The 288358-nt window shown below is 37.3% G+C and overlaps 2 protein-coding genes and 2 pseudogenes across 2 annotated transcripts in view; 3 read left to right on the top strand and 1 right to left on the bottom strand.

The window, feature by feature from the left end:
- ADAMDEC1 (ADAM like decysin 1) overlaps window positions 1–14739 on the top strand; it is a 20761-nt gene extending 6022 nt beyond the window's left edge. The window contains exons 4-14 of the mRNA XM_027087965.1: window positions 3200–3278; window positions 4690–4766; window positions 5945–6131; window positions 6317–6376; window positions 7065–7136; window positions 7600–7769; window positions 8132–8213; window positions 8927–9057; window positions 10018–10195; window positions 13236–13319; window positions 14549–14739. Of these exons, the coding sequence (XP_026943766.1) occupies window positions 3200–3278; window positions 4690–4766; window positions 5945–6131; window positions 6317–6376; window positions 7065–7136; window positions 7600–7769; window positions 8132–8213; window positions 8927–9057; window positions 10018–10195; window positions 13236–13316 (1117 nt within the window). The 3' untranslated portion in view covers window positions 13317–13319; window positions 14549–14739. The remainder of the gene's footprint in view (window positions 1–3199; window positions 3279–4689; window positions 4767–5944; window positions 6132–6316; window positions 6377–7064; window positions 7137–7599; window positions 7770–8131; window positions 8214–8926; window positions 9058–10017; window positions 10196–13235; window positions 13320–14548) is intronic.
- Window positions 14740–41670: 26931 nt separating this feature from the next.
- Window positions 41671–214921, top strand: ADAM7 (ADAM metallopeptidase domain 7). The gene is given in 21 exon segments (XM_027087951.1): window positions 41671–41855; window positions 52479–52596; window positions 53937–54013; window positions 55051–55243; window positions 56531–56584; window positions 60156–60224; window positions 63000–63169; window positions 65208–65299; window positions 66797–66929; window positions 67772–67940; window positions 69690–69779; window positions 70806–70998; window positions 71405–71507; window positions 72490–72676; window positions 76830–76910; window positions 78044–78122; window positions 78648–78733; window positions 78735–78754; window positions 79343–79442; window positions 213032–213083; window positions 214647–214921. Coding segments are annotated over 21 exon segments (2526 nt in total).
- Window positions 214922–214973: 52 nt separating this feature from the next.
- Window positions 214974–215745, top strand: LOC113610126 (tyrosine--tRNA ligase, mitochondrial pseudogene; annotated as a pseudogene).
- A 37200-nt stretch (window positions 215746–252945) lies between these two features.
- Window positions 252946–254122, bottom strand: LOC113610127 (sodium/potassium-transporting ATPase subunit alpha-1 pseudogene; annotated as a pseudogene).
- Window positions 254123–288358: the final 34236 nt, after the last annotated feature.

A 288358-nucleotide genomic window follows, 5' to 3' on the forward strand; every position in this document is an offset into this window, starting at 1 on the left:
TATTTAATTTTTTTTTTTTTTTTTTTGCGGTACACGGGCCTCTCACTGTTGTGGCCTCTCCCGTTGCAGAGCACAGGCTCCAGACACATAGGCTCAGTGGCCATGGCTCATGGGCCCAGCCGCTCCACGGCATGTGGGATCTTCCTGGACCAGGGCACGAACCCGTGTCCCCTGCATCGGCAGGTGAACCCTCAACCACTGCGCCACCAGTGAAGCCCTGTATTTAATTTTTGATAGTTTGATTAATATGTGTCTTGGCATGTTTCTCCTTGCATTTATCCTGTATGAGTCTCTGCACTTCCTGGACTTGATTAACTATTTCCTTTCCCATATTAGGGAAATTTTCAACTATAATCTCTTCAAATATTTTCTCAGTCTCTTTCTTTTTCTCTTTTTCTTCTGGGACCCCTATAATTTGAATGTTGTGTTTAATGCTGTCCCAGAGGTCTCTGAGACTGTCCTCAATTCTTTTCATTCTTTTTTTTTTATTCTGCTCTGTAGCAGTTATTTCCACTATTTTACTTCCAGCTCACTTATTCGTTCTTCTGCTTTAGTTATTCTGCTATTGATTCCCTCTAGAGAATTTTTAATTCCATTTATTCTGTTGTTCATCATTGTTTGTTTGCTCTTTAGTTCTTTTAGGCCCTTGTTAAATGTTTCTTGTATTTCTCCATTCTATTTCCAATATTTTGGATCATCTTTACTATCATTACTCTGAATTCTTTTTCAGGTAGACTGCCTATTTCCTCTTCATTTGTTAGGTCTGGTGGGTTTTTACCTTGCTCCTTCATCTGCTGTGTATTTCTCTGTCTTCTCATTTTGCTTAACTTACTGTGTTTGGGGTCTCCTTTTCACAGTCTTCAGGTTCGTAGTTCCCATTGTTTTTGGTGTCTGCCCCCAGTGGGTAAGGTTGTTTCAGTGGTTTGTGTAGGCTCTTGGTGGAGGAGACTGGTGCCTGTGCTCTCTGGTCTATAAGGCTGGATCTTTTCTTTCTGGTGGGCAGGACCACATCCAGTGTTGTGTTTGGGGGTGTCTGTGAATCTATTATTATTTTAGGCAGCCTCTCTGCTAATGGGTGGTGTTGTGTTCCTGTCTTGCCAGTTGTTTGGCATGGGGTGTCCAGTGCTGGACCTTGTTGGTCATTGAGTGGAGCCGGGTCTTAGTGTTGAGATGGAGATCTCTGGGGGAGCTCTCACCAATTGATATTATGAGGAGCCAGGAGGTCTCTGGTGAACTTGTGTCTCCCCCCTCAGGTCTGAGACCCAGCTGGAGCACCAAGACCCTCTCAGCCACATGGCTCAGAAGAAAAGGGAGAAAAGAAAGAAAGAAAGAAAAGAATAAGTAAAATAAAGTTATTAAAAAAAATAAAAAGATAGTATTAAATTTAAAAATTTTCTAATTAAGAAAGAAAAAGACGAGAGCAACCAAACCAATAAACAAATCCACCAATGATAAGAAGCACTAAAAACTATACTAAGATAAACATAAAAATCAGAAACTAGTCAGTCGCATACAGCAAACCCCAATCTACAGTTGCTCTTAAAGACCACCACCTCAATTTTGGAATGATTAGTTGTGTATTCATGTATTCCACAGATGCAGGGTACATCAAGTTGATTGCGGAGATTTAATACGCTGCCCCTGAGGCTGCACAGAGAAATTTCCCTTTCTCTTCTTTGTTCACACAGCTCCTGGGGTTCAGCTTTGGATTTGTTCCTGCCTCTGCATGTAGGTCGCCCTCTGGCAACAGTTCTTCATCCAGACAGGAGGGGGTTAAAGAGCAGCTGATTTGGGGGCTCTGGATCACTTAGGTCAGGGGGAGGGAGAGGTATGGAATGCAGGGCAAGCTTGCAGTGGTAGAGTCCAGTGTGACCTTGTACCAGCCTGAGGTGAGTCATATGTTCTCTCAGGGAAATTGTCTCTGGATCACGGGACCCTGGCAGTGGCGGGTTGCACAGGCTCCAAGGAGGGGAGGTGTGGATAGTGACCTATGCTTGCACACAGGCTTCTTGGTGGCAGCAGCAGCAGCCTTAGCATCTCATGCCCATCTCGGGGGTCTGCGCTGATAGCTGTGGCTTGCGCCCATCTCTGAAGGTCATTTAGGTGGTGTTCTGAATTTCCTCTCCTCGTGCACCCTGAAACAGTGGTCTCTTGACTCTTAGGCAGCTCCAGACTTTTTCCCGGACAGCTGTGGCACACTAGCCCCCTTCAGGCTGTGTTCACGCAGCCAACCCCAGTCCTCTCCCTTGGGTCTGAACTCTGAAGCTGGAGCCTCAGCTCCCAGCCCTCACCCACCCCAGCGGGTGAGCAGAGAAGCCTCTCAGGCTGGTGAGTGCTGGTCGGTGCCGATCCTCTGTGGGGGAATCTCTCCACTTTGCCCTCTGCACCCTTGTTCCTGCACTCTCCTCTGTGGCTCTGAAGCTTCCCCCCTCTGCCACCCACAGTCTCTGCCTGCAAAGGGACTTCCTAGTATGTGGAAATTTTTCCTCCTTCATAGCTCCCTCCCAGAAGTGCAGGTCCTGTCCCTATTCTTTTGTGTCAGTTTTTTCTTTTGCCCTACCCAGGTACGTGGGGAGTTTCTTGCCTTTTGGGGAGTCTGTGGTCTTCTGCCAGCATTCAGTAGGTGTTCTGTAGGAGTTGTTCCACATGTAGATGTATTTTTGATGTATTTTGGGGGAGGAAGGTGATCTCCCCGTCTTGCTCCTCTGCCATCTTGAAGGTCCTCTCCTCCATTACTTTTATAATAACATATATCTAATGCTCATTCAGGGCACACAAGTTTGAGATAGATCCCAGGGTATGGGGCTCCACCAAGTTCTATAATAGTCAGTAAACTTCTCCCTGAAAGCAATGGTCCTTCATGTATATTTACGACCCAACACCCTACAGAGATCCTTTGGAGGCTATATCCTTGGTTCAAAGAATCCCAAAATAATCCATTTGAAGGTAGAAAAATTCCTATGTGATTTTCCTATCAGAAAAGTATTTCAGGGTATTTCTTTCCTCAGATCTAAGAGGTATAACTAATGCTTTGGTTTGCTTCAGGAGCAGACTTCTGATGTTGGAAAAGGACCAGTGGTCAGAATGCCAGCTCTTTCTCACTGTAGACATTATCATTCCTTTAGTACTGATGATCTTACAGGAATATTAGCCTTTACTACCACCATGAGAGTATCATGCAGCTTTCTGCTCTCTACAGGCATCTCCTGGGGCCAGACTACCTTGAAACATATTACTCACCCAGAGGAGAGAAAATCACAACAAGCCCTCAGAACATGGTAGGTTCCAAATGCTTTCTGGGACTCTTACTTGGATCTGCTGCTTACATCATAAGATTCATAGGTTCAAGGGCAACTTAAAAAAAATTAAAGGACTTGAAAACAGGATGCTCATCTAAGACCAATGAGATAACAGATGAAAAAAATTGTATCTTTTTTAAAAGATAGGAGTAGTAGGAGGCTTCCAAGTGTTGCATTTTTAGAAGCAACCAAAAGTCTGCTTTCCCTTAAACCATCTTATCAATAGGTTAGAAATATTGTCCCCTAGGTACTTGAAAGGTCATGTCGCTGTTTACTGTTTCCTAATGATATATGCATTTATCCTGAGATCAGAAAAGGTATATTATTTAATTAATATAATTTTTTATCTGGTTAAACTACCATCATATGAATAATGCCAAGGTATAGATATCAGACATAGAGAATCAAGGCCAAGAGGAAAACAGGAAGAGAATATAAAAAGACTCATTCATAGAGTATTACCAAGCTAAGCGAGTTTCTCAGAGCCACCCATGGTGCCCCAAATATCTATGTTTCTATAAAAAAACAGACAAGACTTATGCCACAGAATGACTCTCCATTCCCTTCTCAAGTCAAGACTCTCATTTCATGGATGTCTGGATTGTTGCTAACATTGACCTCTGGGGAAAATATCTGATAAATTTATTCATGCTCAAGTGTGAATGGCCAGTGATATCTTAATGTGGTACCTTTTCCAAGTCGTCTATAAGAAAATGTTTATGATGACAAGGTTTCTTACAAAGGAAAGAAAGACACAGATGGATTTTCAGACCCTGAGGCAAGTCAGTTTATTTTGAGCAAGAGTTTATTCATTAGCTTTCCTGGATCATTCTACATAAGTGACCCATTACTTTGCTTCTACGAAGCGCCAACCATGTGTGAATCTCTAGTTGTAGATAAATTCTCTGGGCTTCGGATGCTGGTAAAGGGATGCCACTAACACACTAGTTAAAATAATGAGTTGGACCAGTTAGTCTGAGGGGCTCAGGAGTGGTGATGTGGCCCCCTGAGGACTCTAGAATCTGGAAAAATGAATACCTCATTTTATTGATATGTGATGCACAGTGGAGCTTGCATAAGGGAACTATATTCTCAAAAGTTGACACTCAAACCTGAGAGCTCTTGGGGAGTGCTATAGATCCCATGGGGGAACTGGCTACTTCTCAAATGCAGCATCCACTCTTGCCATGAGTGCATTTAGATTCAAATTCCCCATGGAGTAGTTCATGAAACCGCTGAGGTTCTCAATGTTTTTGTTTCTGGGAGCTGGTCTGTCCACAGCCACTACTTGAAGAACTTTCCTACATATTCAAGATAAGAGCTTTCAACACAACTGTGATATGTTTACTTTTGTAGTTAAAAAAACCAAACACATTTTTTTCAACCTTAGGAACACTGCTACTATAAAGGACACGTCCTAAATGAAAAGGATTCTGTTGCCAGCATTTGTACTTGTGATGGGCTGAGGTGAGTGCCACTTGCAAAAATGTTAAACATCAAGCACCATTTTGTTACACAAGGTTGAGTCTTTCTGAACACCATATCTTCTTACTATCCTGGTAAAATTGTCTCCATTGATAAAATGTTGAATAAATGTGGTTAAAGTGAAGAATAATGTATCATCCTTGCACTCATCATCTGTGGTTCTAGTAACAGTTAAAGTTAACAATTTTTAAACAAGTACTACATTCTGGAGCTTGATGATATCTGGATCCATTTTCATGTTTATCACCCACTCTACCACTCACTCCCCAAAACCACCTGTTTCATTTTCTTAAAGATTCTACCCTGCAATTGTCATGGTTGAACATAATTTTTAGAAGTTTGTGTGTATGGGTATGTGTGTGTGTCTGTCTGTGTGGTATTTCTGTTTACTAAAATAATTCTTGCCAATTAGGGAAAATTTTTAACGTGTGAGAAAGCACAAATACGAAACTATCCACCATAAAATTTTACCTCTGTGTATCGCTATTATTAATATTTTGTCATGGTTGCTGCCTTTTATGCATATAGACAAATATATCTTTTACATGATTGAAATATGAAATAAAATATACATGATTCTTCTGCCAACCTGGGACATACCACATGACATCATAAGCCTTTTCCCAGATCATAAAATACCTTCATAGATGTAATTTTTAACAGCTGTGTTGGCTTTCTAATATTCCATCATATGGATTTACTTTGTATTTCTGAACTAATTTTCCTTCTAAGAAGAGAAAATCTTTAAGTTAATACTAATTATAAACTGTTCCTCTGGCTGATCTGCTCATCATTCTTTCTCTCTTCTGGGGTTCTTGGTATCTAAACATGCCTTTACTGCATTTTCCATTATATGTCTGGGAACTGCCAAGAAATATTTGCTAAATGTGAAAATAAACTATGGTGTAAATTCCAAATTCTTTGGGATAGCTTCATCTTAGTACTTCTTGTTCAGAATTCTCTAGGTAATTAAAATAGGCTCTATTTTAGTACTGACAAATACTGAGTACAATTTAAGTTAGCAAAAGTTAGCTGCAAGGCCTACAAATGAAAACTCTATGTGTGAGTTTGGGATTGAGGGAGAGGTATCCCTCCACACTCTGGTCAGTGGATGTGACTCTGGGAGACAATCTTGAAATATGAGCCTCTGTATCTCGCAGGGGATACTTCACACATCACAATCAGAGATACATGATAAAGCCTTTGAAAAGCACAGACCAAGAAGAACATGCTGTCCTCATATACAACCAGGAGGAGCTAGACCCAGCTAATCACACCTGTGGTGTAAGAAATGTTGGCAGGAAACAGGGCCTTATTCGAACCTCAAGGTCACTCAAAAGGCCAAAGGTGAGTGCAGCTTTCCGACCAACATTCATTTCAGCAATGATGTATGAAATACTGGTGCACCCAGCAGCCCAGCAATGACTCGTATGAGTAAAGCCCAACCCTTCTTTACTTATTTAAATCTCTTTGTAAGCTTTTTAATCTCTTAGGTTGAAGATATTAACAATGTTCTTTCACTCTTTGTAAAGAAAGACTTTCTTCAGGCTAAGAAATACATCGATCTCTTTTTGGTGCTGGATAATGCCTTTGTGAGTATGAAATATAAGTACTTTTTGGCCAGTTAAGTCAACTTTTAAGTTTTCTTATCAAGTGGACACAAGCAATAAACTATTCTAGCTGAAAATACAAAGCCTGTCCACCTGATTGTCTTGTCTGTTCTACCTGCTTTGTCAAAAATAGTTTTCATTCATCCCCCCCTTTAAAATCTTCTGCCAAAATATTCAGATATTGGAAATATACTTAATGCCAGATAGCAACAGTAAAACAACCACAATAACTAGAAACATAAAAGAATGGGTTATTAATATCTTTTTAAAGTTCTCACTATAATACATATAGACATAAAACTATCTGTACTTTACAAATTATGTTCATATGCTCAAAAATACTAGAATCTGTGCTTCTCTCAAATACTGCTTTATAACCAAATTTTAATAATATTAAATTGGTTTAAAAACACTGAAATTAATTTGATTTATTTAACTTAGTTTGAATTGAAATTTTATATGAATGCCAAATTGTTCTCCTGCCAAAAACGTCTTACATTTGAATTAGAATTTGTTGAAATAGATTCTTATATAAGATAGACGTGGAATGAACAGACATTTATTTACATTGAAACGTGTAATTTTTCTTAGAATGTAAAATCCTGTACCCCATCAGCTTTCTCATTTTAATTTGTGGTTTTAATTACTCTTTGCATTTTCTGTTTTACAGTATAACATGTATAATAGGAATGTAACTTTGATAAGAAGCTTTCTGTTTGATGTGATAAACCTACTCAATGTGGTAAGATATTTGTTCTCTAAACATATATTTCCACACAGGAGCTTAGGGCTTCCCTATGTGTTCACCAAATAAGGAGCTGGGAGAGTCACAATGGCTTAAGGCCAGCAGTTTTGGGAAATTTAGCAGATATGATCAACATCAAGGTAAAATCACATATACTGTAGAAAAGGCAACTTCTAGGTTTTCTATTTTCAAAATTCGGATACATTTATGCATCACTTGTGGTCAGTAAAATATCTAAAATACTAAAGAAATCTCTCCTACTATATAGCACAGGAAACTATATTCAATATCCTGGGATAAACCATAATGGAAAAGCATATGAAAAAGAATATATATATACAACTGAGTCACTTTGCTGTACAACAGAAATTAACACATTGTAAATCAACTATACTTCAATCAAAACTTTTAAAAACAGAAATCTCAAACATTTTCATGAAGAAAAATGTTCTTTCCACAGATGTATAATACCATAGATGTTCAAGTGGTCTTGATAGGTATGGAAGTCTGGTCTGATGGTGATAAGATAAACGTGGTACCCAACACAGCTGTCACCTTTGAAAACTTTCTGAATTGGCATCGTTCTAACCTGGGGAAGATGAAGATCCATGACCACGCTCAGCTACTCACGTGAGCACACGCTGGACAGGGCCAGGCCTATTTTGGCAGAGAAGATAGTTATCCCAAATGTTTCTTGGCAGACATTCCTGTTCAATTCTACCTCCCTGATCAGTTGTCAGAGAGCCTAAAGTTCTACTAATAGCAGTTCACCTGTGAGATTATTGGAGACCCATGTCAGAACACTAAAATCGACTCTTGGATGTGGGATAGCCATCTGTGGTCATTATAATGCTATAGAACAGCAGAAGCTTTTCGGGGGCCTCATGAATATGAAAAGGATAGGGGAACTAGGGAAATCTCAAACAGAGTTGAAAAAAGCTGATGGTTCCAAAGATTCAAATTGTGACAATGTGCCTGTAACTTTCACACAGTGGAGTTGGCTTCAAAAATCGAATTACAGCACTGGCAGCCTTGAATTCCTTGTGTTCCCCATCGTCTGTTGCCGTTATTGAGGTTTGTAAAAATATAGCTCCATGAGGTTCTATAACCTCCAGGAAGACAAGCACAATGTCTTATTCAGAGTTAGCACAATGTGCATTTTCTGAGTCAGTAAATAAAAGTAGAAATGAACCTCCTGCTAGATCACTACACTGAAGATTCCTTGGATTATGAAACAGAATATCTCTTTACATTGACTATCCCAGAGGTTTCATTCTTTAGTTTGTGTTAGTGAATGAGAACAGGAAGACAGGACATAAAGGGAATCCAGGTGCCCTCTGGGGCCCAAGGCAACTTCAAATTAATCATCCCTAGTATCTATGGCCAGGAAGGTCAGACAAAGTGCATGCTGGTGTCATATGGCCAAACACTACCAATGTCATAGGCATCACGGCAATAGTTTTTGGAGGTCTTTGAGTATATACTATGTTGTATTTTAGTACTTCTTATAAAGAATGGAATTACCATAATTTAACCATGGTTTATCAAGAATTCATCATTAATTCAGCAAATATTGATTGAGCACTGGCTCAATGGTTAGATTCCCAGGAGGCAATCATTTCAAATGTTTATGCAACAATTTTCAATAACCAATGACAGGGCAAGAAGCTCAATGATTCAATAATTTTCATCTGTCAAACTATTTTTTTGTAACACTGAACATTGGCAAAAATTAACAAATAACTGAATAAAATCAGAAGTAATAGATATTTCTATTCTTTTTCCAGGGTAAGAGAAAGAATAGTGTCTCTCTTGCAGGAGTGATGGCACATGAGTTGGGTCATGCCCTCGGTATGCCTGATGTTCCATATAACACCAAGTGTCTCTCTGGGAGTTGTGTGATGAATGAATATCTGAGGTGAGCCCTTGTCACCCTAGAGAAAAAATATTTCTTAAATCCCAAAGAATTCAGATGCAGCCTATATAGTTGGATGGAAAATTTTTTTTTTTTATGTAGGGCTGTTTCCTGCTAATTCACCCTCCAGCTTCTTTTTTCTTTTCTTTTTCTTTTTTTTTTTTTTGGCCACACCGCACAGCATGTGGGATCTTAGCTCCCCAACAAGGGATCAAACCCGTGCCCCCTGCATTGGAAGTGCAGAGCCTTAACCACTGGACTGCCAGGGAAATCCCCACCCTCCAGCTTCTTGATGTATAGGATTTACCAGCTAGCAGAGTTCATTATTTAAGATCTCCAAATATGCCAAGATAGAGTTTATAAGTATAGTGATCATGTTATTTTAACTTAAAATAATTTTAGCTTAAAATAATATATTTTCTAAAAATATTTATCTAATTAAGATGATGACAACATCCTTATAAATCCCCATCACCAATCAATTCATTTTTATGTTATTAATAGTTGCCTTTTAATTCCAGGCACTTTGCAAGGACCTGGGATAGAAAAATGAAAAAACATACCTTGCTTTTGAAGTGTTCATAAATAGATAAATATGTCCATAGAACCTCTAATTCTGCAATTATTTCCTTTCACTATTCATTGTTATTATCGCCTACCTCTTAGCCCTCGGCGAGATGAGTGAATGATAACAAATGGCGAGGCTCATCACTGCTGCCCTTTAGGACAGAAGTGAATCCACACGGGAATTTAAATTCTTCCAACTCTACAACTGGGTGTCTAGGAAAAGAATTTTTCAACCAGCAGAGTATGCCTGCTCTATGAAGCTCCACATATAACATGGTCCATTTATACTAAATTTGGAATTTTCATTGAACTACGTAATATCGTTAGACAAGTCAGATTCTCATGTTCACTTATCACTGTGTGTCATGATATGTCTCATTTTTCTTCTGGTTACAGTTCAAAATTCCCAAAGGATTTCAGTACAGTCAGTCGCTCACATTTTAAAAAATATATTTTATCTCAAAAACCAAGCTGCTTGCTGAAAACACTGGTTCCTAAAAATATGATGATAAAACCAGTGTGTGGGAACCAACTTCTGGAAGTAGGAGAAGTCTGTGATTGTGGCTCTCCTGAGGTATGAAAATATCCACGGTTTAAAAATTTTACTAAAGAGTTATTGTTGCATAAGAATTATACTGTTTTCTTTTTCTTTTTTTTCCTTTAAAATGTTTTTTTGGAAATTCTTTTTAAAGACAAACTTGACATCTTAGTAAAACGTAGGCTTGCACTTATTTTCAGTACTGCTTTTAGTAATCTTTTGAAAAGCATTTCAAAGCCAGGATACACTTATGACATGATTGTATGAAGTTCAGTGTAAAGAAGTAAATCATTACTATAACATGTCACTTATGATCTTTCCTAAATATATTAGTCAGAAATTCCTAAATCACATAAAGTCACAGCTGATCATTTGTTGAGCAATAACAATTAAAAGTCTAGAAGTAAGTTCTCTCCATAGAAAAAGTGCTGGCCTTCTCTCATCAAACCAGTGTGTAAACGAGGAGAAATTAAAACAGGAGAAAAAAGAAAAATCACACAAACCTGTAGAAAATGGGTTAACGTAGAACGTCTAAGATAATTACTATACTTCTGCTAATCTTCATAAAAATCTGACCCCTTCAAGGCATCAGTGCACTCTAAAGAATGTCTCTGATAGAATGTTTACTAGCAATCCCAGATTGGGTTTCTAAAAGAAAGCATTCTATTTTCTTAGCAATCTTCTTTTACTTTTAAGATTGAGAAAATGAGTTACTATTTGAAGAGAATTTTTATGTGTCAATCTGCAAAATGCTTTTATAATCACAATCTCCTTATTACTCACAACAAATCTACAAAATAGGTTTGTTATTTTCCCAATTTAGAAAAGAAGTGAGACGCAGAAAATTTAAGTAACTAGATCCAAGGATACAAAGCTAGTAATTGGTGAAGCCTACTGCAACCCAAGACTTATCCATTACTTTAAGAGGCTCTATGACAATGGGGAAGGCATGTAATCTCTCTATGCCTGAGTTTATTTATTCAAAAATTTTAAGCTATTGAATTATATTAAAAGTTTACATGGTGCAACAATCATTTGTAAAGAATATTGCAAATATTCTCTTAATTATAATGAGATATGAAATTTTACAAATGACGTGATACCCTACAATAAGTTAGACTTATGTTTATCTCATTCTTACTTCCTTACATTCCCATGTGGTTTCTTGGGTGGAAGATCATTGAAGTTGTTCACAATCCTTACTATTTCTAATTTCAGCAGGTAAATAACGTGTATTCGGTACATACAGACACACCTACAAAAAACAGAGGGAGAGAAGGGAGGAGGAGAGGAGAGAGAGAAACTACTATATATGATGTATAATATCTAATATTCTTTAAGTATATCATCCAACTGCTATACTTTTTCCATATCTTGTTGATTTTCTTCTTCTACAGTTGAATAAAATCAGAGAGAGAGTTCAAGCTTACAAACAACTGAATTTTTAAACAACTGTTTTCTTATCCAAAAAGTAGTGTATATATACTTTATATAGTATCCTTTAGTGAAAAATCCAGTTTTCCATGATCTTATATGCTATTTTATTATTTTTATGTATATATGCAGGTATTTTTCTGGATTTAAAAAATAATCATTCTATCTATCTGTCTAGATATTATCACACAACTGAAATGCTATTTTAATGACTGTAACTATGTAACACACTTTAATATCTTTAATAGAAAATTTCTTCACTGGCTTTTTTTTTTTTGGCAGTGTTTACATAGCAATTATCCAGTGTTCATTCTTCTATAAAACTCCCAGTATTTTTTTTTTGTCAACTTGCCCACAAATACAATTGAGATTCTGGTTGAAACGTGTTAAATTCATAATTCACTCTGAAGGCCACTGGCATTTTCACAATATTAAGTATTGTCTTAAAAGACAAGTTGCCTTTGAAGTTTTTCAGGGAAGTTATATAAAATGTTCTTCATGAAGTTCTTGCACATTTTGAAAGTTTATTTTGAAGTATTTTCAATTTTTTCTTTTTGCTATTAATATGTGTAATGTTTTCTTTTTTATTTAGGTTCTAATTTATTAGTGTTCTTGATGTTATTTTATTGTTATCTTAAACAGCTATCTTAGTGACTCATTCAAAGTTTTTAGAGTTGATCCTCTCTTTTTTTCCTAGGTCAAGAATTGTACCAATATGAATAATGAAAGTGTGATTTTATGTTCCAATTATTATACTTTCATGTATTTTTTCACTCATAGCATTTGTCAGAATTTACATTAAGATATAGCCTATGAGTAACTTTTTTAAATTACTTTTTATTGGAGTATAGTTGCTTTACATAGCTTATAAATAATTCCTGTCTTATAGTTTATATTATTGAATATATTTTTGCTATTCATCAGATAGATTTTATCATAATGATGCATAATTCTGTTCATAGTTTACTAATATATGCTTAAATAAGTAAATAATGGCTACCTAATTTGTACTAATTTTTGCCATCTATCACTATAATATTAGTTGTTTTCTCCCCTTAGCCTTTTAATATGATGGATTATATTACTTTATTCTGTAGAGCTGAGTCACTCTTGCATTTTTGGTGACAAAAAAAACCCTGCATAGTTTGTAATAGAGAGTTGTTATATTAATAAGCTAGTGTTTTACTAATATTTTATTCAAGTTTTTGGATTTATATTCATAAATGAGAATAGTATGTATGTGTATATTCATTACCAAATCTCATTATCGAAATTATGCAGGCTTGGTAAAATGAATTGAGGATTAAGAAAATTTTTTTCTCTATCTTCAAGCTGTTTGAATAGTATAGAAATATTGTCCTTTGAGCTTTTAAATTAACTTACATGTAATACCACGTGGGCAAATTTATTTGGGATAATTCTTGGATAATTCTATTTTTGTCCTTTTAGGAGGTAGTTTTCACTACTCAGCATTTTTTCTATTATTAAATTTCCTTGGTCATTTCCATTAGAATTTGTATAGCAGAGTAATTTAGTTTAGAAAGTGAAATTTCACTGTCATCTTGTACCAGAATTCTGTGCACCTAGTCTACAGTAAAAAAAATACTTGAACCCACTTTCACATTGTGTGTGTGCTTTAAAGGAATGTGCCAATCCTTGCTGTGACGCCATGACCTGTATGTTAAAACCTGAAGCTGACTGTGGAAAAAACAGTAAACCATAACACGTAAGACTTTTTTTTCTTTCTTTGTTTCCAAATATTTTCATACTTCTATGTGATTTAAGAAAGATGTGACACTGAGTTCTACAATACACTAAAACACAATTTATTTTACATTTTTTAAATGACTCAGTTTCAGAAATGAAAAAAGCCATCAATATGAACATAAATAACTCAGAGTTGTGCGTATACTAATATAGTAATGAGAAAAGTGGCTACTTTATCACCTACTAGATCAGGACTGCTGGAATCTGTGCTAAAATTTGTATAAGTTTCTATTAGTTATAAGTTTAATATAAAGTAATATGACAGGAAATTTTATTTAAAAAGGTCTCAATTGAAGAGCAAATTTTGTTCTTAAGTGCTGATCATGGAAACTTGCAGCGTAGTCAGAAAATAACATTTAAGAACACACTACAAGATTTAGCAATTTTATTCCTTTCAAAATGCCTCAATAATTCATAATTCACTTATTATTTTTGTGTTTTACACACTCCTACATAAGTTATACTAGGAAACCTAATTGTTCTGAATATATTCCTTTCAGTGAAAAACAGTCTCCAAATCTAAAAATGGCAACAAGAACAAAAAGTTATAAATAGGGGAAAGGTTCAGGATAAATTATATTAAAGGAGTTATTCTTACAAATCCCCACCCTTTCCTGAATTTCCTGAATTTTTTCTGGGACGGAAACTGCAGAGAGATTATAAAGTGGATAATCGACTCAAAAACCATTGACTATAACTTCCTCAAGGAAAGGATCAGAGGGGTCATAAGATGAGGAACATCATTAATTCTCTCACCAAGCATCATTGCACTCAGCTGAACCCCTGGTGTGATCCACTCTGCAGGGAATGCTAGACATTAGGCCCATTTTCTTCCTCTATCACAGTGACCAGAAGCATAGCGTCACAGCAAACATCCATTCAACTCTTTAGGGGCTTGGGATGATAGGTGGGCATGCCCCATTACTGGGCAAGATTGGCAATTTAGTATCATGGAAAGAAAATTGGACTTGGACTCAGGAAACTTCAATTCTTTTCTTAGTTCTTCCCCAAACTAGGGACTTTAAGCTAAGTTATTTAATTAGTTTTCTCACCTGTAAAATGAAGCTAATGATATTGCCTTTCAGTAGGGTTGTTAGCATTTTTAAAATTCTATAAATATTTATTATTATTACATAATATTTTATAATTTATAATAACCATGGCTTCCAACTTTTTTCTTTTGATCAGAGAATGAATCCAAAAATCCACTTCATTGAGATGCTACTTGCCAGGACAAGAATCAAGAAATCTAAACATGCCAGGAATCTTGCATATTCTCATGGTTGCCCTGAGATATATTTTGCTTTTCACTTGTCATTATGCTTCCTATAGTTTTACCACTCCAGCCAACAGGTCAATAAATGTATTTAGAGAAGCTGCATGTTTTCTAAGCCTGATCTTTAGTGTATTTTTAAGGACCCTGAAGCTGTTGTTTAGCTCTGTTCTTTGGAGAACAAAAGAAATTAGCCTTTGACTAAAACACCTCAAAATGTTCTGCTGAATTATGCAGGCTCAATTCAGAATTGTAAACTGTTAAGTAACATGTGTTTTAACCCCACTTTTTTTTTTTTTTTTTTTTTGCGGTACGCGTGCCTCTCACTGTTGTGGCCTCCCCCATTGCGGAGCACAGGCTCTGGACGCACAGGCTCAGCGGTCATGGCTCACGGGCCCAGCCACTCCGCGGCATGTGGGATCTTCCCGGACCGGGGCACGAACCCGTGTCCCCTGCATCGGCAGGCGGACTCTCAACCACTGTGCCACCAGGGAAGCCCCTTATTAAGCATTTTTAATTTTGTCATGTGTAATCCTTTCACCATCACATTTAATATTAATTTGAAGAAGTCTGCATTGCTTACACTGGAATTTAGCCACCAAGGAATGCCACCAATTCATCTATTGGCTTAATGAACCACAATGTCAATGAATAAAAGCGCAACTTTTTGAGGATTTTCTGTGTGGTCATTTTCAAAAATGAATATTTTCTAGCTTTGCCGTAGGTCTGTGTTAGACGTCAAAGCCTCACATAATTAGACAGTTTTCCCTCTGGTCATTTGACGGCATTGCCACAGAGAGCTGGGCATCGTGATGGAGATGGAAAAGGTCACATCATATTTTAATGCCCGAAATGAAATGACTTGAGGCCAGTCACACAAGACTAGACTTCTTTTTGAAGTTTCTCTAAACCCTTTTTAACAATTAAAATAATTGCCCACATTTCCACTGATGCCTGGGCCGGGAGAACAGGAACTTAAACATACTTCTAAAGATTAGGTTTTGAAACAAGCAACCTTCCAGAAAACGCTGCTTGCTCCTGTCGGCTGTCTTCCCCTTCCTTGCTTCCATATTACTGGTGGGTTTGTAACTACAAGTGTTACAGTGAAGCTGCACATCTGATGTTGCTGGTAGCCCTGCTGCAGCCAGGACTTGTCAATATCCCCAACTGTCCACTGGTCTGATACAAACTCCCACCCTAATGTTCCAAGGAAAAAGGGTTTCTTTAAGTTTATTTCTCCCCTACCTCATGCTCAGATAGAGGCTTCTTATAGTAAAACCGCTTGACCTACAAGGATTATAACCAGTGGCATGCTGGAGACAGCTAGCATTGGTTGTAAAACACAGCCATTACTAAAAAAGCAACCCATAAAAAATGTGTAATTAAATACATTATATTAAAACCTATATTAGAGCTCCCCAGAGAAACACCATACATACTATATTTACATTTATTCACTTTTTATGATAAATAGATATACATCATATACATATGATATCTATTTATCATATACATATGATAAATACATATCTATATCTATATTTATAGATGTCTGTCTATCTATCTACCTACCTACCTATGTAAGAGAGAGAGAAATTGAGTTTTGTTGTGAGGAATTCGCTCACACAATTATGAAGGCTGAGAAGTCCCCAGATCTACCATCTGAAGAACCAGGAGAGCTGGTGCTGTAATTCAGTCCAAGGGCAGGAGAAGTTGGGATGAGGTGTCCCAGCTCGAGCAGGCAGGCAGGAAGAAAAAACAGGACAATTCTTTTTTCTCCACCTTTTGTTCTGTTCAGATCCTCCACAGATTGGATGATGCCCACCAACCTTGAGGAGGAATCTGCTTCACTGAGCCTTACGACACCCCGTGGTGCAGTCACAGAAGCAAAGGACACACTGAAAACTTATCACTTCCTATCATACTACATTTTACTAACCCGTGCTCTTCTTGTTGTCTAGGTCTACCATAATCATGTGATGGAAATCTCATACAGATCTTCCTTGATTTATGATGGGATTATGTCCCAACAAAGCCATCGTTAAGTTGAAAATGCAGTTAATACACCTAACATCGTAGCTTAGCCTCGCCTACCTTAAATGTGCTCAGAACACTTCTATTAGCATACAGTTGGGCAAAATCATCTAATAAAAAGTCTGTTTTACACCAAAGTGTTCAATCTTGCAAGTAGTTTATTGAATACGGTACTGAAAGTGAAAAACAGAATGACTGTCTGGGTACAGAATGGTTATAAGTGTATGGGTTGTTTCCCATCATGATTGCATGGTTGGCCGGGGGCTTTGCTTCCCTGCCACTGCCCAGCATCTTGAGAGAGGATCATACCGCATATCACTAGCCCGGGAAAAGATCAAATTTCAAAATTCGAAGGACAGTTTCTACTGAATGGGTATCGCTTTTGCACCATCATAAAGTCAAAAAATTGTTAAGTTGAACCATCATAAGCACCTGTGTGCTACTCTGTGTAGTGTGTACACCTCTACTCTGTGTTCAGTGACGTCACATTAGTAGCTTTGAAATGGACCCTGGTGGGAGAATTTTATTACAGAAATAGGCAAGTGCTATAAATCACTGATTGTTTTGTGCATTGTCTATATTTCAGAAAGTGATGGAGAAGTTTTTTATAATGCAGATTCAACTTAAAAATGAGTCTTTAGGGCTTCCCTGGTGGTGCAATGGTTCAGGGTCCGCCTGCCGATGCAGGGGACACGGGTTCGTGCCCCAGTCCGGGGGGATCCCGCGTGCCGCAAAGTGGCTGGGCCCGTTGGCCATGGCCTCTGGGCCTGCGCGTCTGGAGCCTGTGCTCCGCGGCGGGAGAAGCCACAGCAGTGAGAGGCCCGGGTACCGCAAAAAGAAAAAAGAAAAAAAGAGTCTTTATAGCAATTACAATGTGAATAGCACAAAAAAATTGAGAGACTATTCTTTCAGTATTGGAAAACTATTATCCACTTAAAGTCACTCACATCTTTGACAAATGAGAGAAATTCCAATATATATTTTTGTTGTTTCATTTCTGTTCATTTGCATAAACAAAGATACAAGTTCTGATATTCATATCAGAACTACCCTCATTCATCATTTGCAGCAGCTAGTTTGGCTACAGACACAATTGTTCAACAGAAATCAAAGAAAGCATCCTGTGAGAATCCAAAGGCTGTATGAAATTTACAATAAAGAATACTGTATGCTTTATTATTATTTAAAAATTATATGACACACATCCTTTATATCAGTAAAATTTATAATAAGCATATGTACTTATGTGCAAACATGCCTTTTTTTCCCCGAGAGCCAGTTGTTAAAAATTTACCAAGGTACCACTGATTAGAGCATTTTATATCTAAAATTTTTAAGTCATACTCATGTGACTTAAAATCACTTTGTCCAGGGTATATCAGTGTTATCAGAATGCCCAGGTCATGGGAATGGATTCTAATAGCCCAGAAATATGATCTCCATCCCTTTTCCACTCTCTTCTCACCTACTAAGTCCATATACATAGTCTAGTCCTTTCCTCTTCCTTTCAGTGTTGTTTTTTTTTTCCCTAAAAGATCCCTAGTGTTTTTCTGAAATTTGCCTTGATTAGGGCTGCTCCAGTCTATTGAACATGGGTTTATATCTATAAACCTCAAAGGCAAGAGTCGGGATTTTGATTTTTTTTTCCACCTTAAAAGATTATTCTCCCTCAGTTATTTAGACAGTATATAAATACATGGACTAGAGTTGAAATAGGGAGGACCCCTTCCAATTCTACTTAATAGCGTCTAAGCTCCAAAAGCTGATGTATATTGAGGGGGAGGGGCAACACCTAACTCCAAGTGGCTTCAGGCTGTAAGTCCCAAGCCCTCGCCTAGCTAAAATGTCCTATTACATAATTTAAAATTTCTAAACAACTCCTCATTTTGTAACCAAAAGTGGGGTCTAGTGCTCGCTGCTCAAAAGCCAATAAAGAGGCAAGGTTGGTGGAAAGGTTTGCTTTATTTTGGATGCCAGCAACCAGGGCGGACACCTGTCCAAAGGCTGACTCCCCGACACTGACAGAGCTTTTATAGGCTGAAGGAGGAGACTACATGCAGAAACAGCACAGTCAGCTCTGACCGTCATCTTGAAATTGGTCATGAGGTAGTCTGACCACTGCCATCTTGATTGTTTTAAGAACAGTTAATCTTCAGTTCTAGGGCTGGTTTGTTCCCATTTCCTTGAGGCCAATTCTTGGAATTGTGGCAGCTTATGTCATGGCTACAGTCTGATCATCATGTAGTTACCTTCTTCCACCTGGTGAGCGTTTCAGTACCTGTAAGACAGCTCACAGGATATGGGTCATAATATTACCTATAGCCCTTGAGTAGGAACTAAGGGTCCTTGACTAATGTTTAATGACTAAACTATTATTATTTGGTCTCCTTTGACCATTTTCCTTTGTTTCTGCATTTTCTCACTTCTCTGATTAAACTTATTCTTTGGCTAAAGTTTTTCCACAGATGAAAGACAGGCAGAGGACTTGGGGGACAAGGACCATAGGGTCCTGCTCCGTTTCTATTTGTCATGAAAACATAGCATCTTCAGAAAAGTGGCTTAGAGATTTGGACAATTTTTAAAGGCTGGGTATAATTGGCATATTACCAAATAACCAATTTAAATAAAAGTTTTCCCACTGAGTTTATCAGGAGTCATCAAACTATTTGGGAAAAAAATTGCTGTGATAAAGACTTAAATACTGTTTTTGGAAACCTTCAGATGATTGGCATGTTGGTAGACCAAACATCTGGATAGTTTGCTTTTGACATTTGGTAATATGCAGACAGTCCAACAGTTAAATGTGATGTGTTTTTAACATCCAGAAATTACTTTTCAAAGGCATAATTTTGTTTCCAACCAAAGCAAAATCAAAACACCACCATACATCTGTTCGACGCTGTAAGTTTTTCAAAGTATTTTTATATCTTTTACTTAGTTTGATTCTTAATGAAATCAATAAGAGATATGTATGAAAAATATTATTATTTTTATTTCATAAGGAAATAATCTGTGGCCAAAGAGGTTGTTTAGTGATTTATCTAGACTTCTATAGGAAAGTTTGACAGAACTCAAACTCCAGTGCCCTGAGTCCCAATGTCAGATCACTTACAAATAATTTAGATGTTTACCATTTTATCCTCCTTTCTGATGGGATTATCTCTGGAATGGATGAACCTCACATCTTAAAGCATTCAGATGGCATTTATATATTAAACCTTAGAGTGTGTCATAAATACTAAGAGAACCTAGGATGTTGGAAAATTAATTTGAGCTCAAAGGCCTAACTAATGTCTACAGATAGTGCTCAGTAATCTGCTTTCTACAGACACTGCAGATGTTACTTCTGTTTCCTCCAAAGAGCTTCCTTTTCAAATACATGTTTCAGGAAGTCTTGAAATATTGGAATCAGTTTTTACATTGCCTTTCTCTGTCTTCCTTGTGATCATGTAGTCAACAAATTCTAAGAGGAAATTGAAGGCATAGAAACAGAGGATCAGTAAAAGCTCACCAGGGACTTCCTGGGTGGTCCAGTGGTTAAAACCCCACGCTCCCAATGCAAGGGGCCCGGGTTCGATCCCTGGTCAGGGAACTAGATCCTGCATGCCGCAATAAAGGTCCCACGTACCGCAACTAAGACCCGGCGCAGCCAAATAAATAAATTTTTAAAAAATAGAAGAAGCTCACCAGAAGAGAAAAGGTAAGAGAGAGGGAGTAGAAGGAAAAGAAATCTACTCTCCTCAATGGATATATTAGAAAATACCCTTTCTAGGTGGCTACCACTCGGTACCAGGTGACTGGAAAAATCATTCTTCATCTTGACCATCAAATATCAATACATCAGAACATTAGATAGTTACTCACAGCTATTCAGCTTTGCCTATCCCCAAGTCTACCACCACCTAGGGACAGCCCAAAATTGACAGAGCTTTTAATTTCTGAAATCAAATTAATCGGGATTTTGGGCATCTTCATAGACAAATGACAATCATCAAGAAAAGGTAAACCTGTAAGAGGGAGAGAGTGCCCCTACATATCTTAGGGGTAAAAAGAGAAGTGCTGTTTTCTCAGGTATAATAAGGTCCACGGGATACAAGAAAGCAGTGAGAAATCAGGGTCAAGGGTAGGTAATAATGTTTCCGTGGACAGACAGGAAGAAGCTGAGAGGGAGAATCAAGGTTTGAAAGGTCAGTGCTGTGGCATCAAATTAGAACTACACAGTGAGATCAGCTATATAGAGACTGCTTATAAGGAATCTAATCCATCATACAGGAAACATGTCTAACTCTTCAAATATTCTGGAGCCCCTGACTGTCCTCCTGGACTGGGCTCACTCATTTTCCTTCTGCTGATGCACCACGAAAATTCCTGATATAGCTCTTCCTCAACTGTTATCGACACAAGCCAATCTTAAATAATGAAAAATAATGACTTCTTTCTTGTTTCTCTTAGCAGATCTAACTAAAGTGCTTTTTGAAAAAACTAACTTTACTATAGACTTAATAATAGGAAGAAATAAATAGCAGCATAAAAAGGAAACATAAAAGATAGCCATCTTCCCACAGTGTGGCTTTTCTGACAAGTGCCAGTCCAAAGGACTGTACATCTCCATGGACTTTGCCCAGGGCCCTTCCTCCTCCTCTTTATTTCCACGGGAGGGATTCCATTTTATTATCTATTAACTTTTCGTCCTGAATTTCTGATCCTTATTCATCCCTAAAAATCTCACTTAAGAACCATCTGCAAAGCCCTCCCTGTAAGTTTCCAGGAAAGCCGCTTACTTCCCCGCAGGAGACTCTCTTCCAGGAAGGCTTTGGACAAGGAGCCAAGTTCCGGTGACAGGGAACAGACAGCAGATTTGCTCATCCCAGCGGCCTCAGCGACACAGAGCAGGGTGGGAGGGGCTCTCCAAGGCCGGCTGATCTTCAGGACCTCCCAGGAGCAAGGACTTCTTGCCTTTCCCCATCTTTGCATCTCAGTCTAGTCCCCTTTTCTCCCGCATCAGAGGGGCTGTGACCAGTGCGCGTTGTTGAACAGAGTAGAGGACTCCAGGATCAGGGCAGGTGGACTTTAGTCTGAAGTCTGGAAGCTTAGAGAGGGGCTCAGGCAGGGCCAGGATTTGTGGACTCAACGCCGGCTTTCGCAGTTGTGGACACTATTTAGGGTTTTACGCGCCCTCGTGTGGCCACAATATACATAGCAGCAGAGCCCACCTTTACTACCCGTCCAATCTGCATTTCCTTCAAGTCATCTTAACAAAGTTGATCCACTGGGGTTGAAAGCTGCACCCCTGGCCAAGCTTTATCCATTCAGTTCAATACAACAAACTGCTCTCTGGTTAACTGCTGAATGAGGAAGTCGGTATCTTGGTTCTACTTGCGTTTTAAGAGTTTCTAAGGACACTCTTCCTTATTCCTTTCAGATTTGACCAGTTTCCCACCTAAGAAGACTCTTTGAAGCTCAGAGGACAGATGGGCATGCGTGCTCTGGAAGTGGTCTCCTCCCAGCACTGCTAATGTACTGCACATACACACATATTCACACACCAAGCTGACTGCACTGATTACCTGGGATAATTACCCACGGGGTTTACAGATTCCGCACAGCTGTCACTCAGAGCCTGGGCAGGGGGTATAAACCACAGGGTTATTGTCCCTAGTCAGAAACACAAAAGGAAGGGTCAAATACTGAGGACACTCTGGTTTATTTCCCAGGGATAAAAGGAAAAAAAAAAAAATTGGATCAGAGGAAATCAGAGGTCTGCAGATTGTTCTGGTACATTGCTTCTGCTCCGGCAGAGTGACATACGTCAGAGACTTCAAGCATTTGGGTTTCATTCCCAGACTCGCAGGCCCTAGAGGTAACCTGGTTCATTCAGCCAAGAGGAACCCCGCTAAGCCCTGTTGGGTGGATGTTCCATTTAGTGGGCTTTCAGAAAGATTAGGGCCAAGAGTAAACACTGAATCACTAGGATACATCCTCTATTCTGCCTAAGAATTAAAATTAGTCCAACCATGCTATCTCCTATCCAAGGGTTCATCAAACTTTTCCTTTCCCCTTCTACTCAAAAGGAAAGCTATCTTCTCATTAAATCCTACACAAGCTCCCTCCTTTCTCCTTAACTTTAGCCTGGAGACACAAGATGCAGGATGACCCGCTCCCTTGTTTTTCCTTGTTAATTCTACCTGGGACTTGAGCCTTACCCCTCATTTCTTGCCTGTGGACCACAAATCTCTTGGATTATGGCTATCCATCTACTACCATTTTTGAGTGCTAATATTCTGGACACGAGTCCTTGGTCAGATATACGTATTAAAAACATTCAGATAAGTCAGAATATGAATATATATATACACCCATTGGGTATAGTGGAACTTGCCTTTTCATTATCTTAATGCTATCTTTCCAAGATTCAAAGTTCTTAATTTTAATGAAGGCTAATTTATGATTTTTTTAAATGTTTGTTGTTTACTCTATATTCGCACATCCTTCTTCCCTTAGGGTTGTTAAGATTTTCTCTTATGTTTTCTACTGGAATTTTTATTATTGTATTGATGCTTTTTACATTTAGCTCTATGATGAATTTCAAGTTACTTTTCATGCGTGGTGTTAGGTAAGGTCCAAAGTTCACTTTTTCCATATATGGCCTGTGGTTCCAGCACCATTTGTTGAAAAAAAGTATCAGTTCCTCATTGAATTTCCTTGATGCATTTGTAAAAACAAAAAAATCAATCGTTTATATGTGAGAGCTCGTTTCTGGACTCTTTATTCTGTTTCATTGATCTATGTATCTAATCTATGACCTTGCTCAACTAACTTATTCATTCTAACAGCTTTTTCTCCCCCCTAATTTAAATACTGCCTTTTCTTGTTGTATGTCATCTAGAGGACTACAAATCCCAAAGCTCTTCATTGATGTGTCACATTATTTAGGATCTAGCGGCTATTCCTAAATCAGTTTGTGCAGCCAGTTCAGTGACAGCCATTCAGTCTGGATGTGGCATGTGTGTTCTGTTCCACATCCTGGTGCCTCACTCTTTCCTAATGCTACTATGTGATGACTTCCTGTCCCGTACACATGCCCTCCCACCAAGAACCAGGCTGATATGACCATCACTCTGTCTTCCCCATCCTCCAAGTCAGTGGCATCATCTATATTTTGCTTTAGGCAACATTAGCCCAGTAATTCAATTTAGAGACTGGAGATTCCAGCTTTTACCCTGGAGAGGGCTGTCTCCATGGGGGGAAAAAAATCTCATATTCCATAACTGATAATTTAGGATTTGTATTTTTTTTTGCTTTATTTTTTTGTTGTCTATTTATTTGATTGTTTATGGCAATATTTCTTCCTTTTGTAGAATAAATAGAAGTACAGAAGAAATTGTAAATTTGAGGAAGATGGACTCATGTTTGGAATATGCCAGGATATTTTGCACAACTCAGCTACAAGAGGACATCTTTTTTGACCACAGTGCATGTCGATCTCTTGTCTTACATAGGGATATCCACCCAAAAGGGTGTGATGGTCTTCGCTGAAATGAGGGGCCTGGGATTGAGTGCAGAGATGTATTATATGAAAAACTAGGGGCTCATTTACTTTTTTTAAAAAAGGGAAATACAAACAAACAATATTCAACAATAAAGTCTTCTCTAAGAATGTGAGCAAAGAAAGATAAAAGCTTCTGCTGAAAACTGGGAGATAACGTTTCTCATGGTCTGCTGCCAGGGTTGGGATGGTCATTGTGTGGAGATTGTTACCTGGTTTATTTTTCTTGTATTTATTGAACTCCTACTGTGGGCCAAGGGGAAAAAAAAGCAGGCTCCTATTTCAGGCAGCAGAGAGAATTCTTTATCTCCAAAAATGCAAATGGAAAAGAGGGCACCACCTCCTGTGTCCATCAGCAAATACCAGGGCCCACCACCATCCTTCATCACCCCAGGCCCTGTGGCCTCGAAATTCTGATGATGTATAGCATCATGTTGTTTTCTTAAAGCATCAGCCAGCAGGTGTATTGACACTCGGTTGGCACCCTCCAGAATTAGGTTCTGTGCAAGGGAAACTGAACAGGGCAGATGTCTGGGAAACTGGAAAGCAGTGGCAGGGCTGTGAAACTCACCAGCCACTTGCAAACAGCATGTGGTTAGTGACCATATTTCCTTGGTGCTAAGGGTAACATCCTTTCACATTTTAACATTTATGAAGTTGGGATATTGCTTGTAGTATATATGGATGTATATTTTTACACACACACACACACACACATTTGATGAGGTAGTGTTCTGTTTTTCTCTTCAATGACTATAATTAAATCAATGCTGTAGTTTACCAGCATGTTACTTGCCAATGCAGGAAGGCACTCATTACCATGTCAATTCTCACAATGTGCTAATGATACTAGTTGCCTGTTTTTTAAAGCCATATGTCAAAGTGATTAGTGCCTTTCTCTTTTTCATTAAGAAAACTTACAGCATGCTTCTCTTTTATTAGGCAATTGTGACACCTGCTGTCAGAAACAAAGAACTTACTTTCCAATTCCTTGCCAGTCTTCCCTATGGAAAAGAGATAAATATTGCTAGAACATGAAAACTTCTAGGAGAAAATGAGCAAATAACAGATTTTTCCTGACCGTTGAAATTCCAGTATTAAGTAGGTAGCATTATGTGTTGAAATATTGTAAGCAGCCCAAAGCATGTCTCTGTGTCTCCCCCTTGTCTTTACTTGAGGATTTGGTGATGAGTGATTTAGTGACCACAGATGGACAAATATTTGCAGACATCTAGCCATTCTTTGAGCAGGTAGATAGCACCCTTCTGTAGTTTCTAGTTCCTTTTGTATGTTTGTTCCTATGTTTTGTTTTGAGCATTTTCTTTTCTTTTAATTTTTATTGGAGTTTAGTTTGCCCACGGGCTCTGTGGGTTAGGATTTCAACAGGGCACGGTGGGGACAGCCCTTTACTGTCTGGAGTCTCAGCTGGAAGTACTAGGAGTGACTAAATCCCTGGATGTCAGAGCAATTGAGGCGATGTCACCCATGCATCTAGCGGTTGATGCTATGGACAGAGACCTCTGTGCTCTATAGACTGGGACACTTATCTGCTGCTTCCCCACAGCATGGTGAGTGAGCATTAGCATGCGGCAGGTCCTGGATCCAAAGGCGTCCAGAGCCAGGCAGAAGCTGCATGGCCTTTTCTGACACAGTCCCGGAGGTTGTATAGCATCACGTGTGCTGTACTGTATTGCTTGCAAATGCACCCCTGTGGTCAGTCTAGATTCAAGAGGAGAGGTCCATGTTCAGAGAATCTGTGAACATGTTTTAAAACGACCGCATCTATTTAATTGTGTGCCCTGGCAGTCCATTTCTTACAATCAATTAGCAGAGTACCATTGTATGGCTGTGCCATGCTTAGTGTAATCGATTTAACCTTTCATGGCTATTTAGGTGGTTTCTAGTTTGTGGCTATCATGACTATAACTGCAATAAATATTTGTGTACAAGTCTTTCTATGGACATACATTTTTATTTCTCAGGAAAATACCAAGGATAAAATTACTAGGCCATATGGCAGTATATATTTAACATGAGAAAGTAACACAATGTTTTCTAGAATATTATGACTTTGTATCCCCATCAGTTTATATGTGAGAATTCAAGTCACTCCACATCTTCACCAACAGTTAGTATCATTCATCTTTTTAAATTTTAGCCATTCTGCTACGTAGGCAGCATTATCTCCATGTGATTTTAATTTGCGTGTCCTTATTGACAAATGTTATTGAACACACTTTTGTACGCTTATTGGCTATATCTATTTTCTTGTGCAACGTGTGCGTTCAGATCACTTGTACATTTTTATTGTGTTGTGTATCCTATTATTGAGTGATAGCAATTGCTTATGTATCTGGACACAAGTTCTTTGTCAGATATACCTATTACAAATATTTCCTCCTAGGCTATCTGTCTCTTGCCTTTTCATTTTCTTAAAGATTTCTTTCCAAGATTAAAAGATTGTTGTTTTAGCATATATGTGGAACCTAGAAAAATGGTACAGATGAACTGCTTTGCAGGGCAAAAATAGAGACACAGATGTAGAGAACAAACATATGGACACCAAGGGGGGAAAGTGGCGGGGTAGGGGTGGTGGTGTGATGAATTGGGAGATTGGGATTGACATATATACACTAATATGTGTAAAATGGATAACTAATAAGAACCTGCTGTATAAAAAAATAAATTAAATAAAATTCCAAAATTCCAAAAAAAAAAAAAAGGATTGTTGTTTTTAGATTTGTGGTTGCCAAAGGGGACAGAGAGGCAGGGGAGGGCTGGACTGGGAGTTTGGGATTAGCAGATGCAAATTACATATAGGATAGATAAACAACAAGGCCCTACTGTAGCGCACAGGGAACTTTATTCACTATCCTGTAATAAACCATAATGGAAAAGAATATGAAAAAGAATAGATATATATTTCCCATATAGCCCCTGCCCTGACATGCATATGCACATAGTCTCCCCAAAGTCCTAAACCAGAGTGACATATCTGTTACAGCCGAGGAACCTACGCTGACATGTCATTATCAACCAAAATCTACAGTTTACATTAGGGTTCAGTCTTGGTGCTGTACATTCTAAGGGTTCGGACAAATGTATAACGACATGTATGCGTCATTATAGTACCTAACAGAGCATTTTCATTGCCTTAAAAATCCTCTGTGCTCTGCAGGTCTTTTTCCTCCTTGCCCCAACCCTTGATAACTACTCATCCTTTTAATTGCCTCCATAATTTTGCCTTGTTCCAAATATTGTATATAGAGTTAGAATCATATAGTAAGCACCCCTTTCAGGTTGGCTTCTTCACTTATTAATATTCATTTAAGGTATTTTCATGTCTTGTCATGCTTGAGATCGCATTTCTTTTTGGCACTGAATAATATTCCATTGTCTGGATGTACCACAGTGTATTTATCCATTTACCTACTAAAGAATAACTTGGTTGTTTCCAAGTTTTGGCAATTATGAATAAAAGAGCTATGAACACTCATGCATATAGGTTTTCGTGTGAACCTAAGTCTTCATCAACTTTGGGAAAGTAGTACAGAGGGCAAATGCTGTATTACATGGAAAGAGTACATTTAGTTTAGCAAGAAACCACCAAATCATCTTCTAAAGTGCTTGTACAATTTTGCATCCCCACCAACAATGAGTAACGGTTCCTGGCACTCCACACCCTCATCAGCACTTGGTATTCTCAGTGTTCTGGATTCTGGCCATTCTAATAGTTGTGCAGTGTTATCTCATTGTTGTTTTAACCTGTGTTTCCCTGATATATGGTATGGAGCATCTTTTCATATGCTTTTCTCCCGTCTGTAGATAGTATTTGCTGAAGTGTTTGTTAAGGACTTTGGCCAATTTTTTAATGTGGTCATTTGTTTTCTTACTATTGAATTTTGAGTTCTTTGTATATTTTGGATAGCAGTCCTTTATCAGATGTGTCTTTTGCAAATATTTTTTCCCAGTCTGTGTCTTGTCTTCTCATTCTCTTTACATTGTCTTTTGCAAAACAGAAGTAAAGTTTGAGGTCCAGCCTTACCTTAATACCTAAATGTTTAATCTCCACGTATTTGGGGATTTTCTGGTTATCCTTCTGTTACTGATTTCTAGTTTGTGGTCCATGAGCAGATGTATGATATCTATTCTGTTAAATTTGTTAAGGTGTGGTTTATGGCCCAGAATGCGGTCTATCTTGCTGAATGTTAGGCATGAGCTTGAGAAGAATGTATATTCTGCTGATGTTGGATGCAGTAGTCTATAGATGCCAACTCTATTGTTGATTGATAGTGCTGTTTATTTCAGCTATGTCTTAATTGGTTCTCAACTGCTGGGTCTGTCCATTTCTGAGAGAGGAGTGTTGTGCCTCCAACTATCAACTATCAAGTGGATTTATCTATTTCTTCTTGCAGTTCTATCAGCCTTTGCAACACGCTGTTGTTAGGTGCCTACACAGTAGGAATTGGTATACCTTCTTGGAGAACTGACCCCTTTATCATAATGTAATACTCTTTAACTGTGATAACGTTCATTGCTTTGAAGTCTGTTCTGTCTGAAATTAATATGGCTACTCCTGCTTTCTTTTGATTAGTGTTAACATGGTATTTTTTTCTCCATCCATTTACTTTTAAGCTATATATATCTTGTAGATGACAAGTGGATTTCTTGTAAATCACGTATGCTTGGGTTTTTTTTTTTTTTTTTTTTTTTTGCGGTATGCAGGCCTCTCACTGTTGTGGCCTCTCCTGTTGCAGAGCACAGGCTCTGGATGCGCAGGCTCAGCGGCCATGGCTCACGGGCCTAGCCTCTCCGCGGCATGTGGGATCTTCCCGGACCGGGGCACGGACCCTGTGTCCCCTGCATCGGCAGGCGGACTCTCAACCACTGTGCCGCCAGGGAAGCCCCAGGTAGTGTATTTTATAACAACAAAATAATTCTAATTTCTCACCAGTCCCATCCTGATTACTACCATTCAATTCACACACACACACACACACACACACACACACCCTATATATATATATATATATATATATATATATCTCACAACCATTATATGATATATACATAAGCATAACATAATTGAATACATTGTTGATAATATTTTGAACAAGTTGTTATCCACTAGATCAATTAAGAATAAGAACAATAAAACCTTTTATTTACCTTCAATTACTCCTTCTTCAATGCTCTTTCCTTATGTATATCTGAGTTTCTGACTTGATCATTTTCCTTCTTTCTGAAGAATTTCTTTTAACGCATTTTGGAAGGCAGGTGTACCAGCAAAAAAGTCCTTCAATGTTTTTCGTCTGAGAAAGTCTTTATTTCTTCTTCACTTTTAAAAAGTAATTATTCTGGGTACGGAATTCTAGGATAGTTGGTGTTTTCTGTCAATACTTTGAATATTTTACTCTACTCTTTTCTTTCTTGTATAGTTTCTGAGGAGAAGTTAGATGTAATCTTATCTTTGCTCCTCTGTAGGTAAAGGTTTTTTTCCTTTGGCTTCTTGAATTTTTTTTTTTTTTTTTTTTTTATCATTTCCACTTGCTTCAAGGTATTTTTAAATTTTGTTTGTGATTTCTTATTTGATCATTGGTTGTTTAAGATTGTGTTGTTTACTTTTACTTTCCCTCTCTTTATGGGACTAAAATTATATACATATTAGAAATCTTGACTTTTTCCCATAAGCTGTGGAAATTTTGTTTATTTTTTTCAGTATTTTTACACTCTACGCTCCATTATAGACATTTTCTATTGTTATATCTTCAGGTTCACTGATCTTTCCTTTTGCATGCTTAATCTACTGTAAATCATAAACAGAAATTTAAATTTTGAGACCAATCTTTTTATTTCTAATAATTCCTTTTTTGTATTCTTTGTATCATTTATCACTTTATTAACTTCGTTTTCTTTTAAATATTTGAATATATTTCATATCAATGTTTTACTATTCTAGTGGGCTAATTCCATTATTTCTGTGATTTCTAGTTCTTTTTTTATTGGTTGATCTTCTCCTGGTACTGGGTAATATTTTTCTTTATCATGTTTAGTAATTTTTATTGGAGGTCAGGCATTGTAGATTTATACTGTTGAATCCTGGGCTTTGTTGTGTTCCTTTAAAGTGTACTGGAATTTGTTTCTGATTTAATTTCTCTTTCTGATTGTTCGTTATTAGTGTATAGGAGTGCCAGAGATTTCTGTGCATTAGTTTTGTATCCTGCAACCTTACCAAATCCATTGATTAGTTCTAGTAGTTTTCTAGTGACATCCTTAGGATTTTCTATGTATAGTATCATGTCATCTGCAGCGACAGTTTTACTTCTTCTTTTCCAATTCCTTTTATTCCTTTTTCTTCTCTGATTGCTGAGGTTAGGACTTCCAAAACTATGTCGAATAAGAGTGACAAGAGTGGACATTCTTGTCTTGTTCCTGATCTTAGTGGAAATGCTTTCAGTTTTTCACCATTGAGTAAGATGTTGGCTGTGGGTTTGTCATATATGGCCTTTATTATGTTGAGGAAAGTTCCCTCTATGCCTACTTTCTGCAGGGTTTTTATCATAAATGGGTGTTGAATTTTGTCAAAAGCTTTTTGTGCATCTATTCAGATGATCATATGGTTTTTATTCCTTAATTGGTTAATGTAGTGTATCACATTAATTGATCTGCATATATTGAAGAATACTTGCATTCCTGGAATAAACCCCACTTGATCATGGTGTATGATCCTTTTAATGTGTTGTTGGATTCTGTTTGCTAGTATTTTGTTCAGGATTTTTGCATCTGTGTTCATCAGTGGTATAATACCTAGGAATAAACCTACCTAAGGAGGCAAAAGACTTGTACTCAGAAAACTAAAAACACTGATGAAAGAAATCAAAGATGACATAAACAAAAGAGAAATATACCACGTTCTTGGATTGGAAGAATCAATATTGTGAAAATGACTACACTACCCAGAGCAATCTACAGATTAATGCAATCCTTATCAAATTACCAATGGCATTCTTCACAGAATTAGAACAAAAAATTTTACAATTTGTATGGAAACACAAAAGACCCCGAATAGACAAAGCAATCTTGAGAAAGAAAAAAGGAGCTGCTGCAATCAGGCTCCCTGACTTCAAACTGTATTACAAAGCTACAGTAATCAAGACAGTATGGTACTGGCACAAAAACAGAAATATAGATCAATGGTGCAGGATAGAAAGCCCAGAGATAAACCCACACACATATGGTCACCTAATTTATGACAAAGGAAGCAAGAACATACAATGGAGAAAAGACAGCCTCTTCAATAAGTGGTGTTGGGAAAACTGGACAGCTACATGTAAAAGAATGAAACTACCTAACACCATACACAAAAATAAGCTCAAAATGGATTAAAGACCTAAATATAAGACTGGACACTATAATAAAACTCTTAGAGGAAAACATAGGAAAAACACTCTTTGACGTAAATCACCGCAAGATCTTTTTTGACCCACCTCCTAGAGTAATGAAAATAAAAACAAAAATGGGACCTAATGAAACGTAAAAGCTTTTGCACAGCAAAGGAAACCATAAACAAGATGCAAAGACAACCCTCAGAATGGGAGAAAATATTTGCAAATGAAGTAATGGACAAAGGATTAATCTCCAAAATATACAAACAGCTCATGGAGTTCAATATCAAAAAAGCAAACAACCCAGTTAAAAAATGGTGGAAGACCTAAATAGACATTTCACCAAAGAAGACATACAGATGGCCAAGAGGCACATGAAAAGATGCTCAACATCACTCATTATTAGAGAAATGCAAATCAAAACTACAATGAGGTATCACCTCACACCAGTCAGAATGGCCATCATCAAAAAATCTACAAACAATAAATGCTGGAGAGGGTGTGGAGAAAAGGGAACACTTTTGCACTGTTGGTGGGAATGTAAATTGATAAAGACGCTATGGAGAACAGTATGGAGGTTCCTTAAAAAACTAAAAATAGAACTACCATATGACCCAGCAATCCCACTACTGGGCATATACCCTGAGAAAGCCATAATTCAAAAGGACACATGTACCCCAATGTTCATTGCAGCACTATTTACAATAGCCAGGACATAGAAACAACCTATATGTCCAACGATAGATGAATGGATAAAGAAGATGTAGTACATATATACAATGGAATATTACTCAACCATAAAAAGGAATGAAAGAGTGCCATTTACAGAGACATGGATAGACCTAGAGTCTGTTATACAGAGTGAAGTAAGCCAGAAAGAGAAAAACAAATATCGTATATTAACGCATATATGTGGAATCTAGAAAAGTGGTACAGATGAACATATTTGCAGGGCAGGAATAGAGATGTAGACGTAAAGAATGGACATGTGGACATGGGGGGAAGGGGAGGGTGGGACGAATTTGGAGATTAGGTTTGACATAAATACACTACCATGTGTAAAATAGATAGCTAGTGGGAACCTGCTGTACAGCTCAGGGAGCTCAGCTCGGTGCTCTGTGATGACCTAGGTGGGTGGGATGGGGGTGTGGGAGGGAGGTCCAAGGGGGAGGAGATGTGGGTGTACATGTGGCTGATTCACTTCATTGTGCAGCAGAAACTAACACAACATTGTAAAGCAATTTTACTCCAATAAAATAAATAAATAAATAAAGTGTACTGGACTTCCCTCTGATAGTCTTTTCAGCATGGACTCTAGAACTTTTAGCATGGATCTAGAGTAGCCTTTTAGAGCATGAATCTAGCACTAGCTTAGCCTTACTACTAAGATGTGATCCCCCCTTACTCTACTGAATGTTCTGAGTGATGAACAAAGTCTCTCCATTCTGCTTCTGAATTTAGCTTGTAGAATTACTAGCTGAGCTTTTGTAATTGTTTGGTTTATTACTCCTCTGTAATTATTCTTTCTTCAGAAGTCACTATTTTCCTGATTCACAAAGTTTTCTGTTACACACATGCACAAATTTTTGTTCATCCATGAACTCTATGGACCCAATGTCAGATTTCTGGAGCACTTTCTCTGCTACACTGATCTACAAATCCTATCTTCCTAAGGATTCTCCCACCCAATTGAACTCTCTCCTCAATTCAGCAGAACCATAGGCTATGTTTGTGTTTCCTCTTCTTGTGCTGCATTTTAGGTTGAAATCAAGGTTACTGTGGAGCTTCCTTGTTTGTTTCCCTTATTTCAGGGAAGCCTGTTGTCTAATTTCTAAAAATATCATTACATATAATTTGTTCTGTTTTCTGGTTGTCTATAGTATAAACCCAAATTTCAATACCCCGTAATGAGGAAATTGGAAATATTTGGACCTATTTTTTCTTATTCCATTCATCAGCTATCTGTGGATTTTGGAGAAAAGAACACCTAAGTTTAATTTGTCACCTTAACACCTATAGTTTCAAAGCAGTGAAGAATAACATTTTAACCATAACATATGGTATTTGGATGCAGTTATCCTAAAAAACTTTTTTCTTATTGTAAAATATAAGAAAAATCCAATCCCTTTAAATAAACGCTAAATACAAAGATAAAACGCATCATGAATTTATAAACATAAGTGTACCTCCCACTCACAGAAACTATTCCATGTACTCCATTTCTCATCACTAGATAAAAGGGCAGGAAGAAACTTATTTTAGAGCACTGTACATCGATCTCATGATTGAAATGCAATCATTTCCAGTTCTTGAAGTTCTTATTCAAACCAGAACTATATGTCTTTTTATTCAGTGTTTTTCCATTCAATACAGCCATACTGCAGGTTCAGTTCCAGACCACTACAATAAAGTGAATATCAAAATAAAGCAAATCACATGAAGTTTTTGGTTTCCCAATGCATATAAAAGTTATGTTTACACTATACTGTAGTTTATTAAATGTGCAATAGCATTATATCCAAAAAAATACATACCCTTATTAAAAATGCTTTATTGCTGAAAAATGCTAACCATCATCTGAGACTTCAGTGAGTCATAGCAGTAACATCAAAGATCACTGAACACAGACCACCATGACAAATAGAATGAAAATGAAAAAGTTTGAAATATTGAGAGAATTACCAAAATGTGACAGACACGAAGTGGGCAAATGCTGTTGAAAAAACGGCACTGACAGACTTGCTTTATGCAGGATTGCCACAAGCTTTCAATTTCTAAAAAAACACAATATCTATGAAGCACAATAAAATGAGGTATGCTTGCAAATATTTTTTGTTTGTTTTATGGGAATTCTACACGCCTGGTCTGCATGCCTTGGCCTGGCCACTTATTCTTTCTAAACTTCACTATTCATAGCTTAAGACATAAGGATAATTTCTATTTTACTAACTTACAAGGTATTACCAGGGTCACATGAGATAATCTATGAGGTACCTTTTTTAGATGTATTGAGCTATATATATATCATACACATGTTTGTGGAGTCCCAATGTCCTTGACATAAGCCATTATAATGTATGTGAGAATATTTATTTTACTAAGAAGTTACTTTGATAGTGTATGTCCTGAGTCTCTCTTCCTGAAAAGCATTTGATTTTAACTATATGGAGAATTGGAACATTTGCATGCATTTCATTAAGAAAAGTAATGGGATCTCCAATTAGTATAGTCAAATATTTATTCATTATCCTCAGATTTAAATTAGCTTTTTAAAAATCATATATCTCCCTTAATTGGTAACCCACAGTAAAAAAAAAAAAAAAAAAGAAAAAAAACTAGTAAATATGAATATCAAAGCTTATTGCCTGGTCTCTCTCTCTCTTCTAATCTATCATCCTATCCATACCAACCTACTTATTCCTACACTGGGTAGTTAAAAAAATTGTTAAGGTAACTAATAATGATACATAATACACGAAGTGAAAACAACAATTTGAAGCAAGCAACAAAAAGTAAACCCCGGAGTTTTTAAATATTCATCTTTATTAATTTTGTCCTCAATGTGAATAAGAGGTGTTCTGGATGAGAGACAGATTAGTTATTAGTATTTCCATAATAATAGCTGTATTGTTTCCTTTGCTCCACTCTTACCCCAAGACAGTACAATGAAAGCCAGATGGGAAAACTTATTTGAGTGGTCAGATACTCCCTAAGCAAGAAATGGAGAAAAATGGATTTTCTCAGCTGTCTCATGGCTGTCTTTCTCTCCAGTCCAAAAAGAGGACAGAAAAACCTTTGTTCCTTAGAGACAGGATGGAAAAGTTTCTAAGTTCTTACTCTAATCTTTTGGAATATAAATATATCACTCCAAAGGCCGGAGATGCCCCAGACTTTCAGGCTTCTATGACCTATAGATATACCTCCAAGGTCCCAGGTCTCATTTTCCATTGAAACTTTAACTCATACTTGTACCTATGGAATTAGATAAGTGTCACTGGAGTTCTCTCACTCTCTATACTGGTGTATTATCTTCTCATGGCTTATTCTTAGGTCAGAGTACAAAATTTCTACAAAATTTATTCAGAAGATCTTTGATCCTCAGAAACACAAAAAATATTTTCTCTATATTGCACAGTCATACAATGGCAAGATCATAAAATTTATATGAACAGCAAAAGTAGGAGAAAGTAGCTCTAGGTTAAGTCCTTGAAATTTCTCTTTTAATAAATCTCAGAAATCAACTAATTTCCTAGTTAAGAGACTCTCTCTTTAGAGTAAAATACATATACATAAGTCCTGTGCATATACACACACAGAAAACAACCAAGCAGAAAAAAAATCCATTATTTTCACTCAAAAAAAGTGACTATGTTTTGTTTTGTTTTTGTTTTACTTCCACTTGGGAAATTAAAATAAGCTTCACAGAAATTAGAGAACTAAAATATTTTGTTGTAAAATAGAGAGAAAAACTCATCAGGTTGACTTAAATGTTCTTTTGATTTTACTTTTTCAGATAAAGGGCTTTTTGCCCAGGGCATGTTATTGAAGTCAGATTTCCTTATTAGGAACAGAGCACTTTAGAGCTAGAAGAATCCTTCAATATTTAACAACCCTAATGGAATCAGAGCTAATTTTAGAAAATGTATGTCTAGGATACATATTGATTTGTAGTACTGATGAAGTTCGTGTTTCTTCAGAATTATATATTTCCAGTTACCTTTCTATGTTCTTATTACCCAGATGGGCTTTCTAACTGCTTTAAATCATAAATCTTTTAAAATTAGTATATCTTTTTAAAAATTTAATTTATTTTCTATTGGAGTATAGTTGATTTGCCATACTGTGTTAGTTTCACGTGTACAGCAAAGTGATTCAGCTATACATATACCTATATCCATTCTTTTTCAGATTTTTTTCCCACATAGATTATTACAGAATATTGAGTACAGTTCCCTGTACTATACAGTAGGTCCTTGTTGATTATCTATTTTATATAAAGTAGTGTGTATATGTTACTCCCAAACTCCTAATTATCCCTCCCCCCACCTTTCCCCTTTGGTAACCATAAGTTTGTTTTTGAAGCCTGTGAGTCTGTTTCTGTTTTGTAAATCATAAATGTTGACAGGAGGTAGATGCTTGGGATTTTTAAAAAAGGTATTGACCTTTATTAGAGTCAGTGTGATATCCTGAAAAGCACTGGCTTTGTAGAATACAGACTTGGTTGGAATCCTTACTCTGCCACTTACCACCTGTATGAAATTAGAAAGTGAGATAGGTTTACTCACCTATGAAATTACCCCCCATTAATACATGAGGACACAGGATGTAGAGGCACTGGATGAAGTACGGTTACATGCTGCAAACTTTTGGCAGTTTAACAGAGATATATAAATTGCTAGCTGTGTGTGTGAGACACAGTAAGCACAAAACCCATGGAAAATAACTTTAGTAAATTTCTAAAATAGAAATCATTTTTCTCTTTGTTCAATCTCTGATGGACCATCTAAATATCTCTGACTTTCCATAGCTCTGCCTTCTTCACCAACAGGAGGGTAACTCAGGACACAGTTGGAAAACTTCTTGTGCATCTTTGGAGGACTGCATTCGTTTGCATCACTTATACTGACAAGACCATTTACACACTTTCAACAAAGAGTGGTGCCTCAGTGTCCAGGAAAAGAATGCCTAGAAACTTCATTATGAGATTAAATACTCTAAAAGACAAGTCTGGCTTTCTTTCAACAAAAAAGATAAAGCGTTATGTAACACAGTGAGCAAAACAAATTGTTCCATTTTTGTTTCTTCTTGCTTTTCTGTTTTTTACTATGTGTGTGTGTACATGTCTGTGTGTATATGTGCAGTACTCTGTAACTTAGGCTGTTTGAGAGGACTTCTATTCAACTCTTTTCTCCAGATTTCCATTTCAGTTCCTCTTAAGAGCTCTGATCAGTAAAATGTAATGCAGCAACCTCAATACTATTGAATATTTATCTCCTCAATGGTTCAAAACTTTAAAAACAAACAAAGGAAAAATACACTGACAAAAACAACATTGCCTAAGACTCGAGTTGGTATATATTTTCTGTAAGGGACTAGATAGCGAGTATTTTAGGTTTTGTGGGCCATGTGGTCTCTGATGTAACAACTACTTCTCTGCAGTAGCCATAGACAATACATAAACAAATGGGTGTGGCTAAGTTCCAATAAAATTTTATTTATAAAACTGGTGGCCCACAGACCATCATATCACAACCCCTGGCTCATAAAATACAATGGATGCAATTTTATTTCTTAATTTTGTGGAATATCACAGAGCAACCTTCCAAATAGTGGGTTACAAATCATTACATTTAATATTCCACACTAAATACAGCTGGAATATCCTGTCTCTAGCAAGGAAAACTCCCAGGAATAAAACCCCTCCATCTGAGGGATAGGATTGAAATTTACCAATGTGAGTGAAAACTAAATTAAGATAAAACTGATAAAATTCTCCTTCCTGGTCAGAAGATCTGGTACAATCATCACCATTTTCTCCTTTCTCCACTCCAATCCATCATGCCAGATGTCCTTATCATATGAGAAACAGGTCTGACAATATTTTTTCTGTGTTTAAAATTCTAACAGCTATTGTCTTCAGGATAAAGTATCATTCTGTTACTCTGGCAAACTGACTTCTTCATATTCCATCTTCAACCTACCTGGAAAGCCTTCTTTCATGGCACAATCCACCTCCCCAATCCCACTTAACATGTTCCATTGTTAACATCCCCATTGATCACCCAATCAAAGGATCTGTCAGAATTTTAGATATGAGTTGACTTCATCTACATTGTTTTTAAACAATTTCATTTAACTTCATAGCAATACTCTCCTACAGAGTTCATACCTTTGAGCAAATCTCATCATTCCATTAATATCCAACTAATTTTTTTTTTGTCCTGCTTAAAAGACTATTACAGTTTCTACAAGAATGTATTACTCAGTTGAAGCAACTGAGAAAGTTCAACAAAGGAATGGCAGAAGCAAAGATTAGAGGGGCTCAAGCCGTAACAACAAACAAAAGAGGAAAACATAACACAAAAACAAAACAAAAGCATACTTCCTCACTTCATAGGAAGAGAATGAGAGTAAATAATTTTCTTGGGTGACGTCTCCTTAAGAATTAGGGAAAAATAAGTATGATTCTTAAAAGAAGAAACCAATGAAAAAAATTAAAACTCTCAATCTCAACTTTCTCTTTCTATTTCTGCTTCTAACCATGGCCACTAGCAGGCAGCAGGACCATCACCAACAAAGCACCGTGGAAAGCAAAGGCTCAAAATACTCCATATTTGTATGGCACGTGGCTAGAGTTTGAAACTGGAAGGGAATTTCAAACCTTATGCAGGGGCTGGTTACTTTGAAAGATTAAAAGTATTTTTTTTTTTGAGATTATCACTACTGTAGGATTTCTCTGTTATGCTCAGAAGTGAGAGAGCAGGATAATGGGAACCTCACACATTGTCTAAGGGACTTGGGCATACACAAAGCTCCACCATTTGCTGATTACCCTTGAATGGGTGAATTTCCTTTTTGAGACTCAGTTTTTTCATCTGTAAACTGGCTAAATTATTATTTAACTACCACATACTGTTAACACTGAACGAGCAAGTGACGGACAGAGTGAATGCTCAGGGTATAAGTTTTATTTCACCAAGCTTTTAATTTCAAGGCTGAATCAAGACTGTGCATTCTGAGTTAAGGAATATCCAGGTGCCAATACCCCTCCCTCCCTTAATGTTCTCTTTGTGAGGTGACAACTTTGGCCCCATGGGGAGCTTCTGGCACAGGTTTGAGGGCCATTCCCAGCCTCTGCTCCACGATTAATGAAGTGCTGCTGGTACAGTAACATCGAGATCAAGCTGTGCCGGAAGGTATTACTGTGGGTGAAAGCAGTCTACAGAGTTTGAGTGGGCAGACTGTAGAGATGGTATCACATTCTTTCCCATTTTCAGAAGAAAGGCACGATCGATATCCAAGTTATTCGAAATATTACTATGACCCTGACTCCTACTACTTGATGGTCCATGAATAGTCCTTAGTCACAGTGATTAGGGGGCTTTTAAGCAGGCTTAGGTTAGCTACACAGAGACCCAAAGAAGCTCCCATTTTCAGGAAAATGAGAATTATTGTGAAATTTTTGTTCAGTCCCAGTGAATCCATAATATTTATCATCTGTTCTATAAAATGAGTGTAGCAATAATGTTATGATAAATTATAATCAAGTTCTTACATTACTATTTATTGAGTACCAACAACATACAAGGTCTGGTACTGTTAAGACTCCACAGGTGACATGTGAATGCTCGCCGTGGTCTCTGTCTTCAAAGGGCTTGCACATATTTCAGAAGATAAAGTGAAAATTATACTAATAATTCCTATGACTGCGAATATTTGAGAGCAGTGATAGGCAGAGGGTAACTTCAGATATATCACTTTATTAAGAAATAAACAAACAAACTTACTCGATACTGTGGATTCCACTATATCTAGTCTACCATAACAAGCAGAGGAGAAAGACTCACTCGAAGGTACTTACATACCAACATGCAGACTGTAGAGCAGAGCTAGGCAGGGTATCAAGAGTCAGGGGAAGGAAGGAGCAGCGCATGCTATGCTGGGAATAGGGGTAATAGAAGTATCATGAAGAATGTGGTACTAGATGTGTTGGGTTCAGGGAGGGTAGACAGGGGATGATGGCCCCTCACCCCAGACAGTGATTTATTATATTTGTCAAATTGGAGGCAAAGGGTGGCATAGAATGAAGCATATGATGAAGCCACAGAAGACTGACAAGTATACTCTGAGTTCTGTTTAATCAACCTTGAACAAAGATGTTTCAGCTGAAATTGTAGGCAGATGAAAGGAGGGCCAACTGTGTAGGAGAACTCCCACAGGCATGCTGATAAAAGGAGCAGGGGCACCAAGAACTGAACGGGCCAACCAACCAAACGGTCACTTGGCTAAAAGTAAAGTCCTTACACCGTTTTGTTGATAATCTTAAAATATCGTGCTAACAGTGGCTAGATAGGATAACTTATGTCTCCTTACATTTGACCATCCATGCTACTAAGAAATCCTCTTCAGAAAGGCAGAAGAGGCCAGAATCTCAGTCATTCATTGGTAATACTCAGTTTCTTGAAAAGAAAATGTAAGCTCTATGGACAATATCCTGAAATAAATGGTTACTTTACACAAAAAGTTTATTGAGAGTCTGTTAAATGCAAGGAACAAGCCTAAGCATTGGGGGTATAGTACCAAACAGAAAAAAATCTCTACATTACATTTTAGAACAGGCAGAGGATGAAAAATAAATACATGAATAAAAGTCTTCACTGACCAGGTACTAAGAAGCCTTCATTCACCAAGTGGGAAGGGGGGTACGGAGTGCTTAGATATTTGTTCAAAGACAGGTGCAATCTAAAATAGAGTGAACAGAGAATGTCTTGGTGAAAAGGTACTGAGGAAAGAGCTAAAAGAGGTGAGGGAGGGAGCCATAGGGATGTTGCCTTGAAGCGACAATGGGCTAGCGTGTCCATCCCGGGTACAGGGAGAAGGACAGAGCAGCTGAAGAGAGCTGAGAAGAGCCAGTGATGAGGTCCAAGAGTAACAGGGCTCCAGACCATGTAGGGACTTGTAAATCTCCACAAGGAATTTAGCTGCCACTCACCATTAGACGGCAAGCCACTGGAGGATACCAAACACAGGAATTGACGTGGCATTGCTTCCATTTTAAGATGATCACTAACTACTTTTGGAAAAGAGACTACGAGGGAGAGGCAAGGATAGAAATGGTGAAACCACTGGTCAGGAGGTTACTGTAGTAACAGACTGTGGATTTGCTCAGAGTGGTAGCAGTGGAGGAGAGGAGAAAGATTAGATGCAGAGTATATTCTGAAGAGCTTCTGGAGCTTCCTGAGAGATGGTGTATGGAATATGAGAGAAAGAGAGGTGCCCAGGCCAACATCAAGGTCTTTGGCTTGAGTAGCTATTTTGATTGACAGCATTGTCATTTCCTGAGATGAGCGGGATGTGCGGAGGTGCAGTTTTGGGGATGAAAATCAGGAGTTTTGTTTCTGTGTATACTGAATTTGTTATGCTCACTAGACATCAAAATGGAGATGCCAAACAGACAACCGGAGTCAAGGAAATAATTCTGGGACCTATGAATTTGGCAATCAACAGCAGCGCAATAGTTTTTAAGACATGTGATTTGTTGAGATCTCCAAGGGAATAAGTATAGACAGAAAAGAGAATAAGTTCAAAGAGTGAGACCTGAGACCCTCCAATGTTTAAAGGTCTGGGATATGTGGAGAAATGAGTGAATCAAAGTTAAAAAAAAAGCATCTAACGAGAGAGAAAAAGCAGGGCTTCCTTTCCAGTAAGGATAGTGTATCAAAAAAAAAAGAGAGGGTCAAATGACAAATCGAATATGACCAAGAAATGAAATTGGGACTGAAAATTAACCACAAATTTAAAATATGGAGATCATTGGTGACCTTGATGAGTAATTTCAGTACAGTAGTGGGTACAAAAGAGATTGTCTCTTGTACCTGACTGGAGTGGCTTAAAGAGAGAATGAAGAACTGAGAACAGTGATTATAGATAACTCCTTGAGAAGTTTTTGCTATAAAAGGAAAATAGCAAGGTTGCTGGAAGGGCATGAGAGATCAAGAGAGTTACTATAAATTGTTTAAAAATGAAAATTACAGCTTGTTGAGGAGTGAAGTGAAGTGTGACATAGTTCTGTAGGAATTGGACTTGTGGATAGGATCATGAATGCTATCACTTATGCAACTGGAGAAAATCTAATTGCATTTCATTTCATACCCTGTCACCACTTGGCTTTAAATCTATGTTGTTTAAACATTTTGACCTTACCGAAAGTTAGTGTATTCCCTAAAGATCTTATGAAACAGTTAAATTGAAGGTGAGAAATAATGTCAACCCTTCAACAAAATTGAGAGTCGTATATGTATTATGCACTATTCATTAATTATCTCATTAATCTACACAGTGATCTTGTGTAGGAAGCACTATTATCTTTAATTTGCCACGAGGAAACCAAAACTCTAGGAATATTAAGTAATTTGTTCAATGTCACTAGTTAAGTAATGTAACTATCAGAATTAAGAGGTGAAATTTCTATGCACTCTTTTTAGTCTGGGTCTGCCATTCCCCAGGAATAACCTTGTCCTTTTGGGTAGCAGAGTGAGTCAATTTTTTTATGGCTCTTGTTGCATTTATAACATGACATTTACTATGCATATTAATTTGTGGAAAGTAGGGTAATGATAAAAAAAAAAACTCCGAACTTGTCATTATTCTATCAAGTCAAAATTTCTACTTACAGTGAAGAGGTCTTGGAAAAGGAGAAAAAAATTCAGTAAAAGCATGGAAACATAGCATCCTGATGTTAAAAAAAAATCTTAAAGATCAAATAATCTGATATTCCCAATTTATAAATAAGGCACTGGGGCTCAGAAAATAAGTGATTTGGCAGAGGTAGCGGAATTAGTCACAGGTGAACACAGAGTTCCTGATTTTGAATCTAGTGTTCTTTTCAATGCACTTAAAACACAATTAATGGGCTGAAACTAGCTTCTACAAAAAGAATTGCAAGTTCCCCTTAATTAATGTGGTTTTGGAGTACTTTATAATGATATTTCTTTTAAAGTCAGACAGAAAACGCTAACCTTTATTCCAGTATTTCTGTGTGAAGTTTTTGCCATTTCTATTGTAATTTGAATAAGATTTTTTTTTATTCACTTCATTCTCTTCATTCACTTGAATTTACTGCCCCTTTTCTTCATGTTTCTCTTGGCAAAGGACATACAAGAATAAGTATTTTGAGTCTGCAGAGTGCACCGCCGTTTCTGACTTAGAATATATTCTTTATCATCTGTCATGCTTCCTGGGCCTCCACTATTGTGAATTCACTCTGTTAAGTCCTTAAGAAGGGGGGCTTCCCTGGTGGCGCAGTGGTTGAGAGTCTGCCTGACGATGTGGAGGACACGGGTTCGTGCCCCGGTCCGGGAAGATCCCACATGCCGCGGCGCAGCTGGGCCTGTGAGCCATGGCTGCTAAGCCTGCGCGTCCGGAGCCTGTGCTCCGCAACGGGAGAGGCCACAACAGTGAGAGGCCCACATACCGCAAAAAAAAAAAAAGAGGAAAAAAAAAGAAGGGGTGAAGGGATTGCTCTCTAAGTTGCTGGCTAGGAGAGGGAGAGGTGGACTGAGGGAAAGAGAGAAGGACGCTAAGGACGGCAAGCCTGAAGGGGTACCTGGATTGTGAGGGAGGTCAAAGGGAGAAAGTGGACATGCGCTTCACAAAGCTGGGAAGCCCCCAAGACACATACTGCTTCACTGCTTGTTAAAGGGTGATCCTAGTAATGATAAGGATTGGACACAAGAATGTACAACCTCCAAACCCCTCCCTGAAACCAAGATGGCATTCGATTGGAGAACCTCCTACGAGAGGTTGCTTCACTAATTTGCAGCTAAGATATGAGCGGACAGAACGTTCTCATATTTGTCTAATTTTTAAAATCTGCTTTTGTCTGATAAGCAGACTTCCCAGAGCCACTTTGACAGAAATCTGCTTCAGGGATCACTGTTTGTTTCTAAAGCTTTATATACTTTAGTGATGATGTTAATTTAAACACAGAAAGCTGTGACCTGAGAGTGAGAATAAATTATAAACTAGTTATATTATAATATTGCACTATTCCACACTAGTCACTTGATAGAGCTTTATGAGAAAAAATAAAGTTTCTTTTCCCCTCAAAAAAAGCACTAGTGTATAATAAGAACACAGAGCCATGCAGAAATTTTATCTTAATGTCTGCTTTCACTTATTGATTATGGGTCATGAGTAAGTTCGAAAAATTTTTCTTCTTTGAAAGTTGTTGGCTGTTTCACCTGGATTAGCCATGGATAATGTCACATCTCTAATCTTATAGACATGCTAGAAAGTTAGCTCAGCCATAACTAAAGGCATCAGACAAACGCCTTTAAGCCTTATCCTTTAACATGACACCATAAATAATTGGGATTTCACAATTGGTATTTTAAACATTGTTTATTCTAGTTTCCACAATTTAGACTGTAATAAAGGCAAGCTCAATATAGTTCCAACCTATCACCCAATTTAAAACGCTCTCTTTAACTGTCACTGTGAATGAAGCTGCTAAGTTCCATTTGATATGTAGATGAGTATTTGTTTGGTGATGGGTCAGATATGCTGAGTACGCCCATCAGTCTTCAACTATCTCTTGTAATGACCTGAAAGATTATCAGAAACTCTACTGGTAGAGATGCTCATTTGGATTAAAGTTGTTTCAATTACGTTCAAAATTTTTAGAAACACACGTGGATGTAGCCAGATAATAATCATGTTGCAAATTAGGTTTATTTCATTCAACAAATTTATATTGAATACAGTGTGTATATGCAAGGCACTGCTAGATTTGTGGTACCAGAGTAAGAAAAAGCCGTTAGTTTGGTTGAGAACCACCTTGTTAGTGACTGTATATAACATTCCAAGAATCGAGCCCTGGGGATCTGAGGTATTTAGATACTGGGGAGGGAAGGATGATGCAACAAATGAGACTAAGAAGAAGCAGTGAATAAGCACGGAGGAGATCCACAAATGAGCTAAACTCTTCAAAAGGTGAAAGTCATCAACAGTGTCAAAGGTTGTAAAAGGTCAAGTTAGTGAAGATTGAGAATTGATCACTGGATCTGGCAAAGGTGCAGATCATCGGTAACATTGACAAGAAGTGTTTCATTGAGTAAAGGATGAAAAGTATGTTTGGAGTAATTTCAAGAGCAAATGGGGAGAGAGGAACTGTACATTCATCTTTCAAGAAGCTGTGCTATTAAAAGAAGTCAGGAAAAGAGTAGTAGCTGGGTGGAAGGTAGGGTGATGTAAAAGAAGAAATGCTTTCTGAAAAGATATAAAAATGGCAGCATATTTGTATATATACTAATTGAGAGTATTCAGTCTCGAGAAAGAACTTGCCAGAATGATGATATTGGGGCTAGGGGACAAGAAGAAACGAAATCCAATATATTAATGGTGGGTAGACCTTAGAGGAATGGGCAGTACATTTATAGAAACAAGAGAGAACTAGTCTCTTGTCTTAAGAGACTATTGTCTTAAGACTTAATCCAGACTAATATGAAAATTTCCAATATGAATCTACAAGATGAGCCTGGACAGGGCACGAAATATACAAAATGAGTTGGGAGCATCTTGTAGTTCTAGAAAGTAAGGAAGCTCTCAAACAAACGAAAAAACAAACCCAAACCCACATTGATGGGAATATGTCAAGAGAACACAGGGGGCCAGCTGAAAGATCTCTCAGTAGCCAAAAGGACAATTTGAGCAACAAAGGCAATAACATGGTTTTGGACCATAACACAAAGTATCAGTTAATATCCATGAGCCCATATTGATATAAATAAAAGACTGAACAAGTAAATTAATGAGGGAGAATAGACAAATCTCCCATAAGGAAGAATCAAAAAATTGATGTAGAAACGTGCCCCCCGCCCCCGCCAGGAGGAGCCCTACCCTTTGAGCATGGGCTGTGCATAGTGATTTCCTTTCAAAGAGTAGATAGAATAATATGGAAGGAGGAAAAAGTATAACTTTAAAGTGGAAAAAGCTGACAAATGCTACCTCAGCAAAGCAGTCCATGGTAACATCAGTAATAAGTCATGTTGACAGCATGTACTCTTTATATGATGTGATGAAAAGTGGCACTTGATTTTGTTTTCTATCAAGTCACCATAACTCCAGTCTAAACATGAGAAAAACATCAGAAAAACCGAAATTGAGGGAAAGCCTACAAAAAACCTGACCAGTATGCTTCAAAACTGTCAAGGTCATCAAAAATAACGGAAGTCTGAAAAGCTATCACAATCTAGAGGAGCCTAAGGAGAAATGACAACTAAATATAATGTGTCCTGGATGGAATCCTAAAACAGTAAAAGGACATTAGACAAAAACTATGGAAATCTGGATAAATGTAGCCTTTAACTGATAATATCAATCTTGGTTCATTAGTTGTGACAAATATACCAGAGTAATATAAGGTGTTAACAACAGGAAAACCTGAGTTGTGGGGTCCATGGGAATTTTCTGTACTGTCTATCCAATGTTTCTCTAAATCTAAAATGCTTCTAAAATTAAAATGAATTCAAAATTAAACAAAAATAAATATAATTCTAAAATAAAAAAAGTGAAAATTTTGTTTATTGACAGCAGAATGACAAGATGAAAAGCAATGTTATCACATTTAACAATATTAACAACAGTTTCATTATATTAGCTAATATAAAATCCATATTCAAGCACTGAAACTTCAAAAGTCCCATTATAACATCTTGTTACACACACACACACACACACACACACACACACACCCCTATACATATAGTTATGTCGTAAGATGGGATTCAACCCTTCTTATTTGATTGAGCACCTAGTTTCTTGTCTGGCCATCTATGAATTCTGCATCTTTACAATAAAGTTCTAATTTTATATTAAACTTGTAATCAAAAAAGTCCTAACTAATGCGTTCCTCACATTCAACAAACACAAACCTCCCCTCTTCCTCCCTCAAAGCTGCCCCTCCTTCAAAAGATCCACCTTTCAGTGGTGAAAAAGTTAAACCAGAAACCTGGGGCAATCCTTGACTCTTTTCTTTTGCCTCCTCTATCAAGCAATCCCTAAGCCTTGAAGATTCTAGTATGTAAATAGTCTTTGGAATCATCCACTCGTCACTATTCCTGCAGCCACTCCCCTGCTCAAATCACCTGTACACCATCAATAACCTGTAAATTCTTTTTCTGCCTACAGTCGTGATTTCTGCTGATCCATTATCCATAGTAAGCAAGCCATCTAAAATACCAGACCAACTTCTGCATTCTTCTGCCTAAACCTTTTGCTTCTCTTTGCTCTTAGGCTAAAGTCCAAATCCTCTTAAGTGACTTAGTGGGCTGTACATGATTTGACTCTTTCCTAACTTTTCGTTTCTCATTTCTATTCAACTTACACTTGATTTTCTGGCAATATTAAACCTCTCTCTGTCCTTCAAATGTGTCAAGCTTCTTCCTACCTCAGGGCCTTTGCATGTGCTGTTCCTTGCCCCTGACCCCTCTTTTCAATATCTCTCACACAGTCACTGAATTTCTCGTATTATGATGCTTATAATACCCAATTACATTTGCTTGATTTTTTCTTTGCCAAGCTGTGGCTTCCTTGAGGGCAGTGACCTGTATCTTGTGCACCACTGTTGAATAAATGAATAAACATATACCCATAATCCCATCAAGACATACAAATACAAATATGCTCATTAACATTTCACTATATTTATTTTATATCATATTTCTTTGTCTATCCATTCCTCTATCATCCATCCATCCTCCATCTTATTTTTATGCATACCAAATTATATTGCAGACATTAGTATACTTCCCCCTAAGTACTTCAGCAAGCATATCATTAGAGTTTAATATGTGTTGACAGTTTTTCTTTTGATGTAAAATTTTCATGCAATGAAATGCACAACCTCAAGTGTACATGCATTGAATTTTGATGAATGCACGTACCTGTGTTACCCAAATTTCTATACAAGTGAATTATAAAAGAACTGTCACTCAGAAAATTTCCTCCTCCTCCTTCCTAGTCAACTTCTCTCAAAACCTATTCACAGAGATTTTACTCATCATAGATTATTCTGTCCATTCTGGAAGTTTTTATAAATAGATTTACACTGCATGTACCCTTTGTGTAAGGCTTCTTTATTTTAGCATTCCATAGACAGAGATTCATTCATGTAGTTCATGTATCAGAAGTGTGGTTCTTTTCCTTTCTGAGTACTACTCCATGATGTGTATGTATATGTATATATATATATATATATGTGTGTGTGTGGGGGGGTGTATATACATATATATATATATATATGTATACACACACACACACACACACACACACACACACACACATTAGCATTTTTTTATCCATTCTATTGATGCAGACCTTGGCTGTTTCCAGCACTTGGCTATCATGAGTAAAGCTTGAATGAGCATTCTTGTATAGTCCTTTTATAAATATATGTTTTCATTTCTCCTTGGTGAACGCCAAGGAGTGAAGTTTCTGGATCACAGGGTATGTATATGTTTAGTTTTATAAAAAATTGTCAGATCATTTTCCAAAATACTGCGAACAATGTATGAGAATTCTAGTTGCTCCAAATCCTCTTTGTCATTTTGTGTTCTCGCCCCTTTTGAATTTTAGTTATACTGGTGGGTTTGTGGTGATATTTCATTTTGGATAAGTTTTCAGTTCCCTGTTGAAAACTTTTTTATGTGATTATTGTCCATTTGTATATCTTTTGTAAAGTGTCTGTTTAAATATGTACCCATTTTTAATTGGGTTAATTGTCCTTTACTGAGTTGAAGATCTTCATACAATTTGGAGATTAGCCCTTTGTCAGATATATTTCTTGTTAACTGTTTTCTCCGCCCTGTTACTTTTTATATTCATTTTCTTAATATTCTTTTAAAAAGTAAAATTTATAATTTTGAAGAAATTTCAATTTACTAAATTTTCTAACGTTTTCAGGGTTTTAGTTTTGGTCTATTATCATCTTGAATTTGTGTTTGTGTTTGTGTGTGTGTGCCTGTGTGTGTGTGTGTGTAATTTGAAGGTGGGTCAAGGTTCTTGGTTTTGCATATACATAGCCAGCCTCTTTTGTTGAATTGCCTTTCTTTGGATTGGATAGCTTTTGCACCTTTGACCAAAAGCAAATGACTATTTCTGAGCTCTCTATTTTATCCTGTTCACCTCCTTTTCAATCCCCAAGCTATGACCACATTGTCTTGATTACTGCAGCTTTAAAGTAAGTCTAAAAGCCAGTGTGGGTAACTTATATAATTTTGCTCTTCTTTTGCAGAATTAAAAAAAATTCTAGATCCTTAGCATTTCTCTATAAAATTTAGAACTCACTTGTTAATTTTTATTTTTTAAAGAGCCTGCTAGAAGTTTGGTTGTGATTTTACTGAATTTACACATGAATTTAAAAGAATTGATATCAACAATATTGAGTCTTCGTGTTGCATCTCTATATTAATTTAGATCTTTAATTTCTATCAACAATGTTTTGTAGTTTACAGTGTACAGCTCTCAGATGTCTTTGCTTAGATGTATTTCTACATATTTAATGCTTTCAGTGCTCTTGTAAGCAGAATTGTTTTTTATTATTTCATTTTTCTATTGTGAGGTCTTAATCTACGGATTTATCTATTGTTTCATAGATTACTTAGAGATGTTCATCAGCAAGTATTGGCAGTTGTATATCTTTCTTTCTAGTCATTATTCCTTTTATTTCTATGCTTTATTGTAATGGCTAGGAACTCCAGTACAATCTGAGTAGAAATAGAAGAGTTGGCAATATTACAGTATCCCTGATCTTAAGGGAAAAGTGATAAATATTGAATGATTAATATTATATTGCCAATAGACTTGTCATTTGCGTACTTTATGAGATTAAGATAGCTTCCTGAGAAGTTTACTGAAAGCATTTCATCTGTATCCATTGAAATGTCCATACGGTAATTTACACGGATTGATATTTGAATGTTAAACCATATTTGCATCCCTGTGATAAAACTCTCTTTGCTGTATACAGTTCACGAAGATTTTCTTAAGGATTTTGACACCATGTTAATGATAGATATTATTCTGCATTTTTAGTTTTGTGTGTGTGATGTCTTTGTCACATATTTAATATTAAGAGGTGAATTGGGAAGTGTTCTTAAAAATGAATTGGGAAGTGTTCTCTCTTCCTATATTTTCTGAAGAATGTTATTTTTAGATTGTTGAATAGAATTCACGAATGAAACTACCTTGAGGGACATTTTGTGTGTATGTGTGTGGAGGAGGTTTTATGATTACAAATTCAATTTTATTGAGAGGGTTATTCAGATTTTCTATTTCATTTTATGTCAGTTTTAAATTGTAATTTACAAGGAAAATGTATATTTCTCGTATGTTGTCAAATTTTTGGTATAAAGTATTTCATAATATTCTCTGATTATTCTTTTAATATCTGTGGTACCTTAAATGATAATCTTTTTATAATTTCTAATATTGGTAATCTGAGTTCTCCCTCTTTTTTTTCTTGACAAATCTAAAGAGGTTTATCAATTTGTTGATCTTTTTAAATAACCACCCTTTGAATTTGTTTATTATTGCTACTGTCTGTTTATTTCACTGAATCCATCTATTATCTTTATTATTTAATTTATTCCACTTATTTAGTGTTTACTTTTTTATGCAAACATTTGATCTTTTTGTCATAGTATTTAAAATATTTAAAACCATGACATTTCCTTCAAGCATTAATTTAGATGCAATTCAAACACCTTGACGTCTTTTATTTTTATTATCATTCCTTTCAAAATATTGTCTAATTTCTTTTAAGATTTCTTCTTTGATTCATGGATTATTTAAGAGTGGGTTATTTAATTTCCAATATTTGGTAGTTTTTACATACCCTTTCTCAAGCTTTGTATGATATCATTTTTAAAAACATGTATTGCAATTTGTTTTATGGCCAAACCTATGTTCTAATTTGTTAAACATACCTTGAAAAGAATATGTATTTTGCAGTTACTGGGTGAAGTGCTCTGTAAACAACAATTAGGACAAAGTGGTTGATAGGATTATTTAGATCTTCTATTTTCACTTATATTACTTGTTTATCTGTTCTGTCAACTGCTGAGGGAGGAATGTCAAAACATTCAATTATGATTTGGAATTGTTTATCTTTTCAATTTTTAAAATATTTTCTTCATGTTTTGGAAGCTTAGCTATTAGGTTATACACATGTACTATTATTTTTTCTTTATGGTGAATTTACTCTTTTATCATTATGCCATTATGGAATGCCCGTCTTTTTGGGAACTGTACTCTACCTGATATCAATACAGCTTAGCTCCGCATTCACATATTTACTGTTTCCATAATGTACTATTTTTCATGCCAACCTACCTGTGCCTTAACATTTAAAATGTGTCTCTTGTAAGATGGCAAGTAGTTGAGTTCTGCCTTTTTAGTGGATTCTGACAATCTGATTTCTAATTGGAAAGTTTAATCCATTAACATTTAATGTCATGAATGATATGGTTGTATTTAATATTGAATTTCTGTTTGCCTCTGATTTTGTTCCTCTGGTTTTCTCTTCCTGCCCTTCTTTGGATCTTTGAATTATTTGATTTCTTTTTTACTCTTATCTACTGGCTTTTTGTTTATCGATTGTTTTTATAGCAATATCTCTCTGCTTTAGTTTAAAGCTTTTGTTTTAGAGGTTACAATATTTACAGTTAATATTGTATAATTTCACGTAAAATGTAAAAACTTTGCAATCATGTTAAATCCATATCTATGTACATATGATACATATATCTTAATACATATTAACCCAACAGCTGTATATTTAGATAAAACATATATAGTATATACATTTATACATATGATACATATACATCACAATTTTTTGCATTAATTTTGGCGCTTAAGGCAAGAAGATTTTTACTTAGATAATATTTTCTCTAGGTTCTTCTCAAAATGATGCCTTGTTAAAACTGCCAGAATCTTTTACCATCTTTATCAAACCATGAAATCTAGGTAGAAAGGCTTTTCATGTGACTGGGATTGATTTTGCTTATTTGCTTTTAGCATAAGAGGATCTTGCTGAGAAGTGAAAGCAGCCTAGAGCCTTCACTCTCACATAATAGGTTTTATCTGCTAACTTTTTAGAATAAGTGAATCTCACTACCTCTCTGCCCTCTTCTCCAGGCAGTTCCTAGCCTCAGATTACAGTGAGACATACTACTCCACAAAAGGAGAGCAGATCACCAAGCATCCTCAGATCATGGTATCTTATGGGACCTTCCTATGTCTCTTCTCTGAAACTATTGTTTCCTCGTATGATTTTTAAATCCCATCCTAGCTTTACAAGCAGCTTCAGAAAGTGTTACATCAGAAATTACTCCTGCATTGACTACCATCACTGAATGATTCTAGAACAGAAACTATGACATTCTGACCTCTAAAGGAGATTGATCACTGCCTAACAAGCAAATCAATGACTGCTAATGTATTTTCCTTTACCACACTGACTTCTATGTACCCAAAATGGGGTTAAGTCTGGAGGAAGGGTAAAGCAGGACACCAGAGAAGTATAAGGTACCATGATGGAATAGTAATTAAGCTAAAGGATAAAACTTCAAGACATGAAACAAGTTTAAAACCTCCATCTAACTGACCCTTACGGGAGTCAAATCCTCTTGCCCTGTCCTTCTGATGCACCAACACTGAGTCCTCTCCTTGTTCATTAATCATGAATATTATTCCAATGGATATGAGTTCTATTTTTATATTTATTCCCCTTTACAGAACATGCCCACTGCAGCCTTCTAGCCAAGGATGACTTTATTCTCTTCTATTAAATGTATACTTTTAAACCATATTGCCTCTGTTTAAGGCAGCTATCAACTATGAAATCTCAGTCATAATACAATCTTTGTAAAATAGAACAGTAAGAAAACTGGGTAACATTCTTTTATACAGTGAGTGGTTGTTCGTCTGTGAGAGTCTGCGGTCCAGGACCATGGAAAGTGTCACACATAGGCAGGAGCTGAACATAAGGAACTGATGGAAAGAGAAATTATTTGGCGGAATCACCATGGATGGAACACCCAGTAGGGAGTAATAAAGATACCAACTTGATCGAAGCAGAGAGGCAGGAGACAAAGCCACGAGGGGACCTGGTTGGAGAGTGAGACCTAATTTCTGCGATCATCAAAAATTTTGACTTTATTTCATAGGCAACTGGGGGAAATTTATAATAATAGCACAGGAGGGGTAGTCTGATAGGATTTTAAGATGGATTAAAAAAGTAATATTTCAAAGGAAAAGGGTCACATTTCTGAGGTTAGCATCAACTAATAGACTCTTAAATTTGTGAAAGAAGAATTCATACACTGCTTCACACAAAGTAATCATGCAATTAAAATAAAAGGCTTCTAAAGTAGCTTCGAAATTTTCCAATGAAAGAATGCAATGAATGAATGCATGAATGAATGCAGAAATGAACATAAGTGTAGTTTGTGAAAATGAAATAATGATGTATTGTGAACGTAAAATATGTAGGTATTAATATTTATATAATATCAATACATGTACTTACATCAGTAGCCTCTTCATCTATTTTAGGATCACTGTTTTTACCAAGGATCCATCATACATGAATTTGATTGTGCTGCCAATATCAGCACATGTAACGGTCTGAGGTATGCACCATATCTTTCTACCTTTATGAGTTTTCCTATGAATTTTCAAAGACATTCACTTCTCTTTTCTTTTTAAGACCTTTAAATAGAAAAATTAATGGAAAAAAGCTACTGTATATTTTCAGCATGAGGATCCACTCCAGCCCCTTGTTTATGTTCATTTTTGAAAAAAAGATGTAAAGCACAGCCCTAAGCAAGACAAGTTTTTCAGTATATGATCAAGGGATTCAGAGTTGGAAGGTGACTGGAACTCATCCAGCCTGTCCTCTCATGTTACAGATCAGGATACTGACATCAGAGACTTGCTCCTGAGCATTCATTTTGCTGGTGGTTGAACTCTGTCCAAAAACCAGGCCTCCTAATTTGTAGGCCTGTGAATTCCCACTGCATCACACCACAACGCTTCACAGCTTTTTACTAAATTAGGCAGTGTTTCCAGACTCTGGAAAGTAAAAAATGTCAGAAGTAAAGCCTATATTGTTGTCTCTAGATCTTGGGCTCAAGGACAAAGGAAGAAGATGTGGGGTGGCAAAGAGTAAAGAGCAAGAAACCTGTGTCTTCATTTTTGAGGATTTTACTTGAGTAGGTCCCAGAATTTTAAAGAATGAGAAACCCTTTAATGACACAATTACCACATAATAGTGTCTGTACCTTCATATATTTACTCTGTAATTAATGAATGATGGACATGAAAATTCACAAAATTTTTGCAAGAACTCACACTTGCCAGAGGTCCTCAACCCTGGGTGGGAATTGTTACTCTACCTATGCTTCAAAGGAGAGGTTGGGCTGTTAAACTTCTGAAAATCCAGATGAGCTGACTCTTAGAAAAGTTATTGAGTCAAAGGTTACATGCCATCTCACCTCTTTGTCTCTCAGAATACCTGGCTACATGCTTACATGAGGCCTTGACTCTGCAGTTTCCCTTTCTTGAAAAGGCAAACTCCATAAAGTGGAACAGAGAAATATTGTGTAAGTAATGTAGCAGTAAAATGAAAGAGATCTTAAAGAGACAGTTGTATTCCCAATTTCCACAGGGGGTTCTTCAGGGTGAGTGACCGAAGGTACCTCATTGAACCAGTGAAATATTCAGATGAAGGAGAACATGTGGTGTTCAAGTATAAACCCCAGATGCAGCAACCTGCCGATTATTCCTGTACAGAGCTCAATTTTACCAGGACAGCTGTTCCAAATGACAATACTAAATCCATGGAAGACTCCAAAATGGAAGTGAGTGCCTTATTTTTAAATTATCTTTATCCCAAGTCAAATGCCTCTTACTTTCTTACTGATCTCAAGAGAGAGATTATGAGCCCAATTAATGAAGTGTATAGGCTGCCTGAATCTGAATCTTCATTGTTTGAAATCTGAAATGTCAAACTTTTGTTTTTGTTATCTATACAGAAAGTGTTCATTCCCTACAGCAAATCCCAGTTTGTCTCATCAGTTTCTAAGAAGGGGCATATCTACAATCCTACATATAGATTTATAGTATTAGGGCTATAAGTGGTTGGAAAGAATGAAATTTACATCTTGAAATCTCTCTTAGATATTGTCTTTTCTTTCCTTGTCTTTCCTGCCACTTTTTTGGGAGGAGCTGTTGATGATAAGCCAGGTTATCCCCCTTTCATCACGCCAAATATTCTAATTGTTAAGGTGGAATTTCTAGTAGAATGAAGGCACAATGATAGTCCTCCATATTTTAGGCTTTTCTATACTTGTTCATATCAACTTAAATCCCCTCTACATGTTAGCCTTTAAGATGTGTGAGTGTTTATTTTCTTCACATATCCATGGTGTAGACTGTGTCTGAAACTTACTAGATGCCTAATAGATGGGGTTTTTTGATTGAATAAATCAATAAATAAATGATTACTTAGTTCAGAAAAGAATGACAGTCAAATATTTGAACAATATGCCTCTGGTTTATATTCAAGAGCATATGCATGTACCTCAATGCATGACACTGAAAGCTGAAAACTTAGAATTTCTTGGTATTGTGTTTTATAAAATAAAAGATCTATAATTAACAACTTTCATATGTTTCCTTGGAATTGACACTCCCATAAAGGGAGACTGGGAGATAGAAGAGGAGTAGAAGGAATACAGTCACTCCTGTTGGCCAGTTATATGTCTTGCTCTCAACTGTAAATGGTCCTTTTACATGAGCTTACTTAGTAAGCATTTACTTTGTAAATTAAAAAAAAACCCTAAATGTTAAAAACTGGATTCATGATTCTTTGTTTATAATCCTTATTTTACCTGAAAGACTAAACAAAAATAAAAAGGGTAATAAAATATGGAATGTTGTTTCAGGTTTACTAGAATCTGATGCATAGAACCACACGTTTTAATAATATAGTGGGTTTTATTTACCTACATTTCTAGAATTATTAGATATACTCCTGCATGTCAACTTCCAATAATACTAACATTTCTCACCTTGAAAATTTTAGCTTAAAATGTTAAGATAAGAGACATTAACCGTACTTCATTCAATTTTCCATAAATTTCCAGAGTATGGAAAAGGAAAAGTATATTGAACTGTTCATTGTTGCTGATGATAACATGGTAAGTTTTCAGAGAAACATTTGCTCCCCATTCATTCTTATAAAACTATAGTTGTGATTTTTAACAAAGAGAAAGTAGTATTTCAATCAGAATTCCATTCCAGGTTCCATGTTCTGTTTTTAGCTTCCCCAAACAGGCATATATAAGAGATGATAATGTCCTTTGGCAGTACAGCAGACTAAGCCAAAATAGAACCTCCCTCCACATCATGAACATACGGAACTGATGAACAAATTCAAAAAATTGAAAATATGTTCACCATCTATAGTTGAGCTAAAAAAAACACAGAAAATCTCCAAGTGCTAAAAATGAGGCAGAGAATCTCCATCGAAACAGTAACTAAAATTCAAAGGCATGGTGACACAACACACAGTATACAGAATATATTGCCTAAGGCCCAGAGCCACAAAGGGCTGTCCCATCTCTGAAAGGAAACTGGAAAAGCTCTCTAGTGAAACTGCAGAGAGAAAGGAAACGTTTTGTTTGTCTGCCTGTAGCAATGGGCAGGGAAAATGCTATGCATGAGAAAACAAAATCCTAAGCCTGTGTCCTGCACTGATGTGGAGCATGACATACTTTTCTTTAGATACAGAAATGCCACGCCAAGCTTTCAACAAAAAAACTGATCAGAAATTCGGTAAACTGCTAGACTCCACGTCAAAAATGCCCTATAATCATAATCCAAGGTAAAACTAATCACACGAGGAAGAGTCAACCAACATAATGAAAAGAAGAATGAGCTCTCCAAGAACTGCAAATCATCCAACGATATTTCAGATTATACATCTTACAGCAGAGTATAAAAAGATATACAACAACAACAAAAAACATGGTTACAGGGTAAGAAGGGTTGTTTTTTACATCTCTATTAGAAAATTTTAGGCTAAGCAGGGAAAAAATTCAACAAAAATAGAAAAGATTTGAACCACATAAATATAGGTTTGATCTAATCAATTGATGGATGTATACTGCAACCAGAAAAAAGACAATATGTATTCATTTCAAGTTCAAACAAAACATTTTCAAGAATTAAACTGACATTTTGCCACAAAGGAAGTAAAACAGATAGGAAAGATATATATGGAGAAGATCACGCTTTTTTTTAACCACAACCAAACTGGAAGGTATAACAAAAAAATTGTTAAACTAGACTACAAAACGAAAATTGATTTGGAAACTAAAAGAAAAATACATTGCCAAATATTAATTGACTAAACAAGTCAAATCTGAAAGTATGAAATATTTATAATAGCAAAAAGAAAACATTAGTTGAGATAAATTTTTCTAGATGCAGGTGGCATAACAGTAATTAGAAGGACATTTATAGACAAACATTTATATTAAAAAAGAAAGAAATTTAATGAATTAAGAGTCTAACTGGAAAAGTTAGAACATAAACACAGAATAAAACCACAAAAGAGAAGGAAAAATAATTTTAAGAATGAGTAAAATTGATAAAAAGCACAAGACAAAAAGAAACAAAGTCAAATGCTAGTCCCTTGGAAAGATAAATGAAATAGAGGAACTTCTGACAATACTTATTAAGACAAAAATAGAAGTACAAATAAAATTAGGAATGAAAGAAAAACATAACTATAAATATAGGAAAGGTTATATGTATATCATTAAAAAATATATGTACAACCTTGTGCCAATAAATTTATGAGTAGAAGAATGTAGTACAATGTTAAGAAGCTGACTTGAGAAGAAATAGGAAACTCCAAAAAGAATGTTACATAGTTTTAAAGTTAAACAAGTAGTCCACAATCTACTGACAAATAACTAGGCTCAGATGAGTTTAAAGACAAATTTTACCAAAATTTATTGTAACAGAAAACCCCATCTTTTATACACTGTTTTCAAGAATAGGAAACATTCTTCACACATTTCATAGTTATTATAACGTTCATATTAGTTATCTACTGCTGTGTAACAAACTACCCAAAACTTAGTGTGGGTCATTTATACAGTTGCAGTAATCTGGTGTTTCCACTGGGCTGGCTGGATGGTGTAACCTGGCCTTAGCCACTTGTCTGGTACATAGTGTTGGGTTTGGCCCACGTGTCCCAAGTAGACAAGCCCGTTCTTCTGGTATTATAGCTGGGCATCAAAACATCATGAGAGACCAGGCTTCAATGTACAAGAGCTTTTCAAGCTTCTGCTTATAGGACACTTATAAATGTCTTATTAACTAAAGTCATATGGCCAAGTCTAGAATCAATGGTTGAGGGAACCACACATCGGTGCAGATACCCGGAAGAGTGATTCCTTAAGGGTCATTACCATAACAACCTATGATGATACTGTTAACAAGTCCAGACAAGAAAGTAAAATTATAAGCCAATCTCACTTACAAATATGACTGCAAATACCCTAAAAATATTTGCAAACCCAATCCAGCACATATCAAAAGAAAAAGTGTGCATAACAATGAAGGTTTACTCTAGTAATGCAATGGATTTGATGATTAAGAGGACATTTATGGGCCTATCAGGAATAGTTTCAGTAGAATAGTGGCATTTAAATCAATGAGTAGTAAGTTGAGGAGTGGGTAGGAAATGAAAATTAAAGGGATTCTAATGTAATATCTTTGGGGGTATTCAGATATTTAAGATAACAGGCGAGCAATGGAATGTTAACTATAGGATAATTGCAGCATTCAGAAAAGGCATTTTTTAAATTATTATTATAAAAGAAGCTTGACCACTTGCATGTATCTCTATGGGATACCTTATGTTATTTATTTTTTTTTTTTTTGCGGTACGCGGGCCTCTCCGGTTGCGAAGCACAGGCTCCGGACGCGCAGGCTCCGGACGCGCAGGCTCAGCGGCCATGGCTCACAGGCCCAGCCTCTCCACCGCATGCGGGATCTTCCCAGACCGGGGCACGAACTCGTGTCCCCTGCATCGGCAGGCAGACTCTCAACAACTGCGCCACCAGGGAAGCCCACCTTATGTTATTATTAAGTGTATTTTATTAGGTCTAAACTGATAATGTTGAGAACAAGTACAAATAGGGAATCCATTTGTAAGAAGAGAACAACATAGAAAATTAGCTGGAGCAGGAAACTGCTTTGTCTTCTTAGCCTTTTCCTGGAGAGAAAGGAGGGGAAACCACAATTTCTTGTCCCTCTCCATCCTATCCCTGGCTCCAGGTCCTTGATTACATGCTCCTTAGTTTGTAGCCACCATGGATACAGGAGTGCGGACAAAGTTGTTTTTTGCAATATAATGGTTGCTGTGGAGCTTTAGTAAGTTTTGTTATGAATATGGACTCTAAAGCACACTTATCAGTTGGTTTAATAAATCAACGTAATGTAATATATTTAATGTGAAGAGGGAACAGAGTCATAAAGAAAACCTTAAAGTAGTGCCAAGGTGAAGCATGACTTTTGAAACTGCTATATCTAGTTACTTTATATAAAACATGTTATTTCTGCATAAGTTGCCCAGATATTTTAGCCCTCTGGAAGGAAAGCCAATGAATTTTTTTCTTCGAAATATCTCATGATGTTGAATTTTTATTCAACTCCTATGATTAATGAGTATTGATTTGATGTCTATATTTCCAGTATCGCAAGAATAATCACCCTAACAAACTGAGGAATCGAGTTTGGGGAATGGTCAATTTTGTCAACATGGTAAGATTTGATACAGTCTGAATCAAGCCAAAAACACAAATGGAAAGAAACTTTTAGGATAGATCTCTGCTGGATTTTTGTAGTAATACTGATATTAAGACAGCCCAAAACATAACAGTTCACCAAGTAGTCCAGCAAAATTCCATTGAAAAAAAAATCACAGCAACAAATGCATCATAGCTCTAAGTTTTTGGTTTTCTAAGTAAATGACACTTAATATTTACATAAGTTTCAAATATTGGTCACTATCACAAAATTTATAAAGCAATGTCCAAAGATTTGAATACCCATCATGAGTAGATCAAATCCACTATTTTAAATCACTCTTCCATGACCTCTGCATAGCAAAAAGTCTTTCAAGCTATAATTTATTGCCCATGTTTAGACAGAGAAATCAGGGGAAATATTTCTGTAAAATTCACTAAAATGATTAATTCGTCTAACATGAAATGAACTAGTATCCTGTCAAAGAAGCAAGACTGTGAATTATACACATCTTTTTAAAGCTGACTCCTTCCGACCAGCTCCATTACCAGGATAAAGAGGCCCCAAAGAAAGACACTGTAAGAAATCGCTCCTTTAGATCAGTGGTTTTTGCATTCACCAGCTGAAGGACATTTGATCTTTTTCTAGTTTTTCACTAGGATGTTTGGGGCCTGAATCAGACCTGAGTGCACTGAATTCCCAGGGTAGATGAGGCCACCAGTTTTGCTCCGCAGATGGGGGAAGCCACGGGCTGAACTCTGTTCAAGTTCCGCAGTTGAATGGGCTATGTAGCGTCTCACAGTGAGGGTCCCTGGTCAGACAGGCTGAAGTCTATATTCAGCAATGAGCAGGGCTGCAAATTAAATTCCCTGCTTGGGCACAGCAGGAGAAGCAGCCCTGAAACTGGTAAAGCTCTTTGTTTGCTGCCTTAACTCAAGCTGACCCCAAGTTTCCCAGCTGAATAGGAGTACTGGCTTTGCTTGCAGACTACTGGCTCTGTCTGCCCTTCTCTCAGCTTGAGCACCGCTGGGATGCATATCTTTCAGGTGTTCTCACCAGCCCTTCGGGTCAGATGGGGCTGGAAAACAGTCTCCACAGTGCGCGAGGCTGTCTCAGCCCCCTAGCATGGGCAGGAGGCGGAGGAATTGCTTCAGGGTACTCTCAATTTCCCAAACAGGACTGGAGGGGCTGAGAGCTACCATTAGCCTTGGATATAAATGAATCCCTTTCCTGGGCATAGTGGGGAGCTCCCACACCCAGTACTGGCTTTGCTCTGGGGGTGATCTCAAGTGCTGCTTCTCCTGTTTCTTGTATCTTGCAATTGTCTTTATTACTCCTCTAACACTGACCCAAATATAAGACTCTAACTCTCTCCTTGGGGTCCCATCTCCAAGATTGTTGCACATTGCTGAACTTTTACTAAAGATTTTCAGTTCAGACTGGGGGCTCATACCACAAACAATTTAAAGTAGCACAGTCTAAAAGTCCTTGACTCTTCCCGTCATATCTCTTCTTACTGGCCCTTTATCCTCCACACTCATTATTTCACTGCATCCTTTCTCACTTTACTTTCATGTCTTCACCTCTTTTGTCTCAGAAATTCCAAAGTTCTTTCTCAACAACCTTCCAAATATGTATATCCAAACCCATCCAAGCATTCTGTAGATAAAATATGGCTTTATTTTATAGGATATTTTTTCACTAGAAGAGAATACATCCATAGAATAACAAATATTGTTCCCATTTGCACTTGAATCCAGTTTTATGGACCTAAAGCCCACCCACGAATGTAGAGAATTCAAAGGTTAAAAAAATTATCTTGCTTGGTGGGACCTAATTCATAAGGTTTATTCCACAATACGATCAGAGCCAAAAGGAATGGACATCTAGTTAGGTTTGAGATCATGATTTAACTAAAGGTCGGCTTGGTGCTTTGTGACAGCCTGGAGGGGTGGGATAGGGAGGGTGGGAGGGAGGGAGACGCAAGAGGGAAGAGATATGGGAACATATGTATATGTATAACTGATTCACTTTGTTATAAAGCAGAAACTAACACACCATTGTAAAGCAATTATACCCCAATAAAGATGTTAAAAAAAAAAAAAGTTTATGAGAACCATAGTTCTCACGGTTATGAAATGACTTAAACTCTTAAACTCTTTTGTCGTGGCATCAAAGTACCTATCAACTAGGTGTTTACAAAAGCAGATGGGAGTAGGGGTGAGAATCCTTGGGCTACAACTATTTCTGTCTGTTTTGAGGCTTTGAGCAATCCCCAATAAGATTTCTTACACAACAAAGTAGTTCCAAAAATCAAACATGGGGAACAAACATGAAAGCTAAGCTATGGGTTTTTGAAAACAATATCAACTTTCTAATCTGCTACAGAACAAACTCATGACCTAAGTAGAGAGATGAATAAAGAACATTCATTCCATTATGTGCCACTGTTCATAAATTCATATTTTCAGGTCAGGTATAATCTCAGAGCTTTAGTAAATTATTTATTTTAGACATATCCTGAGCCCAGTGTATGTAAGGATTATAATAGTTCAAGGAGAATCAGGTGTTTTTGGTCAAGTTTCTTTGTTGGACACGGCAATTCACCCAGTATCTGGACGATTCAACTCTACATTCTGCTTCAATACAACTGTTTGTAAAATGAGGTCTAAACTTTTGCTTATGTACTTCTCACATTAAAATTACTTTTTTTAATGTAAAGGAATATAGCCATGATAAAGGATCCTTCTGCAACTTGACATTGTGAAAAATTATTTCTCCTTTGAACAGATTTATAAAACCTTGGACATTCAAGTGACATTAGTTGGCCTTGAAATATGGACGAATGGAGACAAAATAGGTATAGATTCTAAAATAGAAACGACCTTATTACGTTTTTCGGCTTGGCAAGAAATAATCCTTTAAAAGAGGAAGAATTTTGATCATGTTATGTTACTCAGGTATGTCGCTGCTCTATTTTCCTGCACATCTTAGGTGGATTATTAAAAAAGAAAACAAAACAAATAAACCAAAATACTTTTTAAAGCAGCTGATTTTTGGATAAAAGCCACAGGAACAAAAATGTTATGTGTAGCTATACAGAACATTTCCAGGTGAGCTTGTAAATAACCTTTCTTCCTAATAATGATTAATATCAGAAATGAAAACCCTGAAATATTCATGTTGCTGGGCAGAGTTGAAAATGTCATTAGGTAAGCAAAGCACCCTTAGAATCCATTTACTTTACTTATCAGCATCCAATTTGAACTCTCTTCAGCCTTCCATGCCATCCCATTTCAACACTGCACCGAAACCCACCTTTCTGAGAAAGCACTTCATTTTCTGGACATTTTCCCTCAACAGAGTGTGCGCATCCAGACCAGCTCTTCAAGAGCATCTATACTTAAGATAACAGATTATTAATCTGATAAATTAAACCTGCCACAGCTTTAATGTTCCTAAGTAAAGGGTTGGATTTTTCTGTAATACTAGGTCATTAATTCCTTAAAAGGGGGGCTATTTTTACCACTTTGTCATTCAAAATACCTAGTACACTATTCAGCCTATAGGAAAATGATAAATTATGGTGGAACTGATCTGACATCAACTTTGTGTTTCACATAGTCCTGTCATCATAAGGAATGTTAAATTAGGGAAGAACAAATTTGAAGCAGTGGAGTCTTTTAGCATCTCTTTTGATGTCCTTAAAGCTACTATATAAGAGTGGTATCCACTTTAACTATTTCATCTACCTATATTACCAGTATTTCTCCTAAAGTCTACAAACATAGCCTGCAAATATGCTTTCTATCGTTATCTAAATGTTAACTTTCAGTCTGAACTCAGAACTGTGAAGCTTCCAATGCCCATAGTCAGAGGTCAGGTTCAGCCCTTTGGCAGACTGATGAGTGAACCAGACCTCCAAATATCATTTCTGATTTTCATATCCAGGATGGTCCACAACACATATCTCCAGGGGAGTAGTGGTTGGGTTCAGATATTCACGTACTACTGTGCCCCAAAATTATGGAGATACAGTAAAATATTATCATGACCTTCACAGCAGGCAAGATTAGCTCTATTTGCCTATTCCTTGGATGTATGTCTTAAAATACTTAATAAATTAGCCTAGGAAAATTAACTTGGTATAAGTAGACAATCTTTTACTTCCATGTGTGTCTCTTACTCTGAGCAGTAGCTTCACCACCAATAGTATGTCTACAAATAGAGATTTGGGGGAGTGCTACTAAATGACTTTAAAATGTAGGGGCAGAAACATATCAGTAGTGAAGAAAGAAATACAGCATATCTCCTTGATCAGAAAAGTTAAACACTGAAAGGGGTCATCTAGCCTGACTAGCTTTCTTGTATTTGAACCGTCTCTATTATACTCTACGTACGGCCCTTCAGCCTATGATAGTTCTTTTTAAAGTGGTCCAACTCTAAATATTCTTCTTGAAAGCATATGAAATTTGGCTCCCTTTAATATACACATGTACATCTGTCTTTTTAGATAACCCAGGAATAGACCTGTTTTCACATGACAAGTGTTTTAAATGTTTGATTATACTTATCAAATCCTCTATGAGTTTCTACGGTTGATTAATTTTTTTGTTTTAATTTTCCACCACGGCAAATTAATCGTGGTGTTGAGTCCATTCACTATGTTGCATTTTACCCTCTGAACACTTTAAACTTTTTTGGTTTTTTAAGTGGTGTTATCCAAAGTTGAGTGTAGGGCAAACTAAAGTCAAGTCAAATGGACTCTGACCTTATTATTATTTTTGGGGGGAAAGTACTCTTTTATGATTTCAACTCAAGACTACATTGACTTTCTCAATGCCTCTAAAATACCACAGGTTTAAAATGAGCTTCATATCAACCAAGGTCATCCTCAATTCCAGAACTCCAGTGCCAAGGCACTAGCATTGGGGGGGTTCACTGCACTTCAGTGTTTGTGTTAACTGAACTACGAGTTTATTTATATCACGTTCATAGTGGAAAGTGACTCTAAGCACATGCACAAGGAACTTCCTATTCAGGGGGTATATGCCTGCCCTATTATTCCTCCAGTGTCGTTAAGGTGGGCTGTGTTTTATTTATGTTGTATTACTTAATCAAAATGCTTACCTTAGATTTCTGTAATCTTCTGTGTCCTATTGAAAGGGACCATGTATGCATCCTGTCATACATTCCCACCAAAATGTCACGATGAAACTGTCATGTTTCCGTTATTAAATGGGAAATGTTTTATTAAAAACTATAGATAAATAATGAAGATAAACCAGTGTTTTCCGAGTTTATATGAATGTCATACACAAATTAACCTACAAAGATTAGGAAATCTCTTTTGCATATTAAATATAGTTACTTATAAGGACACGTGATGTACATAAAACTTGATGGCTGGTTTAGCAAGTAAGGATAATTGTTCTTATGTGGAAAATATCATACCTAGATGGCTTTACCATTCACTTTCAAAAAGCCTAAAACCTACATACTGCTGACTCCCCTTGTTTACCTGATCCTTTCCCAAGTCACTACACTTCTAGTAAATGCTGCCCAAATAACACTAAGACATTCTTTAAGATATCAAGGTTTGAAAGGAAAAAAAAAAAAAAGGATATGCACAAAGACTATGAAAATACATTACAAAATTTGTTTAAAAAAAAAAAAGATATCAAGGTTTGGGTTGATTTCCTATAGTGTCTCTGCCTAATTGTTGTTATGCTTAAGCAAGTCTTGTAAGACCTTGAACTTAAAAGCCAGTACTTATTAAAATGGCTACCTGATTTATTATTCCTATGGTTCTTTTTATGATTACGCCTTTGCCCATGGTATTTTAGAAACAAAATTTTGCATAATAGAGTCAAATTAATCTAATATAGGCTGTCCACTCCAACTGTGACAGTATAACCCATCCAGGACACATTTTAAATGTCATATGAGTAAGATGAAATCACCAAATTAGGGGTGTTTTACTTTTACAGTAACCTGATATCCCACCCCTCTTTGGAAATTTAATTTTTTTCATTAATATAGAGATTAAAACATGAAATAGAACTAAGAACAGAGATAACTATCAACTCTGTGTTGGATTTTACATTACTGATCTTCTGACTTTTTTCATAGTGGTAACTGCCTCTTCATGATTGTATAACATTATCGCCTAATGTGAGACTATAAATTGGAAACCCAAAACTCACATATTTTTATTTTTACTCCCTTTGAATATCTAATAATAGAAGACAATCAATAATGTTTATTTTATTGTGTAGGATTTTAATTAATAAATTTGAGCTATTTGTAAAAATGAGTCTATATAAAACCAACAATGACTGCACCAAAAAAAAAAAAATTTCAAAGTGTTAGTGTTAGAGACATCCAAAAGGTTACTTGTCCAACCTCATTATATAACTGAAAAAACTAAGGTGCAAGAACGGAAGATAACTAAGTCCACGACCTCTTAGATAAAATACTAGTTAACCGGAAGCTAGAAACCAGCTCTCAACCACTAGTTCAAAGCTTTATGTACTGTAGTGTACTATCTTACAGAACTTTCTAATGCACATCTTTTTTGGCATCAGGATCTTTGACCTGTGACCTAAATGCCATTGCAAGCAGAATGGCACATCAGTTGGGGCATGACCTTGGGATGCGGCATGATGATTACCCATGTACCTGTACTTTGGGAAAATGCGTGATGGATAGTGATGGAAGGTGAGGCTTAAACAACATAGAGAATATATTTCAATATTGGGGGAGTGGCTTTGAGTAAAACTCAATATTGTAGGGACATATGGTTATTATCTGGAATTTTCCTGATATCTCCTGGGTAAGAACTCAGTAACTGATATCTAATTTTACATCATTATCTACATAATTAGTAATATTTTGGGGGGACCATAACATCCCACTCAAACGTATCCAAGACTTTAAAAGTCCATCTGTATCCAATCATTGTATCAATAATAATAACAAAGGAGTCAAAACAAAAGGAAGATGGAAGGGAGGCAAGTTTCAGCTTAAAAAGAAATATATCACATTCCTAAGATGTGTAAGAGCGTACTATATATTAATAGTTTGTTTCAGAAAATGTTTATAGAGAACTACTTTGCGCCAGGCACTGTGTTAACTAGTGCTTATTTTTAAAAACTTTGAACATGAGTCAGTCCCTGTATTGAGAAGCTTGTATTCTTGCATGGATGGTAGGCAAATATATAGATTATTTCAAGTGGGGCAAATAAAAAGTGACATGGGAGCAGCAGGCACAATTGGTCGGAACCATGGGCTTCAGGAAGGATATTCTGGAGGATATATAGTCTGAGTATTTTCACTAAAATAGTATGTGTTGGCTGTGTTTCAATAAGACATTTTTTATAATAAAGAGCCCAGCTACTACTCTGCTGTAACAGTGAGACAAGAGTAAAAAGGTAAATGGACCTTGAGTCTATCATTTACGTATGTTTTTTTGTTCTAAATTCTTCATAGAACTTTCATAGCTGTTCTACCACTATGCATTGATATGATTAATCTTTATTTTTAACTCATCCTATCTCTAGCATTCCTGCACTAAAATTCAGTAAATGCAGCAAAACCCAGCAATATCTCAAGGATTACAAGCCAACGTGCATGTTCAATATTCCATTTTCTGATAAGTTAAGTGATTATCCATATTGTGGAAACAAGAGGTTGGACGATGGAGAAGAGTGTGATTGTGGCCCTGTTCAGGTATTTGCAAATGATGTTGCCTTTACATTTACAAAGTGTAACCTCAGCTAGAATCTAGACAGGGATGTAGCCATTAATCAACCATGGTAATTCTTGTAAAGCTTTAAAAACTGTGCTTTAAAAAAAAAAATGGAGGGCTTCCCTGGTGGCGCAGTGGTTGAGAATCTGCCTGCTAATGCAGGGGACACGGGTTCGATCCCTGGTCTGGGAAGATCCCACATGCCGCGGAGCAACTAGGCCCGTGAGCCACAACTACTGAGCGTGCGCGTCTGGAGCCTGTGCTCCGCAACAAGAGAGGCCGCGATAGTGAGAGGCCCGCACACCGCGATGAAGAGTGACCCCCGCTCGCCTCAACTAGAGAAAACCCTCGCGCAGAAACAGAGACCCAACACAGCCAAATATAAATAAATAAATAAATTAAAAAAAAAAAAAAAAAAAAAAGGAAACAAGTTGTTGGTGCAGCCTCAATGCAAGGCTTCTTACCAAGTCATGTAATGATCTTGCTGGAGATTCAAAGCATCACATTAGCCTGGTTTATACATTAATTGGCTCCTCTTGTGAGAAGGGCTCATAGGTGTTGTTAAGTCTGATCTCTCATGCACTGTAGGAATCTGTTCTACAAAATCCCTCACAGTCAGTCAATCGAGTTTTACTCAGGGTCTTATGAGGTTAGTCTATATCCCTGCTGACCAGTTCACATTATTAGAAAAGTTAATTGAGCAGAAACCTTCTAAACTTACACATATTCATTGCAGTCTCTGGTACATTTAGAATAAGCCTTGGAGGCATATTTTAAATTAATTCTTATTCTGCTTTTCTCTAACATAGGAGCTTTTTCTTTCAAGAGGTCATCATATAGGTATGTGTCCTAGATAATGACTTCTCACATTATCAAGTGCTTATAAATCACCTGGGCATGTTGTTAAAGTGTGGATTCTGATTCAGTAGGTCTGGAGTGGAACTGAGATCCTATTCCTACCAACCTGCAAGGCTGTCTAAGGCCGCCGGTCCAAGGACCACATTTTAAGTAGCTATTTTCTAGACACTGCACAATTCAAAATTCACTCTGGCTATGAAGAGACTCCAAGATCAGAGCGGAGGCAGCGAAGGTCCAGAGGTTACAGCTTCTATTTTTCAAATGTCTCAGATTAAATGGAAAGAGAATCCTAACTTTGGAAAGTGATGCTTTTGCCTATGTGCATTTTTTGGAATAGTCCTACAGTTTCATTCCAACACTTGAAGTACCTTACATGACAGGATGCAGACAATATTTTGCAGTCTTAACTTTGTTTCAGCAGATAGGGTCTAAGTGTCCATCCTGTTATTATTATCTAACGATGCATTTTGTTAAAAGTTCAGCCATAAATATTTAGCATCTTGAGGACAATATAAAATCAGAAGTTGTATTATCTCACACCCAACATTTAGCATGAGAAGCAGCAGGACTCTTCCAGAGAACAGAAGTCATCAGGAGAATGGAAGGTCACAAACTCCGGGCTTTGTATGCTACCAGTGAGAATCATTAGCTGTGGAGTACTGAAGAGCACAAGGGAAGGAAACAAAGTAAAAGTCCCAAACACCAGTTGCACACAGTAGTCTTTGTATACATATCATAGTCAAGGACCATGTATTGGATTTAACTCTGAAAAACAATTATGGCTAAATTGCATAGAAGCACCACAAATTAACTCTTCAAACAGGAGCCAAACTACAAACTGCTTCTAATTTTTCATTTTTGATTATTGCCAGGAATGCACTAATCCTTGCCGTGAGGCACACAAATGTATGTTGAAGCCAGGATTTAGTTGTGCAGAAGGAGAATGCTGTGAATCTCGACAGGTAAGATCCTTTGCTAGGACTGGGTTTCTCTGTTTTCAGTTTATTAAGTATACATAGAACCAAAGAGTCATCTGGCCACTGAATGACCTTCCACCACTAATCCCAGATTGGAGCTAAGATTGCTCGTACCCAATACAGCCTCTTCTGAGATGCTCAGACTTCTAAATACTAAGCAGTGTTATGGTCTGGGGAGTGGAGAAGCAGGTAAGCAGTGCTTGGACTTTTAGGAGTGGAGTTATACGGCTAACATGATTCTTGCTTTTTTTGTCGATCATTACCAACCTATTTGACCTCAGCTGAGGGGGAAAATGGCATCCCAACAACAGTGAACTGAAAGGGAAAAGGGTTATCCTGGAATTGGAAAGTGACAGTGACTAGTAGCTGGAGATATATTCCTAGGAAAGATGACCAAAAGTCCAAATGCCTCTGTCTAAGGGTTTATTGACACTTCTTTCACGCCACTAGATTGCGAACTGACAAAGGAAAGGAAGTGTGTTTTATTCATCTTCAAATTTTTCCAAAACCCAGCACAAATTAAATGCATATTGAATGGCTGAATGAGAGAGAATATTTCCATGTCGTGCCCTCCAGCAGTGAGAGCCTGGGTATGTTTTTAGTTCATCTGAAAAGATCTGATTTATTGGGAGTGGTGATTCCTCATTAGAGTCAGGCGTTCCCAGCTGCGCGTGTACGGTGGGGTGGGGTGTGAGAAAGGCATGTACTAAAGGGATGAAGAAGGCAAGATGAACAAAACATATGCTTCATTTCTCCATTTTATGTCCATTCCAACTCTTCTCAGTGCTGCTCTAATACCAAATTTCAAAAACACCAACTTGTCGTTCCTAAAATCACATAAAAACCAAGAATGCTAATAATTCTCAGTGGAGTGGAGAGGGAAGTCATGATCCATCCTTAAAACTTTTTTAGATAAATTAAATGGGTCAACCTCCTTACTTCCTCCTACTTACTGAACCTTTCCTAACCTATGGATGTCCAAGATTCAATCTATTCATTTTTCTTCAACAGTTGAAAAAAGCAGCGTCTATATGCAGACCAGCAAAAGATGAGTGTGATTTTCCTGAGATGTGTACTGGCCACTCTTCCGGGTGTCCTAAGGACCAATTCCAAATAAATGGATTTCCTTGCAAGAATGCAAAAGGCTACTTCATGGGGAATTGTCCCACCCGGGATGATCAGTGCTCTGAAGTGTTTGATAAAGGCGAGAGACAATTACAGTGAATGATTGATAAAGATAACAGCCGTTATTTCTGTTACTGTCCCTTAGGAATCTGGGGACAAGATTGGAGATAATGCCATTTGTGGCAGATATTACCTGGCACCTTTCTGAATAATACCTTTCATATTCATTGACTTTACCTCTAATATTAATTGACTAGCTCGGTATGTGGGTTAAGGTATGTTTCTTTCTTTTTTATATTCATATTCCTTCCTAAAATATCCTCCCGAGGCAATAGGATAGTTTTTAAGTTATTTAGTTGTCCCATTCTGCTTCACTGCTACATGACACTGAAATTTCAATTATATTAGAAAAGTAAGGCATTTTATGATTTGTCATATTCATGCTTTCAATGTTTTACTTTTATCATACCATTTTTGGGTCCCAGAGGCAAAAGACAGTTCTGATATCTGCTACAAGATGAATAAAATTGGAAATAAATTTGGATACTGCAAACACACGAAACACGTATTAATTCCTTGTGAAGAAAAGTACGTGCCCTCTCAGAGTGTTTTGCAAAATCAGAACAGCTCTTGTTCTGACAGCTGCCAGCCTGTTTTTACTGAGGAGATTAGGAAGAAAGGGAAGCAAGAAGGGAGAGAGCACACATCCCTGATGGAATTAACAGGCATTTATGTTCTGTACTTTGTAACTGAAAGTCATGGAACACAAGGAGGAAAGATGGGAAAGATTTAAGATTCTTAGGAAGAAAGGGAGGAAAAGAAGCTACAAAAAAAAGAGAGAAAGAAGCAAACAGAAGGAGGGCGAAAATAAGTAGAAAAGGGGAGAAGAGGAAAAAAGAAGGAAAGCCATCAGAAGAAAGAAAGGTAGACGCTGAAGTTGAAGACAGAATGGGACAATTGGATGTTAGATCTGATTTTTAAAAAGCATGTGCTGACCCTCACTTCTGGGTTTGTTTCTGACATTTGGCAAGGCTTTCTGTGTGCCCCCAAACAGGATCTGGACTGAAAACAACAATAATAAAAACCTAGAATCAAGTTCAACTTTGCTTCTAAATATAATCCTAAAAATGGGCAGTAGCTTAACTTCTCTCACTTCCAATTGCGGCCTAATCTGTAGGGGGGCGGTTATAATGATAGCAACTTCATAGATTTGTTGTGAGAATCAACTGATGTGCTCCACGCAAGAAAGAGTAAGAAGGAAATCTTAATATCCTGATTCAAGTTATGCTAATTCAAATTACTAATAAGAAATATTCTCCTGTAAACTTGAGCTAATATTGCTTTATGAGAATTACATAGATATCATAAAGAAATACAATCATTTTACATCTTTGTCTACTCATCTCAGTTTCCAGGGTCAGGAAACAGGGTCCAACAGTTTACCCAGCCTCTCCTCTCTGACAAGCCTGGTTTAGAAAAACATGACCGGGCCACTTCACTTCCAACCTAGTCTCTAAAGTTCTATTGTATTTCTGGTCCCAAGTGTGAGAATACTCTTCCTTTCCTTCAGAGGTATCAAATGTGGAAAGATATTCTGCACAGGTGGGCAGCATTCTTCTGTCCTTGGAGAAGAAAAGATCTATCACCTTAAGAAGGCTCTGAAGCAGAATGCCACTGAATGCAAAACTTTTTTTTTATACCATGATTCTAAGGATTTTGGCCTGGTTGCTCCTGGAACAAAATGTGGAGATGGACTGGTAAGATGAGGGCCCTTTGTTTTATTAAAACTGCTTGTCCAGTCACTTAAAACCTCATTGGATCCTATAAATGGTTCCAGAGGGCTTATATATGGGAACACAGAAAAAAACTCTGCAGTATTTTTTTTAATTGAGCAGAGTAGCAATAACACTATAGTAAATATTTATTTTGCTTAATATTTGTTATACAAATTATGAAAATATTATAAATGTGCTTAATTAGTGTCTTACAGTAGATGCTCAATACAATTATAGACTGATTTTTTTTAAAAATTCATTTGACTATGAAGTAGCCATAGAATCTTCATTTATTTTATTCATTCAGACATATTTACTGGGCACATACTATGGTGCCAGTGTCTGTGCAGGACACACTTGATGTAAAGATGAGTGTACTTGAGAATTTCGTAGATTAAATTAAGTGTATCACTACAATCTAACTCAACTGTTTTCATGGTGATGTGATCAATGTGCACGAGTCCAAAGGAAGTGACTGACTTTACTTGTAGAACACAGAGTGGCATCTTCTGATGCCATTAAATGAGCAACATTTCACCTTTGACTTTATGAACAACATTTTTCAACACACAGAAGATGAGAAAAGACTTTTTAAAAAGAAATATACCTACATAATATGCAAAGGTACAAGTGTATGGCATAGACAGGTAGCTGACAATTTCAGAGTGACTGGCACTCCGAGTGAAATGGCAAAAAATTAAATTGAACAGGTAGAGTGAAGCCTGATTGGAAAGGCTTTATCACTCCAAGATGAAAACGTGAGAATGTAAACTAAAAACAGTAGCCATCTCATCAAGGTTTATAAACAAAAGAATATTTGAAAAAATATAACGCCGTAGAGAAAATCAGCAATTTTGAAGTTGAGCAGTTTCTGTGATATGCACCACCCCCTGACACTGCCATCCACAAGCATTACAGTATCATTCATATAATGAGATAGATAAATGAATTGGAAAGTAAAAATTCAGCATGTAAAAGCAGAATCAGAATTTAATAATTTCATAGAGACCTCTATTTCAAGTCCATAGATTTAATTATACAGTTTCCCATTGAAAGACTAAATAAACATAAAAATGGTGAGGAGTTAATAGCTGTGAAAATTTGGGTATGTGTACCAACCACAAACTAGAAAGTTCAAGGACGTTCAGTAAGATAGAGTATATGAGGCATTGGTTTGAAGAAAATATCGAATAATTTTCTACTCACTTCAGGTAAGGAAAATCAGCCAGAGGTACAAAGCAAACGTACGACATCCCTTTCACAGAATGGCAGGAATTAAGCCAAGAAGTTGATAGGGGAGCAGTTATTAAGGAACACTTCGTGATTGTGCAAACACATCACGACCATGTACCACCACATTGAGTGCCTAATTCCTTCTAGAGAAATCTTAGTACAGAAGTGCGCCACTCACAATGGTACCAATTCTTGAACCAATTCCTATTGAGGGAATCTATGCATAGCGAACGCTAGTCTGTAGAGGTATCACAAGGACACTACTGACAGAATTTGTCATTTTCATATTTATTCTGAGATACTATTTTTTAGACTTGAGGAACTTTAAATGCCTAAAAACATTCTAGTTTCTCTTAGTAGTTATTCTTTCTGGGTAAATTTTAATTTGGCATGGGAAAAGAGGACAAACATATCCCATTACCCCTGGGTGCCCTTTTCCTTAGTTATACTATAGAACTTACAACATAGATAAGAAAAAAGATGAAAAGTAAAAGACGAGAAACAGTAAGAGAGAAAGATAGTAGACTGCAGAGAGAATGAGAGTAGAGGAGAGAAGAGAAGAAAGAGAGGAAATTAGTTAATTCTTTCATTCTCTACCAGAGAAGAATTGCTCAAAAACTGTCTCTGTAGTTATCTCTTTATTAAACATACAGAACAGCAAAATCAAAATAAAATACATCTCAGTATTTTCCTTTAGTTGAGCCTGAAATACCTGAAGTGAGGTCTACGTGGGTTTTAAAACAATGTTTCTCACTGTTTAATCATGTATATAGAAAACCCATTCTATAAGCATAAGGAAAGAAGATAAACAACAGACATAAGAGAATTCAGTACAGTGAACAAAGGAGACCAGTCTGAGATATCAAAGATGATAGTCTCCTATGAAACAGATGCATTTTTAAAAAGACGAAAATCCTATAGAAATAAGTTAAATTTATATTTTATACTATTTAGAAGGATATTAAATCTATAAAAATGATATAATTTGAAATCAAGAAGCACTGCCTTCAAAGTGCAAAATGAATCGTGATTGCCTGTTTATATGCAATTTATGCAGTAAGCCATGGACTAGAAACTCCAGGGAAAAAAAAAAAAAAGGAAATTGGAAGCTAAACTTCTTAACACAGAAAAATAAGATAAGGAAATTTTTTAAAATAAAAGAAAATGAATAAAAGCAAGAGAAACAGTGCTAAGAAACCTGATACAGTGTTAATAGGAATTCTAGATAAAGGAAACAGAATAGAGGTAAAAAAATGTAATTAAGGAAATAATACTCAACAATGTCCCTGAGCTTAGGAATGAATAAAGTAAAAACTCAGTACCGGGAAAAAAATCATAAAAATAAATGAGCATTTAGACTTATCTTCATACCATGAAGTCAACAATAAAGAAAATGTTCTATGAGCACAAAAGAAGGCAAGTATTATTTTTCAATAGGAAAAATTATCAAGTTACCATCGTATGTATCCCCAACAAAAAATGCCGGAAGATAATGCAGCAAAATCCACAGTTTTGGGAAACAGAAATATGGTGACCCTAAAACCACATATATAACCAAGCTATTATTCAGAGTGTAAAGTAATAGAACAACACCCGCACAACCTTATGATTAAGACAATATACAGTAAAATTAGACAGCATTTATTTTCTGAAAAGAAGAATAGTCAAGTACTCCAGCCAACTGGAAAATGAATTTAAATTGAAGTGATATCTGCACTTTCGTATTCACTGCAACATTATTCACAATAGCCAATGGAAACAATTTAAATGTCCTTGGACAGGTGAATGGATAATGAAAATGTGATTATATACACATATATGTGACTTTATATATATATATATATATATATATATATATATATGAATATTATTTAGCCTTAAAAAATAGAAATCCTTTTTAACAACATGGATGAACTTGGATATTTCACTTATGCTAAGCAAAATAAGCCAGACACAGAAAGACAAATACTGTATGATCTCACTTATATGTGGAATCTAAAAAAATTATAAAGTCACAGTAGCAGGAAGGAGAATGATGGTTGCTGAGGACGAGGGGTAGGGAAAACAGAGAGACATTGGTTAAAGGATACAAACTCTCTGTTATAAAATGAATAACTTTTGGAGATCTAATGTAAAGCATGGTGACTATAGTTAATAATACCGTAATGTGTACCTGAAATTTTCTGAGAAGTAGATCTTAGGTGTTATCACAAAAAAAGTAACTATTTGACGTGATGGGTGGGTTAATTAGGTTGTTTGTGGTCATCTCACAATGTATGAGAGTACCTAAAGTCATCACGATATACACTTTAAATATATACAATTTTTAATTGTTAATTATACCTCAATAGAGTTGGAAAAACATTTCCAGATGTAAGCTTTTTTTCTAAAGAAACAGGTAAAACTAAAAATAACAGTTGACAAATAAATGAGCTAAGATAAGCCAGGCAATAACCACAAGCAACACAACAACAGTTATTTGGTCATAAAACCTACCCCCCAAAACGAGCATAATTTAAAACGAAAGTAATAAGTATAAATAAGAAGATTAATTGATTTTGACAAAATGCCCAACCAGCAACTGTGAAATAAACGATCACAGATCCTTATCAAATCAGAAAAAAACCTCATAGAAGGAATAGAAGAAATTGCTGCAATTACAATGGTGGAATCTTTGATAGATTAACATTTGAAGAATTAATAAGGACATAGGCATTATAATAATTAATGTTTGTATACAACAGTATTTGAATGTGCAGTACACATTTCAAATAACCATTGAATATTTATAGAGGATTTCTTCTTCCACAGAAGATTCTACATGTGGTTTTTCACAACAGAACAAATGATGCAAATTCTAAGAGCAAGTAATTCTAATTCATCTTGGTGACTTCATTTCTAGGTGTGCAGCAATGGTGAATGTGTGACTACTGCACAGGCCTACAATTCAACCAACTGCTCCTCTCAGTGCAATGAAAATTCTGTAAGGTTTGACTCCTTTTAAAATTAGTGTCTTACCAGTCATTTATTTACACAAGACTTCATTCCTGAGCCCATGTATAAGTGCAGGTGTGCGCATGAGCGTGTATGTATGTATGTATATACGTACGTATAGTGATTTTTAAATAAAATATGCATTTGGGATCCATTTTTTTCATGTATCATCAATAATATTGATCCAAAAGCCAAACCAAGTATTATACATAGATAATGCCAGTGTTGCAAGTATATGTCTTATCATTGGACTGGTAATCTAGAAACCCAGGAGCTTACATATGAATGAAGTTTAAACCTGAAGTTTAACATTGGATCTATCATAATTTCACTTACAGTTAAATTACACCAATATCAACATTAGCCTAAAGCTTTTGAGAAAAACAATAAAAGCAATTTTTTTCCACTCATTTAACACTGTTCAATACTAGCAGTACCTAGCAGTTTGCATGTGTGGGTAACATCTTTCCTAAGCCAAATTAATCAGTAACACGTATATAGAGTTGTACTCTTTCAATTATTTTACATATACATTAAATTTTAAAAGCTTCATAACAACATTAAAAGATAAGTACTATTTCTATGCCCACTTTTAGAGATGGCGAACCAGTCGCACTGATGGTATGCGCAAGGAAAAGCTGAGAATTCAGGACAGAAAGAGTGTGTGTTCTTAACCATTACACAATGCTCTTTGATGAACTAAACATTATGCCATCACTCTTTTCCCACATTAATATTATCTCACTGTTACTAAGCCTAGTTAGAGTCTCCTCTTTGGTTATGACATGTCCAGCTCTAGCCGGGCTGTTCATTTAATAAGATTTATGGCTTCTGGAAAAATAAGTCAAACTACCTGGCTCATCTGGTTTTGAATTTGTCAGGATCATTCTCTTGTTCCAAGGCCATCTTCAAAGACAGCTGCTCCTTGTATTTTGTTTGCTTATTTTTCCCAACGTTGATTTTGGTATGTTTAGTTAATTAATCAATAAAAAGTTCATGAGTGCGTGGGTGTGTGTGTTTTTGGGTGTGTGTGTTTGATGTAGAGCTGGCACTAAGCTAAATGAGCTTCAAAACACAACTTACCTCAGTCCTTTGATGAATTATGATTTACGGCTCTTCCAGGTGGATGATGGTGAACTTGAGTGCCAGTGTGAGGCAGTACAGGCATCTGCGGAATGGGAGGAAACCTTAAATGTTACCAGTGAGCATCCTAGATTAATATAATATCCTTCATATATCAAAAGCCTCACCAGTGAGAATGCTTTTTGCTTATATTCTAAGTCCACTGCACATATGTTGTATTTCTGTATGGATTTGTATGGTCTTCTTGGTACATTGGATATTTAAATACCCAAGTTTGAATTTACTAAAATTTCTTTTTAGAATGAACGTATCTCCTTCTAGTTAAATTTGGATGAGTTCTTCTAAGAACCCGTAACACAGTAAGGCCTTTTCTATAGTCAATAACTGACAATCCAACTTTTCCTGCTGACTGTGATTCCCTTAAACACAATGGAATCTTGGGTGGAGTGTTAATTGTTAATACAGATAATAATTTGTGCAATGTTTTGGTCTTTTACTTTATTTAAAAAAATAACTGGTGGAGGGAGAATTAAAGCCCTTTAAGGAAGGAATAAGCAGAATTGTAACAGCTCAGTTAAGTGTTAATATTCCATCGTCCTAAAGTTGATGTCCTGGCTGAAGTTCATGTGTCTTAATGTTACAGATATCTCCATCCTGGTGGTTGGGCTCATCCTGGTTATTATTGGTGTTGTGGTTGTCATAGTATTAATTCGTTACAAAAAATGTATTAAAGTTGAAGCAAGTTCAAAGGTATGTCTGTATTCTCTCTGTGTTGAAGGGGACCATGACTGAGACTATGTAAGCTTTATGGCCATAGAGATGGGAGAAAAGTATAAGCCTCTTACTGAAGGCCAAGTAGATTAGTAATAAGTCAGGCTTTTACACACTTTGCTCTCATTGAAATGTTTATCCCAGTGACTCCCAAACTTTGCTGCACACTGGAATCAAAAGGGATTTAGGATTGACATACATATACTACTATGTATAAAATAGATAACTAATGAGAACAGACTGTACAGCACAGAGAACTCTACCCAATGCTCTGTGGTGACCTAAATGGGAAGGAAATCCAAGGAAGAGGGGATATTTCTATACGCGTGGCTGATTTACCTTGCTACACAGCAGAAACTAACACAACACTGTAAAGCAACTATACTCCAATTTTTTTTAAAAAGGAGATTTAAAAAAAATACTAAATTTGATTCCTCCATCAGATTTAATTGTTATAGAGTGTAACATGAGTATCAGTCTTTAAAAAATCTCCAAGATGATTTAATATTAACCACTGGCTTACCTCATACTTTAGCTGGTATCAACATTCAATTCCTTTCTTGACAGCCCACCGAGAGAAACCCTAGGAGTGGAGAATAAAGGATACTTTGGTGATGAGCAGCAGACAAGGACTGAGTCCATCTTACCTGGTATTCACCCCCTACATGTAAGAAAATATCATTCGCACTAGTTAATCAATTTAAAAAGTAGTTGTATGTATGTTTGAAGTGGAACTATCCCTAAGCTAAGTGAGGTGGGAAATGCAGAATGGTCTAACCTGATTCCACACCAATAACCTTCCGTTGACAGGTGGGGAAGGAGAGGACGGCAGGACTCAAACATACCAAGACACTATTTCAGAGCAGAATGGTTAAATAAAATACTAATTTGTGCATGACTGGAAAAATGTACAAGCATAAACCATATTCTGGGATATGAAACAAATCTTAATAAATTTAAAAGAATTGGGGTCATACAAAATATGTTCTCAAAATAAAATTCTATTAGAGATCAGTATGAGAAAAATACTGGGAAAAATCTTTTTCTCGTAAAAAATTTAAAATGTACAAGACTAAATGATAGTGTTAAGAGATAAATATTTGGGGGTAAAAGTATAATCACATGCAAGGAGGAGGTCACTATTATAAGTTGGGAAAGTGGCTAATTTGGGGGGAGGAAGTGGGTGACAGTAATGATAGGAAACTTGAAATGGCAAAGTTTTATTCCTTAATCAGTGCAGTGATTGCAAGGATATTTACCTTAAATGGTTCATTAAGCCATGAATCTGTTTTGTGTGTGTTTTTTATCTGTATTGTATTTTCCCAAGAAATGACTAAAAATGAATAAGGGCAACAATGCCAATTATTAGTGGGGATATAGAGAGTAAAAACTCTCATAAAAGCTAATGAAACTTTAAATGGTACAACCAATAGGTAAAATTCATACTATACCCTAAACGTGATCATACACATTCACTGTAATCCAGCAATTCCTGTCATTATGAACACACCGAACAGAAATGTGTACATGTGTATATCGGAAAACATCAACAATAATGTTCCAACAGCATTATTTGCAAAAAGTGAAAATAATACGAATGTCCAATAACGCTACAGAGAAGGAAAAACGAACAAACTACTGACATTTACAACATACTATTGTATGTGATATCTTACTGTCACACACTCTTAGACAACACACCGAACCTAAAAGCAAACTGTATGATTCAACTTATATAAATTCAAACTGACAAAACTACTCTATGGTATTAGAAGTCAGGGTAGTCGTACCACAGGGAAGATTTTCAGAGGGAACGGTTAAAGTTTTATGTTTTGATCTGGGTGGGGTTCGGTTACCCATAGGTGCTCATTTTTAAAAATTCACCCACCTCATACTTTCTGTTTGTACATTTCTTTGTGTATCTTTTACATTAAAAGAAAAGTTTATTAAAATGACACCCATAGCAATATATGAAAACTTAATAAAAAAGCTGACAATCCTGTAAAAGTCCCTGCAAGCAGTGGCTTGTTCAGCACCTTTAACAACAGCTATGATTTCCAAAGCATTTGATTCAGTGGGAAAAAAAAAAAAAAAATGTGAGTGCTGGTTAGGAAGCTACAAAAGCATTCCTTTTAAAAAAGTTAACCAGTGAGGAAAGAATTTGCGATAAGATTATACCGATGAAACTGCCCACTAGGACCTAAGTTTTGAAGGAAGTATGAACTGATCCTTGTTAGATGCAAATGCCAATGAAAATATAATGGTGCTAGTATTTTAAAATTAGGATTTTTTCTTTTTTTTGGTTAGTGGTAATCTTGCTCCACGTCTCCAGAGATTCTGAATGCTTTACCCCAACTCTTCATGTCCCAAAAGCCCCGTGCTTTTTACTGTACAATATTACAGAACAAGCTCCCACCCTACCCCCAGGAACACATATATGACATTATAGTAGAAAGGCTTTTACTGAACTTCTCTTACTTATGTCTGTATAGTTACCCTTTCTCTGGTAATATGATGGTTGATCATTTTTATCCAATCATACATTTTATTATGCCAGTGGTGACCCAAATCAACAAGTCTACATTGTCCACGCAAATGAAAGGAAAATATTGTGTAATAATTTTTTAAGCTTACACTGAGATTTTCTGGTATGAGAACACAGGATGCTAATATCAGGTTTAAATAAGAAACTGAATGTAAATGCACTTAGCACCGTGTCTGGTATATATTTAGCACTTAATATGTGTTAAGTGTCTACTATGCCTCATGCACTGTCACAGTAACTTCCCTAATTACATTTTCTTTAAATTAATGTGCAAAACAGTTGCACTCCCAGAGAACGGATTCAGGTGAAGTTAGCCTGAGCGTATGATCAATGATAGATAGTCATCAGAGGTTCAAATAGAGCCTGGGGCATATTTATATTGAATACAAAATCCTTAAGGGCTTTTTGGATTTTTAGTTAAATGGGGGAACTTAGAAGTAGAGCTTAATAAATATTTGTTAAATATATGAACGAATTTAATTAACCATATAGCATAATATATTATAAATACAGATTGTATAGGACAGTTTGGGTCCTTGAATCTCTTGTTTAGGTTTTTTGTATTATTTGTCATAAAATTATATGAATAATAATGATTTAGCTGACTCCTGTCTGATACATTAGTTACCCATCAAAGGCCAGTTCTCAGCAAAATTGTGGTTTGGAAAAGATCTGTGTTTGGTGTCCTTTCCCAGTTACATTAATGATATTTGGTTAGCTTTTCTGTCTGGTACCCAGTGCCTCTCCTAGGTCCTATTTCCACTGAACCATGCTGCCTGGTTGTATTAATGTCCACGGGGTGGGGGGGGGGGGGTTTAAAAGAAAGCACTTCAAAAAGGGTAACTTCGCAGGGCACATCTGCATTACAATAGTAAGTTCTGGAAATCCTCACAGACCTCCAAGGTCCAAAGGGATGTGCCTGGTTGTGGAATTTCAGGCATGCAGACAATTAGAGACTCTAAGATTTGGAAGTTAACAGACTGACCTTGAACTACTCATATCATAACATGTAAAGAAACTCCCACTCTTATATGTATGCTTGATGTACAGATAAGTTGTTAGACTCATCCATCACAAGAGAACAACCTAGGCAAGATATGGTCTCTGTGTGTTTCAATATCTGTACATTTACTAGGACTGTATCCTAGAGACGACTAGCAAATGTATTTTGTAGGCTCGGAAAACAGTCATAGTTGTTTGAGCCCTAACTGCAGGTTAAGAGTATCTCTTTTCGTCAGCCAAGAACTGCAGAGTCCTCGGAGAGACGTCAACCAGTTTCTTGAGTCCGCACTGCATCACGCTGGTATGGTCCCTTGGCTCTTTTCTGTTGGTTGTGCTGGTCTGTGTACATTTCACTAATAATCTTGGTACCTCTTAACCACTCATTGGTCCCTTGAAAATTTCCAACAGTATAACATGGCTCTCTGACTTGAGGCAGAAACAGGAACGTCCTACTTCTCAGCAGGGCTGGGATTAGGGTGATAAAGAGCACAGTGACTCTTGTAAGCACACAGTCAGATACCGTCATTATTTAAAATACTGACTGTGCTCATCATGAATTCTTGGGAATTAGTTCTGATTTTTTTTTTAAAAAACAACACATTAACGTATTATTGATTGTGATCACAGAGTTTGTTTGTACCCCTTAAATGCTGCTCCTGGGACAAATGCCTCGCTCACCTCGCCCTGGTCCCAGCCCTGGTTCTCAGGGGTCAAACCCAATGACAGCTTCCAGAGAGGCCTTGATCAGGAGAGGGCTTTCCGCTAACTGAGGAGATGTCTTCCCTGAATAAATATTGATGAGAAAGAAACAAATTAGCTAAATCAGCCCACACATGCACGAGAGACACGGAGCCAAAAAAGAGATATTACCAGGTTTCTAAGAGCCCCTGTACCTTTATCTACACCTGTATCCTCAAGGTCACACAGAACACTTCCTATTCAGAACTGGACGCCGAAATCACCGAGACTCTCAACTACATCTTTGTAAACTCAGCAATTCTCATTACGCATTGTTCAATGGCTAGAAGGGTGTGATTAAGGTAGTGTTCAGTCTGTGGCTCCACAGAATCTGCCTGTCACACAAAAGGGTCTCAGAACGTGCTGTATAGTCAGCGTGGCACGGAATGAGCATATCTCCCCATGCCCTGCTCCACCAGCACAGTCCCTTTTTATAAACTGGTTTTACTGGGATTTCAACTGAGATTTTTTTTGAATGAAAGCTCTAGTACTTGAAAAATGTTTGGCAATCTTCTTACCAAATATATTGTTGGAGAGAGTTACAATCAGGATAACAAGGAAACATGGCTTCTGATAAAACTTCACTTATCCTGAACTATCATTGCCTCACCCCACCCCCATCCCCTCCATTCCCTAGCGATTTACAGTCTTCGGTTTTTCATGGATCAAAAAGAGGTGGTCTGTGTGTGTATGTGCTCATGTGTATGTGTGCCTGTGTGTGAAATCTGGTTTGGTTCCTGACACAGATTTTTCAAATGCTAGCCTCCTTTTGTGTTCTTTGTCTACTCATTGATTGGAGAGATCCTCTGTTCTTATCAAAAGATTAGGAAGGTTGAAATTGTTTCCCCTGATATGTTTAAATTTCTAACTGATAATTCAGCAGTGCATGTTTTAGTCCAAGAGTTTTCAACCTGACTGAAGGAGCAAGCTAGAATTCAACAGTGTCAGAGTCTGAATACATTTTAGAAATAACAACAAAAACAAAATTTCTTTCTCAAACTTTTCTTGGATAGAGTATACATACCCATGGGTTCTCATGAGGTATTTTAAAGGACATAACAGTACTGGTAATCATAGAAAAGGTATCCTTTCTAATGGAACGGTTTTTTTCAAGATTACTTTGTCCAAGTTTTCACTTACAAATCAATAACTGACTATGCCCGAGCAATGATTTCACTTTTGAATTATTAGGTCTGATGTCAGAATATTTATCAAAAAATTGTGATTTTTGCCAAAGGGAGACAAAATGAGCATTCAGAGTTTTTGTTTTCATTCCTTCATTCATCCATTCAGTGACTTTTGTTGAGTCCCTGCAATGTACTGGGTTAATGTGAAGCTTTCCCCAAGAAAGCATTCTTACTAGAACTACTGCCCAATACACTTTCCCTGTTGGGATGGAGAAGACAAGACTTTTCTAATGGTCCCTCCACTCCACAAGGATGAACCTGTCTCACACTGGGGAGTAGAAAGAGATGCTCCTTAGTGCAAGCAAACTGGCTTCTTGTATTGAAAAATAAAATGATTTTCTTTCTTTTGTGATAGGCTTGTCGATTTTATTTTATAATGACAGCTTAATTAGCCATGGCTAAGGCGATCTGGGAGAATGTGAATAAATGAAGTACAACAGAATCCAGAAAGGTTACTGTAATTAGTAGATATAAATGAAATATAACATGCTTATAGATTTTGCAGAAAACAATTTACTTTTAACCATCTCTTTTTATTTAGAGCTTGAAATTGGATATCCAAAACAGCCGTGCAAGGCTAGGCTGAGGATTCCGGATGCAAGATCGTCTTAACCTTCCCTAGATGTTTGCTACACATATTTCTGGTAGCTTTTCAAATGTTTTTTATCCAGACAGAAAACGGTGAAGAGAAACAACATCTTCTGTAATATTTACCTGTAGAATGGCATAGACATAGGCTACCAAAAAAATCTACCATTTTTCAAATGCTCCTTAATACAAAAAATAGTCTTCTTGCTCTAGGATTTTCTTACAAACATTAATCTAATTACTTAAAAAAAAAAAGAGTCAAAACTTAGAGGACAGTAAATTACAACGCTGAGTCTAAGAAGTAAAACATCTCTTATAACAGGTTATTTCTTTGGGAACATAAAAGTACTTATCTTAATTTGAACCTGACATAATTACCATTAATTATGGTTTAAATGAACTTCTCTCCTGCAGAGATGCCAAGGAAATCTGTGCAGGACACATCAGATTCCACTAGTTAATTAAAAGGTAGACGGTGAAAGAGGGAAAAGAATAGTCACTTTAACTACAAAAATCCTTCTTAAACTTGTGGTGGCAGCCGAAGAGGCATGAAATGCTCCTGTTAATTCTAAATGACTAGAAGTTAATTCAAAATCCCTTATTTTTTAGAATTCCTTAAGAACTTGACAGAAAAGTCAGAGCATTACAAAACTTTCAGAAAATTGACTCCAGCAGAGAAGAAAGACAATTCCCACGAAGGGCTTTTGAGATCCTTACAATATACGGGTTTGAGCACTTCCTGTGCGATTTCTGCACTGTTTCCTTCCCTTCCTGTCAGTTGACGGTGATGCGCAGGATTGTCCTGGGAATGATTTCAGCTCCTTCTTATATGGGGGCTCCTCAAAGTGTTCTCATGGGTTCTCTATTTTCTTTTTTGTTAACTGCTAAAGCTATCTGCAATTATTTTTTCACTTACTGAAATAAAGTTTTCAAGGGCTAACTGCAAATTTTCTGATTCAATGAAATAAAGACTGCAAATCAAAGAAGAAAGCTGATGGTTCTTGGTGAATTTCTGTGGCTCTGCTGACTGGTTGATGGGAAGAGTGAGTGAAATCAGCAAAGGACAGCAGTGACTCAGCACTTTGTACCTAGTGTGCTTTCAAAAAGCATCTGTTTTTTCTAATCAAAGCTATTCCTTTAAGAAACAAGACTGGCACCTTGGATGGGCAATGCATTCATGCACCGAGGGCATTTACCAGCCTGTGGTAATGAAACAAGGTTTCACAGTATATATTGATAGGTGTTATAGATTTAATTTGTCCCATTTTCCAGAGTGACATGAGTCTGGTCTTGGTAGGAGATACAGAGTCTGCCTCTGTGCTCTGGCCTCCACAAAAGTGCCTGTCTCCTGCGTATCCTCCACAGGATAAGTTGGACACTTAAAAAAGAGATGATGAATACTTACCTGATTAAAATAAATCTTTATATGTAAAAAGAAAGAAAGAAAGAAACAATACCGATAAAGGCATGCTTAATGCAAAATATACTAATTGAAATATTTTATGTAAATTTTTGAGAAAAGAGAAATTCCGTATCATATACACTAGCCTCATTAAAGCAAACAAATAATCCTCATGTCCAAGACAATTATCATATGATATTGCTTATATGTGGAATCTAAAAAAAAAAAGGTACAAATGAACTTATTTACAGAACAAATAGTCACAGATGTAGAAAACAAACTTATGGTTGGCAGGGGAAGCAGAGCGGGGGCGGTGGGGGGAGCAGGGGTCAGGGGGAGGGTTAAATTGGGAGACTGGGATTGAGATATACACACTACTATATATAAAACAGATAACTAATAAGGACCTATTGCATAGCACAGGGAACTCTACTCAATACTCTGTAATGACCTATATGGGAAAAGAATCTAAAGAAGAGTGGATATATGTATATGTATAAATGATTCACTTTGCTGTACACCTGAAACTACCACAACACTGTAAATCAACTATAGACAATTTTTTTTTAAAAGACAAAATGAAGGGATGTTCACATATCCATATTTGCCTGAACAATACGTGTTGATGAACAATATACATTTGGGTGATATTCCCCCGTTAAAAGAACCATTTTCTTGATTTTTTTTTTTTTTTTTATTGTTCCCATATCTCTTTCAGAAAACTCCCCTCATGGTGTCCTTTCCGAGGACGTCACTCATGTCCTCTGTCTTGGGCTCCACATTCAGCTAACTACCAATTTCTAGTGATTTTTTTTTTCATATTTCTTCTCTCCAATTATAAATATGTCTGGAATTCCCTAAGTCCTCCTGCTTCATTGCTTCCTGCCTAGATAATCACTCTAGTCTTCTAATCTGCTTCCCTGTTTTTCAAATAACCCCAGGGGCCTTCTGACAATCCAGCCTCTTTTTAATTTCAGGTGGTATTCACCAGGCTTGCCCATACTACTCAACTTGGGCCTTAGAGACTTTACCTACAGTCCTTTCAAATGCTGCCTCTCTCTGCTCTATTTCTTAGGGATCTTCTTCTTCCAATATTGTCTACAGATTAGGAAGCATTTTCACAGCCATCCCCTACTAGTGGGCCCCTTGTAGGCCCAGTTCTGTCCCTGGTAATGGAGCCAGTTATGATTTCAGAGCCTTGATATTTCTAGCTCTTGTCACCTCCCAGGGTTTGAATCCTTTCCCTTGAACCCACAGGCACTGACAGAACTCCTGGTGGGAATGGACATACCTGCTAGACCTACTGTCCGAGCACCTCTGCCTTCCACCTCAGCCCCGTAAGTGCCTTGCTGCCCTGCCACGAATAAATAACCCTTCCTGATGCTAGTACTTGCCTCAACTTAGACGGAGCTTGCTACGGGTCTGGGATGTTGTGTCTTGGGATGCTGGGCTGTGCTTACAGCTAGGTCATGTGCCCTCTGCCCTGGACAGAGGCAGATTTATCGGCAAGCTCATGAAGCTGGGGCTTCAGGGCCCATCACATGCACTGCTCCTTCCAAGACCTTTTATCTAACTTTGTATTTACATTTTTTTTTTTTTTTGCGGTACACGGGCCTCTCACTGTTGTGGCCTCTCCCGTTGCGGAGCACAGACTCAGGACACGCAGGCTCAGCGGCCATGGCTCACAGGCCCAGCTGCTCCGCGGCATGTGGGATCTTCACAGACCGGGGCACGAACCCGTGTCCCCTGCATAGGCAGGCGGACTCTCAACCACTGCGCCACCAGGGAAGCCCTGTATTTACATTTTTTAAGGACATTCAGTGGGCTGGTTTGGGTTGGTGAGCAGGAAGTCAAACGATTGATCAGCAAAAGCGCCAACAGAAAACAAATAGGACAAAGATGCATCTTAGTTAGGCTGAGGTTTAGTCATAGGGAGGGTGAGAGTGGACCGACCTGAAATGGGAAGAGGCGGGTATGGGCATGAGAGAAGCATGGCAGGTTTGACAAGCCCCCCACACCATCCCACCCCCACTTGGGGGGTGAGTACCTGAGAGAGCACCACAGAGGAAAATCCAAGGCATGAGTGAAACCCAGCTGAACTCTGACGATGCTCCCCAGCCCAGGCACAGATCAAGGGCAGAGGGCCAAAGGTATATCGGCTCCCAGAATTTGAGCAAAACCGCTGCCCAAACCTCTGACCTGTGAGTGATACAGAACCAGGGAACCCCACAGAAATCAGTAAAATATAAAAAGAAGTCAAACTGAGCAGAGACGTGAGTAGCTGTACATTGCAGGGGGTGGAGGGCAGTTGGGGGATAGATTCTGCAGTTTAACTTCACACAAAATCACTTTAAAAAATTCTCCAGGGCTTCCCTGGTGGCGCAGTGGTTGAGAGTCCGCCTGCCGATGCAGGGGACACGGGTTCCTGCCCCGGTCCGGGAGGATCCCACATGCCGCGGAGCTGCTGGGCCCGTGAGCCATGGCCGCTGAGCCTGCGCGTCCGGAGCCTGTGCTCCGCAACAGGAGAGGCCACAACAGTGAGAGGCCCGCGTACCGCAAAAAAAAAAAAAAACTCCAAAAAAATAAATCAGAATCTGTATTTGTTATAATATATTGTCTAAATGCTACAGTGCCAAGGAATCTCAAGTATATTTTTACATCATTTCTGCCAGGAATGAAGTGATGGTGACCCAAACGAAAACAAGACAAAACCAGCATTGCCAACAGCATCCATTACAGTCCTGCCTCGGTATCTGTGGAGGATTGGCTCCAGGGCCCCCAAACAAAACTCCTCCCAAGCTCAAGTCTCTTACATAAAACGGCAAAGTATTTGCATATAACCTAAGCATATCCTCCCAGTATACTTTAAGTCATTTCTAGATTACTTGTAATACCCAATACAATGAAAATAGTAGCTTTGTAAATAGTTGTAAATAAAATGTAAATGCTATGTAAATAGTGGCCGGGATGTGGCAAGTTCAAGTTTTGCTTTTTGGAACGTTGTGAATTTTTTAAAAAATATTTTTTCATCCTCAGTTGGTTGAATCCCTGCATGCAGAGCTCATGATTACAAAGGGATGACTGTATTCTCAAATATCAACCAGCTCCATATACCCCATTTGCCTTTTTCTCAAAGCATCTGTACTGACACGAGATTGTGGAATTAAAAACAAATCCACACATTTTAGCACACACATGTGCTAAAACTGGGAAATATATTCTAAAGAAAGGTAATAACCTCCTTATAAACGTGCATATATATGTGGCAGGTCTGTCTGTACCTGACAACCCGTCAATGAAGTTCTTAGAATGGTCACTAGGTGGCGACATAGGAAACTAAATCTCCTGTGAGCGGGCAGCTTGCTGGACGATTTCATCCCTTTGTCAGACAACACCAGGCCGTCAAAATCATGACTTTAAATAAACGTACTAAGAAATGTGTTAAAGTCCTGTTCTTGATTATTAAGGAGATAACTCTGTGAATTTAGCCAGACACAACTTCCTGTCTGCCAGGGTCGTGGGTTGAGGTAGAAAAATAGGGATCATTATCACTGAACAAAAGGGGAGCTGGGCTGGCAGCCTGAAAGCTATGATTGGAGATTTTAAATTGGAAAGACAAATACTATTTATTCTCAGTTCTCCAATCCAGTCTTCTTGAAGCTGACCTGTCAATAGTCCCAAATAACCCAGTCTCCTGAAGACTCCTGTGAGGTTTTGCTTTTGTTTTTAAATTTTGTATTATCTGTGTACTTATTTTTTAGAAGGCCGGCAGATTAGCCACTTCTGCCATGGAAACTTGAAGAGCTCCCCCTTTTCCAGGGACACCTAATGGATAGAAAATGTCAGGAAAAGCCACAGCCTGTGTGACATGACTTTTTGGTGGACCCTTGATGACAACTGATCATCACCAAAGACTGAGAAATATTGATTAGACTCCTGAGCTCACTGGAAGCTTCCTGATCACTTTCTAACTGAAGGTCAGGCTTTTAAGAAACTCAAAAGCCGTTCTGTAAGGAAGTGGCTGCCTCATGGCCTTGACAGAATCCATTAACATCTTTCTCCAGGAAAAGCGGTAACCGTGAGCTATACGTAATGGATATTGATTGCTAAGGAAAGAAGATACATATAACTTTAAACCTCAGAGGTCTCCAGGAATGAAAGACATAGAAAAAGATGTCTTCAGCGTCACCCGAGTGCCAGCTCAGAAGAAATTATGCCAGAGCTGTCTTAGAGAATCTTAGATAACTGAATGTAAAACCCAGTGTTCTTGCCATGGATACCAGCAATTTGCTACAAGGAGAGCAAGTACAGCATTTACTGAGTGCACACTCTTTGTTAAGCATTATTCTAAGCACTCCATATGTATAATTTCATTTTAAAATTAAAACAATTCTGAGTGAACTAATATTATTATTCTCATTTTATAGTTTGAGAAAATCAAGGTCAAAAGTCAAATAATCCACCGAAAGAGAGACAGCTGATTCAATTACATAGTCAGGACATCAACCCAGGACGTCTAACTCCAAAGAGTACGCTTTCAATCACTCCCACGCTGCTGGTGTAAATATACTTTTGATTATATTATAGGGAAAACGCAGAGGCCCCCTCCAAATTCAGACTCCTGGAAAGGAAATTAAGATATCTCACTCCCATTCTCATTTTCCATCCACCAAACTTCCCACCCTTTGCAGCCTCAGGGACAACGATTCATGGGTTAACACAGCAAGGAAAGAAAAGGGAAGCCAGGCAGCAGAGTCACCTCATGATTTAGCTGATTTACCCTAGTTGAGATGCTGCTGTCCACAGAGAGCTGTGTCTGGGGATACAGCTGAGGCTTTAATACCTTTTGCCGTTCTCCTGGCCACTCCCTAGGGGGTGCTTGTGATCCTGGAATCTTTTCTGTGTTTTACAACTACTTCAGGTTCTGGACGATGCTTTCTCAACAGAATGGGGCTCTCCCTGGGTGATGTTTTAGTTCAGTTTAGCATGGCCGGGAAACTGTCTGATGCTGCCTCCACCATCTGTGTTCAGGGAAGGAAAACCAGCAGAATTATTGACACTTAGCAGCTGATGGGTCACGGGGTGGCAGGCATCAATAAAGAGGCAGAACGCTCTGATGAAGCCTTCTTCCTTGCTTTAATAATAATAAAAAAATGCCCCAGATGAGTGGGCAGAAAGTGGATAGAAAGCTCCAGAAGAGGTGTCCTCAAGAGGAGATAAACAAAAACACAATAGTGGACCTGGCTGAGAACAAAGTGTCTTTACCATCCTGAGATGTGGTTTCCAGTTCTTCTAGAGCAGTGGTTCTCAGTGAGGGTGATTTTGTTCTTCAGGAGACATATGACAATGTCTGGAGACATTTTTGGTTGTTCCAACTAGATGGAGGTGTTAGAAGGAGACCAGTGACGCATCTAAATATCCTACAATGCACAAGACAGCCTCCTGCCCTTTACCATCCCATCCAAGAATTATCAGCCCAAATTATCAACAGATCCAAGGTAAAAAAAAAAAACCCTGCCCTGGAGAGTTTAATACAAAAAAATTTTAATGGGGCTATTTGAAATCCAAGGAAAAAAATGTACAAGGAAAGAAACGTAATCACCTATACTGTGTTGTTCAACTATGAGCGATATTTAAAACAACTGTGCTATACCTATTTTGGAAAGATTAGGAAACAAGTGGTAAGAAGAAGGAGATAAAAGAGTGGTGAGTCTTTACCGTTCTCAGATGGAAGATGGTAGGTAATTCCTAAATTGACAAATGTACCAATGGAAACATAAGTGACTTATTTAGAAATATGGAGGTATCTGGTAGTGGAAATAACTTACAGTACTGGTTGTTTAGTGTATAGTGACTGGGAAAGTATGGGGCAGGAGCTCCTATCTTTCATTATAAATCTTGAATATCATTTGATATTTTAAACTATATGTATGTTTCATGAAAAAAAAAATACCTTTAATGGACATAAGTTCTCTGTTCATCCTGAGACCCAGTAATCTAATTCAGAAATTAGACTTCTGGTACCTGTAAGTGAGTAAATAACTTAGACAATTTTGATGAAAATGTAATATTTTAATTTTCTGATTGAGACACCAAAAGATGCAATTTTTCTGATCTTTGCAATATATTTTCCTTTATATTTCAAGTTGGTTTCCCCCAGTGGAGAATTCAGGCTGGGCAGACTAAAGGGAGTGTATAGAGGGGCTGATTCATCAAGCACCAAGATGGTTCCATCAACATCCTGCCAGAGGGTCCATGTAAAATTGTGATTAAGAGACATAACTGAGGCTGACCCAAAGAGACATGTGCAGAGTGGGTCCTTAAACTGCAATACAGGAAGCGTCAAGAGCCCACATACTGAAAATCAACTGGAATTGGAGAGCTTGGCAATTTGGAGAGAACTGGCTGGAATGAGAAGACTAGGAGGTGTCCTGGAATAACTAGAGAGGTGGGAGCCCATGACCGCCACTAAGGTTGTGCAAATTCTCCATAGACATCAGCATCTGTGAGTTCACCCAGTAAAGAGGAGGGAGCAGAGAAGAATGTCACACTATCTCATGAAAGGAAGACTCAAACATTGAACAAATACACAAAGGGTAAATTGTTCTCTTACTGTGAAATTCGATGCATGACTTCTGTAAACCACCCTAAATTAATGAAATAGATGAGATTACCAGTCTTCAAGTGATCAAGACAGAACCCTGCTTTGCTGCAATGCTGAAACAGCATCACTGGATGACAGTGTCACTAGAAATCTGATTGACTTCACAAAGCATCCTGCTTTTGACTAAGGAGTCTAGCATTGAGGGCTTGTTTCTTCTGGGTAATGGGTTTACTTACCTCTTTGCTTTAAGGGGCACTGCTAACATAGGCCTGTTATAATCAAGTCTTCAATAATACACAAGGATTTTTTTAAGTGATTTACTATTTTAATTAGATGTGGTGGTGATTAAACTATCTTGCATTACACTACAGTAGTTAGAAGATGACAGTGCAGTTTTCTTCTTATTACTGAGAATAATTTTTATTAGCAGATTCAGAGGATGCACGCATGTACAAGTAGAGATGGTTTTTAAAAGAGGAATAGCTATGTCACAAGAAAAATATTAAAAATCCACTAAGCTAATGATGCTAATACTTGCATTCGTGTGGTTCAAATCCTTGTCTTTTTCATACCAAATTTTTCAGCTATGCATATTGTTCAGTATATAATTTTTCTCTTAACCACAGGAGGTACAAAGTTGCTCCTTAAGACAATTGCATTTGGGCATGATATTAGAAATAGAAGAACTACAAGTTTGGTTTTAGTTAGTTTTTTATAAAGCCAATGATAACCAAGGAAATTATGGTATTTCTAATGGCAACCAGAGTAGGATAGGAAGCTCAAGACATGGTCTGCAGTACACCTTGGTGCTGTGTGGGTTTGGGTTGGTTTGGGAGGTAAGGATATATCTGATAGGAAACAAAAGATAATTTAAATCATCCTTGTTATCAAGTCACTTATATCAGCTTGGGAATAAAGGCTAATTTGTCGAAAAAAAATCCCATGTTAAGTGTCAAGCACTCACCTCAGATAGAAGAGGAACACAGTGTGAACTACCTCACGTGTGAACGTCTATGGATTTGAACCCCAAAGACCTTGCAAAAGACTGTCTTTCAGGCTCCAAACTTTGGCCATTGCAGGGAAGAGAAAGTAAAGGAGGCAAGGAAATGAGTAAATTTCTCTCTATACGTTTGCATAATTTACTAGTTAAAAGCAAAGGAGATTACTTTTTGTAATTTAAAAAGAAATAGTGTGTTTTTTAAGATAGATAAATGAGTCACGCCTGATTTCCCATCTCCATTCTCAGCATAGAAAATGGCTTGTCGATGTCCTAAACAGAGTCAGAACCAGAACAGATAATCTTCTGTAATAAGGGCATCGCATCCTCGGCCTCTGCTACCACAGAAGGTGGACTGTTAAGTGCATTTTCAGCCCCACTGCCCACCCCTCTCCTAAGTAAAAAGCCACTCAGAGTTCCCCGTCTACCCTGTGTGCTACTGGGGGAGAAGCACTTAGGATGAAGATATTTGGTCATTCTTTACTTCAATGTGGCTTCTATACTGAATAATATGAGAGAGAAATCCTAGTTTTAAAAAAAATTGGGAGGACACTAAGTATACTTTAGAAGCTTTACCATCTTTTTTTTTTTAACATCTTTATTGGAGTATAATTGCTTTGCAATGGTGTTTTAGTTTCTGCTTTATAACAAAGTGAATCAGCTACACATATACATATATCCCCATATTTCCTACCATCTTTTTTAGACTCTCCTGAAACCCTAATCACACATTTTTCCAAAATAGCAAATTCTCTTCTTGCTACTCTTTTCATTGACATTCATCAATTACCCACACTGAGTGCGGCATCTGTGATCTGCCTAGACCCTGTTGGCTACAACATCAAAATTCTGCTTAGTTTCACGCAGAGGTGGGGAGAATATTCACCCTTTTTCCTGGTTTGGTGCCACATGCAATTACATGAGCCCTAAAACAGATCAGTTTCTATACAGTTAAGTCATGAAAATCTCATGAAACTCAGTTTCCTACGATCTTAGGAAACAGGCAAAAAGAAAAAAATTTAATAATTCTCTCCATCCTTCTCATTAGGCCCTGCTCCTATTCACAGCACCCCTGTCAGGCATAAAATATGGATACAAAGAGACATGGCTGACAGGGGCATGAGGAAGGAAGGCTTCGCCTAGAGGGATTGAGTTCCAATACAGAAGCGTGCACGCAGAGGGGGTAGGGAAGGGTGTAAGCGGCAGAGGTAAGAAATTCAAAATTACAAAGGTTGGACTAATCAGAAAAGCTTTGATGGAGAAGATAAAGCCAACTTGACCTCGATAGAGAAAAAGGATTTGGGACTAGAGAGCCTGGAGTGCATTTCAGGGGTGGGTAACATTTATGTAAAGATAACGAGGTAGAACATTAAAAGACTGTGGACAGCAGGTGCTGGGGAGTCAGGGGAGATGGGGTTGAATGGGTCAACAAAGCCATTCAATAGAAGAACTTGAAAGCTAGTTAGAAATATTTAAATTAAGACTCCACAGAAAGGGTACAAAGGAACTTATCTACAAAACAGAGAGTCACAGATGTAGAAAACAAACTTATGGCTATCAGTGGTAAGGCGGGGAGGGATGAACTGGGAGACTGGGATTGACACATACACACTATGAGATATAAAATAGATAACTAACAAGGACCTACTGTGTAGCACAGGGCACTCTACGCAATACTCTGTAATTGCCTATAAGGGAAAGGAACCTAAAAAAGAGTGGATGTATGTATAGGTATAACTGATTCCCTTTGTATACACAGGAAACTACCACAACACTGTAAATCAACTAGACACCAATAGAAATTTTTTTTAAAGAAATATTTAAATTAGATGTAGTCAGCAATAGGAAAACATTAAAGTTATAAACTAAACATGACCAGATCACTGGGAGGAATTGTTTCCGCAATTTGGGTTAATTTAATAGGATTTTGGAGTTGTGAAGGTGCTCTCCTCAGAACCACCACGTTAGACTTTCAGGAAGACGTGGGAACCAATAGAGCCAAGACAATTCTTCTATAATGGCCCATTTGGAAATCCTGAAATCTTTAGTTAAGAGAGTTATGGCATTTTGCTAAATCTCTGCAAGGAGGAGAGGTGACAGATAAATAGGCCTAGGACACAGTTCTGAGTTTGGAAACTGCAAAGCTGTCCAAGTGTCCAGAAACTCACCCAAAAGTGACTGCCACACAGGAAAGTTTCCCTAATTTCCATTTCTTAAAAAATGAGTCAATAATTCTTTAGGTTTATGCTACATGACACATTGCTTGATTGGCAGTCTAAAAGAAGCAATAGTGTAGAAAAGGGCAAAGAGATGAAAATGACCAGAATTGGCTGCAAGCAAAGTCAATCTATCATGGATGGACTCCAGTAAGATTACAGGTCATAAAATGCCCTATGCTTTTTCATCATCTAAACGGCTGCACATGGCTTTTTCTTTATAATCTCATAGAGAAGAATAAGAAATACAAAATTAGTGGAGGGGAATAAAACTAACATGTTTCCGAACATTTAAGGGTCGAGGTCTGTGCTATGTTCTTTGCATTTCCTCATTCACTCTCAGTTTTATTAAGCCTAGGGGTGTTAAGTAGTTTGTTCAGGATCACACAGCACCAGGTTGTAAGTTAGGATGCACCATCTTCAACAATCAATGACTTCCACGTGCTTCTCACCTGGTATAACTGAGCAGAAGTAGTTTGTTTGAATCTATAGATACTCAACCCAATAGATCTGATTTTTTTCTTCCAAGTATTTTCAACAGGTGTGCTGCAGAGCTAAGACCCTGCCTGCCTGCAATCACTCCTATATCTCTCTGATCTGAATTAAGCCTCTAGTTAAAGAAGATCCACTCTTATTGTTTTCCTGACACTTTCATTGGGTTTCCTTATTTTTTTTTTTTTGCTCCTTCATTTTGTGTTTGAAAAAAAAAGATTTGATGTCATTTATTCATTTATATTTTCATATATTTTAGCACCAGCTATATGCAAAACATTCACAAGAACTAAAAGAAAAATAAAACTTCAATCCCTTATTCAAGGAGTTTTTACGAAGACTTAAGGAATGGACAATTGTGGCAAGAAATATTATTGATCCTCTAAAATTGTATATGTATATTGAGTAATGTATGTTGAAAGTGACCCTGGAAAACATATCATGTTGAATTGATAAACTGTATGTTGTGAAGGATCTGAATGCCAGGTTTCAGGAACTTGAAATTTAGGCGCTGAAGAGTCATTTTATATTTTTGAGGAGAAAAGTCATTTTAGTATCCCTTAAATCTGTGTCATTTCCAAATACAACTGTGAGATTATCAAGAATCCATGATGTATGTAGAATAAAAATATAGAATTTAGAAACGGAAGATGCTTTTAAAATTACTCTGTTCCACTCTCTCATTTGTCAAAGAAGATGTTCAAGCCAAGAGAGGTTTTTCTTTTCTTTTTTAAAAAAAAATTTTTCACTTTGTTGTAAAATCCCCAAGGTCTGGAATAACTCTATAAATGATACTGGTTAGAAAAATGCTGCTGCATCTACAAGTGACATTTCCCATTTGGAATAAGGTCATTAGTGCTTTACTCTTCAGTGACTGAGCCCACGGCTTTGCCAACAGCCGGTGCTCCAGAGACGGCTGAAACTAAATTTCCATCCTGGAAATGATAGAGGTAGGTTTCTTTCCTGCTCTAAAAGCTTATAGCTCTTCTTTAGCAGCTGGCCTATTTGTTGAGCTGTAGAAAAATCTCTCTTTCATGAAGGAATTTCATTTCACAGATTCAAAAAGTAGTTCAAGGCTATCAAAGGTCATTGGGCCATTTTCCCCATTTTTTTTCAGGTGAGGAAAGTGATACCCACAGAGCCTGGGGGACTGGCTAGCTAGCAACCAGGTGGAACTAGATCCCTCCACACCTAGCACGTGTCCAGGATTGCTTCCACTGTACCATGTTTCTTTGATACCTTCTCCAATGTAATTCCACCATCATTAAAGAACTTGCAATGACCCACTATGGAGCAGTTTCAGGAAGAGTTCCATCTACTCATTCAATGTCATTCTGAGTCCCCATCGATTTTTGTTCCAAGCAGAGCAGCTAGGATGAGAAAGAATGAGACTCCATCAGGGTTTCCTCTTCTTTTGTGGCAACTTTATTGAATGCACCACTTGCTAGCCTGTCTTCTACTGAACGCTGTTTGCTCTAGTGATTTAGCATTGAAAACATTAGGAAAATTTGTAAGATAGATATTCTGCTAGACACTCTGCCTGTTATCTCATTCAGTTCTCACATATCTCTGAGGGGCTGTGTGTACGTATGTGTGTGTGTGCATGGGTGTGTGTGATTACCTTTATTATGTAGATTACAAAACTGAAGCTCTGAGAGATTAATCTGTCCAGGTCCCACACCTCGTGCATGGCAAAGCTGGAAGTAAACTCTGGTCTCTCCAAACCCAAATCCATGCTCTTTTCACTGCACCAGTTTCCTCACCGAATGCATCAATTCTGCCCCCTAAATTAAGTAAAAGTAATATTTGCTTCCATGCAAGGTTTACAATGAACAGAACTGCACTTGAATTTATATAGCATTTTGCATTTCCCAAAGGTTTGGCATCCTTTTATATTGCTTGCTCTATGGGGAAAATGTTTATAAGTGATTTTTGCAAGTCATGGTGGTTAAAAAAAAAAAGCAAGGAGTTAGGGCCCTGAGTAGCAATGGTTCTGGCATTCTATGCCGTCAGACTTGAGGAAGGATTACAACTTTTAAAGTTCCCTGGGTTTTGTTAATGTCCTAGATTGATAAGCCCATCAGTTTCAAGTCCGGAATTGGTATAGGATTGATTGCCAGGGCCACTGAGGACTAAAATACCAGGTCTCTCTATTAAAAAGCAAAATGAAAAACATTACAAAGATAGATTTGGGAGTCACAGAGAACTCATGGTTGTGATTTGTGGAAGTCTTGTTACCACCACTGATATATCAATGACTCCATGTAATCTAATGAGCCATCATAAGCCTTAAATCACCTAGCATTACAAATCCACTGGGGTGGGTAAGCAGGAGACGGTGTCACTGTGTCACAACACTTCCATGCAGTGGCCGATACAGTGACTGCTTTCCCACCCATTTCCTTTGGCGCTATTGATTAGGCTGCATGCATTTACATAAACACAACAGAGACAGTAGTCTGGTTTATACTGCAGTGACCTCTACTTAGAAACATCAATTCTCCAGAAACTCTAGCCTCACGGTTCCCAGAACTGAAAACTTGAGAATAGTATATTTAAGTAAAATTGAGGTGCTGTAAGGTTGAACTAAGATGTGGGAGTTAGTCTTCCCACCTACCTCCAGCTACAGAAATAGACTACGCAAGATGATTTAGATCATAAGCGGAAAGAAAACCAAGAAATGGAGTACTGATACAGGGACCTTACCAGCAGGCATGAAAAAGGTGCAGCAACAAATTCTTCTGTGAAACATTGTGGCTAAAATCTCTGGGGCTGGCATTTCCCTGGTGGCGCAATGGTTGAGAATCCGCCTGCCAATGCAGGGGACGCGGGTTTGAGTCCTAGTCTGGGAGGATCCCACATACCGCGGAGCAATGAAGCTGGTGTGCCACAACTACTGAGCCTGTGCTCTAGAGCCTGTGCTCCGCAGCAAGAGAATCCACTGCAATGAGAAGCCCATGAACCGCAAGGAGAAGCCCGTGCACTGCAACGAAGACTGGCCCCGCTCACTGCAACTAGAGAGTGTGCAGCAACGAAGACCCAATGGAGCCAAAAAATAAATCAATACATTTTCAAAAAAAGCTATGGGGCTGCAACTCAAGTCTAAGGCAGGTGCTAGAAAAATCTGAACTTGCTCCTTGTTCTGCACTGATTTTTTTTGGAGTAATATTAGACACAAAATCTGAATTTGGGTTCCTATTTCCACATCTGTAGTTTGGGGCATATATCTTTTTGACGTACTGGCATATCTTATTCATGTAGAGCACAGCAGTATTTAATTCATAGATGACATTAAAGTTAGGTTTATTGAATAACTTAGGATTTGGTCTTCTGATTGCCTGTAGCATGCGACATCATTAAGAGACGGCATAGTTTGGTGGTTAAGTGTATATAGATGGGACTCATAAACCCTGTGTTTGAATCTTAACTACACTGCTTAACACATGTAAACCTGGTCAAGTTCGGAAATCTTTCTGGGTCTGATTTTCCTCAAGCGTAAAATATAACAGTACCCATCTCATGAGGAAAGGAGCTAAAACATGTAAAGAAATTAGGATATATCCTGCACACAGAAAACGTTAGTACATGTCAGCAATATTACCGTGTTAAAAATAGCTTCATTAGCTCTGAGTCCTTTATTCTATTTATAATTTCTATTAAAGGTATTTATGAATACCAAAATGCCCAGTGAAGAGCAAGGGAAAGTGAAGGCAATGAAGAATAATCAAAGAGGAAGAATAAACATCTTACACATCCCAGATTCCCCGGGTTGCTGTCATGTCCTACAGTACAAACAAATCAAAGCATTTTAACAATGTGCTTTCATAAAATACAATGCATTCCTCATGAACTCAGGAATGTGAAAATGAAAGGCATCTTCTTACAACTGGGAAAGAGGACGAGAGGGCAGGTTTGCTATCTAATTCCCTTGTTTGAATTCAGTATTATTGTTTGCATTCTTTCTCTGGGCATAAGATGTTTATCATAAACTTTGTCTTTGAGGCCGTTAATTTGCTGACTCTTCCTCCACCTGTATACTCACAACAGTCCCACTGGGGAAGCACTGTTTCAGATTCTACACCTTATGCATGACTTAGAGGTTTACACATTCCACTGAATTATTTCCAAAGGAATAAGGCAATAAAATTTCTGATTTTGTCTTTAAAACACATAAGTAATCTATTTACAATGAGACCTCCTTGAAGAACAGGGTTGAAACCCTTTACGAGATCATGATCCTGAGCCCCTTCTGCCCTAGTCATGCAGTCCTAACAATAGCTCGTGGGCCTATCATGTGAAGACTCTGGGCCAAGCTAGACGAAACCAGAGAGACCTACAAGGAAACAGGCTGCCACTTTGGGGCTCAAGTATTGGTCTTACTTCATCAAGCCCAAGGTCTGTTTTTTCCGTAGTTATTCACAAGCAGCTGCTTGTAAATTGTGCTGCAGTCTTGGCATTAACCTCTACTATCAGTTTCCAGACTATGGGCCTGGGCTTCTGCCTCTGTTTCCTGATTTTCACTCCAGTTCCTGATGGCATTGGAAATTGAAGCTGGAGCCCAACTGAAGTATGTAGGACTCTGACACACAACTGAAGCCTCACTGGCATTTACTTTGGGGATTAGATTTGCTTTCTCTACTTCCTTTGTTGGTTTCTATTTTGTTCTAAGGCAAATGGACCACCTGCAATCATAATGTTGATTTCACATGACTAGGTCTATGCCCGCTATTTAGAAGTTCTCCTTATTTTGCACCATCCATCAGATCAGATTCTCTTGTGTTTAAATGACAACCCAGATCAAAAGATAATTAATGTTGCTTGTAGATAAACTCATCCAGGTTTATGTATGCTCTCAGAGATTAGCACTACATTTGGGTCTGTTAGTTTTGGCCCAGTGTCTACTTACTCTGCTCCCCACTGAGCTGTAGGCAATTTATCATGCCCCACGGCAGAGCCTCTTGTAGCCATGCTTCATTAAACATTAGAATTAAACACATGTATATGTATATATGTGTCTGTGTGTGTGTATGTTTACACATGTAAGTACGTATACACATATGCAGTCTGGGTCACTATTTTCTCATGAATTCATATGCCAAGGCCACTTTTAAGTCCTTTACTCATTCAACAAATATTATTTGAGCAACTGCATTATGCCAGGTACTGGAAAATAGAGGAAGAACTAAAGATTAAGGAGATATGGTCCAACACAAGAAGAAACAGAAAATCTGGATAATCTTATGTATCTTAAAATATTAAAACTATAGTTAAAAAAACAACAAATCTTCCCACAAAGCAAACCTCAGGGCCAGAAGCTATACCAATGAGTTCTATCAAATATTTGGTAATTAATTGTGTTAATTCTATACAAATTCTTCCAGTGAATACCAAAATTCTTCCACTGAATAGCAAAATGAAAACTTTTCCCCAGTTTATTTTATGAGAGGAGAATAACCCTGATGCCAAAACTTGAAAAGGACATTAAAAAAATGACAAATCAATCATGAATAAAGTTGCAAAATTCAAAAGCAAAATAGATTCAAATAAAATTAACCCGTATATAAAAAGGATAATACATCACAATAAAGTTGGGTTTATGCCAGAAAGAAAAGTTTGATTTAACATTAAAACAATATAAATCATATTAACAGACTAAAGAAGAAAAATTACACAATCATCTTGATTTATACAGAACATCATTTGATAAATTTAGCATCCATTTATGGCAAAAATTCTTAAAGTACCAATAGAGGATGTTTATTAATCTGATTTAAGGCATCTACAAAAAACCTACAGCAAAATGTATCCTTAATGGTGAGAAATATGAAGCTTTACCTCTGAAATCAGGAATGAGACAAGAATACATCTTATCACTAATTTCATTTAACACTGTATTAGATGTCTTGGCTAGCACATTAAGGCAAGTAAAAAAAAATATATGAAGATAGAGGGGAAGCAATATTATTCATTGGTAATGTGACTTTTTATTGTTGAATAAACAACAAAATCTACAGACTGTTTCAATTGCTAAGTGGATTTAACAAGGTCACGAGATACAAGATCACAGTGCAAATGTAAATTGTATTTCATTATACTATCTAAAAACAGTTAGAAAATGAAACTTTGAAAAACCATACCATTTACAATACCATCAAAAATTGTAAACTTAGGAATAAATCTAACAAAGTATATGCAAAAACCTCTACACAAAAAAACGATAAAACATTCTTGAGAGAAATTAAGAAAAGTTTAATAAATGGAGACAGAGATGTATCATGTTCATAGTCTTCAAAAAGAAGAATGCATATTTTAAGATATGCATTCTTTCTAAACTGATTTGGAGATCTGATAGAATCCCAGATCCTTGAATGTGTGTGTGTGTGTGTGTGTGTGTGAGTGTGTGTGTAGGAGTATATGGAAAATAGCAAGCTGATTTTAAGTAGTGTTTTGCATCTGGAAATGCAAAGGATTGGAAATGGCTCAGATCAACTTGAAGAAGAGCAAAATTGGAGAACTTATACTTCCAGGTATTAAGAATTTTATAAAGCCACAGTAATTAAGGCAGTGTTAGCAGACATCAAGGTTTTTTATAAAGCTACAAAAATTAAGACAGTCTGTAAATATAGATAAATAGGAAAAAACAGTAATACAAAAAATAAAGGGTTCAGAAGCAGACCCACACATAATACTGACACATGCCAGAGCAGTGGCAAAGGGTAGTCTTTCTCTGAATGCTGCTGTCTTTTGATAGTCTTCTGGGAAAAGGTGAACATCTACCTCTATCTCACTCCATATACAAAAATCAATTGTTGGTGGACTGTGACCTAATTTTGAAATAATAGAGCAGATAATGTACAGGAATGTCTTTATAATATTGAGGAAGAGAAAGTTGCCCTTATGCAGGAGACACACATACACACACACACATAATTAATGATAAAGGAAAAGACAGATGAATGGAATAAAATTAGCAATTTCCGGTCATCAAAATATACCATTAGAAATGTCAAAATACAAGCCACAAAATGGGAGAAGATACTTGAAAAACATAAAGTTTAAGAGCACTTGCAGCACAAATTAATAAATGACTCTTACATCAATTAGCATATAGACAGATAATTGGATAGAATATCAGGCAAGAATGCTAAAGAGGCATTCATCAATGAGGATAACCAGATCACCAAACAGCAACAGACACATGCAAAGGTGCTCAACCTCATTAGTCATCAAAGAAATACAAATTGCAACGAAATACCACTTACTCTCCAGAATGACTAGTATTAAAAGACTGATATAGACACTGCTGGTGAGAATGTAAATTGGTATAATTATTTTGAAAAACCCTTCAGCAGTCTGCTAAAGATATATCAGTGTGTGTGTGTGTGTGTGTGTGTGTGTGTGTGTGTGCGCGCGCATTTTAAGATCCAGAAATAACACACCCTAGTTTAGGTCTAAGAGAAATACATGCATACATGCATCTGAAAACATGTACAAAGATGTCATAGCAGTATTATTTTTAATTTCAAGTGATTGAATAACAGAATATATTAAATATATTGTGGTGTATTCATACAATAGAATACTACAGAGGAATGAAAAATATGATTTACTGCTACAAGCAGTATTATAGATGGAGTCACAGGCATAATTTTGAGTAAAAGAAGCCAAACACAGAAGAGCGTATGCTACATGATTGTGTTTATGTAAAGGGCAAAACCAGGAAAAACTAAGTGGGAATAGTAGTAAGAGTGCCATCTGGGATGCAGATAATGTTCTATTGCAATTGCTCTGTGAAAAGACATTTTCACATTTAATATCTGTGCACTTATTTGAATGCACATTATGTTGTAATTACCTGTTATTAAAACATTAAAGTATGGTCCCTGCAGTTAAGATCCTTGCAAACTTAATGTGGGGACTACAGATTGACAAATAATACATGATCTTTCCCTTGCTCATTTATCCAACTTCATTCTAGTAATATTTTCCTGTGGGTCACTAATGCCAAAATCTGTAGCTGTAGCCCTGACATTGCTACCCTGCTGTCAACCAGACTTGATGCAATGTGATTCCTTGAGCACTTCCTCATCTCATCCCACAATTCCATTCTTTCTAAAATCACTGAGTCCATTTTCTCCTCCCGTGTCTGACAATTCTGCTTGACACCCTCCTGCCTTTTCCTGGACAATTGTAGTGACCACCTAATTGACCTTCACAAAGGCATTTTATATGTATTGTAAATATAATTCCTTCAAGACTATAAATATGATGATGCCATTCTTTGGCTGAAAAATGTCAACATTCTTCAACTGCCTACTGATTGAAACCAAGGCCTCTGAACCACATGGTGTTACTATCTATTTTTGTTTCCTTTGTTCATATTTCTTCTGCCAAGAATGTCTTTCTTACCAACTGCAGAGACCTAAGTTAAAACGTTCTACAATGTCCAATTCAAATGCTACCTCTTCCATGAAATTTGTTCCTTAATTCCTCCTGATTCAACTTCTCCCTCCTTTCCAAGATCATCACTTTACTTCTATAGCTCTGGTGTGCATCTATCAATTTTCGCCTTACATAAAGGGCCGAATTTGCATAAAAATACTAAATGCGTAATTGGAAAGCATGAGTTTGAATGCTACTTTGCCACTTATTAGCTGTGTGATTTGGGGCAAGTCATTTAACTTGAGCCTCCATGTCTTTTTTTGTCAAGATATGAGAGATGCATAAGACTTTCCAAGACCCATCACAGTATAACCCTTATCATTAAATAAAAGCCTTTCACATCTCTAGGGAGTCTTGGGAGTCAAATAAAAGACACTTTGTTAGGTGACCTCTAGGGTCTCTCCAAGTTTCATGAACCTCTCCATGTTTTACAGATACTTGTGTACATTTTCCTACCCTCTGCAGTGCTGCAAGCTCCTAGAAGATGGTGTTTGTGATTTACTCATTTTTACTCCCTTAGCCCAAGTATAGTACCTTATACACTATACATGCTCAAGAAATATTTGAGTAAATCATGCAAAAGAACCATATATTGACAGGATGGTATCTTACATAGAGAGTTAGGTAACTAAGGAATTTGATTCGGAATGGTCAAAGATGCTGTAATCAATGATAACATCACAAACTAAACCCAAGTGTCATGTCTGAGTCCGAGACGATAATAACTCGATAGTTCATCCAATCACAGATAAAATAGTGAAAGGAACTCTAGTGATCATCTAATTCAAGCATGTCATTTTATACGTGAGTTCCCTCAAGTGCTGAAATGCTTTTCCCACTTAATGTAACAAGAAAGCTACAGCTAGAAGCAAGGTTTCCTCTCTTCTCTAGAGATTTCTTCAGCGTTTCACATTGCTTTCCTCTGGAAGTTCTGTTGTTCGGCAACCGTGAGCTCTTTCAACCACTTAAGTTTTAAGTGCATTTTATAAAATCTCTCTGCTTGACAGATCTGAATGATGGTGGAGTTTAGCAGGGAAAAAGAAAAAGCCTGGAAATGGCCAGTTTGTGAGCTTATGGCAGCTAAACCCAATCCATTTCCCCAACTGGCAAGTGGGACTGTCCTGCCTGTTGGGAATAATGAGCAGGGTAATGGCATTACAACATCAAGCACTCAGCGTCCACACATGCCCTGGGAAAGCTGACTGAAGCACTCACATCTCTTTCAAGGGCAGTGGATGTTAATCTCAGTATGTCCTTCTAGAATACAGATTTTATGTAAAATTCCATTTTTAAATTATTTTAAGAGGATTTTCACTTGGGGTGTTCTGTATTTAATCTGATTTTTATAGCAACTCAAAACAGTACAGAGGCCTTTCTCTCTCACCTGATTATTTTCGACTTCCCCTGGAAAATTGCCCTGGGATCCCTTCTGGCCCACTGCTGAACTCTGATTCTCTTAGTTTCCTCGGCTGCTTGACCAAGGCAGCAAGGGGAAATTGAAGCTGATTCTATAACTGGATTCAGCACTGCTTCTCCTGTTTGTCTGCAATGCACCACAAAATCTCTTCCAAGCAGAGCTAGCCTTAATTCTGGTAATGTTTTCATTCCTGTATTTTTTAATGTATAATATCCTTCCATTTTGACATGTGGGCCACATATTTAAGAGGAGGCAGTCTGCTGTTCTTCAGAGCGTTGGAAATGATGAACAGATTGTATCCAATTACTCCTCTCCTGACAACTCTTTTGGCCAAGAGGCAAACTCTGGACATAGGTACTTTCACCAAAAACTGATAATTGTGGGTTTTTTTAAGATCTTAATCCAACCCTGCCAATGAGAAGTCACCTATTAAGTTACAGGTGATAAAAGAGCCAAGGCTATTTTTATACTTAAAAGTATTTGAAAGTGTCCAAGTGCCATATACATTTTATTGAATAAATTCTTGAATCACCTGTAATAAAACATGTTAGAATTACAACTTATAATCATTTAGTTTTATGTAGCACTTTTCACAATATAAAGTATTTTATTTTTGAAGTTCATAGTGACCCTGTGAGGTAGACAGCTCTGTAAAGGTAAGCATCAGCTGCAGTTTACACAGATGAGAGAACTGAGACTCAGAGAGGTAACAGGACTTGCCCAAAAGCATTCCACGGAAATGCTGGGACCTGAAACCAAGACTTAAAACTTCAAATCCACTACTGTACTAATAATGCTTCTCTTTGTCAAGAGTCAGTAAACTATACTTACTGAGCTGTTTATCCCATCCTCTGCTTGTTAGAAAGCAGTGATAATTCTAATTATCTAATACTAATACTAAAAGTAGCTAATACTTTTGGAAGCCTGTCACATAGACCCTATGATTATCCTCTCTTTACTGATGAGAAAACTCAGGCAAAGATAAGTTAAGTAACTTGCCAAATTTCACACACTTAAGAGGGAAAGTGAAGATTCAGACCTAGGTCAGTTGGTGACTCCTAAACACCCCTTGTTTGATGTAACACGTATAAGGCAGCTAGCTAGAAATAAGGGGCAGTGGGGATTATGCAAGCTCACGGGTTCATGTGGGGACCCATCCTGCCACCCCAAGGTCATTATGCTAATATTAAATCCCTGAAAGCTTCAAGCAAAGACGGTGCTAGGTTTATGAAGGAAGAGGCATTGTAAGCTATCAAGACTATGCAGCTAAAGAATATTAAATTCAAGCACTGGAGGTCTGAGAACACAGCTGAAGATGGGGGTAGAGTAGAGGAATGGCCCTTCCACCAAGTGCTGATTGGAACACTTGTCTACTTTAGAGCACAATCCTGCTCTAAAATATTCCTACATCTTTTTTTTTTCCCAGTGACATAGTTTGAATAAAACATGGTAGTTAGGATGATCATACATCCCAGTTTGCCCAGGTCATTTCTGTTTTATGTCTTTTCTTTCAGAGAAACTATTAACGGTACGCCTTTCACTCTCAAAAGTTTCCCAATTTGGGTAATACATTATGTGGTAAGAAACTTGTAGTTTCTGAGCTACCAAAGACTTTGACTTAGTGGAAAAACCTATATTTTGTTATAAAATTGACAAGTGTGGTTTCTAGTTACTAGATGTTTTAGTTTGATGAAATTAAGGATGTTATTTCAGTCTCATATCTTTCATTTGCAAAACAGGGATACCAATATAAATCTTGCACAGTTATTATGAGGATTAAGTAATGGAAAATCACTGGCTGCCAGGAGAAGTTTGTTCCCATTCTTCACTTCTGGTATCTTATTCATATTTAACACTTAACTGCATACTGACCATTATATCTTCCCATATATGCTTCTACTCTTCCAAATTAGTGAAGTTCCTCAGTAGATATAATAAGATGTTAAATCATTGAATGTCCCAAGCACTCAATATGTTTCTGTGTACATTCTCTTTGTGTAATAAATGTTTGTTGATAGTGGATTTGTCTATTAATTGATCTTACTGAAATATTTAAACATCAATAGTATCATGGAATCGATATTGATACCAGAAAGTCATTCATTTAATAGAAGAGAAAACTGACACCCAAAGAAGAACAAATTTTACCCTCTTGGGCATAAGCAAAACAATTTTGATAGTTATAACACTTCTTTCATCTTACTAGGGTATCCCTTAGCAAGCAACTGTAAAAATATTTTACAAGAGTGGGACGCATTGAAGTCTTTTCCCATATATTATCTCTTTTTGATCCTCAACTCAACACTCATTATTTCCATTTTGCACATGAGAAAATAGTACATACCTCGTTAAGGAAGTATAAAGTATAGCATGGCCTTAAAATGAATCAGGCTCTCTGTTAGAGATAAGTTCCTTAAAGAAACATTGCATTGTATCTTAAGGCACTGACATGGTTTAACTACAGAGAAAGTCCGTTCCAAATCAAAGTTTGCATAAATATATATTTGCAGAGATCTTAATAAGCCGATATGCATAGAATTCTGGAACTTTTGCCTATAGAGCTGGGAGGCAGAGTAAGACACAGTGGCTAGCTTGAGACAAAATGCCAAAGCCTTACTAGAGGAGCTGATCTTGCAACTGAGGTCCGCTGAAGAGATAACCAGGCAGCTCCAAGCATAGTGAAATAGTGAAACAAGACTCAATTATGAGTATCTAAGTGATCAGTGTTGAGGAACAGAATCAGGTAGGGAGGACATAGTACGGGGAAATCAAAAGGGAGAGGGGCAGGACTCTTGGAAATCACGTAAACTGTTGCTGTGATTCTAGGAAATTTCCTCATTGAGCAGAATTCAAGATTGAGCCCCTAGAGGAGACAGGAATTCTGCTTCCCCTATTAGCACTCATTACATTTTATAGTAAGGTCTTGTTAAATACCTATCACCTCAATAGACTGTAAACTCTGTGAAAGTAGAGGAAATCTCACCTTGTTCCTGCTGTAATCCAGTACCTAGCTGGCACATTGTAATTATTCAATAAATATTTGTTGCAAAAATGCATGAATTGAAAAGCTACATAGAACAAGAGAATCTTAATTATGCAGACTAAATAGAAAAAAAAAAAAAACTTTAGCTAGAGACTAACAATTCAGGGAGAGAAAACTCTAACATGGAAATCAAGCTGGGGTCCCAGGGGCCAGCCTGAAATTCTGGTAGTGGTGTGCACTTACCTCCACATACAAAGTCCAAGGTCAACTTGGCAGAAAAAGAGACTCCATGGGACAATTGAAATTCAGACTGAAGTATATGACTCAATCCCAAATCTAACCAGAGAGGAGCAACTGCCATTGACAATCTCTCTTCTTATTAGGGCTGGCTAAGAGAACACAAGGCTGGCTGCCAACGGATCAAGCACTGGAGAGTCACAAAGGCATTAGAGTATTTGTCCTTGCATTAGGTCATTTAAAATAGACACTTCTGGCAGACTCTGTAAAGTCTACATATTGGCTTCACTGTTTATTGCAATTTGATGGAAAGCTGGGTATTGATTTTTTAAATAAAAGCAAGAAATACTTCGAAAGATTTTGATCATTTCCATTAACTTTATTAGGACTATAACAAATCATCCCACTCAAGATTAGAGCATTTGTGTAGAGAAGACAGAGTCCTGCATTAAATTTGTTTTGTCCCATGCTCTGCCTCTCACAAGGCAAGTGTAGTATGTTACCTAAAAGTACTTCTAAAGATGTTTCTGTTTCTAACTTGGTATTTTGTTTTAATGTAAATAATTCTACTTAGAAAAGACCATTTGATTATTTGTTTTGAGGTGAATTAAAGACTTCAGGAAATATCCAAACTCAATATGCATTTGGATCTGTTAACATTTTCTTCATTTCCCATTAGAACATCTTTGTCTATAAATAGTAAAATGTAGCATTTAAGGATAATTCAGGCTCAGCTATGAGTCGCGTTGGGATAAGTGCAGTATGAGGTGAAGCTGAGACACGGTCAGATCAAGACCAATGGTACTGACTCTGGTATACTTAACTCTGCATCCTAGAACTTAGGGAAGGGTCTGAAGTGCAGTTTACATGCTCAGAAAATGGATGAAAGAATGAATGAAAAATGAAAGAGTGAATGAATTAACTAATCTTGAAGGATATGTATGCTAATTAGCTGCCCAGCGATCCAAAGTAAGGCCCAAAGAGATCAAGACAAATAGGTTACTATTAGCCATGATAACATGGAACCAGGTCAAGCCCACGGCTCACAAGAGTCCCTATACTTTGAGCGTAGCACAGCTCATCCTTGAGGAAAGGCAGGTGCCAGCAACAACAGCTAGGTTAAAGGTTAAGACTAATTTTATCATGGAACTGCAATAGTTGAACAGGAAGACAAGACATAGCCATTTAGAACAAAGAGGTACACCTAAGAGGTAAAGCTGAAGGCTGTATCCCTGTGACGTTCAGAGGTTCAAGGTTCATCAGAGGTGAAACCGATAAATGACAAGAAATTTAATTCAATATCCATTAATTCAGAAGGATTGGAGGCTGTCAATATACGTCTTTCTGTCTTGATGAGAACTGGTTAGGGACTTAGAGTGTAGTTAATTTAAGCCACGAGTAAAATGTTTCAGCATCTCATGACAGAGCAGGAATGAGTAAAGTAGGAGGTGACACCAGAAAATTCCTGCTAAGAGCAAAATTTTCTTAGTTATCATCCAGAATGAATAAATTTCACCCAGAGTAAAGGGGAGACGGTAAAGAAGATGGCAAGGTGGAAGGATCTATGCAACTTCTTGAAATCCGTGTAACTATTTGTGAACTAGGTTCCATTTCTCCTAGTTTTACAGACAAGGAATCTGAAGTTCATGTAATTTAAAGAGCTTATCCGAAATTATAATACAGTAAGTGACAGAGCTACGAGTCAAATCTCGATCTTTTCCAAGATCATTATACCTTCAGCCATCTTAAAACTCAGAGGAACTAAGTCTGTGACCTGTAAAAGAGACAAAAGACTCAGATCTTCTCTTCTGGAGTGAACTTTCTTAATCCTATTAGCTATTAAGAATTATGGTCATTTTCAGGTACTTACTCCCAGGTTCTGACTCAGACCATCACAATATTAACCAGTCTTCAAATGTTTATTGGGCTAGGTTCTGAGTGAGACATAAAAAATTGTAACTCCTACATCTTGACCTCATAGAATTTACAATCTAATTGACAACAGGAGATAAAAATGGTTAGATAACAATGTGCTAGGTCACAATGCTAGTATAGAACTGTCATGAAACAGGACAGAAGCACTATGGGAGGGGTCAACATATGAGGTAAGAATAGTTAGAACTGCTTTAAATAGAAGAAATGGGATTTTACTTTTGCCTAAAGCATTGGTGGGATTAGGAAGAGAGATGATGGGAAAGGCCTTCCTATAACAGAGAAGAGCAAGTATCTGCTCAGGATAAACATGACAGGAGCCTCTTACCCCTGGATCTCTTTAAAGCTGCTCCTATACCTTAGCTGCATTCAACGTTCTTTTTCCACATACATAGATTTCTACTCCCACTCCAGCAACTAAACCAAGAGTAGTCCCCAAGTTGCCAAAGATAAATGTATAAGAAAGTATAATCCATGGAAAATATTGGATAGTTTGGAAGCCACGGGGTTTGATACACATAGAAGACCATCCGTTTGTGATTCTCTTTGCTCTTTTTTTTTCTAGTGTGCAAACAGAGATATTACGATTCAGCAAAGAAGGAAAGTAAGGTTCCTTTTCTTAAATCAAATTGACCATTAGCATTGTGATATGTTTTAAATGGAGATAAGTGGCATTTGCTTCTTTAATCATATGTTATATCACACAGAATGTCTTTAGTATCAAGAGTTAGTTCCAACACTGCATCATGTAGGATTTATAAACACAAGGGTTAAAGTATTAGAAACTATCTTTAAGCAACTTGGAAAGTGAACAGCCAATGAAACATTCTTTGGATGAGGTAATGCTGTTTGCTTGCGCTTCACTGGTTGAGTCTAAAATTCCTGTTTCCAGGAGTTGAAGGATAAGTTTCTCTGCAACCAGAAAGAACTGGATACTCTCCAATTGCTTATATAAGATATTTTATGATCACTCAATAAAAGCAAGTCCCTCCTCAACTTGCCAATAGCTTCCTCTGAATTATTTCCCAACAACACTTGTACATAAACTCGACTGTAGGGATTTTTGCTGGGTCCAAACGAAAACCTACATAAGATATTAAGAAAGGCAGTTAGACGCTCAGTGATTATATTTGTGTGCTATGGTGTAAAGAATACTGCAATCTTCCTCTCACCTTTGCAACCTTGTGCTGCTACTTACTACATCTAGAATGTAGTTTCTTCTATTCTTTTCTTTTTGGGGAAGGGGAACGTTGGATTTCTTAGCTCACAATGGTAATAACTGTGCTAGTCCGGCCTACTTCATAGAGTTTCTGCATGCACGGACATCTAATTAAATACTGTATGTGCAAGAGTTCTAAAAGACAGAAATGTCTACCTCAACTTCCAGACTTGCCTATCATTTTAAGGAAGACAGTATTGATGATTTCTCATTTTTGAGGCAAAATTAGCACCCTTTATAAGCAAGCACAGAAAGCCTCTTGGCTAGAAGTGGTACTTTCATATGTTGAAGAATCCCGGGAGCTGAGAAAGCTTTCTGCGCTTTAATGCTAGAGAGAAAGATGCAGGCTTTCTTTAGACAGAGTTCTATCCAAGCTGCTTTGAGTCTTAATTATCTAATTAGAAACCACTTTTACCTTTGTGAAATACAGAAAAGTCCTCTGGGACACTGGGACACTTAACTTGCATCTTCAAACCCACTAGGGTTCGAGGCAAGTAGCCCACCTTCATGTGACAATGTCTAACCATCTAGGTGCACGACCCACTGCATAGGTACATCTACAGCTTTAAGTCTCTTGCTATCTTGGCAAGAAAAAATGCAACAGATTCCTTTTCGAAGAGACAGTGCTGGTTACAGATTTTTAACACATTCAAAAGCAAACTCCTGATATCCTTACTACCCAACTCCCACCTTCCAAAATCACCACTCCTCCTATCTTAGTAAGTGGTAATCTTAGTCCTCATGTTGTTAAGACAAAACGCCATGGAAGCATTCTTCTTTCCTTTTTTTTCCCCTTCATCCAACTGTGAATCTATCAGCAAATCCTGCAGGCCTATCTTCAAAATACATCCACAATCCAGCCCAGTGTTTGACTACACTGCTGGTCAAAATTGCTGTCATTTTTCCTCTGGATTATTGCAGTCACCTCCTAACTATTTTCTTTGCTTATGGCTTTGTCCTCATAAAGTCTATTGTTCACACAACTATTTGAGTGATTGTTTTTAAAAAGAAGACAGCTATGTCACTCCTCTCCTCCAAACCCTCCAATGGTCCCATCTTACTCAAAAATAAAAGGCAGAGGCTTTACAATGATCTGGCCCTACCACCTCCTGTCTGCCTCCTCTCTCTTATCACTGACCCCTTCAGCTCCCTGAATAATTCAACCCTTCCACCTCACCTTTGCACAGGGTGTTTGCACAGGGTTTGTACGGGATGATCTCTCTCTCTCTCTCTCTCTTTCTCTCTCTCTCTCTCCAGATTTTTCCTCTATTCCTTTTCAGAGGCCTTTTTCAGACCACTCCATATAAAATAACATCCTCTCCATAAACCCTATCTTTTTTACATTGCTATGTTATTTTACATTGCTATATTTTTCTCCACGTTTCTTATCACCATCTGGTAGACTTCATATTTTCTTGTTTATTGCCATTCTTTGGCACTACAAAATAAACTCAATGAGGACAAGAGCTTGGTCTGGATTTTTCTCCCATATTCAGCCTCTAGCAGTAGGTGTTAAAAAAAATATTTAACAAAGTACTTGGCAAAGGTACTGTTTAATATGTGATTTGAGGTAGGCATGAAATACTTTAATATTTAAGAAATACTGAAGTGCAACTATGAAGTACTAAGATATTTCCTAAAAATACTGCAATTTATATGTTCCTGGAAGAGACTTTCAGCATTTAATCAGTGTCAATACCATTGCAATAGTGTACAGCTGCTTAAGGATATTATATTGATTTGGGAAATATGGAAAAGTAGCATACAATGAATGCTTAGAACTCCTCAGACCCTGGGTGATTTTCTTTTGTTAGCATTTTTATCTCATTTAGAGAATCTCAGTGGTCAATAATTATTTAGATGCACATATTCTTTTGCATTCTTTATAAAACCAGTCTTTCATATGTTTAAGTGTGAACATATGTGCTGAGATATTAAAAATGGTATTATCCTGGATATAGAGAGACAAATTCTGACATACAAGTAAGTTACTCTCTAGACAAGAATTAACCATCATGTAGGTTGGAAAGAACATATTTAATCAGTTCTGTAGACTTTAGAAAAAGGTCTGGAAGAATCAGCTTACCTCTCAGAGATCCTCATTTATGTGCAGAGCATAGCAATCTCATAGGGAACAACATGGTGTATGTTAAAGAAAAATGTATTCTGATCCTAGTTAAAATGTTAAGGAAGATTTTATTCAGGACTATTTCAATAGGTTTCAAGACTATACCAATAGAGGAAATAGATAAGGCTCAATCCTGAATACAAAAAGACAGCTGGGGATTTATAGTTAAAGAGCAGACCTAGGGGTCAGTGGGTAGAAAATTGCTAAGAGAAGACATAAAGGGTAGGGAGATTTTTGCTAAACTTACTTCGCAGGATTCTTGCTAAAACTGAACTAGGCACACCAAAGTCAGGACCCAAGGACAATGCCTAGTCACAAAAAGAGCCCAGAGGAGCCTGACTAAAGTTTGGGGAAAGAGTCTTTGTCACATAAAAGGTCTTCTCAAGAGCCCATTTGAAGTCCCTTTGCCTCCAAATATCAATTAAATAAGAATCATCCATTGTTTAATTCAACAATATTCATCCACTGAGCTTGCTATAGGCACTGTGCTAAATAAGGAGGGAATAAATTTGAATATGATGCAATCCTGACCTGGGAGCTGCCACTCTAGTGGGGAAATCAAGGTGTTAAGTTAATAATTACAATGTAATAGAACACATGCTTTATTAAAGGGGTAAAACATTCCTGCTATGGAAACACAGGGGTGGAAGGGGAATTAATGCTAAGTAACAGAGAAAAGAACACGGATCAAGAAAGTCTTCTCAGAAGAAGATTCTTTTGGATTAGATCCAGAAGGAAGTGGAGGCACTGACCAGTTAGAAAAAAAAGATTGGCTTTTCAAGGCAAAAGCAACAGCACTTACACAGGTACGTACAGAAACATACGACATCAAAAGTGACAGCTCACTGAGAAATGGAGGAGGAGGCTAGAAGCAGCATTGGGAGTCTGGAGAGAAACAGAAATAGATAAGGCTGGTAGTCACCTGGAGCCTGACTGTGAAAGACATTGTCCTTGAATACTTCATGGACTTGGGCTTGACCTTTGATGGTGGGAGGGGAGAGAAAGTCAAATTTGTAGTTTAGAAAGATTTCTCTGGCACGAGTGGAAGAGGATAGATTGGAATAGGAACAGGCCAAATGGAAGTCAACTAACTTAGTAGTTCAGATCCTAGGAGGGAAAATACTGAAGATCTCAAGGAGAGATAATGGGTCTGGAAAGGAAACTAACGACTTTAGAAGAGACAGATTTCTATTAGTAATCCAATATAAAGTATAAGGAAAAGTTAGAACTTAATAATGGCTCCCAGGTTTCTGGGTTGGGTGTTTGTGAAGATAGTGGTGGTATTAACAAATGTAAGGAGTACAAAAAGCAATAGCAAGTTGTCTGTGGGATAGAGAGATTTGCTTTGAAAACGTTCAATTTAAGGTGCTTGAGAGTCCAAATCTAGATGTCCAGTACGCAGATCTGTGTGTGGGTTTGCAGCACAGGAGGAGGTGGAAGTTGAGAGAGGAATTTGCAAATCACTGTAATAGAAACGGAAGTTTGAAACACTGGAGAAGGAAAGGGGATACAGGAAGAACACCAGGTAAGGAGGCAAATGGAATATGGAACCATGATGCGCTAATGCTTAAGAGAAAGCCTGGTGTGTCCAATAAAAAAAAACATGGTTTATGTTATATAATCTCAACTGTTCTTAAAGAAGGCATATTATATTAATGAGAAAAGCCTTGTTTTGAGAGCACATGGATAGGTTTGGGTAAGCAAATTTGGGCTATGCAAGTTTGCTGAATTACTCTGCACGTTAAAAAGAACTGAAATTCTTTAGAGAAAAATAGGGGAAAAGAGAACAAAAAAAGAAAGGCAGGATGCTTAGCGAGATCAGAGGGATACACCTTGGCAGGAACTTTAGGAAAATAATATGCTGTAAAGAGATTGAAGTTCTATGTTCAGCTTTAAGTTCTCGTCCCCAAATGAAAACTTCAGTAAGTCTGCAGTCCACTGATGTCTTTATGCCTGTGGATTCACTGGCAGGGGATATGGGGGGTGGTAGTCAGTTCTCAAAGATCTACTGATTTCCACTTTTGCCTACTTAGTACAATTAACAGATGATACATAAAACAGAGGAGGCCATGAGAGACTAGGCCTTGAGAAATGACCAAAAAATATTGTGTGGAGGGTTCCCCGTTTCTCACAGGGACAGTTCCAGTTGACCTTTGTGTTACATAGTATAGACGTATATAAATGATACATATGAATAAAATATACACTAGATTCAGCTGGCTAGCTCTGCGATCTTTGCCAAGTTGCCAATATTTACCCATATATCAACTCTCTTATACATGTTCCCATACTCATATACCAAATTCAAAATGATACTCTCATTGAGATGCTTAGCATGAACCATCATATTTGTCTATATATTTCACCACCTTTCTACATTCATTACTATGTATACATGCAAAATGTTGCCTCATTGTATATCCCAAAATAATACAGAAAGAAAAAAAAAAAATATATATATATATACACTCTTCTTAAAGCTACATATCAATCTCTGATTTTAGAAAATGACAATTTTAATTTTATGAGAGTTTTGTGATTAGGCAAATCATGCAAAACAGAAAAAAGAAGCTTAAAAACATTTCCAGGATACCAAAAAGTTAATCAGAAAGGCTCTTCTATACAGGTCAACACAGCAAAGCAAACCTTAAATGCATTCTGCAGGCAGATTCCTGTCAAGTTTTCATGCTGCCCTACGAGTCCCAGAGGACGCCCTTATTCATGCTGCAGATACTGCAGAGATGTGGGTGTGGTTTCTAATACAGAAGCTGACTGTCTATGAATATTCATAGACACACTCTAGCTAAAACCCTCTGATGGTTTTCTGGGAACAGTTAAAATAGAAACAGTAAATTTTCTACAGCTAACCAGATACAGTTAGTTAAGGAAGGATGCTGAGTTCCTGGGAAATGAAAGTATGCAGCACCCCACTCCAAAGAGCAAATCTCCTCTGAATCAGCCTCCCCTGAGTTATGGGGGGCATGTGACTTGAAATGAATTGGTAAGAAACAAGAAGCACAATTCAGACAGCTACAAAGCAACCGAATTCCATTCTTTCTTAAGATGATGTCTATAATTGGATATTTCTGGATCCCCAGGAAGGGTTCCAAAATTCAGATAGCCTCAAACTTATTTATTTTGGCAGAATTGTGCAGCTAAAGGTATCATTTTTCCCCTAATTATGAGCTGATCTTTGTACAACTTGGGAAAGATACAAAGCTGTACAAAGAAAGCCCAAATGCTTTAAATCCCCTACACAAAATTAAAATTATGAACACCGTTAACACAATAGACTATTATTTATCATATATAAATTCCTTTATGCAAATTTTTAACCTGTCTACTTATCTATCTAATCTACCTGTATACACATATACACACTATTTTTTAAGACTTTTTGAAGAGCAGTGTTAAGTTCACAGCAAAATTGAGGGGAAGGTACAGAGAGTTCCCACATACACCCTGCTTCCACACATGCACAGTCTCCCCCATTATCAACATCCCCACCAGAGTGGTACATTTGTTTAAACTGAGGAACCTATGGTGACATATCATAATCATCCAAAGTCCATAGCTTACATTGGAGTTCACTCTTTGGTGTTGTACATTTTATGGGTTTGGTCAGCTGCATAATAGCATGTATCCTTCATTACAGTATCATACAGAATATTTTCACTGGCCTAAGAATCCTCTGTGCTTCACCTGTTCATCTCTCCACACTCACAACCCCTGGCAACCACTGATCCTTCTACCATCCACATAGTTTTGCCTTGTCCAGAATGTCATGTAGTTGGAATCATACAGTATGAAGCCTTTTCAGATTGGCTTCTTTCACTCAGTAATATGCGTTTAAGTTTCTTCCATGTCACTTCATGCTTGATAACTCATTACCCTTTAGTACTGAGTAATATTCCATTGTCTGGATGTACCCCTATACATTTATCTATTTATCTACTGAAGAACACCTTGGGTGCTTCCAAATTTTAGCAATGATGAATAAAGCTGCTATAAACATCTGTGTTCAGGTTCTTGCAAAAACATAAGTTTCAACTTTGGGCAGATACCAAGGAGTGCAGTTGCTGAATCCTATGCTAAGAAGATATTTAGTTTTGTAAACAAACAAACAAAAAACCCACCAAACTGTTTTCCAAAGTGGCTGTGACATTTTACATTCCCACTAGCAATGAATGAGAGTTCCCACCACTTCACATTCCTCACCAGCATTAGGGATGGTCAGTGTTCCAGAGTTTGGCCATCCTGATAGATGGGTAATGGTATTTTTTTTAATTTGCATTTCTCTCATGAGATATGATGTGGAGTATCTTTTCATATGCTTATTTTCCATCTGTACCTCTTCTTTTGTGAAGTGTCTGTTTAGATCTTAGGCCCAGTTTTAATTGGGTTGTTTGTTTTCTTTTTTGTTGAGTTTTACGAGTTTTTTGTATATTTTGGATAACAGTCTTTTATCAGATACGTCTTTTGCAAATATCAATATTTTCTCCTAGTCTGTGTCTTGCCTTATTATTCTTTTTGTCTTTCCCATAGCAGAAGTTTTTATTTTAATCAAGTTCAGCTTATCAATTAGTTCTTTCATGGGTTGTGCCTTTGTTGTTATATCTAAAAGTCATCATCATACTCAAGGTCATCTATATTTTGTCCTGTGTTATCTTCTAGAAGTTTTGTAGTTTTACATTTTACAGTTAGATTTGTTCTCCATTTTAAATTAATTTTTTTGCACTCATAACCTTCTTTATCACATGTGCTTCTTTCAAGTACTTCTCTAAATGCATTACAGAATGACTATCACATCTATTCCCTGAAATAACATTATTTTGAGTTAATTTTTATGAAGAGTATAAGTTCTATATCTAGATTTCATTCTTTTGCAGGTGGATGTCCAGTTTTTTCAGTACCATTTGTTGAACAGATTATCTTTGTTCTGTCATATTGCCTTTGCTCCTTTGTCAAATATCAGTTGACTATATTCATGTGGGTCTATTTCTGGGCTTTCTATTCTCTTTCATTGATCTATTTGTCTGTTCTTTTGCGAATACTACACTCTCTTGACTACTGTAGGTTTACAGTAAGTCTTGAAGTCGGGCAGTGTCGGTGTCAGTCCTCCAACTTTGTTCTTCTCTTTCAAGAACAGAATAGTGTTGGCTATTCTGGCACAATATACTTAAATGTATATTTTATATATCTAAATATATTAGTATCTTACTATATACTGTTGATATCTCTTTTCACGTTATATGAAGGTCATTCTCCCAAATCTTTAGCGATGATCTCAAAATTTCACATTATGGATATACTATCATATATTTAAACAACCTTTAATTGTTAGATACTAAGTACTTTCCATTTTTTGCTATCATAAATAAGAATATAATAAATATTCTTGTATGTAAGTCTTTGTGGACCTCTTTGATAATTTCCTATGAATAAAGTTCTTGATTAGGATTATCCAGGAGAAACTTCCCAAAATTTTGGAAAATTTATCAGAATTTTTACTCATAAATGAACATTTCCTCTTTCCCCACATATTCACCACCATTAATAATAATGATGGGGCTTCCCTGGTGGCACAGTGGTTGAGAATCTGCCTGCTAATGCAGGGGACACGGGTTCGAGCCCTGGTCTGGGAAGATCCCACATGCCACGGAGCGGCTGGACCCGTGAGCCATGGCCGCTGAGCCTGCGCGTCCGGAGCCTGTGCTCCGCAACAAGAGAGGCCACGATAGTGAGAGGTCCATGCACCGATGAAGAGTGGCCCCCACTTGCCACAACTAGAGAAAGCCCTCGCACAGAAACGAAGACCCAACACAGCCAAAAATAAAAATAATTAAAAGAAGGCTCAACATTTAAAAAAATAATAATAATGATTATGGTCATGGTCGTGATAGCAACAAACTTTAATCTACATTCTTTGATTGCTAGGGAAGCCAAACATCCTTTATGATTATTTCCTCTCTCCCTCCCTCCTTCCTTCCTCCTCCTTTTCCTCCTCTCTTCTTTCCTTCTATTTCTTTTTCTATATTTTGGTAATGGTCATATTATATCCTCTCCCTCTCTTTCTATCATTATCAGGTATAGTTTTTAGGAATATGTATTTTTTTGTTAAATGAATTAGAAAAACTTTTCATTTTTTTTCTTCCACCCTCACATAATTTATTTGTCATGAACATTAAATCTTCTTGGAAGTTCAAAGTAAAAGTGGACCTGGAATTATCTGTTGGGACTATAGTATTTTTCAGATGTAACTTTTCTAACCAAAAAAAAAAAAATCCCCTTTTGCTATATCCATGGTCAACTCATTTCTTCTATTTTTTTAAGCCCACTGAAGTCATAAAATTTTGAGACAACTGTACATTTCTCTTCCAAGACAAATGTGTCAGAGAGTTTTATATATTTGATTATTTATTAAAAACTCCTTTTGTTTCATTAGTTATATACTCTTAACTTTGTGAAGTTTTTTCTATACCTCTTTTTAAAATGGATTACAAAAATTTTTATACTCCAGTTAATTAGTAAAGACCAGTACTTCATTTCTTGGGGCGGCATCATTTCTTTAATCTATAAATGGTCTTCTTTTTCCCACTTAAGACTTTTGTTGTGGAATTATTTACCTGTTAATTGATGCTGTGTGTACTTTGCTTTAGTATTTTATAAATTATTCTTGGTCTAAAATATTCTCTTCATTTTACTGATGATAATTCCATCTCACCTTACTTTAGAAGAGTATGTATTGGATAACAGGGCTGTTCTTTGCTTTCGTTATCCACTCTATAGGGATAATCAGAGTACTTTGATTGACTATTTTACCATAACTCACGTTTGGTCTTTTTTTTTTTCCATTTTGTCTTTTGCCTCTTTTGCTCTTTCAGCTAAGCTTTTTTTTTTTTTTTTTAACATCTTTATTGGAGTATAATTGCTTTACAGTGGTGTGTTAGTTTCTGCTTTAAAACAAAGTGAATCGGCTATACATGTACATATATCCCCATATCTCTTCCATCTTGCATCTCCCTCCCTCGCACCCTCCCCATCCCACCCATCCAGGCGGTCACAAAGCACCGAGCCGATCTCCCTGTGCTATGCAGCTGCCTCCCACCAGCTATCCATTCCACGTTTGGTAGTGTATATATGTCCATGCCACTCCCTCACCTTGTCCCAGCCTGCCCCTAGCCCTCCCCGAATCCTCAAGTCCATTCTCTAAGTAGGTCTGTGTCTTTATTCCTGTCTTGCCCCTAGGTTCTTCATGACCATTTTTTTTTTTGATTCCATATATGTGTGTTAGCATACGGTATTTGTTTTTCTCTTTCTGACTTACTTCACTCTGTATGACAGACCCCAGATCCAACCACCTCACTACAAATAACTCATTTTCATTTCTTCTTATGTCTGAGTAATATTCCATTGTATATATGTGCCACATCTTCTTTATCCACTCATCTGTCGATGGACACGTAGGTTGCTTCCATGTCCTGACTATTGTAAATAGAGCTGAAATGAACATTTTGGTACATGACTCTCTGTGAATTATGGTTTTCTCAGGGTATATGCCCAGTAGTGGGATAGCTGGGTCGTATGGTAGTTCTACTTTTAGTTTTTTAAGAAACCTCCATACTGTTCTCCATAGTGGCTTTATCAATTTATATTCCCACCAACAGTGCAATAGTGTCCCCTTTTCTCCACACCCTCTCCAGCATTTATCGTTAGTAGATTTTGGGATGATGGCCATTCTGACCGGTGTGAGATGATATCTCATTGTAGTTTTGATTTGCATTTCTCTAATGATTAGTGATGTTGAGCATTCTTTCATGTGTTTGTTGGCAATCTGTACATCTTCTTTGGAGAAATGTCTATTTAGGTCTTCTGCCCATTTTTGGATTGGGTTGCTTGTTTTTTTGTTATTGAGCTGCATGAGCTACTTGTAAATTTTGGAGATTAATCCTTTGTCAGTTGCTTCATTTGCAAACATTTTCTCCCATTCTGAGGGTTGTCTTTTGGTCTTGTTTATGGTTTCCTTTGCTGTGCAAAAGCTTTTAAGTTTCATTAGGTCCCATCTGTTTCTTTTTGTTTTTATTTCCATTTCTCCAGGAGGTGGGTCAAAAAGGATCTTGCTGTGATTTATGTCATAGAGTGTTCTGCCTATGTTTTCCATTAAGTGTTCAATAGTGTCTGGCCTTACATTTAGGTGTTTAATCCATTTTGAGATTATTTCTGTGTATGGTGTTAGGGAGTGTTCTAATTTCATTCTTTTACATGTAGCAGTCCAGTTTTCCCAGCACCACTTATTGCAGAGGCTGTCTTTTCTCCACTGTATATTCTTGCCTCCTTTATCAAAGATAAGGTGACCATATGTGCATGGGTTTATACCTGGGATTTCTATCCTGTTCCATTGATCTAGCTTTCTGTTTTTGTGCCAGTACCAAACTGTCTTGATTACTGTAGCTTTGTACTATAGTCTGAAGTCAGGGAGCCTGATTCCTCCAGCTCCATTTCTCTTTCTCAAGATTGCTTTGGCTATTCGGGGTCTTTTGTGTTTCCATACAAATTGTGAAAGTTTTTGTTCTGGTTCTGTGAAAAATGCCAGTGGTAGTTTGATAGGGATTGCATTGAATCTGTAGATTGCTTTGGGTAGTAGAGTCATTTTCACAATGTTGATTCTTCCAATCCAAGAACATGCTATATCTCTCCATCTATTTGTATCATCTTTAACTTCTTTCAACAGTGTCTTATAATTTTCTGCATACAGGTCTTTTGTCTCCTTAGGTAGGTTTATACCTAGATATTTTGTTGTTGTTGTTGCAATGGTAAATGGAAGTGTTTTCTTAACTTCACTTTCAAATTTTTCATCATTAGTGTATAGGAATGCCAGAGATTTCTGTGCATTAATTTTGTATCCTGCTACTTTTCCAAATTCATTGATTAGCTCTAGTAGGTTTCTGGTAGCATCTTTAGGATTCTCTATGTATAGTATCATGTCATCTGCAAACACTGACAGCTTTACTTCTTCTTTTCCAATTTGGATTCTTTTTGTTTATTTTTCTTCTCTGATTGCTGTGGCTATGACTTCCAAAACTATGTTGAATAATAGTGGGGAGAGTGGGCAACCTTGTCTTGTTCCTGATCTTAGTGGAAATGCTTTCAGTTTTTCACCATTGAGGACGATGTTGGCTGTGGGTTTGTCGTATTTGGCCTTTATTATGGTGAGGAAAGTTCCCTCTATGCCTACTTTCTGCAGGGTTCTTATCATAAATGGTGTTGAATTTTGTCAAAAGCTTTCTCTGCATCTATTGAGATGATCATATGGTTTTTCTCCTTCAATTTGTTAATATGCTGTATCACATTGATTGATTTGCGTATACTGAAGAATCCTCGCATTCCTGGGATAAACCCCACTTGATCATGGTGTATGATCCGTTTAATGTGCTGTTGGATTCTGTTTGCTAGTATTTTGTTGAGGATTTTTGCATCTATGTTCATCAGTGATATTGGCCTGTAGTTTTCTTTCTTTGTGACATCTCTGTCTGGTTTTGGTATCAGGGTGACTCACAGAATGAGTTTGGGAGTGTTCTTCCCTCTGCTATATTTTGGAAGAGTTTGAGAAGGACAGGTGTTATCTCTTCTCTAAATGTTTGACAGAATTCGCCTGTGAAGCCATCTTGTCCTGGGCTTTTGTTTGTTGGAAGATTTTTAATCACAGTTTCAATTTCAGTGCTTGTGATTGGTCTGTTCATATTTTCTATTTCTTTAGCTAAGCTTTCTTATTTGGTTTGGTTTTCTCCAATAATTTGGGAAACATACCTATTTTTGCATTTTATGTCTCATTAACTCAAACTTTTAAAACTATCCTAGAAATTTATTTCTGTAATAATTAGAGTCAGCAATGGGAAAACATTAACTGTCTTTCATGTAAAGGGGGAATAAATTATTTTCTATTTTCTATGCTTTTGGTGCTATTTTCTTGGATTTCAGACCTACTGTTTGCTTGGATTTCTCTTTGTCACCTGATTAGTGTTTTCCAAATTTACCTGATGATGGAAATCACATCAGGCTTTGGCTGCTAACCCAGATTGTTTGGTTCCATCCAAACCTACTGACTCATACTCTTCAGGAGTGGGCATGGGCATTAGTATTTTCAACTTGTACTCAAGGTGTTCTTTGTTTTAAGAAGATAAGAGTTTATTTTCAACCTTTGTATTCGATGGATATTTTTTCTGCAAACGTCAATTTTGTCCAATTCAAGAGTCTTTCTATGTTATCTATTTATCTATTATTACTGCTACAGTTTTTAAAAATTCTTTGTGTTGAATGCTAATATCTGTAAATTGCATCTTCAGTCTTTGGATGAAAACTTTTGCCTTTTAGCCATCTTAATGCTTTTGCTTTTAATTGTGAAAGTTTTAGATATTTAGTTTTCTTTTATTTCCAATTTTGTACTTTATACACGATGCTATCGTGAACATCTTTGTTCAATTACCCAGACATGATTTGATAAATATTAACAAAGTTCCCTCTAAAAGACTGTATGACTTCAGAATCCTGACAACAGTGGTACAGTTGCTCTATTGACTGTTATTAATTCTTTTAATCACTGGAACTCTGAGAGACAAAAACCAAAGTTCACTCTAATTTATGTTTTTCTTAATTAGATGACTGAACATATTTTCATATAGTAATTTTCTATCTGAATTTCTTAACTTTCATACCCAAAACTTCTCTGCACTATTTATTCATTTAAAAAATAAAATGTAGCACTTAGTATGTGCCAGACACTGCTCTTGGGGCTTAAAACACAGTAATACATTTACTCTACCACTAAAATACTCATTTTTTTTAATGTGTGAGAGATTTCATATATTAAGAATATTGAATCTTTCCCTATCATATAATTTGAAAATGATTTCTCCCATTTATGATATTGTGACTTTTATTTTTAACTTTATTATGATAGTTGAGAAGGAGAGAACCAACTTTATTTTGTTGAAATTCCTAGCCATTTACCCACATTGATTAAGCAATCCTTTGCTTACTGATTTGGAAGGCCATCCCAAAATGTACTTGTACAAGAGATATCTGCAAACACAATGTTTTTAAAATGAATTTTATAGTGCGTTTATACATCTTTTAGAGATTTAAAATAACATAGTTAAGAGTACAGAAAAAGTTACATCTTCCCCTATATTTTAGCGTATTTAATGGCATCTATCTAATAATCTCAGATCTCTAGAATGCAGCCAAGAACCTCCTGGAGGAAAAGAGGCTTGTAAGCATCTACATTCCACATGACAAAGAGCAGGCATTAAATCTCAGCCTCTTAGAATCTACACATTGTCAGTCGAGAGTCTAGTCAAGCGACCTTGATCGTAGCATTCCTGATTCACTAAGATTAGAAAGCATGAAAGGCATTAAATCTATCAGAAGGCTTATAACGAGCAGTGAGAAATTATGTTAAACCTTGACAATAACGGAAAAGAGAGATGCAGAGCAAAATACAGGCATGAGGAATAAATAACACAATGGTTGAAGGTCATTTAATAGAGTGACAAATAATTTACTCACTTCAAAATGTTATAAAAATTGATTCTCGAAGGGGCTTCCGGTAAGATGGCGGAAGAGTAAGACGCTGAGATCACCTTCCTCCCCACAGATACACCAGAAATACATCTACACATTTAACAACTCCTACAGAACACCTACTGAACGCTGGCAGAAGACCTCAGACCTCCCAAAAGGCAAGAAATCCCCCACGTACCTGGGTAGGGCAAAAGAAAAAAGAATAAACAGAGACAAAAGGATAGGGAAGGGACCTGCAACAGTGGGAGGGAGCTGTGAAGGAGAAAAGGTTTCCACACACTAGGAAGCCCCTTTGCGGGTGGAGACTGCAGGTGGCGGAGGGGGAATCTTCGGAACCGTGAAGGAGAGCACAGCAACAGGGGTGCGGGGGGCAAAGCGGAGAGATTCTCTAATAGAGGATCGGTGCTGACCGGCACTCACCAGCCCGAGAGGCTTGTCTGCTCCCCCGCTGGGGCGGGCGGGGCTGGGAGCTGAATCTCGGGCTTCGGTCGGAGCGCAGGAAGAGGACTGGGGTTGGCAGCGTGAACACAGGTGCAGGGGATTAGTGCGCCACGGCTGGCCAGGAGGGAGTCCGGGGAAAGGTCTGGACATGCCGAAGAGGCAAGAGACGTTTTCTTCCCTCTTTGTTTCCTGGTGCGCGAGGAGAGGGGATTAACAACGCTGCTTAAAGGAGCTCCAGAGACGGCCGCGAGGCGCGGCTAAAAGCGCGGACCCCAGAGACAGGCATGAGACGCTAAGGCTGCTATTGCCGCCACCAAGAAGCCTGTGTGCGAGCACAGGTCGCTATCCACACCCCACTTCCGGGGAGCCTGTGCAGCCCGCCACTGCCAGGGTCCCGGGATCCTGGGACAACTCCCCCGGGAGAACACAAGGCGCGCCTCAGGCTGGTGCAACGTCACGCCAGCCTCTGCCGCCGCAGGCTCGCCCCGCACTCCGTGCCCCGCACTCCGTGCCCCTCCCTCCCCCTGGCCTGAGTGAGCCAGAGCCCCCGAATCAGCGGCTCCTCTAACCCTGTCCTGTCTGAGCGAAGAACAGACGCCCTCCGGCGACCTACACACAGAAGCGGGGTCAAATCCAAAGCTGAGCCCCTGCGAGCCATGAGAACAAAGAGGAGAAAGGGAAATCTCTCCCAGCAGCCTCAGAAGCAGCGGATTAAAGCTCCACAATCAACTTGATGTACCCTACATCTGTGGAATACATGAATAGACAACGAATCATCCCAAATTGAGGAGGTGGACTTTGAGAGCAAGATTTATGATTGTTTCCCCTTTTCCTCTTTTTGTGAGTGTGTATGTGCATGCTTCTGTGTGAGATTTTGTCTGTATAGCTTTGCTTCCACCATTTGTTTGAGGGTTCTATCCATCCGTTTTTTATTTTTAATTTTTCTTTAATTTTTTCTTAATAATTACTTTTTATTTTAATAACTTTATTTTATTTTACTTTATCTTCATTCTTTCTTTCCTTCCTTCTCTCCTTTAGACAACAAATCATCCCAAATTGAGGAGGTGGACTTTGAGAGCAAGATTTATGATTTTTTCCCCTATTCCTCTTTTTGTGAGTGTGTATGTGTATGCTTCTGTGTGAGATTTTGTCTGTATAGCTTTGCTTCCACCATTTGTCTTAGGGTTCTATCCATCTGTTTTTTTCTCTCTTAATAATTATTTTTTCATTTTAATAACTTTATTATATTTTATCTTACTTTATTTTATTTTACTTTATCTTCTTTCTTTTTTTCCTTCCTTGCCCCTTCCTTCCTTCTTCCCTCCCTCCCTCCCTCCCTCCTTCCTTCCTTCCTTCCTTCCTTCTACTAATTCTTTCCTTCTACTTTTTCTCCCTTTTATTTTCAGCCGTGTGGATGAAAGTCTCTTGGTGCTGCAGCCAGGAGTCAGTGCTGTGCCACTGAGGTGGGAGAGCCAACTTCAGGACACTGGTCCACAAGAGACCTCCCAGCTCCACATAATATCAAACAGTGAAAATCTCCCAGAGATCTCCATCTCAACACCAGCACCCAGCTTCACTCAACGACCAGAAAGCTACAGTGCTGGGCATCCTATGGCAAACAACTAGCAAGACAGGAACACAACCCCACCCATTAGCAGAGAGGCTGCCTAAAATCAGAATAAGCCCACAGACACCCCAAAACACACCACCAGACATGGACCTGCTCACCAGAAAGACAAGATCCACCCTCATCCACCAGAACACAGGCACTAGTCCCCTCCACCAGGAAGCCTACACAACCCACTGAACCAACCTTAGCCACTGGGGACACACACCAAAAACAACGGGAACTACGAACCTGCAGCCTGCAAAAAGGAGACCCCAAACACAGTAAGATAAGCAAAATGAGAAGACAGAAAAACACACAGCAGATGAAGAGGCAAGATAAAAACCCACCAGACCTAACAAATGGAGAGGAAATAGGCAGTCTACCTGAAAAAGAATTCAGAATAATGATAGTAAAGATGATCCAAAATCTTGGAAATAGAATAGACAAAATGCAAGAAACATTTAACAAGGACCTAGAAGAATTAAAGATGAAACAAATAACGATGAACAACACAATAAATGAAATTAAAAATACTCTACATGGGACAATAGCAAAATAACTGAGGCAGAAGAACGGGTAAGTGACGTGGAAGATAAAATAGTGGAAATAACTACTGCAGAGCAGAATAAAGAAAAAAGAATGAAAAGAACTGAGGACAGTCTCAGAGACCTCTGGGACAACATTAAACACACCAACATTCGAATTATAGGGGTTCCAGAAGAAGAAGAGAAAAAGAAAGGGACTGAGAAAATATTTGAAGAGATTATAGTTGAAAACTTCCCTAACATGGGAATGGAAATAGTTAATCAAGTCCAGGAAGCACAGAGAGTCCCATACAGGATAAATCCAAGGAGAAATACGCCGAGACACATATTAATCAAACTGTCAAAAATTAAATACAAAGAAAACATATTAAAAGCAGCAAGGGAAAAATAACACACAAGGGAATCCCCATAAGGTTAACAGCTGATCTTTCAGCAGAAACTCTGCAAGCCAGAAGGGACTGGCAGGACATATTTAAAGTGATGAAGGAAAAAAACCTGCAACCAAGATTACTCTACCCAGCAAGGATCTCATTCAGATTTGATGGAGAAATTAAAACCTTTTCAGACAAGCAAAAGCTGAGAGAGTTCAGCACCACCAACCCAGCTCTACAACTGCTAAAGGAACTTCTCTAGGAAAGAAACACAAGAGAAGGAAAAGACCTACAATAACGAACCCAAAACAATTAAGAAAATGGGAGCAGGAACATACATATTGATAATTACCTTAAATGTAAATGGACTAAATGCTCCCACCAAAAGACACAGATTGGCTGAATGGAGACAAAAACAAGACCCATATATTTGCTGTCTACAAGAGACCCACTTCAGACCTAGAGACACATACAGACTGAAAGTAAGGGGATGGAAAAAGATATTTCATGCAAATGGCAACCAAAAGAAAGCTGGAGTAGCAATTCTCATATCAGACAAAATAGACTTTAAAATAAAGACTATTAGAAGAGACAAAGAAGGACACTACATAATGATCAAGGGATCGATCCAAGAAGAAGATATAACAATTGTAAATATTTATGCACCCAACATAGGAGCACCTCAATACATAAGGCAAATACTAACAGCCATAAAAGGGGAAATCGACAGTAACACATTCATAGTAGGGGACTTTAACACCCCACTTTCACCAACGGACAGATCATCCAAAATGAAAATAAATAAGGAAACACAAGCTTTAAATGATACATTAAACAAGATGGACTTAATTGATATTTATAGGACATTCCATCCAAAAACAACAGAATACACATTCTTCTCAAGTGCTCATGGAACATTCTCCAGGATAGATCATATCTTGGGTCACAAATCAAGCCTTGGTAAATTTAAGAAAATTGAAATTGTATCAAGTATCTTTCCCGACCACAACACCATGAGACTAGATATCAATTACAGGAAAAGATCTGTAAAAAATACAAACACATGGAGGTAAACAATACACTACTTAATAACGAAGCGATCACTGAAGAAATCAAAGAGGAAATCAAAAAATACCTAGAAACAAATGACAATGGAGACACAACGACCCAAAACGTATGGGAAGTAGCAAAAGCAGTTCTAAGAGGGAAGTTTATAGCAATACAATCCAACCTTAAGAAACAGGAAACATCTTGAATAAACAACCTAACCTTGCACCTAAAGCAATTAGAGAAAGAAGAACAAAAAAACTCCAAAGTTAGCAGAAGGAAAGAAATCATAAAAATCAGATCAGAAACAAATGAAAAAGAAATGAAGGAAACGATAGCAAAGATCAATAAAACTAAAAGCTGGTTCTTTGAGAAGATAAACAAAATTGATAAACCATTAGCCAGACTCATGAAGAAAAGAAGGGAGAAGATTCAAACCAATAGAATTAGAAATGAAAAAGGAGAAGTAACAACTGACACTGCAGAAATACAAAAGATCATGAGACATTACTACAAACAACTCTATGCCAATAAAATGGACAACCTGGAAGAAATGGACAAATTCTTATACATGCACAACCTGCCAAGACTGAATCAGGAAGAAACAGAAATTATGAACAAACCAATCACAAGCACTGAAATTGAAACTGTGATTAAAAATCTTACAACAAACAAAAGCCCAGGACCAGAGGGCTTCACAGGCAAATTCTATCAAACATTTAGAGAAGAGCTAACACCTATCCTTATCAAACTCTTCCAAAATATAGCAGAGGGAGGAACACTCCAAAACTCATTCTACGAGGCCACCATCACCTTGATACCAAAACCAGACAAGGATGTCACAAAGAAAGAAAACTACAGGCCAATATCACTGATGAACATAGATGCAAAAATCCTCAACAAAATACTGGCAAACAGAATCCAACAGCACATTAAACGGATCATACACCATGATCAAGTGGGGTTTATCCCAGAAATGCAAGGATTCTTCAATATATGCAAGTCAATCAACGTGATACACCATATTAACAAATTGAAGGAGAAAAACCATATGATCATCTCAATAGATGCAGAGAAAGCTTTCAACAAAATTCAACACCCATTTATGATAAAAACCCTGCAGAAAGTAGGCATAGAGGGAAATTTCCTCAACATAATAAAGGCCATATAGGACAAACCCACAACCAACATCGTCCTCAATGGTGAAAAACTGAAAGCATTTCCACTAAGATCAGGAGCAAGACAAGTCTGCCCACTCTCACCACTCTTATTCAACATGGTTTTGGAAGTTTTAGCCACAGCAATCAGAGAAGAAAAGGAAATAAAAGGAACCTAAATCGGAAAGAAGAAGTAAAGCTGTCACTGTTTGCAGATGACATGATACTACACATAGAGAATCCTAAAGATGCTACCAGAAAACTATGAGAGCTAATCAATGAATCTGGTAAAGTAGCAGGATACAAAATTAATGCAGAGAAATCTCTGGCATTCCTATACACTAATGATGAAAAATCTGAAAGTGAAATCAAGACAACACTCCCATTTACCATTGAAACAAAAAGAATAAAATATCTAGGTATAAACCTACCTAAGAAGACAAAAGACCTGTATGCAGAAAATTATAAGACACTGATGAAAGAAATTAAAGATGATACCAACAGATGGAGAGATATACCATGTTCTTGAATTGGAAGAATCAACATTGTGAAAATGACTCTACTACCCAAAGCAATCTACAGATTCAATGCAATCCCTATCAAACTACCACTGGCATTTTTCACAGAACCAGAACAAAAACTTTCACAATTTGTATGGAAACACAAAAGACCCCGAATAGCCAAAGCAATCTTGAGAACGAAATACGGAGCTGGAGGAATCAGGCTCCCTGACTTCAGACTACACTACAAAGCTACAGTAATCAAGACAGTATGGTACTGGCACAAAAACAGAAAGCTAGATCAATGGAACAGGATAGAAATCCCAGAGATAAACCCATGCACATATGGTCACCTTATCTTTGATAAAGGCAGCAGGAATGTACTGTGGAGAAAGGACAGCCTCTTCAATAAGTGGTGCTGGGAAAACTGAACAGGTACATATAAAAGTATGAGATTAGATCACTCCCTAACACCATACACAAAAATAAGCTCAAAATGGATTAAAGACCTAAATGTAAGGCCAGAAACTATCAAACCCTTAGAGGAAAACATAGGCAGAACACTCTATGACATAAATCACAGCAAGATCCTTTTTCAACCACCTCCTAGAGAAATGGAAATAAAAACAAGAAGAAACAAATGGGACCTAATGAAACTTCAAAGCTTTTGCACAGCAAAGGAAACCATAAACAAGACAAAAAGACAACCCTCAGAGTGGGAGAAAATATTTGCAAATGAAGCAACTGACAAAGGATTAATCTCCAAAATTTATAAGCAGCTCATGCAGCTCAATAACAAAAAAACAAACAACCCAATCCAAAAATGGGTAGAAGACCTAAATAGACATTTCTCCAAAGAAGATATACAGACTGCCAACGAACACATGAAAGAATGCTCAACATCACTAATCATTAGAGAAATGCAAATCAAAACTACAATGAGATATCATCTCACACCAGTCAGAATGGCCATTATCAAAAAATCTAGAAACAATAAATGCTGGAGAGGGTGTGGAGAAAAGGGAACCCTCTTGCACTGTTGGTGGGAATGTAAATTGATACAGCCACTGTGGAGAACAGTATGGAGGTTCCTTAAAAAACTACAAATAGAACTAACATATGACCCAGCAATCCCACTACTGGGCATATACCCTGAGAAAACCATAATTCAAAAAGAGTCGTGTACCAAAATGTTCATTGCAGCTCTATTTACAATAGCCCGGAGATGGAAACAACCTAAGTGTCCATCATTGGATGAATGGATAAATAAGATGTGGCACATATATACAATGGATACTCAGCCATAAAAAGCAACGAAATTGAGCTATTTGTAATGAGGTGGATAGACCTAGAGTCTGTCATACAGAGTGAAGTAAGTCAGAAAGAGAGAGACAAATACCGTATGCTAACACATATATATGGAATCTAAGAAAAAAAATGTCATGAAGAACCTAGGGTAAGACAGGAATAAAGACACAGACCTACTAGAGAATAGACTTGAGGATATGGGGAGGGGGAAGGGTAAGCTGTGACAAAGCGAGAGAGAGGCATGGACATATATACACTACCAAACGTAAGGTAGATTAGCTAGTGGGAAGCAGCCGCATAGCACACTTGGTGCTTTGTGACTGCCTGGCGGGGTGGGATAGGGAGGGTGGGAGGGAGGGAGACGCAAGAGGGAAGAGATATGGGAACATATGTATATATAGAACTGATTCATTTTGTTGTAAAGCAGAAACTAACACACCATTGTAAAGCGGAAACTAACACACCATTGTAAAGCAATACTCCAATAAAAATGTTAAAAAAAATTGATTCTCATGCCATTAATAATGAGACATAAGTAAACAATAAATTTTTATATGATATTCAGCTAAAAGTGGCAAAAAAAATCAGATAATTCATCTTTTAAAGCTTTCTATAAACTGACAAATAAAATATATATGAATTATGCTTTATGCTTTAGCACCCCAACATGTGCTTTTGTGGAACACATTTAGAAGAAGACAGACCATTAAATTTTTCTATTGTTTGAGGTAGATGTAATTTTGTTGTTAGGTAGTAAAGGGTTAATTCAGTGGGCTTGGGATACCCAAACCCTGAACATTTCAAAGAAAGGACTGGCCCTTGCCAGCTTCTGAGAGATAACCTCTAAGTCCCTGTAATACTCTACTTGATAAGAATATCTTTGTATACCTGGGGACTTGAGACAAACCAGATTTACTCCAACAATGTGATTTATGATAAATACATATTTTTATTTGCTTGGGGTCTTGGGCCACACTTCATCAGTTTGACCTCTGGGGAGCAGGAGGAAGGTTAAGGCTGAGTAGTTAAGGTCAGTCTTGCAGGCACCCTATGCCTATGGGACTGACCTAAAATAAAAACACTAGACTCCAAAGCACAGCTGAACTTCCCCATTGGCAACACTTCAGATGTATTGTCCTATATCATTGCTGTGAGAGTTAGGTGCTGTCCATATGACTCCACTGGGAGAGCACAGTTGGAAACTGAGGCCTGGTTTCTCCTGGACACTGCATTACGCACCCTTTTCCTTTGCTTATTTTAATCCATATGATTTCAATTTGTAATGAATTTTAACCATGAGGATGACAGCTTTACTGAGCTCTGTGAGTCCTAGTCAACCACTGAAGCTGAAGGTGGTCTTGGAATCCTTGACACAGTTGCTGAGACAGCTAAACATCTTCAGTAAGTGCTTGCTAAGTGTCACAAGAGTTACTGAAACTTCAGTTTGGAAATGGCTACCAAGGAAATCTGAGCTACAGCTGGAGCTGGAGCTTGAATTCTGGATTTCATGTGTATCACTCTATACTTAGAGTGGAAGCTGCATGCCAAAAGGATTATACCCAAGGAACAGACCTGGCCCAGCTGTGGAGTAAACCAGAGAAATTGAGAGGTCAGAGGGGTCCAGTGTCATGCTCAAGGCTAGAGGTAAGGATACAGTTTTGAGCCAGGTATTTGGGTTTACACTCACTACCTCCTAACTTTGATGAAAAGTGTAAGTTAGTTAACCTTTCTGTGCCTCCAACTCTCACATTATATATTTCTAAAGAAATATATAAAATCATAGAGAATTTTAAGAAGCCAGCATCAACAATATTAATATAGAGGTATAAGTCTTTATCCCACAAGCCATGCCTGTTTGTCCTTCTTCTGAATATTCACATTCAGGATTTGTCCTTTGTATACTCATATTCTGGCTTCTTTCTCCTAAGGAATTATTCTCATCAGCTATATTGCCAGGGTGGGATTAATGCTGTAAAAGATATTAATGTTTTTATGATTGTGTTATTTATAATCATACTGTTTTATAACAAATTACACTCCACGATTCAGTGCCAGCTAAGCAGAATATGCAAGATGAAACTCTAGAGTTCTTGAATCATTTGAGTTGATGGAGGTGACCACCCCTGTCACTTGTAAGCTTTGTGACATGGTGCTTGTCACTTAAGTTCCTGGACACTATTTACCTCTACAGAATTCCAGTGATGAAAACATCAAGGTCATTTGCATTTTTGGAGGATTAAATGAGAAAATGCATGGAAGATGATCAGAGTTAGCCCCAGGAGTAGATACTACAAACATATGTTGTTTTTGTTAATATTTGTTCTGAGTAGGTACCATGTGCTTTGTGTCAGGCACAAGGGTAGTGATTCAAGGATTTAACAAATATTAAGATATGGTTAAACATATGTACATAAGAATGAAAACAGATGTGCATCTAGGTGCTTATGGTTCAGTAACGAGACCGACATGCATAAAGATACAATGCAGCAGAGGCAAGTGAGTTGGGGAAGGGCATTTCAGGTAGAGGGTAGAGTCAGTCATAGTTTGTGCAAAGGTGTGATGAGTATATTTAAGAGACAGTGAAAATTAAAGTTTCCAGAAGCTGGAAACTAGGCTGTGTGGGCGGAGATAAGGAGGGTCAGAGAGGGCACCCAGGTACTGGAACTGAATCCTTTTCCCCACAATGTCATCAATGTTTCCTCAGTTGCTTTCCTAAAGGCAGAGACTGTAGAGGCATTTGGACTCTCTGTCTTTAAGCTTTCCCTTTAGACTGTGCAGTATGTTCCTTCAGAAGCTAAAACAAATTACCCTTATTGGCAGATGGCTGAGACTACTGCAGTTAAGGCTGTGTGGCGTGTCTGCATTTCCAATGAGATCCTTCTGATTTATTTCATCTGCAGTAATTAAACTTGCCTTTCCTTGCAGCAATGACTTAAAAATGCCAGGCGCTCTGGGCCTCATTGAAGAAGTTTGTCGTTGTCACTGTTGGGTTACCCAGATGCATCTCAACTCTTGCTGTGGCCATTTCAGATTTTCACCTGCAAACTCTAGGAACGAGGTCCTCAGCTATCATACTGAGGTGCAGCTAACAGCCTTTCCATCCATTAGAACCAAAGACTGATAACGCTCTCATCTCTTTCTTTGTATCCCAACAGAATGATGACTCCATCCTATGGTGTGTTTGTCAGGGTTCCCCAGGACAGTAACAGGGGAACAGGGCTCTGTCAAGCTATAGAGAAAAGAACCATTTTGGAATATTGTATGCACCTTAAAGGATGCAAAATATAGAGGCTTCAAACAAAAATAAATAAATAAATAAGCTTCTTAAGCACAAAAAAGAATGCAGTTAGTGCCAGAATTCCACTTCAGAAATCCACAGACATTTAAACTAAGTTTCTAATCCCCAGCCTTCAATAACATGCTTTGATTGTCTCATTGAAGAATCTGCAGGCATACCAGGAACGGTGCAGAAAAACAAAGGAAGCCAAGTGAAAGGCACATGCAGTAGAAACACTCTTTGCACAACGTTGCTGGATCAGATCATTCTTCAGATAAAACTCAAAGGAGACAGCCAGGTATAATATTGTGATTTATAATAAGATATATATACTTGATCTTAGGTCACTGTTGTCCCTGGCACACAGCCTGTAAAGCCCTTGATATTTCCTATAATGAACGTGAAAAAGATGTCTTTCTTTATGTTAATGAGGTGACTTTTGGAAAACACCTAAGGATGGGGACTGGTTGCCAGGGAACCAAACATGTGATTAGAGGGTTGGAACTTTCAGTCCCACCCTCTTGACCTCCAGGGAGTGGAGGGTGGCTACAATCACCAATGGCCAATGATTTAATCAATGGTGCCTGTGCAATGAATCCTCCATTAAAACCCCAAAAGGACAGGGTTCGGAGAGCCTCCAGGTTGGTGAACACATCCAAGTACCTGGAACATGACGCAACCCAACTCCGTAGGGACCGAAGCTCCCAGGCTCAGGACCCTCCCAGACCTCACCCCATGTACGTCTTCATTTGGCTGTTACCTTTAGTATCCTTTGTAATAAATCTGTAATCTAGTGAGTAAACTGATTTCCTGAGTTCTGTGAGCCTTTTTTGCAGATTAAACGACCAAGGAGGGGGGCTGTGGGAACCTCTAATGTATAGATAGTCGGAGGCACAAGTATCAACTTGGACCTAAGATTGGCATTGGAAGTGGAGGTGGACTTGTGGGACTGAGCCCTGCTTAACCTGTGAAATCTGATGCTATCTCCAGGTAGACAGTGTCAGAATCGAGTTAAATTTATGGGACACCTGGCTAATGTCCCCAGAAAATTGATGTGTAAAAAAAACCAAACACACACATTGGAATTAGTGTCTGAATTGTACCAAGTATATAGGCTATTGGGAGGTGGGTGTGGGAGAATGAAAGAGGCACTTTGGATGTGGCAACCAGTAGGGTTTGGTAAGACTGGAAGGAGATAAGAACAACTAATTATTGTTATACAATTATAATTACACGGCCAACGTCTTGCTCACTTACTCCATGTAGGGCACTGAGCTAAGTCTGTTAAATGCCTTATCTCATTCAATCCTCACCAGGGCCCTGTGAGGTAGGAATATCATTATCCCAGTTTTGCAAAGGAGTGAACTGAAATGCAGAGATTGTGATGTACTGGTCAAGGTCATTCAGCTCTGTAGCTAGGCAAAGGTCAGGTGATAAAAGTTCTTATATTCCAAGCCAAACCTGGAGTTTACCTCTGAAAGCAATGGGGAGACGTGGAAGGATTTCAACTAAAAGAGTGGCATGCTCAGACCTGTATTTTGTAAAGATAGATTTGGAGGTGGGGGTGGAGGAGGAAAGGGGGAGCCAGGGGGCAGAGGAAAGCAAATCAGGACCAATTAGAAAGCCTTAGCTGATATGTGGAGGTAAATGATGAGGCAGAAACTGGGCAGCTGGTGAGAAGGGAATAGCTTTGAAAGACATAAACAAACTATAGTGGACCATCATGAGCAATTCAAGAGTTAAAGCAATGTTCTCAAGCAGATACTAATAACATTTTATTATTTTATATTTCCCAAAGGATGATGGGAATCTGAACAATTATACAGGATTCGCACCATGGTAAATATTTACTTGGCAATTTGGAAAATCTGATTAGTGATTAATAGAGTTGTTTTAAACTCATGGGCCACGGTCATTAAGAAAAAGAAAATTGGGCTTCCCTGGTGGCGCAGTGGTTGGGAGTCTGCCTGCCGATGCAGGGGACACAGGTTCGTGCCCCGGTCCGGGAAGATCCCACTTGCCGCGGAGCGGCTGGGCCCAATGAGCCGTGGCCGCTGAGCCTGTGCGTCTGGAGCCTGTGCTCCACAACGGGAGGGGCCGCAACAGTGAGAGGCCCACATACCGCAAAAGAAAAATAAAATAAAATAAAATAAAATTGCCTCTCTTGTTGCATTACATTTTAATTCCAGGCAGGAAAGCTTATTTAGCAGCCTTTGTCACAGAGCTTATAAACAACAGTTTTTTAAAGTGAGACAACATAAACACGGTATCATCCTGACACTGCATGAGTCAGCCTCTACAAAACAGGACAAATTTCCTCAGCCCCAGACCAGTAGTCTGTTTATAAGGGGTGAAAGCTCATTCCCTAACACCACCTCTTAACTCATGCCCTTGAGAGGAAAAATAAAGTTACAGATCTCTAAGGGAACTGCAATTAAAAAAAAAAAAAATCACTTGGTTAGCAGCCACAGAAACAGATTCCCTCAATTTCTCTCTCATATCTTCACGAAAACTGGTCAAGGTCAAATTTGCACTAGTCATGGTTTTCCCCCAGAAGAAAAGTAAAAGCAGTAGCTACTTATGATTTTCCAGAAAAAGCCAGACAAGAGAAGTATCAGAACTTGAGTCCAGTTTACCTGGCTTCAGGTTACCTTTCCCCATAATAATACGAGAGCCCTGGGGATTCAGGGCATGAAATAGCATGATTCAGAATTTTTCAGAAAGGCCAATGGGAGGTTAAGTTCCTGCTAAGTCCTGTATTTTATATGTTAAAAATTATAATCTGTAAATAGTTTGTTATTTATGTTGAATTTTCATAAATCATGTTCAAAAAAGCCTTCATATTTAGAAGGCTGGATAACTTTTTGAGAAATGCAAATTAAACCTCAGAATGGAAAAAGTGATCAAAGTTGATATAGATTATCTTGGCACAATCCCTAAATCTTAAAAGAGGTGAGAAGTCATGAAATGATAATATATAAAAGAAGGACATCGTGTAAAGTTTTCTGAGCAATTTGTTGTTTTTTTAAAATATAACATATACACCAAAATGTGCACAGACTTTAAGTGTATAAGCTGTTGTATTTTTACAGTGATCCCACCCATGGAAACAGTGACCAATTCAAGAATCAGAACCTGGTCATCACTTCAATCACTACTTTCTCTTGAACGATGAAGTTACGGACAATGTTTGTATCCTCTTAAAATTCATTGGTTGAAGCCCTAACCTTTAATGTGATGGTATTTGGAGATGGGGTTTAGGGAGATATTTAGGGTTAGATGAGACCATGAGGGTGGGGCCCCCATGATGGGATTAGTTCCCTTACAAGAAGATATACCAGAGACCTCGATCTCTCCCCATAGATGCACAAAACAGAAGTCACATGGGCAGACAGCAAGATGGTAGCCACCTACAAGCCAAGAGGAGAGGCCTCAAGATGAAACCTGTCTTTCTGACACCTGGATCTTCAACTTCCCAGCCTCAAGAACAGAATAAATTACTGTTGCTTAAACCACCCAATTTACAGCATTTTGTTATGGCAGCTCAAGCAGACTGAGACAAATGGTAACCACTGTTCTGACTCCTAGCAGCATAAATTATTCTTCCTTGGTTTTGAATTTTATATATCTAGAATTACACTGTATGCATTCTTCATGTTTAGCTGTTTTACCTTGGTATAATGAGAAATTCAACCATATTTCCCAGAATAAGGAAATACTTTTTGTATTTTTAGTTTACTGAAACGTTTCCTTTTTTTTTTAACTCTGAACAGTGTTGAATTTTCTCAAATGTTTTTCTGCATCAAGAGGAGAGATAATGTGATTTCCCCACACACATCATTTTCCTGCTAATATGGAGAATTGCTTCATTAGTTGATTTTCAAATATTAGCTTACTCATATTGGTGGAGAAAGATCAGTTTAATCAAGATGTATTATCATATATATATCAAATATATATATCTATATGATATATAGATATATATATCATATACATATTGCTGGATTCACTGTGCCAAAATTTTGGTAAGAATATTTGCATCTACGTCCATGAGAAAGATTGCTGTGCAATGTCATTATCAAGTTTTGAATTCAAGGTTATATCGTACTCAAAAACAATAGGGAAGTGTGTTCCCTTTGTTTCTATTCCTTGAAATAATTTTTTAAGATTGGTGTTATTTTTTTTCCTTAAATACTTGGAAACATTCGGAAATATTCATTGGTGAAGTTATATGAGGATGTTTTTTGGGTTTTGTAACAACAAAAACAACAGTTTTTGTTTTTTGTGTGTGGAAGGTATTTAACAATGGGTTCAATTTCTTTGCTAAATATTAGGCTAGAGATTTTTGTTCCCATTACTTTCAGTTTGAGTAGTTTTTTCTTAAGTAATTTATTTATTTCATCCCAATTGTCAAACTTATTGGCAAAAAGTTGTTTCTAACATCCTCTTATCACTTTAATGCATGTAGGGGATATGTACTGATGTTCATTCTTTCTGTTGGTTACTTGTGTTTCCTCTCCCTTGCTGCCTTTCTTCTTTTCTTCCTTCCATCCTTCTTCTTCCTTTCTTCCTTTTGTCACTGATCACTCCTTCTAGGTTTTTATCAATGTTAAGTTTTTAAAAAGAGTCAACTTTTGTCTTTGTACTCTTGTATTTTATTAATATCTACTGTTGACTTTATTATTTTCCTTCTCTTTTATTTAATTTAGTTTTCCTGGGTATTTTTTTATTTTTATTTACTAGTTTCTTTCTCCTCTAATATATGCATGTAAAATTAAAAATTTGCCTCTGGACCCTACTTTAGCTGAATCTCACAAGTTGCTAAGTGTTGTATCTTTGCAGTAATTCCATTCAAAGTATTCTCTAATTTCAGTTGTAATTTCTTCTTTGACACACAAATTACTTAGGAGAGCACTGTCTAATTTCTAAAAGGTTGGAGATGCTCAAGCTATGTTGTTATTACTTATTTCTAGCTTAATTCCACTGGGGATTGGACATCATACTCTGAACATTATTAAACCTTTGAGTTCGATAAAGCTTCCTTCACAGTCCAGCATATGATAATTTCAGTGAATTTTTTAACTCATTTTTCTCTCTGTGCTTCATTTTGGGTATTTTCTACTAACTGTTCTCCCTAGTCACTGCTCTGTCTTCTGTTATGTTCAATTTGCTGTTAAAATCACCAATTCAGAGACTGTTATTTTTCTATTCAACAATGTCCATTTGATTTTCTATATATGTTCCAATTACATGTTAAAATTGTACATTATTACTATTTTCCCTCTTTTCCTCTATTTTCTGGAACACTCTAATCAAATTTATTTTAAAGAGCTTGTCTGCCAACTCCAGTATCTGGACTACTTGCTGGTTTTCCCTCTAGTGTCTATTTTGTATCTTAGGTTTTGGCCCTATATCCTATCTCTTCACATGTTTAGTAATTTTTTATTGAATGCCACATATTTGGGTAAAAAAATTGTAGACGCTTCAAATTATTTTATCTACCATAAGAGAGGTTTCCCCTTTCCTTTGCTAAATAGTTAGGAGACGATTGTGTTAATCTAATCACAAACTGCTCTGGGCCAACACTGAGGTGCAGTTGTGTTAAGGTTTGGTCAACTTCTTTTTTGTACCTGTTCCTAGGGCAAGGCCCCTCAGGGCTTTCAATTGAGATCTTTGTAAATCTTTGTCTCCTCAGCAACAAAAAACTGCAGGAATTTCTGCTCTAATTTCTGGGGGGTTTCAGTTTAGCTCTTTAGCCTTCCATCCCACACAGCATCACAGTTTGACAACTGTCTTGAGGAGGAGACCAGCTGTGTTTAGAGTCCCTCAAATTTCCAATTTTATGACTCCATTTCTGAATAAATGAGAAAAGCTCTGCTGATTTCTCTGTCTACAGGAATGGTCCTCTTTCAGAGGTCAAGCCTAGATCCTTAGATTATAGCTGTACCAGATCTGCAAGTGCCTCCAGGAAAAAAGAAGTTAGAGCTTTGCATCTGTGTCAGCTCACCACTCCAAGGGGGGTTTTCAGTTCTCATCCCTTGCTTTCAGGTTTCCTGCCCCTTGTAAGTATTTGTTTTCTAAGTAGCAGGAGGCTGTGGAAAATTCCACTCAGCTTTTCCGAGACTTGGGCTTAGTTCTTTAGTCTCCTATTCTACGTAGATTTGTAGTTCAGCACATGTATTAAAGAGGAGATTGGCCATCTGTTTGAGGACTTTCATATCTCTAAACCTGTCACTCAAACCCTTCATGACTGCTCCAATCTCTAGTGCTTATTTTATACCCCAGTAGTCCACAACCAGGCTGAGTCCAGGCTTTCTCTGTAGTCCTTATAGTTCTGTGGTTCTCTGACACATCAAATCTTTAAAAATTGTTATTTTATCTGACTTGTCTGGTTGGTTTCAGCAGGAGCATTGGCCTGCTATGAAATTTTCTATCTACCCCAAAGCAGAAGTCCTGACTTGGCTTTTTATATAAATTAAATAAGTGTCATTCCTCATTTTTTTACTTCTACATGGAAGTTACGTTCAGATCTTCTGAATGTATACCCAATAGCTTTACTTGGGGCTTCTCAGCATATAAATGAAAACTGACAAAATAATTTTATTTCAAAGAAAAGGAAAATCCACACATCATAATTTATTTCATCTTTTCCGAAAGTTGCTGGGTGTTTTTAATCTACAATCACTGATAAGAGAAACCATCAAAACCAGTTTTTCTATAAATGTTAGCTTTTAGATAACATCTAGACTTATGACTTCTGAATAAGAATTTCTTTACTAATAAATTTTATAGCAGATCATGTCTTTTTTGTCCCCTGTCCCCCCCTTCAGTGACACTGTTTGCAGATTAACTCCACTCTTGCCCCACACCTCGACTTCAAGCATCCAAACATGACCTTCTCCCTCAGTGTTGTTCACCAGGAGTTTTGATACTTCTGAGTTTCATAATAGAATTTTAGTTGGGAAACATGCTTGTAGAGGGATTTGAGACTTTGTAAATATAAAGGCATTTGATATCTGCATTTGTCTGGTATAATGGGATTGAGAAGTTCTGACACTTCTTTCCTTTGGCAGAACAATAACAATGGTAATATTAGTGTAGAGTTTTTTTGCTTACAAAGTAGCTTTACATAATCTCACATTTACATCTCAAAAATCATATAACCAAGTTATTATTATCTCCATTGGAGAGAGTTATTGATTTCCCCAAAGTAAAGTGGCTAGAAGTAAACTGAACTGGGGCTCAAATTCGGGTCTTTTTATAAATTCCATGCTGTTTCCTTTTACTTCATTGCTTTCGTGAGGATAACTAGCATAGCAAGTATTGTGCTAGAAACTGGGAAAATGTAATCATATAAGGTCCTGCCCTTATGTCTACGTAGTCCATGAGAAAACACAGGCTAATGACTCACAATTTTCAGACAGTGTAATAAATATCATACTATGCAGATGATAATATGGGAACATAGAGACTTAATATTTAAATTAAAAACAATGGATTGATCTCAGGTGGCCTCGGCCTGCAGCAACTTGAAGCAAGGTTTTGGTTCCTGGCCAGAGATAGAAGTCTAGACTTCTATAGTCTACACAGACTACAGCAGTGAGAGCGCTGAATCCTAGCCACTTGACCAGTGTCCAGTGACAAGGCCTTGACCTGTCAGCTGTGTAGAACTGAATTTCCACAGACAGATGGAAAGTAGTGAAACAAGTAAAGTGTTTATTAGGAGGAAAAAAGGTATGTGTGGATAGACACGTGGGCGGGCTCAGAGAGAGTCGTGCCCTCATGGTAGTTTGAATCACTTATATGGGGCATTTTTTCCGGGTTTCCTTTGGCCAGTCTCTTGCTTTGCCTGGTTCTGAGTCTGTATTTGGTTTATCTCAGGGTCCTCCCAGGTGTGCATGTGCATCTCTTAGCCAAGGTGGATTCTAGCGAAGAGGCCAATGGGTAGGTTGACATCATCACCTACTATGGGATGGCGACCCCTCCCTTTTTGACCTTCAAGGAGCCTTTCTGTGCATGTGCAGTCAGGAAGGTCTCCTTGACCTTGAAAATGAGAAATATGTGGTCTCTTATCTGGGCAGGGCTTAGCTCCTCCTCCTCTTCATCTTGGAGTATTTGCTCACAGGGGACAAACTCCAGCTGTTCAGCCTGGGACCCACCTATCTCCTGCCTCAAGATTAGTAAAGGTTTATCTGAGGAATGACAAGTGCTGAGTTTTCAAGGTGCAAGGGCTGGGCTAAGAATAAAGGAAGAACATTTTCCAGAGGCAAAAGTAAATGGAAAGACACATGCTCTAATGTTCTAAGTACAATATTCCACCTGGGGAATGGTTCAGAGGCAGTGATTAACTTATACTCTATTAAAGATTCTTAGAGCTAGAATTGTTCCCCAGAGTCTGCCCAGCCAGTCTACTTGTTAGTAGCCACATAGCATCTTACTGATACCAGCCAAGTGGTCATTAGTCCATAAAAAAAAACACAAAACTTTATACTCTTTCTAATAATATTTTCCATTTGCTAATAGCACTTATTTCAGAATTATTTCAATAAATAATCTTCAGAGCTCATATACTACCTGTTTCTGCCTTGGGTAAGATTAAATGATGATAGACAAGCGAGAGCACAAACAATAACAAACTAATATTTCAATCTGTTAAACTCATCATATATTTTACCAACTATTCTTGAAAATGTCACTGCAGCCTTTGAGGACATCAATTTCCTTCCACATGGAGCAGGTCATCAAAAACTCAGCTAACTTTGGTTATGTTTAATGGACCAAAATTTACAATTTTTTATTATATCAACTTCAATATCCTTTACTTTCATTTAGTGACAATTTTCTAACCTAAAAAAGATGATAGAGAAAATAATGTAATTTTTATTATAATAAAATACAATTAAATGTATCACTGATCCTACTGTAAATTAAAATAGTTTATCAGTCATAATAATTGTTAAATTTTTATAAAAAGTATACTTCTCAAGATGTCACAGATTTTATTTCATCCTCACATTTTATGACATTATGAGCCACAAGCAGACGTTATGTCTGCCTGGCCCTTGGTCACAAGTGCTCAACCTGAGTTAAACTCCTTTTCAAATCCAGTGATTTTCCCATTACTCCATGCTGCCTGACCACTAGTCTTCCTCTTTTCCTCTCTCTTTTTTTCTCTTACAGCCTGTTCTTCTAAAATCTTATTATACCTTGTAAATTCTATAGTGAACAGACTGGAGTTTCCTTCCCTGGAGTTTATGCTTTTGATTAGAGTTCCTGAATCCCATAACCAAATGACGAATGACTTTGACATTAGGGAGCTCTCTCTTTGTGTCAATTATTGAATATTCCCTTTCTGAATCTTAGATTCATTTTTTATTCCTGACACAGATGTAGGACTTGACCTACTTTCTAAATTTATATTACATTGCACTTTACCCTCACTTCTAACAACCCAATTTATCTCACTGCTTTGAAGAAAAAAATTGATGTGAGGACACTTCTTGGTGAATGTGATATTGTGGTTTATAAGAAATATATATTTGTCCGTTCGGATGAAATATATTTCTCATATATATTTGGTATTTGTCCACAGCTCCTGTCTCAGAGTTCCCCAAACCCTTAGAATTTCTTAAGTCTTGAAAGTGATAACAGTGTCTTCTATTATGCTAATGAGGTGACTTGTAAAGCACCTAAGGATGGCGGCTGGTTGCCAATGGAGTCAACCAGGTGATTGGAAATTTCAGTCCCACCCCCTGACCTCTGGGGCAGGGCAAGGGGCTAGGGACTGGGTCAGTTGCTAATGGCCAATAATTTCATTAATCATGCTTATGTAATGAAGCCTCTACAGAAACCCAAACAGACAAGGTTCAGAGAGCTTCTGGGTTGGTGAACACCTGGAGATGTGGTAATAATGGTGCACTCCCAGAGGGGATGGAAGCTCCAGACTTTTGCCATGCTTGCTCTATGCTTCTCCTCCATCTGGCTGTTCCTGAGTTATATTCTTTTATAATAAACCAGTGATCCATAAATAAAATGTTTTTCTGAATTCTGTGAGCCACTCTAGCCAATTACGCAAACTGAAGGAGGGAGTTGTGGCAACCTCTTATTTAAAGCCTGTCGGTCAGAAGTACAGGTAACAACCTGGGCTTGTGATTGGCATCTGAAGTGACGGGGAGGGTGCAGTCTTGTAGAACTGAGCCCTCAACGTGTGGAATCTGATGCTATCTCTGGGTAAAGAATGTCAGAATTGAATTAAATTTAGGACAGCCAGAGAATTTCTTGGTGGGAGTGGGGGCAGGGAAACCTTCATATATTTGGGGACCAGAATTGAAGTGTTCCTGAGAAGGTAATGGAGACACACAAGGAAGAGAAACATATAATAGGGAAGAACTGGGTTTTTCCTTACACAGGAGAAGATCTGTGACTTTTTCCATTTCGGTGAATTTTTAACTTAAACTCTTAGCAAGTCCATCAGCTCAAGATGAGATATGTAAAACTACTGAAGAGATAGCAAGAGGAAAAAATTAAAACTTATCCTAGATTGTCACTTAACTGAAAGGTTGAGTATATCAAAATAGACCTTGGGGTCAAGCTCATTAAAACCATAATCTTCACAAGCAAGTTTGGGGAACAACATTCTGGTAAATCATTTCTATCTCCCAGTGAAGATATTGCAAAATGGAAATTAAGATTAAAATATAAGAAAACCAGAGGATAAATCTAGAAGAATTTAAGAACAAAGAAAAAAGGGTGAACCTTATTAAAGCAATAATACAATAAAATTTCCAGAGCTGAAGAAATGTCCTCAGATTTAAAAGTACAGCTGAGTTACAAAACAATACATGAAGAAAATTTCAAAAGTTTCCAAGTGAAAGAAAATCACATGAAGAATATTTGGGATTTGAATGCTTTCAGATTTCTAATTAACTATTGTTTCACATAGAGAAGTGACATAATCTTATTTATAATTTTTATATAATGACTCTGGATGCTTGTAAATAAATGAATTGTAATGAAAGCAGGGAGGCCAGTTAGGAGGCTATCACAACCATCTGTTGACCTAAAACATATAGACTGTCAGTTATTTCTCCAGCAAAAACAAGTTTATTCAGGATCAGGAGAGAATTGCAATTCGGGGTGTACAACAATAGCAAGCCACATGCAAGTCCCTGCAAAGCAAAGGAAGGAGAACTCTTTTATAGAGGGAAAAGGGAAGTTGGGAGGGCTATCATAAACAGAGTCCATGGCTTTTCATTGGCTGGGTTGTTGCTAGAAAAGAAGTAATCTTTCTTCTTCCTTTTGGGCTCTGCTACCATCATAGGACCTGAGAGCTCCCCCTCTGGCCTCTCACCTCTATATAATTCAGGTTTCTGTTTACTAATTATTTTACACATCCCACCAATATGATGATGATAATGAGGATGGAGAGTTATATCTGAGATAGAATCAATAGGAGTATGGAAATAAGGAATCCTAGGGGAGGGAGACTTACCAACTTACAAAATCCCATAGATACTTCCCATATACCTCATCATGACTGAAAGTGACACAAAGATTGTATCTGCAGATAAGCACAGTCTGAAGATCTGGAATTCTTTTCACAACATCAAATAACCTTTACTTTTATATCTCTACATTACATACATACATTCTTTTGGCTAAGCCAGTTCCAAGATTAGACCCCAAGAGACCTTGTACACTTCCACTTTTTCTCTTGGTCCTCTGCCTTCCCCAACAGAACAAGATTAAGCCTACCTTCTAGAGGGCGAGGGGCCCCATGAGACAGAGCTGAGTCAGTTGCCCAGCAAAGATCTCAGAACTGTGAGAAAGCCCAGCTAAGATGTGCATTAGACTAGCTGAACTATAGCTGACCACAGACATATGAGAGCCTCACTGAGCCTAGACTAACAGCCAACTTCACCTATATTCATGAACAATAATAAACATTTTTTAAGCCAATGCGTTTTGTGATGGTTAGCTATGTGACATCATTATGACAAAGATAACTGCTACATGCATCTTCTAGGGAGGAAAATATTGTCCAGAGAGGTAATTTACAAAATTGTTTGCAAAGAAATTTGCCAAATGGCTCAGTTATTAAGTATTAGAACCAAAATTCAATCTCTTTAATGCCTGGCTCCTAAGCCAGAATCTCCTTTATGTTGCACAAACTGTGAACAAACACATCAATATAACCCCTCATGTACCCAGACTCAGAAGTTGATACTGAACCAATGGGGATATTATGTCAATCTCTTACTCAAAAGTCTTTTACTCAAAAGTGGCATGTTTGTTTTTTTACCCCTACAGTCATCTAAATTATTTCATCTGTTTGCAAGGTCCTCTTGTATCTGGGCCCACACCTTCCTTTCAATCATAAGAATGAGCTACTAATGAAACAGCATTTTAAAATCCCAATCACTCTTTACTAGAACCACATCACTTTAGGCTTTGAGCAGAAATTTGAGTGAGCTAGGGGACTGACTGACCAAGAAAAACTTTATTCTGTGATTTTTTTTTCCACCAATGATTAGTATTAGTCTTTTATTTTACCCAGAAAGCATATTCACCCAGAACCTTTCTTTCCTTTGGATGAGACTCTTAAAACATCCTTTGAAAAGTCCCCTGAGCAAGGGGTGGAAGATTGCTATGTCCTATTCCATCTGCTACAGCACAAACCCACATCTCATGTTAAATGGTGGTGTGACTTCAATAGGTCTTGGTATTGCCTAACCTCAAACCCTACTGAACTTCCTTCTACCTATTTAAACTCCAAGCCCATGCACTTCTTGTTTCAGCTTTCACACATAAAGAGGTAAAAGTTTTCTATGCCATCTTTACAACAAACAAAGCTGGACAATCTAAAAGGCAATGACTTTTCTTGCACACTTCAGAGCACTGAAGACATAGGGCATAACACCAAACCCCAAATCTGGAAAGACGGTGGTATACAGAAAGATACGCTTACTGGAAGAGAAAAATTGGGAGTCATTAACTGGTAGGAAAATTCACAATTTAGATATACTGTTGGAAGCTGAGTGTGAACTAGCATGAAAGGAAGAAACTCCTGGGAACTCAGTCTTAGGGGATCCCACACTTTTGTGGGCTTTCCCTCTAGGAACCTCACAAGGTTTTCACAATGAGGGTCCAAGAAAGAACTACAAAACAGCCAAAAAATGGCAAAATGTCAATAGTAATTTTTACCTATCAATAATTAATTGTAAATAGATTAAATTCTCTAATTAAGACACAGAGTGACTGAAATGATTTAAAAAGGAAAAAAAGGATTAAAAAAAACACTCAACTACATGTTACATATAAGGGACTCACTGCAGATTTGAGAATGTACATAGGCTGAAAGTGAAGGGATGGAAAAAGATATTCCACATAAATTGAAATCAGAAGAGAATGAGAATAGCTACATTTATATCAGACAAAATAGACTTTAAGTCAGACACTGTAATGAGAGACAAAGAAGGTAATTTTAGGCAAAGGAGTCAATTCATAAAAGGCTATAACAACTATAAATATACATGCCCCTAATGTCAGAGCACATAAATATAGAAAGCAACATTAACAGATCTCAAGGGAGAAATAGACATCAATATAATAATAGTAAGAGACTTCAATATTCTACTTTCAATAATGGATAGACCATTCAGACAGAAAATAGATAACAAAAAGACATAAATAAATGGAAAGATATCCCATGTTAATGGATTAGAATAATATTCTTTAAATGTCCATAATACTCAAATGGTTCAATGCAATTTCTATGAAAATTCCAATAGCACAGTGCACAAAAACAGAAAAAAACAATTATAAAATTTATACAGAACCAAAAAGACCCCAAATAGCTAAGCCAGTCTTGAGCAAGAACAAAGCTGGAGGCATCACAGTTTCTTTTTTCAGACTATATTACAAAGTTATAGTAATGAAAAGAGTATGGTACTGATGTAATAATAAAAACAGACCAATGGAACAAAATATAGAAGGCAAAATTAACCCATATATGTATGATCAATGAATCTTCAACGAATTTGCCAAGAATACACAATGGGTAAAAGATAGTCTCTTCAATAAATGTTGTTGGGAAAATTGCATATCTACATGCAGAAGAATTAAATTGGGTGCTTATTTTACACCATGGACAAAAATTAACTCAAAATTGATTAAAGACTTAGATGTAAGATATGAAGCCATAAAACATCCAGAAGAAAACATAGGGGAAAATCCCGTTGACACTGGCCTTGGTGGTAACTTTTTGGATGTGACACCAAAAGCAAAGGCAACAAAAGCAAAAATAAATAAGTGGAATTATGTCAAACTAAAAAGTTTCCTCACAGCAAAGGAAGCAGTTAAAAAAAAGTGTAAAGGCAACCTAGAGAATGGGAGAAAATATTTGCAAACCATATCTGTGATAAGGGGTTAATATCCAAAATACATAAGGAACTTATACAACTCAAAAGCAAAACAAACAAAACAAAAAAATGGGCAAATGGTCTGAATTGATATTTTTCAAAAGAAGACATACAAATGGCCAACAGAAACATGAAAAGATGTTCAACATCACTAATCATCAGGGAAATGCAAAGATGACATCTCAAAACCATAATGAGATTAATCCTTTGTCTGCTGTTTCATTTGCAAATATTTTCTCCCATTCTGAGGGTTGTCTTTTTGTCTTGTTTATGGCTTCCTTTACTGTGCAAAAGCCTTTAGGTTTAATTAAGTCCCACTTGTTTATTTTTGGTTTTATTTCTGTTACTTTAGGAGGTGGGTCAAAAAAGATCTTGCTGTGGTTTATGTCAAAGAGTGTTTTTGCTGTTTTCCTCTAAAACTTTTATAATGTCTGTTCTTACACTTAAGTCTTTAATCCATTTAGAGTTTATTTTTGTGTGTGGTGTTAGGCAGTGTTCTAATTTCATTCTTTTACGTGTAGCTGTCCAGTTTTCCCAGCATCACTTACTGAAGAGGCTGGCTTTTCTCCATTGTTGTTCTTGCTACTTTGTCATAAATTAGGTGCCCATATGTGTGTGGGTTTGTCTCTGGGCTTTCTATCCTGTTCCATTGATCTGTATTTCTATTTTTGTGCCAGTACCATTCTGTCTTGATTACTGTAGCTTTGTGGTATAGTTTGAAGTTGGGGAGCCTGATTCCTCCAACCCCGTTTTTCTTTCTCAAGATTGCTTTGGCTATTTGGTGTCTTTTGTGTTTCCATACGAATTGTAAGATATTTTGTTCTAATTCTGTGAAGAATGCCATTGGTAGTTTGATAGGGATTGCACTGAATCTGTAGATTGCTTTGGGTAGTACAGTCATTTCCACAATATTGATTCTTCCAATCCAAGAACATGGTATATTTCTCCATCTGTTTATGTCATCTTTGATTCCTTTCCATATACTGAAGAATCCTTGCATCCCTGGGATAAATCCCACTTGTTCATGGTGTATGATCCTTTTAATGTGTTGTTGGATTCTGTCTGTTAGTATTTTGTTGAGGATTTTTGCATCTATGTTCATCAGTGATATTGGTCTATAATTCTCTTTTTTTTAATATCTTTTTCTGGTTTTGGTATCAGGGTGATGGTGGCTTTGTAGAATGAATTTGGAAGTGTTTCTCCCTCTGCAATTTCTTGGAAGAGTTTGAGAAGGATCAGTGTTAGCTCTTCTCTAAATGTTTGATAGAATTCGCCTGTGAAGCCATCTGGTCCTAGACTTTTGTTTGTTGGAAGATTTTTAATTATGGTTTCAATTTCATAAATCATGGTAGGCCTGTTTATATTTTCTAATTCTTCCTGGTTCAGTTTTGGAAAATTGTACCTTTCCAAGAATTTGTCCATTACTTTGTGGTTGTCCATTTTATTGGCATATAGTTGTTTGTAGAAGTCTCCTATAATCCTTTGTATTTCTGTGGTGGAAGTTGTGATTTCTCCTTTTTCATTTCTAATTTTATTGATTTGCATCCTCTCCCTTTTTTTCTGGATGAGTCTGGTTAAGGGTTTATCAATTTTGTTTATCTTCTAAAAGAACCAGCTTTTAGTTTTATTGATCTTTGTTATTGTTTTCTTCATTTCTATTTCATTTATCCCTGCTCTGATCTTTATGATTTCTTTCCTTCTACTGACTTTGGGTTTTCTTTGTTCTTCTTTCTCCAGTTGTTTTAAGTACAGGATTAGATTGTTTATTTGAGATTTTTCTTGTTTCTTGAGGTGAGATTGAATTGCTATAAACTTCCCTCTTAGAACTGATTTTGCTGCATCCCATAGATTTTGGGTTATTGTGTTTTCATTGTCATTTATTTCTATGTACTTTTTTTTATTTCACGGAGCTCAATATCAAAAAAGCAAACAATCCAGTTAAAAAATGGGCAGAAAATCTAAATAGACATTTCATCAAGGAAGACATACAGATGGCCAAGAGGCACATGAAAAGATGCTCAACATCACGAATTATTAGAGAAATGCAAATCAAAACTACAATGAGGTATCACCTCATGCCAGTCAGAATGGCCATTATCAAAAAAGCTAGAAACAATAAATGCTGGAAAGGGTGTGGTGAAAAGGGAACCCTCCTACACTGTTGGTGGGAATATAAATTGATACAACCACTATGGAAAACCGTATGGAGGTTCCTTAAAAAACTACAAATAGAACTACCATATGACCCAGCAATCCCACTACCAGGCATATACCCTGAGAAAACCATAATTCAAAAAGAGACATGCACCACAATGTTCACTGCAGCTCTATTTACAATAGCCAGGACATGGAACCAACCTTAATGTCCATCGACAGATGAATGGATAAAGAAGATGTGGCATATATATACCTTGGAATATTACTAACCATAAAAAGAAATGAAATTGCGTTATTTGTAGTGAGGTGGATGGACCTAGAGTCTGTCATACAGAGTGAAATAAGTCAGAAAGAGAAAAACAAATACCGTATGCTAACGCATATATATGGAATCTAAAAAAAAAAGTTACTGATGAACCTAGCTGCAGGGCAGGAATAAAGAGGTAGACATAGAGAATGGACTTGATGACATGGGGTGGCAGGGTGAAGCTGGGGTGAAGTGAGAGTAGCATTGACATATGTACACTACATACACTACCGAATGTAAAATAGTTGGCTGGTGGGAAGCAGCAGCGTAGCACAGGGAGATCAGCTTGGTGCTTGGTGTTGACCTTAGAGGGGTGGGATAAGGAGGATGGGAGGGAGGCTCAAGAGGGAGGGGATATGAGGACATGTGTATGCATATGTTTGATTTGTTGTGCAACAGAAACTAACATGGTATTGTGAAACAATTATACTCCAATAAAGATCTATTTAAAAAAAAAAGAAAAAAATACCATAATGAGATGTCGCCTTACACCAGTTAGGATGGCTATCAACAAAAAGTTAAAGTGTTGGCGAGGATCTCGAGAAAGGAGAATCCTTGTGCATTATTAATGGGAATGAAAATTGGTACGTCCATTACAGAAAACAATATAGAGGTTTCTCAAAAAATTGCATATAGAACTACTATATGATCCCACAATTCCACTTCCGGGTATATATCCAAAGGAGTGAAAATCTGAATCTCAAAGAGATATCTGCACTTCCATGTTCAATGCAGCATTATTCACTATAGTCAAGATATGGAAACAATAACAAGATATATATACATATATATGAATATTATTCAGCCTTAAGGAAAAAGGAAAATTGTGCCACTTGCAACAACATCAGGAGAGCATGTTATGTCAAATAAACTAGACACAGAAAGATAAATACTGCATGATCTCAGTTATATGTGGAATCTGAAAAAGTCAAAGTTGTAGAAACAGAATAGAATGATGATTACCTAGGGCTGGTGGGGAGAAATGTGGAGCTATTGGTCAGGAGTACAAACTTTCAGTCATTAGATAAATCAGTTCCGGAGACCTAATGTACAGCATACATTATATACATATATATATACACACATAACTAGAGTCATATCATTAATAATATATTGAAAGTGTTAAAAGAAAAAAACACCAACTTAGAATTCTACTTCAGTGGCATTATTCTTTTTTTTTTTTAAGCCATAATCACTCATTTATCTCTTCATTTATTTGTTCTTAGCAGTCCCCCTTTTTTTTTTTTTTTTTTTTTGTCCACACCGTGCAGCATATGGATCTTAGTTCCCTGACCAGGGATGGAACCTGTGCCCCCTGCATTGGAAGTGCGGAGTCAACCACGGAACCGCCAGGGAAGTCCCTCAGTGGCATCATTCTTAAAAGGCAAAGGACAAATATACTTTCTCAGTCAAATAAAAATGGACAGAATTTACAGCCAGATGAACTGCCCTACAAAGGCTTCAGTGAGAAGAAAAAGGATATAAGTCAGAAACTTTGATATACATAAAAAAATGAAGAACATCAGAGAAAGAATAGGTGAAAGTAAATTAAAACTTATAATATTTTTATTCTTAACTAATCTTAAATATAACTCTATTTAAATCAATAATAGCAAAAGTATTGGGTGATGACAGCACATGGATAAATTAAATGGATAAGAGCAATACCAAAAAATATGAGAGAAAGGCATTAGGAATACAGCTGGTGGTCCATATCTGTGAGTTCCATATGTATGGATTCAATGAACCACAGATTAAAATTTTTTTTAAAAAAGTTCTGGAAAGTTCAAAAATCAAAACTTGAATTTGCCACATGCTAGTAACTATTTACATATAATTTACATTGAATTTACAACTATTTACATAGCATTTACATTGTATTAGGTATTATAAGTAATCTGGAGATGATCTGAAGTATATGGGAGGATATGCATAGGTTATATTCGAATACTATGTAATTTTATATAAGAACCTTGAGAATCCATGGATTTTCATATCTGTGGGGCATCCTGCAACCAAGCCTGCATGGATACTAAGAGATGACTGTACTGTTATAAAATACATGCATTTCAGATAAAATGCTATAGTGTTATTTGAAGGTGGACTTCAATTAGCTTAAAAATATTGCAAGCTCTAGGACAACTATTTTTTAAACGAGAGGAGATAAAATGAAACTATATTAAAGGCTCAATTAAAATTGGAGAAGCCAAAAAAGGAAAAAAATAAACAGAACAAACACATTGAATAAAAAATATTGCAAACATGGTGGTTAATCTAACTATTTCAATAATCACTTTAAATACGGTCAAAGTTAAACACATCAATCAAAATAGAGATTAACAGAATGGATTAAAAAGAAAAAAACAAAGTCTGACTACTTTGTCTACAGGAAATCCACCTTAAGTATAAAAATTCTGATACGTTAAAAGTAAAGAAGTGGAAAAGATATATCTTGCTAACATTAATCAAAAGAAAACTGAAGTAGTTACAGTAATTTTAGACAAAGTAGAGTTTAGAGCAAGGAAAATTATCACTGATAAAAAGGACATTACATAATGGTAAAGGGGTCGATTTTTCAATAAAACAATTCTCCAAGAATCCTGAAGTTGTATGTATCTAACAATAGAGCACCAAAATACATGACTTAAAAACAGAAAGAAGAAATAGATAAATACACTGTTATAGATGGAGACTTTAACACCTGATTCCCATTAGTAATTAATAGATCAAGCAGGCAGAAAATCAGTAAGGCTATAATTGACCTGAACAGCACTATCAATCAACTTATCTAACAGCCAAACTGGCTGTTAGTTTTTGAATACTCCACTCAATAACTACAGAATAGACATTCTTTTCAAGCTCACATAGAACATTTACCAAGACAGAACACATGTTGGATCACAAAATACACTTTAACAAATGTAAAACAATATATATTATACAAATCATGTTTGCAGATAGTAATGGATTTAAAATAAAAATCAATAACAGAAAAACAGCTAGAAAATCCCCAGATGTTTGTAAAGTAAACAACATATTTCTACATAACACATAGGCTGAAAAGGAAGTCACAAGATAAATTTTAAAATGTTCTGAATTAAATGAAATGGAAATACATCTTATCAAACTTTGTGGGATGCAATAAAAGCTATAATTAGGGAAAGTGTAGAGCACTAAATGCATATATTCAAAAAGAAGAAATATTTAAAATCAATAATCTAGCTTCCACCTCAGGAAACTAGATGTTTAAAAAAACAATTGTGGTTAATTGTTTAAGTATAAGCAAGGAGAGGAAAAGAAGTTTAGGTAAGGGAAACAAAAACAAAAATAAACAAATGGGACTACAACAAACTAAAAAGCTTTTGCACAGCAAAGGAAACTTTCAACAAAATGGAAAGGCAGCGTACTGAATGAGAGAAGATATTTGCAAATGGTATATCCAATAAGGGTTCAATACCCAAAATATTCAGAGAACTCATACAACTCAACATCAATCAATCAATCAATCAATCAATAAATGGCAGAGGGACTACATAGATATTTTTTGAAAGAAGACATACGGGGGTCAACAGGCATATGAAAAGATGCTCAACACTGATCATCAGGGAAATTCAAATCAAAACCATGAGATCACTTCACACCTGTCAGAAGGGATATTATCAAAAAGAAAAGAAACAACAAGTGTTGATGAGGATATGGAGAAAAGGGGCCCTTATGCACTGTCAATGGAAATGTAAATTGTACAGCTGCTATGTAGAACAGTATAAAAGTTTTTCAAAAAATTAAAGATAGAACTACCATACAATCCAGCAATTTCATGTCTGGGTATTTCAAAGAAAAAAACACTAACTCAAAAAGATATATGCACCCCCCTATATTCAATGCAGTATTTACAATAGCAAAGATGTGGAAGAACGCTGATAGATGAACAGATAAAGAATATGTGATATATATATATATATATACACACACATACACAGACACATGCATATACATGTGTCTCTACATATATATACAAATACACATTAAAATGCTACTCAGATATAAAAAATAATGAAATCTTGACATTTGCATCAATATGGATGGATCTAGAAGATATTATGCTAAATGAAATAAGTCATAGAGAGATACATATTGTATGATATGTATGTACATATTGTATGATTTTACTTATATGTACAATCTAAAAAACAAAACAAATGAACAAACACATCAAAATAGAAACAGAGTCATAGATACAGAGAACAAATTGGTGATTTCCAGAGAGGAGAGGAGTGGGAAGATGAGTTAACTAGGTAAGGAAAATTAAGAGGTACAAACTTCCATTAATAAAATAAATAAGCTACAGTGATATAATGTACAGCATATATAATATAGTCAATAATACTGTAATAACTTTGTTTATGATATATGGTAACTAGGTTTACAGTGGTGATTTTATAATGTGTACAAATATTGAATAACTGTATTGTACACATGAAATTGACATAATATTCTAAGTTACACATCAATAAATAAAGTAAATAAATAAATACAGTTAAGTGCATCCACAGGTAGTATTGATTTAAAGAGTCATTTTCTAAGTGAACCATGGATTTGTTCTCTCCAGACATTCCTTCTGGAAACATGCTAAAGGAAAAAGTGATGAGATGCCAAAAGTGATGATTTATACATTTTACATTATCAATTATATGTTTGGCATTAACTGTATCAGAAGAGAATACACTCAGGTTTGGTTTACTGCCTTCAGTATTGATGGCCTATAAAATTATATTGAAAAATCAATGTGTTAAAGTGTGTAGGTGACTGTCAGGAAAATGGAGAAGCCACAATCATTTACAATTGCTTTTACATTCTAATTCTAAATCCATTGTCACAATATGTCTATGCTTATAGAAAGACTTTTTCTGTCAATCTTTGGATAAGACCCCTCTCCGCACTCAGATATCTTTTTTTTTTTTTTTAATGAAGAGCTAATTTTGACAGAGAAAAGTTGTTAGATCTGGATCCATAAGAAAGTCATTTTCTTGATTTTTAGAAGTGCATAATCATTGAAGAAATTACTAGCGTTCAAGCTAAAATTTGTAGAAATGCTTCCTGGCCTTGAGTGAACAGAGTATAATATTGCTTGAGATTTTTGCTATTCCTCCTTGGAACAGAGCTTGATTCAGAAATATCTTGTGTTAAGAAGATTCTGGTTGCCTGATGAAGGCTGTAATCTAACTGAATCCTGTCTCTAAAACAGTGATTTTCTGAAGAGCCCATCCATGCACAGTACTGACGAGTTTCCTAAAAGACACAGAGATTACAGAACAGGTTGCAAGATTATTCTGTGCTATTTTCTAATGAGTCATTGACTTGTGAAAGAACTTGGTTTGAGGTTTACTTTCTTATAATTTAGTAGGGAGAATGTGACAGAAGAGACCTAAACTCTTTACCCAGCTCAACATTCCCCAAAATAGCATACATAACCATATTGGCTTAGGTCAGTTAGCAATCTACTCTAAATCAAGGTTAAAAAAAAAGAAAAATGATAGCCAGTGCTCTAGGGCAGCTCAAGTCTTCCCCAATCTCACTCCCACCTACTCCTGTTGGACAAGAAGACCACTGACATAGTGCAGCTTTCTGGATAAAAGGTGAACATGTAATAGAGATGAAGCATTTGTTATAGAATACTCTCACTTCCTTGAAGCACCACTTCTTGACTCTTGCATTTGTGCTCTTTTCTGGAGGCTGTGTCAGAATCTTTCTTTTTATTTGGATAATTTAAAGTTTCTGACTATGTGGCTGACATGGAAAGAGTGGCCATGACTTCTTTTGCTTTGTTGGGGAAGGTATTGTCCACTGTCTCTTAGAGTCAGGAATGGAGGGTGAAGCACGAAGAACCTACTGACACCAATTACTGATAACTTTCTTGGGCATGGGAGGGGTGGGGCATGGGGCAGTAAAAGACGGAGAAGGCTAGAGAATTAAGGTAGAGACAGAGAGAAAAGTTCCCTGTGTGTCATGCTAAGGATTCTGGACATGATGCTTTGGGAAATAAGGACAAAGGGGTGGGAGTCACAAGAGAGACCACTGCAAGTTTTAAGTCAGGAAGTGCAGAAACATATTTGCATTTAAGGAAGTACTCTGGAGGATGTAAAGACCCAGAGACAACTAAGGAGATCATTTCTTAGCCCAGGCAAGAGAATAAGAGGAATGAAAGTGTGGAGAAGGACACTAGCAGGGAGATGGAGGGGAAAATGGGCTATATTCAAGGCATTTTTAAGAAATAAAGGATTGGGTCCCATGTCTCCAATGTACTTTTTCACTTTCATATTTTAACACATATTCAAAGCATCTAAAAATAAAATATTTTTCCTAGAAAAATATTTTCCATTTGTGACTGGAGTCATCACTCATAGGAGCATCATCTGGTCACTCAGAGGAAAAAAAGAACTATAATCTTTTTTTCAGTTGAAGTATACTTGATTTACAATGCCATGTAATTTCTGCTTTACAGCAAAGTGACTCAGTTATACACATATATTCTTTTCCATTATGGTTTATCCCAGGAGATTGAATATAATTCCCTGTGCCATACAGTAGGATCTTGTTGCTTATCCATTCTATATGTAATCATTTGCATCAGCTAACCCCAAACTCCCAATCCATCCCTCTCCCTACCCCCCTACCCCTTGGCAATCACAAGTCTGTTCTCTATGTCTGTGAGTCTGTTTCTGTTTTGTAGATAGGTTCTTTTGGGCCATATTTTAGATTCCACATATAAGTGATACCATATGGCATTTGTCTTTCTCCTGACTTACTTCACTTAGTATAATAATCTCTAGTTGTGTCCATGTTGCTGCAAATGTCATTATTTCATAAAAGAACTATAATCTGAGTCCACAGTGTCCTTTGTTCTTTCTCCTTTATTAGTTGCCCAGAAACTCAAATTCCTGTTTTCCTTGTTCTTTCCAAGCAGCATACCTTTTTGCCCAAGCCATCTTTAACCAGTGGAGTCAACTGAGACAACTTTTCAACTGGTTTTCTTGCCCTTTCTCACTTTTTTCTCTCCCTTTTTATTCTCTGCTTTCAAACTAATCTATGACACTACTTTTTTTCCCCTAAACCTCCATTGTTATCGACTTGCAATGGGTTCCAGTGACCAAGAGAATAAAGTTAAAATGCTTGCTATTCAAAAAACTTTACAGTTGGTTCCCACCTTATCAATCCTACTTCATCGTCCAAACTCTCTAACAGATATCCCACTTTTTATTCATTCAACAAACAATCTGAACACCTATGTCTCAAGCACTAATTAAGTTATAGGCAGCAGCCATGTTTAAAAAATGGTAAAAATAATTGAACTTTTTTCAAAGCATGGTGGGAAGCCATCAGCAGTTTGGGGGGGGGTTATTTTTAGTTTTTAAAATTTTATTTAATTGTATTTTAAAATAAAGACTGACACAACCTGCTTCTGCTTTGAATCTTTAAAGGGTCACTCTGGACACGGTATGGAAAATGGATTCTCAGGAAGCCACAGAGAGGCAGGGCGGCTATTATATTACGTGGGAGAAATTATTATGACTTGGACTAACATGATAGCAGTGGAGATTGAGAGAAGTCAGCAGATTCTGGCTATATTAAGAGTAGAATTTACAGGGCCTGGCTGGTGGGTGACAAAACAGGAAAAACAGAAAGATATTAATCAGTAAGGACTTCGGAGTCGGACATCATTATACGACCCTGTAAAAACTCTAACTTTTCTGAGACTAAAATTCTCTGTTTAATAAGGATAACAATATTTGTTTAGACCATACAAAATTGCCCATTTTGACCATTAGTAAAAAAAAAAAAAACATTTATATAGTTCATATAAAAAACATTTATATCTAATAGCAAACACAGAATAACTGTAAGGACTAAATGGAATAATGTGTACAATGACAGCAGCTTAACACTCTACCTTAGTAGATGCTAATTGCCATTTCCCCCTTTTTTTTTTCCTACCTTCTACTTCAGGATCCAAATAAAAAATCTTTTTATTGTAGTCTTCTTGGATTAACTGGTACACATTGATCTCCTTACTCTCAGAACTCTTATTTAAAAACCAGCCTGCTCGACCTACTAGAGAATGGACTTGAGGATACGGGGAGGGGGAAGGGTAAGCTGGGACAAAGTGAGACAGTGGCATGGACATATATACACTACCAAACGTAAAATAGATAGCTAGTGGGAAGCAGCCGCATAGCACAGGGAGATCAGCTCGGTGCTTTGTGACCACCTAGAGGGGTGGGATAGGGAGGGTGGGAGGGAGGGAGACGCAAGAGGGAAGAGATACGGGGATATATATATATATGTATAACTGATTCACTTTGTTATAAAGCAGAAACTAACACACCATAATAAAGCAATTATACTCCAATAAAGATATTAAAAAAAAAAAACCACTAGACTGCTCTAGTTTAACAATCCTAAAATCTGCCTTGTTTACAAGAGTCCAGATAGACCATTTTTACCACAAAGGCACTAATATGAACATTAGTCTACTTAGAGAAAAATGAAAGTTAGCAAGAATATGAAACTAGATGTAAATTAGATCACTATGGTTATGCCATATTTCTTCCTGACTCACAAAAACAAGCAGAGAATATTTCATTATTTCAATGATACTGGGAGTGCTATTCATCACATATGTGGTACAGTTAACCAAGGCTAAGACAGTTCCAAATATCTTGATTTAGGGGAAAACCAAGGCATCATCAACAGGAAGCCAGTTTTCTGAACTATCTAACATTTTATGAGATTTTACTGAATTGTTTTATGATAAGTGAGAATAGTCAAGTATGGTGGATAAAAATATTCAGCCTAGTTTTCCGCAAATCTTATAGTTTCAACAAGTACATATGAAATAAATATATGGAACATGGATTTTCAACATTATGTTTTAAAATATTAGGATGTTCCAAGATTAGGATGACCAGTCTACCAATTTGCCCAGGACTGAATGGGTTTGTGGAGTGTGGGACTTTTAGTTTTAAAACCAGGGCAAAAAAAAAAAAAAATAAATATAATATTATAAATATATAAATATATAAAAAAAAATATATATATTTCCTATTTATTAGAGTTCTCGTTTTTCCTTTTTTAACCATTTTTTAAAATTGAAGTATAGTTAGTTTACAATGTTGTGTTAGCTTCAGGTGTACAGAAAAGTGATAAATATACATATATATATATATTTCAGATTCGTTTCCATTATAGGTTATTACAAGACATTGAATATAGCTCCTTGTGCTATACAGTAGCTCCTTGTTGTTTATCTATTTTATACATAGTAGTGTGTATATGTTAATCACAAACTCCTAATTTCCCACCCTATCCCCAATATTCCTTCTGGTGACCATAAGTTTGTTTTCTATGTCTGTGACTCTATTTTGTATATACATTCATTTATATCATTTTTTTAGATTCCACATATAAGTGATACTGTATGATATTTGTCTTTCTCTGTCTGACTTATTTCACTTAATATGATAATCTCTAAGTCCATCCATGTTGCTGCAAATGGCATTACTTCATTCTTTTTTAATGGCTGAGTAATATTCCATTGTGTAGATATACTGCATCTTCTTTATCCATTCATCAGTCAATGGACACTTAGGTTGTTTCCATGTCTTGGCTGTTGTAAATAGTGCTGCAGTGAACATCGGGGTGCATATATCTTTTCAAATTAGAGTTTTCTCTGGATATATGACCAGGAGTGGGATTGTAGGATCATATGGTAAATATATATAATTAATGTATATAGTGTATAGTGACTGCACCAATTTACATTCCCACCAACACTGTAGGAGGGTTATTTTTTCTCCACACCCTCTCCAGCATTTATTATTTGTAGTCTATTTCATGATGGCCATTCTGACTAGTATGATGTGATACCTTATTGCAGATTTGATTTGCATTTCTCTAATAATTAGTGATACTGAGCATTTTTTCATATGTTGGCCATCTGTATGTCTTATTTGGAGAAATGTCTATTTAGGTCTTCTGCACTTTTTTTCTTTTTTTTTTTGCGGTACGCAGGCCTCTCACTGTTGTGGCCTCTCCGGTTGTGGAGCACAAGCTCCAGACACACAGGCTCAGCGGTCATGGCTCACGGGCCCAGCCACTCCGCGGCACGTGGGATCCTCCCAGACCAGAGCACGAACCCGTGTCCCCTGCATCAGCAGGCGGACTCTCAACCACTGAGCCACCAGGGAATCCCTTCTGCACATTTTTGATTGGGTTATTCACTTTTTTTATATTAAGCTATATGAGCTGTTTCTGTATTTTGGAAATTAATCCGTTGTTGGTAGCATCATTTGCAAATGGTTGCTCCCAGTTTGTAGGTTGTCTTTTCGTTTTGTTTATGGTTTCCTTTGCTGTGCAAAAGCTTTTAAGTTTAATTAGGTCCCATTTGTTTATTTTCGTTTTTATTTCCATTATTCTAGGAGACAGATCCAATAAAAATATCGCTGCAATTTATGTCAAAAAGTGTTCTCCTATGTTTTCCTCTAGGAGTTTTATAGTATCCAATCTTCCATTTAGGTCTTTAATATATTTTGAGTTTATTTTTGTATATGGTGTTAGAGAATGTTCTAATTTCATTCTTTTACATGTAGCTGTCCAGTTTCCCCAGCACCACTTATTGAAGAGACTGTCTTTTCTCCATTTTATATTCTTGCCTCCTTTGTTGTAGAATACTTGACCATAAGTGTATGGGTAGAATTCACTCTTCAGTTGTAATCTATTTGTATCAGAATCAAGAATTTCAAAATCTCTCTACTGAACATGTTGGCAGAATCATCTTTCTAGATTGAAAAAAAAGACATACAACTAGAAACCTTGATTTGGAAAAGGTGCTTCAGTGCTAAGAACTGCCAAACATTTAAGTTTAGTAAGTTCAATACTTGCTTATTTCCAGCTTAAAAATATTCATTCTCTTGTGATGTATAAAACTCACAGTGGGGGAGTCATACTGCTGAATCCTGCCGATTTAGATGTACCAATGTTGGGATTATATCTCAAAATAGAAAGAGAAAACTGGGTATGGTACAATTTACATACCAATAGCAGTGATATTATTCCTACTCTCAACACCAAAGGTATAAAAGGTTTACATTGCATACAAATGTTTTGGCGTTGGTTGTTTTTAAACTCCTTTAACTGATATATTTGACAAAATAAATGTGTTATTATGTTTCTTAGATTATGACAGGACACCCAAAACTAAACTGTACTCTCTGATGAACTGAAGGCATGGAAAGACAGAAAGTTCTCTATTTCTTCTTTTAGCAGGCAGGGCAATCACATATACACAATAAAAAATTCTACAAGAGTAATTTAGTTTGTGTCTTTCTCACTTTCAGAGAACAAATGGTAGAATGGATTTACTTTAAACTATCACCACTGTGGTTTTAACTTTTTTAAAAAAGCATGTGGGGTTGGAAAAATCAATGAATAAATAAATTAATAAACATAGTGTAATCTATTAGATTCAGACTTAGCTTCATTTAAGAAAATGGTACAGATGAACTGGTTTGCAGGGCAGAAATTGAGACACAGATGTAGAGAACAAACCTATGGACACCAAGGGGGGACAGCGGTGGGGGTGGTGGTGGTGGTGGGATGAACTGGGAGATTGGGATTGACATATATACACTAATATGTATAAAATAGATAACTAATAAGAACCTGCTGTATAAAAAATAAATAAAATAAAATTCAAAAAAAAGAAAATATTAACAATAATTATTTATACTTGCTGAATATGATCCTGTAGATAACATTCTTCTCTACAAGTCACTAATGGAAAAAAACTATCCACATAATGATTATCTGAAATATATTTAATAGCTCACCCAATTTAAGCATAATACAATTGTAGATGCTCTCTGAAAAGGATGATATAATGAACAGTACAGAGTTAGAATAATTTGTCATTAGTGACTTTGTTTTTTATTATTAAATATAGAGAAATGTATTGGTATGATAAATCAAGGCATAAGTTACAAAAATATTTTAAAGAAATGTAATTGTGCATATATTTTGAATAATACTCAAAGGTTATGTTTTACTGTTAGAATTATATAGCTTGAGAGACATAAAAAAATTCCTCAAAATAAATTTAAATATCTTGGCTTACAAATTACATTTAAATTTGACCCGGCAGTATGATAAACGTTTATACTTTTCCGAATATAGAATGGATTGGTGAACAGCTTTAGGTGATGTTTTATGAACATACGTATGTAATTCTATTAATTTAGTCACTCACTGGTTCTTGAATGCTTCTGCACATATCTGCTACTGCTGATCTTAAGAAGGTCCACCACAGTACATCCTTCCAGTATGTGCTTGCAAAAGAGCTTGCCTCAGTTGCCCGCTACTGCGCAAGCAGCTTCTGACTGCAAGCACTGCAGTGATGAGCTTTATAGCAAGCTCTGACCTTTGGCAGGTGTTAGCAGAGTGCTACAATAACTCATAAACTTTCCTGTAATTTTAAACAAGAGAGCAAACAACAACAAACCACAAAAAAACAGAAATCCTGTTTGGTTTTTTTTCCTGTTTCACTATAAAATATGCCCTCTTCACCCTACCTCTAACGAAGTACAGCACCCTGGCACTACTTACTATCTCACAATCCCTCAAGCATCAATGCCCAAACATATGGAAAAGTAGAAGTGCGTGCCATGTTCAGGAAAGGGCAAGACATTCGTGAATTGTGTGATTAGAGTGAGGAATGTTCTTAGGAAAAGTTCTTAGCAAGTAAGTGGACACAAGACAGTAAACACAAGCTGTAGCTAGAGTGTAAAGAATACAGTTGTGAAATTTTTTGTTCTAGTTCTGTGAAAAATGCTAGTGGTAGTTTGATAGGGATTGCATTGAATCTGTAGATTGCTTTGGGTAGTAAAGTCATTTTCACAATGTTGATTCTTCCAATCAAAGAACATGGTACAGCTCTCCACCTATTTGTATCACCTTTAATTTCTTTCATCAGTGTCTTACAATTTTCTGCATACAGGTCATTTGTCTCCTTAGGTAGGTTTATTCCTAGATATTTTATTCTTTTTGTTGCAATGGTAATTCGTATGGAATCACAAAAGACCCCAAATAGCCAAAGCAATCTTGAGAACAAAAAATGGAGCTGAAGGAATCAGGCTCCCTGACTTCAGACTATACTACAAAGCTACAGTAATCAAGACAGCATGGTACTTGCACAGAAACAGAAATATAGATCAATGGAACAGGATAGAAAGCCCAGAGATAAACCCACGCACATATGGTCACCTTATCTTTGATAAAGGAGGCAGGAATGTACAGTGGAGAAAGGATAGCCTCTTCAGTAAGTGGTGCTGGGAAAACTAGACAGGTACATGTAAAAGTATGAGATTAGATCACTCCCTAACACCATACACAAAAATAAGCTAAAAATGGATTAAAGACCTAAATGTAAGGCCAGAAACTATCAAACTCTTAGAGGAAAACATAGGCAGAACACTCTATGACATAAATCACAGCAAGATCCTTTTTGACCCACCTCCTAGAGAAATGGAAATAAAAACAAAAAGAAACAAATGGGACCTAATGAAACTTCAAAACTTTTGCACAGCAAAGGAAACCATAAACAAGACCAAAAGACAACCCTCAGAATGGGAGAAAGTATTTGCAAATGAAGCAACTGACAAAGGATTAATCTCCAAAATTTACAAGCAGCTCATGCAGCTCAATAACAAAAAAACAAACAACCCAATCCAAAAATGGGTAGAAGACCTAAATAGACATTTCTCCAAAGAAGATATACAGACTGCCAACAAACACATGAAAGAATGCTCAACATCATTAATCATCAGAGAAATGCAAATCAAAACTACAATGAGATATCATCTCACACCAGTCAGAATGGTCATCATCAAAAAATCTAGAAACAATAAATGCTGGAGAGGGTGTGGAGAAAAGGGCACACTCTTACACTGATGGTGGGAATGTGAATTGGTACAGCCACTATGGAGAACAGTATGGAGGTTCTTTAAAAAACTACAAATAGAACTACCATATGACCCAGCAAGCCCACTACTGGGCACATACCCTGAGAAAACCATAATTCAAAAAGAGTCATGTACCAAAATGTTCACTGCAGCTCTGTTTACAATAGCTCGGAGATGGAAACAACCTAAGTGTCCATCACCGGATGAATGGATAAAGAAGATGTGGCACATATATACAATGGAATATTACTCAGCCATAAAAAGAAACATAATTGAGCTATTTGTAATGAGGTGGATAGAGTCTGTCATACAGAGTGAAGTAAGTCAGAAAGAGAAAGACAAATACTGTATGCTAACACATATATACGGAATTTAAGAAAAAAAGATATCATGAAGAACCTAGGGGTAAGACAGGAATAAAGACACAGACCTACTAGAGAATGGACTTGAGGATATGGGGAGAGGGAAGGGTAAGCTGTGACAAAGTGAGAGAGAGGCATGGACATATATACACTACCAAACGTAAGGTAGATAGCTAGTGGGAAGCAGCCGCATAGCACAGGGAGATCAGCTCGGTGCTTTGTGACCGCCAGGAGGGATGGGATAGGGAGGGTGGGAGGGAGGGAGACTCAAGTGGGAAGAGATATGGGAACATATGTATATGTATAACTGATTCACTTTGTTATAAAGCAGAAACTAACACACCATTGTAAAGCAATTATACTCCAACAAAGATGTTAAAAAAAAAAAAGAATACAGTTGCTAGACTAAGGCATTTGGACTTTATTTTATAATATATGCAGTAGATTGGGAGATTTTAAGCAGATAAGTAACTTGATCAGATTTGTATTTTGTATATTTATAAAGATCACTCTCATGGCAGAGTAATTTGTAGGTATATACACCTTTAGGACAATTTTTGCAATAATCAAGTGAAGGTTGATAAAGGTCTGTGCTAAAGCAATGGCCTTGGAAAAAATGGAGATGCGGATGAATCAGGAACTATTAAGGAGGTAGAAGTCAGAGGATTTGGTCATTGACTGGGATACTGGAAGAGGATGTGCTACAGAGTCAGGCAGACATGGGTGGAAATTCTGGTTCTACCCCTAACTACCTGTGAGTAACTTGGACACTTAAATTCTGTGGCTCAGTTCCCTCATTTGTGAAATAGAGAAAATAACAATGATTTTCATAACGCTGTTATGATGACAAAATAAAATAACCCATTCAAAAACAAACTTCAGTGTCAAGTACAGAATTAAAAATCCATAAATTTAGCTTCATACGGCATGGGTAAAAACGTAAGGATGACTCTGAAGTTCCTGACTCAGCATTCCGTTAGGAATATCACAGAGGAGACTAACACCCTGGGCTTGATGAGAAACTATGATTCAATGAGTGGAAGAAAATATAATTCCTATGACACAGATAAAAAATAATTTACAGAGCACAGTTCTTACTGCCTTTAGGATCAGTTAACTGCAGCAGAATCTCCGGTTGCTGATCTCACTCCAGGCGACCTGTCCTGCTTCCTTTGATTAATTGATCCTTGCAGAATTCTAGGAGACAGCATTTGACTCTGCAGCTTTACAGGCAACGCCTTATTTCAGTACAGGCTGATCACTTTAGGCTCCATTTCCAGCCTCAGGTCATGCCCTTGTCAGAGCATCCCAGCTGCTTCAAAGCAGGAGGCGCTTGGCTCTCCATTAAATACATCATATGAAGCCCTAGTAACCACGGCAACAATCCTCAGAAGACACAGCCCCATCACCATGCTGACCTTTTGACCATCCATAGTGAAAACCACAATTCCTGTTTAAATGTTTTAAATTGGACACTCATATGGTCTGCTTTTAGTCAAGGGAAAATACCACGTGCCCATGTTGACAGCTGCCTAATATCAATCAAACCAAGATGCCAATGATAAAATGCTGGTCTAACATAATTTGGGGCAAAATATAATCAGTCCTTTATCTCTAATGGGCAGCCAACATTCTTCAATTTGTGTATTATTGTGAAGTTTGAGATGTCTGCTTACTATTTTAAAATATTTTCTGCATGAAGAAACCATTTTCTGTGTTTCTCTAGGAGTTTGGGAGCAAAGAAAATTTAAGAGTGTTATAATTAAAATGAAACCTAATGGATCTTCTAGTTCTCTGCCTAACTTTAAAAAGAATGAAACTGAAGCACAAAAATAAGATAAAATGGATTGTCCAAAAAGCAAGGCTTGAGGGGTCACTGAGACTTTAAATCTCTCTCTTGATTCCCCTAGAAGCTTTTTTCTACTGCATTCTGCTCCTTGCTGGGTAACAGAACAGTGGCAAAACTGATTATGCTGTCAGTTTTACAACTAGGCTTTGATATATTAAAGATCAACAACAACAAAATAGCACCATTGTCATGGGAAGAACAGTGTTTAAAATCAGACAGACTTTAACTCAAATCCAGCTTCTGCCACTATCTTGGAGCCAGTATACAATCTTTTTACTTTTCAGTTTCCTCATATACAAAAGGCGACAATAGTTATCTGCTTACAGGGTTAATGTGAGAATTAATTAAAGCTGTTTACATAAAATATCTGGCATTAAGACAAATACACAAAAAATGTTCATTTCTCTCTTTCTTAGATTCTATATTCAAATTATATAAATAAATGAACAGCATATTTCTAAAGTTAATATGGACAAATAGAGCACGAGGATGGGTTCACTTCAATATTTTTCTTCCCTTCAGAAAACAACAAGGTGATATCATTATATATATATAGGTTGCATAAAGAAGCTAAAAGATTATTGAAACAGGCCTTTTAGTTCACTGAGTGAATAGCATTCATCATCCTTTGAGCATGAGATAATCAAAGCTCACTGAGAACCTTGACATGCAGGAAGTTGACCCAACAATGGCTATGAATGGACAAGTCAGATGGCTCACAGGGGAATCAATGAGGTGAATGAAAGTAGAAAATAATTTATTTTCCTTGGAAACAACTTTTTCCACAAGAAAGTGCTTCTAAGGAACATATTTCTCACATGCAAAGGAGAACAACATTCACCACTCAAAACTGCAAGTTAAGGAAAAAAGACAAACATCAACAAGACCAAAAACCAAGATAAAGATACACCTTCATACCAGTGTCAAGATGAAATCCTAATTATTAATCAACAGGACAGGTCAAATCAGATTTAGAAGAAATCCTACTTAGGGCTGATTTTAAACCAATATTTCTTCATAAAATAAAGACATAATGAAAAATAGTAATAAGTAAGAGGGCACCCACTATCCTTCCCCCACTAACTGTCTCCATACTCAGGGCACCAACAAATGCAGGTTAACAAGGCATATTACCATGGCCATCACCTGCCCTTCCCTACAACCTTCATTCTTTCAGTCATTCCAACATCTCACCATTCTTATTAGAGGTATGTTCTATAAGAAGAAAGGAGACATGTAGAAGAGTGAGTCAACAGTATATTCTTTCATATATTTTTGGGGTTTCTACTGTGAGCAGTGGTATATTTGTAATTTAACCATCAACTCTCCAAAAATACAGTCTGGATATATGTGTACAAATATCGGTTTTTATATAAATGTAACTGATTCAAAGGTGCAAGGCAGCAATTTACAAATAAAAATAAAATATGCAATATTCTTTACTGTAGATTCCAAATTACCAATTAATTATTATTAATTATACATTTCCTTGATTTTTGCTGAACTTTCATATCCATAGTCAACCTACAGTTGCAATTGGCAAATGGGTGTTGTGACATAAAGGTTGGGGATGGTTTGTCTGAGTTAACAAAGAAGAGAAAAATGACACAGTGAAGACATATGTCAGAACTTCATTCATTAATGACATGAGCAACATTTTTTGCTGAATCAGTTAATAATTTCCAAATATTAGAGGAATAGTTCCTCCGATTCTGGTCTTATTGACACTGAAGTGGCTACAGACAATAAGTTTAACATTTTCTGCATTCTTAACATTTCCTTCATCATTTTTCTAAGTCTAGACAATCAACAAAACAATAAATGGTAATAGTTTCTTTCCATGATGCGAATACTCCCACCATGACTGATTTTAAATGCACCTACGTATATCACTGAATGCAGAGCAGAGAAGAGATGCATGCTGGCACACCATTATATAGCATTTCAACCTTGCAGATACAATATTCATATATAATCTCAAGAGCAAAGGATATAGGAAAATGTAGTAAAATAATTAGGAAGTAATGGAAAGTGAGTTTTTACTGCCTCTGTTTTTTATTATAAGTTATTTAATTGAAAGTTTATATAATTTAATTTTAACAATAGTTCTATTTAACAACTGGCTCATAAAATTCCTGAAAATTTAATAACCTGAGCTTGCAGACCAGAACAAGCTGGCTCTGGGACAGCACTGAATGTACAAAACACTGTGTTCCATGCTGGCATGGCCACTGTTTATCTGAAACAAACATTCTTGTAAGAAAGACAAATATTATAAGAATTATATTATTTATTATTTAATTATACCACATTCATTCATTCATGATAAATATTTATTGACCTTCTTATATACCAGACAGAAGTAAAAATATAAGGTACAATGGGAGTATGGCAATGCATTCCTAAAGAAATAGCATTTTCTGAGAGATGAGTAGGGAGTTACACTGGAGAAAGTAGGATTTAGAGAGGTTAGAAGGAGTGTGTTCTAAGAGAAAAAACAGTTGTACAAAATCTCTAAGATGAGTAAAAGTATGATATATTAGGGAATTTGAAAGAATGTTTCTGGTGCACAGTGAATGAAGAGGAATACAGCATAAAATATTGGTAAGAAACTAAATCACAAAGAACATTTTAGGCAGGGTATCCATACACCCTGGTTTGCCTCAGATTTTCCCATTTTACTCTTACTGCCCTAATTATTGGTGTAATTATAAACAGCACCCCTCTTTCACTTTCAAATGTGTGCTACTCTAGGTAACAAATTATACAGCCATCCTATCTGTAAACCATGTTAGGGACTTCAGTATTTATCATAAAAGATTTAAGCAAGGAAATCTAGAAGGATTTTAGCCACATCTGTATGTATTAAAGAGTGGCTACTGTGTGTAGAGAGCATTAGAAAGTGCAAGAATCAAAACAGGAAAATCCATTTTGGAGGCTTTTACAGTAATCCAGTGAGAGGCCATGGGAGCATAGATAGGACTTGTGGCAAGGATTTGAGAGCACTTAATCTGAGGCATAATGAATAGGCAAGACTTGGTGATTCATGGAACAGAGAGGAAGAAAGAGAAGGAGATGTCAAAAGTATTCTTGAATTCTGGTCTATGCAGCTAATTGACTGGCTGCGCCATTCACTGAAATGGGGAATACCAGAGGAAGACCGTGTCTAGAGCAACAACAGATGGGTTCTGTTCGTGTGTCAAATTCAAGGTAATGATGAGACCAAGAAATGGATATGTTCATAGGTGACTGGATAAAGACCCTTAAATTCAGAGGAAATACCTGGGCTGGAGAGGAAAATTAGAAATAATCATTTCAATGAGAGGGTCATGACAGTCATGAAATTTCCTCAGAAAAGGGTAGGAAGGAAAAAAGAAGCTCTAGGGCAGAGTTTTGAAAAAACCTACCTAGCTCACGTGATACATCTCAGAATTAAATCAGCCTTATATCTAGAAAAGGAAGATCCTGGAACCCAATAAGTGGATCCTGCTATCCATGAAGATGATAAATAGAAGACACAGCTAGGAAAAGGAAACTTTCTTTATGATTTATTGGTGATCTACCCCTAAGTGCCAATTTGGACCCTCTTAAATTCAATGACTTGAGATAGGAAAACTTTCCTGGTGCAGACAGCCTACATAGACATGCTTCTATGGCCCATATTGTTCCTACTTGGGAAGGGGGCTTCTACTGAGGAGGAGCTAACTACAGTGTAGGAGTAGCGAGAGGGGATGGGGTGGGAGGGCAGACAGAGAGAATGTTCCATAGACAGACCATAAAACTAAAGCCTCAAATAATAATTATAAAGAGTACAATTTACTGAGGACTGAAAACACCTAATTGAATCGTCACATAAATCTCATAACGTAGATGTTCCCATCTAAAAGATGGAGGTCTGAGCCACAGGGAGGGTAAATATACAGTAAACCAGTTTTTTCTTTTTATTATTTTAGGAATGAATTTTTTTTTAACATCTTTATTGGAGTATAATTGCTTTACAATGTTGTGTTAGTTTCTGCTGTATAACAAAGTGAATCGGCTATATGTACACATATATCCCCATATCCCCTCCCTCTTACGCCTGCCTCCCACCCTCCCTATCCCACCCCTCTAGGTGGTCACAAAGCACTGAGCTGATCTCCCTGTGCTATGCAGCTGCTTCCCACTGGTTATCTGTTTTACATTTGGTAGCGTATATATGTCCATGACACTCTCTCACTTCATCCCAGCTTACCCTTCCCTCTCCCTGTGTCCTCCAGTCCATTCTCTACATCTGTGTCTTTATTCTTGTCCTGCCCCTAGGTTCATCAGAACCATTTCTTTTTAGATTCCATATATATATGTGTTAGCATATGTTATTTGTTTTTCTCTTTCTGACTTACTTCACTCTGTATAACTCTAGGTCTATCCACCTCATTACAAATAACTCAATTTCATTTCCTTTTATAGCTGAGTAATATTCCATTGTATATATGTGCAAAATCGTCTTTATCCATTCATCTGTCGATGGTCACTTAGGTTGCTTCCATGTTCTGGCTATTGTAAATAGTGTTGCAATGAATATTGTGGTACATGTCTCTTTTTGAATTATGGTTTTCTCAGGGTATATCCCCAGTAGTGGGAAAGCTGGGTCATATGGTAGAACCTCCATACTGTTCTCCATAGTGTCTGTATCAATTTACATTCCTACCAACAGTGTAAGAGGGTACCCTTTTCTCCACGCTGTCTCCAGCGTTTATTGTTTGTAGATTTTTTTGATGATGGACATCTGCCCAGTGTGACGTGATACCTCATTGCGGTTTTGATTTGCATTTCTCTAATGATTAGTGATGTTGAGCATCCTTTCATATGTTTGTTGGCAATCTGTAAATCTTCTTGGAAGAATTTTTATTTATGTCTTCCACCCATTTTTGGATTAGGTTGTTTGTTTTTCTGATATTGAGATGCATGAGCTGTTTATATATTTTGAAGATTAAGCAGTTGCCCGGTGATTCGTTGGCAAATATTTTCTCCCATTCTGAGGGCTGTCCTTTCATCTTGTTTATAGTTTCCTTTGCTGTGCAAAAGCTTTTAAGTTTCTTTAGGTCTCATTTGTTTATTTTTCTTTTTATTTCCATTACTCTAGGAGATGGGTCAAAAGAGATCTTGCTGTGATTTAGGTCAAAGAGCGTTCCTCCTATGTTTTCCTCTAAGAGTTTTATAGTGTTTGGGCTTAAATTTAGGTCTTTAACCTGTTTAGAGCTTATTTTTGTGTATGGTGTTAGGAAGTGTTCTAATTTCATTCTTTACATGTAGCTGTCCATTTTTCCCAGCACCACTTACTGAAGAGGCTGGCTTTTCTCCATTGTATATTCTTGCCTCCTTTATCAAAGATAAGGTGACGATATGTGCATGGGTTTATCTCTGAGCTTTCTATCCTCTTTCATTGATCTATATTTCTGTTTTTGTGCCAATATCATACTGTCTTGATTACTGTACCTTTGTAATATAGTCTGAAGTCAGGGAGCCTGATTCCTCCAGCTCTGTTTCTCTTTCTCAAGATTGCTTTGGCTATTTGGGGTCTTTTGTGTTTCCATACAAATTGTGAAATTTTTTGTTCTAGTTCTGTGAAAAATGCCCATTGGTTGTTCGATAGGGATTGCATTGAATCTGTAGACTGCTTTGGGTGGTACAGTCATTTTCACAATGTTGATTCTTCCTGTCCAAAAACATGGTATATCTTTCCATCTGTTTGTATTGTCTTTAATTTCTTTCATCAGTGTCTTATAGTTTTCTGCATACAGGTTTTTTGTCACCTTAGGTAGGTTTATTCCTAGGTATTTTATTTTTGTTGCAATGGTAAATGGGAGTGTTTCCTTAATTTCTCTTTCAGATTTTTCGTCATTACTGTATAGGAATGCAAGAGATGTCTGTGCATTAATTTTGTACCCTGCTACTTTACCAAATTCATTGATTAGTTCTAGTAGTTTTCTCGTAGCATCTTTAGTATTCTCTATGTACAGTATCATTTCATCTGCAAACACTGACAGTTTTACGTCTTCTTCCCCGATTTGGATTCATTTTATTTGCTTTACTTCTCTGATTGTCATGGCTAAAACTTCCAAAACTATGTTGAATAATAGTGGTGAGAGTAGGCAACCTTGTCCTGTTCTCAATCTTAGAGGAAATGCTTTCAGTTTTTCACCATTGAGAACAATGTTGGCTGTGGGTTTGTCATATATGGCCTTTATTATGTTGAGGTAGGTTCCCTCTATGCCCACTTCTGGAGCGTTTTTATCATAAATGTGAGTTGAATTTTGTCAGAAGTTTTTTCTGCATCTATTGAGATTATAATATGGCTTTTAACCTTCAGTTTGTTAATATGGTGTATCACATTGATTGATTTGCATATATTGAAGAATCCTTGCATTGCTGGGATAAACCCCACTTGATCATGGTGTATGATCCTATTAATGTATTGTTGGATTCTGTTTGCTAGTATTTTGTTGAGGATTTTTGCATCTATGTTCATCAGTGAAATTGGCCTGTAGTTTTCTTTCTTTGTGACATCTCTGTCTGGTTTTGGTATCAGGGTGATGGTGACCTCGTAGAACGAGTTTGGGAGTTTTCCTCCCTCTGCTATATTTTGGAAGACTTTGAGAAGGATAAGTGTTAGCTCTTCTCTAAATGTTTGATAAAATTCACCTGTGAAGCCATCTGGTGCTGGGATTTTTGTTTGCTGAAGGTTTTTAATCACAGTTTCAATTTCAGTGCTTGTGATTGGTCTGTTCATATTTTTCTATTTCTTCCCAGTTCAGTCTCAGAAGGTTGTGCTTTTCTAAGAATGTCCATTTCTTCCAGGTTGTCCATTTTATTGGCATATAGTTGCTTGCAGTAATCTCTCATGATCCTTTGTATTTCTGCAGTGCCAATTGTTACTTTTCCTTTTTCATTTCTAATTCTATCGATTTGAGTCTTCTCCCTTTTTTTCTTCATGAGTCTGACTAATGGTTTATGAATTTTGTTTGTCTTCTCAAAGAACCAGCTTTTAGTTTTATTGATCTTTGCTACTGTTTCCTTCATTTCTTTTTCATTTATTTCTGATCTGATCTTTATGATTTCTTTCCTTCTGCTAACTTTGGGGATTTTTTTGTTCTTCTTTCTCTAATTGCTTTAGGTCTAAGGTTAGTTTGTTCGAGATGTTTCTTATTTCTTGAGGTAAGATTGTATTGTTATAAACTTCCCTCTTAGAACTACTTTTGCTGCAACCCATAGGTTTTGGGTCATCGTGTTTTCATTGTCATTTGTTTCTAGGTATTTTTTGATTTCCTCTTTGGTTTCCTCAGTAATCTCTTGGTTATTTAGTCACATATTATTTAGCCTCCATGTGTTTGTACTTTTCACAGTTTTCTTCCTTCTATTGATATCTAGTCTCATAGCATTGTGGTTGGAAAAATACTTGATACGATTTCAATTTTCTTAAATTTACCGAGGCTTGATTTGTGACCCAAGATATGATCTACTCTGGAGAATGAGCACTTGAGAAGAAAGTGTATTCTGTTGTTTTTGGATGTAATGTCCTATAAATATCAATTAAGTCCATCTTGTTTAATGCATCAGTTAAAGCTTGTGTTTCCTTATTTATTTTCTGTTTGGATGATCTGTCCGTTGGCGAAAGTGGGGTGTTAAAATCTGCTACTATTATTGTGTTACTGTTGATTTCCACTCTTATGGCTGTTAGTATTTACCTTATGTATTGAGGTGCTCCTATGCTGGGTCCATAAATATTTACAATTGTTCTATCTTCTTTCTTGGATTGATCCCTTAATCATTATGTAGTGTCCTTCTTTGTCTCTTGTAATAGTCTTTAGTTTAAAGTCTGTTTTGTCTGATATGAGAATTGCTACTCCAGCTTTCTTTTGATTTCCATTTGTATGGAATATCTTTTTCCATCCCTTCATTTTCAGTCTTTACGTGTCCCTAGGTATGAAGTGGGTCTCTTGTAGGCAGCATATATATGGGTCTTGTTGTTGTATCCATTCAGCCTGTCTGTTTCTTTTGGTTGGAGCATTTAATCCATTTACATTTAAGGTAATTATATATGTTCGTATTACCATTTCCTTAATTGTTTTGGGTTTGTTTTTTTAGGTCTTTTCCTTATCTTGTGTCTCCTGCCAGGAGAAGTTCCTTTAGCATTTGTTGAAAAGCTGGTTTGGTGGTGCTGAATTCTCTTAGCTTTTGCTTGTCTGTAATGGTCTTAACTTCTCTGCCAAATCTGAATGAGATCCTTGCTGGGTAGAGTAATCTTGGTTGTAGGTTTTTCCCTTTCATCACTTGAAATATGTCCTGCCACTCCCTTCTGGCTTGCAGAGTTTCTGCAGGGTTCATCAAGTTGATGGTGGGGATTTAATCCACTGCTCCTGAGGCTGCATGGAGAAATTTTTCTTTCTCTTCTTTGTTCACACAGTTCCTGGGGTTCAGCTTTAGTTTTGGACCCGCCTCTGCGTGTAGGCCATCCTCAGGAGTCTGTTTCCCACCCAGACAGGAGGGGGTTAAAGCAGCAGCTGATTAGGGCTCTCTTGCTCACTTAGGCCGAGGAGAGGCAGTGGTCTGACAGTCATAACTGGAATGTGGTGCGAGCCTGTGGTGGCAGAGACCAGCATGACATTGCAACAGCCTGAAGCATGTCATGTGTTCTCCCCGGGAAGTTGTCTCTGGATCTCAGTACCCTGGCAGTGGCATGCTGCACAGGCTCCTTGGGGGTTTGGGTAGTATCCTGTGTTTGCACACAGGATTCTTGGTGGGAGCAGTGGCAGTGTTAGCATTTCATGCCTGTCTCTGGGGTCTTAGCTGATAGTCATGGCTCGCACCTGTCTCTGGAGGTTGCTTAGGTGGTGCTCTGCCTTTTGTGGGCACATGGGGAAGGAATCCCCTCTCTTTGAGCACCCCGAAACAATGATCTCTTGCCTCTTTGGCAGGTCCAGAGTTCTTCCTTGACTCCCTCCCAGTTGTGGTGCACTAGCCCCCTTCAGGCTGTCTTCACGCAGCCTACCCCAGTCCTCTCCCTGGGGTCTGACCTCCGAAGCCTGAGACCTGGCTCCCAGCCCCCACCCGCCCTGGCAGGTGAGCAGACAAGTATCTCAGGTTGGTGAGTGGTGGTCAGTACCAATCCTCTGTGCGGAGATCTCTCTTCTTTCCCCTCTGCACCCCTGTTGCTGCACTCTCTCCCGTAGCTCCGAAGCTTCCGCCCCACCCACCCCCAGACCCCACCAGTGAAGGGGCTCCACAGTGTGTGGAAACTTTTCCTCCTTCACAGCTCCCTCCCAGAGATGCAGGTCCTGTCCCTATTCTTTTGTCTCTGTTTTTTTCTTTTCTCTTTTGCCCTACCCAGGTACGTGGGGGGCGGGGGGAGGTTTCTTGCCTTTGGGGAAGTCGGAGGTCTTCTGCCAGCATTCAGTAGGTTCTGTAGAAGTTGTTCCAAATGTAGATGTATTTTTAATTTATCTGTGGGTAGGAAGGTGATCTCCGTGTCTTACTCCTCCACCATCTTGAAGGTCTCCTGGGTAAACCAGTTTTTAAGTAGTAGAAACAAGACTTGATCCCAGGTTTACCTGACTCCAAGGTCTATGTTTGCAATTACTGGTCCTAAAGAAAACTCTAATTGATTCTTCATTGCAAAACGTCTTCTCTTGAGCAGTGTGGCCCTATTCTTTTTAAAAACTGCTAGTTGAGTGAGGGAGAATAAACACAAGTTCACCCAGAGGAAAACAGTGTGCAACTCACACATAGTGATGCAATGGAAGACCATGCACACGAAACAACTGATGGATTAGAGAATCAGTTAATCACACAGGGAATGGCTTTCCATACGGTATTGTCTATGCTCCTCTAAAGGGGATGCCTGTCCCCTTACATGTAAGATGATGTTTGACCCATATGATAGACATAGCTTATCTCCACAGACTGTCAATTTTATTAAATATATCTGAGGGACAATTCGTTAAAACTAACATGCATTTGATATGGATTGCAATGCAAAATTCACATGAAAGAGAAAAACACGGAATTCAAAGAAAGTGTCTATTTTTCGTGGACCTGGTTAGGCTTCTATATCAAGACACTCAAAGTTAGTTATCTCCTCTTGTTTACTATTAGGAACAAAAATTTAGAAGAAAAATCTCTATGTCACGAGAAAAAAAAATCATGCAATAGAGTATATACAATATAATCTCTGACTCCATAAAAAAATACAAAATTTTACATAACACATACAAGGAGATATAGATATATTAAAAAAAAACCCTGATTGGGGAAAAAATACATGATGGCAGTACACCAAAATGTTAACAGTAGTTGTCTTTTGTATGATTACAAGTGTTTACTTTCTTCTTTATGCTTTTTTTATATCTATATAATTTTTCTTAAGTACAGATATGTGGCTTTTTAAAATTATTTTTAGATAATCTGTTATTTTTGAATGAAGAAAATCCATAGGAACCCATTTCTGTCATATTAATGACCATAGAAAGACTAATTTCAAATTTAATAAAGTAATAGCATGGCTATATTAAATAATAAAACAATTAACATTAGAATATATGCGGTTTCTTGGATTATTAACATCCTCTGGAATGAATTGTTTAACTTTCATGAAATGATTGAAGTTTGGGGAATGGAAGTTTATTATTCTCTTCTTTAATTGTATGGATATATTAAATTCTGCTAGTGGAAGCTACATCTTCCCCCATGTGGCAAATACATGAGAAATAATGCTCCAGTATCTCTCTATCCAGAGAGGTGCCAAATGTTCCACAGCTTTATTCATTATTAACTATAAAAGTCTTTTAACATGTGCTTTGCACTCCTTCTTTTGAGAAGCAACTTTAGTTTTATTTTCACCAGTCATACTCATAAATGTTAAACAAGAAAGAATATTTTAATAAATACCAAATTACCATATCATCGGTCTCCACTGTGCTATCAGAGTGCTTTAGTGCACTACAGAAACTAGGGCTAGCTCTTTTGAGCCTCTGCTTCTGAATCTTTGGTCCAGCGAGATTGTGGATTGCTTAAATTCTCTTATGTGAACTGCATGTTGCATCTGGAGATGAATGATCTGGTTGTGTACATAGTCCAGGAGACAATCAGTGTTAGGAGTGGACTGTAATTCAGGCTTGTGAAGTATCAGAATGGTCTTTTCACAAAACCTCTCTCAACCAGCCTAAAAATTGAAGGCACTCTTTTAATGCTATGTGTTCAAATATAAAACTTACATGTCATCTGTATAAAATATCTTAAAATATTTTTGAGTGTAATAGAAATAAAACAATTTAAGGCTAAGAATCAAGAGTTCTGGATCCTGAGCCTAATTCCATCACCTTATATAACTTTTAAGAAAGTCATTGACCTTTGGGCATCTCATTTTCATTGTCAACAAAATGAGATTAATAACACTGCTTTTTGCTATCTCACAAGACTGTTGAAAGACTCAAGGGACTGGAAATATACTTCGAAAAGTATAAGAGAAAAATGCAAATACAAGATAATATGATTTTTAAAACTTCAAAGGTCAATTATTTATAGACCATTTTTCTCATGTTTGGAAAAAGAAAGTGCCCTTTAAAAAAAAATGTGATCTGAGGCATTGCATCTCTTAAGAAAAAACAAAACAATAGAATAATTCTCTTATCTTGCCAGTGGACACTATTATATTTTGACTTTCAGACCCAGCTGAGTCAAATGAGGTATACCAATTCTAGGATAATCTTCAAAATAGAAGTTAAATATTTGCTATATTTTTTTCTGTATTAAGATAGGGCTGAAAGGTGACCCCCCCCCCCCCAATCTATGGAGCCATCTATCCTCAGATCCCAGGGAGAACAACACACTTGACGACTCCTGAGTTCGCTTTGGCACCATGAGGTTGGCCACTTTTACACTGAGACCTTCCTCAGCATTTCCTCCTGTGTCTGGCCTCCCGCCTCCCCAAAATTGTAGATTCCCTGGGAGCAGAGAATGTGTCTTACTCATCGTTTTATCCCTCCCTGTTTTACAATATAGAGCTGTGTGAATTATAGCCACAAATGATAGTTGTTAAATAAATAATTACCATTTCTATGCTTGTAGCTGTACTGAGAACTAGCATTTATTGAGCACTTATTATGTTCTTGGTCACCAAGCTAAATGTTTTGCAAACAAGTCTCCCTTAATCTCTTAAGGGGATGTTACAAGTAGCCCTTAGAACACAGCCCTTAGTCAGTGTTAACTGTGATTGAGATAATGATAATTCTTATTATTCTCCTTCAACAGGTGAAGAAACTGAGTTTCAGAAATGTGAAGGTAACCAAGGTAACATGGTGAGTAAATGGTGAAACAAGGACTTAAACTCACACCTATCTGATATCCTACCTCCTAGTCAGATATTTTACTCTGCTGCTTCTCCAAAGATGTGGATATGATTACTGAGATGTTTCCCCAGACAGAAGGGCCATCTTTGTCTATTATTGCAAAATTGCTTATCCCTCTGTATGGTTTGATAGACCTTTAAAGAGTCTGTGAATAGTCTGGACTATTTATTGTGTGACTCCTTAATCAGATTCAGTTTCAGACTCTTATCTTCTTGTTCTGCCCCTCTCACACACTGGGCTTCATAATATGTGCCTCAGGATTTCTCACTGAAAGCAGGCTGAATTTCTGTGTAAGCAGTTTATGATTCTTACCGATTTATGTGCCACAATATTCCTTTGTTTGGTTGAAGAGAGTCTCAGTCTTTTTGTTATTTTTGAACTATTACTGTTTAACTTTATTCTTTATAAAAGGAGTACGATGTTTATTATAGAGTACTTAGTAATACACAGGAGCAACAAGGAGAAAAGAAGATTCATCCGTAATCACACTATTTACTGCTGTCCACAATTTTCTAGATGTCGTTTTCTATGTGTGATATGTATGTGTGTGTATATAAATATTGTATGAGTATCGTGCATATACATAACCACACATACAGCAGTGTCATACCACACAAACCATATGTACTAGGTGATTCTGTTTTTTAACGTAATAATATATCTTGAGCCTCTTTCTATTACAAAAAATATTCTTTTAAATTATCATGTAAGTAGTTACATAATAATATTTTGTATAAATACATCATGCTATTTAAGCAATCTTTTATTATTAAATACTTTATTTTCAATTGTAAACACAATGGTGCAAGGATTATCATTGTAGTTGAGTATTTATCTGCATCTTCAACTATTTCCTTAAAATCACTTCTGAATTTTTGTCTTCTTCAAATTTACAGCTTTACAAAGGGAAAGTGTTTTGATCTGTAGTTAAGTGAATATACAAAGGTTTTATATATATATATATATATATATATATATATATATATATATATATCCAATGCACAAAGTGGTTTGGATTCTAACCTCCAATATGTATAACTTAAAAGTTCCTGCATTTTCCACTGTACCATATGGTCTCCCTATGATAGCATACCAGTCAGAAAACTATGTCCAATCCACGTGCCCAAAATGCATAAGGGAATTTTTAAAAAGAAAAATAGTAATGCTTATCCTAGGGAAATTGTAATTTTGATGGTGTGGTCATATTTGGGAATCATCTTTGTATTTAAATTTTTAATTTGCAAAATGCTAGAGGGAGCTTGAAACACAGTCTAAGAGGTCTAACCATGAAGTATATTGGTCTTTCTCATGAGCTCAGCAATTTTAAGGGGAAGAAAAATGCATTTATTGATTTGGCTCAGCTGTCTCGATTTGGGAGCTGTCCCAGTAATCTCATTACTATGGTATGTATGCTTTTATTCCCTCAGCATCAGAATTAAGTCTATATATAGAGCCAGCAGCTGCATTCTCAGCAAGACCTCAAGGTATCAAATGCACCCAGGAGCTCTCAACTACCCATTTTCATTAACACAAGGCACTGATGACAAATATCTTTTTTATTTTTTTTGACCAGCATGTTATTTCCAGTCCACAGACTTTTTTTCTCCTTTATATATCTTTGTCTAAACTAACACATAGCTTTTATCATTTCTGGATTCAGGCCTTAAATGCTTAGATTTGGGCCAAGGTTTAAATATATTCAAGCAAAACTTTCTTTTTATCTGACTCATGAAATCACCAGATTAGACCTCAGAATATCTCATTAATCTAATACAAAGAAAACTATAATAACTAAAGAATGATACTGTATATCTTGATTATTGTTCTTTTCATCACAACAATTAATTCTAAAATCAGTATGTATCCTTTTCTTGCCAAGAGAAACTCTTTTCAGTGCTATTCCTTTACATTTTTCTCTCTCCTGCACAAGGAAAAAGATGCTTATGTACAGAAAGTCTGGCTTGCCAGAGTCTCTAATTTACCCTCACTTGCCATATGCAATGCATAAATTTATAATGTGTTAAGCTTCAAGAACAGCTGACGACAAATTTCAGCTTTCCGACCTAGGTTTGTTCCATTTAGACTCTCTGTCCCCTTATATCAGCTCTGTGTGTTGTGAAATGCTTTATGACTAATCAAATATCTTCTGCTGCAAAGATTTTAAGGGCTCTTAGGGAAAATGAAAACCTGTATTAATAAGAACTTGAGAAGTGCTAATGAAATGTGTTTGTCTCAATGCCATTTTTTTTCTCCCTTACCCTTGAAAGGTCATGGGCTTTCAGAACAGAGTTTCTCCTATGGCCACATTCTATGACATTCAAGTGAAATGTTGGGTTATAAGGGTATCTTCTTAAATAGTAAGATTAGTTCTTGCATTATTATCATTTGCTTTCTAATATCCCAAGTAGAAACTATGCTCAACTTCTATTCATTTACTTGAGGCAAGAACTAGCCATTTAATCTCTTGCTACTGAAAATTAGGCAGTTCTAAAGGAGGAAGGGACTATCTGTTTCAACAACCTTTGTTTTTTATAGAAGAAAAAAAAAAGTTAATGCCACACAACGAATAAAGACAGGGCTGTGGCTTAAGCACAGTTCTCCCAAGTACCTTCCAAAATAACACACGGATATACATTTGATGATGTTCCTTAAATGCTGAAGTGTAAGTAGAAAACCTATTTGCCTATTTAAATTATCTTGGTGTCTTAAAAAAAATAAGTAGAATGAGTGGAGCACGATCAGTAGCCCAACAGAGAAAGTGTTTTGCTTATTTGATTAAAAGTCTCTCACTAATGTGTCAAGTCAAATCAAAACTGGGTACCTACTAATCTAAATAAAGCTGACATGAATCAGCAGGCTATGAAGAAAATTATGACATAAAAATGATTCTAAACAATAGATTATTGTGAATTTGAGAGTTTGAAGTAAATGATGCAGATGGTGACTTGTTCATTAAGTTATCTAAAAAGAAATTTTTCAGAAAGAGAGATTAGAGCATTTCCTAGAATGACGGCATCTTGAATAAAAACATCTAAGCCAGTTTCTTTCTTAAAGTATAGCATAAGACCAAAGGAATACAAAATTGGGAGGAAATATGTATCAGCACTGGAAACTAGAAAGTAATGCTATGCACATCTTATAAAACATGAAGTCACATTCTGCTAAATACTGAACAAATAGGAATATACTGAGTAGAAACACAGCAAGAACCAACTCATAATCACTCTCTCTGGAACGCAATAATTTCAAGTGTACTAACAAAAGATATACAAGCAGAACACTGCTAACAAGTCCCAATTTGCAAGGGCAGAGGAAAGATATTGATGCATAGCAAAGCATTCTGAACCAACTGTGCTAGAAAAACCCTGGAGTGAGTTTTGCTACAGCAAACTGTGAAAATGAAGCCTCTGTCCCAGCTCCACTATTTCCTCTCCATGCGACCTCAGGTTAGTTAATTACTCTTTCTGTGACTATTCGTTCTCTAAAATGTCAAATAGTAATAACAATGGTACTTACCTCAAGGGTTTGTGGAAAGGAAGAGATGAAAGAATATGTGCAAAGCTTTAATCATGGTGACTAGCGTAAAATAAGCACTCAATATGTGGCAACCACTATTGGCATTATAATCATTATCGTTATCATCACTATCATCATCATGACCTTCACCTCTTGAAGACATATGGACCTTCCTTTCTTATAGTAATGCAAGGAAAAGAGCTGGACAAGCTCTCTTATGTGAAGACAAAACAGAACAGAAAATTAATTCCAGAAAGCTTATTCCTGGTGGTAGATTTATGCAGAAAAGTAGCATGGAAACTAAATTCCTTATACTACAACTGCACTTCAGGGTGCTCACCATTTGCTCAGAATGTTGGGATCAAAGAGTTGGCAATATAATGCATATCAACCAGTTCTTCAACTTAAGATCTGAAAAAGGATTTTAAAAGCACTCAAGTAAGGAGTCTATCTTAGGACGTAATACCAGATTAGAATTCTCATCCTATCTAAATATCAAAGAACAAAAACACAAAACCAATATGGAGCCTGTGGTAGGTTGAATGATGCCTTCCCCCCCACAAAATGTTCATATCTTAATCCTCAGAACCTTTGAATATATTATCTACACGATGAAAGGGAATTTGCGGGTGTGATTAAGGATTTTTAGATGAGGAAATTATTCTGGATGAGCCCAATGTAATCACAAAGGTCCTTTTAAGAGGGAGGCAAGACCTTCAGATTTAGGTCAGAGTAGAAGATGTGACAAAGGAAGCAATGGGTTGGAATAATTCACAGAAAGGGTCACTAGCCAAGGAATGCAGGTGGCCTCTAGAAGCTGGAAAAGGCAAGGAAGTGGATTTTCCCCTTCCAGAAGAAACCAGCCCTGCCAACAACTTAATTTTAGGCCAATGAGACTAATTTTGGACTTCTAAAATCCAGAACTGTAAGATAATAAATGTGTTGCTTTAAGCTACTAATTTCATGGTAACTTGTCACAATGAGAATAGGAAATTTAACACAAGCCCTTTGAACTTATTCTTTATGAAGAAGGAAGGTTATGATGCAGCACTCAAAAAACTATATATCAGAAGAACATTCTTGCAAAAAAGATAAATGCAAAAAAAGATACAAATAAAGAGAATCTTCTCTGTGGTATACACAAAATACAATAATACCAGGACATCATGAAAAAGATGCAGAAATGAATATGAAACTGTAAGGAAAAGTGAAGGAAGGGATCCAGAAAAAAAAAAAGGTAATTGCTATGGTCTGAATGTTTGTGTCCCCCTGCCCCAAATTTGTATGTTGAAATCCTAACCCTCAAAGGTGACATTATTAAAAGATGGGGCCTTTGAGAGGTCCTTAAGTGTCCACCCTTTTGAATGAGATTAATGCCTTATAAAAGAAACTCCAGAGAGGTCTCCAGCTCCTTCAGCTATGTAACGATACAGTGAGAAGCCTGCCACCTAGAACAGGGCCCTCACCTGACCATGCTGATACCCTGATCTTGGACTTCCAGCCTCCAGTTCTGCTTGTTGTTCATAAGCCACCCAGTCTATGATATTTTGTTATAGCATGATGAACAGACTAAGAATATTGATAATTTTAAAGCAGAATTTAAAATGGCATTAGGAATAATCAAGGGCAGAGGGGACATGCAGAAAAGAGACCCATTATACATAAGATAAACACAGGCAATGTTCTCAGGATGCAAAATAAAAAGATAAATAGATGAAAATGAAAATGCTAGATCAAGAAATATAACAGAGATCTAAAACACATGCTACCCTTCCTAAATAAAATGACATATCAAAAATAAGTAATAAGAAAAACCACAATAAAAAATGTTCTTGAGCAAAATTTTGGTTGCTTTAGACTAAGATAATATGATTAAAGAATCTTAGACAAAAATACTTGTTTTAAAAGATTATCACTATAATTAAGCAATCCAACTTATCATCATTGTGTGACAGCATGAAATTATGTGCTTCTTGATGAGATGCAATATAAAGAACATAATACCACCTAAGAACAATTTACAAAAAATATTAAACTTGAATCTAATCAAGACTTTGGACTTAACTTCCAGTTTACCTGGGACTATTGGGGAAAGAGAAACAAGATAAATGACACCACAATCAGATAAATAAATGCAGAATGTAGCTTATTCTACAATACAACTGGTCTTATCACTTCAAAAGTATGTGTCATTAAATTAAGATAGAGAGAACTGTTCTAAGGTAACAAACTAGAAAAAGCAACTATAATATATAAATCTTAATTGGATTTGGTTGGAGAAATACAACTACAGAAGTTATTTGTGGGACAACTGGAGAACTTTGAAGATGGATTAGGTATAAAATGAAATTATGTAAATATTGACTCTTTTTGGAGATAGTTGCATCATAATAATGTAAAAATAGTCCTTTTGTTAAAAATATTCATGAAGATGCTCTAGGTGGTAAAGTCTGCAGCTTCTATGAAATGGTTTAGCATGTATACACATACACACACCTATTTGCAAATAGGTATAATAAAATGTTAACGTAATTGTTTCTGAGAAGTGAGTTTACGGATGTCCATTGCACTACTCTTCAACAATTTCATATACACAAGAATTAGTGAGAAGCACTGGAAAGGGTAAATGTAAAGAAATATCAAATTTACAAAAATAAGAATATTGCATTTTGAGTATAAAATATGTCTAATTGAAATGCATGGCATTATTAACAGATGAGTAAATACTTCTATGTGTCATAGCATTATCATAGAAGTGTTAAAAGTAAGAATTTGCATTGGATAATAATGCCATGACTCATGTTGTCATCTTTAGGGTAGCCATTGAAAGAATGAACAAATAATTACAGGTTAATAAAAGAAAATGTAATACAAAAAGAGTTGACTAACCTAAAAAAAGGCAAGAAATTAGAAAAACAGTAACATAAAAGTAACATAAAACAGATGCATAAAATTGGAAATAAAATATGGATGGAGGGATTTCCCTAGTGGCACAGTGGTTAAGAATCCACCTGCCAATGCAGGGGACACAGGTTCGAGCTGTGGTCCAGGAAGATCCCACATGCCGCGGAGCAACTAAGCCTGTGCACCACAACTACTGAGCCTGTGCTCTAGAGCCCGCTTGCTGCAACTACTGAAGCTGGTGCACCTAGAGCCCATGCTCCACAACAAGAGAAGCCACCACAATGAGAAGCCCACATACTGCAATGAAGAGTAGCTCCTGCTCGCCGCAACTAGAGAAAGCCCACGTGCAGCAACAAAGACCCAACGTAGCCAAAAATAAATGTATTAAAAAAATTATTTTAAAAAAATGGATGGAAAATAAAATAAAATGGATGGAAAATAAAACCCAACTATATCAGTAATTACACTAAGTGTAAATGGACTAAATACTCCAAGCGGATGAATAGGATTAACAGAATGGATCAAACAAAAAAGAAAACTACAAAAGCAACACAAGCAATTATATTCTCATTAAAAGAGAACATTTCTTAACTTTAAAGTCAAAGACAAGTGAAAATAAATGGACATATATTTACATATATATACCTGTACTATATATTATATGTAAACATATAGAGAACTTATAGAGAGAATTATGTTCTACATAAGTTATAAATATTAAATTCTATATGTATATGTAATTTCTATATATAAGTTTATATATAATATATAATACAGGATGATATATATGTTGCTATATATATTACAATGCATAATATATATATTTACAAAGATTTATATGTGTGTGTGTAAATGAAAAGAGAGTTGTTGTACCTACACAAATATCAGACAATGTAGACTTTAAGGAAAGAAGATTAATTCAATTAAAGAATATATTGTAATGATAAATGGATTAAACTACCAGAAGATATTACAATCTAAACTGCGTACCACATAACTTGGCTTTAAAATGCATAAAACAAAGATTGACTGATAAATGAGAAAAGAGACAAATCCACAACCATATTAGCACAACTCTCTTAAAAACAGATAGAACAAATAGACAAACACCAGTAAGAAGAAAATGTATTGAAGAGCCAAACAACAAAATTTAAAACTTGACCTAACTGAAATACATGAAAGACTGTTCCAAATAATTAGATTTTATATTCTTTTCAAAAACAAAAGTTACTAAAATTGAATAAAGGTTGGCCATTAAAAACATTAGCCAAGAATCACTTTTAAAAGTAAAAAGCAGTCATCATGGCACAACTGACTAATGCACCAAGTAGCCAAAAGGAGCAGCATATTGAATTATCCTACCATCACCCAGACCAGAAAGAGTTCATTATCCCTAGCTTCTCCAATCCAAGCTCACTTGTTACATCAGTGAATTTCTGTACACTCTTTGACAGGAAGATGTTAGTTACATTGGAGCTGGAAAGTGTAAAGACAAAGTATTATCATTGATGGCCTTTCATATTTATTTATATATTAAGGCAAGAACTCTCATTACTGCATATTCCTTTTACACCCTAGTAGACAAGACCATGGCAGAAGATAAAAGCATAATTCACATGCTTATTATGCTGCTGTTGATAACAATACTTCAGTAAAAATGAAAAAAATTCAGAATAAACAGGAAACCAGATGAGATATTTGGACAGCAGTGGTAAACTGCGACTTTCCCAGACAAACCAGAATATGTGGTCACACTAATCTTGTCTCAATCTAAAAAACAGTGGGATTTTTTTTTCAGCTTGCTTATTTACCAGTAGACAGGATGGGATGGGATGTATTGATTGCCTTTATCCCTGTTCTTTCCCCACATGCTTAGTGGAAAATTCTCTTTTCAGTTTAATAGCTGAAGGGCAAGATGACAGGCACAACTCTCAGCTGATTTCCTCTTCTGATTCTTGCTTCTTGATTCTCATTATTTTAAGCTGGGGTAGTACACACATGTAAAGTAAAATCCCTAAATATATCATTAGTAAAGTGCATTAGTGATTTATTTGTGGGAACTACATCTCCTAAGGTGCTATTAGACTTTATTACCATCCTAAATGCAGGTTGTTTTCCAGCAACCTGTTTTCTAGGTACCCCAAATAAATATATTCACTTAATGAGAAAGGAACAAAAATAACCTGGATGCTCAAAAAGTAGCAGCCATACTGCAAAGGAGCCATTTTCTAGCAGGAAGGAACAGACTTTGAGTGTTTATGTGTGTCTGGCAGGGGGAGAGCAGCAGTGCAGAGATCAGGAAGTATTTTTATAAATAGTTTTAATGCTTTTTCTTTTGCATAAATATTTGCATTTCCTTGGTTCACTTTCTTCCTAGTTAACTTTTTACATATTCTGATAGTTATCTGTCAGTCCTAATTTTATATTCTTCTGGGGTGTCATATATTTCTGCCTTCACAGGTATTTAGTGGGAAGTTGGAGAAGATTCATCATAGGCTTGTAGCCAGATTCCATTTTAAATTGGAAGTCTCTGAATCAATGATTTTTAATCAGGGGACACGAGCAATGTGCAGTAGAGGTGATTAAAACTCATTAAAATATAATTTCCTTAAATATGGTATTTCCGTTTTACTCTGTATCTGTCATTGTATTATCACAGGCTATCAGATATGCTAGGAGATAATTCTTATTTCCAGAATTAAAACTGACACCACTTAACAACTCTCCAATACAGAGATTTACAAATTATTTTGGCACTCCCATTTATGGTTCCCCTACCACCCCCAAGAAAGAAAATCTTATAGTTCTCAGTTTATTTGATTAATTGCAAAAATTAGAGTTTTTAAATTGCTGTTTTTATCAAAGGCACTGGGAAATATAATTCATAGTTTTATTGTTGTTCCCAGATGTAAAACAGAGGTAGAGTTAGTTCTATTTTTTTCTTTATTTGTACATTTCTTCTGAGAATTTTCCTACATCACATGAGCTCTATCAATATTGAACAGGCCCCATTTTAACCATGTAGAATACACAGATTCGTGTATAGTATATTGAGTCTGTTTAGTAAAACTTACACCAACTTAAGAAAAATGGAGACATTTTTGACACTCTGTATCAACCAATTCTGTTATGACTCCATCAACGTACAGAATTACTTAAATCTGCTTCATCTGTGTTGTAAAAGGTGAATCATAAACTATCCCTCTGATACTGAATATTTTACTAGACACATGACATTTTCTGTTCTCATGTATGCTAGAATATTAAAAAAATCCCATATTCTAGGTGAGGAATTAGCTGACAGTTATCTTTTCTCCTTTATTCACCATTTCAATTTTCTACAAGTATTTTTGAAGATACACTCAATTCATTTCAATACGTCTTTAGAAGGGTAATTTCAGGGGCCTTGATCTGATAAAAGGGAAGATGCAAAAGCAGTAAGAGAGAGTTACATTTTAATTCTACTGCCCTTTCCCCAAAAATCATGCGAAGAGATTCTTACTTAGACCCAATTTTTACCAAACAAACAAATACATTTTGTAAGTGATATCACTGGACTCATCACAAACCTAGTAAATTTGTATTTCATATATGTTTGTCTAAAGTGGAGGAAAATTTTTGACGTTGTTTTTATGCACATTTCATTATTTGACCCACATTTGTTCTGTACTTAATATGTGTTAGCAAAGTGTGCTGTAAACCTACATTATGTTGTCTCACAATCTCTGTACAAAGGAGAAATTTTACTTCTCCATTTAACAGAAAGAAATTAAGACTTGGAGAGCCTCAATAAGTTGCAAAGGGTCATTTAGCTATTGAATGACAGAGATAGATTCTGTTTTTCCAAAGAAGGCTTGATGCTATTAATGTCAGAAATTCATGAATTCTCAACTGATTAAAGAATAAAGATACCTACAGATAACATCATACCTTTTGGTGAGAAGCTAGAAGCCTTACCACTAAGATGGGGAACAAGTCCTAGATGAAACTGACCAATTCCTTGAAAGATACAACATGCCAAAACTCACACTAGAAGAAACAGAAAACTTGAGTAGGCCTATATCTATAAAAATATTGAACCAATAGTTAATAATCCACCAAAACAGAAAGCACCAGGCCTAGATGGGTTCATTGGTGAACTCTATCAAATATTTACAAAGAAAGTATATTGATTCTCTACAATCTCTTTTAATATCTAAAAGCAGAAGGAATACTTCCTAACTCATTGTATGAGGTCAACATTACCATAATACCAACAGCAGACAAAGATATTGCAAAAAATCTACAGACCAATAACTCTCATGAACATAGATGCAAAAATCATCGACAAAATATTAGCAAATATAATGCAACAGTGTATAAAAATAATTACACATCACGACCAAGTGGGATTTATCTTCAGGCATGCAAGGCTAGCTCTACATTTAAAAATCATTTAGGGGGTGGAGTCAAGATGGCAGTGTGGGAAGACGCTGAGTTAGCATCTCCCCACAACTAGGTCACCTGCTGGCCACTGGTGGGGGACTCTGACGCCCAAGGAAATGGGAGGAACCCCCAAGTGAACCGGTAGGACGTGGGGGTACTGAAGGGGAAGGAGGAGTGGAGGCCAGACAGCACTGGCGCCCCTGAGGCTGGGGAGATCAGGAGAGGCAGGTGGGAGGGGCCCTCTAGGAGGAGCAGGAGAGGAGCGGAGGGCAATTGCCCCACCCACTCAGGCCCGGGGAACCTGCTGAGCTCCCAGGCCGGTCCCCTGCCCTCCAGGGCCAACCCCTCCCCCCAGCCTCATTGTTCCTGGGGGCATAGTAGGGAGGCCGGGGAGATCAGGAGAGGGAGGTGGGAGGGAACTCCAGGAGGAGCGGAGGGTGATTGCCCCACCAACTCGAGCCCAAGGAGCCTGCTGGGCTCGCAGGTGAGGTTCCCCCCCAATACCAGGGGTGGGGGGCATGCCTGGATGTCTACTGTTCCGTTGAGCCTAAGACTCAACCCCCACAGCCCCCAGGGCCTTTTCCAGCCCTTTGGGTCCTAAGCATAGGTCCCGTCCACCGCCCAAACCATGCCCTTGCTTAGGCCCCGCCATCCAAAGCCAAGGCCTTCACCCCCCTTTTTTTTCCCCCTCTTCCTCTTTTTTACTATTATGGTACTGTTGTACTTTCTGGTTGTTGATTCATCTATATTTTTATTTTTATATTCTTTCTAACATATCTGTTAGTTTCCTTGTCTAACTATATTTCTAACTTTTTTTATCATTCTCTTTCTTTTTTTTATTATTTTTTTTCTTTTTTTTGCCACCCACGTGGCTTGTGGGATCTTGGTTCACGACCCGGAGGTTGAGCCAAAGCTCCGGCGGTGAGAGCTCTGAGTCCGAACCACTGGACTAACAGAGAATCTCAGACCCCAGGGAATATTCATTGGAGTGATATCTCACAGAGGTTCTCATCTCAGCACCAAGAACCAGCTCTACCCAACAGCCTACAAACTCCAGTGTTGGAAGCTTCAGGCCAAACAACCAGTAAGACAGGAACACAATCTCACTCATAAAAAAAAAAAAAAGTGAGATGGCAAAAAAATAGGTCACAGATGAAGGAGCAAGGTAAAAACCTACAAGACCAATAAAATGAAGAGGAAACAGGCAATCTATCTGAAAAAGAACTCAGAGTAATGATAGTAAAGATAATCGAGAATCTCAGAAATAGAATGGAGGCACGTATTGAGAAAATACAAGAAATATTTAACAAAGATCTAGAAGAACTAAAGAACAAACAAACAGAGATGAACAACACAATAACTGAAATGAAAAATACACTAGAAGCAATCAATAACAGAATAACTGAGAGAGAAGAACAAATAAGTGAGTTGGAAGACAAAATGATAGAAATAACTGCTGGGGAGCAGAATAAATGAAAAAGAAAGAAAAGAATTGAAGACAATCTGAGAGACCTCTGGGAGAACACTAAACGCACCAACATTCGAATTATAGGGGTCCCAGAAGAATAACTGAAAAAGAAAGGGCCTGAGAAAATATTTGAAGAGATTATAGTCGAAAAATTCCCTAACATGGGAAAGGAAAGAGTCACCTAAATCCAGGAAGCACAGAGAATCCCATACAGGATAAACCCTAGGAAAAACACACCAAGACACATATTAATCAAACCAACAAAAATTAAATTCAAAGAAAAAATATTAAAAGCAGCAAGGGAAAAATGAAAAAATAACATACAAAGGAATTCCTATGAGGTTATCAGCTGATTGTTCAGCAGAACTCTGTAGGCCAGAAGGAAATGGCAGGATATACTTAAAGTGATGAAACAGAAAAACATACAACCAAGATTACTCTAGCCAGCAAGGATCTCATTCAGATTCGATGGAGAAATCAAAAGCTTTTCAGACAAGCAAAAGCTAAGAGACTTCAGCACCACCAAACCAGCTTTACAACAAATGCTAAAGAAACTTCTCTAGGCAGGAAACACAAGAGAAGAAAAAGACAATGAAAACAAACCCAAAACAATTAAGAAAATTGTAATAGGAACATACATATTGATAATAACCTTGAATGTAAATGGATTAAATGCTCCAACGAAAAGACACAGACTGACTGAATGGATACAAAAACAAGACCCATATATATGCTGTCTACAAGAGACCCACTTCATACCTAGGGACACGTACAGACTGAAAGTGAGGGGATGGAAAAAGATATTCCATGCAAATGAAAATCAAAAGAAAGCTTGGGTAGCAATACTCGTATCAGAAAGAACAGACTTTAAAATAAAGACAGTTACAAGAGACAAGGAGGGACATTACTTAATGATCAAAGGAACAATCCAAGAGGAAGATATAACAATTGTAAATATTTATGCACCCAATATAGGAGCACCTCAATACATAAGGCAAATGCTACCAACCATGAAAGGAGAAATCAACAGTAACACAATAATAGCAGGGGACTTTAACACCCCACTTACACCAATGAACACATCATGCAAACAGAAAATAAATAAGGAAAAACAAGCTTTAAATGACACAATAGACCAGATAAATTTGATATCTATAAAACATTCCACCCAAAAGTGGCAGAATAGGCTTTCTTCTTAAGTGCACATGGAACATTCTCCAGGATAGATCACATCTTGGGTCACAAATCAAGCCTCAGTAAATTTAAGAAAACTGAAATCATATCAAGCATCTTTTCTGACCACAGTGCTATGAGATTGGAAATCAATTACAGAAAAAAAAAAACTGTAAAAAACACAAATACATGGAGGCTAAACAGTGCACTACTAAATAATCAAGACATAGCTGAAGAAGTCAAAGAAGAAATTTAAAAATATATAGAAAAAAATGACAACAGAAACACGATGACCTAAACCTATGGGATGCAGAAAAAGCAGTTCTAAGAGGAAAGTTTATAGCAATTCAATCTCACATCAAAAAACAAGAAAAATCTCAAATAAACAATCTAACCCCACACTTAAAACAACTAGAGAAAGAACAAAGCAAACCCAAAGTCAGTAGGAAGAAATCATAAAGATCAGAGCAGAAATAAGTGAAATAGAAATGAAGAAAACAATAGCAAAGATCAATAAAACTAAAAGCTGGTTCATTGAGAAGATAAACAAAACTGATAAACCCTTAGCCAGACTCAATCAAGAAAAAAAGGGAGAGGATGTAAATCAATAAAATTAGAAATGAAAAACGAGAAATCACAACTTCCACCACAGAAATACAAAGGATTATAAGAGACTACTACAAACAACTATATGCCAATAAAATGGACAACCACGAAGAAATGGACAAATTCTTAGAAAGGTACAAGCTTCCAAAACTGAAACAGGAAGAATTAGAAAATAAAAACAGACCTATCACAAGTAATGAAATTGAAACCATAATTTAAAATTTTTCAACAAACGAAAGTCCAGGATGAGATGGCTTCACAGGCGAATTCTATCAAACATTTAGAGAAGAGCTAACACTGATCCCTCTCCAACTCTTCCAAAAAACTGCAGAGGGAGAAACACTCCCAAGTTTATTCTACAAAGCCATCATCACTCTGATACCAAAACCAGAAAAAGATATCACAAAAAAAGAAAATTACAGACCAATATCACTGATGAACATAGATGCAAAAATCCTCAACAAAATACTAGCAAACAGAATCCAACAACACATTAGAAGGATCATACACCATGATCAAGTGGGAGCTATCCCAGGGATGCAAGGATTCTTCAATACATGCAAATCAATCAATGTGATACACCACATTAACCAATTAAGGAATAAAAACCATATGATCATCTCAATAGATGCAGAAAAAGCTTTTGACAACATTCAACACCCATATATGATAAAAACTCTCCAGAAAATGGGCACAGAGGGAACCTACCTCAACAGAATAAATGCCATATATGACAAACCCACAGCAAGCATCATACTCAATGGTGAAAAACTGAAAGCATTTCCACTTGGATCTTGTTCCAAGATCAGGAACAAGACAAGGATGTCCTCTCTCGCCAGTATTATTCAATATAGTTTTGGAAATCCTAGCCATGGCAATCAGAGAAGAAAAATAAATAAAAGGAATACAAATTGGAAAAGAAGTAAAACTGTCACTGTTTGCAGATGACATGATACTACGTATAGAGAATCCTAAAGATGTTGCTAGAAAACTACTAGAACTAATCAATGAATTTGGGAAAGTAGCAGGATACAAAATTAATGCACAGAAATCTCTTGCATTCCTATACACTAATGACAAAACATGTGAAAGAGAATTTAAGGAAACACTCCCATTTACCATTGCAACAACAAAAAATAAAATACCTAGGAATAAACCTGCCTAAGGAGGCGAAAGACTTCTACTCAGAAACCTATAAAACACTGATGAATGAAATCAAAGGTGACATAAATAGATGGAGAAATATACCATGTTCTTGGATTGGAAGACTCAATATTGTGAAAATGACTATACTACCCAAAACAATCTACAGATTCAATGCAACCCCTATCAAACTACCAATGGCATTCTTCACAGAATTAGAACAAAAAAATCTTACAATTCATATGGAAGCACAAAAGACCCCAGATAACCAAAGCAATCTAGAGAAAGAAAAATGGAGTTGGAGGAATCAGGCTCCCTGACCTCAAACTATACCACAAAGCTACAGTAATCAAGACAGTATGACACTGGCACCAAAACAGAAATAAAGATCAATGGTACAGGATAGAATGCCCAGAGATAAACCCACGCACATATGGTCACCTAATTTACGACAAAGGAGGCAAGAACATACAATGGAGAAAAGACAGCTACATGTAAAAGAATGAAAATAAAACACTACATAACACCATACACAAAAATAAACTCCAAATGGCTTAAAGACCTAAATGTAAGACCAGACACTATAAAACTTAGAGGAAAACATAGGAAGAACTCTCTTTGACATAAACCACAGCAAGATCTTTTTGTACCCACCTCCTAGAGTAAGAGAAATAAAAAAAAAAAAAAAAGAGACTTAATTAAACTTAAAAGCTTTTGCATAGCAAACGAAACCATAAACAAGACAAAAAGACATCCCTCAGAATGGGAGAAAATATTTGCAAATGAAATAACAGACAAAGAATTAATCTCCAAAATATACAAACAGCTCATGGAGCTCAATATCAAAAGAACAATCCAATTAAAAAATGGGCAGAAGACCTAAATAGACATTTTACCAAGGAAGACATACAGAGGGCCAAGAGGAACATGAAAAGATGCTCAACGTCACTAATTATTAGAGTAATGCAAATCCAAAGTACAATGAGGTATCTCCTCACGCCAGTCAGAATGGCCATTATCAAAAAATCTAGAAACAGTAAATGCTGCAAAGGGTGTTGTGAAAAGGGAACCCTCTTGCCCTGTTGGTGGGAATGTAAATTGATATAACCACTATGGAAAACAATATGGAGGTTCCTTAAAAAAACTAAAAATAGAACTACCATATACCCCAGCAATCCCACTACTGGGCACATACCCTGAGAAAACAATAATTCAAAAAGAGTCATGTACCAAAATGTTCATTGCCGCTCTATTTACAATAGCCAGGACATGGAAGCAATCTATGTGTCCATCGACAGATGAATGGATAAAGAAGATGTGGCACATATACACAATGGAATATTACTCAGCCATAAAAAGAAACGAAATTGAGTTATTTGTAGTGAGGTGGATGGACCTAGAGTATGTCATACAGAGTGAAGTAAGTCAGAAAGAGACAAACAAATACTGTATGCTAACGCCTACATGTGGAAACTAAAAAACAAATGGTACTGATGAACCTAGTTGCAGGGCAGTTATAAAGACGTAGACATAAAGAATGGACTTGAGGACACAGGGTGGGAGAGGGATGTTGGGGCGAAGTGAGAGTAGCATTGACATATATACACTACCAAATGTAAAACAGTTAGCTAGTGGGAAGCAGCAGCATAGCACAGGGAGATCAACTCGGTGCTTTGCAATGACCTAGAGGGGTGGCATAGGGAGGATGGGAGGGAGGCTCAAGAGGGAGGGGATATGAGGATATATGCATACATATGGCTGATTCACTTTGGTGTACAACAGAAAGTAACACAGTATTGTAAAGCAATTATACTCCAATAAAGATCTATTTTAAAAAATCAATTAACATACTCCATCACATCAACTGACTAATAAAGGAAAACCACATGATCATATCTATAGATGCAGAAAAAGCATTTGACAAAATTCAATACCCATTCATGGTAAAAACTATCAGTAAACTAGGAGTAGAGGCAAACTTCCTCAATTTGATAGATAATATCTACAAAAAACCTACACCTAACATCATACTAATGGTGAGACAGTTGAAGCTTTCTTACTAAAATCAAGTACAAGGCAAGAATATCCCCTCTCATCACTCCTTTTCAACTTCATACTGGAAGTTACAGCTAATGAAATAAGACAAGAAAAGGAAATAAAAGGTATAAAGATTGATTAGGAAGAATTAAAACTGTCTTTGTTTGCAAATGACATTAGAAAAACGTATGTAGAAAATCCAAAAGAATCAACAGTAACAAAAAAAAAAGCACCTGGAACTAATATACAATTATAACAAGATTGCAGAATATGTATTTAATATACAAAATTCATTTGATTTCCTATATACAAGCAATGAACAAGTGGAACTTGAAATCAGAAACACAGTGCCATTTATATTAGCACCACAAAACTAAATACTTAGGTGTAAATCTAACAAATTACGTTTAAGATCTATATGAGAAAAACTGCAAAACTATGATGAATGAAATCAAAGGAAGACTAAATAAGTGGAGAACCATTCCATATTCATGAAGAGGAAGACATAATATCGTCAAGATGCCGGTTCTTCCCAACTTGATTTGTAGATTCAATGCAATCCCAATCAAAATTCCAGCAAGTTATTTTGAGGATACTGACAAACTGATTCTAACATTTATATGGACAGGCAAAAGACCCAGAATACCAACACAATATTGAGGAAAAAGAACAAAGCTGGAGGACTGATGCTACTCTATTTAAGACTTACTATAAAGCTACAGTAATCAAGATGGTGTGGTATTGAAGAAAGAATAGACAAATAGATCAATGCAACAGAATAGACCTGCATAAATATACTCAACATATCTTTGACAAAGGAGCAAAGGCAATACAATGGAGCAATAATAATCTTTTCAACAAATGGTGCTGGAACAATTGGACATCCACAAGCAAAAAAAATTTAGATATAGCTCTTACACCCTTCACAAAAATTAACTCAAAATGGATCATAGAGTTAAATGTAAAACATAAAACTATAAAACTCCTAGAAAATAGCACAAGAGCAAATCTAGATAACCTTGGGTATGGCAATGACTTTTTAAATAAAACACCAAAGGCAAATCCATGAAAGAAATAATGATAAGCTGAACTTCACTAAAATTAAAAATTTATGCTCTGTGAAAGACAATGTCAAAAGAATGAGAAAATAAGCCACAGACAGGAAGGATATTTGCAAAAGACACATCTGATAAAGGACTGTCTTCTAAAAACACACAAAGGATGCTTAAAACTCAACAATAAGGAAACCAACAATCCAATTAAAAAATGAGGTAAGGACCTTAACAGAAACCTCACCAAAGAAGATATGCAGACAGAAAGTAAGCATATAAAGAGATGTTTCATATCATATTTCATCAGGGAAATGCAAATTATTTTTTTAATTTATTTTTAAAAAATTTTATTTTATATTGGAGTATAGTTGATTAACAATGTTGTGTTAGTTTCAGGTGTACAGCAAAGTGATTCAGTCATGCATATACATATATCTATTCTTTTTTCAAGTTCTTTTCCCATTTAGCTTATATCTGCACAAAAACCTGTATGTGGATATTTATAGCAGCTTTATTTATAATTGCCAAAACTTGGAAACAACCAAGATGTCCTTCAGTAGGTGAATGGATAAGTAAACTTGTCCATCCAGACAACAGAATATTTTCAGTTCCAAGAAGCAATGACTATTAAGCATAAAAAGACATAGAGGAAACTTAAATGCATATTACTATGTGAAAGAAGCCAATCTGAAAAGGCTATATACTGTATGATTCTAACTATATGACATTCTGGAAAAGGCAAAACTATGGAGACGATAAAAAGATCAATAGTTTCCAAGGGCTTGGAGGGAGGGACGAACAGGTGGAGCACAGTACAGACTTGGCTGATTACGATATGTCAGTATGGGCAACTCTATGCATGTGTGGAAGCAGAGGTATGTGGGAAATCTCTATACCTTCCACTCAATTTTCCTATGAACCTAAAACTGCTCTAAAATAAAAGTGAAGCCAATCTATCAAGCTACGTAGGGTCAAAATGTGATTAAAAAAAAGATTTTTAAACGGACAAACTGAAAATAATTTTTACAAGATTGAATTTATTAAATGTTAGAGTGAAATATATTAAAATTACCATTAAATATCAAAAATATAAAGATTAAGTCTTCTATGACTCCTACAGCCCATACCTGAATCCAGATAATGTGTTTCTTCAACTGAAAATTTTATAATTATAGGTTTTATTGTACATTATGTTTTCTACCTTAATAACTCTACTGATATTGTTTTATTTTTTCTGTCTTCAGCATTTTCACAGATCCATGCAAGTGACTGGAATTCAGGAGTCATGAATTTTCAAATGGCTATTTTCTCCAGTGTTCCTTTTGTTTTTAAACCTTGCTGACAATCTTTGCAAATATGCCTTTATAAAGATACAGTCTCTGGCCAGCGTGAAACAGGATTTTATAGATCTTTCCAACTTTGAGAGAGAAAATCTCACAGCTGGCAAACTCATATCCATTACTTAGAAGCCATTTACTCTTTAATAGCTTTCTGTCTCCTGTTATAAAAGAATCCCCTGCATGCTCCTTGGTTAAAGTGTTGGCAACTGCATGCATCATATCCATTTTCATGTGACATTTCTTTATTCAACATGTCTATTATGTATCAGTGACTAATCAAAGCAATAGGGAAATATTAGTAAACAAACAGAGAAACCTTCTTGCCTTCCAGGAGCTTACCTTTCCGATGGGGAAACAGACAATAAAAGTGGTAACTCAATTAATTATAAGGGATAAGTACCAAATGATACCTGAAAGCGATAAGGGCTAAGAATATTTGAAAAGAAAAAAGGGCATCCAGAGATGGTGAATGTTTAGAGAGGATAGCTGGGGAAGATCTAACTTAGGTGACTTAAGATCTGGAAGAAGGAAGGTATTTGAGATTCGACACAGGTTTGAGCAGATTTAGTTACATGTCAGCACCCATCTGACGACCAGCACCCAGCAGCCATTGGTTGAAAATGGAGCAATGTGAACCTAAGTGCCCCAATGGGGATCAAACCCACAACCTTGGTCTCACCTGTTCCCTGTGTTAATAGAGCTCACCGCCAATTATGTCCAAGGGACTGGCCCCACAGTAGCCTCATCAGTATGTTAAGGGTATTTTACCTGTGACTCGGGTAGGACCAATGAGGGCATATGTAAGGAAGCACAAAAGCTTATTTTAGTATTATCTATTCAACTGTTCATCAACTGCCCCCAACGTATGCAATTCCCCCTTAAATGTTATAACTAAACGTATAATGGCTCCAATAATCGTGTCAGTTAGTTCACTTTATACACATTATCTTACACAGTCCTTACAACTAGTCTCTGAGGTTGACGTTATTTTCTTTTTACTCATGAGGATGCTAAGGCTCAGACACATCAAGGAATTTTCCTAAGTTAACATGCCAAGAAAGTGGTCAAACTAGATTTCATACACAGATCTAGCTGGATCCTAGAGCCTATACTCTTAAGTCTCATGCTTTGTTCAATAAAGTTGATTGCATCAGACACAGAAGAAACTTTAGTATTAATCCTGTCCACACTGAGGCCCAGAGAGATGGAGATATTTTCCAGTGACTCAAAGAAAGTCAAGGGCAGAGTTTGGAATAGAAGTCAGATGTACTCATCCTAGCCTGGAAATCTTTCTACTACAACATGTGAGGGTTATTCATTGCTATAATATAAAGCTCCAGGAGGAATAAACACCTGTCCCAGGACCTATTATTCCTTGGTGGGAATGACCATGACCTTCTGGTGAATGTTCCATTCTTTCTTTAAAATCTAATGAGATGTTATTTTCTTTGGAAAGCCATCCTTGATACTTCAGTATACTGTCACTCTCTTCTTCCTTTATATACTTATTCTTGTCTTACCATGTCATCTAAATCATATCATAACATATAAATCACATGCCTTTATCTCCTTTAAGATTGAGCTTCTTGAGAGCAATCACCACATCATTCATCTTGGTACCCTTCGTGTATAAAAACCGGTATATAGCAAGCAATAAATATTTCTGCAATTAATTTTTTTTAATTTCCATTTCCTCAAGAAAACCATGATTAATACAGTCTTCTAAGTTTCATCCAAATAGAACCAAAGAGAACTTTAAAGAAATCATTATGTCCATTGTCTTTTAGCCAAGTATTTATTGAATAGGTAACTTTCCATGTTTATTTGAGCCATAAAAACCTAAATACAGAATTACTCTCAATGAAATGCAATTTTTCCTTTTATTTTTATAGGAGCCACCAGTATTCCAAATTTCTTAGCAAGAGATACCTTTTTGCAGTCTTACTACTAGCCCTATTGGTGCATACACCATTGGGAATATGCTTCTAGACAAAAGATTCTCACCCAACTCCATGTACAGAGGTTCTCCTACATTACTGTCTGTTCACATAGGTTTCTATTCCCCTGATGCATTGTTAAATATTGGAAAAAGAAAAAAATCTATAGTCAAAAACTTTGTTTCATGTTCCAAATCTTCCATTTACTTCCTAAGTGAATGTGTGTAAATCTCTCCAGCATTTTGAGCCCAGCAAAAGGGGATTAATAGTATGGGCAATAGTATACTTCTTGGCAAAGTAGTGCAAATCAACTGAGTAGTACTTGTAAAAGTGCTTAGTCCTATCTGTTAAGGGTAGTCCTAGTTGTTATTATATGTTCAGATTTTGCTCACACGCATGGCATCTACTATCCTAATATCTGTCATTTTGCCACTCCAAAGGATAATAAAATGTAAATATAAGTGAAATATCATTTTATCTCAAACTTCAGACAAAATTCCCAAATGATTTACCTTTTACAGAATTTTATCCAGATTAATGAGTAATTGTTCTTCATGGAAAGATACTGAATGAAAAAATAAGCTTTCTAATTGTTTAGTTATAATTAAAAATAAGTAGTTTGAGTTGGTAGGGTCCTTCTCCAGGGTCCTAGGACTGTGTCTATTTTATGTTATTTTGGTGAGTGCTATTGGAGTTTACTATTTTCTGATGAGGGTGTTAGGGTATTTCGTTTGGAGAAAGTTAATGAGCATATATGTGAAAGTGTTCCTTGACGCTTGCACAAGAAAACTGTGGGGACCAGAAACACTACTGGTGTTCCCCTGCTCTTCCCTTTCCTACTTATAACACCATCAACATAAAGGTCCTTTGACAGACACCTGACAAAAACTAGTAAGGACAGAACGAGCAACTCTACACCATTGTTCCTTGAAGAAAGGTAGTCTCCAGATCAATGAATCACTGTTTCTATAAGCAATCACAAGCACAGAAAATGTTACCTTGTAGTATCAAAGACATCCTTAAAATTATATTAAACGAGATGCAATCTCTGCACATTCAGCTACAATACTAATATCGAAATAGAGATGATTTGGATGTTTACTGTAGATTTCTGCTATGACATTTTAAGCACAGAGACTTTTTAAAAACATTTAATATTCCAAATTGCACCCTGCATTTATGAAATCCCTCCAGGTTGTGAAGACTGAATTTTAGACCTCCCATTAGAATACAGGGTACCCAAAACAAAAAAAAATCAAGACAGCACATAAGAGTTTCATATATTTTTTCCTGAATATCAACAGAATGGGAACTGCATAGAAAATTCTCCACCTACAATTCCTCAGTCATGGACTTGAAAATATAGTGACAAAGTTCATCTTTACTGTGACATCTTAATGTACCTTACCCATACTCAGATAGCCAGAGCAACCAGAAAATTAACTCTGTATTTCCATATCACACTCACCCTCACTTTCTCTTCTCACCTCCTGCTTGAGAACTGTCTCTTTCCCCAAGTATCTTAAACAAGTCTTTGATTTTGTTTTTATAAAGAAAAAGGTATTGAGAATAGGATTCATCTTACATAAGGAGTTAACATAAGATTCAGGATTTCTTCAACCATTGATTAGTAATGGGATCTTATAAAATGTCAAAGGGCATTTATTCTATGAAAATAAGGGTAACAGTAAGAAACAGTACAATTTGGTGAAAGCATGTACACTCATTATAATTAAAATTTTTCATTTGATAAAAGGCCTTGATAGAGGTGACAATATTCTCATGAACACCAATGTCTAGAAGCATTTGACATGCAATAATGAATCACTGTGGTCAGCGAGATAAAGAGATACTTACCCCGAAAAACAAGATTAGAGGAAAGGGAATCAAATTTTACTTGCACATTTGAGGCTAATTGAGGGATATCAACAAGAACAGAGTTGGAGCTCAGAAGAGAAAGTCGACGTCTTGATAAAGATTGAACTATCCAAATGTCACTTCTAGAAACCCAGTGACAGAGTTACCTGGTCAATTTAGTGCTATTATACTTAAACCCATAGATAGATGAACAATAGATAGATAGATAGATGGTAGGTAGATAGATAGGTAGTTAGAGATATTGATATGTAAATGAAATAAAAACAGCACTCAACTATAAAGCATCGTATAGTTTGTTAGTTCCATTTTAGGTCAATGACTATGAATGACTGCACAGTGGATAATAAAATTTATTTCCTGGTGGGGTGAATTTTGTGAAATTGCTATGGTTACTGATGCTTGCATGCCTCTCCTTTCATCTTGCTACATTCAAGGACAGCCAACCTTATCAAGGAGGATTAGTAAAAATGGAAATTTACTTTTATTACTATCAACTAATATTTACTGAGAGCCTACTAGTACATGCTATCTTGTGCATTGTTTCATTCATCTTCACAATGCCCTTGTGAGGCAGGGACTATTATCTCTTTCCTCTGCCTTATGAATGAGTAAACAGCTCGGACATGGTAAATAATTCACTCCAAAGAAAGCATTAGAACTTCAATATGAACTAAAACCTAACTACTAAACCTTATGTGTCTTTTCAGCAGCCCTTTTTTATTCACTTAACTGGCATTTATTAAATTAGGTATTGTAGAGAAAGTGACATAGTCCTAGTTAATTACAGAGACTTTAGAGTCAGAGAAGGCTAAAATTCCAGCTTTGTCATTTACAAGCTGTTTAGCCTTGAGGAAGTTACTTATCTTCTCTAAGCATTAACTACCTCATCTATAAAATGAGGATTAAAAAGATGCATAATTCAGAGGACTGTTTTGATAATTAAAGAAAATACTGCAGACAAAATACTTAGTTCAGTGCCCAGGTCATAGTAAATATTCAGGAAATGGCAACTTCTCTAATTGTGATAAATATGCCATGGCCTCTGCCCTCGAGGACCATAGATTTAAAGAGGGAAGGTTAGATGTATATCAAATGACTGTAATAAATAACTGAAAAAGGCATTGTGAGAGTTGAGAGTAAAGAGTCATAAATTCAGTCTAGTGAGATCATGGGTATCATTGTGAAGGAGGACACATTTTATTAGGGCCTTGAGGAATTGGCTTCTGTAGATTCAGTGACAGGGCACCCCAAGGAGAGGCATGAGCAAAGCTGGAGGCAGGAAAATACTAAGCTTGGTGGATAAACAAAGAGAACTGAGATTGACTCAAACATAAGCTCTATGCAGGAATGCAGTGGAGACCAGACTATATGTTAGAGACTTGAATGTACACCTAAGGAATCGTTTCTTTACTTAGAGGATAATATAGAACCTTTGAAGATTTTTAAGAGAGGAGTCATAGGAATGAGACTGAACTATTACGATGTAAATGTAAAGTGTTGGGAAAAAGGAAAAGGAAAAGTACAACAATTATGTGGGCCAATTAAAGAAAATGTATGGAAGTCAAATTGAGCAATAAGGGTGCTTGAGCAAAGCAGAGCAGTGGGAGGGTAATGCAGAGAAAGGGACTATCTCTGAGGGTGATAGACACATAAACTAGACAGGAGTTGGCAAATATTAGGCAAAAGAGACAAGGAAGAAGAAAGAATAAAAGATGACTGAAATTTCAAGTCTGAGTTGTGAGGACAGCAGAGGAATTTTCAAAAGACAGCAATCAGAAAAAAAGACCAGCTTTGCAGAGCACATGATGAGCTCTCTTGACATACTGCATTTGAAACCAGACGGCTATGTAGAGGTGCTAAAAGAACAATCAGAACCGTGTGACTGCAACTTAGGAAAGACTAAATCATGGGGTAACTGATTTGAATCATCACAAGGCAGAGAAGTGAAGTATCCTTTGCTGAATGAAAACGCTGAGGTAGAAAGAGAGAAGAACCAGGAACAAAATTGCTTGCAGGAAGGGGAAAAGAGTCACAGAAAAGACAGGGAAAGAAACCAGAATGTTAAAGCATCACAAACCCAAATAAGAAGTTACAAGGAAAATGGAAGGTCATCACAGCAAAATGGTACAGAGCAATCAATGATAAAAATTAGTAAGACCAATATTAACACTAAAAATAAGAATTCACTGGTGCATTCACTTTGCAAATACTTTCCCAGTTTCTCATGATATCAAACACAGAGATACTATATGAGCCAGCAATTCTACCCCTAGGTATCTACCCAGAGAGAAATGAAGACATATGTCCACACAGACTTGCACACAAATGTTCATAGTAGCATTATTCATGATAGGCAAAAATGGAACAACCCAAATGTCCATCAACTTATTAATGGATAAACAAAATACCGTTTATCCATACAATGCAATATTATTTGGCAATAAAAAGGAATAAAACACAGGACTAGCTAAAATAGGGATGAACCTTGAAAACATTATGCTAAATGAAAGAAGTTAGTCATGAAAGACTACATACTGCATTATTCCATTTATATGAAATGTCCAGTATAGGCAAATCCACAGAAATAGAAAGTAGATTAATATTTGCCTAGGGATAGTGGAGATTGAACAGAATGGGGAGGGACTGCTAATGGGTATAAGGTTTTTTCCCAGGGTTATAAAAATATTCTAAGGTTATAACTTGATGACTGGACAACTATGTAGATATACTTAAACCACTGAATTGTACACTTACGTTGGCTGAATTTTATAGTGTATAGATCAAATCCCAATAAGTCTGTTTTAAAAGGAAGAAGAATCCACTGGTTAAGTTTAAAAAAATCAATTTCTGCAAACTGATAGAATTCAAAGGCATAAAAGCTTCCGATATGAATCACATTTAAAGTTTATCAGTGAGGTATGACCATAAGGTAAATCAAATGAAATCTTAAATATGACTCTAAGATGATTCTGAGTGTCTCTGCAAATGAAATTCTGGCAATCCATTAATGTTCTCCCTGGAGGAGAGTAAAAAAGAAAGGTGCGGGTGTGACTGCAATTGCTGAGACCTGATTTCAACTTATTTACATGACTTCAAGATAATAACCCATAGATTTTTGGGAAAAGGCTAAGACTTAGTTATGACAACTCAAGTCACTGAGAACATCTTTCATCCCCAACAGACCCTTCATCAGACATCAACGGGTCCATAGTAAAGCCACTGAGAGGACACCTGGCACAGTCTTACTGTGGTGGTAACATCAAGGGCATCAACCAAAGGTTATATGTGTGGGATGCTGGAATATTATCGGATGTTATACAACTGATCAGCACCCTGGGGCATTTGGTTGGGTCTCGTGGTCTCAGCACTAAAAGTATTCAGTTATCACAAGACAGAAATGAATATGCCTGAGTACAAAAGGAATATTAATACTAATTGAATAACCCATGTATTATATTAATGACTCAAAATTTTCAGGAAAAGAATATTAAGATTAAACAAAATGTGACATTGTAATAAATGTATATACTCGAAGCAATAAAAATCCTAAATATTAACAAAATACCTCAAAGAAATAGTATAGGCTCTACTAGAGAAATAATTTCTCTTTCAAATACCATGTTTTCAGTTCTTAAAATATGGATGAGTGAATAAAAGGAGTAAATGATAAGTATTCTTATGTGTGAATAAATTAATAGATAACACATTCTTATTAAATTCCCTGACTCCAAACCACCTGGACTTATTAAAGAAACAAGTGGTTTAGGCTATTGTTTGCTTCAACACTGAACAGTGACCCAACTGATTAATGCTTGTGGAAAACCTACCCTTAAGCAGCTTTTATAAAATGAATTAGTGCTTCTGAAATTATAGAACATATACTTCAGCACCTCAGAAAACTTCTGATGGCTAATCAATGGTTAAATACCATTCTATTTCCAATCTTCTGAGCTATCTCATTAATATAATGAAACTGAGACACCACAGCTTCAGGGCCTACATCCCCTGTGATTCTAAGATTAATGTGTAGAGCACAGCCCTTCAGAACAAGGAGCGTAGAGCAGGAACGTACTGCAATTTATCAGCTCAATGGATTGATAATGAATTCAATTCAACACTTTTTTGAATGCCTACTATGTGCCAGACACAGGATTGTTCTAAAGGATACAGAGAAATGTAAATCATAAATACTCTATTCAATATAGTGAGTGGGTTAGATTTAAAAGATAAATTTAACTTTGAGTAATATAAATACTAAAAAAGGACTAAAATAAAATGTATTTTCAAATTTTAAAGTAAGAAACATGTTTGAAAAATCAGGAAAGCTTTCAATCAGAAAATTGTCTTTGACAGAAGATTAGAATAATACCATCTTTTAAGAATTTGTGTGACAAGGATATCACATCTATTTTCTCATTTAATCCTAGAAATAACACTCTGAGGTAGGTATGAAAATCTCCATTTTACAAATGAGAAAACCAAAGTTCCAAGACATTACTGAATTTCTCAAGTTCACGTGTGGTCAATAAATAGAATCTGAGTTCAAACCCAAATCTATCTAGTTCCCAAGGTTTAACCAGGTCGGTATAATGGCTTTAAAAACACAGAAAGTTGAAACAAGCAGAACTGTTGTCAAATTTCCTCAGATGTGGAGGATTAAAGTGCAAAGGTATATGAACCAAAGACCATGTCAGTAATCCACACAAGCACAGTAGGAGAGAATATTTGAGTGCTCAAGGACGAAAGAGAGCTTTGAATGCCACTTTGGACCTTTTTGGTGAAAAATGCAAAACCACTGAAGACTTTTAAAAAGGGAGTAAAATCATCAGAACTCTTATTCTAAAAGACTGTCCAGATAACAGTCTATAGAAAAGATTATACGTTGAACAATAATATCCATAAAGAACACCCACTCCCCAATTAAAATTATTAGTGGTAATTAGAAGCAGATTGTTTATTGAAAATGTTGACTACGGGTAAAAAGAGGAAGTTTGGAAAGCGTTTGACGTGAATGAGCATTTTATCGAGTGAAACTCTGAGAGATAAGAAGGTGTTAAGAAATATTTATAAAATTCTGCCAGACTCACTGTTTTGTGGTGATTATCCATCCTGGACTCTGAAGAGCCAATAATTTCTCTGTCCACATCAAGGTATTTTTCTCTCCAAGTGATGCTGTTGTGTTGAAGGACACATTTTCTTTGAATAGTTTCAATGGACACTTTATAATACATTCATTGCAGATTTTAGATCTATTAAGCATATTTTTCTCATTTCATCTTCAGATCATTTTTCATAATCCATTATTTGTTGAAAACTTTCTAAACTAGGGATTGTGTTGAGTCCTGGGGACAGGAAGAAAAATAACAAAGGTTATACAGCATACCAAGGGACATAGACATGTAAACAAAGCATGACAATATGTTGTATTATGAGTGTATAATAGACACATAGAAAAATCTCTACATATATCCATCAGGATCTCACTATAACCATTTCAAATATTTATAACAGAGAAAATGTAAGTAGCCGGCTACTCAGAAGAGGCAGGATCTGAGCAGCTAAAGAGTGAACAATAAGATAACCTAGAGATTTTCTAAAGCAGACAGCCTCTACCAATCATAGATGGGAGAAACAAGGAGAGGAAGTGATTGTAGTGGGTTGAATGGTAGACCTCCCCCAAAATATGTCCACAACCTAATACCTGGAGCCAGTGAATATTATCTTACTTGGAAAAAAGGTCTTTGCAGATGTAATTAAAGATCCTGAGATGAGAGTATCTTGAACTAATCAGGTGGACCCTAAATCCAAAAAAAATTTCTTCCAAGAGACAAGAGTAGAAGATGCAGAAAGAGAAGGGAAGAAGACCATGTAAAGACAGAGGCACAGATTGGAGTAATGCTGCCATAAGCCAAGGAGCACCTGGAACCACCAGAAGCTGGAAGAGACAAGGAAGAATTCTCTTCAAGAACTGTTGGAAGGAGCTTATCCCTACTGAAACCTTAATTTCAGACTTTTGGCCACCAGAACTGGGAGAGAATATATTTCTATTGTTGGGAATCACCAAATTTGTAGTAATTTGTTACAGCAGCCCCAGGAAACTCATACCATGTTGTTACCAAAGCTAGGGTTCCCCACTTGGAGCTGGAGCAGAAGCAAGCATGTCCAGAGGGAGGACTCTCTGAAGGAACATACTCACTACTAGAAAAGTCACTCAATGAAGGGAGGGAAGGGAAGAGCCCATCCCCCATCTCCTGCCAGTGATGCCAGCCACAAGCTTCAGCTGCTATATAGGAGCTTGGAGAATGCAGCCTGGAAAAGCCAGTCCCCCACCACGCAGAGAAGAACCAGCAAGGACAAAGAATATTTCTAAGAGCCACAGTGTCAGCACCAGTATGCTATGGGAACACAATGGATAAGTAAAGCTTGCTATATCAAGGCATTTTCAGAGAAGGTGAAATTTAAGCTTAATCAAGATGAATGATTAGAAATTCATCAGGCAGTGGAGGAAAGGTATTGAATGGGAAGAAAAAACATGTGCAAAATGAAGTTCAGAACCCTATGCAGTCTTCCTGTCCTCCACTTTTGTCCTGGTCCTCCATGTGGAAAACAAATATGGACTGAGTCTAATTGTTAGGGGCAGGCCATGTAATTAGTCTGGGGTCTAATCTGAAGACTTAGCCATTTTAGTTTCAGGACAGAGAAAGAACAGGAAATCCCACTAGGGAATCCAAGCTCGAGTCATACACTCCAAATCAGTTTTAACAGAGAGGGCTGGGTTAAGTCCTGTGGCAAGGCTGTGTTAGGTAATAGCTGATCCACAGTAGAAGAGTATTTTGATTCCTATTTGCTTTTCCACCTTGTGTATATATCTTATACATTGTGTATAGGGAACCCCAGTGGAGATGAAGTGAGGAGTAAGATTTTCAATCCTCTGCCCTATTCCCCAAAAGAGAGGTTAGTTTTTAGTTCATTTGATCCATTCATATGTAAATGTTCATTACTCAGTTGACGTACGTTTCTAAAATTTAAAATAAGTATGGGCATGAGACAGAGGTTTGGAAATATTCAGATAGGAATTTAAAACAAGGCATTGGATGATACCATCTAGGTAGAAGGTAGATGAGGACTTAGGACAGGGCTCTAGGGAACCTCCCAGTGAGAGACATATTGCTGTTGCTCTTGAGAGATTCTACCACTATTCATTGGACACCTGCAACTATGTGGGCCCTCTCCCCTTACCTTAGGCCTGAGCCAAAGTTATTAATAGAAGCTTAACTTTAAACCATTAGATAACCCTTTACTGCAGTATCTATTCTACAGGGTACTGGAAGAGATTGGTCAGAAAATGACACTGCAAAGCCACTGCAGCTCGGTAACCTTTTTTTTAGTCACCAATTCTACCTGGATTTCAACAAGAGAGATGCAGAAAAAAGGTGCAATTATCTCCCTTGATTTACACTTCCTGAAAATATAACTCAATCCTTAAAGCCTGCACTCTTTTATTTCTTGCTTATTTGATCCTTTAAATCCTGTTCAAACGAAAATATAGTGATATTTTCTTATTTTAGCTCTCTTCTGAAGCGACCTTGAAAGGCTAAAGAAGATCTTACAGTACTTTCTTTTCTTGGGGTCTTGGTAAAAGAGGATGAAAATGCTGACTTGTCAGCTAAACAGCATCGGATGGTTACAAATGAATGCAGCCCTTCTCAGGGGACAAGACTGTATCCAGGCAGAGGCTGGCAGCCCTACAGCACTGCACATAAATGAGTGATGCACTGCAGATAAAATGGGAATCAACCTGTTTTCTGGGCAGCAAGCCCGTTCAAGGAAGAAATTGTGCTCTTTCCTGGAAGCGCGCCATCCTCCTTGTCTGCATTCCCCAAATGCCTTTCATTTCTTTAAGAAAATATCAAATAAAGGACTGGCCTCAACGAAGAAGCCACTGTCCTACAAGCGGGGGACTTTGACCTCTCCAAGCAGTTATCAAACTGCATTTTCTGAAGACAGAATCAGCTCCAACGATTTAGACATATTGGGAATGTTTGTTTCTTTACTGATTCATTTCAAAAGATGTTTATAAAACATCCCAAGTAAATCTGACTGAGAACATTTATGTCTATTTTCTAGCATTTGGAATGTTGATGGTAGCTTTAAAATCTGTGATTCTGTAATAACGAAGATCTTAAAGACAAAAAAGGTTTTAGAGCACTTTGAGTCTAGTGACGTAATCTATCCCTACCAGGAAATTTCCTTTACAGCATTCCAGGAGGTATTTTCCTTTGCAGTGTTCCTGGAAAATTCTGCTTTGTCCAGGGACAGGAAGCCTACCCACTATAAGACAGCTCATCTCTTTGATTCAAAGTTCTACCTAACAGAGTTCCTCCTGATAGGAAGCCAACATGTGCATTTACCTATCTTCCCCCATCCTGCCACTCTGTTGAATCCTACCTGCTCTTCTACAGGAGAGTGTTCACATATTCCAAGGCTGCTTCTGATTGGCTGCCACCAAAATGGTGGCGCCCATGTTGCGGTCCTTTTCCTCAGGCAGGTGGTCTGGAGCCCCAGGCCCTTCAGGAGTCTTGCGCCTGGGGCTGCGTGAGGCTCACTCCGGCGCTCAGGGGTGGCCGGCGGTGCAGGAGTCCGGGGGACTGTTCAAGAAGTTCTCCCCCGGGCTTCCCTGGTGGCGCAGTGGTTGAGAGTCCGCCTGCCAATGCAGGGGCTGCGGGTTCCTGCCCCGGTCCGGGAAGCTCCCACATGCCGCGGAGCGGCTGGGCCCGTGAGCCATGGCCGCCGAGCCTGCGCGTCCGGAGCCTGTGCTCCGCAACGGGAGAGGCCGCAACAGTGAGAGGCCCGCGTACCGCAAAAAAAAAAAAAGAAGTTCTCCCCCAAAAGGGGTATGAAGATAGAATTGCCAGAGCTCTTCCACTGTGGCAAGGCGGGAAGCTTTCTCCAGACCATCTACTGTTGCCTCATCCCACGGCCGACTTGTTGCCTCTTGTGGGCCGTCTGCTGGCGCAGCTGCGCCCCTTTACCTACAAAGCGATTGCGCAGGTGGGAGGGGCCATTGCGCCTGCGCAGAGGGCTCCAGCAGCTGATCAGCATTTCTTTGCTGATGAGCCGACCGGCAGCTTCACAGCGCAGTACTCTATGCCCTTCCGAGCAGCTGTGGGCGGACGCTTGCGCATGAGCATCCAGACTCGTCGAGACTAGAGCCCTGAGATCATGAGGTCGAAAGAGTTCTTATACTGAATGCTCCAGGCCTATGAACGAGTTCTTATACTGAATGCTCCGGGCCTATAACTTCTACTACCTGTTCCAGCGTTATGGCTGTTGATCCGGCTGGGTGGATCTGATGAGCTAAGCAATCTCATGTCCGGGTATGATTTCATCCACAAGATGACTGGAGAAGACGTATTTGGAATCACTGTTCCCCTAATTACAAGTGGATCAAAACCATGAAAGTCATCTGACAGTGCTGTTTGGCTACACAGAGTTAAGATACCTCCCTTTGAATTGTATCAGTCGTCAGGCAGCAAGATGATTCAATAGAAAGGTACCAAAAGCGCTTCACTTTTCCACCCCTTCCAGAGATTAATGACATAATGCAGCAGCATGTCACAGAGCCAGAAAATCGGCGTCCTCAGAAACGACTTGCTGCAGAAGTAACAAAAGTTTGTTCGTGGACCAGAAGGGCTGGATTCTGTGAAAAAGTATACACAAGCCCTTTGCCATAGTAGGATAAATGCACTGGAGGTTACGTCTGATCAAGAGTTAAAAGAGTTGTTTAAAGAAGCTTCATTTTCTGAAGTAGTTCTTAACCTTGCAACAAGTGTCCTAAATATAAGCTGCAAAACAAATGCCATTCCGCATGGTCCACGAGGGTACTGGCTAACAGAAGGTGGAGTTGGTATTAATCAGAGACAAGCAACAAATCCTGAGAGTGCTAGTTGTTGGACCACATATACTTGAGAATGGACTTTCATTCTTAATAATGGAAAAGGAATTTCTACACTATAAAACGGCTTCAGCTATGAGGAGAAACCCTGGTGGTTCAAACATCCATCATTCATTCTCAAGATATAAGAAGGAACTTGTACGTTTGCTTATGCTAATCAGAACAACGAAGAATGGAGTATACTCTAGGCTTCACACTGTAAGTAATTTCATTTTTTTATAAGGGCATTTTTAAAATTTTATTTATTTATTTTTGGCTGTGTTGGGTCTTCGTTTCTGTGCGAGGGCTTTCTCTAGCTGCGGCGAGCGGGTGCCACTCTTCATCACGGCGCGCGGGCCTCTCACTATCGCGGCCTCTCTTGTTGCGGAGCAGGAGCACAAGCTCCAGACGCGCAGGCTCAGTAGTTGTGGCTCACAGGCCCAGTTGCTCCGCGGCATGTGGGATCCTCCCAGACCAGGGCTCGAACCCGTGTCCCCTGCATTGGCAGGCAGACTCTCAACCACTGCTCCACCAGGGAAGCCCAGTAATTTCATTTTTTATGTAAGCTGGTTTATACATAAGGTGTTTGTGTGATGATGAAATATTTTATTTCCTGATCTGCAAACACCAACGACCATGATTTCCTGGGTTAATCTTTTTTTAAAATTATACTTTATGAAAAAATTAAATTATGTCTTTTTTATCCTAAAAAAAAACCCCAATGCTTCTCATTTTACAGAAGCACAGCATTCATACTTACACATGTATTATGAAGGATGTGCCTGCAGTGAAACTGACCAGTACAGCACTCTCCCTACAGTACTGCACTTGTGCAATAAACGTTAGCATCTCTTTGATAATAACCTCTGAAATTTGAGTAGCACTTGATAATTTCAAGGGACTTTTTGACATACTCTCTTAAATAACTCCACAAAGTGAGGAGGAGGGTGTTATGATCTTCATTTCTCAGTTGAGGATATCTGTTCATTCCACAAATATGTATGACATGTGCCATACACTGTTCTAAGCATTCAGATTGACACTGAGAAAGCAAGACATCTGTTCAAGCTCATGCAGATTCTAAGGGGGAGATTTAGGACCCTACATGCAGATCTTCATATCAAATCTCATTGTCTTTCTATCACATAAGTTATCATGTTTCTCCAGAGGTGGAAGAAGACAGGGCTCCATGGTCCAGGGCAGTGAGGGTTTAGTGAGAGACAAACAACTCTATTTATTGGTACAAAAGCATCCAGTCGGCTTTTTAGTAGCCCACTCTTTTTTTTTTTTTTTTTTTTTTTTATTTATTTATTTTTGGCTGCATTGGGTCTTCGTTGCTGCGCGTGAGGGCTTTCTCTAGTTGCAGCGAGTGGGGGCTACCCTTCATTGCGATGCTTGGGCTTCTCATTGCGGTGGCTTCTCTTGTTGTGGAGCACAGTCTCTAGGCGCGCGGGCTTCAGTAGTTGTGGCTCTCAGGCTCTAGAGGGCGGGCTCAGTAGTCGTGGCGCACAGGCCCAGCTGCTCCACGGCATGTGGGATCTTCCCGGATCAGGGCTCGAACCCGTGTCCCCCGCATCGGCAGGCGAACTCTCAACCACTGCGCCACCAGGCAAGTCCCCAGTAGCCCACTCTTAAATAAGAATTTACAGTCAACAATTATCACATATTTGAGGAAAATTGTATTACAAAAGACAGAAATCACATAAAGTAACAGGAAGGACACAGAGATAGTACAGGGGAAAAAAAGTTTTTAAACCTATATTAATACCTTCCAAGAGATAAAAGATATTACATCCATGAAGCAAAACCAGGATGCTTCAAAAAAAGTATTAAGAGAAGAGCCAGAAAGAGATGTTAAGAATTAAAAATGAGGAAAAAAACCCCGTAAATTTGAAGAAATCTCTCAGAATGTAGGACCAAAATATAAAGAGTTAGAAAATGGAGAGAAAAGATAAGAAAATTGGACTTTTCCAGAATGTCCATCATACACACAAAGGAGTCACAGAAAAAGTGCACAGAGAAAATAGAAGATAAGAAATTATCCACGAAATAACTGGAGAAAGTTTCTCAGACTTGTAGGATGTGAGTTTCCAGATTGGAAGAGCCCATTTCGTGCTCAGCACAATAGATGAAAATAGACCTACACTAGAACCCCTGAAAAATTTCAAAAGACTGGATATTAAGAAAAGATTCTAAAACTTCCAGAAAGAAAACTGGTTTCTTGCAAAGGATCAAGAAATCAGATAATGTCAGATTACCCAGTAGCAACAATGGAAGTCAGAGGACCATGGAACAATGCTTTCAAAAAGAAATTACTTTCAACCTAGAATTTTAGTCAACCAACTTTCAATGGAATAAAAGGGGAGAAAAAAAGACATTCTCAGATACTTTTTTAAAAAGCTACAAAATCTGGAAAGTAGGGTGTTCAACACAGCAGCTGTGTGTGTCAGTCCACGTTGGGGCATGTCAAAAAATCCTGGGATATTTATTTTTTTAAAAGATATTTAAAAATACCTAATGAATCTGAACATATTGGGAGATTTACATCACTGAGAGAGAATTTGGGTATAACTTAATGATAGGTGCATAGAAACTAAATCAAATGAGGAAAAGACAATTATTAACTCTAGGGAGAACAAAAATATATCGATGAGAAACAGAAAGCAACTATGGTATATATACAGGGCTCAGCTATAACGTATGTTTTACAATGTGAAGATAAAATGTTTATGTCACCCAGTGGTTCCCAGAGTGTGGTCCCTCGGCCAGTCCAACAACATCATGACATCACCTCGAAATTTGTTTGGAATGCACATTCTCTCGATCCTCCCTTACTGAATCAGAGGGGAGTAGGACCCACAAATCTGTATTTACACAAGCTATCAAAGTGATTCTAAGGCACTCTAAAGTTTGAGAATCATTGATCTGACCAAAGTTATAAAATCTAAACTAGAGAGAGAGACAGGCTTTTGACATGTATGTGATGAGGATGGGCAGAGGAGAAATTCAGTACCTAATGCTTAAACCAAGCATTAAGAAAAACCAAGAAATGCAATCTAAGCATGGTATTTAGAAGTAGAAAGGGCAAGAGAGCACCCTTATTTCAGTCGATAAAATAAAAACAAAATTATATAAGAAGCACTGACCTGCTCAGTCCAACTGACCTGATGTTCTCGGGCCCACCAAAATTAAGGATGTTTTCTCTTTGTGAATTATAAAGAGTTCCTAATCCACAAAAGAGAACTTGCTTATAGGTAGTAAAGATGTATGTTATTTTTATACATCTTACTTTAAAAATCACTCAGACGTCATAAACCATGGATCTTATATTGCAAAATATTCAGTTACAAATTGGTATTACTTTGTTATCCTGTAGATGAGGTTTTTCATTGAACACCAACATATGGGGAAAAGCATGGCACCGTGACTTTCATTACTGAGCATGGTATGATGTGGCATGTTACATATATGTGGGATTAAATGAAATTAAAGAGGTTATATATATATTTATAATATATGTATGTATTATATATACATATTTATTTATTTATTTAACCTTTATAACAATTTTCGGAAAAATGTGGTCATCTCTGATTTAGAGATGAGGAAATCCCGGCATCAAGAATCATTGAAAATGTTTAGCATCACACAAGTGGTGGATGTGCCTTCCATGACCCCCTGTTAAACTAGATTTAGTTTGTAATTATTTGTACTGCAACTAGTCAGATGGGGCAGCATCTGCAGACAACTACAAGACGCAGAGGACCCCATCTTTCTCTTTTGATACAAGGAGCTCAATAAGTTAAAACGAGCAAGTGGCTCTGCAATTTTCTATGTAATCTTTAACAAAAAAAGTAATTTATTAATCACCAAAATGTCACAGGCAGTTTACTAGCCAGTGAAGATATCTTCTTTTTCTAAAAAATCAGACATAACTCTAGACATATGGAGTGAATGGGGGAAAATCTGATTCTTTAACCTTATTTGCCTTAGAATTCTCCTTCAGGTTCCTACTGGCTGTGTGAACACGGACCTCTCAGACTCTGTATTAAAGGCTTCCAGGACCCACCTTATTTCCTGTCCTGTTTAGCATACAGTCTCGACTCTAAATCATGCACCACGGTCAGGAATCAGCCTTGGTTATAAGAATTGACTGACCAGGGAAGACGAGGAGATTGTGTAGACACTCAAGCTGACTGCTGTATTTTTCTTTTTTTTTTTTTTTTTCCCGGCGGTACGCGGGCTCCTCACTGTTGTGGCCTCTCCCATTGCGGAGCACAGGCTCTGGACGCGCAGGCTCAGCGGCCATGGCTCAAGGGCTCAGCCGCTCCGCGGCATGTGGGATCCTCCCGGACCGGGGCACGAACACGTGTCCCCTGCATCGGCAGGCGGACTCTCAACCACTGCGCCACCAGGGAAGCCCTGTATTTTTCTTTTTAAAATAAGTATCACTTGCATCCTTTACATCCTCCTCACATTCAAGCCTCGTTCTGGATCTTACAAATGTCATGTCAAAGACGAGCAGCCCAGGCCCTGACTTTTGAGATAATCTTACATCCTTAGCAGATACAGGCTCCCAGCCTCTGCCCTGCAGCCCCTGTGACTGCTTCCACTCAAGCTGCTTCCGTCTGGATGCTGGGTTTCTTTTGTTCAGAACACTCCACCCTCAAGCTGACTTAGTTCAACTGCACGTCCACCCTGAAACCATTTCACTCAGGGAACTGGGGGGCAGACACACCTAATTTCACAGATGAGCAGGCCCCTGAAAAAAGCTCAGCAATCATGCAAAATGATTACTAACGATGATGTAACAGATTTCGAAGTGAAACTGACTTGATGTTTGGGGGTCTGCTGAAAATAAGGATGTTTTCTCTTTAGCGTCTGAGTATAGTTTGGTTCTTTCTATTGAGGTGAGGAAGAAATTGCAGAATCCCCAAAGATAAACTCACTAAAATGATCCATAAAAGCAGTGTCCAAAACTATCCAAATCATTTCCAGCTTATCGCCCATCTTCTGCACGAAGGAAAGACCCAGGCATTTCCCCAGAGGCCCAGGCCCCATCACTGGCTCAGATGGCTAGTGACCAGGCAGACAGACAGCAGACCCTGCTGGCCTGACCTGGCATCCGTTCCAATAGGGGACAAGGCACACCATGAGAATGGGAATCAAGTGTTCTAACCCCTTCTATTACTCCTCTCATCAAAGAAATGTGTCTTCTCAATAAGACAAGTTTCTATTCTTTTTTGAAACCTTTCTTATTGTGAAATGTAAAAATGTAGCACACTTACAGAAAAATGCATAAAATATAAATGTGCAGTTTAATGAATTATTGTAAAGTAAACATCCCTAAAACCACCTCTGAGGACAAAAAAGGAATATCCTTGCATTCCAAAAGCACTCAACATATGGTTCCTAATTAAAACTCCCTCCTATATCCTGGAATAACCCTGACCTGACTTTTATGGTGATCATTCCTTGCTTTTTATTATACTTTTAATACTTATGTATGAACTTCCAAATAATGTGGTTTAGTTTCGCTTATTTTTAGCTTTATATAAATGGAATTGTACAGTATGTATTTTTAGTTTGGCTTCTTTTACACATTATTATACATATTTTTTCATTATTATATTTTTGAGGTCTCTTTACACGCTTGACTAATGAATGCATAGCAGACATTTATTCATTTTAATTGATGTATAGTGCTTCTGTTGATAAGCATGTGTTTTTTTCTCATTTGGGCCATTATGAATAACACTGTTGAGAATATTTTTATACATATCCCAGTTCACTCTGAAAGTCATTAATAGACATAAAAAATGAGCAAGTCTGAATTCAAAGCCAAAAGAGACTTTTAAAAGGGAATTTTCAGATCCTAATACATTTTTTCTCTTTTGTTGCAAATGTATGTTAATCCTGAAGAGGAATGCACAGACCCTATTACCTTACTATTCTGTTTGTCCCGCCTGCTTTCTGTGAGCTAGAAAAAATACTTTCATGACACTGTTAGGGGAATTGGGGGTCCTAAAAGCCTTTTTTCCAAGGGACTCTCATAACACCTGAGTTCTAGAACAGCTAGGCCACTATCTGCCAGTGATATAAGACCTAGGGAAAGTGACTTGACATCACTGAGTTTCGATTTTTCTTTTATGTCAAATTCAAAGGGGAATCAATTATTATTATGCATAAATTACGTTATGTTGAAGGCATTTTGCCATCTGTGTAGCTAACTAGCTTATTAAAGCACTTCAAAAACTTTGTGAAGTAGCTATTACTATCCACATTTTCTACTTTACTATTTCTATCATCTCCCAGAGTTGTTTTAGAGAATAAATAAAAGAATATATGTTAAGTGCTTAGCACAGAGTTGAAATTCAGCACACATTCATTACAATTGATTTTGTCTCATCACAGTTTGTGCATTTTTTTTTTATGTTTCCAGACACTAAATGCATTGTACACATATCTGGCCAAATCTGGTTTGTCATCGTCTTTACTTATGTCTGATCCTTTTATTTTGATTTGTTTCAGCCTAGAGTTAAGTGTGGGAACAAGAAAACAATAGAAAGCACAATTAATATAGAATCTAAACTGAGTTTTCACCCAAACTTATTAACTTTCTTTAAAATATCTTCTGTAAAATTAACTTTCACTGATTAAAACACAGTGAAAAACTGGAATCCAGATTTTAAAAGTAGCTGTTATTTAAATAGGCCCCATGTCCCTGGAAAGTACTGCTTAGGACTACGTATCCATTCAGGTTACTAAGAAAAATAAAGAGAAAACTGTGAGTGTATTTATGGCTACATTGAACATCTATTTTTTCTTCCATGCTTCAGGTTTGGAGCTTTAACACATTATTTCACTGTGATAGGAAAGTAAAGCAATTTCTGTGACCCTATTTTACAAGGCTCATCTTGACACAGGATTAGGGAGGGAGGCACTCAGTCACTTTGAATCCATGTCTTAGAACAGGAGGACGCTGTCAAAGAAGAGAAATGAAATAATTACAGATCAGGTTTTCTTTCCCCCACCCATCCCTGCTGGTTTCCAGCTGTTCCTCTGCTCTAATCTTTTGATGGCCAACGAGATAATGCATCTTGCTAACAAGATGAAGACTCCTTGGGTATCATGGCTGCCGATTCAAACTCAGAGGGAAAAGAAGTGTATGAGAGCCGTTATGCAGGAAAAATATTTATTGAGAACAAGCTGTGTGTAATGCGCCGTGTGAAACAATATCAGCGAGCATGGTTCAACTGTCAAATCACGGAGTTATTGAATAGATTTTACCTCTACCACTCATTATTCTAGATAATGCATAATTATTGTTTTAAAAAAAAGAATAGAAATAACATCTATCCTCCAGGTGCCCGTCCACCCTCTGGTATGGCAGTTTCTTGAATCTGATTGATTTTGCTGCTTTTTTTTTTTTTTCAGTACAAATTTAGTATCTTGATGCCAGTCCCGTGGGCAGTTATGTCAGAATCTTTAGCTCATGTCTGTCTGAAAGACTGATCCCTGAGTGTTCTTTAACATCATGTGAGAGCCTGCAGTAGAGACAAGAACCAAGAGGAGCAGTGGGGATGGTGTTCCAGGATCTGAGCGAAAAGAGCACATCAGCAGAATCAAACACTAAGCTTCCACCATTTGCACCTGGCTATGTACCAAGCCAGTCCTCGCATCATCAATGCAACTTTAGTTCCCAACCCTGGAATTAGATACAATACAATATAGTCCCTAATAAAGGACTTGTCTGTGGCAGCAGTGAATATAAAATAATGGGGTTGAATGGACGATATGGCGTACGTAGTCTCTCTTCTTTGTTTCCGGCTGCATTGTGACTAAGTCATCCACAGTACAGTTTAAGATTGGCTAAAGAATTTTACTAAATTCTCAACAGTTCACTAAGAAAATGGTGTGGGAGTTTCAAGAGGAAGTTAATTATGACACCAATGAAACTTTGATTACAAATTGGAAGGTTCAAAATAACGTTCATGGCAACAAGCTAGCTTTGGATTATCAATATACATGTATCTCTTTTGAAATTCCTAATGGACTCAGAAACCAAAATACACCTTCTTCGAGGGGGAAAAACAAGAAACAAGAGAAAATAACCCCTGGAAACTAGCTGAGCAATTTTAGGAAAACTCGGTCTTTTGTATAATCAGACACCAAGCAATTTCAATACTGCAGCTCTGAGTCCAGAGGCCAAAATATATCACTGTCTTCTAAGGAATGCGACTTTCATGTGTTTTAACCTAGCTGAGGGTAAGAAATAATCTCCGTAGCAACAGCTGCAATTATTTAAGTACTTCCTTCTTGCCAAGCACTGTACCAGGGGATTCACATGCCTAACAGCCAAGCTTCTCCACAACTTTGGAGTAAAATACTACCTTGTCCATTTCATGTCCTCCAAACTGAGGTCCAGAGAGGTCGAATAATTTACTGAGATTGCACAGTTGGTAAGTGACAGAATGGCATTAAAAAATCAAATTCTGCAGCAGCCGCATGGCACAGGGATATTGGCTCGGTGCTTTGTGACAGCCTGGAGGGGTGGGATAGGGAGGGTGGGAGGGAGGGAGACGCAAGAGGGAAGACATATGGGAACATATGTATATGTATAACTGATTCACTTTGTTGTAAAGCAGAAACTAACACACCATTGTAAAGCAATTATACCCCAATAAAGATGTTAAAAAAAAAAATCAAGTTCTGCCTCATTCCAAATCCTATTTTATTTATGTTCGTTATGCTACTTCAACTTCTCTTTCTCTGGAGGAGAATTCATTCATTCCTTCCTCCATGCAGAAATTAGTCACTGCCTAATATGTATCAGACACTGCTCTAAATGCTAGAATCACAGTAGTGAATGAAGCAAAGTCCTTTCTCACATTTTAGTAATCAATCTATAAAGAAATATAAAATAGGGTATGGGGTGATACTAATGGAATACTACTATAAATAAAATAGTCAGGAAAGGCCTCTCCAAAGACATAGCATTGAGCTGATACAAATAAGGAGAGGAACAAGGTAAGTAACTATCAGGGGGAAGAGCTCTCCAGGCAAAGGAGAAAGGAAGTGCAAATGTCCTGAGAGAGAAGTATGCTTCCTATAGTGAAGGAATGGCAAGGCTGGAATTGCTGGAGCCAAGTAAGCAAGGAAAGAGTGGTAGAAAATGAGAACAAAGGGAGCAGTAAGGACCAACCCTGCAGGTTCTCATTGGCTCAGTGAGGACTGTGGATTTTATTCTAATTGTGAGGAGAAGCCATTGGAGGGTTGAAAGTACAGGAATGACATGATCTTATTTTCCTTTAAAAATGCTTATCTTGGCTGCTGTGAGAAGAATCAGCTTTAGGGGTATAGGTTAAGAATGAAAGCAAGGGGAAGAGTTAGATGGCTGTCTTAGAACAGTCAGGAAAGACATTCGTATTCATGAATTGTAAGAATTAACATTGTGAAGATGTTAATAATACCTAAAATGATCTACAGATTCAGTGCAATCTCTCTCAAAGTTCCTATGACCTTTTTTGCAGAATTGGAAAAGTTGATGGTTGTATTTATACAGAATTGCCAAGGGCCCTGAATGTTGAAAAAGAATAACAAAGGTCCGATTTCAAAAACTGGTGCAAACGTACAGTAATTAAAACAATGTAGTACTGGCTTAAGGATAGCCATGCAGACCAACAGAATAAAACTGAGAATTCAAAAATAACTTGTACATTTACTGCCAATTAATTTGCAGTAAGGGTGCCAAGGCCATTCAATGAGGAGAGAATAGTCTCTTCAAAAAATGTGCTGGGACAACTGGATATCCACACGCAAAAGAATGAATCTGAACATTACTTAACACTACATACAAAAATTAATTCAGAATGGAACAACCTAACTATAAGAGCTAAAGCCATAAAACTCTTAGAAAAAAACATAGGGTAAATCTTCATGACCTTGAATTTGGCAATGAATTCTTAGGTATGGCCCCAAAAGCACAAGGAACAAAAGAGAAAGTAGATATATTAGACTTCATCAACATTAAAAACTTTTCAAATCAAAGGACCTTATCAAGAAAGTGAAATAACTCACAGAATGGAAAAAAAAATGTTAGCAAATCACATATCTGATAAAGATCTTGTACCCAGAATATATAAAGAATTTTTACAACTCCACAAGAAAAAAAAAATACAATTTTTAAGATGGGCAAAAAACTGAAATGGACATTTCTCCAAATGGCCAACAAACACATGAAAAGATGCTCAGCATAAATAGTCATTAGGAAAATGCAAATCAAAACCACTATGAGGGGCTTCCCTGGTGGCGCAGTGGTAGAGAGTCCGCCTGACGATGCAGGGGACACGGGTTCGTGCCCTGGTCCGGGAAGATCCCACATGCAGCGGAGCGGCTGGGCCCGTGAGCCATGGCCGCTGAGCCTGCGCGTCCAGAGCCTGTGCTCCGCAGCGGGCGGGGCCGCAACAGTGAGAAGCCCGCGTACAGCAAAAAAAAAACAAAAAACAAAACAAAAAACCACTATGAGGTACCACTTCTCATCCACTAGGATGGCGACCCTCAAGAAAGTGAAAAATATCAAGTCTTGGTGAGGATGTGGAGAAATTGAAACCCTTACATATCACTAGTGGGAAGGCAATGGTTTAGCCACTGTGGAAAACAGTTTGGTGGCGCCTCAAAGAGTTAAACATAGAATTATTAAGTGACCCTACAATTCTGCTCTTGGGTAGGTACCCAAAATAATTGAAAATAGCTGCTCAAACAATAATACATATTATCTTTTATATAATATTATATACTATCTTTTCTATCATCAGAATCCTTGCACAGGTAAAATCTAAAAAAAGACATAATGCTGTGAAAGATCTTTGTAAACTATAACATTGCCTTCCAGAACAAAGTTAAATAATATCATGAATTTTCTAATGCCTGACTCCAGAACAAACTTAACATGATAAAAATTCTCAGAGGAGACACTTACATTTTTCTCCACATGGAGAATCTCCCTTCCATACTCTTTGGTTGCAGCTAAGCCAGCTCCTTTGTAGTCACAAGCATGCTGGACAGCCTTAGAAACGGCCCTACCAAGTAGAGCTCACTCTCAAACACATACACATCTATGATAGAAAAATGATTCATGAAGGAAATTGTCTCTGGATTCCTCTCTAGTGCTCACTGGTGCTTTCTGCACCAGGGTCTCTCTGTTTCTCTCTCTCTCTCTCTCTCTCTCTCCCTTCCTCCCTCTCTCATACATGTGCGCACACACACACACACACACACACACACACACACACACACACACACACAAAGTCTCCTTCTAGTCTTCCTCCCTCCTTTGAAGATCATTCTTGGGAACTCTACTCAGTACTCTGTAATGACCTATATGGGAAAAAAATCTAAAAATGAGTGGATACATGTATAACTGATTCACTTTGCTGTATACCTGAAACTAACACAATATTGTAAATCAACTATACTCCAATAAATTTTTTTTAAAAATTAAGCATAATTCAAAGAAAGATCATTCTTTTAAGAGGAAAAAAAATGACCTAATAAAAAAGAAGCAAAAAAAAAGGAAGCAAAAGAGAATATTTTTTCTAAAAGCCCATCCTGTTGGCCTCTGCTTAAGATCCTACCCATGTGTTAAGTCACAATTATTCCTCTAATTTCCTTGAAGCCTTTCTTGATTGTCCCAACCTTGTTGGCCTCTCCCTTCCTTTAACCCTAACAGCAGTTACAGTCCATATTCTGCATTTCCACAAATAGTGGGATTTCCTTCTCAATAACACTCCCACCCGTGTTCTTTTGTGCATTATCGTTCCATCTCTTGAGTGATTCTTCATCCATAACATCTTCACCTACGAAGTCTCTACTCTGCAGAATATCGTCAAAATTAAAGATAATAAAATGGTTTTCAATGAGTATCACATCTGCCAAACAGAAAGGGTTAAGTAAGTAATTCCTCTTCACTCCCTCCCTTTTGTATCTCCAATGGCCAGCAGAGCTCTTGGGTAAAGATTAAATGTGTCAATAAACAGGATAAAGAGTATTGATGGCTTCTACCCATTTCATAATCTGATCTTTTCTATTCCCTTTGGCATTATAGAGTTTTTCAAAGCTATGGAGAAAGAACCCAGTGCTCTTTATACTGCACCCCTCAATTAATTTCCCCTCACTATTGTCCTGCTTAATTATATAGGGCCTGTTTAGGCCCATCTCCTGTGATTAGCTGATTCAAAGGCTTGTTGGTGGATTTCATTTAAATTTCAACTTTTAGGGCTAATTGATAATGTCATTAAAGTAACCAGTTCAGGAAAGCTGCCAATGTGTATACTATGAATTCATCACTGGTGAAAGCCCTTATTCTGCCAAGCATGCACAGAATGTATAAAATATTCAGAATGGAAGCTGAGTTGCTCACGCAGCAGAAAATATCCCAGCAGATCTGCAGCTCGGCACAGAACAGCAGGCAAAGACTTGAGCCCAGAAAACTCTATCACACAGGCCTAGTATTTCTATTTATGGTAAAAGAGGAGAAGAAACTCTTGGCTGGGCTTAAATCATGACCTGAAATCTAGGTACAGTGAGAAGCTCGGTGAGTGAACGTGAGCATCTTACTCACGAATGTGGTGAGAGCATAACAACCACCCTGCAGTCCCTGAGCCCCCCAGACTTGATGACTGTTCTCAGAGGGAGGGACGTCAGTTACCCTATTTCACCCCCAATCTCAGCCACTCACAGCAACCAGCCATTCTAATGGTCTGCATGTCCTATGGCCAAGCCATACAGATCACAATCTTTACACAACAGAATATTAGACTAGTGACCTTCTCGTGCCTTGTGGTCATTTTCTCCAAAAATGCAGTGCTGGCTACTGAGAAACTCATGCTTTCAAACAAGAAGAGCTATTCTCAAGGTCACATATAAGTGGGTGGTAAAGGTGTTGGAAAACCCATTGCATTGAAGCAACTAACATAATTAAAGCATCTGTGTGTTGTGATTTCTGCAGTACATACTGGAAAACCTTCCTTCCTTCCTTCTACATTAGAATTCCTTCCTGTCGGAAACTCCTGAAAGTGAACAACCAAATTTTACTCTTTAATTGGAAATAAGGATCAGAATTGCAGTCGCACGTAGGATAGGTGATCCAGTAACTTACATTTGCACCAGAAAAAAAAAAAAATCACAAAGCCCCTTCCCCCAGATCATGAGCCTCTTCATGCAATCAAGAAGCTGTAATGGTAGATGACATGCATTGATTCTTCATCAATTACTAGTCAAAGACAGCACTCATTAATTATAGCAGAGCACAGCTTAGAAATGCAATGTTAAAGAATAGGCAGAGAGAGACAAAAGCAAATGTGGCTTCTAGAAACAGCAATTTCTATTTAAGAGTTTTAATTTCTGCTCTTTTAAACTCTTTAAATTATAAGATGCACAGGATAACCAATAAACAAACTGACTTTGAAGATTCTGGTTGAAGGTAAAAATGGAGCCCACCTTTTTAACACTCCCTGCCTCTCAAATCCTACTAATATGATAAAAGGAATGTAAAAAAGGTTTCAAAATCTACACCTGTAGATCCTAAACCCAGGCGACAGTGTTCACATGTGCAAAATTTCAAGGGATTTTTGCAAGACACAGTGCTGGCGAAGCCATGGAAGGGAGTCTCCTGACCGGCATCTGGATCACTGCATGAAGAGAAATCCTGCCTTGACTGAGGGGGAAGCAGGGAGCCTGGGCAATAAGGTTAGACCAGGGGACAATCTATGGCCCAACCGCTGTCTCTGGAAAAGCATGTCAGTGCTGACACAAGAACAAATGTCTGCACTGCCCCTCCTGACTTTCATCTGGCAGGACTTTGGGCTCAGTACGAGAGTGGGGGTCAGTAAGAGTCAACCAATGAGAAAATTCAGCCAGGTTGCAAGTGAAGAAACAATAAAGATCAAAATCCATCACTTCCTTATGCGCCAGCAATAAGAACATACAGTTAGACCTTTAAACAACTGGGAGTTATTGGCACCGACACCCATGCAAATGAAAATCCAACTATAATTTTACAAAGGGTCCAGAGCCCTCCATATCCTGGGTTCCAGCATCCGAAGAGTCCATCAGTTGCAGATCATTTATATTGTAGTAAGCATTTATTGAAAAAAATCTGCCTATAACTGGACCCACACAGTTCAATCTAACCCCTGTTATTCAAGTATCAATTGTACCCTAAAAGGAAAAAAGACCTCATTTACAATAACAATGTAAATTCTGGTAAATTCAAGAGTAAAAGGTAGAAAATTGAGCCTTAAAATTTTTAAAATAGTTTATCAAATACATAAAAGAGTTTTATTATAAAATACATATTAGAAGGAAATGGAAGTGTTTATCTATATAATATCATTTATATAATATTAATTCTTCTAAAATATAACCCTAAAGGCAACATCTTAAAGGAAAAGACCAGCTCAAAAACACAAATCCATTTAATAGTCAGATATTAAATAAATAAAATTTCCATAAATAACTAAATTTTAAAATTTCAATAAAATATTAAAATATTGGAGGATATAATGAAATCTGTATGACAAATCCATCCTATATAAAGAATGCTAGGACATTAATATGAGGAAAATAAAGTCTTTGAACTCTTCAACAAAACACTAATGGCCCTTAAATATATGAATAAAGTGTTTAAGCATACCATAAGCAAATAATACTAAAACCCTGAAATATAATTTTTTAAATACCAAACAGACTGCATGCAAATTATAACTCATGAATGGCAAGAGTCAGAAAAATGGGCACTGCCATGCCTATGAGAATATAAATTGACACAATCTTTCTTTAGCACAATTTGAATATATATGTATTCAATAAATATCTTTAAAATGGGCACATCTCTTTTACAGTCCCATGACTAGGGAATGATTCTAATAAAATAAGTACAAATATATCCAAAGATGTAGTCAAAGCCTTTCAATTATAGTACTGTTTAAAATTGCAAAATATCACATACACACACACAAATGGTAACTATATGAGGTGATGTATGTGTTAACTAACCTTCTTGTGTTAATCACTTTGCAGTAATACATATATCAAATCACCACATTGTACAACTTAAACTTATACAATGTTATATGCCAGTCATATTTCAATAAAGCTGGAAAAAAATTTTCAGTTAAAAAAATTTAAATAAGTAAAATGGCAAAAAATTAGAAATAATCTAAATGTTCAAGCTTAGGGCCTGATAAAAGTCATGAAGTTATATGTAGTCCATAAAAAGTATATGATAAAAATATCATAATAATAGAAAATGTATTTTATGAGAAAATTGCATATTTAAAAATTGTAAGTAAGAGTAAGAGATACAAACTATTAGGTATAAAATAAGCTACAAGGATATATTATGCAACATGAGGAATATAGCCAATATTTTATAATAACTGTAAATGGAGTATAACCTTTAAAAATTGTGAATCACTATATTGTACACATGTAACATATAATGTACAGCAACTGTACTTCAGAAAAAAATTAAAATAAAAAATAAAAACTGTAGATGTGTTGTAATTTAATTCTGTTACTATGCACTTACTCATTCAATCACAAATTTACAGCCCTGCAAAATTTGCATTTTCATGGAAATCTATGTATCTTATATCTAACAACATATATACTTAGAGGGCTACTGATCAAAATGGTAATAGTGATTATCTCAAGCTGACTGAACCTAAGTTTCTTATTTTTCTATAGTAAATCTGTGAAAATAAAATAATTTTAAATGACACATAGAAAGTAATAATGACAAGATTGAATTAAGTCAAATTACCAGTTACTTCATAGGATTTTAAACACTAGTGATTGAACCCAAACATTTGCTTTGAAATAAGCTTCCATACATAGTCTACAATTAAATTAACAGTTTATTTTGCATAATTATTTTGACTGAATTAATACTTTGATTAAAACTTTTCCCCCACAAATGGGTTTGAATAAAAAATAAGGAGAACTTGATCAGAAATGGTGGTGAGATAGGTTAAAATAAATTTGTACTGGAGATGCATGTTTTTCTCCCAGCAACTCCTCTCTCCCTTTTCTATGCAATGGTTCCTCAGTAGAGTAACCAAATGCAAAACGCATTTCCCACAAATTCAATTGAGATTCAAGGGATATTCCTTACAGATACATGTAAATAACATTAAAATTTTCTTTTAAAATGAACAATAATAGAGTCTTCAAATTTTAAAAAGATACAGATTCAGTCCCACTCTCACTTATAGAGTACTTATTCATGGATGATTAGAAAAATGACAGCTTGTGCACTCAGAGCCTTTTGTATAAATATCACTTATTCTAGATTGCTATCCTTGCATTTTCTCCCAAGCTGCTTAAAAGACTTTGTATTTAACATCATTTCCATACCCTTCCTTCACTCACTTACCCTGATTTAGTTGGAATACATCTCAAGGAATGTATGTATTCTGGGTTCTAATTTCAGTACCATCAGCTGGATTTTCACCCTTGAACCCCTTATTTAACCTCTTAGGAGAGGGTACACATGTACCTGAGAACAATTAAAGTATTGTTAAATAGTATGCCTCATTTCCACAATGTGTGTCAGACTAATTTTTAATTCAGAAAAAAAACATGGTTACCGTAACGCTGAAGTTCATTTTTCTTAATCTATAAGAGAAAGTTAACAACAGTCCTTTTTCAAACAGGGATCTTCCAAAATAGTTAATGAACATATACTGTATTATTTTTCAAAGCTAAACACTCCTACATGCAACATGAGGGTTACATAGAAGCAAATTGCATCATACCTGCTTTCGAGTTGGAGAAAGAAAATAAAGCATAATAAAGGAGACCTAATATTTACTCACGTGTTATGACATTGTGTAATGTGAGACACACCACCCCAGAATCCCTGTAAGGACTACATTTACACCTGTTTTGCAGATTGAGAAATCGTAGCACAGAAAAAATGATAACTGGCATATGCCCAAGGCCCCAAGAGAGTGATCAGTAAAACATTCTTACAAATAAAGAAGGACAGAAAATATTTTAAAATTTAGAATTCATACCTACCTTAGATCAAGTCTGCCAGTTACTATTAAATACTCCAATATGAAATTGCTGGGGTGTTTCTTCCATCCTCTGATTTTCCTTAAATTGGTAGTATTGGACTTAGGTATCCATGCTTCAGCTGGCCACTCATCTAATCCCTTTGTTGCTAGAAAGCCCTCTCACCTGTGAAAATAAGATTATTATAGAATAACAATTATCCCCTCTTCCTCCATTTCCATTATCATTCCCTACCTCTGCGTTTCAAAGATTTTGCAGCAAATCTTGAAAACAATGACCATCTGGCCATTTTTAGTCAATCCTTGACAGGCTTCTGAGACATCAATAAAAAGTAAAAGGCATTTCACTCACTAGCTATATTGAAATTTTAAAAGTGCTTGTGCAACTGCATTTATATTCATATATGTGCATGTATGTATGTATCAGTCTTTTTGGAAACAGGCATCCTAACAAGTTTGGACAGAGGAGTCTGAAGCCGTGTGATTTGGTTACTCATCTTTCAACCTACAATTTTCAGTGAGAGATCCTAAGTTTTATAGTGATTTTACCCAGACTCCTCTCCACCTCTCAAAAATAAGAGACAAACCATGAAAATGTCCCTGACATCAGGGAAGATCTTTATTTAGGACTTGGTTTCTTGAATGCCTACTCTTTTCTCAAAACCTCCCCCATCCCCATTTACCTGATTGTGCTTTTCTCCATCTGCCAATCATGATGATACCCTCCTCACAAGCCCCCAATTCACACCCACACCCTACTAGGGAGGCTCTGCTTTCTTTATTAGGCTGACACCCTTTCCACATCCTTTCATTCTCCCAAAAAACTCAGACAAGGATCAGACATTTACTTCATGGCTGCCATACTTCCTCTGTCCTACTAGTCTCTCTCTCTTGTTTGTTGCTGTTGTTTGTTTGTTTTTGTTTTTCCAACAAGTCACTCGGCTTATTGCACACAACACAGGTTAGTCAACGTAGTGAACATCCAAAGGGGATAACGAACCACACCAAGGAGAAGTCTAAGAAAGAAATGTCTCAGCACCAGCAGCAATCTCTGGTCCAGCAGCGGGTCTCGAGACAAGCATGAGTGGGCAGTTGCCTTCTGCTCCCACAGATCCTCCAGCATCATCAGCCTGGAACAGCTCTCAGCTGGGTGGAGTCATGTCCTCCAGCAAAGAACCTTCAAGTTGCTGGGTTCAGTGGTGTCATTTGAAGGAGTCTGCCAGTAGCGTATAATGGTTACACCCAGGGGGTGTCTCATTGTCGCTTATAGTCTCTCTTAATAGTGCCCAAATCACATGGCATCAAACTTTTCTGTTCAAACTAGTTAGGATACCTGTTTCCAAAAAGACTGATACATACATACATAAACACATACATACATACATACCTTAATCTCTCTCTCTGCCTCTCACGCCCAGTTACATCTTCAAATTCCCTCATCTATTGCTTCTTTCCCATCAGTGTTTATGATCTCTCCTTTCCTTCACAGCCATACTTTTTTTAAAAAAAAAGCATCCTGAGACTCAGGATCCTCAGATATCATTCACTCCTCAAACCATTATAAACTGGCCTCTTCTACCACAATCCACTGGAAACTGCTCCTGACCAGGTTGCCAGAAATCTAGTAAAATTCAGTGACTAAGTTCATCTGCACTATCTAATTCTTTGACCATATCATTTATCTTTAAAAATATGTGCAATAATTTTTTTAATATTAAAAGTCAGCAATGTTCAAAGACTGAATTCACTTATTCTTGTATGTGGCTGGATGTTGTGTTTTAGGACTGGACAAATGTTTCATTAAGGAATTGAATAAAGACACGGGTATTTCATAGATTATTGCCAATTTAATGTTTGCACCATTATATCATCAGTAAGCACTATTTATATTGTTATAATCATATTTTGAAATAATTTTTCAGTTCCATTTGAGAGTAAGTAATGCAAAATTAGACAATCTTGAGTCATTGTAGTTCCCACATGTTTTCTTTTTATTAATTCCAATCTGGAGAAAATTTGCTTTTCTAACCAAATAGAAAATGTAAGTATTAATAAAATTTTTATACAACACTAGATTCAAATGTATTTTACATATCACATTAAACACTGTAATGGAACCACATGTGATAAATTGTTATCATTATACAGTATATTACAAAATATTTTAATTCCATCATATAAATTATCACACCTCATTTACCATATCTTAAAACAATACCTAAATCCATATATTATTTTTGTTATTCTTGCTCAAATTTTTAATGCTAGACAATCAAATGAAAAACAAAATTATCAAAATGTTGTTCAATGTGTTCGACTCTTCTCAGCTAAGACTATACCTTAAACTATTATAGCCAGAAAATAGCATAAATAGAATTTACCACCAGTATTTCTTTTTTAACATCTTTATTGGAGTATAATTGCCTTACAATGGTGTGTTAGTTTCTGCTTTATAACAAAGTGAATCAGCGATACATATACATATATCCCCATATCTTTTCCCTCTTGCGTCTCCCTCCCACCCTCCCTATCCCACACCTCTAGGTGGTCACAAAGCCCCGAGCTGATCTCCCTGTGCTATGTGGCTGCTTCCCAATAGCTATCTAGTTTATATTTGGTACAATATGTAAGTCCATGACACTCTCTCACTTTGTCCCAGCTTACCTCCTACCTGTGTCCTCAAGTCCACTCTCTACATCTGCGTTTTTATTCCTGTCCTGGCCCTAGGTTCTTCATAACCATTTTTTGTTTTTCTCTTTCTGACTTACTTCACTCTGGATGACAGACTCTAGGTCCATCCACCTCACTACAAAAAATTCAATTTCATTTCTTCTTATGGCTGAGTAATATTCCATTGTATATATGTGCCATATCTTCTTTATCCATTCATCTGTCGATGGACAGTTAGGTTGCTTCCATGTCCTGGCTATGGTAAATAGAGCTGCAATGAACATTGTGGTACATGATTTTTTGAATTATGGTTTTTTCAGGGTATATGCCCACTAGTGAGATTGATGGGTCATATGGTAGTTCTATTTTTAGTTTTTTTAAGGAAACTCCATACTGTTTTCCATAGTGGTTGTATTAATTTACATTCCCACCAACAGCGCAAGAGAGTTCCCTTTTCTCCACACCCTCTCCAGCATTTATTGTTTATAGATTTTTTCATGATGGCCATTCTGACTGCTGTGAGGTAATACCTCATTGTAGTTCTGACTTGCATTTCTCTAATGATTAGTGATGTTGAGCATCCTTTCATGGGTTTGTTGGCAATCTATATATCTTCTTTGGAGAAATGTCTGTTTAGGTCTTCTGCCTATTTTTGGATTGGGTTGTTTGTTTTTTTGATATTGAGCTGCTTGTATATTTTGGAGATTAATCCTTTGTCAGTTGCTTCATTTGCAAATATTTTCTCCCATTCTGAGGGTTTACTTTTCATCTTCTTTATGGTTTTCCTTGCTGCGCAAAAGCTTTTAAGTTTCTTTAGGTCCCATTTATTTTTTGTTTTTTATTTCTATTTCTCTAGGAGGTAGGTAAAAAAGGATCTTGCTGTGATTTATATCATAGAGTGTTCTGCCTATATTTTCCTCTAAGTTTTATAGTGTCTGACCTTACATTTAGGTCTTTAATCCATTTTGAGTTTATTTTTGTGTATGGTGTTAGGGAGTGTTCTAAGTTATTTCTTTTACATGTACCTGTCCAGTTTTCCCAGCACCACTTATTGAAGAGGCTGTCTTTTCTCCATTGTACATTCTTGCCTCCTTTATCAAAAATAAGGTGACCATATATGCGTGGGTTTATCTCTGGGCTTTCTATCCTGTTCCGTTGATCTATATTTCTGTTTTTGTGTCAATACCATACAGTCTTGATTACTGTAGCTTTGTATTATAGTCTGAAGTCCAGAAGCCTGATTCCTGCATGTTCATTTTTATTTCTCAAGATTGCTTTGACTATTCAGGGTCTTTTGTGTTTACACACAAATTGTGAAACTTTTTGTTCTAGTTATGTGAAAAATGCCAGTAGTAGCTTCATAGGGACTGCAATAAATCTGTAGATTGCTTTGGGTGGTATAGCCATTTTCACAATGTTGATTCCTCCAATCAAAGAACATAGTATATCTCTCCATCTGTTTGTATCATCTTTAATTTCTTTCATCAGTGTCTTATAGTTTTCTGCATACAGGTCTTTTGTCTCCTTAGGTAGGTTTATTCCTAGGTATTTTATTCTTTTTGCTGCAGTGGTAAATGGGACTGTTTCCTTAATTTCTCTTTCAGATTTGTCATCATTAATGTATAGGAATGCAAGAGATTTCTGTGCATTAATTTTGTATCCTGCTACTTTACCAATTCATTGATTAGCTCTAGTAGTTCTCAGGTAGAGACTTTAGGATTCTCTATGTATAGTACCATGTCATCTACAAACAGTGACAGCTTTACTTCTTTTCCAATTTGTATTCCTTTATTTCCTTTCTTTTCTCGGATTCCTGTGGCTGAAACTTCCAAAACTATGTTGAATAATAGTGCTGAGAGTGGGCAACCTTGTCTTGTTCCTGCTTTTAGTGGAAGTGGTTTCAGTTTTTCACCATTGAGAACGACGTCGGCTGTGGGTTTGTAATATACCGCCTTTATTAACTTCCCTCTATGCCTATTTTCTGGAGGGTTTTTATCATGAATGAGTGCTGAGTTTTGTCGAAAGCTTTTTTCTGCATCTATTGAGATGATCATATGGTTTTTCTCCTTCAATTTGTTACTGTGGTTTATCACATTGATTGATTTGCATATATTGAAGTATCCTTGCATTCCTGGGATAAACCCCACTTGATCATGGTGTATGATCCTTTTAATGTGCTGTTGGGATTCTGTTTGCTAGTATTCTGTTGAGGATTTTTGTTTTTTTTTTGCGGTATGCACAGGCTCAGTGGCCATGGCTCACGGGCCCAGCCACTCCGTGGCATGTGGGATCTTCCCGGACCGGGGCACAAACCCGTGTCCCCTGCATAGTGGTCCCCTCAACCACTGCGCCAGCAGAGAAGCCCCCATATATAGGAGTATAGTTGATTACCAATGTTATTAGTTTCAGGTGTACAGAAAAGTGATTCAGTTATACATATACATGTATCCATTCTTTTTTTTTAACATCTTTATTACAGTATAATTGCTTTACAATGGTGTGTTAGTTTCTGCTTTATAAAAAAGTGAATCAGCTATACGTATACATATATCCCCGTACCTCCTCCCTCTAGCGTCTCCCTCCCACCCTCCCTATCCCACCCCTCTAGGTGGTCACAAAGCCCCGAGCTGATCTCCCTGTGCTATGAAGCTGCTTCCCACTAGCTATCTATTTTACATTTGGTAGTGTATATATGTCCATGTCACTCTCTCACTTCGTCTATTCAAAGTCTTTTTTCCCATTTAGGTTGTTACCTAATATTGAGCAGAGTTCCCTGTCCTATACAGTAGGTCCTTGTTGGTTATCAGTTTTAAATATGGCAGTGTGTACATGTCAATCCCAAAATCCCTAACTATCCCTCCCCACCACCAGTCCCCCACTCCTATAACCATAGTTTCATTCTCTAAGTTTGTGAGTCTGTTTCTGTTTTGTAAATAAGCTCATTTATATCAATTTTTTTTTAGATTCCACATATAATTGATATCATAAGATATTTCTCCTTCTCTGACTCGCTTCACCCAGTACGACAATCTCTAGGTCCATCCATGTTGCTGCAAATGGCACTACCTATTTATATATAATTTTTAATCTGAAATAAAATAGTCCTCAAGTGTCTGGCGCTTCATAGGGTCCTGAGATGATTAGAGCCTGAGAGAAGCAGCAGCAAACAGGAGGGGATTATGTAACGAATCCTCCTGGATGGAGTGCAGTGCTAGAAGTGAACTGAGGACATCCTCCTCAGGAGAAAACCAGAAGGAAAGATTCTCAGGGAGATAAATTTCCATAGCCTCCGTGTTCTCTGTTTTCTTTTCCACACAATGGTTAACATCCCTTAAAACATGCCACTCAGTCTCAGAGGCATTCCTGAAGCACTAACACTTAATGAATTTAGCTGTGACTCACTCCAATAGCTCCCAGAGTAAAAGGTTCTCTGGAAAATGTTAGATGCTTTCCACAAAGGGGACACTTTCTGAAAAATGAAGTAAGTTAGAACGTAGCTAACAGAATCACACTTGTTACCATAGTTAAGAATTTACATAATACATATAGGTGCCATTTAGTGTACCAAAGAAGTCTATTATAGATATTAAAATTGCATGCTTTGGAGCTGGATAACTCTTGTGCAAATACCCCCCCTGCCAGTGACTGGATTTGTGAAGGTGGCGGGTATTTCTCCTTTCTGGACCTCAGTTTTCTCATCTAAACACTGTAGATCATGGTCCTACATTGTTGGGTTTTTCCAAATATTCAGTTTATTATTACACAGAAAGCCATTAGTAAGTGCCTGACACAAAGTAAGTGTGTAATAAATGTTAAGTATAATGATTATAATGTGTAAGGAACTGAGGAAAGAGCACAAGATTTATATGGCTTAATTCTCATTCTCAAGGAATGAATTTAAACAAAATTCAAATGAAAGGATAATTCGTTCTTAATGGGCCTTTATCAGTTAGTTTCTGCCGTGTAACAAATCATCCCCCAAATTTATAAAATCACCTCACGTTGCACCTGTATCATGGCTCCTCATTCCTCTCTCCCTTTCCACTCTTCTCCCACCCCAAGTACATCTCAGTGTGTCTTTTTCCAGGCTCTAATTCCAAATGTAGCTATGCCCCTACATTTTCTTAGGTAAAAACCATCATTATTTTCAGCACAAAGGATCTTCAGTTTAACAAGTTCCACTCTTCTGAGACAGCAGTTGTGTGTTTTTAATCCTGTTATTAGATAGAGTTTTTATTATTTTGTAAGCATTGTTCTCTTTTAATAAAAGGAAAATCAGCAGTGGCACCAAAGTTGTAGAGCCAAAAAAAAAAAAAAAAGCATTATAACTGGATTTAACATAACACGCTGATATATTCAAAACCATATAAAAATCGTGTCCTGAAACCCAAACCATCCTCCTCGCTGATCTTAGTAAATAAAAAGTAAATAGTCCTATTCCTAAATGCTCCTCAAAAGGCCTAGCATAAGAGAATGTGAGACTAGTGCCACTCTGAATAACAGCCCTAAAAGATGACCTCTGAGGACTCAGGGGATCCACAAATACACACATCCACGCTTATGAAATTCCTACGAAAATATCAATATTGAGAATATTAAAATTTGAGTTGACTCCCATGACATTTTTTTCAGCTTTTTTGAGATATAACTAGTACACAAAAACTTGCACGTAATTAATGTATCTAATCTGGTGAGTTTGGACATATGTATATAATCTTATTAACATCACCACAATCCAGGTAATAAACATGCCCACCACCTCCAAATGTTTCCTTGTGTCCCTATGGGGTTTTGTTTGTTTTATTTTATTTATGTGTGTGTGATAAGAACACAACATGAGATGTACCTGCTTAACATATTTTTAAGAACACAATACCTTATTGCTAACTATAGGCACTATGTATGGAAAACAGTATGGAGATTCCTCAGAAAATTAAAAATAAAACTACCATATGATCCAGCAATCCCAATTCTGGGTGTATATCCAAAAGAATTGAAATCAGGATCTCCAAGAGATATCCGTACTCCCATGTTCATTGCAGCATTATTCACAATAGCCAAGACATGAAAGCAACTTAAATGTCCATCAATGGAATATTATTCAGCCTTGAAACAAAGAAGGAAACTCTGCCATTTGTGACAATAGGGATGAACCTGGAAGATATAATGCTAAGTGAAATAAGTCAGTCACAGAAGGACAAACACTGCATGATTCCACTTATATAGGGTATCTAAAATAGTCAAAGATATAGAAGTAGACAAAAGAATAGTGGTTACCAGGGGATAGGGGAAAGGGGAACTTGGTGTTCAATGGCTATAAAGTTACAGTTATACAAGATGAGTACATTTCAGAGATCTGCTCTACGATATTGTCCTATGACACTTTTCTTGATCACATCTTCACTACTGGCTTTGACATATTAACTGACCCCTAGAAGGATGATCCAGCATTCAATTATTTCCGAGTACTTTGTTACAGTATCAGGTAGGTAATAGCTGTATTTCTAAAACAAGCTTGAAGTAAATGGGATTTAACTGATTACTTAAGCTGATCGGGTAAATTTACTAGGCAATGAAACCTGCATTAATCTTTTCTAAATTTTTATTTTGTAAAAACTCTGAGACATCCAGCAATCAATAAAAGTAGAACCAATTATCTTTTTATCTCCTTGTATGTTCAGGAAATGAATCAGCAGCTCCAGCAGTGAAGGGCTGCTCAGTTTTATTATGAATCATGATGCAAGCAGCAAAATGTCTGAGAGATGTGGGGAGTTAAGCTGCTAAAGTCTCATTTAAAGTGGAGCAGACGGGGACTTCCCCGGTGGTCCAGTGGTAAAGAGTCCGCCTTACAACGTAGGGGATGCGGGTTCGATCCCTTGGGGCAACAAAGCCTGCACCCCACAACTACTGAGCTCATGCACCTCAATGAGAGAGCCCGTGTGCTTCAAACTACAAAGCCCATTCACTCTGGAGCACAAGCACCACAACTAGAGAGAGAAAACCCTGCATGCCACAGCTAAAGAGAAGCCCGCGAACCAAAACAAAGAGCTCCCACACCACAATGAAAAAGATACTGCATGCCTCCACAAAGATCCTGAGTGCCGCAACTAAGACCCGCCACAGCCAAAAAAATAAAAAAGAAAATAAACAATAAAATAAAATAAATAACATTATAAAAAAGAAAATATAATTTTAAAATTAAAAAAATAAAAATAAAATGGAGCAGACAAACAATCATGGCAATTAGTATTTGTGAAATATCTTACCTTTCTCAGGCATTTTCACAACCACTACCATATTTAAATCATCACAGAACACCTGAGACAGGTATTTCCATCTTGAAGATTTCAAGGTACAAAAAGATTACATGGAGACTCTGGGAGGGCTTACGCCAAGGAGTACTTCCCAGAAATTCTGCTACCAGTGTCGTTGTCCCCACGGTGAGCCACAGCCACCCCTACCTCTGCAGGAGACACTCCAACACTAGCAGCCGTGTTGCTGACAGGGCCATGGCACTGCAGCCAGTGTCATGCCTGGGCCTCTGAGGTGGGAGACACGAGTTCAGGACATTGGTCCACCAGAGACCTACCGCACCCACATAATATCAATTGGTGAGAGCTTTCCCAGAGATTTCCATCTCAACGCTAAGACCCAGCTCTACTCAACGATGAGCAAGCTACAGTGCTGGATACCCTATGCCAAACAATTAGCAAGACAGGAACACAACCACACCCCTTAGAAGAGAGGCTGCCTAAAATCATAATAAGTTCACAGTCACCTCAAAACCCACCACCAGATGCAGTCCATCCCACCAGAAAGACAAGATACAGCCTCATCCAGCAGAACACAGGCACCAGTCCCCTCCACCAGGAAGCCTACACAACCCACTGAGCCAACCTTACCCACTGGGGACAGACACCAAAAACAACGGGAACTATGAAGCTGCAGTCTGCAAAAAGGAGACCCCAAACACAGTAAGTTACGCAAAATGAGAAGACAGCAAAACACACAGCAGATGAAGGAGCAAGGTAAAAACCCACCAGACCAAACAAATGAAGAGGAAATAGGCAGTCTACCTGAAAAAGAATTCAGAGTAATGATAGTAAAGGTGATCCAAAATCTTGGAAATAGGATGGAGAAAATAAAAGAAACGTTTAACAAGGACCTAGAAGAACTAAAGAGCAAACAAACAATGATGAACAACACAATAAATGAAATTAAAAATTCCCTAGAAGGGGGCTTCCCTGGTGGTGCAGTGGTTGAGAGTCCGCCTGCCGATGCAGGGGACACAGGTTCGTGCCCCAGTCTGGGAAGATCCCACATGCCGCGGAGCAGCTGGGCCCATGAGCCATGGCCACTGAGCCTGCGCATCTGGAGCCTGTGCTCCGCAACGGGAGAGGCCACAACAGTGAGAAGCCCGCGTACCGCCAAAAAAAAAAAAAATTCCCTAGAAGGAATCAATAGAAGAATAACTGAGGCAGAAGAATGGATAAGTGACCTGGAAGATAAAATAGTGGAAATAACTACTGCAGAGCAAAATAAAGAAAAAAGAATGAAAAGAAATGACGACAGTCTCAGAGACCTCTGGGACAACATTAAACGCTCCAACATTCGAATTATAGGGGTCCCAGAAGAAGAGGAGAAAGAGAAAGGGACTGAGAAAATATTTGAAGAGATTATAGTTGAAAACTTCCCTAATATGGGAAGGGAAATAGTTAATTGAGTCCAGGAAACACAGAGAGTCCCATACAGGATAAATCCAAGGAGAAACATGCCAAGACACATATTAACCAAACTATCAAAATTTAAGTTCAAAGAAAAAATATTAAGAGCAGCAAGGGAAAAGCAACAAATAATATACAAGGGAATCCCCATAAGATTAAGAGCTGGTCTTTCAGAGAAACTAAGCAAGCCAGAAGGGAGTAGCAGGACATATTTAAAGTGAGGAAAGGGAAACACCTACAACCAAGATTACTCTACCCAGCAAGGATCTCATTCAGATTTGACGGAGATATTAAAACATTTACAGACAAGCAAAAGCTAAGAGAATTCAGCACCACCAAACCATCTTTACAACAAATGCTAAAGGAACTTCTTTAGGCAGAAATACAACAGAAGGAAAAGAACTACAATAACAAACCCAAAACAGTTAAGAAAATGGTAATAGGAACATACATATTGATAACTACCTTAAATGTAAATGGATTAAATGCTCCAAGCAAAAGACATAGACTGGCTGCAAAACAAGACCTGTATATATGCTGTCTACAAGAGAACCACTTCAGACTAAGGACACATACATACTGAAAGTCAGGGGACGGAAAAAGATATTCCATGCACATGGAAATCAAAAGAAAGCTAGAGTAGCAATTCTCATATCAGACAAAATAGACTTCAAAATAAAGACAGTTACAAGAGATGAAAAAGGAAACTACACATGATCAAGGGATCAATCCAAGAAGAAGATATAACAATTGTAAATATTTATGCACCCAACATAGGAGCATCTCAATACATAAGGCAAATGCTAACAGGCATAAAAGGGGAAATCGACAGTAACACAATCATAGTAGGGGACTTTAATACCCCACTTTCACCAATGGACTGATCATCCAAAGTGAAAATAAATAAGGAAATACAAGCTTTAAATGATACATTAAACAAGATGGACTTAATTGATATTTATAGGACATTCCATCCAAAAACAGCAGATTACACTTTCTTCTCACGTGCTCATGGAATATTTTCCAGGATAGATCATATCTTGGGTCACAAATCAAGACTTGGTAAATTTAACAAAATTGAAATTGTATAAAGTATCTTTTCTGACCACAACACTATGAGACTAGATATCGATTACAGGAAAAAAATCTGTAAAAAATACAAACACATGGAGGCTAAACAATACACTACTAAATAAGCAAGAGATCTCTAAAGAAATCAAAGAGGAAATCAGAAAAAACCTAGAAACAAATGACAATGAAAACACAATGACCCAAATCCAATGGGATGGAGCAAAAGCAGTTCTAAGAGGGAAATTTATAGCAATACAATCCTATCTCAAGAAACAAGAAACATCTCAAATAAAGAACCTAACCTTACACCTATAGCAATTAGAGGAAGAACAACAAAAATCCCCAAAGTTAGAAGATGGAAAGAAATCATAAAGATCAGATCAGAAATAAATGAAAAAGAATTGAAGGAAACAATAGCAAAGACCAATAAAACTAAAAGCTAGTTCTTTGAGAAGATAAACAAAATTGATAAACCATTAGCCAGACTCATCACGAAAGAAAAGGACAAGACTCAAATCAATAGAATTAGAAATGAAACAGGAGAATAACAAGTGACACTGTAGAAATACAAAGGATCATGAGAGATTACTACAAGCAATAGTGATGAAAGAAATTAAAGATGATACAAACAGATGGAGAGATATACCATGTTCTTGGATTGGAAGAATCAGCATTGTGAAAATGACTATACTACCCAAAGCAATTTACAGATTCAGTGCAATCTCCATCAAACTACCACTGGCATTTTTCACAGAACTAGGACAAAAAATTTCACAATTTGTATGGAAACACAAAAGACACTGAATAGCCAAAGCAATCTTAGAAAGGAAAACGGAGCTGGAGGAATCAGGCTCCCTGACTTCAGACAATACTACAAACCTACAGTAATCAAGACAGTATGGTACTGGCACAAAAACAGAAATATAGATCAATGGAACAGGATAGAAAACCCAGAGGTAAACCCATGCACATATGCTCACCTTCTCTTTGATAAAGGAGGCAAGAATATATAGTGGAGAAAAGACAGCTTCTTCAATAAGTGGTGCTGGGAAAATTGGACAGCTACAATTAAAGGAATGAAATTAGAACACTCCCTAACACCATACACAAAAATAAACTCAAAATGCATTAAAGACCTAAATATAAGGCCAGAAACTATCAAACTCTTAGAGGAAAACATAGGCAGAACACTCTATGACATAAATCACAGCAAGATCCTTTTTGATCCACCTCCTAGAGAAATGGAAATAATAACAAAAAGAAACAAATGGGACCTAATGAAACTTAAAAGCTTTTGCACAGCAAAGGAAACCATAAACAAGGCCAAAGACAACCCTCAGAGTGGGAGAAAATATTTGTAAACGAAGCAACTGACAAAGGATTAATCTCCAAAACATGCAAGTAGTTCATGCAGCTCAATATCAAAAAACAAACAACCCAATCCAAAAATGGGCAGAAGACCTAAATAGACATTTCTCCAAAGAAGATATACAGATGGCCAACAAACACATGAAAGGATGCTCAACTGATTCATCCTTTGATTACTAATCATTAGAGAAATGCAAATCAAAAGTACAATGAGGTATCACCTAACACTGGTTAGAAAGGCCTTGATCAAAAAATCTACAAACAATAAATGCTGGAAAGGGTGTGGAGAAAAGGGAACCCTCTTGCACTGTTGGTGGGAATGTAAGTTGATACAACCACTATGGAGGACAGTATGGAGGTTCCTTAAAAATCTAAAAATAGAACTACCATATGTCCCAGCAATCCCACCACTGGACACATACCCTGAATAAACCATAATTCAAAAAGAGTCATGTACCACAATGTTCATTGCAGCTCTATATACAATAGCCAGGACATGGAAGCAACCTAATTGTCCATTGACAGATGAATGGATAAAGAAGATGTGGCACATATATATAATGGAATATTATTCAGCCATAAAAAGAAACGAAATTGAGTTATTTGTAGTGAGGTGGATGGACCTAGAGACTGTCATGCAGAGTGAAGTAAGTCAGAAAGAGAAAAACAAATACCGTATGCTAACACATATATATGGAATCAAAAAAGAAAAAAGATGGTGCTGAAAAACCTAGGCACAGGACGGGAATAAAGACGCAGACGTAGAGAATGGACTTGAGGACATGGGGAGGGAGAAAGGTAAGATGGAACGAAGTGAGAGAGTGGCATGGACATATATATAATACCAAACGTAAAATAGATAGCTAGTGGGAAGCAGACGCATAGCTCAGGGAGATCAGCTCGGTACTTTGTGTCCACCTAGAGGGGTGGGAGGGAGACGCAAGAGGGAGGAGATATGGGGATATATGTATATGTACAGATGATTCACTTTGTTATACAGCAGACTTTGTTATACTAACGCACCATTGTAAAACAATTATACTCCAGTAAAGATGTTTAAAAAAAAGATTAAATGACTTTACAAAAGACACACAGAGACCCCTGGCAGACTCCTGGTTCCGCGCTTAAGGTTCTTCCCCATTTTACTGTTTCATGGCAGAATCCATAAAGTTACTATTGCATTTTGTCTCTTCCTAATGAAATATGTTCTCACAAATGGTTATCAGAAATGCAATCTCCTTGCAAACGTTACCTTTCTTGATGGTTTTTAGTTCTTAATCATACAACTTGCCATAATCATATTTGACCAGATATAATTAATTTCCCTAACAAATTAAGAATAATGGGTTTTTATAAATGCTGTTGGGTATTTTAAAATCATAAATTTTAGGCAACTATAACTAAGATTAACTAATTCTCTGCAATATCAATTATCACAAATACATGAAAGCAATTCTCAGTTACTCACTCAGATCATCATGGTTAATTTTTTAAATCTAAAATTGTTTCTTCCTTTCTCTGAGCACACTTCAGATTACATCACCCTAATCAGGGAATACAAATGAAAATGAATATTGGCTTAAAAGAAAATATAATTAGGAAAAAAGACATAATTTATATGTCATATATACAAATACCTTTTGCTACTTTATTCCAACGGAGTTAATAATCAAAGTTTGATGGACAGAAATAAAAAGTTATTCAAATAACATATACAAACATACATATATATACATAACAAATATATGTGGTAGATACACACACATACACACACACACACGTAACTGAGTTCATTCTAAAATTTCCAATGACAACCACAGAGGGTTTATTTTAGTCTTTCCCCTTTCTGCATCTGACAGGGAGAAATCTAGCTCACATTGTCCTCAATATATTTATTTGATGGCCCAGTCATAAAATACACAGAAACTAGTTTACTATAGTTAACCCATAGCACTTCAAACGAAGTTACTAGCTCAATATTTAGTTATATCTTTAAAAAAATCTTTAGTGTGAGGGCACAGAGTCAAAACACTGAACTCATCAAGTTAAGTTTCCTCTCCATTCAATGTAGCAATGTTATTCATTGAAATACTTTTACACTCAATTTTAGGTGTTCATTTTTATTTTATGGTTATTTTGAGTATGTACAACATTATCACGGTTCCAAGAAGTCAAAACTATCTGATAGGTACAGGTAGAAAAGGGTCATCCTCACCACTTCCACCTCATTCCCATTCTCCCCTGTAGGTTGCCAATCATTATTTTCTAGTTAACTTTTTACACAAGTTTTTTGTAAAATAGATAAATCTATAACGTTATATTTTCCTTTTTTTCTAAACCAAAAGTTTGAGTACTACAGATACTTTTCTGCACTCTGTTTCTTAGAAATCACTTTATATGTGATCATAGAGATCTTCATCATTCTTTTATAGTAGCTGCAAAGTACTATGTCCTACCACACTACGCTTCTATGTATGGCCATTCAAGATGTTTCAGTATAGTAAATCACAAAAAAGAAATACTGAAACAAATATCCTTGTGCAACTGTAATTTTACATTGTTGGAGATACATCTTTAGGACAAACTCCTAGAAATAGTATTTCTGGGTCAAAATGTAAAATGCATATGTAGATTTCTTAAATATTGTCGTATTCCCCTCCATAAGGATTGTACCAGTTTGCAGTCCTATCAGCGATGTACGAAGGTGCCTATTTTCCCACATCCTCACCAAAACCTTGGTTAAATTCTTATCTTACACTTCTGAAGGCCAGAAGTCCAAAACTGGCCTTCACTGAGCTTAAATCAAAGTGTAGGGAGGGCTGTGTTCATTCTGGAAGCTCTAGGGGAAAATCCATGTTCTTGCCTTTCTCAGCTTCTAGAGATCTCCTGAATTCATTGGAGCATGCATGCCCCTCTTCCTCCATCGTAGAGGCCAGCAACATCACACCTCTCTTCCTTCTTCTGCCCTCACATCTCTCTCTTTATAACTGCAGCCACTTTTTAAAAAATAACTTTTATTGGAGTACAGCTGATTTACAATGCTGTGTTAGTTTCAGGTGTACAGCAAAGTGAACCAATTATACATATACATATATCCACTCTGTTTTAGATTCTTTTCCCATATAGGTTATTTCAGAGTATTGAGTAGAATTCCCTGTGCTATACAGTAGGTCCTTATTAGTTATCTATTTTATATATAGTAGTGTGTATATGTCAATCCTAATCTCCCAGTTTATCCCTCTTCCCCCTTTCCCTCCTGGTAACCATAATTTTGTTTTCTACATCTGTGACTCTATTTCTATTTTGTAAATAAGTTTACTTGTATGATTACTTTTTTAGATTCCACATGTAAGCAATATCATATGATATTTGTCTTTCTATTTATGACTTACTTCACTTAGTATGATAATCTCTAGTAAATCCATGTTCCTGCACATGGCATTGTTTCATTCTTTTTATGGCTGAGCAATATTCCATTGTGTATATGTACCACATCTTCTTTATCCACTCCTCTGTCACTTCCATGTCTTGGCTATTGTAAATAGTGAACTGCAGCCACTTTTAAGGACTCGTGATTACAGTGTGCCCACTCAGATAATCCAGGATAACTTCTCCATCTCAAATGTCTTACACTTATCACATCTGCAAAGTCTCTTTTGTCAAGTAAAGTAGAATATTCAGATTCTTGGTGATTAGGGCATGGACACGTTTACAGGCCATTATTTTTCCTACCACATATATTTTATCATTCAGTGTTGAAATTTCTCTTTCAGAGGGTGATTTTGTCTGTGTTTCATCTAAATCCCTCTTTCTCCTTGCTTCCTTCTGATGGAATCTCTTAAGGCCTCCATTACCCACTTGCTACACCCAAAGGCTGGAAGGCTAGCAGCTCTGTTGCAATTTGGAGTTTATTTTTCTCAGAGGTTACTTGAAGTTCATGATATTCTCTGTCTCCTACTGAAGAAATGCTGAAACCATAAGTCAATGTATGGTTTTATTATACTTCTTGTTGAATTTTATGTTTTGGAGGGATTATGAATAAGAGATTTGGATTCAGTTAGATGCAAAGTTGAAGGTTTTATGACTGTTAAGGTATGAAGGGTATTTCTAAAGCTTCTCTTAGGGGTTTGATACTGTTAATACAAATGCATTTTGAAAATGAGAATACCACCTATTAACTCTGATCACCAAAGATGTCAGTGAAGAATAAAATTCAGAAGCATTTTGAAAAATGCCAGAAATAAACTACTATTGCAGTCAGGCAATGAGAACTAGTAACTACAATGAGCTACAGAATGATGAACAAACACCCCACTGGAAAACAAGGCTCCTAATTAATTATGTTTGTCATTTAACACCTACTCCCTACAAGCTAGCTTTTATTGCAGCTGCTATAATCAATAGTGCTTTGTTGCTGGCAAACATTGCTCTCTTATAGCTAGTGAAATAGGAACATAAATATTTAAAATCTCTCAATATCTGTGTTTGAAAGTCTCACTGCCTATGCTCAGCTCTTTTTATTTGCAAACATATTCTCTCTTATCACTTTACAGATGCTTTCTCCTTTCTAGAAAAAAGGTTTCATTATTTTATCTCTTAAGACCAGAAATGATCAATGGGCCCAGTTTCATTAACCAAATGGACACACTGTATAAAAAATTGAAAGGAATTTTAAACAAGTTGGTTTTGTAATTTTTTTAAAATAAATTTTTTATTTATGTATTTTTTTATCTTTGGCTGCGTTGGGTCTTCGTTGCAGTGTGCGGGCTTCTCATTGCGGTGGCTTCTCTTGTTGCGGAGCTCGGGCTCTAGGTGCATGGGCTTCAGTAGTTGTGGCACACGGGCTCAGTAGTTGTGCCCGCAGGCTCCAGAGCGCAGGCTCAGTACTTGTGCCATATGGACTTAGTTGCTCTGAGGCGTGTGGGATCTTCCCAGACCAGGGATCGAATCCATGTCCCCTGCGTTGGCAGGCGGATTCTTAACCACTGCACCACCAGGGAAGTCCCAGTTCTGTAATATTTTTATTAACTGTATTTTTTAAAGCAGTATGTTAAAATCAAATGACACCAAAGGATACACCATGAAAAGCAGGTCTCTGTTCAACCTTAAACCCTTAGTTCCTCAGTTCTCAAAAGCAACTCATTTTACTCTTTTCTTATTTATTCTATCTACCTCAATGACATATAGACACATTGCCCTTTATAATACACAAATGAGAGCAAATTATACTATCAAATTTTCATTTTTTTACTTAACTGTGAACATTGTGATCTTTTCTTATCACCTGACCAATATACAAATCTGTCTCATATCATTTTTCACAGCTTCATGGTATCACTTGGTATGAATAATACATAATTTATTTAAACACCTCCCTACTAATGAATTTATATAATTAAGTTTTAAATTTTAATTCCTATTGTTATGCACATTTATTTAGAACATTTATTTTCTGCAAGACAAGTGTTTTCATTTCAAAAAGTAATAGTAAATACTTAGAGTATAAAATGGAATCTGGTTAGCAAATAAATTATAAAACATAGGAGCAGTTTCCCACATGAAAAGGGCTTAGAAGTTAGCACTCCAATCCTTACAAGAAGCTGAACAAACTGGAAATCACTGGACCCACCAGAGACCAGAGATCTGTCAACTTAAAGAAAAATGTACAACATGGGAGTTGTCAGTTTAAGTTTTATTCAGGGTCTTATAGAGGACTATAGACCAGGAGATGGCCACTCAGTAGCTCTGAGGAACTGCTCCAAAGAGGTAGGGGTGGTAAGGGAAGAGCCAGTATATATTGATATATGAATTTTTTGGCTTGGAAATACATGTAGTCAAGCATACATCTCGGTAAAAGATTATTGCCAATCACAAAGAACAGATATCTCAAGTTAATTATTTTAGTGCTTTTCTGTGTATGGGAAGATGCAAGAATCTGGGGTCATGGAAATTCTTCTTGAAATATGCATTTTAACTATCTAGGGGGCCACTTATCCAAAGCCCAGAATGCCTCACCTCTTTTTTTTATCCTCAATTCCCCTCAGGGCCCACTAGAAGACTAAAATTCAATCATAAAATTGTAGAATGGTTTCCCCTGCCCCCCAACTTACCACCACATTAATGGGAACCCAATACAATAATAGTAGATGACAGCTGGAAAAGCTGCAAAGCACATACTCTATTTAAAGAAGAGTCCTTCAGGATACACAAAGAAAAACAAGGGAAAATAAGAAACAAAAGACTTGGAAGAACTCGGAACCTCTAGCACCTATACCTACAGCAAACTTTAAATACAGCCCAACTCCTAGGCAGATTAACACAAAACCTCAGACTAAAGGATTATTTATCTCAGTTCCCAATACCCAATGTCTGGCTTCCAAGAGAAAAAGTATAAGACGTGCTAAAGAAACTGAATCAATAATTGAAACCGAGCAAGACTCTATGGGGCCCAGTGGGTACAAAAGCCTTTTTGCATTCCCCATTTCTCATTTGTAGAAAAAGGCTTTATGCTTCTAGGTTTTCCCTGAGTTCCAAAGAGCAAGCTCAAGCAGTTACTAATTAGGGAAATGAGGGAATGCAGGAACAAAGGAAAAGCAGTCACACAAGAAAAGTAATGACAGCTTAAGCAATAGTTCAGTGACAAAACAGAGTCCTAGTTCCCCCTCAAGGGATATACATTACAATCTGACACATATCTTTAGGTTGCTCTGCAGAAAATAAGACCCCCATCCAAGTGGAGGATGGTGACTACAGGCTGACCACAAGCATGTAGACCTTAGACTGGTTGGAACCAGAAGGCTGATGATTAAGATTCTTGAAACATCACGCTGTCACTTCACCACCAACTGATTAGAAGAAAGTCCACTATCTGATCACACACCTTGGAACCCTCACCACAATGTTGCCTTTTAAAACCCTTCCCTGAAAGCCTCAGGGAGTTCGGGTCTTTTGGCACTAGCTGACTGTTCTCCTTGCTTGGCACCCTGCAATAAATGTTATACTTTCCTTCACCACAACCCCATGTCAGCAGATTGGCTTTGCTGTGCATCAGGCAAGGAGATCCTAGTTTTCCTCTCTACAAAAACAAAAAGGCACAAAATAACCTTCCCTGCTGTGATTTCCATAGATGGATGTTTCTCTGGGAACCCTTTCCCCACCTCCACCCACACACCCGCCCCATATAGCTACATGTTTCATTTCAGAACATCTTGCTTCCTCCACACGTTTCAGTGCTTTCCTATCACTACAGAATTATGAACTCCAAGAATAAAGTACACAAAAAGGGGGTGGATAATGGGAGCAGAGTGTGTGACATGGTGCTCCACAGTGTGCAACATGGGGTCTAGTAGTAGGTTTCCTTCTCCACCAGCCACCAGGGCATCAGCATCACCTGATGATGACTTTTCCGACCTTGTCATATAGGAAGATGAGGAGAGAACAGGAGAAGACACTGAGCCACAAGGTAGGTTTGAGAGGATACATCCTCAAGGCAACATCCACTCCAGGGCAGTAGAAAAGGAAAGCAGCAAGGGCCATCTCTTCAAAGAGGCCAAATCCCCTGCTGGAAGACTGAATTCCTCCTGGTCTTGCAGATGACCAAGTTGGCCCATTGTGCCACCAAGATACTGACAAAGAAGGCTGTGTGGCAGGTAAAAGCCAAGATTTTCCTCTGCTTGTAGGTCCACTGCTTTCCGCAGCTGTCCTCAACATCATTGATCCAGTGGTCATCTCAGTCCCCTCAGACCCAGCAGGTGAATTGGGAGGAAGCTCTTCTCAGCCTAGGATCACAAAGTAAGTGAAGAAGCCCCCCAGGGCCTGGATCATACCAATCTGTCCATAGGCCATGCTGATCAGCTGCTTATTCACATGTTTGTCCATTTTGGGGTTTTCGAGCTGTCTCTTCATGATGTCACCCTGAGCTAGCTCATAAGCCAGAGAGGTGGCTGGAACCATGTCCATGCCCTAGTTAATGCAGAGGATGGTGATGGTCCTCAGGGGTAGTGGAATGTTTGTAATAATGAATATCAGGAAGGGGGTGTTCCAGATAATAAATATCTGGAATGTTCTGGTTATGGTGTAGGCAATAGATTTCTTCAAGTTATCAAAGATTAGATGACCTTCCTCTACTCCAGTCACAATTGAGGCAAAATTCTCATCCAAGGAGAATCATGTCAGTAGCTTACATAGACACTTCTGAGCCTGCAATTCCCATAGCAACCCCAGTGTCCACCTTCTTCAAAGCTGAGTCATTGACACCATCACCAGTTACAGCCATGATAGTGCCCTCTCTCTGGCAGTCTTCCTGAACGATCAGCTTCTGTTGAGGAGAGGAACTGGGAAACACAATCTCAGTATGGTACTTCAAAATGTCATCCAGCTGCTGGAAAGTCAAGTCCTTCAGATCACTTCCATGTACCATGCAGGCATTGGCATTTCTTGGGTTCACCTGGCTCACTGGGATGATGAGGTAGGCAGAAATGTCTTCTATGGTTTCCTTGTCTTCTGAGAGGATGCCCACACCTTCGGCAATGGTTTTGGCTGTGATTGGATGGTCTTTGGTAACAAATTAATAATCTTTCAAAAAAAGAAAAGAAGCACTGACTGAGATGGTTTCACTGGATTATGCTGCACACCCCAAACTGAATAAATGCAGAGGAAACACGCCTAAGCAGAGCATAGTCAAAATGCTGAAAAACAAAGAAATAATGAATTCTTTAAAAAGTTGGAGAAAGGGATATATTATGTACATGGGAACACAAATTCAAAAGGCCATGGACTTCTCATCAGAAACTAAATGGGCATGTAGTATTATTTCAATATGGATTAATTTGCATTTCCTACTGATTGATGGTATTGAGCATATAGCTATGAGTGGATTACCTATTCATATATCTTCTTTTATAAATTCTGTGAATCTTTTTCCCATTTTTATTGAGTTTATTGTCTTATCTTTGAGAATGAAGAGTTCTATACATCTTCTGGATACAAGTCCTTTGCTAGATACTATGTATTATTAAAATAGTTTCTCCAAGTCTGTGATTTGCTTTATCATTTAACTGTGTCTTTGTAAGAGAAGTTTATAGTTTTTGTGATGTCAAATTTATTAATTCCCTTTCCTGGTTTAGACCTATTTTGTTCTATCTAAATATTTGCCCGTCCCAATGTTGTAAAGATTTTTCTCTTATTTCTTCTGGAAAAAAACTATAGTTTTAGTTTTTATGATAAATTATAATATTTAGGCTTATAATCCATTTTAAGTAATTTTATGTGGCATGAGGAAATGGTCAAGGTTCATTTTGGTTCATCATCATTTTTTGAAAAAACTCTACTTTCCCCACTAAATTACCTTGGCTCTTTTGTCAAAAAGCTATTGGCCATATTTTGAGGATTTGTTTCTAGGTTCTCTCTTATGTGTGTTTATTGATCTATATGTCAATCCTTATGCCAATACCAGTATCAAAATTTCTTTAGATTTATACTAAGCCTCGAAATTAATTAGTGAAATCCTCCAATGTTGTTCTTTTTCAGAATTGTTTTGGCTATTCTAGCTCCTTTGAATATTCATCTAGGTTTTATATTCATCTTTCAGCTTCCCAATTTCTATAAAAATAAATAAATAATAAATTTAAGAAGCCTGCAGAGATTTTGATTGGGATTACATTAAAATTACAGATCAATCTGGGGAGAACCACAATCTTAATAATATTGAGCCTCCCAGTTCACAAACATGGTTTCTCTCTCCATTTAGTTACATCTTTCTAAAATTTCTCTTGACAATATTTTGAAATTTTCATTACCAAGTCTTGTACAAATTTTATTAAATTTATCTATAACTAGTTCATGATTTGTATGCTATTAACAGTATTTTTATCTTCTAATAGTTTATATCATATATAGAATAAAATTTTTATATTGAGTTCTTTACTCACTCACTTGTGAGTTCTAGTATCTGCTTTTGTAGCTGCCTTACAATTTTCATCATACATATTTATGGCATCTTCCTTTAGATCCTTGAACATATAGGGTATATTAATGACAGGTTTTTTTGTTAATGTCCTTGTCTTCCTATTCCATCAACTCTATCAATTCTTGGTCTGTTTCTCTTTACTTATTTTTCTCCAGGTTACAGGTCATATTTTCCTCTTTACATGACCAGCAAAAATTTTTATTGGATATTGAATGCTATGAACTTTGTATTATTAAATGCTAGATTTTATTGTATTCACCTAGAAGGTAGTTAGATTATTTGGAGATTAGATTTATCCTTCCAAGGTTTATTTTTAAACCTATTCAGAGTGGGTCTAGAATACTCCTGAGGTTAAAGTAACCATTTTAATGTGTTCTATGGTCTCTGGCCCAATGCCCTATGTATTTAATGAGGTCTTCCCACTTTAGTTGGAACAACTAGAGTGTTCTCTATACCTATACAAGCTCTGGGCATTGTTCACCTTAAAGATTTCCAGTAATTGCTCTTTCTTCAGAAGTTGTTCTTGTCTAGCTCTTTTGGGTTTTACCCTACACATGTGCAGAGTTCTCATCCAAAGATGCATGAAAACAATTATCCACATTTCTGGAGTTCTTTCTATGTATTTCTTCCTCATCTTGGGTCTTTTCCTCAGAAATTCCAGACTCTGTCCTCCCTGAACTTTGCTCTCTGTCATTTCTATTGCTACAGGAGATTGCTAGAGTCTATCAGAGGTTCATTGCCCTGGCCTGCAGTCCAGAAATATCTTCAAAAAAATTTTTATGTATATTTTCCTTGTAATGGTAGGGCTCATCTCATTTGTTTCCCTCCTTTCCCTTTGCTCAGAGATTGTAATCCTGTCCTGTCTGTTATCTTATGTATAAAAGCAGATGCTTTTATAGTAACTCTAATTTACAGATGTTCACAACAGGAGATCAGTTCTGTAATAGTTTGTTCTCTTATGCTAGCTTTTACTGACTTTGGTCAACCTCTTGTTTTTACTAGATTTGATTATATCCATCTTTAATATATTGAAATGACACAATATTTCTACCTTTCTCAAGGTATTTAGGAATGATTAAAGACACTGAAATTATAATCATGGCAGATTTTTAAAAGGGTACTTACCCTGAGTGAATAATTTTTAGCTTAAAAAAGTCATAGCCTGATAATTTACACAGTCTTAATGTCTATTTTATCTGAGAATGTTAGATTCTTAGGCATTACAGGTAATTTCCTTCTCCTCTCACACCCACACTCTGGGTTTAATGCCTAACTTCTATAAAATGCTTTGCATTTTCTACTTTCTCTATGGTATTCCTTTACCTACATTCTGCCCCCATGCAGCCATGTAATCTAGTGATGGGTTTATAAGTATCTTGAGAACCATTAGCATCCTCCACCTACTAGATGATTATAGAAAAACCATCCATGAAGAATACTTATCCCAGAAATTGTTTGGTTTCTCTTTTGATATGGGGAGTTGAGCTGTTTTCCTTCCATATACCAGGAACTGAAGATACAATTATAAGCAAAAACAGGGTCCTTGCTTTTGTGGAAATTATACTCTAATGTAAAAAATGCATTAATTATCATACAAATAAATGTATATTTGGAAGCAGTTACAATTGTTATAAGGAGAAGGAAAAGTGTGCTATGAGCCATTAAAACAGGAAACCCAGTCCAGTTTAGGGAACTCAGGGAAATCTCAGTGAAATAACCACCAACATGAAATCTAAGGCTTGAGTGGGAATTACATACATAGACAAAGGTAATGGTAGGGAGATGGGGTGAGAGAGTTGTTCAGGTAAAGGGAATACCGTATCGAGGGTCTAGGTTAGAAGGAGCATGGCACATTTAAACAATATGAAGAAGGCCAGTATCGCTGACACTGGACCATGAGGTTATGCTGGTGAAATAGGCAGGAACCTGGCAGTTTACGTTAAAGATATTAGTCCTTACCTTAAAATAACAGGAAAATTATTTCAGTGTTTTAAGCAGGATAGTGATTTGATTAATCTAAGTTATAAAAAGATTATCATGATTTCAGTATAAGAGAGAGATTGAAAAGATGCAAAAATGATGGAAAGAGACTAGTTAGAATGTTACTGCAGTAGCCTTGACATGAAGTAATGGGAACATGAACTCAAGACTTAACAGTGAAAAGAGAAAGCAGCAGATGGATTCAAAAGATGTCAGGAGATAAAATCAACAAGATGTGAGTTATTATTACACACGGGAATTTTAAAAAGATCAAGGAAGAGAGAATGATGATTTCTGGGATTAACCAGGTGATGGTGTCACTTACTAAGAAGGAAAAAAAAAGAAAAAAACAGGGTTATGGTGTTTGGGGAGAAGAATGAGTGAAGGCTGTGAGTCCAGTTTGGCTGTGCTGAGTTGAGGATGCCCTTGATGCATTGAATTGTAGATGCTGGGTAGACAGCTGAGTATGCAGAGCTAGAGCTCAGAAAAGAGGTTAACAAAATGGCAATTGTAGATGAGTTTGCCAATGGACACAAAACAAAGTATCTGGAGGACACTACGGTAAGCCACCCAGATCCCCTTTTAGTGAACTACTCTTTGCCCCTACTGCTAAGAGTACCATTGGCTGAGAGCCTGTCAGCTGCTTCAGGAGTTATTTTATCTGCAAAGATCATGTCATACCTATTTCCAGGTTGGCCGAAAAATATCTGAAGGACTATAAAGCCCAGAGAATCATGGCCCAACCCAGAAAAACTGAAGAGCCATTCCAGTTTCACAGTCCCCCAAATTGTTTTTGTTTGTTTTGTTTGTTTGTTTGCTTGAACACCTTTATTGGAGTATAATTGCATTACAATGGTGTGTTAGTTTCTGCCTTATAACAAACTGAATCAGCTAGAGAGTCCCCCATATGGTTGACTGAGCCTGTGACTGTGATACCGAGCAGGGTTCTTGGCCTTCCCCAATCAACAGAAATTGACTAGAGGCCAAAAAAGAAGTTCAGAAAAGGCTTTACTGGGGGTCCTGCTGCAGTAAGAAGGAGGAGAACAAGTAACAGGTTCCCCTGCTCACTTGCTCCGTGAGGAAGTTGAGCTTGTTCCTTATATGGGGTGAGGGTAGGGGTGTGTCCAGGGGTGGGGCTAGAAGGGTGGCTTAGGCGTTTGCTCACCCCTCTGGTGGTGTTGTGTGCAGTACCCTGCTTTTGCTCCCGACCCGCCGTTCTGCTCCAGGCTCTTCAAAATTGGCAGTTGGGGGAAGAGCTACAAGATGGCGGAAGAGTAAGACATGGAGATCACCTTCCTCCCCACAGATACATCAGAAATACATCTACATGTGGAACAACTCCTACAGAACACCTACTGAACGCTGGCAGAAGACCTCAGACCTCCCAAAACGCAAGAAACTCCCCCCGTAGCTGGGTAGAGAAAAAGAAAAAAGAATAAACAGAGACAAAAGAGTAGGGGCAGGACCTGCACCAGTGGGAGGGAGCTGTGAAGGAGAAAAGGTTTCCACACACTAGGAAGCCCCTTCACGAGCGGAGACTGCGGGTGGCAGAGGGGGGAAGCTTCGCAGCCATGGAGGAGAGCATAGCAGCAGGGGTGCGGAGGGCAAAGCGGAGAGATTCCCGCACAGAGGATCTGTGCTGACCGGCACTCACCAGCCCGAGAGGCTTGTCTGCTCACCCGCCGGGGCGGGCAGGGCCTGGAGTTGAGGCTTGGGCATCGGTCGGAGCGCAAGGAGAGGACTGGGGTTGGCGGCGTGAACACAGCCTGAAGGGGCTAGTGCGCCACGGCTGGCTGCGAGGGAGTCCGGGAAAAGGTCTGGAGCTGCCGAAGAGACAAGAGACTTTTTCTTCCCTCTGTTTCCTGGTGCACGAGGAGAGGGGATTAAGAGCGCTGCTTAAAGGAGCTCCAGAGACGGGCGCGAGCCGCGGCTAAAAGCGCAGACCCCAGAGACGGGCATGAGACGCTAAGGCTGCTGCTGCCACCACCAAGAAGCCTGTGTGCGAGCACAGGTCACTCTCCACACCCCCCTTCCGGGGAGTCTGTGCAGCCCGCCACTGCCAGGGTCCCGGGATCCAGGGACAACTTACCCGGAAGAACGCACGGCGCGCCTCAGGCTGGTGCAACGTCATGCCGGCCTCTGCCACCACAGGCTCACCCCACATTCCGTACCCTTCCCTCCCCATGGCTTGAGTGAGCCAGAGACCCCGAATCAGCTGCTCCTTTAACCCCGTCCTGTCTGAGTGAAGAACAGACGCCCTCAGGCGACCTACACGCAGAGGTGGGTGCAAATCCAAAGCTGAACCCCAGTAGCTGTGCGAACAAAGAAGAGAAAGGGAAATCTCTCCCAGCAGGCTCAGGAGCACTGAATTAAACCTCCACAATCAACTTGATGTACCCTGCATCTGCGGAATACCTGAATAGACAACAAATCATCCCAAATTCAGGAGGTGGACTTTGGGAGCAACAATATATATATATTTTTCCCTTTTTCTCTTTTTCTCATTTTCTGAGTGTGTATGTGTATGCTTCTGTGTGTGATTTTGTCTGTATAGCTTTGCTTTTAGCATTTCCTAGGGCTCTGTCTGTCCGTTTTTTTGTTTGTTTGATTTTTGGTTTTTTTAGCATAGGTTTTAGCACTTGTTATCATTGGTGGATTTGTTTTTTGGTTTGATTGCTCTCTTCTCTCTTTCTTCTTTTTCCTATTTTTTTCATTTTTATTACTTAAAAATGTTTTTAATAATTATTTTTTATTTTAATAGTTTCATTTTATTTTATTTTACTTTATTTTATTTTATCTTCTTCTTTCGTTCTTTCTTTTTTTATCCCTTTTATTCTGAGCTGTGTGGAGGACAGGCTCTTGGTGCTCCAGCCAGGAGTAAGGGTTGTGCCTCTGAGGTGGCAGAGCCAACTTCAGGACACTGGTCCACAAGAGACCTCCCAGCTCCACGTAATATCAAACAGCGAAAATCTCCCAGAGATCTCCATCTCAACACCAGCACCCAGCTGCACTCAACGACCAGCAAGCTACAGTGCTGGACATCATATGCCAAACAACTAGCAAGACAGGAACACAACCCCATCCATTAGCAAACAGGCTGCCTAAAATCACAGTAAGGCCACACCACCAGACGTGGACCTGCCCACCAGAAAGACAAGATCCAGCCTCATCCACCGGAACACAGGTACTAGTCGCCTCCACCAGGAAGTCTACACAACCCACTGAACCAACCTTAGTCACTGGGGACAGACACCAAAAACAATGAGATCTACGAACCTGCAGCCTGTGAAAAGGAGAACCCAAACACAGTAAGATAAGCAAAATGAGAAGACAGAGAAACACACAGCAGATGAAGGAAAAAGCCAAAAACCCACCAGACCTAACAAATGAAGAAGAAATAGGCAGTCTACCTGAAAAAGAATTCGGAATAATGACAGTAAAGATGATCCAAAATCTTCAAAATAGAATGGAGAAAATAAAAGAAACGTTTAACAAGGACCTAGAAGAACTAAAGAGCAAACAAACAATGATGAACAACACAATAAATGAAATTAAAAATTCTCTAGAAGGGATCAATAACAGAATAACTGAGGCAGAGGAACAGATAAGTGACCTGGAAGATAAAATAGTGGAAAAAATACTGCAGAGCAGAATAATGAAAAGAATTGAGGACAGTCTCAGAGACCTCTGGGACAACATTAAATGCACCAACATTCGAATTATAGGGGTCCCAGGAGAAGAAGAGAAAGAGAAAGGGACTGAGAAAATATTTGAAGAGATTATAGTTGGAAACTTCCCTAATATGGGAAAGGAAATAGTTAATCAAGTCCAGGAAACACAGAGAGTCCCATACAGGATAAATCCAAGGAGAAACACATCAAGACACATATTAATCAAACTGTCAAAAATTAAATACAAAGAAAAAATATTAAAAGCAGCAAGGGAAAAACAACAAATAACACACAAGGAAATCCCCATAAGGTTAAGAGCTGATCTTTCAGCAGAAACTCTGCAAGCCAGAAGGGAGTGGCAGGACATATTTAAATTGATGAAGGAGAAAAACCTAAAGCCAAGATTAATGATGTTGAGCATTCTTTCATGTGTTTGTTGGCAATCTGTATATTTGCCCCAGAACTGCAACCCAACTGCGCATGAATGCAGTTCTTTTCAGTTCCATATAGTTTCTTTGTATTTTGTTGCTCAAGGAGAAGTTTGTCCAGGTGCTAGCATTGCCGCACTGCAGCAAAGGGTCTCAGGTCCCAACCTGTCTCAGCTTTCATCACAGATCTGCTTTTCCCTCAACCAAACCTGACGTCCTTCTCCTGTCCACAGGTGTTGATCCCAAGAACACTCCTTAGCAAATACAGCACATGTTAATCCTGGGGAAACCAACCTTAGAGTGGAAATGGAAAGAGGTCTAGGACTGAGCCTTAATTAGTCCAAATATTTAGTCCCCCTTAAGGGAAGAGGAACCATAAAGAAGATAGTGACAATAGAACCAAATGAATACAAGTAGAAGTAGGCAAGAATGGTTGTCACAGATGCAAAGAAGAAGTTAAAGTATCAATTAAAACGTGAACTGAAAAATAATATTTATCTGGCTTAGAGGTTTTGCTTTTTTTTTCATAACAGTTTGGAAAACTGTGGGCTGAGGAGGGAATGGGATGTGCAGGAAAAAAAAGATGGTGAATGTAGGCAATTCCCCCGAGAAATTTTTCTTTGAGTAGAAGGAGAGAAATAAGGCTGATGGTGGTTGGCAGAGGTCAGGAAGGTTGTTTTGGTTCTTAAGAGGAGAGAGATTTATGTTTGTTCACTTATTTATAGAAAGGAGCCAGTTGAATAGAAGTTAAACTTTTAGAAGTGGTATACAGTGGGCAATATAATAAGATGTTATATTGGGGACGCTTGAAAGATAAAAATGAAACAAAGAAGGTAAATACAATGATGGGGCTGACTTCAGAATTCAGTGGAGTGAGTAGTGGAGTGACAGCAAGATAGGACTCTCTGAAGTCAGTTTGTTTTTTTAAATCAAACTTCAGTGTATGTAATAGTCATTAGGGGACTTGTTGAAAATGGAGAGTCTAGGATCATTCTCCGAGACTTGGATTCAGTAGTAATGCATTGGGGACCAGAAATCTGTACTTATAAAGCTCTCAAGTGATTCTGCACGAATAGTCATGGATCATGTGAGGAGAACACGGGCATTGGAGGTGCACCTCATGAGTGTCTTGATGGCCCTCTGTTGAAGTAGAAAGAGATAACGTATGCGTATGAGGAAGAAATCAAAATATTATCAGAACCAGAGCCATCCTTGGGTGGACAATAGAGTTTTCTTAGGAAATTAGCTCCCTAAGGAAGTAGAAGGTAAGGCCCAGAGGCCTTGAGAACTGGAAATATAATGGAAAAAAGAGAGAAAGAAAAAGGTACATTGATACGCCAGGGCAATGACCAAGAAAGGGAGGAAGTGGGTGGGAAGAGACAGTGTGACTTTTCAAGTGGTAAGCACTTAGGGAAAATGTGGCCACTGGAAAATTAAGGAACAGTGATGGAAAGACTTTTAAGATCTGAGCTGTTAGTTGACTCTAATTTGTTTGTGTTGCTGCTGTTATGAAAATACCCTCTCACTCTCCAGACCTTCTTTAAAACCTGACTTATCTACAAGAGATATAATGGTGATGAAAGGAATGAGTAGCTGAAGTGAAGTGTGAGCTCGTCTCCCGGGTTTCTCCATGATGTCTGGGTGGTCAGACCATGATTTGAGTCGATGGTCAGTGGTCTACAGGACAAGAAAACGAAGTCAAGTAGCAGTTACTCCATGGAAACAACTCAGGTGTCACTGAGAGATAACCTTGCTTTTTCCACAATATTAGAAAGCTAATAAGTCGATTACATATTTCTTCATCCATTTGACAAACATGGACTATAAGTCAATGATGTTCTGTATGTAACAGATTTTAAAAGAGTGCAAAAGTAGCCACGGTCCCTTTCCTCATGCATTTTGCAGTATGGTAAGGAAAATAAAAGTAAATTTAATAATCCCACAAATATAACTGCAACTTTTTGAGGTCCTGGGGAGATAAGATGCATGCCACTGTAAGAGTCATTAATAAGGGAAAGTAATTTAATGTGGGAGGTGAGATCAATTTTCTGGAAAATTCACTGGATGATGAAGGATGAGTAAGAGTTAATGGGCTTCATGATATCACAGTGTCATCAAGAGGATGAACTGAAACACTGTATGAAAAGCCTCAGGACGTGGCATATTTCCTTGATTTTGAGACGGATGGTATGAATAAAAAGACACATTTATTTAACAACAGCTTTGTGGGGGATAAAGAATCATGACTACTTAGATGTACACGTTTAGTGTAAGTGCTGCTTCACTTCTGAAATATTAAAAGGTTAACCCCCTGGAGACTGAGGCACAGTATTCTTCATATTCCAAGCCTAGCATAGTGCCTGCCACCTAGGAGATACTCAACAAACGTTTGTAAAATAAATTACTATCTGCCCCTCTTCTGCCTCTCTTTCATCCGTCTTTTCTCTCGGGAGTTACTATCATTTCTCTTGTCAGGTACACTGATATTTAAAGATGTATGTATTTCTCCTTCACAGAGTATTTTTGTTTTGAAAGATGCTATGAACAAGATAATGATCACACTTAAGAAATGAATGCTTACTAATGGAATTTTAGGCATTTCTACCCAGGTGTTTTGAGGTGAGGGCCTTCCCAGAGATCTTTGAATTTGAACATGTAAAAAGCAACTTGTATTAAGGCAGAATGACAGAATTTTGTTTGTTTGTTTTAATAATTTACTTCACACCATCATAGTTCATATTTTGAACAAGTCTCTGTCCAATACAGGTGGACAGGGTCGTGCTCTGTTACATGCAGGGATCTCTTTCCATCTTTTGTGGCTCTGCCCTCTTCTGGGTTCTTGCAGTCCTCTCTATTCAGGAATAGGATGTAGAAAGACGGAGTGATATTTATGGTGGAGATATTTAAGGGCCAGGCTGGGCCCTTTAGAAGCCTCTGACTGCCAGTCAGCAAGAAATTGTGGCCCTAAGTCTTATAATTACAAAGAAATAAATTCTGCAACAACATGAGTGAGCTCAGAAGTAGATGCCTCACCAGTCGAGCCTTCAGATGAAAACACAGTCTGACTCACACTTGGATGGCAGCCAGGTGAGACCCTGAGCTGAAGATCCAGTTAATCCAAGCCTGGATTCCTAAACCACAGAGACTGTGAGATTATAAATGTGCGTGGCTTAAGCAGCCCAGTTAGTGGTAGTTTGTTATGTACAAACAGGAAATCAACACAGGAACATCATTTGTTCCTCTGCCTGAGCTGTGCAGCTACAACACGATTGGTAATCCAAAGCCTTAACACTTGACTGTTCAAGGTGGATTTGGAAATGGACAACACACACTTCAACCTAAGTGTCAATTTTGTTTCCCAGTCCTCTAGAAAGGGACCTCCCTGTGTGTGCTATGCTAATCATCCTCCCACACTGATAATGTTTTCTTCTTGTCAGATTTACTAGGTAAACACTCCGCTTTCTTATCTGTGCCATGACTGAAATAAATTTACAATCCTTATTGGATTGTAAATTTGTAATTCATTCCAAACTTGACACAGATGAATCATGAAAAAAGAAGATGGTAAAATGAACAGAAATAAGCACAGCAATTCTTATGCAAATTCCTAAGGAGCGGAACAGCATGGGGCCTTGTGGCTGCCAACCCCATACACCCTCGGCTGCTGGGCTGAGGAGAACTTGGCTCCAGTCGCCTCTCCCTGGCCAGTATATCGGGTCCTTGGGGAATAAAGAAATGCTCAGAAGCAGCCCTGAGTAGAGCTTTGAACTGCTGGACTCTTCAGCCACCCGGAACAACTGACAGATGGAGCAGTCATGGAGCCAGGTGGTGAGGCTGAGTTGCAATCTAGATGCCCGCCCATCAGCCCATCCTTCTGTTGCTCTGGGATGTCCCACAGGAACCCACGCGGCAGCAGGGAATCGAAAGGATGGGAAACACCTTAGCAATAGTTTCTAAGCAGCCCACAACGCACAGCCAGCATTTGGGAATATAACCGACTATCTCCCTTGCTTTGAAAAAAAAAATCAGGTCCTTCCCATAATAGGGAGAGGGAGCCTCCCTGGACTGTGGAGGAGGAGCTGGCCATATGCTGGCTTCATCCTATAGGCAGGATTATATAAACTCCCCACAGAGGCCCATCAAATCTCCATCTCATCCAAATAAAAGGAATTGAAACAGCTTTCATGCATCTCTCTGCTCGAAAAACAAAGAATTTTGGTAGCTAGTCAACATCATCTTATCCACATCGATCAACACAAATCCCAGCTTTAGTTTTTCTCACTCACCAAAACATAAATCCAATCTTTTTTTTCTATACATTATACCTCATTCATTCACTTTCCCTCATCTTCAAGTTTGCAAAGAGTAGAAATTCCCACACACACCTGCCATTTGAAAATATATATTCCTAGAATGGAAAGGCAAAATGTAAAGAGTGGAAACACATATTAAAAAGTTCAACCTGAGAAACAAGTACCTGCCAATGTACCAGTGCAGATAAACTGGGTATAAAAAACTAAAAATAGTTCCTGAGGGGAAAAAAAATCACCCCCATCCGCAAATCAAATCAGCAAATATTCATTGAGCACCCACTATATTCAAGACATTAAGCTTGATGTTAAAGAAAATATAAATGTCTTAAAATTACTATTTCCTTCCCTAAATGTTTACCATTTGTTTGGGGAGATAAGGGAAAGAGATTAGAATGACACCATAGTATATACATTGTAGAATGTCACCCTCATTTCACATTTATAATCATTTTCCATGTCTATAAAATGAAAAGAACACCTTTTCCAGGGGCTGATGCAGTACAGATATAGCTCTGAGATACTGCAGGTTCAAGCAAATAACCCAAAAAAGCGAGTCGCCTGAATTTTTTGGTTTCCCTATGCATATAAAAGTTATGTTTACACTATAATGTAGTCAATTAAGTATGCATTAGTATTATGTCTAAAATATATATACATAGCTTAATTTAAAAATACTTTATTGGGCTTCCCTGGTGGCGCAGTGGTTGAGAGTCCGCCTGCCGATGCAGGGGACGTGGGTTCGTGCCCCGGTCCAGGAAGATCCCACATGCCGCGGAGCGGCTGGGCCCGTGAGCCATGGCCGCTTGGCCTGCGCGTCCGGAGCCTGTGCTCTGCAACGGGAGAGGCCACAACAGTGAGAAGCCCGCGTATCGTAAAAACAAAACAAAAATACTTCGTTAAAAACTGCTAACCATCATCTGAGCCTTCAGCTAGTTGTAATCTTTTTCAATAGCGACATCAAAGGTCACTGATCACATATCACCATAGCAAATATAATAATAAAAGTTTGACATATTGAGAGAGTTACCAAAATGTGAAACAGAGACATGAAGTGAACAAATGTTGGAAAAATGACACTGACAGACTTGCTCAATTCAAGGTTGCCACAAACCTTCAATTTGTAAAAAAAATGCAGTACCTGTGAAGCACAATAAAGCAGTGTCTAATAAAACAAGGTATGCCTGCACGGGAATGTTTTTCTCCTTTAAGGCAGAGAAGGAGGGTATGAGGCAGCAACCCCTACTTAGGTAGGAGGCAGTAATTATATAGATGGGCTTGTTACAAACTGCCTGAGTTCAGATCTCATTTTCATTACTAACAAGCTATATAACCTTGCAAAAGCTGCTCTGGTTTCCTAATCTATCAAATGGAGATTCTGGGAGTACCTAACGCCAATGACTTTTGTGAGCATTAAATGAGTTACCTCCCCTAAAACACTCATCAAACAAGTGCTAAATAAATACTGAATTTGAATCCCTCTGAACACCCTGTATTTCCCTGAAAAAACAGTTGTCCAAGAATCCAACCTAGAACCCTCCAAGCAAGAAAGATTGAGAACATGCCGTGGGGCCTGGTTCTGAGCAGTAGTTCTAATAACAGCACAGGGTGCTAGAAACTCCCAGCTGCTACAGATCAGTTGCTTCAGAACCAGAATTGATTCTGAGCAAGCCAAGTTTTATAGATCTAATTAGAAAGCATGGCTTTATTGCCCCAAAGAGTGTGGAAGATTCATATGTGTGTGTGTCTGTTATGTTTTTACAGCAGACATAAAACTTAACTGAAAATCTTTCTTCAGCATCCAAAGTAGCTCTTTGCTCCTTATTTCACCTGAACATTTAGTCTACTTTTAAAGAACTAGATTCTACACATTTTACTTTTTTTGTATTTTGAATACTTCTAATTACGTGTCTCCATGTTCTGTCTTGGTTTGGTTTGGTTTTTTTTTTTTTTTTTTTTTTTTTGTTTGGGGTTGCGGTACGCGGGCCTCTCACTGTTGTGGCCTCTCCCGTTGCGGAGCACAGGCCCCGGACACGCAGGCTCAGCGGCCACGGCCCACGGGCCCAGCCGCTCCGCGGCATGTGGGATCCTCCCGGACCAGGGCACGAACCCGCGTCACCTATATCGGCAGGCAGACTCTCAACCACTGCGCCACCAGGGAAGCCCTGGTTTGGTTTTTGTTTGTTGGTTTTTTGGATTATGAGCAAATGAAGTCCTTGACTTTCACAGATGCTCTCTAATGTGTTATGATTTCTACTAACTCTAGTAGCAATTGTGCATGAAAATCTTTAAGGATTAAGTAACACAGTCAGACCACTGATACTTAGATTGAATAAAAGAAGGCTTTGATACATTGTGCGTATTATAAACCCTAAGCTAAATATCAAATGATTCGCAGAAGGGACGAGGAAAGAGGGCATGGGGTATAGACACAATGAGCATACTGCCTCAACTAAAAATGAAAATAATATTTCTAATTTGTTAATTTATCAATAAAAGACTCATAACCACATTAATATGTAAATCAACCTTAGTAATGTGTTCAGCATATTACTCTGCATTGAAAAGGAAATAATTACCTTAAAAAATACATTTTTTAAAGATACATATTAGTTCAGATAATCTTTGAAATCATGTTTGCTCGGATAAGACATGTAATTGTTCCAGGAAAGGGGTTGCTGGTCTACGAAGTATAATGCCTATGATGACTGCTCTGTGCTAGGCTTTATACACATGATTTCAATTAATTGCCCCTATTTAGGAAGTAGATCATATTAGTTCCAGTTTTCAGATAATCTTACTGTGGCTTATAAAAGTAATTTCTCCAAAACCCACATCAAGCAAGAAGCAGTGTGAAGATTCAAGCCCAAGTGCTGCTGACGATAAAGCCTTCCCATTCGCCCCTGTTGCCTGCTGCCTCCCGAGAACAAATGAAAATGAGAAGCATTCCTGGGAGCAGGCACGTGCTCTGTGCGCCATGCTCCCTAATGAAACCCAACTGCCTATCTCAAACCTTATCCCCAGACAACTGGCTTTTCCTGTTATTGCCACCATAAGACTTACCTCCATCATTATTTATGAGGCTAAAAAAAGTGGGGATTCTGGAAAACGTTCTAATTCATTATAAGCTCCTAAATAGAATTCATATAGCAAAAAAAAATTTGTACACGTATTAATATATATGAACATGTAAGCTTGTAAGCATATAAAAACATAATCATAGATAAAAGTCTACGATTAGTTATTTTTCCCTACCTCACTGAAAGGTAACTCTGAAAGACACTGCTACAAATACAGAAGTGAACATATTTATTACCTTAATCTCAGAGCAGTGAACCTCATAGGTAATTAAAAGTGAAAAACACAAAACCTTTGGACTCCATATCAAACTTTCAATAACCAAAGTTTCTGTAATTTACTTTCTTCCACTCAACCCTATAGAAAATACTGCATTTTGTTTTGGTTTGGTTTTTTATTTATTTGTTTTTTGGATTATGAAGAAATGCAGTCATTCACTTTCTGGAGCAGAAGAAGATATAATTGTTGATAATGAAAGGTTTTTCACTAATATTTATTTCCAAGAAAATCATAATGCCAAGACAATGAACAAATTAGTGCTTTATTGAAAGAAAAAAAAACATACTTAAATGGTTAAAAACTGAAAGATGGTTAAGCAAATTTAAACAAATGTTATTGTCACTGAGAATGTTAGTAAGATGAAATACAGTACTTGAAATATATATATAATGGAAAGCAGGGAGCATAAAAAATAGGGTGATGATTAAAATCAGTGTTGCACTCTTGTCTACAGTAGTTAAACAGTCAATAATTCTCTAAATCAATGAAATGAGCCCCCTTTTCAGTGTTTGAAAAAATTTTGATACAGTCTAAATTTAGTCTTGTTTTTGAAAACTCCCTAGACTCTTCCACAAATATAAATCTAACAGCAGAGGAGAGTAAGCACCTATCCCTGGGTGGGGAAAAAAAAAGGAAAACAGTTAACCACAAGTGTAAAGTGTTCTGAAGCCTCATGGTTTATCTTAAAATTTGTGCAAAATTTTCTTTTTATTCTATAATATATCTGTGTTTGTTGTAAAGTTTTAAAAAAGTCTTATACTTCCCGGTTAACTTCTCTTATCTCATACACATGTTCACACTCACGCATACATGTCCAAATATAATCAATAGTCAGGAGGGAAACAACCTGTTTACCATGTTGTTTTAGATGTTCCCTGACCTTCTACTATAAAGTCACAGGGGTAAACCTGAGATCTTAGATAATGTTGGGGCTCAGATCAAATTCTTCCCCTTCCAATATGCACTCACTGGCTTAATGGAACTAATGTCCTTAGCACAGGATGATAGGTGGTGTCTAGTCTGAAGTTTTGGAAATGTTACTCAATTCCCACCCCACTCCTGCTTGAGATAATGAAAGTCTCAAAACACACCTAACACCTGGGCACTACACTACAACATCTTTGCTGACTCCAACAAATACTTGACCACACCTAACTCTATGTGCAGTTTTGGCATAATTTCTGGGAGTATAAGAGCAGTACCATGTATTGGGGGTTAGTCTTTAACAAGATTGCTATGGGAGGGGTTACCTTCTGCTTAAATTCTATTCTCTTTCTTCAGTCAACATAGCACCAATTCAATATAGTTTCATAGTCAGGACAATGTGAGTAGGATAGGGGTCCTTCTTAGATCTTTCCATTTGTCCTTAACCTTTTAAAGAACATGACATACTGTGAGACAGGAAGCAACGGGGAGAGAAAGAAAGGGAAGACCTGATGTCATTAAAGATCACACACAGAGAGACACTAACCCACTATTTTCTCTGTCGAAGAGAAAAAAACAGAGACAGAGAAAGACAGGGACACGGACACAGAGAGAAAGGCCTCTGTATCCTGCTCAATACAAATCCTTTATAAATATCCATGAATTTTACTACAGCAATGAAGACAATAGGGTGTTGGTGATGCAAAGAGAAACTCTAGAAACAGACTCACACATACATAGCCACTTTATTTTTTAACAAAGATAATACTGCAATGCAGTCAGAAAGGAATGGTCTTTTTGATAAATGGTATCGGGAGATCGGATGTCCATGTGAAAAACTGTTAAACATTATCCCTAACTCATCTATTTAAAAATAATCAATATAGTCTGTAGATCTAAATGTGACTAGTAAAACAATAAAGCTTCTAGAGAAAACATGGGAATAATATCGTTATGACTTGGCAGAGGCAGGACTTCAGAAATGTCAAAGAAGGACCTCTGAAAATCCCTTCTCCTATAAAAGCAATGACAACATTGGCAAAAATTTTGAAAACACATTTTTCAAAACTCTGGAAATTTGAGACTTTATTCAATTAAATTAGCTGCACCTTGGTAAGAATAATGAGTTTGTGGCATTTTCACTGGCCCTATTCCCACACCCTCTTTTTTATTTCATGGTAGCCTTGAAAACCAGCACCTTCACAAGCATAATAGGTATGAAAATCAACATCACAGCAACCACTAGAGGGAACAGATTAGGTTTAGAGCTCTTCAAAAGCCCTAATTTCAAATAAATTAGAAAACAGTAACTGAAAGAAATTTGGAGAGTTCAAAAACAGGTGGAAATTAAACAATACTCTCCTAAATAACCAATGGGTCAAAGAAAAATTCACAAGGAAATTAGAAAGCACTTTGTCATGAATGAAAATGAATACTAATGGGATGCAGCTAGAGCAGTGCTTAGAGAGAAATTTGTACCTATAAATATATACTGTAAAAAAATAAGAAAGATCTCACCTTAATAACCTAACTTTCCACCTGATTCACTTTGTTATAAAGCAGAAACTAACACAGAATTGTAAAGCAATTATACTCCAATAAAGATGTTAAAAAAAAAGAAACAGTAAGAGAAAAATAATGAAAAGCAATCAGAAGGAAGGAAACAAACATTAGAGTGAAAATGTCTGAAATACAGAATAAATAAACAATAGAGAGAATCGATGAAATCAAAAGTTGGTTCCTCAAGAAGATCGACAAAATGGACAAACCTTTAAATACACTGATTAATAATAATTATTTTTAAAAAACAGAGAAGGTTCAAACCACTAAAATCAGGAATGAAAGAGAAAATATCACTACAACCTCACAGAAATAAAATGAATAACAAATATCTAAAGAAGAATTATCACCAATCCTTCACAAACTTTTGCAAAGAAAACAAAAGAGAAGGGAACACTTTCTAATTAATACCATGTGATCAGTATTACCCTGATAGAAAAACCAGCCAAAGGCATCACAAGAAAAAGAAAACTACAGACCAATAATACTTATAGATGCATAATTATTTATTCATAAATATTTATTCTTTATTCTCAATAAAGAAACAACTAGCAAACTAAATTCAGCAACATAGTAAAGAGATTAAAAACAATTGCAATAGTGATATTTATTCTAGGAATGCAAGGTTAGTGTAACATCCAAAAGTTAATCAATGTAATATACCATATCAATAATGATGTATAAAAAAATCATTTGACAAAGTCCAACACACTTTCATCTTAGAAACAAACTAGGAATAGAAGGAAACTTACTCAAACTGATAAGAAGCATCTACAAAAACCTCACAACTAAGATCATACTTAATGGAGAAAGACTGGATGTTTTTTCTCTAAGATCAGGAACAAGCCAAGGATGTTTGCTCTTGTCACCTCTATTCAACATTGTACTATAGATTTTGGCCAGGGAAATTAGGAAAGAAAAGGCATCCATATTTCAAAGGTAGAAATAAAATTTTTTCTATTTGCAGATAACATGATCTTACATACAAAAAAATCCTAATCAATTAAAAAAACTACTAGAACTAATAAATTCAGCAAAGTTGCAAAATACAATTTTGATATACAAAGTCAATCGTTTCTATATACTAGCAATCTGAAAATGAGATTAAGAAAGGAATTCCATTTATAATAGCATCAATAAGAATAATATAGTTAGGAATAAAATTAACAAAAGGAGTGTAAGATTTATACATTGAAAAGTACAAAGCATTGTTGAAAGAAACTTTAACATATCTAAATAAAAAGAATGACATCCATGTTCATGGGTTAGAATAGTAAATACTGTTAGGATGGCATTAATCTTCAAATGGATCTACAGATTGAGCTCAATTTCTATCAAAATCCCAACTGGCTTCTTTGAAGAAATTGGCAATTCAGAATTCATAGAGTTATGCAACCATTGCCCATTATTTAATTTTAATTATACTAATATGTACCCAAAGAGAAATATAAGAATTTTAATAACAGCCCTATTCATAATAGCCTCAAAATGGAGACAACCCAAAAATATATTGAGTAAAATGTATACATAAATTTTGGAATACTTATTTAATGGAATATAAATGAATGAACCACTACTAAATACAGCAACCTGGATAAATCTCACAAACATAATGTTGAACAAAGAAGCCCATTACCAAAGAGAACATAGTTCCAAATCAGACAAACCTAACAGTAATAGAAAACGGGATAGTGGTTACCCTTAAAAGGAGTTGTGACTAAGAGGAGATGCAAGGAGAGCATCTCATGTGCTGGGATGGTCTATTTATTTCTCAAGGTATGTGTTTCCTTTGTGAAAATTAATTAAGCTGTATACTTATGACTGCTGTACTTTAATGTGTGTATGTTACACTTCAATAAAAAGTTTGACTTAAAAATTTACGTAATCATTACATAATCATTACGTGTCATGTATCATACATACTTTAGAAAGGTATTCACGATTTTGTCAATTTATTTCTAAAGACAAATTATTTAGGTCATGTTCTCTGAATATAAAATAGAATAGAATAGAATAGATCTGAATAATAAAAGTTTTCTAAAATTTAAATCCCCCTAAAAATTGAAATGCACTACTGGAACTTTTAGATGAAAGTGAAAATTAAATCAGCTTTTACAGAAACTATAGAGAATGGCATAAAACACTGACATAGCAAAATCCATGGAGATGTGGCCAAAATTGTCTGTATAGTAAAATCATGATTTTGACTTATTTCATAATTGTAAAAGAAAAAAATAAATTTAAAAACTAAGATTTAACTCAAGGATTTATTTTTAAAAAAACAGTAAAGAAAGCTTAATTCAAGTAGGAGGTAAGCAATACTGAAGATAAAAGTGGAAATTACTGAATTTGGAAATAGAATAGAAGAAATAATTAGCCCCCGATTTGTTAAACTAATAACAATTTAAAAAGCAAAAAGAGAAAAAGAAAGAGATGGGATCATGTGTCCCCTAGACACCTTCTTCTTCCTCTGCCCCTTCCCAGTAAGAAAGGTGACATCAACCAGTGATCTGAATAATGGTTGGGCCATGTCTGTAAAATGGTCCCCAAATGCATTAGGCATCATATATCTTGGTTTATAACTGCTTACTTATAAATCCATACACTGTTATCTCAGAAATCTACTACCCACATGATACTAGATCTCTAACAAATTAAACAGAAGAAGCAGTTCTGTCCTGAATCCTATTTACCACAGTTATAAAATTCAAGTCTAAATATTTGAACTAAATGCCTCTAATAGCAACTAAGTCAGCTAAATACGGTGGTGCTGTTGAACAGTGATCTTAGACCAGAGTCAAAAAACTTGGGACAGAGGTCTTTTCCACTGTTTACTTCTGATCATGGACAAATCACTGTAATATCATTCTAGTTCCACTTCAGGGACCTTGAGGTCCACCTTCCATAGAAAGATGGGATGGTTTTCCATTTGGGAATAACAACTTTAACTATCATAGTAGAACAGCATACTATCTCTTTGTCAAGCATTCATAATTCATCAATTTTCCCAGCCCAGAACCATGGAATATCACAAATGCAGGACAGAGAGTATAACCATATTTTGTCTGCTGTTTACCTTTTTCAAAGCCCAGCTTGGATTAACAATCTCCAAATAAGACAGCCTAAAGGATGTGCTATCTATATACCACTCCAGGTATTTTAAGTACATAAGAGTTATAACAAGTTAGAGCATAAAATATGACATACTTAGATCACACTAACTTAGCTTATTGACTAATAATCATTTTCACCGTATTATTTGCAACTAATTTGGGGATCTTGTCATATGCCTTAGGTTTGAACAGGAAATAGACCTATGGAAATAACTTTACACTCATTTAGAGGTAGCATTGGGACATTTTCGTCACGCTACTTGATGTCCCCTGAATGAAGCTCCACACGATAAATTCCTTTGGAACTGGTAAAACTTTGTCTCCTTTGAGGTATAGATATCTAACATGTGTGTCTTCCTATTGTATGCTAAGAATTATGTAAAAAAATTTCTTCCATGGATCCTCAACAGTGGACTCCATATAATGTAGTTATCTAATATAATGACTAGCACTTAGTGGGAATTATCCAAGTATTCTTTGTCTACACTGCTGCCTTCACATTTCAGAAAAACTTTACAAGGCCTTTCTGAGATGAGGCAACTGAGGTTCAAAGAAGTTCAAGAACTTGGCCAGGTTGTATAGCATAAATGGCGGCGCTGGGACTTGACTGGGCCTATTTGTCTGTTAAGTCCCTGCTGTTGACCACTGCTTTAGAACCATATCCCTAGAGTGAAATCATTATGTTCCATATGGTATTTCTTATAATGACCTCAACGGCCAATGATAAAAATGTGTCAACAATGGAAGAAGTTATCTGCAAACTAGAAGCCTAAATCATTACTGTAACACAACTTTAATTTTTTATATTGAATTCTTCTTTTGTACTTTCCACTAGTAAATTACTGGGAATACAAAAGATGAATGTTCTTTTTCAAAGCTACAAATGCTTCCTTAGTAAATAAAACAAGTCACATTTTCAAAATTCTGTATTTTCTCTTTTATGTAGATCACAGCTCTCGCACAGACTATTCAAGGGTTTTCTTACTAATGAAAATTAAAGTACACTTGTGGATTCTAGAAGTTTCTCCTTAAAGAGACTGTCACCTTTTGTTTAATTTTGAAGTTCTGTGGAAATAACTTAGTTTTTTTCCCTACTTGCAAAGGGAACTTTTTCACCCAAAACCTGTTGGAAATATTAAATAGGTTATATTTCCATCAAAGAAAGGCTTATTACTTATTCACATAGTATTTTCCAATTGTGTCAAATTGAAAAGTGGCATTAAGTGAGTGACCACAAGACACCTTAAAGGCTAAGGAAGGATTAAACTAAAGGCTAAAGCCTGAGACAGGTTTATGTAGACTGTAGTGTCCTTTCGTGGAGCTTAATGTCTTTTCGCCTATCTATAGAGGATATCAGAGGGTCACATTTCTTTGACGAAATAAGACCAGTAACTTAGTTGAGTTCGTATTTAAGGTAAGGTGAATTAAAGAAGACAGTTTCTGAAACAGTTGTCAGATGTGTTTTTCAACCTACAGTCAAAGAATTTTCAGCAGTTGAAAGACAGAAAGTCTTTGGGTGGTTCTTCCTTGAGGAATGTCAAAACCAGGAAGTCTTCACAGAGGGTGTAAGTATACAGATCTACACATTGATTAGTCCAAACTGAAGCTACTTACTCTTAGTAAAATGTTTGCACATATAAAATGAAAGGACAATTTTATTTTAAAAGAAATACAGTTCTATATAGATCTAATGAAAAATAAACAAGTAAGGAAGTTATCTTATAGAAACACCATAAACAGCAAAAAAAAAAAAAAAAAAAATGTGACACAGATTATTTCCCTTTTTGATTGTGGTAGCCAGGGCCTTTGAGCCAAAGTCAATGCCCAATCAAACATTAATACCCTGACCGATGTACCTATTTTCTGCTTTTAAATCAGAGACCTGCTATGTACCAGCTATATGAGTTTTGACAATTTATATAGCTGTTCTAACCATCCATTTTTTTATCTATAAAACAGGGATTACAGTAACTCCTACCTATGTTGTGAAGATTCAATAAGAAAAGCCATGTAAAACATTTATTTCCCCACACCTGGTACATTGTACTCAATATTTTTAATATATTTTATTTTAATAATCTCATTTTATAGTTGTCTTTTACTACAAGCTACTTCTACTTTTTTAAATACTGCATTTAAAATACTTATTGAATGTTACCACGCTAAACACTAGACACTAGACACTGTTCAAACTCCTTTGATGTCTTAATCACTTCACTATACTGAAACTCCATCAATAATAATCTAATTAGTCATGAAGAGTAACTCTGTTAGCTGTGAAATTTGGTTCAAATTTCACAGCCCCAAAAAAAGGACCCAAAAAGTAAAATCATGTAAGCCATGTAATTCTCAACATCTGATAGATAGAAGCCATAAAATGTACCATTTCTCAAGTTTGTGGTAAACAAAAAAAGGCATTCTATACATAAAAGTACTTTGGGAGTATTATTATTTTCTTGTTTCATATGGATGATAGTATTAAAAATTATTAAAGCAAACTTAATCTTTCTATATAAGTAAAGAAACCTAAGTAAACAAAAGCTAGGAATTGAATGAATTTAGCCAAATAAGAAGATAGAAAGCTACGACAGGACATTCTTCAATCACTGGAGAGACCAAAAACACTCAAAAGCATGACTGCAGTAGAATCACTATATTTGGTCCACCTTCCAAAAACCTGAGGCCAAGACATCAACGTTGGTGGATTGAGAATTCCATGTTTGGTGAGGGTATGGGATGGGAATACCTCACTCTTGGTTGTATATGTCACGGTCCACAGATGTAATATCTTGAGGTCAAATCACTTTTACAACAAGTGTAACCCCATGGAATTCACATTCATTATGTTTTAGAAGATGGTACAAATTCTTTAGCATTCTATACTTTCTTAATTTAAACAACTTGATGACTTTGTCAGATGCATTAGGCACTGGTTAATGGCAATGCATAAGATCTCATTCCAGCAAGTCGCCAGATGGTAAAAAGAATAATCCAATTTAATCAACACAGCACTGCAAATTAGCAAATTTAATCATTAGCACAGCACTAATGATTTTATTGATTAAACTCTTATAACAATAGCTTACTACGTGCCAGGTACCACTTCTAAGTGCTTCCTATATATTTGCTGTTAACTTTGACAATCATAATCCTGTGAGTAGTTACCATTATTATCTCTCATCTTATAGATCAGGAAACCAAGGCACAGAGAGGTTAAACGACTTTTCCAAATCACACTCCTGTAAGGAGCAGAGTTGGAATTTGAAGCCAGGCAAACTGGATCCAATCCACACTCTCCACCACTACTCTCTACTGTCACATATGTATTAGTGTGTGAGATGCAAAGTGAAAACCACGAGAAAAGTGAAAATTGAACGAAGTTGCTTCATCATTCTTCCCTAGTTTTAAATCTGGTTGCTATGTCCTTTTCTCGTTGTTTATCCATGTAACTAATTCCTTTTTCGGTTTAAATTGATGCTTTACCCTCAGGTAGAAATAATCATTCTTCCCTCTGTGTACCCACATAACTTGTACATTCCTATTATTACAGCACTTATTAGAGTGGATCTTAATATTAGTTTGCCTCTTTCTCTCCCTATTTAACATAAGCTTCCTTAATGGTAGAAACTGTAACTCTGTGCTCCCAATGTGTAGCATGGAGGAAGGGAGGAAGGCAAGAGAAAGGATGGGAGAGAGGAAGAAGAGAGAGGAGTAAGAAAAGGATGGACCTGACACTTCTTTATTTCTTTTCTGCATATTAAACAGGGTAGTGCTTTAATATGCATAATATTCAGGACCCCTCTCCATTTAGATAACCTGGATGGTGAAGGGTCTGATATAGTCCTGTAAATTTGTCACCAATGTGTGAAAATATTTTTAAAGTAAAAAAAAAAAATGTGATCTGGAAGAAAGAGGAAGAAGAGAATAAGATAAGGGAGGAAGCAAAGGAGTCTTGAGGATACTTCAAAACTGCTTAGATACAGGAAAGAAAGCCAGCTCCCTCTCTCCTCCACTCTTGTCCAAAGGAGATACTTAGCTGATTAAAACAGGAACTGGTTCACTTCCAAAAGACTGCATCACCATCTATTTATTAAATTTATCCTTTGTATAGATTGAGGCAAGCAAACATTTCACTTGTTCAAATACCTCATGCCTTGGAGACAGGCTTCAGTTGCAAATAATTGCACCCTTTGGCTGACTACAGCTATGACCCCTCTGCCCTTCACCTGTCTTGCTCTTTTCTTCCCATTTGCAACTTTCACTGATGTGATCAACAAGATCATACAATACAGCCTTAAATTTTCATTTTCTTTGGACTCAGAACCATCGTCTGTTCCCCAAACAAAAATTCTGGTTACCTCTACTTCTAAAGTTCTTAACCAGTGGTGCTGGAAAATTCTTTAATTTCTTCTTCAACTGCACCATCCTGTAGCTGCCCCACCCAGGATGGTATATGTGCATTTTTTAACTTGTTCCTGTTTTCCCTTGTAGCTGTATATGTAAATATAGTATATTTATATTTTCTACTTTGAGAGTTTCTTTAACAAGGCCAAAGGTTTATTTAACTTTCTTATAAATGTCATCAGTGCCTGAGATGGATTGGTTTAGAGGCACCCAAAACCATTACTGGGCTGACCCAGGAGACCCCAGTTCCCAGCAAAGAGCCTATGTCATGGACCTGGCAATACATAGTCTCAATGTATTTGTAAATAATGAAATGATGAAAGTTATTTAGGACTGCAGTATATTTCATCCATTAATCTAACAGTCTTTTTTAAAACCAATCCCTGCTTTGGTCTCCCTGGAATAGAAAAGCCATCTGTACCAACCCCGAACAATTTATTAAAGACTTAAAAAAAAAATGTAGAGGAGGGGTATGTTCTCGTTGGTGATATCCCTTGTTTCCATTCTTCTGGTCCATTTTTACTACATTTTTTCCTTGTATGATTTTCTATTTTTCCAGGTTTAGATGCCTCATGAGCTGGACTTTGTAATAAAGTCCAATGGTTTCGTCCTTTCCATACTTTATATTAAAGTGATGGGCTTAAAAACATGGGTTTTAGACTTAGGAAGCCTGAGTTCAATGGCTAGATGTGCCACTGAGTTGCTTGGTGAACTCAATCAAGTAACTTCACCTCTCTAAGCCTCAGTTTTCTCATTCACAAAATGGGAATAATACCTACTTTTCGAAGTTGTGTGAATATGTTCAAAATCTCTGAGGTTGGGCAACACTCTCTCAATGAAAGCTGCTAAAAAAGGGCACATGTTCCTCGGGGAATTTTTGAAACAATCTTTTTTTCTCCCCGATAACTGCTTTAACATCTCTGAAGTTCACTGGAGAAAAGAGAGAAAGGATGTGGGGTGCTGAATATCAGAGCAGTCTGCTGATCTGATAGGAGCCCTGTCTGCAATAATTTATCCCTCTGGACTGTCCACGGTAGTCCTTTCCTGCAGCAGGTCAACTGGGCTGAGCTGGGGGAGTCTTGGCCAAAGTGCATGCCTTGGGGGTCAGAGTCAGGCTGGTGAACTGACAGGCAAAGTGGACTTTTTCAGTGAGGCCTTGTCCATTTCAGGTTGTTATGGAACACTCGCTCAAGCTGCCTTAGGGCAGTATGCTGGGCCAAACACTTCAGGGAAGCAGGGGGGGAATCCAAAATTTTTTTTTTTTTTTGCCTTAATATCAAGCTAGTCTTAAATGCATCACAGTCTTAGCTTTTTAAATTTATTTTCAGCATCTTTAGGGCCCTAGAATTTTTATTAAAATAAAAGTTCCACCCTCTCCAACATCTGTTCTCTATGTTTCTTACAACACCAGAAAGTTTCTTTTAGTCAGAATGTACTGAAAACAACACAGATAGTTGAAGGTGATCCCCACCTGGTCTTGCACGCACTGGGCCTTGATGTCTGACACTGGATGCCTGTGGAGGATTGAGTCAGTGCCTGCACTTTACTGCATCTGCTTAGAATTGTGGCTATTTTCACTTAATCCTTGGCTGGATAGAAAGTACCTTGAAAGCAAGGTTCATTTCTAATTTATGTCACCAGCATTCACAGTCTTTTCACAATACCATGCATAGAGCAGATACAGCGAATGTTTGTGAATGAATTTTAGCGGCTCAGAACCCAAAGTGAGATGTCAGCCTGACCAGGCTTACTTGCCCATTACTTAAAATCATGTTGGCAATTTCTGTGTTCTTAGGGGAAATTGCAAAACTATGCGGTTGCATTCGCTTCCTCCACCTAATTCCCTTGCTTCCGCTAAGAGGGAAAAAAATCCCATTTAACCTCTTCAATAAGCGTTCTAGTGCCCAGTGTAATGAATTATGTGAATTATGAGCTTTGGGGTCAGACAGCAGATTACAAAGGGAGCGCTGTGTGAATTTACACTATTGACATTATCATCTAAAACTTGGCTTTCTCATCTTGAAAATGAGGATAACAGTAGTGCCTTCAACACAAATTGATAGGAAGTATTAAACATGTAACACACACACACATTAGGAGCTCAGTAAATATGAGTTTGCTTTTCTCTGATTTTTTTAGCTCCATTAAGTATGGGAAGAAATGTTCGAATTCTCTAGCAATTAGACAAATCCAAAATAAAAGAACCCTTTAGGTCCATCATGTAATACTAAATGTTGGCAAGGAGTGTTTAGACAGGAATCTTCTAGGCTGCAAAGGAGAGAATAAACTGGAGCAGCCATTTGGGAAAGCACTCTGTCAATCTTTGTGAAATTAAGTATATGTACACTGTATATATACACACAACCAGACATCTCAGCCTTGGGAATATATCCCAGAGAAATTCTCATATAAATCCATAAAGAAATTAAAATGAGAAGAATTACTGCAAAGTTGTTGATTATACTGGGGAGTTGAAGATAATCCAGGTGCCCATAATGAAATAAAATGTGGTAGATGCATTTAACATTCCATGCAACTGTTAAATGATACAAACTAGATGTATACATAGTGAATGTAGTTTACTGCAAGAAAAAGAAACGGATAGGTATCCCTTACGTAAACTGGAGACACATGAAAAACAACATTAAATATTTTATGAGTGCATATAAATTCAAGGCCATATATCAAAGTCCTTGGAGCATGTGCCCATGGGGAGGAAATGAGATAATGGATTTAATGGCAAAGGGGAGAAAAATCTAAAGGCGCCTTATACAGACCAGTGATAATGACAGTATGCCATAAACTGAAGGAAATGATTCATTCAACCCTCTGCACCTGAAGTCCAAAATAATTTAAAAATGGAAAGAATAAAAATTTTAAAGATGTGTTTATGTGTGTGTGCACATGTGCACACATGTGTGCTGAAAGATGCATGGAAATAAATATACACAACAATCTCAGTTAGGGTTATCTTAAGAGAAGATTGGGGATTAACCAGGAGAGGGGGAAGGGGGAGTTCTTATTCTATACTTTCTGCATTATTTGAATCTTTGCCTTGTGTATGTACAACATCTTTTTGAATAAAACTTCCAATTTCATCTCTAATCACTTATTTTTCGCATTGGTATCAGAATCTTTCTAAAATGCTCGGGTGATCTGTTAAGTTTCCACTTAGGAGCCTTCCAGTGGCTACCATTTTTTTATGAGCAACTTTCAAACTCCTAATCCCGAATGGAAGGCCCTTTACAATCTGGTAGATATTCTCTAAACTTGAGTTGATCTAAGCCCATAAGCCCTTTACTTCTGAAAAATTAGACTACTCAACTGTTTCCACACTGCCAGGCACCATTACATTCTACATGTTGACTCATGCTGTGTTCTCTCCTCGGAATGTTATCCCCTAATTTACTGTCAGTTGAATCCCTACCTATCAGTCAAGGCCCACATCATAGTTTCTCTTTTCTGGATTTCTCTCTGGCTCCTTGCTTTCCTGACCACACACTATTACCTCCTCCATTTATTTTCCCGTCACATTTTAAACAAACTTCAACTAAAGTCCAGTCAACTCAGTGACCTTGAGCTATTTGTTGCCATGTCTGTCTCCCTGGCTAGAATTGAGGTTGTTTTTCCTCTAAATGTTGAAATGTCAGGAACCTGCATAATGTCTGGTGCACACACAGTGTGTACCATAACTGTTGAACTAAACTAGAAATTGTCTTCTCAGACTATGCCTTTAAATGAACTGTTAAATCATCAGTCCGAGCTGAGAATAGAGAAAAAGCAAGGGTTCTTTCCTAAATTTAAACGGCAAAAGACTCTGGTGAAACTGTCAGTTCAGGAAAAGAAAGTGTAGACCCATTTCTCCCTGTTCCTCTCCTCTAAGTTCAACTAAAAAAATCCTGGAAATAATCTGATAGACCATCATAAAAAACAAAACAAACAGAAAACCTCTGAAAGGTGGCCAGGAGGGCAGACTGACTGAGGACCTTAGGACTTAAGAAAGGGCGTGGTAGTAAGTTCCTTGGGTTTTCTTTCTATCTGCCACATATCTCAGACAGTGAATCTGAGAAACCCTAGATACCTCACCCTCAGATCGTAATAAAGGCAGAGCCCTAGGTCCGTTCTTTCTTAAAACTAAAGTGTTATCAGTATTGCAGCCCACAAAGCAGACCAGGATGTGTGTTCTAAATTAAACACGGTAACTTTCTGCCAAAATAAAAGACATAAATATCAAGAACCAGGAAAATCACAACTTTGAGGAGAAAAGACAATAACAGACACAAACCCTGAGACGGCAGAGATGCTGAAGTTGACTGGCAGGGATTTTAAAGGATCCATTGTAAAAATACTTCAACAAAAAATTACAGATTCTCAAGCAACCAGTAAATGAGGAGAAAATCTCAAGACAAAAAAATAAAAGTTATAAAAGGGAACCAAAATGGAAGTTGCAGACCTGAAAAATACTGTAATAGTTTTTCTTAAAAACTTCACTGGATGGACCCAAAAGTAAGATGGAAATGTTAAGGAAGAATCACTGAACTTGAGCACAAATCAACAGAATTTACCTGACTGGAACAGAAGAAAGAAGGTAGACCACCAAAAAAGCAACAAACAAACAAAACAAAACAAAACAAAAGCAGAGGCTCCGAAACCTGAGGGACAGTAACAAGAGATTTAACATTTATGTCATTAGAGTTCCAGAATGACAGGGGGAAAATGTGAAGCTGAAAAATATTCACAGAAATAATAGCTGAAAATTTCCCAAATTTGTAAAAACCCTAAACCTACAAATTCAAGAAACTGAGCAATTCCCAAACAGTATTCACTCAAAGAAATCCATGTCAAGATATATTATAATCAAACTTCTAAAAACTCAAGACAAAGAAAAAAATCTCGAAAACAGCTAGAAATTAAGGACACATATAGGGGAACCCTGATTTGAATGGCAGTAGGTTTCTCATCTGAAACCATGGAGCCAACAGGAAGCAGAACAACATTTTTAAAACACTGACAGAAAGAACTGCTACCTTTAAATTCTATATCCAGCAAAAACATTCTTCAGTAATGAAGGGGAAATAAAGACATTCTCAAAGGAGAGAAAGCTAAGAGAATTTGTCATCACCAAACGAAGAACGATTACAGGAAGTTCTCCAAACAGAAAGGAAGTATAACAGAGGAGACATGGAAATCTATAAAGGAAGAAAGATCAAAAGAATGGATCAAAATAGGGCTCAGTAAAATAGGCTACCCTTCTCCTCATGAGTTTTTAAAACTATATTTGATGGTTGAAGAAAAATATAGTATCACCCAATGTGGCACTCAGTGTATGAAGAGGAAATACCAAAAATGCTATATTTTTAAAGTAGAGAGGGTAAAGTTACCTAAATGAAAATATGATTTCTACACTTCACTTGAAGTGGTAAAACTTCATTACCAGTAGACTGTGACATATACAGTTATATATGTATATTGTATATGTATATATATAACATATACAGTTATAAATGTATATTGTAATATCTAGAGCAATCACTAAGAAAATTATGCAAAGAGGTATATTCACAATCATGACAAAGTGGACTCTAAAAATAAAAGTTCAAGAAACTCAAAGGAGGACAAGAAAATATCAGAGAAATGAGAAACAGAGGAAACAAACAGAAAACAAAAAATAAAATGTCAGACTTAAGCCCTAGCATATCATAACTTTAACTGTAAATGGTTTAAATATACCAGAGATTGTCAGAGTGGATTATAAAAAGCATGACTGAACTATATGCTGTGTAAAAGAAACTCACTTCAAATATGACATAGTAGGTTGGAAGTAAAAGGATGGGAAAAGATATATCGTGCAAGCATCAAAGAAAAGCGGAAGAGGTTATGTTCATATCAGATAAAGTAGACCACAGAGCAAAGAAAATTAGAGACAAAGAGTGTCATTACACAATAATAAATGGGTCAATTCACTTAGCAATCCTCAATGTGTATACACCAAACAGAGCATCAAAATCCATGAGGCAAAAACGAATAGAAGTGAAAGAAAAAGACCGATGTATTTTCTCAACTGAAGAGTGAGGATCAAATCTTTATTTATTTATTTTTTTTTTTTTTTTTGGCTGCTTTGGGTCTTTGTTGCTGCTTGTGGGCTTTCTCTAGTTGTGGCGAGCGGGGGCTACTCTTTGTTGTGGTGCGTGGGCTTCTCATTGTTGTGGCTTCTCTTATTGTGGAGCTTGGTCTCTAGGCACACGGGCTTCAGTAGTTGTGGCACGTGGGCTCAGTAGTTGTGGCGCATGGGCTTCATTGCTCCGTGGCATGTGGGATCTTCCCAGACCAGGGCTCAAACCTATGGCCACTGCATTGGCAGGCAGATTCTTAACCACTGCGCCACCAAGGAAGTCCCAGGATCAAATCTTAAAAAGAGTAAAGGAAGCCTACAACAATCTCTCACAAGCTTCTCCTTGACAAGCAGTCTTCTGTATTAAGTGCAAAACTGTGCTTGTAAGGATCTGCTATGCTCCTGCATCAGATTAAAAAAAAAAAGTAATTCTTCTAAATTGGGAGAGATCTTTTTTGTAATGATAGATATCTCTTATGCCAGATATTGGTATTTTGCCAAGAATCGCACTGTATTAATATTCCAATAAGTGGGTTATAAATATTGGTTGGTAACTCAAGAGCACTGCCACTTTAAGGAAAAGAAAAATCATGGCCAAAGGAGAAATGTTATACAAACACACTTCATTTCTAGCGAGCACTCAAGTATCTGGACCCCTATTTCTTTACCTCAGCCCATCCCCCTGGTCTGATCTGCCTGCTCCCAAGAGCTAGCTGTCATGAAATGATATTCCCTGGCCCAGCCTCTATTGTTCTTTGACAAGAGCTTTACTTGATTTATTGGTTGCACTTTCTACTACTCATAATCAACACAGACTTCTACTTCTGGCTAAGATGTGATAACAGGGACCCGACTTACCCTGCCATCTGAAACAACATCACACACACATACACACTTGCACACAAACACAACATATATATATATATATATATATATATATATATATATACACGTATATATGTATATATATATGAAACGAAACGTTTCAAAACACTGTACAAAAGGCAAAGAAGGATAGGGACCTCTGGGAGACAGGGAACAGAGGAGATGAGCCCTACTGTTGCCCCAGCTTCCTGCCTCCAGAGTCTCCACGCCACAGTGCAGGGAGGGGGAATCCAGGCAGAGACCTGCAGACTCCGTGAGTTGAGCAGATAGAACTAGGAGTCTGGGAGAATAAGGCAACCAGAATTCCTGGGATATAACACCAATGAGGAGACTGTGTAGAGAGTACCAAAATTCTCTACACAGAGAGAACCCCAGAGATCTCCAGAGCGTCCTGCTGGATCCATCACTCCAAGGCATGCATGTGAGGAAATTACCCAAGGCCAGGAGAAAGAACTATTTGAAGGATTAGAGGAAGCAGTACCCAGTAGCCATACAGGTCTGGAGATCGTTTCTGTTCTCACCACAGACTGGAAAATCTTATCATTCATGGGGCATTGCATAGAGTACTCAGAATCATTTTGCCTCAGCAGTGGGGAATGGTGCTGTTCTGATCCCATCTTAAAAGCGACACTCCAAAAGAATAAACTGTTTCCAAGTATCTTAACTGCACGCCAAAATAAAGGCAAAGAGTATTTAAAGCAATACGAAAATGTCCAGCACCCAACAAGGTAAAATTCGCAATGTGCACACCCAGTCAAAGATCACCAGACATGCAACGAAGTGGAAGTGTATGACCCTTAGCGAGACAGCTAAGCATACCACCTCTCCCCACCTTACCACACAAGCCTTTCCCACTTAATCATGACAACTAGCAATTATTGCATTTCAAAGTAAATTATTAAATGGGTGTTTATGAGATATGACTTCAATATCTGATTTGGTTTGGTTTCTTATGATTTAACTTCTTCTCTTTAGGATAACAAGATCCCAATACTTTCTCAAGGTCAGTGGTTGCTGTCAACTCAACCTCTACTTCAGCATTTTAAAAATAAATGCAAACACACATTGTCCCCCCCCAGTGGACTGAAGGTCAAAGTCTTGTTCTTGTCAAGTCCTAATCAGAAGATCTCAGCTCTGAGAAGTGAAAATTATGATATGCTTGAGAAGTTCTGAAACAGCAGCTTTTTGTATTTGAAGAACCCGTGTATGTAAGCACAATTTGAATGAGGCAAACAGTTGAAATTTGCCTGTGATTATGCTTACCTTGCCCAGCTGTTGAGAATGGCCAAGTGGAAAGTCAATGCTGACCTTGCGTTGTGAAGATTGATAGTGTCAATAATCAGATTACCGCCTGCACAAATTGTTTTTGCTGAAACCAGTTCTCCAGCATATGCATAAAGGAAATCCTAGGTCTTCCATTGGCCCATGACTTGAAAGTCCTCTGTGACCACTTAATTTACCTCTTTGATTATGATATAAGATGTCAGTTTTTCACTCACTCTCTGCATGACCTTGAGCAGGTCATCAAACATCTTTGGGCTTGTGTGAATAGATGCAAAGATGAAACCGAATCTATTTTCCATTAATCTCTCTCAGAGAGAATAAAATAAGATTGTGTGCTCAGAGCTTTCTTTTCCCAGAAAGGCCTTTGACAGATATATAATGCATTATTGTTTTTGGAACCGACCCCAGCCTGCTGCCTTGTAACGGGGGTGCTCAATCAATACCCTTGGTTGATAGATTGGTTCAGTAAATGAAAGTGTCCATATGAGAAATCTACAATCAGAAATATCCCCAATAAAACAGATTCAGCAGAACATCCACTGAGTGTTCAGATATAAGTGCCTTCTCTCTCCTGAGTTAAATGAGACACTGAAAGACACAGAGCACCCAAAGAAATCAGGGACGCTGATTTATGGAGTCTGCAAAATTCCAGCTACTGGGAAGAATCTAGAACTTCACAGAAGATAGAATATACATGGAATACCCCTGTCAGCCGACTCTTCCAAACTCAGGAATGATTACCCACTTGGCACATGGTGGTTTGTTCTAGTAGCTGTTTTGCCCAGAAAAATGTGATACAGAATC

This window comes from Aethalodelphis obliquidens, unplaced genomic scaffold, assembly GCF_003676395.1.
Source record: "Aethalodelphis obliquidens isolate GAN/ISIS:26980383/991018 unplaced genomic scaffold, ASM367639v1 scaffold61, whole genome shotgun sequence".
In the NCBI taxonomy this organism is placed as follows: Eukaryota; Metazoa; Chordata; class Mammalia; order Artiodactyla; family Delphinidae; genus Aethalodelphis; species Aethalodelphis obliquidens.